General features: G+C 37.4%; 15 protein-coding genes and 2 long non-coding RNA genes across 21 annotated transcripts; 9 read left to right on the forward strand and 8 right to left on the reverse strand.

Annotated features, from left to right (window-relative positions):
- The first annotated feature begins 1,308 nt into the window (after nt 1-1,308).
- On the forward strand, nt 1,309-13,187 carry LOC124643138 (pro-resilin-like). Its single transcript, XM_047182006.1, has 7 exons — nt 1,309-1,451; nt 2,665-2,697; nt 7,732-7,855; nt 8,265-8,374; nt 11,530-11,665; nt 12,117-12,215; nt 12,634-13,187. The coding sequence occupies exons 2-7, from the start codon at nt 2,683-2,685 to the stop codon at nt 12,747-12,749; spliced, it is 600 nt and encodes a 199-aa protein (XP_047037962.1). The 5' UTR covers nt 1,309-1,451; nt 2,665-2,682; the 3' UTR covers nt 12,750-13,187.
- Nucleotides 9,813-10,736, reverse strand: LOC124643137 (ommochrome-binding protein-like). Its single transcript, XM_047182005.1, has one exon. It carries the CDS (start codon nt 10,701-10,703, stop codon nt 9,852-9,854), a length of 852 nt encoding a protein of 283 aa, XP_047037961.1. The 5' UTR covers nt 10,704-10,736; the 3' UTR covers nt 9,813-9,851.
- A 983-nt stretch (nt 13,188-14,170) lies between the features above and the next one.
- Nucleotides 14,171-18,667, reverse strand: LOC124642866. Its single transcript, XM_047181618.1, has 9 exons — nt 18,598-18,667; nt 18,103-18,277; nt 17,518-17,676; nt 16,925-17,141; nt 16,479-16,654; nt 15,783-16,035; nt 15,225-15,376; nt 14,716-14,869; nt 14,171-14,278 (listed from the first exon to the last, which is right to left on the reverse strand). The coding sequence occupies exons 1-9, from the start codon at nt 18,665-18,667 to the stop codon at nt 14,171-14,173; spliced, it is 1,464 nt and encodes a 487-aa protein (XP_047037574.1).
- Nucleotides 18,668-22,026: 3,359 nt separating this feature from the next.
- LOC124643004 (ommochrome-binding protein-like) lies at nt 22,027-24,259 on the reverse strand. The gene is made up of 2 exons (XM_047181837.1): nt 24,198-24,259; nt 22,027-22,872 (listed from the first exon to the last, which is right to left on the reverse strand). The coding sequence occupies exons 1-2, from the start codon at nt 24,204-24,206 to the stop codon at nt 22,066-22,068; spliced, it is 816 nt and encodes a 271-aa protein (XP_047037793.1). The 5' UTR covers nt 24,207-24,259; the 3' UTR covers nt 22,027-22,065.
- A 6,044-nt stretch (nt 24,260-30,303) lies between these two features.
- On the forward strand, nt 30,304-96,352 carry LOC124642997. 2 transcript variants are annotated; one of them, XM_047181828.1, is made up of 16 exons: nt 30,304-30,572; nt 43,899-44,001; nt 50,330-50,469; nt 55,840-55,854; nt 64,148-64,301; nt 67,040-67,233; nt 68,858-69,058; nt 69,951-70,103; nt 77,596-77,691; nt 78,602-78,710; nt 82,265-82,440; nt 91,743-91,995; nt 92,745-92,893; nt 93,325-93,484; nt 95,482-95,585; nt 95,978-96,352. In XM_047181828.1, exons 3-16 carry the CDS (start codon nt 50,330-50,332, stop codon nt 96,063-96,065), a joined length of 1,992 nt encoding a protein of 663 aa, XP_047037784.1. In that variant the 5' UTR covers nt 30,304-30,572; nt 43,899-44,001; the 3' UTR covers nt 96,066-96,352. The 2 variants fall into 2 exon arrangements, with proteins under 2 accessions (XP_047037784.1, XP_047037785.1); XM_047181829.1 differs by lacking the exon at nt 55,840-55,854.
- On the reverse strand, nt 83,584-87,421 carry LOC124642998. Its single transcript, XM_047181830.1, has 2 exons — nt 87,247-87,421; nt 83,584-85,711 (listed from the first exon to the last, which is right to left on the reverse strand). The coding sequence occupies exons 1-2, from the start codon at nt 87,392-87,394 to the stop codon at nt 83,937-83,939; spliced, it is 1,923 nt and encodes a 640-aa protein (XP_047037786.1). The 5' UTR covers nt 87,395-87,421; the 3' UTR covers nt 83,584-83,936.
- A 7,836-nt stretch (nt 96,353-104,188) lies between the features above and the next one.
- On the reverse strand, nt 104,189-126,377 carry LOC124643029 (zinc finger protein 12-like). Of its 2 annotated transcripts, none has more exons than XM_047181864.1 (24): nt 126,268-126,377; nt 125,386-125,467; nt 124,823-124,965; nt 123,964-124,201; nt 123,067-123,406; nt 122,664-122,734; nt 121,725-121,872; nt 120,932-121,081; nt 120,445-120,531; nt 119,919-120,065; nt 119,197-119,328; nt 117,830-118,032; nt 116,407-116,524; nt 115,201-115,338; nt 114,418-114,556; nt 112,615-112,756; nt 109,092-109,232; nt 108,436-108,495; nt 108,226-108,288; nt 106,907-106,949; nt 106,719-106,799; nt 106,101-106,157; nt 105,224-105,297; nt 104,189-104,392 (listed from the first exon to the last, which is right to left on the reverse strand). In XM_047181864.1, the coding sequence occupies exons 2-24, from the start codon at nt 125,464-125,466 to the stop codon at nt 104,300-104,302; spliced, it is 2,889 nt and encodes a 962-aa protein (XP_047037820.1). In that variant the 5' UTR covers nt 125,467; nt 126,268-126,377; the 3' UTR covers nt 104,189-104,299. The 2 variants fall into 2 exon arrangements, with proteins under 2 accessions (XP_047037820.1, XP_047037819.1); XM_047181863.1 differs by having other exon boundaries at nt 119,197-119,331.
- LOC124642867 (GATA zinc finger domain-containing protein 14-like) lies at nt 125,850-138,420 on the forward strand. The gene is made up of 4 exons (XM_047181619.1): nt 125,850-125,870; nt 129,348-129,596; nt 130,922-131,064; nt 136,941-138,420. Exons 1-4 carry the CDS (start codon nt 125,850-125,852, stop codon nt 138,385-138,387), a joined length of 1,860 nt encoding a protein of 619 aa, XP_047037575.1. The 3' UTR covers nt 138,388-138,420.
- Nucleotides 138,421-140,734: 2,314 nt separating this feature from the next.
- LOC124642869 (probable serine/threonine-protein kinase clkA) lies at nt 140,735-145,229 on the forward strand. Its single transcript, XM_047181620.1, has 6 exons — nt 140,735-140,797; nt 141,511-141,594; nt 142,722-143,392; nt 143,453-143,905; nt 143,963-144,127; nt 144,647-145,229. The coding sequence occupies exons 1-6, from the start codon at nt 140,735-140,737 to the stop codon at nt 145,227-145,229; spliced, it is 2,019 nt and encodes a 672-aa protein (XP_047037576.1).
- Nucleotides 145,230-146,357: 1,128 nt separating this feature from the next.
- LOC124642870 (proton-coupled amino acid transporter 4-like) lies at nt 146,358-157,896 on the forward strand. Its single transcript, XM_047181621.1, has 13 exons — nt 146,358-146,390; nt 146,553-146,618; nt 149,354-149,878; nt 150,476-150,624; nt 151,235-151,379; nt 152,885-153,015; nt 153,773-153,857; nt 154,299-154,449; nt 154,881-155,081; nt 155,401-155,506; nt 156,609-156,722; nt 156,885-156,984; nt 157,798-157,896. The coding sequence occupies exons 1-13, from the start codon at nt 146,358-146,360 to the stop codon at nt 157,894-157,896; spliced, it is 1,905 nt and encodes a 634-aa protein (XP_047037577.1).
- A 2,855-nt stretch (nt 157,897-160,751) lies between these two features.
- Nucleotides 160,752-177,582, forward strand: LOC124643046 (proton-coupled amino acid transporter-like protein pathetic). 2 transcript variants are annotated; one of them, XM_047181885.1, is made up of 9 exons: nt 160,752-160,890; nt 162,823-162,953; nt 168,979-169,123; nt 172,977-173,107; nt 173,463-173,692; nt 174,030-174,227; nt 174,617-174,722; nt 175,147-175,363; nt 176,751-177,582. In XM_047181885.1, the coding sequence occupies exons 1-9, from the start codon at nt 160,870-160,872 to the stop codon at nt 176,949-176,951; spliced, it is 1,380 nt and encodes a 459-aa protein (XP_047037841.1). In that variant the 5' UTR covers nt 160,752-160,869; the 3' UTR covers nt 176,952-177,582. The 2 variants fall into 2 exon arrangements, with proteins under 2 accessions (XP_047037841.1, XP_047037842.1); XM_047181886.1 differs by lacking the exon at nt 160,752-160,890 and adding an exon at nt 162,730-162,750.
- Nucleotides 169,420-170,517, forward strand: LOC124643048. The gene is made up of 3 exons (XR_006985865.1): nt 169,420-169,655; nt 169,882-169,974; nt 170,466-170,517. It is a non-coding gene; the product is annotated as an uncharacterized LOC124643048 (long non-coding RNA).
- On the reverse strand, nt 170,232-172,112 carry LOC124643047. The gene is made up of 3 exons (XR_006985864.1): nt 172,073-172,112; nt 170,930-171,092; nt 170,232-170,291 (listed from the first exon to the last, which is right to left on the reverse strand). It is a non-coding gene; the product is annotated as an uncharacterized LOC124643047 (long non-coding RNA).
- An 8,473-nt stretch (nt 177,583-186,055) lies between the features above and the next one.
- LOC124643109 lies at nt 186,056-189,450 on the forward strand. The gene is made up of 3 exons (XM_047181966.1): nt 186,056-186,822; nt 187,835-188,555; nt 188,941-189,450. The coding sequence occupies exons 1-3, from the start codon at nt 186,757-186,759 to the stop codon at nt 189,384-189,386; spliced, it is 1,233 nt and encodes a 410-aa protein (XP_047037922.1). The 5' UTR covers nt 186,056-186,756; the 3' UTR covers nt 189,387-189,450.
- Nucleotides 189,451-189,772: 322 nt separating this feature from the next.
- Nucleotides 189,773-195,984, reverse strand: LOC124643108. Its single transcript, XM_047181965.1, has 3 exons — nt 195,828-195,984; nt 195,228-195,749; nt 189,773-190,347 (listed from the first exon to the last, which is right to left on the reverse strand). The coding sequence occupies exons 1-3, from the start codon at nt 195,884-195,886 to the stop codon at nt 190,128-190,130; spliced, it is 801 nt and encodes a 266-aa protein (XP_047037921.1). The 5' UTR covers nt 195,887-195,984; the 3' UTR covers nt 189,773-190,127.
- A 79-nt stretch (nt 195,985-196,063) lies between these two features.
- On the forward strand, nt 196,064-203,569 carry LOC124643057 (zinc finger matrin-type protein 5). 2 transcript variants are annotated; one of them, XM_047181897.1, is made up of 5 exons: nt 196,064-196,914; nt 197,165-197,311; nt 197,930-198,064; nt 198,456-198,718; nt 202,930-203,569. In XM_047181897.1, the coding sequence occupies exons 2-4, from the start codon at nt 197,185-197,187 to the stop codon at nt 198,710-198,712; spliced, it is 519 nt and encodes a 172-aa protein (XP_047037853.1). In that variant the 5' UTR covers nt 196,064-196,914; nt 197,165-197,184; the 3' UTR covers nt 198,713-198,718; nt 202,930-203,569. The 2 variants fall into 2 exon arrangements, with proteins under 2 accessions (XP_047037853.1, XP_047037852.1); XM_047181896.1 differs by having other exon boundaries at nt 196,065-196,966.
- A 5,777-nt stretch (nt 203,570-209,346) lies between these two features.
- LOC124642999 lies at nt 209,347-211,611 on the reverse strand. The gene is made up of 5 exons (XM_047181832.1): nt 211,485-211,611; nt 210,858-210,908; nt 210,257-210,361; nt 209,657-209,746; nt 209,347-209,475 (listed from the first exon to the last, which is right to left on the reverse strand). Exons 1-5 carry the CDS (start codon nt 211,593-211,595, stop codon nt 209,365-209,367), a joined length of 468 nt encoding a protein of 155 aa, XP_047037788.1. The 5' UTR covers nt 211,596-211,611; the 3' UTR covers nt 209,347-209,364.
- Between the last annotated feature and the right edge of the window lie 1,786 nt (nt 211,612-213,397).

The raw sequence follows: 213,397 nt of genomic DNA on the forward strand, positions 1-213,397 counted from the left end.
CACATAATTTCCTTTGCAGGAAACTAACAATTAAGTACCTACACATCAAAAGTTCGACAATGGACGATGGCAATCAGTAACCTTGAAGTTAACCTTACATCATTTACAGGGCCGAATTTAGGGATGTAGGGCCCGGAGCGACAAAGGTGTTGAAGCTGAAAATACGACGAAAATGTTATAGATAATTTTCCACGAATTTACAGGGTGTTGAAAATAACTTAACATTTCCATTGAATTGAAACCATAAATCCTCTTACCTCTTAATTTTTCTGAGTTTCTGCTCATGGAAATGTATTTATTTTATTTACCTATATTTCATTTTCAAAAAAATAAAATCTTAAAAAGTATTGAACAGTAGTTTTCTATGTATTTAAGAAAAGGTACATTAAATTAATTTTTTTTAAATTCTTTTAATAAAGACTCCAAACAATATCTCTCCTATGGGCCCTTTTTTCTCGGGGCCCTATGACCTGCCCTAAATCCGTCCCTGACAATATCATAAAGACGTGATGTGTGAATGTCATTGCTAGGAACACGTACTTCCAATCTTGTGGGTTGAAGATCTGATTGTGGTATGCGGTATGGGAATAAAGGAATTTTAGTTCCGTTTGCAAAGATGATAAGGTTTGACAGCCTCGTTGGTCTACAGTCTAGTGGTTTCTTATGTGACTACTGTGCTGGGGTCTCGTGTTCGATTCTCGCGAGTCGGGTTTTAATTTCAGCAAATCTTATAAAGCAGTCCTGAGTATGGAGCTTGGTGGTAATACATTCGTGTTTTAGAGAGCACGTTTCGTTCAAATAAGGACAACGAATTAATCTTTATTCAACAACTAAGTAGGTACGCAAGTCAATGTAATTCTGATGCTATCGAATTTTTGACGGAAAATCCACAATTTCACTCCCATACCAGTCCTCCTAAATACTGAATTTCAAGTACGGACACTAGTCTTATTTTTGCACTTTACACCTAAAAATATTGGATGTTCTATCATTAGTAGTCATCAGAATCTATCAGATAGATCACTTATATGAATTTCGCAAACCAATTAAATACTCAAAAGACATCTATAACTTTAAGAGGTTTTTTCAAAACATAATTAAAAATCATAAAAATGCATTGTAACATGAAAATAATTACCAAATACTCATCAAACAATTAGAGCAGAAAAATAAATCGATATGGTATCGATAAAAAAAAATAAACAAGGTCGTATTTTTTACAATAGAGGCTGTATGAAGATGCGTTCTCAAAGCATATAAAAACAACATGGCGGTTTAACTGTATCAGTGCGTTAACAGAACTGGGGCGGTGCGTTCCATTCTATTTTCAAATTCAAATTCGCGCGCCATTTTTATTTTGACGTAAATAAAATAAAAAAGTAAAAATACATAGTGACTTTTTGTTAAATTGTTTATTTTATTTTTTTGTGCGAGTGAATTGTTTGAAGAAGGTAAAATTGTGTAAAGTTTTTTTTAGTTTTATTGGTTTGGTAAAATGAGTAGAAATTAAAAGCAAAATTTGATCTTGGATTTGACTCAAACTTACCTATTTAGTTTTATTGTTTTGGTAAAATGGGTAGAAATTAAAAGCAAAGTTTGAGTTTGAAAACTTCAAAAGTCTTCTACAATTTAATAACTTCAATCACAGTTTTGATTTATTTTTGGGTCTTATTAATATTTTATTTTTGTCTGAATCAATGTCTAAAATGCTAGTCTATATAAACACAAATACTACTGTATACGATTACGATGAATTAGGTGGGTAGTTAAGAACAGTAAATAAACTTGGTTGCAAAGAAATTGGGCCATTTGCTTCAAATTAATTGTGACAGAGTTTAATTTCCAAGTCATTTCTTTATTTTACACTTCTCAGAAATAATAATGACTGAGTACCTGGTTATTAACATAATTAAATAAATAAAATTTTATGTGTACAAGTATAAAATAATGCTACTTAGGTAAATTATAAGATTTAGACACAACACCACAACACATATTTATAAAGGCCTACCTATGAACTTCACCACGAAGGATTTATTTGGCAAAAATGGCAGAGTCCCCAAAGTATGATTTCAGATTTACAATTTTATTACAAAAAAAATAAAAAGTAATTGAAAGATAAGATGGTTCCTAGCAATCTTAACCATTAACAAGCCCCATAGATCAACACTTACAACATAATTAACAAATTATCTTAAACAACATAAAAGTCTGAGAAACCACAATCAGATGGCCATAAATCTTCCCTAAACTTTTATGTAATTGTTTTAATTGTGAACGCATTTTCTTAGCACTTACATAAGAGATAAGATACGCCATCTTGTGGGAAGCCGCCATTGTGAACTAAGATGGCCGATAATAGATGACCGGTGATTAGATTTTGTTTAGGAGGTGTGAAATTTCTTGTTTTTTGTGTGTTAGGAGTTATGATAATGGGTAGGCGTAGTTTGTTTTTAATGAAAGGGTGATTTGGTCTTGTGATTTTGATCTTTTATTTTTGTATTTTTTAACGCAGAAAATATGTTCGCGGTAAAATTGGTATTGATTATTTTTCACATAGGTAAATGAGATTTCTTGAATATTTTAATCCGCTTCTTAATGATTAAGTTAACTCATATTGTTAAGGCTAGCTTTTATTAATTTTATATTTTTCTGTCTTTGCAGGTTTTGCATCTTTCTACAATGGTTCACTATAAGGTAAATAGCTAATTTTAATGTATTTATTTTTATGTAAAATCCAACAGCAAAATATCTTAATAACATAATGCGCAAATTGCATATCATGTGTGATGTGTGTACATTAAAAAAGCATTGTAGATTTTTTTCTGCGCTGCGGTAAAATGTAGCCTGCAGCCTTCCCCGATAAATGGGCTATTTAACACTGAACGAATTTGAAATCCTGAGATAAGCACGTTCAAAGAAATAAAAAAGAAATTCTTCAGTTTTATAACATGTTTAAGTACATGATTCTTCGTAGTTCATATAAAAATCATAATATGCATTAGTGTGTCATCTGAATGTAATTTGGCTGGCAGAGAAATGCGTCATGGTTGACGAACCCCATGGCGTTACACGTTATGTAATTTATCCTATGGAATAATAATACATTATCATGCTAATATTGTAAATGCGAAAGTTTTTGTTACTTTTGCAAGTGCAAACGGATGAATGTATTTTGATGAAACTTAGCACGAGTCAGGAATATAGCTAATAGGCATATCAGAGATAATAACATAAAGGCTACTTTTATCCGGATGCCGGAATAATTTCATTAATGAAAAAAATATATATCTTGGTATTTGAGATAACACCTTTTAGTTTTGTAATTAAGGTAAAAAATACCAAAAGGTAATTAATTAAAAAAAACTGACCCATTTTCACTACTTCGACATGTGTAAAAAAAAATTGTATCACATTCTTTATGTAGGTCCACTATTTATTTTATTCCAACATGTACACACATGTCATAATAAAGTGTACAGCCATATAATCAAATGTTGGCAATCCGTCATCAACGAGTAACATATCTATTATTTAAACTATATTATATCGTACGCGGTCAATTTGTCGTCCACGCAGTGTATGTATGTACCTACTGATGAAGGCAATTGGTTTAGTTTTGAAATACCCGCATTTACTGTTTACTCAATGTCATTTTATTGGTACTGGCTATGGAGGACAAAGAGAAGTCATAACGCAATACCTCCTAAGGAAGTCATCTGCTAAGCCTTTCCAACTATGTTGGGGTCAGCTTCCAGTCTAACCAGATGCAGCTGAGTACCAGTGTTGTACAAGAAGCGACTGCCTTTGTGATCTCCTCAACGCAGTTACCCGGGCAACCCAATACCCTCTTAAAGACTGGTTGTTAGCCAAGCCTTAAGGGCACTTCTTTTAACGGTTGCCAAAGATGTTCAAATGGCAGCTAGGATCCACCAAGGGGTATTGGGTTGCCCGGGTAGTTCGGGTGAGGAGGTCAGATAGGCAGTCGCTTCTTGTGAATCACTGGTACTCAGCTGCATCCGGTTAGACTGGAAGCCGACCCCAACATAGTTGGGAAAAGGCTAGGCAGATAAAGGGTAGGTAGTTAATAATGAATTGTGTTGCTGGGGAGTTTGTTCCCATTCTTCTTCCCAGTAAGAACACATAAGAAGTGGTGAAGGGCGGGCGTTTTGGGGGCTGTTTTTGTAGACCTTCAAAAAGGGCTGATTTTCAGCCTACTTTGAATAAATTACTTTTAACGTTTTATGTGAAAGTGTTTAAAAATCTTGACTAATGTCTGGAAAAATGTTTGCTAGGAACTGATGTTCTAAATAGCCTGTATGTATGTATGTCCTACATAGACGGGGTACCTGCGCAAACGCATCACTTAGCACACGTTTAATGGTGATATAATTCTTGTTGTAATAGCTTTGAGACGCCCATCATTGTTGCAGTGGGTTTACATGGCAGTTGAAATTCCTTAAAATATTTTTTTTATCGATTTTTCTTAGCTTTTATCGTGAGATCTATTACTAATGTTATAAAGCTCAAGAGTTTGTTTGTTTGTTTTCTTGAACGCGCTTTCAAGAGCGATTTGAAAATTCTTTCAGTTTTAGACAAGTAAGTAGTTTACTTAACCAGTAAGAAAATACCTACCTACCTACCTTTTTATCCGAGTGCGCAGAATAGTTCTCGTGGGTGAAATCGCTAGCGGAAATCGTTTTTCATCTAAATCCGTGCGGTAGTTTTTACGTCTGATAAACATCTAATCTTGTTAATAAAAGTGTGATATGATTCCATTCATTTCATTTCTTGTTCACAGTCATATTGGCTCTATAAAAGTTTCCCTTCATATAAACCTGCGTTTAATAAAGTACAACAAAGAAAATGTTCCGTGGCCAGTCTACCATGAGAACTATTGTCTTTGCAGTTTACTACTTAGTACTGCGGCTTTGCTTGTGTTTGCTTAATTAATTGTTATTTTTTATGAGACCTACCATCTGTTGCAGAAAGGTCCATTAAAGTTAGAGCATCTTTAAATCAATTGCTGGCACTTTCTTTGTCAACAAGATAAAAAGTGTTAGCAATAGATTTAATGAAGCTTTAATTTTAATGGATATTTCTGTAACAGCCGTACGGATAGATTAATGATAATCGATTTCGATCCGTGGATGGATAACCATCTTGTCATGACGAGTCCCATTTGTCATTTGAACATCATTGGCAGTCGTTACGAGTAGTCAGAAGACAGTCTGAAAACTAGTTTTACTATGAATTGAGAGACCAGAAAGGCGGTTGCTCCATGTGGAACACTGGTACTCAGCTGAATACGGTTAAAATGGAAGCCGACGCCAACATAGTTGGGAAAAGGCTAGGCAGATGATGATAATCACTTCCAAAATATATCCATGTACATATATATGACTTCCTTTATCCTATTTACGATTACAATAGAGTAAACTTTTTAAATGGGTATTGTTTTAATAATAATTTATGTACCTATGTTACACCAAATAATAGATTGGCAACATTTTAACGTGCACAAATACAATAGGATGAAAGTTCGTTTTTTTGGTAGGTTTCATTGCTTAGCTAATAATTGAATGAGTATTTTTGGGTCTGGGAAACTGTATTTTCACCATGGAGAACAAAATGACTAGGTACAGGAGATGTCATAACGCAAAATCTCCTAAGAAAGTAGCGCGACAACATGCGGTGATTGGGAACGTTACTTGCACTGCTTCTTCTTACTTCCTTTCTCCGTGATTTTCACCACTTTCCAAAGGGATTTTTTGGAGCAAACATGCTTTTTTAAGCCAAAGCGGAGCCTAGCGAGGAAGTTTTTAAACCTCTAATACAATTTCTCCGCTTGGGGATACAATACTGAGTGTGTGGAGACGAAATGTTTGAATCACGTTAGTCCATGAAAATTAAAAATTGATTTACTTATAGAATAGAATATTATGTATTTTCATAAACCATGGTATACATATATAATATAATATATATATATATATATTGAGTCATAGACAGCACATTTATTTACAGAGCATATGATGTAAGTAGGCTTATCCGTTTACGAGACGAAGTTCCTACTAGACGCAGGTGAAACCGCTGGCGGGAGCTAGTAAGATTGCACCACACAAAAGAAAATAACTCATCTGTAGCAACAAAAACCAACTTAAGTTGAGGAAATGAAATGTAATAAGACGAGAAGAATTATGTGTAATTTTAAAGTACTCTCATCCGGCAAGATAAGTTAGGGACGTAGGTAGCAGACATCGCACAATTGATGAGTAAAAAGTAAAGCCAAAAAGTAAAGACAAAGAATTTCTAACATTAACTTCATCATATGGATTTGCTTGCATCCCGTGGATACTTTACTTCATATACAGTTACACATTAAATTAAACAATATACAAAACTAGCTTCTGCCAGCGGTTTCACCCGCATCCCGTGGGAACCTCTGCACGAACCCGGATAAAAAGTAGCCTGTAGCCTTTCTCGATAAATGGGCTATCTAACACCGAAAGAATTGTTCAAATCGGACCAGTAGTTCCTGAGATTAGCGCGTTCAAACAAACAAACAAAGAAACTCTTCAGCCTTATAATATTAGTATAGAATAGATTAACAAGATGATATGGTTATAAAGAAGTCTTGGTAGCCTAGTGGTTTAAGCACTAGCCTTTCAAGTACGAGTGTTGAGGCTTCTTTCTCCGTGTGAGAGGAGGCCTGTGGCCAGCAGTGTGCCAATAAAAAGGCTGTAACAGTAACAGTAACCTTTGAGCCTTCGATTTCAGGTCAGGTAAATAAATATAGATACAATTTTTCTAAGTTAAATGTACTTTCTAACAGGACCTTACATTAAATAGCTGAGTAAAGGTGAGGGAAAAACAACTCGAGAAAAATAGATTTTAAAAAATCTGAAATATTGAGGTCATCAACGCTCTTTCCTTCTCTGTATGAGAAGATTCCTGTGCCCTGCAGTGGCACAATAAAATGCTTTTGAAGATGATATCTACCCACTATTTCTTCAACACTCAGATATAAAGATACCTCCACATTGCGTAATGGTTAAGGCAGGGTCTATCCATGGGAGTCTGGGAGTCAGTTTATTCATTACGTGGGAATCTTTCGAGTACACCTGTAATTATGCATGTCGGTCAGTGAGAGGTCACTTTGTAATAGAAATACGAACATAATACATACATCTACTAAGTATTTATATGGTGGTATGTAAACCACGGTTGGTTTCATAGTCTTCGGCCATCTACTGTCTGTACCTTTTCTGTCTGTTGTTTGGTATTGGGGTCTCCTTATTTTTTTGAAATCTAGCCTTTTTGTGGGGAAATTGGGTGTTCTAGCTTAGGACTTTAAGCAGAGGTTTCCATAAGGTTCATTACTGAAGCGGCTGAGCTGATTTTAATGGAACAATCCTGACAGTCTCCGCTCAGTTCGTCTTTGTACATACGTATTGTGCAAAAAGTATACAATTTAAATACAGTTGGTACAGTTTTCATCTGAAAAGCCGTATCCAAATCGGTGTATCCATTTAAGAGCCAAAGTAACATATAGCACAAACTTCACACCCCCTGTTTTTGTATCATGAATCAGGACTTAAAAAAGATTTATAATGATAATTAATCTTCCAGGAAAAGGCTGAAGGGATTCCAGATTTTCGACAACAGTGACGTGACCTGATATGTATGCATAGAGTGTGTTACTAAGCCCAGCTTTCCTTCCACCTTCAGATCCTCATGGTGACACTCCTGGCAGCAGTGGTGAGCTGCGAGCCTCCAGTGTCAGGGTACAACTATCAGCAGCCGACCAATAACTACAACTCTCCGTCTAACAACTATTTACCGCCTAGTTCAGGTAATTTTGAATTCTTTGCAGTATTGCGCTTCAAACAAAAGCTCCTAGATTTCAGCTGTATCAAACAGAATTATCGAACAAAGGATGATACAAGACCAAGTTAACTTTTATGGCACTTTGAAGTTTCCCGGAAATTTTAGAATTGTTGCAATTTTAAAAGTGCAATTTGCTAGAGCGAGTAGACCGTAGAAACATTTCTGTGTATTGTGCAGCACACTAGTGGATTCTCGCCTTTAGACTTTAAGTACCTACTGGAAACTCACACAACATGTAAAAAAGGTTCACGCTTTAATAACTTACCTGGAGTTAAGTTATTTGCAATAATAATGGGGTTCAAAAAGTTTATATAAATCTAATCTCTCCTTAAGATCCACAAACTTAATGCCTCAAGCTACAATTATTTTTACAGGATTCACAGCACCGAGTAACAACTACCTGCCTCCTACCTTCGGATCAGGATCTCAGAACTACAACCACGGACATGCGCACGACCACGGCCACGGCCATGATAACGAAGTGGTGAGTGCTTAAGAACATTCATCCTGTCATTGAACATCCTTGACAGACGTTACGGGCAGTCAGGAGCCAGTAAGTCTGACACCAGTCTAACCAAGGGGTATTGGGTTGCCTGGGTAACTGGGTTGAGGAGGTCAGATAGGCAGTCGCTCAGCTGAATCCGGTTAGACTGGAAGCCGACCCCAACATAGTTGGGAAAAAGGCTCGGAGGATGGAGTGCTTATGAACATGCCACAGGTTAGCTTCTTGAAGATTAAGACAAAGCTACAAAGAAAGAGAAGATGAGAATAAGCATTAGCAAAAATTCAAACTGACTTCTGAAAACACTGATAAACCTAGAAGAAAAATTGGTTGTGTTGGTTGGGAAGTTGGTATTTATTTTCGCCTTCGATTTCTCAGGGTTTCTATAGTCAGATTCTGGACCTGATGACAATAGGACAATTTGGGAAGAAGAAGGAAACACAACAAAAAAATATATATGTAGGTTGATTAACGACGGAGCTATGCGCGAAGAAAAAAACGAACATCGGTTAAAAACAACTACAAATTATTTTGTTTTCCAATAAAATACTATATAGTACAGTCTATGACACTGAATAATAATAACAAGAAAAACAGAAACATAAAGATATAGTTCACACTAACAAGCTCATTTAAATGAACCGAAGACAAGCACAGTGACATCACCACGAAGATTAGCATTCCTCAACTAATGAAGATAATTAGAAAGCGGCTGTACTCTTCAGAAATATGCCTAAACAGATCTTTAATTTACGAAATATTTTGAGAACACTTGGACAAAAATTCTATCACCTTGACAGCGTAATTTGGCAAAGACTTTTCTTTTGCAAAATTGCTTTTGATTCTGATATGTTTTCAAATTCAAACATGATAGAAAGGCTTTATCCAATTTCAACTGAATTGAATCGATTAAGTGTGAGAGAATAAGTTATAGAAAAGATAGGAAGTACATAAGGGGAGTTTATCAGGGGAGTACATAAGGGAAGAACATAATATATAAGGAGAGTCCATAAGAAAGTTCATAAGGGGAGTACATAAGGGTACCTAGTACATAAGGAAGTATGTATGTAATATAGAATTAGTTGAATAGAAAAAATGTTAACTAGAAAGAATAATTAAAGACACTTCTAAGGTTTGTTTGTTCAAATTGATGAAAGTCTAGAACTATAGAATCTCGGTCATTATGTTAATAATTAACAATCAGTGTTCGTAGTAATTATTTTAACCTATATCAATGTCAAGAAATTGATAATGAACTCTTTATTCACTAGGTTCTGCATTTGGATTGGCTTGTGTGTTCGACACATATTAAAATGAATGTTTTTCAAACTTATTATTATCATAATTAAGAGAGATTTTTTTCATCAAGAGATAACCTGGCATACAAACAATATTTACGTTTTCGTAGTAAAAGATAACATTAAATAAATATGAAAACTTTAATAAACAAATACAAACATTAAGTCTTAGAGCGTATATTGTAAATATGATAAGAATTAATTGGCCTTAACCTATAAATATCATTATCAATACTGTAAAATATATCTCCGTAGTCTCCAAAGATCATACTAGTAGGAATAAAATCTATGCTAGCTACTCTTCTCGCTGTGCCATTAAAACAATTAATTTCATGAATACCATCATCGGATAGTCCAAAAGTCGTGTCGCCTTCAACGAAAAAGTTGTATACAACCCTCAAATCCTTGTTTTTCACTACTTCTTGACTATTATAAGCACAGAAAACACCACACATCGTCACTATATGAATGTTCTTCTCATTATCCACATCAAATTCCATCACAGTCTTTAAATTACCAACTCTTACCGCTGTTTGTCCTTCGTTAAATATCTTGTATAGCATATGATCGTTAGCATCAATTAAGTACATTTCATTGTTCCTTATAACTATTTTGAAAATGTTCATGTTGTATAAACCGATGTTTGTAGCTACGTTAATTAAAGGATCGTATTTGTATAATCCATCATCAGATCCGAAGTAGACATCACCTGATTCCGAATCTACAGCTGTAGCCTTATTTCTTTGTATCCCTTCGATTTTGTCCGTTTGTTTTGTCACTACATTAACGTAGGCCCTTCTTGAGTTCTGTGCCACATCGTCCATGTACATGAAAAATAGGTTTCTGCTAGAAGAATCGTAAGCTAGCTCTTTAGGACTCTGATACTCATTTGTTAGTAGTTCCTTTCTATAAATTCGTGTTCCTATCCTCGTGATAGGCGTGTCGGTTAAATAGATCGTCAATTTCGCGTCAACGCACATGACTAGAGCAAAAAACAGAAGTTTGCGTGTCATTTTGAGCGTGCGATGCAAACTGAATCAACTTCACTACTGGCATTGTTAATGTTTTGATTACTTATCTTAGTTTTACCAAGTTCGCTTTTGCAGTTTTCTGCACCATTTTCGTTGGAATTTCGTCCTTCTGTACTTGAATTAAAGGCTTTTGTGATTTTTTCATTGTTGTTGATATCGTTGTGTTTGTGAGCACGCTCAGCTGACGCGGCGTAAATGAGCAAATTGTTGTACACACGTTTAGAGGTCGTCTGTATTCCATTGGGGATTAACGTGACGTATCATATGTATGTACTAATTGAGCTTGTTAAGCTGGTATGATATGAATTAGTGGTATGTCTTAACTGATTTAAGCGTCTGGAACTTTTATTTGTATATAACATTCCTTCTTTAATTTTTGTTGGGGCTGTAATTCTTGGATGATTAAACTTCCTCTTATTACTCAATTATATAATAAACTTAAATGCGTTCAAGGAATTGCCCTCATCACTGACTGTCGTCAAAATATTAATAGAAAACGCTGCCCAGATTTTTTGTAGCCTGCCTTTGGTTTGGCTTTTTTTATAAATATGCATAAGTCAGCTACTATATGGCTACTATAGTACTTACATATCATACCGTACCGTAGCACCGATTTTGAATAAGTAAATAAGTGGGCACGGGGTACGTTAACAGCCCTTTTATGTCATTATCATCATCATCATACTGTTGATTCTACATTTCCTCACGGTATACGATACTATACCTACTGTCCAATTTGAACATCTCTATTTTTTTCCTTCTTATTTATCAAATAACATTTTAAACACAAAATATTGTCTTCTTCCAGCCCAAATCCTACGAGTTCGGCTACTCAGTGAAGGATGCTCAATCAGGGAACGACTATGATCGCAAAGAGAGCTCCGATGGTAACGTGGTGCGCGGCGAGTACCGGGTTCAGCTCCCTGATGGACGCACGCAGATCGGTGAGTAGAAACTAAAACCTTTATATTGTCCCCCTGTAGAGCAGGCCTATTCTTATACAGAGAATGCAATAAATAATAAAAAAAACATCTAAGAGCGAAAAATATTTTTTATTTCTTCTGTGAAAACCTTATTCTACATAAAGATTAATTTTTTCTGCCGTTTTAATAACCCAACCGCCGCGTACAACCGCGTATTAATATCCAAATTCAGAGACAGCTCCTTATCTGGATGTCAACCTACTTGTGCAATAGTATTGTTTCCCGTTTTTTTTGCAATTTCAGTTGTTTGATAAAAACGCGAGATTTTCTCGGCATAAATGATGAAAACTATGGCTTTGGTGCTACCGGGTCAATATTTTTAACTACCAATCACCTGTTTTTACTCCTTTTCATTCAAGTATCTACTTACATTTCTATGTTTAGTTACTAATAACTGATTTTTCTTCACCAGTAACTTACCACGCGGACTGGCAGACTGGTTTCCACGCGGACGTCAGATACGAAGGACAAGCCAAATACCCCGAGCCCACTTACAATAACCACAGACAAGGTATGTACCTGTCTACTATTATAATAAGCTATATTGTATGTTTTGCGACGACCTTAAAATTTTCTGAAAAGTCTGAAAGTTCAGGCGGATGCGTCTAATCATTAATCAGTTTCCTAATAATTCAGTTAACTGTTGTATCTTCACTCACCATGTAATATTTATACTCACCCGGATGATAGAAATGTATTTTTAGTTAATCTCATATCATGGGCACTTTTGTATGAACACTTTTACAACGTTATATCTCTTGACGAGGACTTTATTTCATTATATGGCTGCCAAGTTCGATTCTAACTCGACCATTTACATACTCATTTTCATCTGCATTTTATACAGTTTTTATTAACATAGTCTGTCACTGTACTTATTAAATAAATAAATAAATAACAACATTCACATTTATTAAATTATTTTACAGGAGGCTACAACTACAACGCCCCAGCTCCCAGCGATTTCAGCGGTTCCCTAACTGGTTTCGGCAACCAAGGTTACAAGCAACCGTCAACCGCTTACGGCCCTCCCGGTTACCATTGAGTTAACTCACGTCAACCATATGGTTAACCTACCAACGACTGTTGTTTTTGTTTAAAATTTAACTATAGTTACCATTTTTGTAGTGAAATTATAGGTATTCTAGATTTGTTTTGTATTATTTAAAAAAAATGTGTTGTAAAGGTCAGATAGACAGTCGCTCCTTGTAAATCACTGGTACTCAGCTGCATCTGGTTAGACTGGAAGCCGACCCCAATGTAGTAGGGAAACAGACTCGGCAAATAATTATGAGATTAAAACTTGAGGTGCTGTTGTAACCGTAAGGGTTCTAATGTAATCGTAAGGGTACTAAGGTAACCGTAATTTGGATTACTGTAATCATTTTGACGCAAAACAAATCTAGAGTAATCGAATCAAACTTAGTTTTAAGTATTTTGTACTTGACCAGTATTTTTTATACAATAAATATTTTTAATGAAATTGTGATCTTGTTTTCCTAGACCGATATTAATAACCTCAGGATTTACTTTACAAATGATGAATGTATCTGTTTTTTGTAACAGACTTATAACTGTCTTTAAAAAAGTAGTACTTATGACGTACGTGAGTATGTATGTTTGTGAGCCGTTGTCTCATATTTGTCAGAATTTGGAGGTTTTAGGTTTGTGGTTATTAAAGCTGTTTTTTTTTCAATCTTTCGTGGAATAGATTTTTTTGTGGTTCTAACTTCTGCGTCAAAATAATTCGTATGTAAGTATCTAGGTATCAAATACATATATAATACAAATAAATTAAACCAATGTTTAATTCCACATTTATTTGCCAAAAGTTTCATTTCTAAAGGTATAGGAGTTAGGGAGCTTGTGTTTGCAATAACAGTATTTTTTCAAGTGAGGATGTGTAGAGCTTATGCACTTCGACTCGTCTCCATATCTGGTAAGAAAATAATAATTACTTTTATGCTCAAATACGTGGTGTTACGTGAATAGATAGAATGAGGAATGAGTTTATAAGGGGAAGCTTGAAGCGTGGAAAACGGCTGTCATGGTACGGGCAATGGGCATGTGATCCGGAGAAATCAGAGTCATGTTGTGAGGAAGGTGATGAGTATGAACGTGGACGGATATAGTGGAAAAAGAGAAGACCAAAGAAACGATGGATGGATTGTGTGAAAGTAGATATGGTAAGAAAGAATGTCACTTGTGGGATGATGGCTGATAGAAGAGTATGGAAAGAGAAAACATGCTGCGCCGACCACAAATAAAATTGAGATAAGGGCAGGAGGATGATAATGAGCCCCATACAAGTAATGTCAAATGCCTATCTCTAGTAAGCTAAACAACAGATAGGTAGAAATTGGGAACATGAGGAGAGTAAGATGAGGAGGTCAGATATGTACTCTGCTGCACCCAGTTAAACAGGAAGTCGACCCTAACATAGTTGGGAAAAGGCTAGGAAGATACTTACGCATTTACTCGAGAAAGGTCCCTGTAGGTGATCATGTAGTAATCCCCGGCGGAGTTGTATACCAATGTGCCCTCAAACACCGCCTTGCCTGGATACATTATTATCTGAAATATGCATCAACCAAATTATATTGGAATAGAAGAAATAATGGCTATATGTTATCATCATCATCAGCATTTTTATCGTCCCACTGAAGGGCACAGGTCTCCTTTCAAATAAGAAGAAATAAGCGTTAATCACCACGATTTTTAAAGAAGATTCTCTTCCACTTTGCTCAGTTATTGGTGTTAAAGATACATTGGTACTTGCGTGACCCTGAATCTACCTCACATTCGTATTTGCTTTAAACATTGGGCCACCACGATATTAGGAGTCTAATTTCGAAGATTGAAAATTAAAACGGTTGAAAAAGGAGCATACATAAATCTGACATTAGGCTGGCTTTATCAAAAGGAGTCTTTTAACGGGAGGATGATATCACACTAGCTTTTCCTGCATAAAAATGAGTCTTTTGATGGTCTTCCTTAAAAAGGATACTTACCCTAGCCTGATAATAATCGTCCAAAGTCTTCATAAAAGGATTGTTATTTCTCAGATCCTTGGAGTCAATGTAGTTGATTCTGGATAGATGGTCTACTGCTCGCTGGTGCAACACCCATTCCGTAGATGATAGCCTTCTTATGGCACATAACTCCCTGGTAAATAATTTAACCTTGATTAATACTTTTGATATCCTAATTAATACCTTAATTTTTTTTGGGAAGTCGGTTAATAATTGCTTGGGTAAAGAAAAGTTTAAAAGTCTTCTTTCTAAACCTCTGAAACTTTCAATCTTGAGAAAGGAAGAATTTTACCAATGGGATGGAAACCTACGGTACTAATCTGTTAAGAAGTTCAGGACTTTAACGCAAATAAGCAAATGCGGTGATTTTAGTTTTATAGTTCTTTATATGTAGCGATGCTGCTAAAGGCGACGAACCTATTCACAAAAACACCATATTATGGTGATCCATGCTATTCCTCACAATTAAATCATCAATGACAACTCACCCGACTTCTTGAGTCATGCTCTGGACGTATTCGGAGAACACTGTACCCACGTGCGCGAATTTGGGGTCATTCCTGGCCACGTTGTGCCATTCGGAGCAAGCACACCAGTGCGGCATCACCCCTGCTTCACCACATGAACGGGATTTCGGAATCTGATGAAGTGAAATACTGTTATAAATAAAGGAAACTTTGTTGACCATAGTTAAGGCCTATGCAAATCACGTTTCATCATCAAAATCATCGGTTTTTAATGTGAAGTATTCTTTGCATCGATCATTAATATTTCTCTGTCCTTATCCCCATGTATCATAAGGAGTTGACGCAATATGTCTTTTTCTTTCATTCCTCTCTATCTGAAATCATCTACCAAGTAAAACGCTTTGCAGATACAACCTCTTTCACAATCCATCCATCGTTTCTTTGGTCGTTCTCGTCCTCTATATCCAACTACATTCATGCTCAATACCTTCCTAAAAACGTGTAGATTTGGTAGCGTTAAACGTTAATCCGCCGTTGCGCGTTATGCAAAAAGTATAAATAAATAAGCTTTAAAATTACCGGTTCCAACAAAGTCATGACTCTAGGAAGATTAGTTCCGGGTATTTTATCTTTATCGATCTTATTCTTGAGATCCAGTACATCTAATATGGTAGCATGGACATCAAAGGGCGTGGTCAAAACATCTTGGTTTTGTTTTAGAGCCTCGAAGGCATCAGGTCTGAGTTTTTTCAGCTTTTCAGGTAAGAGAATGGCCATTAAAGGTAGTCTTTCCTCCATTCTGCCTTGGTAAGTATTGCGCTGTTTTGAGTACCTGAAATTGAAGAGAAGAAGTATATTGAACCTAGTTACCATTTTTTTTTTGAGATTGTTTTGACACAGGCAAGGGTAATCCAAAGTGAACGCTAAAATAGAGTCAAGCAAATAGTTGATGTTTTGTAGTTTGCTCTGAAAATAAGTAAGGTTACTTGAAGGGCATAGGCTAAAAAAAATCTTCTGGGTTTCAAATCCTTCTCAGAATTGCATAAAGGACCTATCGAACTTAAAATTGATGGAACGGTTTCCAAGATAGAAGACAGATATAGAAACATTATTTTATTACTTGAACTGTATGTTTTTCTAGATAATAATATCTTCGAAATATAGCGACATTGTCCCAAACAATCCTACCTACAACTCTAAGTTTCTATTCATTCTCTTTATGATAAATGAACCTATTTAACAGCACAAAATATAGACCACTATTCCCAAACCAACCTAGATCCATGGTCTCCCATGACCATGACCAGCGTGTCTTCAAGAGCTCCCCTATCTTCGAGGGTCTTGAGGAAGGAGACCAAACTGTCATCAGCAGTAGGATGCACCGTGAAGTTATCATATGCCGTGTCTACTATTAATGTGAAGCAGAACTTCTTGCCGTCTAACTTGAGAAACTGAAATGGCGAAAGACGATGTTTATTTTTGAATTAGTAGTCAAGGTTACTTACTTTATAGTTGTTTTGCGCGGTCGTTTCCCTTTAAATTGACATCTAATATAATTTTTGCAAGTTTCTTAACAACATGATTGGCGAACAAACGAAGCCCATGATGATGGTGAACTACAATCTGTCTTTCTTAAATAGATTTCCAAGTTTATCCCCAAACAATAAGGTTTAATTTTGAATGAGAAAACTACAGATTTGGGTAGCTTAATTTGCCTGTACCTGATCAGCCAAATTCATCATGAACTGATATTGTGGAGTAGGTCCAACGCAGTGCCTTGTAGGATGCCCTCGATGAGTCTTCTCTTCTCTATCTCTATCGAGCTCATTTAGCACAGTCGTTCGGAGGTAATGGTCTGCAGGCTGTTTTCGGAACCAGGTGAATTTTTGCTGTGTTGAGCCAGTCCAGGGCATGTCTTCGAAGTAAGCTGTACGGTAACTGAGAGAAATGAGGTTATTAGGTTTTAGTTTTTGGAGAGGATGATTCTAACTCAATCATCATCATGTTTTTTTTTTAATGGCGCCCTAGTCGATTGTCGGCAACAGCGGCTGTTCTCATGTAAGGAGACCAGCCAGCTGCACAGGACATGTTATATGTACAAGCATTTGCGCAGACACAGGTCCACTCTCTATTCCTTTACTCAATTCGGCAATTCGAAACAACCGGAGAGAGATCTCGCGCAGAGAAAAACATACATAAAACATGCATGATTTGCCTTCTAGAGATTTTGACATTAGCCCCATACAAGTAATGTGTCTTCATGAAATCACTCAAATCACTATCTGCATCAGAGAAATGTATGGTCGTAACTCACCCATATTTCTTCAACATATGGAAAATAAACTTCATAGGGCCTATATATTTCTTCCTCGCGGTTTCCCATCTATATCTCGAAAATATATGTTCTTCTTCAGGTTTACCAGATAAAATAGGGTAGAGGGCGCCAGTTGTACCGTCAGCCACGATATTGTAACTGAAAATTGGAATATTTATCCTTCTAATATTATAAACACGAAAATACATGTAAGTATGATTGGATTGGAGAGGCCTATGTCCAGCAGTGGACTGCGATAGGCTGATGATGATGATGATGATGATTGTTTATTACTTTCTCATGCAAGAATGGGGAAGTAGTTTCCTCAATATTTAAACGCATGAAACCGCTGGCAGAAGCAAATAACCATTAGTTCCTAAGGCCTTTGCTAAAATATTGATTTATTTAATGTTCTGCACATTTTGTACAAGGGCGGACTTAACGCCTTAGGCGTTTTCTACCAGTCTACTTTTGGGTAGTGGAGAAATAGCAGAATAAAATAGATTTTTCTTTCTTCCTTTCTTAATCATAAGGTCTTCAAATAACTCATCAACGAAACATCAGTCCCAAATACAACCTACTTACCTGTTCAAAATAACAGCATTCAACTGCTCAGTCAAATATTTGTAACTTTTTTGCATGGTTCTTATAAAACCATTGCGAGAAGTGGAGTCCAAACACAGGATCATCACGTTGTAGGAGTCCTTGCGATTCGGAGGTACTGGAACCGTTGACAGCTGTCGGAAACCAGCCTTGAAGCCTGTCCAATGGGTTTTTATTTTTGGGCTGAAAGGTAAAGAAGATATAATGTTGTCCAGGATTTTGAGCCACAGTTTTTCTCAAATTTGAATGGAGATCAGCCAATCGCGTAGAACATAAGTTATGCATAGAGCATAAAATAAGCGCCACTGAAGTTATTCCTTGACACTCATAAACCTCAGGGACAGGAATCCTCAATAACCTTAAAGAGATCATTTAAAGCATGATAGACTGAATTTCTATGGCAACGGTTCATTCTTCTTTCTCCCATGTTTCTAATTTTTTATTTGGGATCGGTGCAATGTTTTCGGCTTTCATTACGCTCTGCTTCTCTAGAATGACGAGTACCACTCTTCGTGTCATCTAAATAATGTTCGGTCTTCCTCTTCATCTTATACTACATTTATACTAACTATTGCAAGAAAAAGAACTTAGGAAACGTACTTATTAATATGTTTGCCCGTACACTCAATCTTGACATGATCGCTCCTGTTTAGGGTAAATTTTTCGTCTCCTACAACTTTTATGGGATTGCTTACGTAAGAATTTTCATCTGACACATAAATTATATATCTGTACATGCAGATAACATCTTTAGTAGTTCTCAGAATGGATTGGGAAACTCGGCAATCCGATTTCTGTAATGAAATAAGATATTTTAATGTAGCGCGGTTTAATTAGAATAAGTTTACACCACGTAACTTTGCAATTCAAAAGTTCTCTTGGTGCCTCAAGTACGCGCAGTAATGTTTTGCTCATATTTTTTTACTATATTGAACTCAATAGTAGCTGTCTTCAGACAAGCCAAACTTCTCGTCAATATCTGTACTATACAGCCACTGCTGGGCTGCGGCCTCCTCTCACACGGAGAAGGAAAGAGCGTTAACCACCACGCTTGCTCATTGCGGTTGCTGGTTTCAGACTTAATAGTCCAGGGTTCCTCAAGATGTTTTCCTTCACCTTTAAATCAGTCATTTGTGTCTAAGATAAACTTAGATGTTTCAAACTAAAAAAATATATTTACTTACAAAACAATTGACCCAGTCAACACCACGACATTTGAGTATCGGCAGATTCCTGTTAAAGTTAGCAAATTGATCGGCAAACGGATCTAGTAATGGCATATTGCAGCCGGTACCAACATGATAAACTTCCTCTTCTAGCTGTCTACGGAGTAGCCTGGAAACGAATTCATGGGTAACGTACTTATCATAAAGCTAAAGAGTTTATAGGTATGCTAACCCAGCGGGGGCCCAGCAGGGCCAAAACCAGCCGGGGCTGCGAGATGGTTCTCGCGAGTTACCACGGCCCTGTTACATAAAAGGCCTACGATGGAACACGATGGGTTTTAGTCAGTAAATGTCTGACACTCCCTCACCGTTCTTAACCCACAGCGGGAGGAGTCATTTGAATATTTAACCGTCGAAAAATAAAGAGTTTATACGCTTGGTTGAATGGGCGCATCTAGGGAATCACTGGTCCCGACAGCCCATTCATCAAGGAAGATTATATGGTGCTTTATATCCGGGTGCGCAGAGTAATTATCACGGGATGTAGGCAAAACCAAACAACCGATTTCAAAAATTCTTTCACTGTTGGGAGCTACACTATCAACGGGTGACTTCTTCTTCCTCCTGCCCTGCTCCCAATTTTATTTGGGGTCGGCGTAATATGTCTTCTGCTTCCATACTTCCCTGTCACTCGTCATACTGACACTCACTCCCTTCTTATTCATGTCTGTATTTTTAAAAGTCCTACTTGTTAGTATCACTCAAATCCTGTATGATATCTTTCGCTCGGTCCATGGTGAACAAGAGAATGGGGCTTAGCATCATCACCATCAGAATAGCGAGCACTGACCGACGGGAGCGCCATAGCAACTTTGAAAACGGTAGTATCTGAAAATTATAAGATGTAGAAAGAAATAAATATAATTTATTTTTCGCAGTATTGGTTCCAGAAGAATGAGAAAGAACCGATCGCGCCATTTAACTCTTGCATATATGAAGTTAGCTTTTTCTACGACGGAAACTGAAGATTGATTTATTCGCTTGATCAAACCTGCAGCTCATTTGATAGGAAGAAGTAGTATTCTAAAACGAACTGGCAATCTGCTGCAAACTTAAGCCCCAGGGTCCGCCCTGCACGCAGGCCTTGAGAGTCTTCTTTTAGAAGCTTTTTTTATGCTGTTCAGTACGTAAGAAGTTTTCATATTGCTTCTAAGGACATAAGCCCCGTTCTATTCATGCTTCCGACCCCGAGCTAGTGTAATCCTGTAATGGCTAAAGGAAAAACTGTTTGCGTCTAGGTAAAGACACACAGATAAGGTTGAAAAGGTTTCCACCATCCATCTCTACGTGACACACACAATCCCTTATGAATAAAAACATGGAGCAAAGTTATCCCAAATCTAAACCTTCGAAAATCCGTATTGGATTAAAGTAACACCAGGAATAACCGTATAATTAAAGTCCAATGATCTTATTTTACATGATTACCTTAGCTAATTGGGTCATTTTCGTGTAAAATATGAATCTCCATATCAGTCCTATAAAATGTCAAAGAGATACACAACTACAGATTGTGCAAAGATTTGTTTTTGACAAGAAATATCAACGAGGTCCCAAAAGGAGGATTCAAGGAGGTAGCTACCTAAGATAAAAAAATGCTTATTTTATACTTAAAGCTTTTTTATAAAGTAGGATCATATTTTTCCATAACGCTGTTATTGATAAATCTGGCTTAAAGTAAGTCGTTTTGGAAATATTGGAGTGATAAATTCAATATTGGACATCCTATTGATATAAACTGTATATTTTCATCTCATAATCTCCCTGTATTTTTCAGCAATAGCGATTTAAATTTGATTTAAATACATACTCACATTCATGACCATATAACCATACGCATCAATGCATGAATCAGAAAAAGGCTTCCGCCAACACTATTTGGCAAAATAATTAGTGTAATCACTCTAAAATTACCCGTACATGACTCATGTACCTACACATTGTATATTTATGTGACAGCAATTTTCCTCACGAAGACCTGTCCACCACGATTGTATTCGATACTTTAACCGTTTTCCCCCGGTTTCACTCGCGTCCCGTGGAATCTATTGCCTTCGTCGGAGCCGTTAGGGTACAAAGTACCTACTTCCAAATTGCAAACCTCCTTCTTTCTTGAATAGCCTGTTAAAAACTTGTACGTAAACGTCAGAGTAGTGTCATGATTCCAAACAGTAGAGTTTGGAAGATAAATATAAAACGTAGTGATTATATACTCTCTGGATAAATATGCAAGAAACTTGGCTAAGAAGACGGTATTTTTAAAGTTAGAATAAGTGATTTTACCCAGGAAGGCTGTTTTAGCTTCATCTTTAATAATTGTCCAGAAAGTAAGTAGGTACAGCCTTTTCATTCTTGTAAAAAATCGTCGTAAACAACTTTTACTCTAATTTTCTGAACTCGTTGAACTGCCTCGTTGGTCCAGTAGGCGTATGGTGCTTGCTTTGTGCGGGGTTTTGATTTCCATTCCCGAGTCGGGCTGAAATCAAAGCCTCGGTTTTTGCAGGCCAAAGTCTGGCAGTTGATGATGGCAATTTCAAGTTTACCTCCTTATTATACATGTTGATATTTGTGTGCATTTGTGTCTTTCTGGAAATGTCTATTTACGTCAGCAACTATTTTAATACTTATTGATAATGACCCACTTATAAAAGATCAAGGATCACACAATAAAACCAATTTGTTTACAAATAAATAGCTTATTATTATCACTCATAGCTTATCAATCTCTTATATAAGGAATAGGGTTATTAAGTTTAACTATATTATCTACAACAACATAAATTGGTTCGCCTTGTCTATTAAAAACTAATTCTCTTAAATCAACAATATTAGAAACTTTGTCTAAAGCATACTTATATTTATTGTACACATAAACACCGTTGGTTGTACTTATATAAGGTTTGTATTTAAAATCTGTGGTTATAGCATCTACAGTATATCTTTCATGGGTGTTCACAGCTCTAGTTCCTAATTTAACTCTAGATAATTTTCTATTCTGTAAGAAAAACATATTGTACTCATCATCAATTATCAACTTATCCACTGCTATACCTTTTACTTCATCTAACGGCGTGACCATTCCATAATCAAATCTATAAGCTTCCCTTCTTCTATTTACATAGTAAACTATATCCTTAAAGAAAATATAGTGTATGTTATCTTGGACAGGCAGTTGTTCGGGTACTTTGTTATCGTTTAAAAAGAATAGACCATCTGCCCCGCCTACGTAAATTCTATTTCTTCTTTGATCTATAGCTACTCCTGTAGCATTTCTAATACCATCTATGACTCCTGTTGCCTTGGTATCTAAGTTGAAGAAACCGAGGCCTCTCATAGGAGTTTTGGCGATTTGATCGAAAGTAAAGTATAGGGTGTTATCATTGTCGTTTAGAGCTAATTGGTGGATGTTATTAACGCCTTCTTTGAGTATGTCGACTCCGTAACATTTGTTGCTGAAGACTATGCCGATGCATTTTTCGGTGTACGCCGATGCAATCAGCGTTGTGAATAGAAGCAGGAACATTTTCTGGAAAATAGAGATAAGATTTATTTAATATAAGGTTTCTTAGAGGCTTGTGGCGAAGCAGCATGAGGATTAATCGATCATAAGATTAAGGAACGCTTGGCATGGTCGGTCCGGGGACGATTGATCCTCCACTGTTCTTCCGAGTTTCGGAAGGCACATCAAATTGGTCTCGGCTTCCATTTGAACATTTTTGATAGTCATTACGGGGTAGGCAGATACAGTTACTCAGGTAACTGGGTTAAGGAAGTCAGCATAAGCAGTCGTTCAATGGAAAACACTGGTACTCTGCTGGATCCTGTTAGACTGGAAGCCGACCCCAACATTGTTGGTAAAAGTATAGGCAAATGAATCCTTACGAACTATGTATTTTCTCAAACAGTTATGACACAAATACCTCTTCTTAGTTTCAGAACTTTCTAAGGCTAGTTTCACAAAGCCTAAAAGAGCGAATCACCTCCTAAAATATTTAACCTACTTTGTTAATGTCCTGCCTTTGTGTTATTCAGTGAACCGTACGTACATAGGGGACAATAGCTGTTTGTATGTATGTATATCACGTATTATCCGAAAGGCCATCGTTCGATTGGATAATACGGAGTTGCATCATGATAAATAAATGATACAGCGTATTAGTGGTGAAGGTAAACATTGTATGGGAAAGATTTTAATCAATACAAATAAAAGTCGATTATTTTAATAATTGTAAAGGGCATTAGGATTAACTTACAAGGGTGTTTTCCCTTCCGTACCTTTTTTCTATTAAGAAGCTAAAAATAGGACCTAACGTTATGAATGCAAAAGTAAGTCTGTCACTCTGTTGTCGCGCTTTTATGCCAAAACGAATGAAGCGGTTAAAATAAGATTCAGTACACAGATAGTCTAGAATCTGCGAAAGAATGTAGGCTACTTTTTATTCTGGTGCGGGAAGTAGTTCCCTCGGGATGCGAGTGTAACCGCGGGAAACAGCTAGCGGTGGAATAAAAATTACTGCTATCTACGTTACCTACGAATAAAGATAAAGACTTTAATAAAACTATTGGAAACCTATCGTTACAAATAATGCCACCAAAAACACTATTAAAGGTCAATTTTGCCAACATTGATCAGACAAAAACTTGCTCTGATATCCGTCCATTCAAAGCACCGTACAAAGATTACATAAACACACTCACACATACACGATACAAAACATAAGTTTACTACTTCAAAAACTGTTAAAAACTACACTAATTTCACTTTTAAGGCCCCAAAATAACATTTTAAGACTTCAAAAAGTTTAAAAGTACGATTACAATAAAAAAGTGATATTTAAATAAAATACTTACGTAAAACATTGTCGATTTTAAGCGGGAAGCAAAGCGCGTTCGAACATAGCGAATGTTTGAATCACACTGACCATAGAATATACACAGATAATATTCGTCAATGGAGCCCAGGCCGTGACATTCGTTTGTATTCCGACCTTTTTGGTGTTGTTGGAAAATTATTTAATTGGTATTGATTTGGATGAGGAAAACAGGAGGATAATGGGTAGGTATAATTGTTTGTTTATCTCAGCTGAAAAATTATCGGTATATTCCAGGAAATACTTACTTACCTAATTTATTCATAGGTACTTATTTAATTGAGATAATAATCTCAATAGTATCTACGATTCTTAGCTATAAGCTATAAGATTGTAAGCAACAAATCTTCTTTATTATCATCCTCCGAGCCTTTTTCCCAATCATGTTGGGGTCGGCTTCCAGTCTAACCGGATTCAGCTGAGTACCATAGCTTTACAAGAAGCGACTGCCTATCTGACCTCCTCAACCCAGTTGCCCGGGCAACCCGATACCCCTTGGTTAGACTGGTGTCAGACTTACTGGCTTCTGACTACCCATAACGACTGCCAAGGATGTTCTATGACAGACAACAAATCTTCTTTATTAAAAAGTAGATATTAGATTTCTATGGTAGGTACATACCTAAGTTCTTTTGTGAAACCATACCTAAGTCTTAATAAATCCCTTGTATTTTTTGTTGTGTATGTAGGTATGTCTTCTGCCCAATAAAATTTTGCTACCCAGTATTAACCTGACCAAAATAATAATAGTTTCGAAAACTGAGGCCTAAAACTTTATAAAATAGGCTTTGATTATATAATTTATATTGTATAATCAAATAAAACAAGTATATAATAAGTCATAGAAAAATCTATGCTGACTATATTATCTATTGAAAAAAGTAGATTTCATCTGAAATAAACATAAGCGCCTGAATATTTAACATAGCGCCTCAAAGTGTAGATGTTGAGAAAACGTAGGCGTTATAGAAAAATCACAATTTTGTGATAGGTACTATTACTATTTAAACTCAAACTATTTTTTTTACTATTCAAATAGGCCTATTATAAAAGCTCATTCCAAATGTCTAGCTAGTTACACGGTTCCAAGTAGCGGAGATTAAAGGTCCAAATCATTGGCAAATAACCCAAGTTCACAATTAAACATAAGGCTATGGTTATAATTAAACTTTAAAACCTTATTCATACTCAAATTAAATCATCATATAGGTAGCTGGCGTATGGGAGAAAGTTGTAGCGACTCATAAAATGTATTACATAACTACATACTCGCCTTTATGGTAACTAAAGAGTTACATAATATAGAGGTACAACACCATGCCATGGCGAGCTCGTTGCTAAGTAACAGCCGCAAGCGACGATCAAGTTTAAGGGGCTTAACGCGGTCGGTCCGTGGATGGGTTACCATCATCATCTGTCGAGCCTTTTCCCAACTATGTTGGGGTCGGCCTCCAGTCTAACAGGGGCCCGATTCTCCTAATTTTACTTAAGCAACATACGATTCACATTCGACTGCAATCCAATCCCGACTCGATTACGATTGAAGCGTATGTGGCATTCCGCTATTTTTTCTTTGAAATAAACGTTTTTATCCTTTTCTGCAATCATATTGTCTGCAAATGATTTACGATTGCAATATGATTGTAGAGAAAACTACCGGATAGACCAAAATCACCAAAATAGCAGACCAATCGCAAACCAATCGAATGCCGTTGGAATACGATTGGTCTTATATTAGTAGCAGAATGCTCGATATGGTTAAAACTACTATTGCAATCATATTACAATTCGATTTCTATTCAATTTTGACATTACCTATTAACTTAGGAGAATCGGGCCCCTGGATGTAGCTGAGTCCCAGTGTCTTTTTTGACCGTTGTTTTTTAAACCATGTCTCTTTATTAGTCGACTTTTAAAAAAATTTTAGAATTGGTTTGTTTAAAATCGGATGTATCAATATTGTTCAGCCGCACGCGACATCATATTTAAGCTGCTTGCCGCGGCCAGTCCGTGGATGGGTTACCGTTTTTTTAACATTCCTCGTTGATTGTTTTTTTTTCGAAGTCAATTGTAGGTATTTATATTGTAATTAGACTTTTTATTTATTTATTATGTTATTGATGAAAATAAATATATGGCACACTTGATATAATAATAGGTGGAATAGTGTAATACCTACCTAGCTAAATGTCACCTTTGAACATCTGCAAAAACAAAACGTAGTACAGGTGTTTTGCTAGACTGTGAATAATTAAGTACCTAGTTAAACCTGTTACTAGCTTAGTAGCTACATTACCTACTTACTTACTTAACTAAACAAATAGGTATTATAGGTAAAGCTAAAGAATTTCTTTGGAACTTTGCTTGAACACGTTAACGTCAGAAACTACGGAACCGATTAAAAAAACCGGCCAAGTGCGAGTCGGACTCGCGCACGAAGGGTTCCGTACCATTATTTAAAATGAGCAAAAAATCACGTTTGTTGTGTCATGGGAGCCCCCAAAATATTTATTTTATTCTAGTGTTTTAATTCTAGTTCAGTATTTGTTGTTATAGCGGCAACAGAAATATCACGGTTCAATAGATACAGCCTGGTGACAGACGGGCGGACGGACGGACGGACAGAGGAGCGAAAACAATAGGGTCTCGTTTTACCCTTAGGGTACGGAACCATAAAAAAATGTTTAAGAAATGTTAGATAACCCGTTAATGAAGAAGGGCTATAGGCTACCTACTTTTTATCCGGATGCGCGGATTAGTTCTAGACTTCCAGTAGGTAGGTATCTAGCGTGGTCACTCAATCAGTCGTTTATTACTTCACTTTGTACATAATTTTACTTTGAAAATTTATTTCTTTGTGTTCACTTTGTGATGTTTCATCTTCATTCAAGGATTCACAAAGAGTCTGTCTACAGCCGAGCGCACGAGTCATAATTTAACACAATCCAGACGTAAGTAATTTACACTGGCCTCATTCAATTATCACACATACCATACTTACTTACGAACTTAGCAAACTGTATCTTTACCCTCATACAAGACTATTTCAAAGAAAAAATTGCGGATTGCCACATTCGCTTCAATCGTAATTGAGTCATGATTGGATCTCAGTCGAATGTGAATCGTATGTCGCTTAAGTAAAATAGGGATAATCGCAGAGTGTAGGTAACAATTCGCGTTCGCGCTAAACCTGTAATTGACTGACATAAAACGTAGAATGCTACAAAAAAAGAGAAAAAATATCGCCAAATAACTTTGTAATTCTGAAGTTGGCCATTTGACTCCATGTGCATTTTTTCATATTGTCGGGACGCTCTATTTATCTGAAGTTGGCTTCAAGTGGACTTTACGATACCTAAAAAAACGGAATGATCATAAAAAAGCCTCTGTGTCATTGTAAATTGATTATGACTGTGTAATTCTATGGCGTAACTCTAACTATCAACTTACCCATAATGTAGTCTTAGCTCAGATAAATGATAACCTTGGTTTGATTAGCTCGTTTCCTATTCGCGGTTTTTCCGTAGGTATAGGGCATGTAAGTAGGCTATCCATTTTATCTACATACCTCCGAGCTTTGAATATTTAGCAATTTTATTTTTAGGATATTAGTTATGATAGGATGAAATATTAACTATTTAGAAAAGTTATCCTTTCAGTAATCACTACATAGTATAAAATAAAGTCGCTTTTTCTGTCCCTATGTCCCTTTGTACGCTTAAATTTTTAAAACTACGCAACCGATTTTCATGCGGTTTTTTTAAATATATGGAGTGATTTAAGAGGAAGGTTTATATGTATAATAACATACATTTAATAATAGGGAAATACTGTTATCCCGTGCGAAGCCGGAGCGGGTCGCTAGCGATGGTCGCTAGTCGGAATATAAAAAATCGGTAAAAAAACTTTTAAGTTAAACGGTTTTATCTTATGTGCACTGAAAACTAGAAAATAAAAAAATAGTTACTTACCTGTCAACCTACGTAGGTGGTCCCGGTCATATTAAACTAAAATAAAAACGTGGGGCCCATTAACTATTGCTGTAGTACTTTCTTCTAGAGGTATAATAGGTGTGGATTGCATCGACTTACTATAATCGTAACTGGAGATTTTGACAATCAATAATCAGCCGTAGCGGCTTCACCAGCGAACGCCGAGCTCATGATCTACCAAAGTATAAAGATATGCTTTGCCATAGGTAGGATTTCACAGGGGCCCCACGTTTTTATTTTAGTTTAATATGACCGGGACCACCTACGTAGGTTGACAGGTAAGTAACTATTTTTTTATTTTCTAGTTTTCAGTGCACATAAGATAAAACCGTTTAACTTAAAAGTTTTTTTACCGATTTTTTATTTTCTAGTTTTTAGTATTTAATGAAAATGCGTACCGAATATTCCTCATTCTATCTAATTCATTTAGTGTATCATTATTACACGGTCTCTTACCTGACAATTTATTACAATCTAATTCCTCAATACATAGCCCTTCCAGATACTTTTTTTTTTAACAACCCCAAAAATCATCACATGACCTCTCCTGCTGTGGGTCAGCAGCGGTGAGGGAGTGTCAGACTCTTGACTAGAAACCGTTTTGTTCCGTCGTAGGCCTTTTATGTACCAGGGCCGCGGTAACTCTTTCGAACAATCTCGCAGCCCAGGCAGGCCTTGGCCCTGTTGGGCCCCGCTGGAGTTACTGACAGTTTTCTACTTGTGAAGCCCTTTCATTTGATACCCGTATTGGTGGGATTGATAAAAAATTGTTATCAGCCATTTGGTAGCGGCGGCCATCTTAGATTTCAATTTTGCATAGTAAATTGTATTCTACTAGTTGAGACCTTTCATTTGATACCCATGTTGATGAGATTGATAAAACCTACGTTATCCGCCATTTTATAGCGGCCGCCATCTTGGATTTAATTTTTTATAGTATATTGTATTCTGTTTGTTGAGCCCTTTCATTTGATACCCATATTGATGGGATTGATAAAACCTACGTTATCCGCCATCTTAGATTTCAATTTTGCATAGTAAATTGTATTCTACTTGTTGAGACCTTTCATTTGATACCCATGTTGATGGGATTTATAAAACTTAAGTTATCCGCCATTTTGTAGAGGCCGCCATCTTGGATTTTAATTTTATATAGTACATTGTATTCTACTGGTTGAGAACTTTCATTTGATACCCATATTGATGGGATTGATAAAACCTACGTTATCCGCCATTTTGTAGCGGCCGCCATCTTGGATTTCATTTTTTATAGTAAATTGTATTCTACTTGTTGAGTCCTTTCATTTGATACCCATGTTGATGGGATTTATAAAACCTAAGTTATCCGCCATTTTGTAGAGGCCGCCATCTTGGATTTTAATTTTATATAGTACATTGTATTCTACTGGTTGAGAACTTTCATTTGATACCATATTGATGGGATTGATAAAACCTACGTTATCCGCCATTTTGTAGCGGCCGCCATCTTGGATTTCAATTTTTTATAGTATATTGTATTCTGCTTGTTGAGCCCTTTCATTTGATACCCATATTGATGGGATTGCTAAAATCTACGCTATCCGCCATTTTGTGCCGGCGGCCATATTGGATTTACAATGTTATTGATATTACTATATTGTATTGTCATCGGAATTAAAGGTGTATACAAAATTTCAGATTAATCGGTTGACAGGAAGAGGGTGAAATTTGAATTACTAAATTTGACCCAAGAATGAATAAATAAAACAAACGGGGTAAGCTAAATAAAACCGTTTATTACATACACTCGAAAAACATTACCCTCCTTCTTTGGCAGTCGGGTAAAAAAAATAAAAACATATCAATAATTCAGATGCCGTTTACACAGATAGCGTTAGTAACGTTAGGTGCCGTAGGCGCGTTTATATTGTAGAAATGTGCACAAACGTAAGTTATCGATGGTACACAATGTTGTGTGTAACTAGTCCGCTTAGCTTTTGATTTATTTAATTATAAGTGCCATATGCTACTATAAAGTATTGGAATATAAATTAAATAAATGCAATATGCGTAGCGATCTTCATAAAAATCTAGTGTCACTAGCTCTCACCTCACGACATGTCAAAGTTGTCAAAGGGCCGTCAAGCAGCACGATTGATTTGTTTTCTACATCTCGTTATCGGTATTTCAGCAATTACGTGGTCTCGAATGCAGTTTTAATGTTTATGTTTATCCCTATCTCGGAATTAAAACATGTTCCTTAAAATATAACCGTGCATTTTAATTATAGCGAATCTCATTTTGTGTTTGTGTGCGGCGCAGTGTTTCTTCGGTAGTTGTACTCCCGGTGTTCTTAAATTAAAATATTTCAAAATAGTTCCAAGGTGAGTAAAAATTTTTGTATACAAAATAAGTTTGTTTTAAAAATACAGATAAAAGTGATATTTTTTTTTGGTAAGTTAGTGAATACATTTTAATATTTGATTGTTAAAGTTTTTTCCTTAGCTAGTGAGCTAATTTGTTTTGATTTGCAAAAATCTATGCCATTTTTTCTCAACTTTATTAAAATTAATAGCTAATACTGTCGTTATATTTCTGCAGTAAAATTAAAAGTAAATTCCCAACGAAAGTAAGTACACTTGAGAAGGATCCTTCATAGTTGCATATTTTATTTTACCTTTCAAAATGAAAAACACTATAAATAAAAAGTCCATTAAAAGTCACTTATGTCACAAAATCTCTCAATACCCAACCTATCTACTATTCTATGCCTATGATCGGAATAGACTGATCGCCAAGCAGGAAAAATAACTCAGATTTTAACTCATTTAACATATAATCTTTCCTTAAGTTGAAATTAAAAGTAAAAACTGCTGACATTGAATGTCTTCAGCAATTGTTATGGATAGTCAGAAGTCAGTAAGTCCTCCTAGCTCCTTGTAAAACACTGCTACTCAGCTGCATCCGGTTAGACTGGAAGCCAAGCCCAACATAATGGCTAAAAGCTAAGCAGATGATTATTTCTTTATTTATTTTACTAGAATTACCAACAGGAGTCAACACAAATACATTATATCATTACATAGTTTAGGTCAAGTGTGCACTCCCAATCACAGGGGACCACATCATTTACAATGTTACATACGACTAAAACTTAAAAAAAAACTAAACAGTAATTATAAAATATAAAAAATAGAATGAAGTAAAAACTAAACTTAGCATTAGTAATACACCCTGTTAAAATATTAGCTCTCATGTACACAAACATCAGGCGTGCAAATGTATGGTTCTAAGTATTGTTGTTTATAATTGATTTGTGTTCTCATTCAAAGATGAACATTTTACAAAATAGGTTTACATATTTCTTAGCTGGAAAGTACTGTAAACTACTGTTTTTTCTTAAAGTGTCTATGGAGTTTCTTGCCAGTTCTTCTCCATGAGATCCACTCTTTGGAGCCGTGCAACTGGTTTGACGTCTCAAAAGAGCTCTCATAGGCCTATTTGACATAAAAAAAGATTTTGACTTAGTAAATGAGAGTTTAGAAATATGATAAAATTGTGTTGTCTGTAACCTTATTTGGCATTTTCACATAGTTATGCAATAAATGAATCTTTATCTAGTATCCTCCTTGCAGTTCAAAGTTCAAGTTTCATTAACCCATTCATAGGAAAAAATTACCTTGAAAATCAAACTTCAATGAGATATTTGCAATTGATATTACTAAATATCTTTATTGTGAACATAATCTTTGATGGTATAATAAGATTTTTTAATTTAGGTTCTTTTAAAAGTATTTTTTTTTATTATCTGCTTGTATGTTGCTAATTATTTAACAATAGAAAATCAAATAAACAGCTATTACCAAAATAGCACAGCTTAATGGCCTTTTTCAGGATAATTATTTGACTTCGCCATATTCTACTGTAAGACTTGAAAATTAAGTCAAATATTAACATTAATTTATCTATGTTTAAAACATATGGTTGGAAACGCTATTGCAAAATGCAGAGCATTGTGAATTTATCACAGTTAATTTCTTATCTATAAGCATTTAAAGCGAATGTATACAATTACATTATCAATATGAGTATTGCATGAATTTTCATGTGTGTAATATCATCCCTTTGTATAATCATAAAATGCATGTATTTGTATGCTTCAATGCAAGACATAGATGAGCTAATATATGTACTTTGAACCACCTTCTTAAACCTATGTTTACAAAAAGATTTCATTTAAATTTTCCCATCATCTGCCTAGTCTTTTCCCAACTATGGTCGGCTTCCAGTCTAACCTGATACAGCTGAGTACAAGTGTTTTATAAGGAGTGATTGCCTATCTGACCTCCTCAACCCAGTTACACGGGCAACCCAATATCCCTTGATAAGACTGGTTTTCAGACTTACTGGCTTCCGACTACCCATGACAACTTCCGAAGAATCGTCATGTGTGTTCTAGTCTAAAGTATATTCTATTAAAGAGTGTCCATGGAGTTTCTTGCCGGCTCTTCTTCATGAGACCAACTTTTTGGAACTGTGCAACTAGTGCGACGTTTCATAGGAGCCTGCAAAGGTCTATTTGAAATAAAAACATTTGACTTTGACTATACATATATTTGATTTTGAATTTTTGCCAGCGGTTTCACCCGTATCCCGTGGGAATAGGGCATGCAGTTCCGGTAAAATAAAAATTACCGGTAAAAATTCGGTAATTAAAATATTTTTACCGGTAAACCGGTAAAACGGTAATTTTTGTTTTTTTTTTTTTTAATGTGATATTATATCAATAAGATTGGGTAGTCTAAAAGCAAAAAATAATTAAAAATACAAGGTATAAGGTGGTAAACATTTTTTGTGACGTGGACCGTAAAAAAAAACATGTCAGTTCCATCCGTACGCGATGTCTTCGACAAAATGCAAGAGAAACGGCTGCCATGGTTCGGCCATGTAAAAAGGAGACCACCTGAATACATCGCCAATGTTGTGTACTAAATCTCAATATACCCGGTCAAAGGCGCGGAGGCAGGCCGAAACGGTGGTGGTTGAGTGACTTGAAAATCTACGAACTCGAAGAGGAAGATGTCCTGGATAGAGCGAAGTGGAAGAAGAAGATACGGAAAGCGGACCCCGTCACAAGACGGGATAAACGCTAAGAATTACCGTGAAAAAAAAATCATTTTTTTCATTGAAGTGAAAGCCCTTTTTTATGGTAAATCGTAGGCATTTTATGGACCAGGGTCGCGGTAACTCTTTCGAACAATCCCGCAGCCCCGGCAGGCTTTGGCCCTGCGCGTGGAACAACTCGGGCCGCCGACACGGGTCTGTTGTCTACGCAGACGGAGGAACGATGAGCCACCCGAACTCATCGCCCTCAGATCGACGCCTCCGGTGGCCGGGAGTCGTCTCTCGACACTCGGCGCCCGTGGTGTCTTCCTGGTCCACTACAGCGGTTGGGATGAGAGGTGCGAACTCGCAGGCGCTCCACCGTCTCCTTCTCGAGCTGACTGAGAGAGACTGAGAATGACTGGAATGAATGTTTCGCAGAAGGAGGCGACGCACATAGGGGTATTTTGCATTTCTAGCCGGGCGAAACTAGAAAAACAAACTTCAACAGAAAAGAAAAATTTAATGCTTGTTAGAAAGCCAGGTAACTACTGAACAAAATCCGACCATTTTCAGGCTCCTACTCCCGCGCCATCCAGCCACAAACCTCTCGGAACTTGATCATTGTGACATGCACTCGCGTCAGTTTCTGGCTACATTAAAAACGTACCGTGTTTGAAACCTCAGAACTTTTTTATTGTGAGCTATTTAACCAAAACTACTATGGATTATCATAATACAGGTAAGAACAGTTTTATTTGTTAGGATTTAATAATGTTTATGTGTATTTTTTTAGGTTCAAAATCAATTCTTAAAGTTCAAAATGTTTTAACCGTTTTTTAATGAATATTGTACTTTCCACAGTGAATATAGTTATCTTCCGAGTGCTTCCGGCTAATGATTTCTGTTGTAACGTATTACAAACATTGTCAGATGATAGATATTACACACATTAGGTGCTACTTTTTGCTACTTTTGACAGAACTTAGACGTTACTGCTGGTGTAAACTAAAAACAATTAACCATTATTTTCAAGCAAATTGTTAAATGTTTTCTTTTTAACACGCTTATTTATTGTTTTAGGCATACCAGGGAGCTCTAACTACAAACATTTAAGTAGAGAATACCTGTTCAATATGATTTTTATCTAATTAGTTAGTCAATAAAACCTTCTCCAAATCATGAATATTACTTTATTTTATCATCGTATCAGCCCATAATACTCACTTTAGGATTAAGGCCTTTTCAATGGTTTTCTGTAAATATTAGTAAGTCCTATCTACTTTACAGCAGAAAAACCCGCACTAATAGTTTCGCCCGGCTAAAAATGCAAAATACCCCTATGTGCGACGGCTTCCCATTCCCTCTCGCTCCGGACCATGGCTTGAACCAGGGCCGGACGTGAAAGGTCGCCGCTGCCTATTGGCTAGACGACGACACCGCGGTACCCTTCCCAGGCAGTGCACACCTAGACTGTGTGCTCCACCGTGTCCTCAGAGCTGTCCGCATGGTAGTGAAGTAAAAGCCCTTGCTCAATAAGGTCATAGAGTAGGTAAAATAAGAATAAGCTACATTTTTACCTAAAAGGAACTGACAGCTATGAGGAAATTCAAATTAACCGAATGAATAAAATTTGTTTAGATATTATAAATTAAGATGAGAATAAAGATTTGTATCTAACCTAGAGATAGTTAAGGAGCCACATAAGTTTATTTTTCTAAAAAACAGCATCTTTAACACTCTTACAATATGTAATGTATGCAATATTACATTATGTTCAGGCTACATAATGAAGATTTGACGTTAAATGAACAATTGCTATATATTATCACAAAAACGTAAAAACCGGTAAATTACCGGTTACATATAATTTTTACCGGTAAATTAAAAATCGCGAAAATGGGCGGTTTTACCGGTAAAACCGAAACCGGTAAACCGGTATTGCATGCCCTACGTGGGAACCTCTGCACGAACCCAGATAAAAAGTAGCCTATAACCTTCCTCGATAAATTTGCTATGGAACACTAAAATTGCTTTAACAAATCATGTATTTCTGAATGCTATGCAACTGATAATAGCTCGTTGCATCAACATGTGACTAATTTACAGCCAAGTAAAGAATTCGTTCTATAGTTTTTATGCTAAATTATATAAGACTAGCCATTTTCCCACATTTTCACTAACTACTGCCTGTAATGGGTGAAACCACGGGTAAACGGCTAGTATGATAATGATGATAAACTGTACCAATATTTGTTTTATTTAATTAAGACTTTTTATCGTTACCTATACGTTATACGTTATATATATATAAATGAAACCCGCTTTCCGTTGTCACGACATAACATGAAAAGGACTTGACCGATTTGGCTGAAAATTAGAGGGGAGGTAAGCTTTTGTTACCATCCGGTTACGGGACGCGGGTGAAACCGCGGGCGAAAGCTAGTACGTTATAATTAAACATAATAGGGAAGGAAACTTTATGTGAGAAACCACGGGAAGTAGGAAGATTTTAAATAAAATTGTTGGATATGGGTGCAGATGAGACAAAAAAAAACACATGTATCCTGAACGACTGTTATATTTCGAATGTAAGAACGTACGATTAAAGTGAACATTGAATGATTGAATGTTTGACGAATGATTGAAGTAGGTATGCTTTATATAATCTTGGATATTTGTAAAGGAGGTATTATACGTACATCATGCGTATATTCCAACAGCCCCCCTCAAATGTACAAGCATTTTATACAATCATAAGTCAAAAATCGTTTATTCAAACTTGGCTGCAAAACAGCACCTTTTGAACGTCAGGAATTTATAAAAGACAGTCCCCAAAAACGCCCACCTTTCACCACTTCATATGTGTATTTACTGGGAAGAAGAAGTGGCGCAACAAACTCCCCAGCAACACATGTCTGTCTGTAGGTTAGAAGAACCTTAAACATTGTTTGATATATAAAGTATACAATACAATTTGTACATTGCAGTATAGGACAATATGCAATATTTACATACACTTTATACAGTCATAAATAGTACCTGCTGCATATCAAATTACAATAACTTTGATCAACAGCTTAGATTATAAACATAATAGCATTCTAAATAAAATCATTGAACTGAAATTATTCAAAAATTTACATTAAGTTCAACTTAATTCTATATAAAAACTTTGCATCATAAGTCAAAGTCAAAACATTTACTTCATTTAGACCATAACAAGCACTTATGAAAGTCAAAAACATAAATAAGTTTGATTCTAGTTGCTCATTCCAACAGTAGCTTCCTATGGAGAAGAAGAGGCAAGTAACTCCATGGTTACTTTTTTTTTTAAATACATAGTATGGTATTACAGTTTATATGTATTGATACATACAATAACAGCATGCGAAGGTCATGTAGAATCACAAACAAAAACATATGAGAATTAAATTACCATTAAAATGCTTCATGCTTCAAATTTTCATGTTTCACGAAAATGCATGAGTCAAATACCATTTATAAGAATAATTATTAAACATGATATGAATCTTTTAATGTACTTTGTAACTTATCTTGTAATAAGTATAAACATTCACATATTTTACATTAATTCATACTTTTATATGTACATATTTTGTCACCAGACAAATAGTCAAAGGAAAAATACAATTTTACTAGCTGGTAAAATTTTAATTTGGTTATTAATTAGATATTGTTATGTCCTATGGAGCAGGACCGCCACATTTCTAAGCATTTTTTATCTTGAACTTAATGTTCTAATTAATAATATGCTTTCTTACAAATTCTGGCTTTTGTATATGAGTTTTAAACCTCATTCAGTTCCAGACTGTTGCCTGGTTGTCTGGTATTTTGTTATTACATTTACTTATTTATTTACATATACAACCTTACATCTACCCTTACAGGACGTGCCTAATGCGGCAGATGGGTTCTTATTAATTCTAAACTAAACTAAAAACACATAAATAACACATAAAAACTTAACTAAATTCGTCACAATATCGTTTGTGATTTGTAAGATTATTAGCGATGCTAATACAACTGTTATTAACTTCATATATCATCATTGGCTGTTTTATCAGAATAGAACTATGTTATAATGATTTTATCCAAATAGCTTCTCTTATAGCTTCAGTTTCTGTTGAGGAACCGGCGACTATTTTGTTTCCGTGTATTCCACGAAATTATAGAATTATCAAACACTTTAAATATGTGATCTGTTGTACTTTTGCGGTCAATAACGTAGCCTCAACCAATCAGAATCTGGATACCCTGCCATCAGTTGTTTGTAATCACATTTCACATAGGTCAGCTTTAATTTAAGAGTTCCTTTTATGTATTTCAAAAGATGTTTTAACCATTTCCATAACTTCATTAATTTTACTTTGATACTGACTTATAATACCTATAGCAGCACAAATATCTGGTCATGTACTAAGCATTGCATGCGCATTGCGTACATAAGGCACTTCCATATAGATATCTTCCTTGAGAATGCCTTTCAAAACGGCGGTTTTTACATCCATACGATGGGCATGTAAATCAAACTGATTTGCAAGAGTTAAAATAAATATAAAAATAAATTGGAAAGATTATATTTGAGCTACTGGAGTGAACGTTTCGTTATAATCTTGTAAGTAGTGTTGAGTGACACCACGAGCTACTAATCGGGCTTTTTACCGTGTAGGTTCACAAAACTCGTTATTTTTAATTGTACTTACATACCCATTTCGAACTTTTTATGTTAATATTTTTAGGTCTTGCTATGAGAGTCCAAGTATTATGATTAGACTCTTTTTCACTTTCTGTGGTTTTCAACATATACTAGAATCATCCCTATTAAAAATGTCACCATAAGTGCATGGTAGTGATTGAACAGTTGTGAGCGATAAGCAAAAATGGGTCATCAATCCTTTTATAATCTATTGGGGTACTTTGAAAATTATTTGTATTACGTCTCAGTTTGCTAGATGAAGGTCCAGCTTCTGAGCTATTATCAGGGCAATGATTATGTTTGTGTTTGTTGCCTATTAACTTTGCCGATTTATCGTCGTTATCGTGCTTGTTAATTTAGGCGGGAATTTGAACAGGTATTATAGAAATACAACTCATCAAATCATCATCATCATTGGCCACAGAGCATCTTGGACAGATGATTGTGGCAGTGCTTGTCTACGCGGTTATTAGTGCCGCAAGCACTTTCTTTCATCAAATCAACATCCCTCGCAATAGGGAATTGGTTATTTTCTGTATTAGGTAAATAGTTTGTAACCATTTTGGTCGTAACCAACTAATATGGCTTTAAATGACTTTTCGTCAAATTTCGAGGCTTTAGTTTTATCATGAACATGTTGAACCGAATCATCATCATTATTTTAAATGTCTTGAATGACTTATTTTCGGTTTCGTATTTTCGGTATTGATTGTGTCATGTTTCGTATGGTGTTTTATTATTGGCGAGCGCTTTTGTGGGTAGTCTATTTGTTAAATATGTATATTATATAATATAGCTTCATCCCAGAATATTTTATATAATTTCGCACTTGTAACCAATGGTCGAGCCATTTCGGTTAACGTACGATTCATACGCTCCTCGACACCATTTTGTTGTGGCTATTCGATACTGTTAAACAGTACCTAAGTTATTCCTTACAAACACAATAATAATCTTTAAATTCATTAGAAAGATATTCTCGCCCACTATCGCAATATAAATTAGTTTACTTTATGGTTAAATAAATTTTCACTTTTAGCAACAAAATCTTGAAAACATGTCAGCACTTCTGACTTAGCGTAGGTACATCAAATATATAACAGTGTGATATTGCACTGTAATGTATAAAATTGTCTATAAACGTAGCAAAATAGTTCTTATCATCTACAGTACATGGTTTTTACCAAATATGCAAGGTTCACATAATTCATCAGAATTATCAAATAAAAACATTATTTTCATCAACTCCATATTTGAACATTTGATTTTTCTGTTTATTTAAGTGAGTACTATGCCGTATTATTTATACTCTTTTACACAGTCTTGGTGATTCTCTTCAACAAAATTTAAATTACTCAGAGAATTATTACTGTTTAAAAGTAATACTAAAAAAAACATTAGTGATTGATGTTCTCACCTGTCATAAAACATTTATTATTTTTACCATAAATGTTAAAAAAAAATTACCGACATACCAGTCTTTTGGCATATTATAACGTACCTCCGGTGAATATAAAACGTCATCAATTGATCCTTGAATTTATGTTGTTACCTCGATTTACCCTTTACCAAACTCCAGGATTGAAACTCCTTTCCTAGCAACACCGATCTTCAATGGTGTGGATAATTCGACGTACGAGGTTAAAACCTTTTTACATTGTCAATCTTTTAATTTTTTTTTTTCAATATGATATATGTCATCATGATCTGTCACACCAGAATCTAAAAGAAAATAAACAGTATTATTTTCTACATAATTAGCAGACAATTTACATTATGAAATCATAAAAATGAAACCGTCCTGGTCATTGTTGCAGTATTCAATGTTATTGGCAGACTTTTGAAGTTCACCCATTGATTATTTTGCTGCAGTCCCTTTAAGTAACGGCAGTCCTTTTTGAAATTATTCCGACGTCCGCAATGATCACAATACATTTTTTTTTTGATATTATATGCATTGAATTTCCGGGTTGATAATTATTTTTATTCTTCTTCTTTCGTGTCGATGACATGTCTTATAGTGAGACTACACTTTGTCAGCCCAATATGCCGCCACAGCGAGAGCACTAATTATTTTTATTTTGAGTGTGGGTCTCATGTGGGTCTCATTATTATTATACAATTCATGATCGAGTCGTAGTCTAGTAGTAGGCGTAGTCTTCACAGAAACCATATTGAGTTGCTCATCACCTAGCAACGCAGAAATAACACCGTCATAAGATGTGATATTTTGTTCATTTTTAATGCAATTTTAATTTACACTCTTTCACTGAATTTAAAAATTTTGTTGTATTACTTTTAACTACAGAAAACGGCCTGGGCCCATAACCTGTTGGATATGGGTGCAGATGAGACAAAGAAAAACACATGTATCCTGAACGACTGTTATATTTCGAATGTAAGAACGTACGATTAAAGTGAACATTGAATGATTGAATGTTTGACGAATGATTGAAGTAGGTATGCTTTATATAATCTTGGATATTTGTAAAGGAGGTATTATACGTACATCATGCGTATATTCCAACAAAAATAAATGCCAATTAAGTACCTACCTACTATAAATTATTTGACCGCACACTGACCTTCTGACTTCCATAAAGGAAAATGAATTTAATTAAGTTTATTTTTTGTGACTATTATAGCAAATCAAACTTAAAATCCCTATTAGTAACGGTTGCCAACAGGTCAACGTATCCGAATCTGTCAAAGGAGATCATTCAAGTGTCGAACATTTTGTAGATGCCAGAAGAAAAAAATAGTAGATTCTTATAGAGAATAATGCCCTGAAGATTTTTTACTATTACAAGAATTGTCTACAATTAACCCCCAAGCTGCTATTTGACTTTGAAAATACCAAAAACTCCCACAATGTTTGGTGCATTACATTACGGCCATTAACTGGAGAAGCCAGCCGCTGCCTAAAACCCATCATGGGGAAACCAGGGCCGCGATAATCCTTTCGAAGAATCCCGCAGCCTCGATAGGCCTTGACCCCGTAAAAATATCGTAGGATTCTTGTCGAGGATGCCTTGAAGATTTTTTACTATTATAAGGAACGTCTTCGGTTAACCCTCAGACTGCTATTTGAGTTTAAAGTGTGAGAACCGTGAATAAAAAATCTATACTTGAATGTTACGGCAAATAACGTCCACAGTATTTTTAACTAATCGAACCTCTACCATATACCCCCCCCCCCCCCCTCCTGCTACACCGAGGAGACTTACTGATTTAAACCCATCATCTTTCTTCTGATAATGTACCAGGGCCGCGGTAAGTCTTGCGAACAATCTCGCAGCCCTGGCAGGTTCTGACCCTGGTGGGTCCCACTCTCACGAGGGGGGACGCTGTGTCTCGGGGGGGGGGGGGGTGTCGTCTTGGCGGTGTCTCTTGACATCTCTTGCCTATCTGTCGGATAGGTCCGTCACATACCCCGGTCGCAACGGGGAATGGAACCGGCGGGAGATGTCGTGCGGTGTTTCGCAGGGATCGGTTCTGGGGCCGCTCCTGTGGAACATCGGCTACGACTGGGTGCTGCGCGCCGACCTCCGTAGCGGCGTCAGCGTGGTGTACTACGCTGACGACACGCTGGTACTGGCACAAGGGAGGTCGCACCAGGAGGCGGCCGACCGACCGACCGGCTCACATACCGCATGACGCAGGTCCTCACCGGACACGGTTGTTTCGGGAGGTACCTGCATCGAATCGGTCGTGAGGAGGCGCCCGGGTGTCACCACTGTGCGGATAGCCCCGAGGACACGGTGGACCACATAGTCCAGGAGTGCCCTGCGTAGGAAGGGCACCGCCGGGTCCTCGTAGAGGCTTTAGGCGGCGGCGACCTCTCGCGTCCGGCCCTGGTTCAGGCCATGGTCCGGGGCGAGAGGGAATGGAATGCCGTCGCCTCCTTCTGCGAAGCGGTCATGCTCGAGAAGGAGGGGGCGAAACGCCAGAGAGTTCGCACCTCTCATTCCGACCACCACGCCAGGTAGACACCACGGGCGCCGGGTGTCGCGAGATGACTTCCGGCCACCGTAGGCGTGGGTCTGTGGGCGGTGAGTTCGGGTGGCTCATCGTCCCTCTGCTTAGACGACAGACCCGTGTCGACGGCGCGCGTTGTTCCACGCGCTCCTCAAAGAGATGTCAGCAACCCCAGCGGGGCCCAGTAGGGCCAAGGCCTGCCGGGGCTGCGGGTTGTTCGAAAGAGATGCCGCGGCCCTGGCACATAAAAGGCCTACGACGGAACACGACGGTTTTTAGTCAGTAAGAGTCTGACATTCCCTCGCCGCTGCTAACCCACAGCGGGAGGGGTCATTTGATGATTCTTGACGTCGTTAAAAAAAAAGGCATCCCATTCCCCCTCGCCCCTATAGAATTTCGAGTGGCTCAGCGTCCCTCCGTCTCTCTCTTGGAGACAACAGGTATCGGCGGCGTGCATTGTTCATGCCCCCCTCAGAGAGTGAGCAAACCCCAGGTGGCCAAAACCTGCCGGGGATGCGAGATTGTTCGAAGGAGTTACCGCGGCTCTGGTACATTATCAGAAGGAACATGATGGGTTTAAATCAGTAAGTCTCCTCGGTGTAGCAGGAGGGGGGGTATATGGTAGAGGTTCGATTAGTTAAAAAAATACTGTGGACGTTATTTGCCGTAACATTCAAGTATAGATTTTTTATTCACGGTTCTCACACTTTAAACTCAAATAGCAGTCTGAGGGTTAACCGAAGACGTTCCTTATAATTGTAAAAAATCTTCAAGGCATCCTCGACAAGAATCCTACGATATTTTTGCGGGGACAAGGCCTATTGTAGCTGCGGGATTCTTCGAAAGGATTATCGGTTTCCCTATGATGGGTTTTAGTCAGTAAGAGTCAGACTTTCCGATAACGAGAGGGGGGTCATTTGATGACTTCCCAGGTCGGGCAGGAGTCGTTTGAAGGCAGCGGCTGGCTTCTCCAGTTAATGGCCGTAATGTAATGCACCAAACATTGTGGGATTTTTTGGTATTTTCAAAGTCAAATAGCAGCCTGGGGGTTAATTGTAGATAATTCTTGTAATAGTAAAAAATCTTCAGGGCATTATTCTCTACAAGAATCCACTATTTTTTTCTTCTGGCCGGCACTTTCAGTTTTGGGTACGAAATGAATGTTGTCCTTTTGCCAATCGAACATTAGCCTTCCAGTATTGTGATAAGGTCGAAAATCTATTGAAAACATTTGACAGATTGAGGAAGGTTGATGTGCTGTCTGGACATGTATCTTGTATTCATTAATTCTTTTGTTTGAATTAAGATTTATTTATTTATTTTATTTAATAGTTTATGTACACACACAGAAGAACACGGACAAGAAGAAAAAATAGAACACATAGTACATAGGCACAGCTTATTTCATAAGAAATCTTTTCCAGCAGACCCGTTATGGGAGAGTTAGAATAAGAAAAGATGCAGATAGAGTGTGTAAAAAAGAAAAGAAGCTATAGCTGTCTATCCTTCTATCTATACTAATATAGCTGGTCCCCGCGGTTTTAACCGCGTTCAGCGGGAACAACTTCCAGTATCCGGATAAAATATGTATAGCCTTTGCTACTAACGGATATTCTAGTTTACCAACTTTGAAATAATTTTGCACATTGGTTCAGTTTTAGAACTAGGGTACAAAAAAAATTTTCCCTCTTTACCTCAGCTAAGTAATGGGCTATCTAGCACTGAAATAATTTTTCAAATCGGACCATTAGCGCCTGGGATTAGCCCGTTCAAGCAAACGAACAAACTCTTCAGCTTTATAATATTAGTATAGATTACAATAGAGGCCAAATAAAATGGACCTATAAAATAGACTGTTTACCATAATTTACGGGACACCCTGAAGAATAATACCTTTCTGTTTTCACAGCTAAACAAAGCTGAAGAGGAGGGACAGGCAGTGCCTACCATCCAGCCTGAAAACCGCATTGTCCTGGCGCGAATATCAGAAGGAGAATTCTTACAGAGTTACAGTAAGTATTTACTACAATCAGGGTCCGTTCAGACAGACCGGCTCGGAGAGCATCGGCGCGTATTTTTCTTTTCACACAGACCGAATCGGCTTCGATCGGCTGAAAGAGCATGCAATCGGAGCCAAACGTCTGCTAGACCGAGAAAAAGTACGCGATCGGAACCGGTCGGCTCCTCTTATTATTTCACACCGAGCGCCTTCGAGTATTCTTAATGACTAAAGCAGTGCACATGCAAAAATAAACCTTACTACAAATACTAAGTACTCCATTTTCAACGTATTGAGAATTTGCTCTCCTCTCCGAGCCGGTCTATCTGAACGGACCCTTACTGTCATTGAACTGTCAGAAGCCAGTAAGTCTGACACCAGCGTCACCAAGGAGTATCGGGTTGCCCGGGTAACTGGGTTGAGGAAGACAGATAGGCAGTCGCTCCTTGTAAAACACCATTTTTGGGAAAAGGCTCGGAAGATGAAGATGATGATAATTTACTGCACTTACTAGGTTTCCTATATGTATGATAGGTGTTTCCCACGGTTTTACCCCCATCTCTAAAGAACCAAATACCAAGAAGTAAGTACTGCCCTCCATCTGTCTCTGGGCCAAATTTCATCCACATCGGTTTAGCTGTTTGTCCGTATAAGGGTCAATTCCCACTGAAAGAGCAGCGGCCGTAAATGCAAGGGATTGAGCACGAGCGCGGCGGGCCGCGCGGCGCCGCGCTGGGCCGCGCCGCGCCGCGCTCTTACATTGTCCGTGCTCTTACGGCCGCTGCCGGCCGCTGCTCTTTCAGTGGGAATTGACCCTAAGTAACATACATACGTTAAAATTATAACGTGATCAAGGTTTGATTTATTCACATTACATTGCTATTTTTGTAAAAACCTAAATAGGTCATTATTTTACATGTTTCTCCTTTTTATTTTATATGTATAGGTAATCATGAAAACTTATTCGAGGCTGTTCGAGTTAATCAGGGAAGTACCTAATAGGGATGTCTTATCATTTTAGGTGTATAAATAAAAAATAAGCGTTCACATTACTGACAGATAATGGTACGGTAGACTGCACATCAGTGGTAACTGTCATGCACCTTAACTCAATAGTAATAAGTACGATTTTTCTATAAAACTGTTACCATTGACCTCAAGTTGACTCTACCTACTGATCATCATCATCATGAGTAATTAATACAGCAGTACAATTCTGTTTAGAACGCAAAAATATTATAACATACTCCAGTTAAGTGAAGCAAATATAGAGTCCATAAAAAATAGATTGAACCCTACGAAGAAATTAGGTCGGCATGTCCACAAAGTATGACTTTGATAGGTACAGTTTGTAGTACTCATGTGCTACTGAGAAATTCAGGACTTCATAGAGGTTTCACCGACAGTTGTCGCAGGGATCAAGCTGTCTTTTATGAAGTAGTTACTTTATATAAAACATCTAGAAAGTCTTGAGAGTTCTTCTAACCTACAGACAGACATGTGTTGCTGGGGAGTTTGTTGCACCACTTCTTCCCAGCGAAAACACATAGGAAGTGGTGAAGGGTGGGCGTTTCGGGGTTATCTTTTGTAAATTGCTGTGTTGCAGCTTGCAGCCAAGTTTTAATAAATTATTTTGAGTTTTGACTTGGGAAATTTTATCAAAATAAAAATGCTTTTTAATTCGGACAAACTACATTTGCTGGTGGAGTCTGAACCTAAAATATATGTTTTGCGATACTTTTACACAGACATTCAGGCTTTTAGTGTTCTTTTGTTGAAAAAATAATAAAGATTTTTGTTAAACAAAACAGGTTTAAAATGGTAAGTACCATCTGCACATCATTGAATAAGTTATTGACAAGTAATTTCAAGACCATCTTTTTTTACAATAATTAAAAAAAAAAAACTTATTATACTTCGGCCGTTCAGAGAATGCGTTCCTGACACCTATCAGTTAGTCACGACTAGTGATGGGCACAACATAACACTGAGTTCGTTACCGTTCCTTCAAAATGAACCGCCGCATTATTTTAAGATTATTTTCGTTTTAAATTGGCGGAATCATTTGTTTTATATTTTAGTTATTTAAGTGGAAACCAAAAAAAGGTAATATTCATATAATAAAATTGTTTTATTTATTCTTTGTTACAAGTACATTGAATTGAATGTGCGAACAGAATATTAATCAGACTCCGATTTGCTTGAGGAGGTGGTGTCTTCATCATCATCTTCGCCTACATGTATAATTATATTATTATCAATAACAGAATCAATCCTGATATCTCGGTCTAACAAAAGCCGGGTAATCAAATAAAAACAGATCGAAAACACTTGAAAAACGTGGTCTATGCGCACGAAACGACAACGGACGACTGTTTTAGCGTCACAAAATGGCGGCCCATAACGCCATTTGGGGTTACCATTTTTAATCTAAGTATAAAAATGCGGTTTGGTCATAGTTTTATTTTTATATTTCATAAACGTTATAATTAAGTCTTATAGTCCATTATTTTCCAATTCTTAAAAAGAAAATCAAAACGTATTATTTTATATTATAACTGTATAAGAACAGATTACGATACTTGCCTGTTATTTTTAGCACAGCACTACAAAATATAAACCGCTGACATAACCTTGTAATAGCGCAGTATAGATTTAGAAAAATATTGTTTACCAAGTTATTTGACACTCAGTTTGGCACAAAATTATAACATTCATTGATTATTGATATAATAATGTTGTTTTAATGCTCCTCAATTGTTAAAACGGTAAACAACCAGCAAAAATATTTTTATCGTAACTGCAACGCCATTGCAAAGTTACGTCGTCAGTTCAATCGCGACGTGTCAGGAACGCATTCTCTGAATGGCCGAATTATAAGAAGTCATTAATTACAGTTTTGACTGCATAATATACGAAATCAACTTACACAATTGGTACCATGTAGGTACCACTTTTAACTGGTACTTCTGTTTTCTGATTTATATTATAATATTATCGTTAACATGTCAAATATTGCATTTATCAGTAAGTATGTTGCACTGCCCATTAGCATATGTTTTATAATAATGAGATAGTGAAGTTATGCACGACCATATTGTCACTGAATAAATAGATACAGTATTGTACATTAATATAAAAATATGTAGTAGGTATATCTAATCACAAGAGAAAGATTATGATTTTGTAAATACATACAATGTGATTTTTTTTTCAGTATTTGACAATCTAATATTACTTCTGTTTACCTTTTTTGTTTTTAAATCAATCATGATGTTATGGACCATGTGATTAATTCGGGCATTATTTATAATGCCCGAGCATTATGAATAATGTCTAGTTTTATCGGGCCAAGTGATTAATAACTATCTTAACTTCATTATTTATCACATTGCACGGGCATTATTATATTGCTACATGACAGTTGGGCAATTTGATAAAAAAGCTATATTTTACGCGGTGATATTTTCATTTGACTTGGAGAAGATGTGAACTTTAGTTTATTTTGTTTTGTAATAATAAATAATTTCTATAAAACAAATATATGTTGTAAAATTTTTGTTTTTCAATTACACTTTATGTTACATTTAAATATGACTTTCCTTAACTTTTAAATGCAAAACTAGTAAATTTTTAAGGCAGAAGTCCTCCATAATTAATCCAAATCATGAGGCTGATTATTTAAGTGGTTTGATATTTTCATCATCTCAGCCATAGACGTCCACTGCTGAACATAGGCCTCCCCCTTAGATCTCCACAGATACCTGTTGGAGGCGACCTGCATCCAGCGTCTTCCGACGACCTTTATCAGGTCGTCTGTCCACCTTGTAGGTAGACGTCCTACGCTGCGTTAGTCTAGCTTGTTAGTCTGTGGTCTCAAATCCAGCACTTTACGACCCCATCGGCCATCTGCTCTGCGAGCAATATGGCCTGCCCATTGCCACTTCAACTTACTTTAATCCGGTGGGCTATATCGGTAACTTTAGTTCGTCTTCTGATCTCCTCATTTCGGATTCGATCACATAGAGAAATACCGAGCATAGCCCTCTCCCTAGCTCGTTGAGCGACTTTGAGCTTTGAGATGAGGCCGATAGTGAGAGACCACGTTTCGGTGCCGTAAGTCATCACTGGTAACACACCCTAGTAATAATTGGACTACTTGTCCTAGCATAGCGTTTGATACTTAGTTTATTTTAAATTAAATGGCAATAACAATAAAAATGTTTGTATTAAAATTAAATATGTTTGTATTACTTTGCCCAAAAGGTCACGGGCAATATGTATAGTGCCCGGTCAATTTGATTATTTGAATAATTATTATCAAATGGCACTCTCATAATGGGCATTTTTCATAATGACCGGGCATTATGTATACTGCCCAATTTATCACTTGGTCCATAACAATGATACCAGTTCGAGTTACCGCGGCCCCGGTGCATAAAAAGCCCACGACGGAAGACGACGGTTTTTAGTCAGTAAGAGTCTGACACTCCCTCACCGCTGCTAACTCACAGTGGGAGGGGTCATTTGATGATTTTTGACGTCGTTAAAAAAAGTTCTTAAGTCTTTTTCCTAACCTGTTCCAAAGTGATTTGTTGTTTTTCGCTTCCATTCTTCTCTTATTCGTATCGTCTTTCAGGTATCAGGTATCATCATCCTCTTATCCTTATTCCAAGTTTATTTGAGGTCGGCGTAGCATGTTTTCTTCTTCCATATTCTTCTATCTGCCATCTTTATCTTCTAACGGCCAGTTTTTTCATCAAAAGTTAAAGTTAAAGTAATGTCTAAAGTTAAAGTAACGGTCAAATTCGTTTTTTCAAGGCTAAAGTGACAGCAAAATTCATAGAAAAATTGAATTTAACCGTTACTTTAACTTTAGTCATTACTTTGACTTTTACTTTGGCTTTAACTTTTGATGAAGAAACTGGCTGTATGTAAATGTTATCATCGTATATCCCATGCGCATACCACGAAAAATGCTGACCTGTATTTTTTTATATTTTTAGGGTTCGGTACCCAGTGGGTAAAACGGGACCCTATTGTTTTCGCTCCTCTGTCCGTCCGTCCGTCTGTCACCAGGCTGTATCTCATGAACCGTAATAGTTGTATATAATTATAATTACAGTTAGAGAGTTGAAATTTTCACAGATGATGTATTTCTGTTGCCAATATAGCAACAAATGCTGAAAACTGAAATAAAATAAATATTTTGGGGGCTCCCATACAACAAACTTTTGATTTTTTGCTCATTTTCTAAACAATGGTACAGGAACCCTTCGTGCGCGATTCCGACTGGCACTTGGCCGGTTTTTTTATAACACACAATGATCGTATATAGCAAAACCAAGTACTTATAAAGCCTTTGTTTACTATTTTATTTTTATTTTATTATGTTAGGGAAAAACAAACAACTGTACATTGTTTCTTATATCTAGGTTTACAATAAAATTAGGTTAACGTGCAGTCAACGACGTTTCCACATATTACAGTCGGATTAGGACATGCATACAAGTATGGATGAACAAACTTTATACTAATTTATACCAGTTGCCTTCCAGTTACCATGTGGTAAATACTTATTTACGTAAATATATTATAATGGAATATAATATGTTTTGTTTACGAGTAAAAGCCATTACAGCCAGTGACGATGTCGATAGTAAAACGGTATTTATTATTTATTGCAATATACAGGTTGATACCGTATTTTGATAAACTGTAGGTTCTGGCATTTTATCGTACCTACGACCTACAGTTTATCGTGCCCTCCGAAACAGTCATTGGTATCCCATACTTAAAAAGTAAGTACATACAAACTTAGAAAAGTTGCATTGGTACTTGCCTGACCTGGAATCTAACCCACACTCATACTTGAGAGGTTGGTTCTTTACCCACTAAGGTAATAGTTATCGATGAATAAAAATGTAATATTTAACGTGTAATATGTGTATGTGTATGTAATATTTGATATCATATTTGTAAAACAACATCCTGTATTTAAAGCCGGTATGCCACGACACAGTGTGTTTATAAAGTTAGTTTTATTCTATAAGTTTCTTAAAATGCTATGTCGGCAAGTTTTACTATTGTTTTGCTGGAAGGTAATATTTTTTTTCATAACAATGATGGCGTCCAATGCCGATTTCGTTCACGGTGGCTGTTCTCATGTTAGATCAGCCAGCTGCACAGGCCATATTATAGTGCACAAGCATTTGCGCAGACACAAGTGCACTCACTATTCCTTCACTCTCATAACCCGATGGAACTTCAATTGTCAAATCAAAATCTAAAACTTTTTTAAAATGGCGTTATTTTTACTTTTTTTTTCTTTTTTTTTTCAGATGTCGGTGATGGTAAAAAGATGGTACCGCTCACGCAGAAGTCAGTTCATTATATTTACAATAACTTTACTCTGCATTATATACTATTTAAGTTTAAACGCCAGTTTGCAAAGAGAACCCGATCTGGACTTAACTAGGCGGTAAGTTTAACTTAAACTTTTTATAAAAAACTACTTTTTTGTAACAAAAAACAGTATCTTGTACGATTGATTTTACCCAAATATAGGAAAGTTGGGAAGCAATCATAATGCATCAATTTATTTTTAGTAATTATATAAGCGTAGAAAATGCATAGTTTCAGTTAGACGATATATTTTTTATATGCCTTTGCTTTGCAATAATCGATTTTTATGACCTTGTAGTTAGTATTGATTTGAAAATTATCTGCTATTGAAGTAGAGGCTAGACTAATGCATTATTAATCCGTAGTCCTTACTGATATTATAAATGGGCATGTTACTCTGTATGTCGTTCTTTCACCCGAAACAACTGAACACATTGTGTGATCTGTGTACCACAACACAGATAATTTTGAGCCTGAGAAATGACAATTATGCAGTTTTTTACCCGGTTGCGCGACAGGGCTATAACAGTCATTATTTTTATATGTCAGCGTAAATTAGACAAAGCATATTTTTAAGACATCAAATAAAAATATTCTCTTTTTTTATACTCGCTTTCTTCAACTTATTGGTTGAAAAACAATACATTTTACCTACAATTATTTTATGTCAATAATTATAGTCTGTTTTTTAATCTCGTAGACTAAATTGACACTTACAAAAAAATAAAACCGACTCCCAAAAACACTGAAAAGCAAAAAAAAACTATTCTTAGGTGCATCGGCCTAGAAGTCGGTGTCTAATGGATGTAACTAAGTTTATAACGCCACCGACTTCTAGGCCGATGCACCTAAGAATAGTTTTTTTTTGCTTTTCAGTGTTTTTGGGAGTCGGTTTTATTTTTTTGTAAAAAGTTTTTTATTTTTAGCTTTTCAGTGACAAGCATAGTTGTCACTATCCGCATGTCATATCCGCAGTGGAAAGTTCTCATCAATACGAACAATATAAGCCCAAGCACGAGGTAGTTTACATATTCAATTGTCGAGTTCCCTCGACCTTCGCTGGTCTCCATCATCAGGTCAGCTTCAAACCTTCACTGTTGCAAAGGTCTCGTCAATACGAACAAAATAAGCCCAAACACGAGGTAGTTTTTTACACATTCATTGTTCAAGTTCCCTCGACCTTCTCTGGTCTTCATCATCAGGTCAGCTCCAAGCCTTCACCATTGCATAGTGTTATCAGACATGCGCCTTAGTGTCAAGTTTTTACCCTACGTATGCCTACGATTTTCGAAAGTTGCCCTCGATTTCTCAGGGTTTCCATCATCAGATCCTGACCTGGTGACTATGGGACCACCTGGGAGGTAAACCCTATCAAACAAAAAAAAAATTTTGCAAATCGGTCGAAGCGTCTCTGAGTAATCGGTGAACATACATAAAAAAAAAAAAAAAAAAAAAAAAAAAAAAAAGATCCCGACGAATTGAGAACCTCCTCCTTTTTGGGAAGTCGGTTAAAAATGTCAAACTTTCTAATAATTTTGCTAGCTCTGTGGTGCAGTGTTGTACTTACGATACCGGTTCGTTGAATCGTAACTTTTTATCTATAATAGACGAATTTAATATTCATTCAAAGTTTTATATTTAAAATTCACGTACGTACACATGGCTGTACGACGTGCTACAAACTGCCAGGGATATCTGACCACGCAAAGCCATGCGTAATCATCAAGGATAAGCCCATTATTTCAGGATGACTTATTGTAAAAAGTTACGATTCAACGAACCGGTATCGTAAGTACAACACTGCACCACAGAGCTAGCAAAATTATTAGAAAGTTTGACATTTTGCAAGTGTCAATTTAGTCTACGAGATTAAAAAACAGACTATAAATGTATAGCTAGTAAGTCTGACACCAGTATTACCTAGGAGTATTTTGTTGCCTTCGTAACTGGGTTGAGGAGGTCAGATAGGCAGTCGCTCCTTGTAAAGCTGTGGTACTCAGATGCGTCGATTAGACTGAGAGCCGACCACAACATTGTTGGGAAAAGGCTAGGCAGATGATTGAATGTACTATGTTACCGGCTTCTTAAGCCTTTTTTACCTGAAAAGTGTAAGAAAGAATTCAATAACATTTAACAATGCCGGTATGTGGAATTGTGAATACAAAGTTATTCATACAATTCATAATTTTATAAACAATCCTGTTTCATTATTAAATATTATGTTTTTGAAGGATACATTAAACTTTGCATATTTTCTACAATCAAATAAACTAGGGTATTGTTATGGTTATAAAGTTTTAATATTATCAGATTACGCAGTGTTCTCTTACTTACTTTTTTACCACTAATTTATGGTTAGTTTCTCCATGAAACTAGGGAAGTTATTTTTTAGATTTTTAGTGATGACTTATATTTAGATTTCTATGTTGCACGTATAATTTATTTTCACGGTATCTTGGGTGTTAATGGTTATTTTTTTATAAAGCATGAAGAAGTAATAGTTTGTGAAATTTTCTCAGCCAACTAATCTTGTTTAATTCGATCTTTTTTTTTCATATAAATGTCATCGGAAAATAACGAGATCAATATGAGCGTAAAATAATATAATTTTACCTTTCTTTTAGAACCCTACGAAAATTCATAATTTAACTAGGAAATTTATAAACTGGCGGTTCTTATTACTTTCCGGTGACATATCCCTACTAATATTATCAATGCGAAAGTAACTCTGTCTGTCTGTCTGTCTGTTACGCTTTCACGTCTAAACCACTGAACTGATTTTAATGAAATTTGGTACAGAGATAGAGTTGACCTTGAGAAAGAACATAGGATAGTTTTTATACCGGACTTTTGAAGAGTTCCCTTGGAAACGCGATATAACCGAACTCGACGCGGGCGAAGCCGCGGGCGGAAGCTAGTATCATATATTTTTTTACTTTTTCTGTGTTTGCACGATTTTCTTACCTTGTCCCATTAATACTAGCATACCAGCATGTTTCTTCTCTTTCTGTTTTGTGTTGTTTTTTATTTTCTGTCTCTGTCTAGCACCAGCTACAGTAACGCAAGCTCGAATGTGGCTAAAGTAACTAAAACAGTAGATAATCTTAATATTCATAGCAGGTGAGGGTATTTTATTTCTTTCTTTGCTTTTCTATTTATTTTTTAAACCATTTTTTGAGCTTTTGTTGCTCTTTAAAATTCTTATTCTTTGCCGTTCTCAATTTCTTTTCTTTGGTTTATTTTAACGCACCATGTACTTTTACTTATATTTAATTTCTTAATAACCATTTTCTTTTTCTATTAGCATCAAAGGCTTATAAAAATATCTAAGAATGCTTTTTAAGTGTGGTAACTGGGTTGAGGTGGTCAGATAGGCAGTCGCTCCATATGGTACCCTGGTACTCAGCTCCGGTTAAACTGGAAGGCTACCCCAATATACTTTAGGGAATGATAGGTAGATTATTGATATATTTTTGATGGCCATTTATTATTTTAAAGTTCTTTTTTTTAATAATAATCACTTTTGAAACGCCTAGCAAAGCAATCAAGCAAAAACGCCCAGAAAATGCACGATTTGGACCAAATGGAAGAAGAATGATTTTAATTAGGTACCTACCTACTTATCAATAATTAAAAATATGATGTTCTTTAACCGACCTCAGAAGAAGAGGGTCTTAATAATAACTATTATAGTAATCTGTGGTCTTAGTTCGACCTGCGCGTATATCTACCGCGATTATCTCATATTTGGCTGAGCCGATTTTTTGCATATTTGTCAGACTTTTAGAAGTTTTAGCTATAGGTATCATTGAAGTCGTTTTCGCTCCTCTTTCCGTTCGTCCGTCTGTCACCACGGTTGTATCTCATGAAACGTGATAGTAAGAGAGCTGAAATTTTGACAGATGATGTATTTCTGTTGCCGCTATAACAACAAATACTGAAAACTAGAATTAAATACATATTTTGGGGGGCTCCCATACAACAAACGTGATTTTTTTGTCTGTTTTATAAATAATGGTGTGTGTGTACCCTTCATGCGCGATTCCGACTCGCACTTGACCGGGTTTTTTAGTTTTTTTTTTTCTAAATTGTCTTGCAGTTCCGAATCTACCGTTAATATGGAAGTCGTTATCGTTGATGGATCATTTATAACGAAATTAAAAACTATTATTAAGCGGTAAGATTCACGATGGTGCCTAACAATTTTTGTTCTGCACAAGTTCCCAATTTTTTGTGATAACGGAAATTTAAATTTAAAAAGAAAGCCCTTATATTATATTGTTGTCCTATAAAAAACCTTGATTATTTGGCCAAACAAAAAATAGTAAAAAAATCTGTCAAGAACTGCTAAAAAACTAAATGACAAAATGGCTTGAAGATTTTTACGGTTCTTACTCAATAACATAAAGCACAGTTTTTCTAATATTTGTGTGATCTTTTTATATAAAAATATCTATACATATACTACTTTGAAAAACTCATGCCCATTTTCACCAACAAATACCTACATGTGGGGATCCCCTAAGAGCATTTAGGGAACACTTAATACAAATTTCATTTTCACCAAAGTGTCCCTTATAACCTTTATTATTGGGGGAGCCCTTATACTAAGTGACACTTACTTAGGGAAACGTTGAGAGATTGTTGGTGAAAACGGTCATCCGTCGCGATCTTTTTTAGGTTTTACTTAATAGTTCTCGCCTCTTTTGCTGTCTAAAAAACAGGTTCTCTATTACTTTCCAATTTCAAAATTCGATCTCAAAACCATGGATAGTTTACAGAAATCCACTGTTAGTGAATGTTGATACTACTTCGTATTATTAAAAGTTTAATAAATGTGTGTGTGTGAAATTGAATATACCCTCTTGAAGTACTAAAACGCGATTTTTTAATAATATTTGAAGACAGTATTTTTTGGTAATTTCAAACTAAAGCATCATACATATAGTACTACTATTTCCGATTCAAACTGAAATGCCCTCTAAGCATGGTTGGAACCAAATGTTGGCTCAAATAATTGTATGAAATGTTCAAATGTTGCCTAAAACCGGAGAACAAAATGACTAGCGGAGATGTCATAACGCAAAATCTCCTAAGAAAGTAGCGCGCCAACATGCGGGTGTTCGGGGGACGAGGAACGTTACTAGCTCCTTACACGCCTCCTTTAGAACCTACCCATTATTTTCAAAATAAAATCAATCAATCAAAACCAATCGGTTGACAAATTGGTTTTACTTTAACAAGGAACCGGAACGCCTCTTAAGTTCTAGTAACTGATCTCGCCTACCGTACGTTGCTTGACCTACAAGAAGGCGCCTGACCTACCTTCCTTATGGCATCTCCGCTATCTTTCCTTCCTCCATGGTTACAAATGCTCGATGCTCGAAGCATGTTTTTTAATGTTTTCTACTTCTATTTTTTCCTTATTTTTGTTTTATCTTTTCAGAACATCTGTGATTAAGTAAGTAGTTTGTCTTTTTTTATTTTAACACCTTAGTAAGTAAAAATTGCAAGTTTTGGACGCGATTTCGGTCATAACGCTTTTTCTTTTCACTAACTGGTGTTTATGAGTGCATGTTTAAATATTTTAAGCTTCATATATTGAAAAAGATATAAAAAATATTACAAGTTATCACGTTACCATTTTTTTTAGCAAATTAAACCCGTTTACAGAATGAAAATGATTTTACTATGTTTATAGCAAAAAAATAAATATAGCATTTAATTTTTACACAATGGAACAATTAATGTTGTAATATTATAAAGCTGAAGAGTTGGGAGTGTTTGCTTGAAATCTCAGGAACTACTCGACTGATTTGAAAAAATATTTCAGTGTTAGATTAGCCCATTATTTTTATCTAAGTCCTTGGAGTAGTTAAAACTGCACACGGGTGAAACCGTTGGAAGGAGCTAGTAAATGTGTACATTGTAGAAATAGATTATAAAAATAAACCACAGCTAGTAAATAATGTCATATATACCTAAAATATCTATTATTCGCATGTTTTGTACTGAACTGTGTATGTGTAACTTATGCTCATTTTCACCAACAAATACCTAAATTTAGGGATCCCCTAAAAGCTTTTAGGGAACACTTAATACGAATTTCGTTTTCACCAAAGTCTAAGGCGTCGTCCTAATTGGCAGCGATCGCGCGATGGCGCGATGCGATCTTCATCTCACGATCTCACTTGCAAGGTTCCGAGGTTCAAATAGGACACTCTGATGAAATTTGAACTCATCGAACGACGAGAACGCATCGTGTCATAGCACAATCGCTGTCAATTAGGACGACGTCTTAGATGAAAAACGCATCGCGCCATCGCGCGATCGCTGCCAATTAGGACGACGCCTAAGCGTTCCTTATAACCTTTATTATTGGGGGAGCCCTTATTATAAGTGACACTTAGTTAGGGAAACGTTAAGAGATTGTTGGTGAAAACGGGCATTAGACAATGCTTTTTGTAGAATGCTTAATTAAATAATATAGTGCATGCAGCTTATATATTAATTACTAGTATTTACTTATAATAACTTCAGTTTTATACTCAACAACAAAAAACTATCCTGAAAATGTATATCTTAATGTTTGTAAAATCTATGTCTGTATGTTTGTTACTCTTCCACGCCGAAACTTATTGATGGATTTTCATGAAACTTAAGGCAGTTATATAGCTTATATTTTTTTAATTACATATAAGCTACTTTTTATCCATTCAAGGGAAGTATATAACGTGGGAAACTGTGCTAAAATCTTAAGGATTTTCAACGATAGCATAAACACATTTATACTGGAAATTGAACTTAAACCTTTTTAACAAAAGTGACGTTTATATTGTCATTGAACTTTGTATTCCTATAACTTTGTACCTAAGTATTGATTTTGGTTAGGTTTCACCCGCATCATACATACCGCTCTTGGATAAAAAGTAGCCTCTTATGTATATGTATGTAGGGGTAAAAACAGCGAAACGGCTCGGAAATCTTCTTATCATTTATTTAGCAACCAATTAGCGGCTTTTACAAAAATCAAAATCCTTTAAACTATTCTTAATCTTAACGTCGTCTTCAATCGTGTCGTCGTAAAGCCATCGTAACGCATAATGCTCGCAAAGTACTCTCTCGTTCGTTCTCTTTCATGCTCTCTCGTTCATCATCTCACTCTCATCGTTCGGATACACATCTAAAACACTTTCACTCAATCAATCAGATATTCGGATACATTCCCACATCCGGCCGTCCTGCTCTTAGTCTGTCCTCAGACTAAGTACATGAAAATAAATCTTAAAGGTTACAGTTACATACTTTAAATCTTTTAACTACTGCTTGAACATAGTTTAAGCCTTATGATAACTACTGAGACATAAGACAGTGCCAATGGTTACAATTATAACAGCAATACATTTCTAACAATATTGTTTACACCACACTAGGTACAAGGTTGTTTACAACAATCAACATGAATGGTAAGTATACTAAGTACATACACTGGTAACAGAACATTACGGTTATAGGTCATTCATCTGTGTCACTCATATAGTCAGGCCATGGTTTCATATGGTCTGCTGATGCTGTAGTTCTGAGAGGACCCTCCGCTCGTGAGTCAGCCTTCTCTACATCATACCTATCATTTCTCTTTACCTTCACCACCTTGTAAGGTCCCAAAAACTTTGGCTTGAGTTTAAGGCCTGTTCCAAATTGGGTTCTCATCACAGCAACAAGTCCACCTTCTTCATACTTCCTGCTTGGCTTTCTCTTCTTGTTGTAATTTCTTCTGTTTTCCTCTTGAATCTTTAGAATCTGTTGCTTGGCACTCTTTCTTAATTTTTCCCTATCCTCAATGAAACTTTCCCTTTCTTCTTGTTTTAATAAATCTAATATTTCAACATCTTCCTTCCTTCTCATCTTCGTTCCAAGAAGCAATTGGAAAGGTGTATTATTGATACTTCTGTGATATGTGCTGTTGAGTGCTCTTTGCACCCTACTCACCAACTTATACCACAACGTAGATTGTTCCACTGATAATTTTGTCAAGACCCCGATGATTGTCCGATGCACCCTCTCCACTTGACCATTCCCTCTTGGAACTCCGGTGGTTATTTTAACATGCTCTATTCCCTCTTGCTTACAATACTCAGCGAAATCATTGCTCGTAAAGGCAGTACCCCTGTCAGAGATAATCCTTGCAGGGTTACCAAACACCTGTTGATGTATTTCCAGCTTCCTCAATACTTCTTGAGTGGTTGTACTCTTTGTGGGAAACAGCCACACAAACTTAGTGAATCCGTCAATAACTGTGAGTATGTAATTATATTGTTTGCGAGTTTCGGTAAGTGGTCCTATATGGTCAATGTGCAGAGTATGTAGGGGTGTATCACCTTTTTCTATGGGGTTCAAATATCCTTCTTGTTTACCTTCTTTTCGTGAAGCAAGGAGACATGGGATACAGGTAGATATATACTCTTCAACTTTCTTATCCAGGTGAGTTATGAAATAGTCCTTACTTATCAATTCAATAGTTTTCTTCTTTGAGAAATAACCATTATCATGTGCTCTCTTGATTATTTCCACCTCCATCCTTTGTGGTATAACCAAGCATCTTTCCTTTCCTTTACATAGCAATCCATCATGCAAATAAAAATCATTATATGGTTTTTCTTCTTCCAGTATACTCTTAATGGCCTTGAGTCCAGTGTCAGTCTCTTGTGCACGTCTCAATGAACTATGCAAGTCTGAAAATATGGTTGCAATATATGGGTTTCGGCTCAGTGCATCTGTATGTTTCATTCTTGATCCCTCGCGATGCTCAATAGTAAAATCATAATCTTGCAGAAATAAAATCCATCTTGCTACCCTGGGTGATGTCGCCAAATCCTTTTTATTTAATGTCATCTGAAATGCCTTGCAGTCAGTAACTATTTTAAAATGGTTTCCATAAAGGTAGTGTCTGAACTTTTTTATTCCTTCGATGATAGCCAAGGCTTCTAACTCATAGCTTGTGTATCTGCTTTCAGCATCAGTAGTTCGCTTGCTCATATAATATACAGGATGGAGATCACCTTTAACGTCTTTCTGTAGTAGTATAGCCGCATATGCCACACAAGATGCATCAGTATGCAGCTCAGTGGGTGCTTTTGAATCATAAATCTTTAAAACAGGTTTACTTGCCAATTTATTCTTCAGAGTGTTGAATGCCAATCTATGTTCGTCATTAAACTCAAATTTTCTGTCTTTTCTTAACAAATCTGTGAGAGGTTTGGCTATAGTAGCAAAGTTTTGAATATACTTTCTAAAATATGAACAAAGTCCCAAGAAACTGAGCAGTTGCTTCTCATTTCTGGGCTCAGGAAATTTTAGGACCGCCTCGGTCTTTCCTGGCGATGGCGTAACTGCTCCACCTTCGATTACATGCCCAAGGTACTCCACTTTCCGCACCAGCAGCTGTGACTTTGACCAGTTTATTTCTAGTCCATACTCCATAGCAACTTGCAACACCTCTTGCAACCTCTCGACAGCTTGTGCCTCTGTTAATGCTGGAATTAACAAATCGTCTATGAATATTATAACAACACCTCTAGTAATCAGATCCCTGAATATTATTGAGATAAAACGGGTGAAAACCTTGGGACAGATGGATAGGCCAAACGGAGCTCTTAAAAATTCATACTGAGCCGTCATAGTAACGAAGGAGGTATACTTTATAGATTCCTCGCTAACTCTCAGGTGAAAAAATCCATTCTTAAGGTCTAGGGCGCTAAACACCCTCGCAGCAGCCAGCTTATCAATATGTTCATCTATGATGGGTAGCGGGTATTCATCTTTAACCATCTTCTTGTTAATCAACCTAGAGTCAACACATACTCGCAAACTACCATCTTTCTTTCTTACTAAGACAAGTGGGCTTGCATATTCGGAAAAACTTACCCGAATTATTCCCTGGTCCAACCATTCTCTGATCTGCTTGTCTACCTCTGCCTGTTCTCGGGGTGCGATGCGCCGAGGACGTTGAGCGACAGGTATGTCATCCTTCAGTATGATCTTTAACTCGATAGGCGCCTCCTTGGTTTGCTGTGGCTTGTAAGATTCTACTAACCTGGCTACTTCTTCTCTCACGTTCTGGTCCATCACATGACCTACAACATCAACAGAACACGCACAACAATCCACATCACGCAACCAATCATTAGGTTTCATCCATACAGATCCGCCTTTCATAACCGTAATGACATTTTGTAGAAATTCGTGACCAATTAACACTTTGAATGGAATAGTTTCGCTGGGTATAACATAGAATATGACATCACGGTACGTGTATCCATCGATCTCAATACTTGTCCGGAATTGTCCAATTGGTTTGATTTTAGAAAGTCCTAAGCCGGTAAGAGTTATTACACACTCACTATCACACGCGGGAGACCCTATTTCTCTGTAGAAGTCCAATCTTATTAAATTTACATCGCTCCCCGAATCGACTAACGCATCTGTTATATTCCCGCACAGCATTTTTACACTTTTCACTGGTTTTGTAAAAATTCCAGGTTTGTTTACATCCAAAACGTCAACATCGCCGCCATGACACTTTCCGTCCGCCATGTCATGTTGTAGGCCAATCGCCGCAAGGGCAGTGTTGCCAACCTCATAATCTCGATCGTCGATCTCTGCACTGCCTAGAGCTGTTGCGACGAATGTCCGCTTCGACTGTGTCCGTAATGTTTCCGCACTGCTACCGGAACCGGAAGATGTGACCGGTGCAGCCGGTGATGATGATTTTGAGTTCACAGGGCAATTTGGGGAAATATGTCCAAACCCATTGCATCGGAAACACTTTTTTCCTAGACTCCTGTGCGGACAATTTTCACTCCGATGATTTTTCTCCCCACAGTCGTAGCACCTGTATCTGTATGATGAAACTTCTTCCTTGCGAATATTACTACTATCTTTTCCTTTTTCGGTATAACGGGTCTTCTCCTTGATCATCTCATATATTTTAAGCTTCTCTTTCAACTCTGAGTATGTGGTAATGCCGTACAACATTATTTTATTGATTTCGTTGTCCCGTATACCATCAATGATGTATTTAATGGCTACGTAGTCCGCCATTTTCCCTCTTTTCCCAAGCTCCTTCATGGCGAACATATAATCGATGCATGACTCATTCGGCCTCTTCTTTTTAGCACTCATCATCTCATGGATAGTTTTTGCGTCGATCGCGTCTGGAAATTCTTTGGAGATAGCTAGCTTGAGCGATTCCCAGCACTTGAAAGTTTTTTCTGAGCTCAGCCATAACGCAGCCGTTCCAGTCAATGAACGCCGCGCCACCAGCAATCTTTGTGTCTGCGACCATTCAAAGATATCACCATTGTCGTCTATATCTTGAATCCACTTTGTTACAGGATATGCCCTGTCCCTGCCGTCGAACTTCCTTATAACATCTTCCGCGTAATTAAATGTAGCACGCGCTGGCCGATCGAGTACGCCGCCATCTTCGTCGTCATACGATTGACTCTTACTTCGGTTTCTTGGCATCATAAACGTCGTAAAATACGTATTATACTTTCCACGTTCAACGCCGCAGGCGCTCCGCCGCTGCCGCGCTCGCGCTATCCTGTAACGGGTCTTCTTTTCCAACGTCGGGCACGTGCTCCTGCACGCCGCCGCTCGCCGATTTTGCGTATCCCGGACGAGCCCCCACAATTTGTAGGGGTAAAAACAGCGAAACGGCTCGGAAATCTTCTTATCATTTATTTAGCAACCAATTAGCGGCTTTTACAAAAATCAAAATCCTTTAAACTATTCTTAATCTTAACGTCGTCTTCAATCGTGTCGTCGTAAAGCCATCGTAACGCATAATGCTCGCAAAGTACTCTCTCGTTCGTTCTCTTTCATGCTCTCTCGTTCATCATCTCACTCTCATCGTTCGGATACACATCTAAAACACTTTCACTCAATCAATCAGATATTCGGATACATTCCCACATGTAATTATGATATACAGGGTGACTGGTTAAACCCATTTGTACCCATGATTACAACTTTTTGAAAAGTGTTTTAAATTCTCATTATAATCACAAGAATCATCAGTTATTTACAGCCTTTTTATCGTCCCACTGCCACGCACCTCCTCTCACACGGAGAAGGATTGAGCGTTAATCACCACGCTTGCTCAATGCGGGTTGGTGATTTCAGACTATTTGTATAGTCCAAGTTTCCTCAAGATGTTTTCCTTCACCTTTTATCAGCCATTCGTGTCTAAGATATACTTAGAAAGTACATACAAACTTAGAAAAGTTGCATTAGTACTTGCCTGGAATCGAACCCACGCACTCATACATGAGAGGTTGGTGCTTTTCCCACTAGGCCTCCAGAATCATTATTACATATACATACTCTATTTTCCATTCTTCATACTCCTTGTTCACCTCCATATTTATCATGCCACTTCCAGTTTTTGTGTTCTCAACATGACAGAAATTTGCGTTCCTCCAACAACCGTCTACTCCAATGTCCCTCACATCGCACAGATTTCCTTCATTCCTCCTTTTTTGTCCAATCTATTCTTTTATGGAACAAGTTGCCCTCGGAAATTAGGATGGTAGATAGCCGATTGACTTTCAAATTGAAGCTTCGTGAGTATCTTCACCAGAGTTTGCAGAATTGACACAACTATGCATTTGATTTTGTGTTATTTATATATGTATTAAAGTTTAATTAATATTGTATATATATATATATGTGTGTGTATGTATAATAAGTCTATGTACGTTTATATATTTTCGATTTGTCTTATATACATATTTAGTGCACCTGCCATGAAATTTCTCCTCCACCTAAAGGTTGACTGGTAGAGAACGCCTAAGGCGTTAAGTCCGCCTAAGGTGTTAAGTCCGCCTTTGTACATTGTTTTTTTTTGTAAAATGTGTGCAAAAAGTATAATAAATAAATAAATAAATCATCAGAAGTTTCTAAATAGTTTATTTCAAGTTCCAGTCACTATACCCTATTCACGGAGCCATGAGCCAAATGGTAAACCATAAAAAAGCCAAACCATAAAATGGGTTCTTTATAAGTCACGATTGAAGTAGTGAACATATTGTATTTTGACGACCTCGATGGCGCAATGGTCACCATGCCGGACTGCCGAACCTGAGGTCCCGGGTTCGATTCCCGGCTCGGTCGACATTTGTGTGATGAGCATGCTTGTTAGCCGTGGTCTGGGTGTTATAATATGTATTTATAAATATGTATATATGTAGCTATATGTAGTTTATCAGTTGTGTTAGCACCCATAACACAAGTTAATTAATAACTTACCATGGGGCTAACCGACCGTGTGTGAAAAGGTGTCCCGACATTATTATTATTTATAAAAATAACTTCGGAAGTAATACACTGAAAACATTAGAAATTATATTTTAGAACGATGTCTGTAGAACTTATGTAATCCTTTCAGACTTGAAACAAAATATAATAAATCCCGTAAATTATTTTCTTAATTTTAATTAAATATGTATATCGTTTACATGTGAAAAAACCTAGAAGACTTGACTGTCAAACATAGAACCCTACTAAAATGTAGACCACCGATAGTGCGAATATTTTACATAAAAATGTAACGTTTTGACATCGGTCGGGTTATACCCGACATCTTGAAAAAGTGTCATTCTTTGTTTAAATTTTGGCTCACGGCTCGGTGAATAAAGTCGCCATATATAAGCTATATTTTAGCTAAGATATATAAGAAAATATGCTATTAGGTTTATAGAGAACAGAATTGAAGAGGCGTTAAGAGAAGATAAAGGGAGCGGGTGTGAGATACCCCACCTCGATCCTTTTGCAAAGGAAATAATGCAGTTCGATAAAGTCTTACCCCCCATCACGTGTAAAGGCAAGGATTGGGTACGATGCTATGTAAGTATTACTTTTTTTAACTTAAAATACCTATCTTAAATTGTAATTTAGAATTGATCTTAAAGATTCTCAGTCTTACCACAAAAAAATGTAAACGTCAGTTTAAAACTTGTCTAAAAAATGTCAGATTATGACGTTGACATATGGTTCATTTTGCAGCCACAATTTGTTTAGACAAGTGTAAAACAGACGTTTAAGTTTTTGTAGAGGCCAAAATTATCTATAAATCTGTAAATTAAACAAATGAATAAAACATTCTATAATTGTTGATATCATAAAGCTGAACATTGTGTTTGAAAGCATAAATCTAATAAACTACTAATGATCTGAAAAAAAACATCTTGAATGGATTTTCATGAAACTATTAACCCTTTAAAGCTCAAAAAAAATATTGAATTAATTTATTATTATTTTGTCATTTATTGTTTATTTAGATCTTACAAGTGCTCAAAAAAATGAAAATAAAAATCTGGTATACATATATATCCAAATATAGTATGTTGTAAATGTGCTACATTGCGAAACACAAGAACATGTACAGTTTGATATCAGTGTTGCATATTTACAACAGTGCCCACGTTACAGAATAAAATGTAGATATAAATGGAAAGCAAAATATATTTAAAAAAAAACATATTTATTATACATTATGAAAGTCAAAGAAACAGTTTCTTTTGGGAACTAAACACAAACGTTGTTCACATTTTGAACAGTGGATATTTGAATACCCAGTTTTGCAGTATTTGCACCTACCTCGCTGTACAAAAACTGGAAAATGCTCAATTTTATCAAATCTTACAGCATCTGTAGGTCTAGACACAGAAGGCGCACTAATTTGTTTTAATATCGGCCGAACCTTAAAATAACGATCGTTATTCAGATCCAAATTATCCACGAAATGCAAATATTTTCTCATTAGCTCATACTTTTTTAGACTCATCACATCAGCGACAGGAGGGTATCTGAAATCATTACTCCAGTAGTCTCGATATGACGGCATTCTTACAATACCCATCATAATTGTGATAGCTAGAAAATCACGCACATCATCTCTGGTAACGTTTATAGATTTACCTTCTCTGCTTTGCACAGAATATAAATTGGTGTGCTCCGTAATATAATCTATTATATCTTCAGAAGTAAATTAAGAAAATAGTCTAACGGAGATTCTGTTGCGGTACTACTTGTGCTAAGATCAGGCATATCAAACTCTGCTGGATATTTGAATTTCCCACGCTGCCACTTGAAACTAAGAAGAGGTCATCATCATCATCATCATCTCAGCCATAGGACGTCCACTGCTGAACATTGGCCTCCCCTTTTGATCTCCACAGATACCTGTTGGAAGCGACCTGCATCCAGCGTCTTCCGGCGACCTTTATAAGGTCGTCTGTCTGTATAAGAAGAGGTCTCTTGTACTTTTTTACTCCTTTAGCTACAACTCTTGGTTCACAGTTAGCACTTCTTTTTGAGCGAACTCTTTGGCTTAATGGAGTATTAAGTGGTGATAAAATTGACGAAACTGAATTTAAATTTGGGAGCGGATTGGGTGGTGTGTCCGAAGGAAAAATACTACGTATTACTGGAGTCAGTGGAACCGTATCTTCATCAGATAATGTCGTAAAGGTTTCTTCTTGCACTGGACTATCAAGAATAAGATCCAAGTTTTCTAAAGACGAACGAAGGGACCTTGGTTCTGAGCTGAAGTCAGAAGATACATCGTCTTGACGTTCGGTGATGTTTTGAATAATAACTTCGTCTTCAGACGAAGAGCTATCGGTAGACGAGGCCGCTTCTGGTGGAACCAAATATTTGCTCTCTGCCATTTTAAGCCTCCCTGGTAATAAGCAAGAAAAAAAAACAAACATGCAGCAATCACCAACACCATACATAAGTTAACACAATTTTTATTAAAAAACGAGCATATTAGTAATAGCGATATTCATTCATTATTTAGTAATCTAGCTTAGTCGTACATTAGCAAACTTTCAGAATAGTCAATATAAAAACATAATACTGTCAACTGTCATAAATGTAAAAAAAACACAAAACCCATACAAAGAAAATAATAATTATTCAGTGTTAGTAAAAGCGCGACGTGGCACCCGTGCAACGTACGAAATTAAAAGTACTTATGCTAAAGCTTCGCAGTGTCGCAAATGTGCAACGTCGGTAAATACGTGCTTATATTTCATAGTAAAATATGAATTTGACATTGGCGTTATATGACACAATTGTAAACACTCATAAACAATAATATTTCAAATAATAGTTGTCAATAAATGCATAAAAACTATTTATATTTATTAAAACTCACCGGTCGTCCACGAGCGCAATGTCATCGCGACGTCATTTTGGTCACAACTACGTAATGATGCGCGTGAGTTGGTTCAATATTTTTTTTCATAGATAGCAGCAGTATATCCATTATTAAAATGTATGTAAATAAGAAAAAATGATGATGGTTCTTGCAATATATTTTTTTGTTTGGATAGTTGCATCGGTGCAACGTTGCGAATTAAAGGGTTAATAGTAAAATAATTGTCTTCAAAGATTTTAAATATTTTTTTCTTTATAGGCCGATTTTTTAATATTCAGATAGCTTCTATCTGCGGTTTGACATATTTTCTATACAAAATCTGTCAAAATGTTAAACATTCCTCGGATGTAAGTTATCTGGTGATTGAAAATAGGCTCTAAATTGAAATATGTCTTTAATACCTGAAACTTTTTCTCAGCACTCCGAATGTAGAGTAGTCAAATCAATACTGGAAACTACGAAAAACGTAGTTTGTAAATACCAAGATATTATATACGAGAGTGATTATAAATATCACCTGGGTCCACCCACTCAAGTTGCCGGAGACAAACCTTATATACTCGACAAGAGTGACCATGTTAAAATCAAATGTACTGGGACACACGAGAAAAGGTAAGCTTGCTCTAAAAATATGTACACCCTACTTTTAGTAACGGTATCTATCTATACTCCAGATACCATTAAGTCTGACAACCAGTCTTACTGGTTGCTTGAGGAGGTCAGATAAGCAGTCGCTCCTTGTAAAACACTGGTACTCAGCTGCATCCGGTTATTTGTTAGTTGACTCAGTATACTTAGGAGCCGTCGATATATGTATTTGTATTTTTATGGGCCCTAGTTGCCTGAAATAAAGGAATAAATAAAATAAATAAAAAAATAAACTTTAAGCTCCCAACATAGTTGGGAAAAGGCTAGACAGATGATGATGATAAGTGGCCAAGGAAGACATTTTATCTAAGGAATCAATCATATATCTGGCCCAAGGATTTTTGATGCCAATTTGAAAAATATTGGGGGAGAAATTCAGGTGATGAGACAGCGAGCCATTTCAATATTTTAACCAGATTACAGTGACACATTACGTATTTTTATTTTTCAGTTATATGGGAGTATTAAAACATTTTGGGTGTGTTCTTTACAGTAGATGACAGAAAATTCTTGACTATTTTTCGTTAGCTAATAACCATAAAGTTTGGGTATATTCTAAGAGCTCTCCCTCATAGAGACGCCATGGCGACGTCGCCAGTGGCGCAGGTCTGGCTACTTCTGGCATCCGAAGGTCGCCAAGTCAAGTGGCCATGGCGTCTCGATAGTTAATTTGTTCAAATCAAATAAGTACTATATTTCGAGCAAGCGTCCAAAATGGCGGCTGACTGGCGACCACACTGGCCACTGAGAGAGGGAGGTGCACTTTACCGTGTACATTAGGTATAGTGGCAACCGTGCCATCGTCGCCAAGCTGCCAGAGTAGCCAGAAACCACGTAGAGAACTGTAGCTCGTGACCACGCTTCCAATATGGCGACGTTGCCAAACCGTCGCCGAGTGAGTTAGGTACCATACATTTCAATATTAACTGCTTGGATTCGTAGCCGGCGATGTCGCCATTGGCGTCTTAATGAGGCAGAGCTCTTATCTTACGTATCTGTGAGAGCCAGTTTGCTAGTTTAAAAAATTAAAAACAAGTATCCACATGAAAATACCTATACATGTACCTACATTCAGAAACCAGACAGTCTGACAACCAGTCTTACCAAAGGGTATAAGGTTGCCCAGGTAACTGGGTTGAGGAGATCAGATAGTCTCCTTGTGAAGCACTGGTACTCAGCTGCATCCGGTTAGACTGGAAGCCGACCCCAACATAGTTGGGAAAACGCAAATGATTTTCTTTCTGGTGTTCTTGTTTTCACCTAATTTCATTTTTTTATTATTTATCCTTTTCGCAAAAATATGAATTTTCATTCTATCTTCTTTGATAAGTTTTAGGCTACTTGCTCACGTCAGACTTTCTGTAGGACAGATTATCGGTCCGATTTTTTGTCGGCCGTTCTGAGTAGGATCTTCCGACTTTTTGTAGTACCTACGTGTGCGGTGTGCGTTGCTCTATTACTATCAGTGTGTTGTATTTTTCTCATAAAAAAACGGTCACCGATTATCGGACATATCGGGCAGACTAAACCTTTTCTCATCATTTATCAAGTTATTATATATATAAACATAGATTTTATTTTTTTCCAGTCTTCTGAGTTCGACATGGGTGGGCTACACTCTAGGCTTCCGAAAGTCGGTGGAAAGGAAGCCGGTGCCGCCGTTCAGGGAAGACACACTAAACGTGCTGATATTCGGCTTCGATTCGACTTCCAAAAATGGCTTCATCCGAAAAATGCCTAAGTCTTATAAATACCTGAAAAATACTGTCAAAGCTACGATACTTGATGGGTAAGATATAATTTTAATCCTACTTATATATATATATATATATTATAAATGTGAAAGTTTGTGAGAATGTATGGATGTATGTTTGTTATTCAATCACGCAAAAACGGCTGGACCGATTTGATTGAAATTTGGTATGTAGATAGGTGATAGCCTGGATTAACACATAGGCTACTTTTTATCAATACACCACGCGGGCGAAGCCGCTGGCGGAAGCTAGTCTTCTATAAGTAAAGTTATAGTGAAAAAAAAACTATACTTATACAAAAATTCCGAAACTACTGCACTGAGTAGAACAATGCTTTGACCGTCGAATATCCCGATAAGAGAAGTAGTTTCCAAGGGACGCGTGACAAACCCCGGGAAACGTTTATATAATAATAATAAGCTTACTGAATTGTTGATCTACAATCTCGCCTCATTTTTACTGTTAAAATAGGTAAATTATCAAAAAACCATTTTATATTTGAGTTTCCCGTCCTGTCGAAGCATTTACCTACCTTAGGCCCAAGTACACCGACAACATTGACGTCAGTTTATCTTAAAACCACTGTTTATTTTGAAAATTGAAAGTGAAAATTCATAGTGAACAGTTGTTTTAAGAAACTGACTGACGCCTATGTTGTCGATGAACCAAGGCCTTATATATATCTATACTAATATTATAAAGCTGAAGAGTTTGTTTGTTTGTTTGTTTGATTGTTTGTTTGAACGCGCTAATCTCAGGAACTACTGGTCCGATTTGAAAAATTCTTTCAGTGTTAGATAGCCCATTTATCGAGGAAGGCTGTAGGCTACTTTTTATTCGGGTTCGTGCAGAGGTTTCGACGGGTGAAACTGCTGGCAAAAACTAGTCTTTAATAAGCTTACAACATAAATTATTATTACATTTCAGATACAACATAGTTGGAGACGGAACACCCGCCGCTTTATTCCCCATTTTAACTGGCAAGACTGAATTAGAGTTGCCAGATGCAAGAAAAAAATCCATAACCAACGGCACGCTTGATTCTATGCCTTTTATATTCTACAAACTTAAGGAAGATGGGTATGTTATGAATATTTATACTTATTTGATAGTTTGTATCATAAAAGCTCCGAAAAAAATAGTTAAAAAAAAAAACTAAAAAACACGCTAGTCATGTATTGTCATTAGAACTGAGAGCGTGTGCAAAATTTCATCCTAATCGAAGACCGGGAAGTGGGTCAAATTAAGATTCCAAGATTTTCTTACATACAGTTACAAGTGAAACTAATATAAGCGTGTTAAAAACGGGCAGAAGTTCTCCCGTAATACATATGTGTATATAAAATGCGCGCGAAAAATAAAACCCTTCCTTCGTTGATAATTTTTTTTCCCTATTTAAATTACTTCAAAAAAAATCTGTCTTGTATGTAAGTATAATCATCGGCACGGATATTGAGCCCTGACCTTCACCTGCGCAGAAGTGAATTATTGGTTAAAGGCTCCAGCAGACCGGATGCGTATGCGTAGACGTAAGCGTAGACGTGCACGTAGACGTGCACGTACCATGAGTTGTAATGTATGGAAATGTATGAGACAGGCCACACCGCTTGCGTAACGACGCGCACGTCTACGTTACGCAAGCGGTGTGGCCTGTCTCATACATTTCCATACATTACAACTCATGGTTACGCCGTAACTACGCGCGTGACTACGACGTGGTTACGCATACGCATCCGGTCTGCTCGAGCCTTTATTGCCTTAAGTGTACAGTGCGCAAAGCGATCCCCACTTCTCAGCTCATTATCCGTGCCGATAACTATATGTACATTTGTGCGCGATCATCTCGCATTTGGCTAAACCGATTTTTCCATTAGTCGTATTTGGGTGATTTTCAGAAAAGAATACCCTGTGACGCACAGGAAATATTTTTTTTTTTCATTTCGTGAATTCTATTTTATTTACTCTAATATTAAAGAATATATTGTTAACTAGCTAAATCTGCATTTTAAATTAAAATTATAATATGATTTTAAGAAATATTAAAGTTTTTCTGTCAGCGTATGATGCATAGTATTCCTGAACGTCACAAAATATAATTAATTAGAAATAAAATAAACAAGTATTAAAACGAAATCAACTTATGGTGGCATAAAGATATACTTAAAATCTTTTAAAAACAAACAAAACGATAGCATAATTCTATAAGATTATTAAATAATCAGCTAAATAATTTCACTTTCGTCACTTCTTGGACACATCTCACTAGAAAAGTTGTCATTACTAATGATACCCGCTACAATTTCCAAAATCAAGCCTAGTGAGAAATTTTAGATACTAACAAAATACTATGATGCCAAAATAAACGCTATAAAATGAAAAATATATATTTTTAAACCATTTTTGTAACATCCAGAATATGGGACAGTGACTATTATGAAAATTTCGTGATGGATAAGAATAATTTGAGCAATGTCCACACTGCCGATTTCAAAACACAATTACAAAGAATAAAGTATTAACTCACTAAATTTTTAGATATAAACCTTTACACACACATATATAAACAAAACCGATTAAATGTAAGCCTTTTCGTTTGATACCTACCACACGCGCGGACAGGATATTTTTAGTAAATATGAGTCTTCTCAAGAACAACTAAGCAAGCGGTTATTTGAGGCAGTGGAGCTGATGGACCTGGTGAAGTCCAACACGGAGAGGTATGAGTCTCTGACAAATAGCCTTTCATGTGATGTTGCAAGCCAACCATCACCTTCAATACCATTGTCTGAAATATCTGTGCCTACACCTGCTATAGAGAATATTCATATACAAAAATTTAATACTTTGCTTTTCACAGATGCATTGGGTGCTGGCTTTGGAAAAATTTTACACAATTACCTTAGCCATCACTTTACCAATCACAGTTACCATGACATAACTTTTAAGCAAATTGTTGAGAAAATTGGCAGTACAAAATTAGATAGTAATTCTATAATAGTTCTGTTGTTAGGTAGTAGTTCTGGTACAACAAAAGAGGACATTGTGAAGGGTATTGACACCTTACTTAGTTTAAACATTGGAAAGTTAATGTTATGTGCTTTCCCTTATTCTGATAGTTTTTCAGAATACCAAAATAAGTGTATATTTAATTTAAATAATACATTACACATGTTGACATGTTGTCATAGTGACAAACTTTTATTTTTTGATACTAATAAGTTTATTAGTGATTTTACTTTGATTAAGGGAGCTGTATCTGTTCCTGGTAGTTGTAGACATACTATTGCTATGTTGATAGCATATAATATTGACAATATTATATCTAATATAATGAAATGTAGGTTAGGGGACGAGGGTATGCTGTATAGTTATACTAACAGCACACTGATAGATTGTTGTATGATGACGTCATGTACGAAGGGGGGTCCACAAATACTATCTACCACCACTACCACCACCACCACCAATATGTTAGAACATTCTAATCATATTGAACACGCCGGTGGCATAGATTCTTCTATGCAAGTTATATCATTTGTGGAGAAAACTCCTGATATAAATAATTTAAACTAATTATTAAGACAACAGAAGATATTCCAGTATTTAATAATTTTAAAGATAGAAGCAAGTTATCTTCTGGCGACTTAGTTAATTACAAAAATCACAGGAATGAGCAACATATTTTAAAACTTTTCAATCAAAATATTCAGAGTTGCTCTTCTAAACTTCTTGAAATAGAATTAGTATTAGAACAAACCAAGTTTGATGTAATTTGTATTACAGAACATTGGCTGAAAGATTATCAAGTAGAATCTATAAATTTTGAGAATTATTGTGTAGCTAGTTATTTTAGCCGGAAATCCATGATACATGGTGGCTCCCTAATATTAGTCAAAAATCATATTAAATATAAAGTAAGAAAAGATATAGTTGATATGTCAGTGGAACATAATATTGAATTGTCCTGTGTTGAGCTAGATAAGCATGTGATAGTGTGTGTCTACAGACCACCGCAACACCGGAATCTTTGTGTATTTGACTCTGTCATGGAAGATGTCTTGAAAAAAGTCAGTAGCAGTAGTAAGTCAGTCATCATATGTGGTGATTTCAATATTAATATTTTAGAAAATAATATTATAAGTTCGAGTTTTTTAAATCTTTTCAAATCATTTAATTTGCATAACGTTTTTGAAGAACCTACTAGGGTAACACCAACTACTGCTACTTGTATAGACAATATTTTTTGCAGCTGTGAGTACCTGCATAAGTCCATAGTGAATTACTTGCCATCTGATCACAGTGGACAAGTGATCACTTTCCACACTTACTCTCCACCAGAGAAAACAAAAATAATTTTTTGAGAATATACTTCAAAAAAAAATCGATAAACTAAATCAGACTCTAGCTGATAAACTGTGTGTACATAGCTTCAATCTTAAAAATCCAAGTGATATTTATGCCGATTTTTTCTCTGTATTAAACGACCAATTCAACTTAGCTTTTCCAGTCAAAACTAAAATTATTAAATCTAAGTTCTTATTTAGTGACTGGGCAACCCCGGGTATTCGTAAAAGTAGAGAAAAGCTGTTTGAACTTTATGGTTTAAAGCCTTATAACGCCGATCCAAGTTTCCGTGACCACGTCTCAAAATATTCAAAAATATTTAAAACCGTTTGTAAACAGGCAAAATCTATTCATATTAGAAATAAAATAAAATATGCTGATGATAAAATAAAAACTACTTGGACAGTAATTAACAACGAAACAGGGAGACGAAAAGTTCGAAAAACTGATTTAAGTCTAGAAACTGATAATGGTCCCATCAGCAGTAACCTTGAAGTAGCTCAAGAGTTTGAAGCATTCTTTACTAAAATACCTTTCGAGACGACAAAAGCACTAAATTCTTCCACCACCGTGTCTATCGATCTACTCAAAAAACATGTTAAACCATGCTCTTTACTATTTAAATTTCAACATACCAGCCCCGAGGCTATTATTAAAGCCTTTAAAGATCTTAAAATAAAATCAACAGAAGATCTGTGGGGTATGTCTGTCAAGGTATGTAGGTCAATTATTGAAACAATTGCACCTTATTTAACTTACATATTTAATGTTAGCGTAGACCAAGGCGTGTTTCCTGACTTAATGAAACACAGCAAAGAATCGAATAACTACAGACCCGTTTCTGTCTTACCGGTTCTCAGCAAGGTATTTGAAAAATTGATGCTTGAACAGATGTTGCGCCATTTCAATAAAAACCCCATCTTTCACAAAGAACAATACGGTTTCACTAAAGGTCGCTGTACAACCGATGCTGGTGTAACTTTGATCAAGCACATCTTTAAGGCTTGGGAGGAAGCTGAAGACTCTATTGGAATCTTCTGCGATCTCTCAAAAGCGTTTGACTGTGTAAATCACGAAACGCTTTTGCGAAAGCTGGAGCATTACGAAATAAGAGATACTTCTCTCCAGCTGTTAAAATCATATCTAAATGGTCGGCAACTTAAAGTTCAAGTAAACGGCGTAAATTCACGAGGTTCAGTGATGGCAATGGGCGTACCACAAGGTTCTATATTAGGTCCGTTCCTCTTTTTAGTTTACATAAATGATTTGCCCTACTTATTTGATAATCAACCTAAAATGGTGTTGTTTGCCGATGACACTTCTCTTATTTTTAATATTGATCGACGTAGACGTACCTTAGACGACGTAAACAATTCCATTCTCCAGGTTCAAAATTGGTTCAACGCAAATAACGTGGCTCTTAATGAAAAAAAAACAAAATGCATTCGATTTTCATTGCCAAATGTAAAAAGTAGTGAATGTGACATTATACTTAATAGTGAAAAACTAGAATTTATAAATCAAACAGTTTTCCTGGGAATCACTCTTGACAAAAAACTACAGTGGGGACCCCACATTACATCTCTTGCGGGTCGTCTTAGCTCGGCCGCCTATGCTATTAGAAAGATGAGGCAGCTAGCGGACGTAGAAACAGCTAGACTGGTATATTTTAGTTACTTCCACAGCATCATGTCGTACGGCATTCTGCTGTGGGTGCATTATAAATTAGAAGATTACATTCAAGATAAAAATGCTTGGAAACATGCTGGTCCTGCTCCATAGGACATACTGACAATATCTAATTAATTAACAAATTAAAATTACACCAGCAAATAAAATTGTATTCATCTTTTGATTATTTGTTTGTAACTTTGTACCAAAATATAAACCAATTTGTAAATGTGAACACCATGTAGCATTTTAATTGTCACTTTATCCTCATTTGTCTTTGCGATTCTACATGATCTTCGCATGCTTTTACTGTATGTATCAATACATACAAATTGTAATACTATATTATTTTTTAAAAGAGTAACCATGGAGTTTCTTGCCCGTTCTTCTCCATAGGAAGCTACTTTTGGAATGGGCAACTAGAATCAAACTTAGTTATAATTTTGACGTTCATAACGCGGTGTCCTGCGTGAGCGACGAACGCGACGCGACGCGACGCTACACGAGGCGACGTAATGCGACGCGATGCTATACGCGACAAATGTCCTACGTGATTTTGGTCATTACTTCTCAAATCATGGAGAAGTTGTGTTACAATTTGCTTGAAAGTTCATATTTAAAGTACAGACAGCAATATTCTTCCAACTTATTTGTACTAATAAGCGATTTCTTTAATGTTAATGTTTTTTGTCCCACAACAATCTACGCTTCTGGGTGTCGCACCTGGTCGCCCTCAAAACAAGTGCGCGTTACGTCGCGTCTCGCCGCAGACTGTCACATAGGCCGCATGTAGGGAATGCCGTTGAGTTGATCGCGTTCGTCGCGTTCGCAGCGTCGCGTCGCGCCTCGTTCGTCGCTCACGCAGGACACCCAGTAAGTGCTTGTAAGGCATCGTTCAGACCAAACGTATTGTCGGCCGCTGACTGTGAGCGCGCGTTACGCAGTTTATTGCTTTTCCATATATATTGAAATTATTGTTCACACCGAACCGACTATACGCTATTACGTCGTCTGTTGTCGCTGACTCTCAGTGGCCGATTATTTTACTACGCGACTATGCACGGCGGACGCGGATTGGCTACGCGGACGCAGTTGCCGAATAGCGCCGCTCCGCCGCTCGAGAAACAAACTTCAATGAGGACAGACGTGACACGTGACACCTCGCAATGTTCGACACCGAAAAGTTTATTGCAGAAGTACATTCTAGAGAATGTATTTGGTATGCGAATTCAGAAGAATCTAGTGATAGAAACTTACGAAGATGCGCTTGGGAAGACATAGCATCTGTTATGTATGAAGATTGGGGGGTTCAAATACTGAGCTCTTTTATGTGTAGAATAGTCAGCCGCTCAGCGTACGCATCTAGTGTGAACCTACACGAGCCTATTCTTTTGTTCACACATGTAGCGCATCGTACGCTATAGCTTATTGTCGGTTTGGTGAGTACGCTTACTGCAGATTGAGTCGACGTTCACACTGGGGCAGACAGTGAGTATACTCACAGTAAGCGGCGGACAATACGTTTGGTGTGAACAATCCCTTAAGGCCTAAATGAAATAAATGATTTGACTTTGACTTTGACAGGACGCTCCCATAAATTATTTAATTGTACACTAAGCTTTACAATTCAAGATCGTTACGATTTTGTTCCGGTAGTATGTAACGTGACGCACAGGAGGTGACGTTTTCATCTCACGAGACTTTTAAAATTGAAAATAACTAATATTTATTTAAAAAACCTTGTTTTTAGCCTTACTAATCTAATAATGATGAGTTGTTTATGTTATATACAGTGTTATAGAGTTAAGAAAACAATTTATTAACCTTTTAAATACTGCCACTATCCGGAACAAAAATTTTGCGCGCCGATGATACCAACATTGTCGTCACAGTTTTAGCCTTAACTGACTTTAAAACGGCAATGGCGGAATCCTAATACGGTCATAAAGTTGCCAAGAAGGTAGAAAAAACACAAATTAGTAGATTTTGTCTTGAGTACGATATAAAATTCACCGTGACGAAACCGGATTTTCCGGAACAATGATTTTCGTAGGACAACATTAAAATAATGATATTTCTTAAAATAACAATAAATTTATGGCATAAAAATTAAACATACGTTTTTAGAAATACAGAGACTAAGTTCAAAAACTTAAACATACCCAAAAACGAATATTTTAGAAGTAAGATGTATTTGAAATCTCCAAGAGCGCCATGGGACACACGATATTTATACGTCCTCTTTAGGTTTATTTTAAATATAAAAATAACTATCCACTTTTTATGCTACATATTGATTTAATTGTACATTAAAATATATACCAAAATTTATCAAAAACTCACTTTCACACGTGCCATATAAAAAAATCAAAATAAAAATGTTTGAAGGTGTGGGACAGGCCGATTTTGCTAGGGTCAAGTTTTCTGAAAAACACCCATTTATCATTTGTGAACAAGTTTCAGGTATTTTGTGGAAGTCGGTTATACTTTGTAACAAAGTTTTTTTTGTTGTGAAATTTCACATGATTTTTATTGTTTTAATTTTACTTTTTTCTAGATACCGGACAGCGTATTTCGAAGATATGCCTTGGATTGGAACATTTCAGTACAGGTTCAAGGGTTTCCATCGTCAACCGGCCGACCATTACCTCAGGTATGCTTCTTGTGCGATTTTTTACCGGCCGGTTTTTAAACGCACGAATATACAACATGTAACTTAATTAACGCACATCCTGAAATTAGTTTGTTCAGAATCGTTTACTGAATCGATTTATATCATTTTTAATATAGGTAATTTTTTATCCCAAAAATAATTAAAACTACGGAAATTATTGTCATATTAACTCTGTACAGTCAAAAACTCAAAGTAATAAGACTTCGTGTATTGTCGGCTTTTTCCGTAGTTTCGTTATGTTGTGCGTAGTAGGTAGTATGACCAAAAAGTTCTCCAAGAATTGGTAAAACTAATTTAGTAAATAACAGTGCATATACATGTTAAATTAAAAATTCAGTGTATGTATTATGATTATAACATAATATTCTAATTGGGGTGTTTGAGGGTGTGCGTTAATTACGTTACATGTTGTATATTGTACAGGAATGAATTTAAGGCCCTTTTGTAGGTTCCGTACCCAAAGGGTAAAACGGGACCCTATTGTTTTCGCTCCTGTGTCCTTCCGTCCGCCCGTCACCAGGCTGTATCTCATGAACCGTGATAGTTAGAGAGTTGAAATTTTCACAGATGATGTATATATTGGGGGGCTCCCATACAAAAAAAAGAACGTGATTTTTTTGCGACTAGCACGGTCGGTTTTTATGTCATCGCATGGTTGTTTCGCAATATTGAATCTTTGGAAAAATCAAACGTGATAAAAATGTGATTTGATGCAAATTAAGCGTGATGCGTAGAGCGTAGAATTACATAATGTTCACATTAAAATTACAATATATTAAGATTAAATATGAATTAATGTCAAATTATACCCAACAAATGACATAGAAATACATTTATGATTTTGTAGCATTACTTAGTTTCCATATATGATTTTGATTTTGATCAACAGGTCTTTTTACCTTGAGGAGGCTAATGGAAGGAAAGGGTGGGGAACTGCCTCCAAGTACTGTATAGGAGACACTCCTCAGTTCCAACTCATGATGAATATCACTGACCAGGTAATTATCATCAGCCTAACCTTTTCCCCGCTATGTTGAAGTCGGCTTCCAGAAAATTCACATTACAATATCATCATCCTCCGAGCCTTTTCCCAACTATGTTGGGGTCAGCTTCCAGTCTAACCGGATGTAGCTGAGTACCAGTGCTTTACAAGAAGCGACTGCCTATCTGACCTCCTCAACCCAGTTACCCGGGCAACCCGATACCCCTTGGTTAGACTAGTGCCAGACTTACTGGCTTCTGACTACCTGTAATGACTGCCAAGGATGTAAAATTATATAGAAAAAAGTTGGTGGCCACCGATATCGGGTACAGGGTCCAAGGTACCGCTGCTTGGGGTCCCAGAGACGTATTCAAAAAAGTATATATCGGTTGTGTGTGTCGTACCTGATCATATTAAGTTAAATACGTTAAGAGCGCTATTACAAAATCGAATCGCTCAGGTTTAGGTAAATTAGACGATAGTCGGCAGCACTTGCGCGCGTGTGCGTCTAGTGAAATACGCAACGCAAACCTGCGGACCGCTACGCGGCACAAACAAACTTGAGACTTTGCCACTTTTTTTCCGAAATAGTTTATTGGTTTTATAGTTTATGAAATATTATTTGTACCGATGAATTTTATAACCTAGAATAGCTCGATAGAGGTACAATAAACAAATAATGGTTTACAATTTTTAAATTATTTAATCGACAACCAAACTTTTCACCATGTTTATCAATTAGGTATAAGTAATTGATCTATAAAAAAACTAAAATCTATAATTCGTCTTCCATGTATTGTATCTTCATTTTCCTGCAACAATAAAAACTGGGAATGTAAATAGTTTATTAAAACAAATATGTCAGTTGCGAGTGACAAAAATACACACCATATTATTTGTACTGGTATCCGATTGAGTCTGATAATCTGAATTAAATATGCTTTCATTATCCTGCAAGAATCAAAGATATCCAATAATATTATTATGCAACAGCGAAACTAACGACAGCGATACGTCCCTCCTCGGTAAGCGCTTGGCGCTGACTAAAGTTGAACACCGCGCGCAGTGTTGCCGCTTAGGAAAAAATAAAGCCACCAAACTTGTACTAAAATGTCACTAGATTGGGTGAAAAATTAAACTCAAAAAGTCACTAAATAATTTAATCAATCTTCATGAACAAATTTACTGATTAAAAGTAATTTTTTTTTAAATATGAACAATAAAGAATTTCAGAAACTCTAATCAAATTCGAAAACAAAACGATAAACCGGTTCACTCAAATACTATCAAAACATTGGAGAACTATGGACCAAATGAACTATATAATACTTCACTATACTTTAAACATTATACATTAAGATAGCAATATTTTTTTCTCATGACAAAGCGAGATGCATAATCATGCTTATAAACGAACAAATCGTGCTGGAACGTTAATAGGGAGGGAAATACCCAGTTGGTCAAATCATAGACATAGAGCATGGACCGAGCAAGTCTATGGTCAAATGAGCAATACGTGTTCCTTAAAAACTACACAACTTTTAAACTTTTCTTGGTAATTTAAATACAGATATTAATTATAGATTGCATTAACAAGATAAAAAATATGTACTTTTGTGTTGATCATGAAAAGTCGCTAGAAGTCACCAGACTTTTTTTGTCACTAAATCGTGAAAAAAAGTCACCGTAGACCGCAAAAACTCACTAGATCTAGCGACAAAGTCACTAAAACGGCAACACTGACCGCGCGTCACAAGATTTATATTGATTCTTTGCATTGCAAACAAAAATTATTTTAAAATATTGTTTTACTTTTGAATAGGCCATTTTTTTTTCAAGCTTTATAACAATACCACCTTAATTATTAAATATTTTTTATTTGAATTTGGATTATACTTTCATAGATAAAAAATATAGTTTTGTACGGAAAATTGTCAGTAACTCTCAGTTTTATAGAATTATTTTTGGTGTATTACTGTATGAATTGTAATAAATTGGTTTAAGCAAGCACAAGTACAAGATATAGTTGTATCTTGAACATTTTTATAAATGGTTAGTTTGCTATATCCTCGTAGTACTGAAGCATCAAAAGATTCCCAAAAGCAACATTTTATGAAACATCCTTTGCAGAGACAAAGATTTTACTGATGTACGTGGGCAAATTAAAATATTTATTTAAAACACCCCCAAGATAAATGATCAAACTTTCTTAATCTTATTTTAGTTTTTTTTTTGGGACTATATCCAAAGCATAATGACGCATCAAAACTCGTATAAAACTCGAACATTTGTGATAGCCCTCTTAACTGGTTAATATTATGTCGATTAGCACAGAAAAACAAAAAATATTAATATATTAGAAATATATTAGAACACCATATAAGAGTCAGTCAAATAACGAACACACAACAACGAACAAACAACGGAAATTCTCCCTTGAAAACTGACAGCTGTCAACTGGTCAAAACTTGATACTTCTAACTTTATCTCTGCCTTACATTAGATGTTGTAAATTATGAAAACGAAAAATGACTGCTGTGGTCAAACCACTGAATGGATTAGGTTATTTTTTTTACAATTCGTCCAAGAATATCGTAAAGTATACGACACACCCGATATATAAAATCATCATCTCCCGAGCCTTTTTCCCAACTATATTGGGATCGGCTTCCAGTCTAACCAGTTTAATAATCCTAGTGTAGGATCTAGAGCGTAACCAATATTGTAATAATTCTAGCAATAAACGATGTTTTCATTTTTTTCATTTTCATCACTACATAGTATAAAACAAAGTCGCTTTTTCTGTCCCTATGTCCCTTTGTACTCAATACTCAATTCTTTATTAGCATTCCATGTGTTATAACAGGTGGTACATTTTGATTAGTGACAATATGCACCCTATAGGGCACAGCTTAAAGAAGTAGGAGAGTTTTACTACGAGCTTATTAATCTATACTAATATTATAAAGAGGAAAACTTTGTTTGTTTGTTTGTTTGTTTGGTTGTAATGAATAGGCTCAAAAACTACTGGACCGTTTTTAAAAATTCTTTCACCATTCGAAAGCTACATTATCCACGAGTAACATAGGCTATATTTTATCCCGGTACGGGCAGTAGTTACCACGGGACGCGGTTAAAACCGCGGAAAAACGGCTAGTGAATTATAATTATATTTAAATAAAAACATATTAATTAGTGCACTTGGAGAGGCCTATGTCCAGCAGTGGACTGCGATAGGCTGATGATGATGATGATGATATTAATAAGTGTACATGTGAGTGTCGGTGTGAATGGGTGTGTGCGTGTTTGTGTTTATGTTTATGACTTTTATATAGTTTTTATTTATCAAAGGATTATTGTACGCTTAAATCTTTAAAACTACGCAACCGATTTTTATGCGGTTTTTTTATAGATAGATTGATTAAAGAGGAAGGTTTATATATATAACAACATGCATTAAATAGTGGGAAAACACTGTTATTCCGTGCGAAGCCGGGGCGGGTCGCTAGTTTTCAATAAAAAATAAAGTATTTATTTATCATTAGGTACATTTATATATTTTTTTTACAGTTTCTCCGTCTAGACGGCAAGCGTTTTGCTTTCACGTTCATAGCGGATATAACTCATGATAACGCGTACATGATCTCAGTGGCCGACGATGCCATGGTCAGATTCCTTCAGACCCTGGAGAACCGGAACGTTTTCGAAGACACACTGTTTATACTCATTGGGGATCATGGACCTAGGTAAGTTTATACATAAACACAATGAACCGCATCGTATTTTTTTTTACTTCACTTGTAACTATGTATGTAAGAAAATCTTGGAGTCTTAATTTGACCCACTTCCCGGTCTTCGATATGGATGAAATTTTGCACACGCTCTGATTTCTGATGACAATACATGACTAGCTAAGAAACGTCATTACAAATCCATTATGGCGGCATCCCCAAGATGGCGGACTGGCTACTAGAAATCCACTCTAACGACATAGGTATCAAATGAAAAGGTTTGCTGTCAAGAGTACGAAAAAGATGGTAACATGACCTAAATCCGATATGGCCGCCGTCTAGGTATATAATTAAGGTATAAAAAAGTATAAAATAAAATAGAGAAATAGAGAAAGCGTGGAGCGTAATTTTTACTCTATTTGGTTAATGTTACCTTTTTCTCTTTATTTCTGTTCCTTCTACCGTACTACTCATTTTATGTAATTTTATAATATCTTTTTTTTGTTTTTAATGTCGTGTTTTATTTTTTGTTCAATTTATTTCTGTCTGTTATTGTTTGTGCTCAATAAATTTCAGGGAACTGCCTGTACCGGGATAAAATATAGCCTATGTTACTCGAGAAGAGTGTAGTATCCAACAGTGAAAGAATTTTTCAAGTCTGTCCAGTAGTTTTTGAGTTTAAACATTACAAACAAAAGTACAATTTTTACTCGTTCATATATAATATCCGAGAATAGCGCGTTCAAACAAACAAACAAACTCGTTAGCTTTATAATTTTAAGTATAGATTATAGCGATATAGCCAGTATGTACCAAGTTTCTTAATTTGTATGTACTTTCTAAGTATATCTTGGACACCAACTACTGTGTTTCGTATGGCAGGTTAAACTGTAGGTCCCGGCTGTCATTGAACATCCATTGCAGTCGTTACGGGTAGGTTAACCAAGGCTACCAAGGGGTATTGGGAAGACTGGGTAACTTGTTTGAGGAGGTCAGATAGGCAGTCGCTCCCTGTGACACACTGGTACTCAGCTGCATCCCGTTAGACTGGAAGCCGACCACAACATAGTTTGGAAAAGGCTCGGCAGATGAATTGTATTATGAATTTTATAGTCTCATAAGATAAAACTGCATGTAAAATATAATTAAAACATTCAATTACAATTTTACTTTTTATTTTTACATAATAAAAGATCGCAAAAACATTACAAAAATATCTTGTATCAAATAATATGTCAATAATTAACATTTTGTTACTTAAGGGCTGTGTTTGTTAATTAAGGGGACATCTCTGATCTCGGTAACTACTTGTCCATTCCCAAAATATGTACTTCAATTTGGGTTAGCTAACTTTTGATCAACAATTCAATTATTCATTTCAATATAATTTGCACCTTAACATGAAAAACATTAACATTAACAAGACAAAGTTTTGATCTTAAGTTTTGATTATCTTTGGAATATTAGAAAAACTATAGAACCAAAGTTAGATACCTACTTAATTTCGAATCTCAATTTTTACAATTCAAAATATTCTCATACGCTTGTACAAGTTTTTTAACGAATGACAAAACCGAGGGCGCTCTTTCCAGCAATCGGTTAAGGAATTGCTCGCAATTTTCTTCTCGGCTCTCGAGATATATTTTGTAAATGAAAGTTCCATTGTGTGACTTAATCAAACATAAGGGTTCGAATGGCTGACCACAGAGAGTGTGTAAATTGTTCATGTGTTGTAAGCAGTAGTCCAACTCCAGTAACCTTGATACTGCTTGCTTATCAAAAATCCTGCTATTCTCGTCATGACTAGTCTGAAAGTACTTAGCCGTAGCTAGACCAGCTTCCAAACAATCTTCGTTGTTCAAATTATATTTCTGCATCTTATGCGAGGATTTATTGATCACGACATTAATAATCACATAAGACAGCAGTCTCGCGGTCACTTCAGCGGTAACGTCTATATTTTCCATTTGCCGTTTGCGGGCGTAATACACGAGTGTTATGATTAATATAGCGGCGTCGCCAGGCACTTGAGATAACAATGTCGTGTCGATGCCGTTCTCACTCAGGAAATGCTCAAATAGTTTCAACCTCTTCACTCCGTCCCACCCGTTCTCGAAGACGGACACCCTACACTCGTACTTGGGCATCCCAATATTAACATCTTCACTGTCTATCTCTATAAAGTTATCAGCATCCTGATACAACTTGAATGATTCCCCGTTATAATTTTTCAGCAAATTGTACGCGTACTTCACGATATCTATAGATAACAGGAGTAGATCACGGCTCCTATCTTCAGGTACTTTGGTACCTTCAATGACACCCCATTTGTACAGATTGACGTATATGACTGGTACATGTTTTAAAATAACACCTTTTTCGAACCAATCAGGGTCCTGTTTCACAATTTTAAGATTATTATGATCGAGAAGGTACTCCGTTGTATACGTTCCTTCGACGTGTTGCATGTTTTTCAATATTTTTTCGTAATTGGACCAAAATACGTTTTTTTCATCTTCGTTTGTTAAGACTGTTGAGATGTCGCTTCTAGCTCGATCTTCGGAGTGTCTCGAGAGCCAAGCGATAACATTCTTGTGTCTAGCGGCATAGTATTGGCTAGAAACTCCCCACTTCTCAAATAACGGATCGAAGGATCCCGAGGGGAATACGCGCTCATCGGATAGCGCCGCAAATAACGCTAGTTTAGCTTCAGTCAGGGAATGTTTTAGGAGGAACTCTTCAAGTTTGTACTGTCGACATTCAATGGAGTTGGTGACGGCGTTGAACTTCAAAGTTGATTTGGGTATGTAAGCGGCTTTTCTGAAGCAGAATTCGATGTCAAAACTGATGACGGGACAGTGTAGCTTCCTGGCGAGGGCGTCACAGTCCTCCTTGGCTTCAGTGAAGCAATACTCATGACGTACGCCCAGCTCGCTGAACGCATCCGCGAGACTATCTTTCATCAGCGTTGGCGGCACATATTCGCAGTTGGCGTCCAACTCAACATGTGTGTACTTTTTTATTTTCTTCTCTATATCTGAATCTCCCCCCTTGAGTACGACATAACATTTAACGTTCGCCCTTTTGAACTGTGCCAGTTGTTTTTTTATGCATGTAGCGTATACGTTTGAGTCGCAACCGAAGATGAAATTAAGGCCGGATTTCTCATACGTTCCATAAAAAAAATTTTGTCCGTCAATGACGACGTCACAATTTTTTAGATGATAAGTCTTTGATTCTTCTTTGGCAACCATATTCGGGAACTGTATGATCCTCATTTTGATATCTGAAACAGAAGGATTATTATTAGGCTGAATGGTATCAAGAGTTCGTGTTTAAGTAACATGGGTGACGATCAATGTTATAAAGATTTTTCGGAAAGCATTCGTACATCTCTAGCAGTGGTAAATAAACAATCTTATTAAGGGGTATCGGGTTACCCGGTTAACTGGATTGAGCAGGCCAAAAAAAGGCTACGCAGATTAAGGCCACTACAAATAAATATTTACTGGGAAATCCCCGTACATAAATATGATTTGATCTTTTCCAGTATTTACAGCAATAGTTATCACTAGTACCTACAACAACCATGACTCATTTTTTTATCATTGTTTTACATTCAAAGGTACATACATACAAATATTGTATGGCGTGGTTCAAGTGCCAACACCATAACCGGGCAGGTCCTAGCCCTTTCCCAACTATGTTGTGGTCGGCTTCCAGTCTAACCGGATGCAGCTGAGTACCAGTGTGTCACAAGGAGCGACTGTCCTATCTGAGCTCCTCAACCCAGTAATCCGGTGATTTCACTATTCTAACCGACTCCAAAAAAGGACGTCCTCAATTTGATCCGTGCATACGTTTGCACGCAAATATCTCATTTTTAGCAGAACCGATTTTGATGCGGTTTTCAGCCAGACTTAGGAAAAGGTTTTAGATATGTTATTGAAGTCTGTAAATTGTAAGTTATATAAATGTTTCTTATAAAAACAAACACAAGGTTTGGTCGATTGCTGCTCAAAAAAATATGCCATTTCTCATATAAGTAGCTCAAATAATGCTTACAATGTTTTTCACACCGTGAAAGTCGATATGATAAGAAATAATGCTAATTGTGAGATGACAGACAGAAGAGTATGGAAGGAGAAAACATGCTGCGCCGACCTCAAATAAAATTGGTATAAGGAATGTTCAAATTTGTCACACACTATCGAACAATCTTACAAGGAAATTATAAATCTAAATCATTTACTCAAATTGGCTGCAAAACAGCACTTTTGGAACATCAAAAATTTACAAAAGACAGCCCCCAAAACGTCCACCTTTCACCACTTCCTATGTGTTTTTGCTGGGAAGAAGAAGTGGCGCAACAAACTCCCCAGCAACACATGTCTGTCTGTAGGTTTGCAGAACCTTTCAACAATGTTTTATATATGTAACTAGCTATTTCCCCCGGTTTCACTCACGACCCCTGAGAACTACTGCCCGGATTAAATATTGGCTTTGTTACGCACAGAAAATATAGCTTTCTAATGGTGAAAGAATTTTAAAAATCACAAAGTTCACAAAATCAAAAAACACAAAACAAAAAAAATGTTTTCCTTCACTTCATAGTATAAAACAAAGTCGCCTTTTCTGTCCCTATGTCCCTTTGTACGCTTAAATTGCGGGTTTTTTAATAGATAGTGATTAAAGAGGAAGCTTTATAAGTATAATAACATACATTAAATAGTAGGGAAATACTGTTATCCCGTGCGAAGCCGGGGCGGGTCGCTAGTTTTATCATATTAGTAGATAGTATAGATGATAAAATCTACTTACAGTTTTTAATAATCCTGTTTTTTAAAGTTCGAAGATGCACTGCACTACCCTTTGTAATGAACTTTAGTAATATACTAACCTTATCATGCAACTGCAGATATTTATACCCTTGATACACGTGTCGTAGCTGTAATATAAAACGGGACATTCCCACTTTATACTAAATACGCGGGACTTCTATCAACATCCCCTAGTCTATGCCATTTCGTTTAAATTGAGAATTGATTAGATGTTTATGTTGCGGAGTTTAGATTTTAAGTCTAATTTGTTTATTTATTTATTTAATACACTATGGAGGACTTACAGCTAATCAATAGGAGGAAGTCATAGTCGACAGAGTGCCCATTAAAAGTCCTCGCTTAGGCAGCTTAAACGATCAATTAAATTGCGCAATGTATTTTTTATATTTGTTTTAAAATCAAATCATTTTGTTAAATTAGTTTAAAAATCATAACTTTTTATTCTTAAAAAAATATAAACGGGCAGTGTTTGTACCAACGTGGTAGAACTAGTGACAAATTGCTTAAAATTACAATATGATTATAATTTCAAACATTAAGAAGTATGCCATCTCTAATCATTTAAACATTTAAACCATTTATTTTGCTACACATACATGAACACAAAAAAAATATACATTTACAAAAAAATACAGCGTAGCAAGGGTTCCATCTCAGTATATGCTGTGCTAGTGCACAGCACTGATTTTCAGATGGCCCCTGACTGTTGAGGTAACATATAACACATCTGCGCGCACACGAAATTAAAAAAAAAATGAAATGAAATTATATATAAAAAAATGAAAAGCACTTATCCTTCAAAAAAAAACACACATTAAACTGAATTTGACAAAAAGAAAACATTACAAGAACTTATGAACTTAAAATAATAAAAACATGATGAGCATGACATAATCGTGCTATGTACGTTCAATGCCTATTTTATCGGCCGTAATTTTTTTTGTTCAATAAATGAATCACTCATTTACAATGTATCAGCCATTTTCCCGCGGTTTCACCCTTGTCCTGTGAGAACTATTGCTCGTACTGGGTTGAAATTTAGCCTATAATATCATATACCTATATCACATGTCTCCCCTTTATTATATTATTTATTTATTTATTCGATTTACACGACTTCAAAAGTCACTTACATAAATCAGAGTAGGTAAGTAAATTTCTTACAAAACAAAGGATTAGTATAGACAAGCTATTTCCCGCACCGGGGTAAAATAATTTTACAACATACTGATTTAAAATAACAACATCACCCCCCTGCCCTTACCTCAATTTTATTTGTGGTCATCTCACAAGTCTCACTCAATATTAATTATAACCATTTAAAACAACGTATTTTTTTGAAAATAAAATTAGCCACTTCATAATAAACAAACAATATGTAGTTTGAATGACTTTGCAACTTGCCTGCAACATGCATATCTGAAAAGGGAGTTTCCCGAACCACGCCTTACTAAGCTTTAATTTTTAATCGCCAACTGACTTGGAACCGAGTCTTTTGAGCCAACGGTACTTTAAGATTTTCGTGTGACCAGTATATAGATATAATATTTTAATGCAATTTATTTATTTAAATCAGGCATCTACGGCCCTTAGAAAAGAAATATAGGTAAATACTTAATATATTTAAGTTTAAATTATGCTCTATTGTAATATCATAAATGTGAAAGTTTGTGAGAATGTATGTTTGTTATTCTTTCACTCAAAAACGACTGAACCTATTTGATTAAAATCTGGTATGTAGATAGGTGATACCCTGGATTAACGTATATTAACTATTTCAACACACCACGCGGGCGAAGCCGCGAGCGGAAGCTAGTTTAACAGTGAAAGTTCACATCAATCATTTTGTCGGCTCAGTCGGGTAACGCATAGCGCATACAACATTTTATAGTATTAATGTTCGGGGAGGTGCAAGTATCTACTCATTTTGTTGATGAAGATGATAATATCCTTCTAACCGATTATTTATTTTTATACTTTTTGCAAAATATTCTTTTTCTGTTTTCCCGCGGTTTTTCATCCGCCGCCTGGGGAACTTGTTCCCCTACCGGGATATATGTATATAGCGTATGTTACTCGGGCGGGAATAGTCTAGCTTCCCAACAGTGGAATATTTTTTAAATCGGCTCAATATTTTTACAGCCTTTAGACACAAACAAAAAGAAATAGGTTTCCTCTTTATTACATTTTAGTATAGATAGTATAGATTTTAACATCATTTCAGAAACTGGTCACACTCTTACTCTATGGTTGGCTAACTTTATGAAAATTCAGTCACAATGACATGTATGACCATCCTGAGAGGTAATTTCTATTCATAGACTATCTGTGTAATATTAAAGATAAAGACGACAGCGCATCTATGCCCTTCTCACTCGCACACTATTTAGCGTCAATGCTGTGCGAGCGAGAAGGAAATACATGAACTGACATTTCTAATGTCATTCTTTATCTGACCGGATTATACGCTATAAATATTATGAAGGTCAAATTATATTTAGTACCTAACAATATGCATTGGTAGGTTTTACGTTTATCATTAAGTACTTATGTAATATTTCCGGTTTATGTGTATGCATACTCCATTATCATCTGCCTAGGCTTTTCCCAACTATGTTGAGGTCGGCTTCAAAACGGTTGCAGCTGAAGACCAGTACTAGCCTACTACTACCAGGCGCGACCGCCTATCTGACCAATTTTCCATACGATTAGGCACTTATCTTCTAAAGATAAACAATCCTAATTTGTGCAGACAGTTTTTTTACTGAGTTTCTGAATAAATAATATGCTAAGAACCCAATTTTGGGTAAAGCTCACCTTTGTTCATATTCACTCCGAATTGTGTGTGCAATAAAGAATGATAATAATGATATACAGAACCAGATTGTCCTTGAGTGCATTTATATATAGTGTAGACAGGGATATTTTCATTAAAGTTATCTCAAAAGGGCTTCAGCATGTTGGCTTCGGCTCCACATTCGCCTTCCATAAATCCGGGACTCTATAGTCCCGTGGTCTGGTGGAAACAAACAAAATAATCCTACTAATATTATAAACGCGAAAGTTTGTATGTATGGATGTTTGTTACTCTTTCACGCAAAAAACTACTGAATGGATTTTAATGAAACTTTATAATAATATAGCTTATACATCAGAATAACACATAGGCTACAATTTGTAAACATATTGTTCGAAATACTAAACCTGCGCAGACGAAGTCGCGGGCACCAGCTAGTACAAAATAAATGCGACTAAAACAAATGTTAATACTATAGAAACAATAACTTGATTGATTCAAGATTGTTTTAGTTAAGTGCCCTACATAAATGGAGTTTACAAACTGTTATTAGCTTCGCGACCCATAATAAGAAGTACCCAACGCGACAATGCAACAATCATTCCTAAGATGATTCATATTCTAACAAGGTGCTCTTTGTTACAATAAATAACTTTAACGTCTTTATTTAAACTAATATTATAAAGAGGAAACGTGTTTGTTTGTACTTGATAAACTCAAAAACTACTGAACTGATTTTAAAAATTCTTTCACCATTAGAAAGCTATATTATTTGCGAGTAACATAGGCTATATTGTATCCCGGTACGGGCATCAGTTCTCACGGGATGCGGATGAAGCCCCGGCTTGTAATCTATATCTATAAAAATGAATAGGCACCACTTTTTGATGTAAGTAGGTAAATTGATAATTCAATACTCAATTCTTTAATGCATACCATAATGTTTACAGTTGTTGTTCTGCAGGTAATTTATGTCACAATTGTGGACCCTGTCGGGCACAGCACATACAATAGTAGGAGAGAGGAGGAAGCGCACTGACTGATTCACAATCGGTCTCACCTATCCAAACCAAATGTTTAGGCTTTGTTCGGACTATTTAGTAGATGTTTTTTGTAAAGTTTGCACACAATCGGTTGAACGGTTCTTCATTTATCACCTTTTTTTGTAACAAAATGAGGGACTTTATACGTAATATCATATACCGGGCTTCTAGTAGGTATCAGTATAGTTTGTTTCCAAGAAGTCTTTGTTTAATTAAACAATATTGCCTAGAAACAATAGTTCCTATTACTGAAACTATGTCAATGACTGTGTTATGAAAGAACTAATACACTCTAAAGTTGTACTAATCAGTATGTACCACTTTTATCAATGAATGGCTGTATTACAGTTGTGCTTATATACTCTACTTGGGTAGTAAACTAAAGGTCATCAATCTTGATACTTAAGACTTTTTAAAAAACAACATCTGTACTATAATAGTAACTGTCTCACGGATATTAACGCTACATATTTTTCCTAACATTATAAGTCGGAGGTTTCCTTCAAGTAACGCCAGATTCCATAATTATTGACTACCATTATTTTGAATGCAAAATTAGGCAGAATATAGCTAGAGCTTTTAACCTCTGTAAAAACCTATGTTCTATGCAAATGTTTCTTTCTTACTTTATTCTAGGTATGCAGAACTTCGTAATACTTTGCAAGGCAAGTTAGAAGAGCGCTTGCCCCTAGTGGCGATCCGTCTACCAGACCGCCTCGTGAGGTCGAGGCCTCAAGCGAAGGCACAGTTGGAGGAAAACTCGCGAGTCCTGACCACCCCTCACGACCTACACGCAACTATACTAGATGTATTGGACTGGGATCAGTATAGGAACCCTTATAAGGTGGCCGGAGCTGATCTGCCGAGGGCCTTGAGTCTGTTGGAGCCGGTAAGTTTGAAGAAATCATCTGGCATTATAGTTATCGGCACGGATATTGAGCTCTCGGCGGAAGAGTGGGGATCGCTTTGGGCACTGTACACATAAGGCAATAAACCAATAAATCGCTTCTGCGCAGGTGAAGGTCAGGGCTCAATATCCGTGCCAATAACTATACAACTTTTATGCCCAAGTTCACTGAAAGAAAATACTTCTATCATACTACTATCATCATTTTTGTCATCCCACTGCTTGGCTCCTCTCACACTGAAGGAATGCGCGTTAATCGACACGCATGCTCAATGCGGGTTAGTTATTTCTTTTATAGTCCAGGTTTCCTAAAGAAGTATTCTTTCACCTATAATCAGTCATAGGTGTCCAAGTTAAACTTAGAAAGCATATACAACCTAAGAAATAATACAAACTAAAATTACCTTCTATTACAAAAAATCTACAAACTAAAAAAACGAATATAAAATAAGTAGCTGAGTGTTAGGCGTCGAAATACTCCTCCACCTCGCTGTCCTCCGGAAACGTGCTCAGAAGACTGGCCGCATTGCCACGTTGTATGGCAATGCTAATTCTTGATCCAAAGAACAAGAAAACTTGCACTGGTCCTTGCCTTACCTGGAATCGAGCTCACACTCTTACTTGGGGTATTGATTCTATACCCTAGTGGGTACACTGTGCCACTAGGCCCTAGGCCATGTCGATTGTCAAAGAATTGTTTAACTTGATAATAATTGATCGTTTTCTTGTAGATTCCTAAGAACAGGTCGTGTAGCGAGGCGGGCATACAGCTGCACTGGTGCGCATGCGTCAAGTGGAAGAATGTCACCGACTCCACTATGATGCAGCGGACGGCTCATGCCTTCGTGGACTTCATCAATTCGCTCACAGAGACACAAAGGTTTGTATGAACTTGTGACGCCCTAAAATCTGTCATTTAGATTTTTAATAAAATTTAATAACATTTACATTTTAACATTTTTTTGAAATACAAAATATAGTGACTTCCATTTTAGATGAAAAAAATGTTATACTTTTTATTGATGTCACAGGATATAATTTTATCGGATACCGTTCACCGGTTAGTCCCATGGTAAGCTATTTATCAGCGTGTTATAGGTGCGAATACAACTGATAAACTACATATTTATGATTAAGTTCGCCACTCCATAATGACCATTGCGTTATGGGGGTCGTGAAAATTTTGATACATTTTGTTGCACACAAAGTGAAAAATCAAGTTCGTTGTAAGAGACTTAATACCTTACTATGGGGCTTATCGCTTATCACCACCATATATTTATTTATAGATAATATATTACTTGTTTATAGGTCCAAATGTGTCCCCCGTACATTAAAATCAATAGAATGGGTGATGAGCCAGCGGCCGAACAGTAAGATGTTGTCGTTCGTCTCTGCTAAGGACGCCGACGGGTATGTAGGCAAGTTTGGCGCCCAGCTGCAGATAGCCAAGGAAAACTATCAGTTGAAGGTATCGTATATTGGCTTAATCACCAATATAAAATATAGACTAGAATGAACTTCTGAAAAAAAGTAATTTATAAGAAGACTTGCGTAGGTAGGACTTAGTTTTGCCAGAAATACCCTTAACTCCCCTCCCCCTTTCCTTGATTTCGCGGTCTCACACGACATCATCATCTCCCGAGCCTTTTCGCAACTATGTTGAGGTCGGCTATAGTTTCACCGGATGCAGCTGAGTACCAGTGCTTAACAAGGAGCGACTGTCTATCTGACCTTCTCAACCCACTTACCCGGGCAACCCATTACCACTTGGTAGGGCTGGTTGTCAGACTTACTGGCTTCTGACTACCCGTAACGATTGCCAAGGATGTTAAATGACAGCCGGGACCTACTATTCAACGAGCCCTCCAAAACACAGACATTGGTGTCCGAGACATACTTAGAAAGTACATACAAACTTAGATAAGTTGCATTGGTACTAGTCTTACCTGGAATCACTCATACATGAGAGGTTGGTTCTTTGCCAACGAGGCCACCACGACTTATATGCATAACGTACTCTATTTGAGTAGGTACTTAACCACTTCAGTGTTCACGGAACAGGCACAATGGTGGCAAATAAACAGTCGGTGTGTATCACATATGATTCATTGGACAGAGAAGTTGAAAATAAACAATCTTGATATGATTTGTAATTTAAAACCTTAGTTTAAAAATGAATGTGGCTAAGTGCCTTTTATTGTAATTATACAATAATAACTATTATATCATTTGTTCGATAAAAAAGTAGTTTAATTAATGTTTTTGTGTAACAACTAACTAACTAAGTAGTAAGAAGTCCTGTCCAGATTGTTTATCTTTAGTTTAGTTAGTAGTAGTTTCCTACTCAAATGAAGTAACAATAAGATATGTAAGCCAAGTCCACACACAATATAAACAGCAGTTTTCTTAAAGCAACTGTAAATTTAGGTGCACGTCGCCTCCAACAGGTATCTGTGGAGATCAAAGGGGGAGGCCTATGTTCAGCAGTGGACGTCCTATGGCTGAGATGATGATGATGAACTGTGAATTTTTACGTTAAATTTCCAAAGTAGAAATAAAAATGTCAGTTTTTCTTAGGTAAACAATGTTAAAAAGTTACTTACTTACATCCAGTTTCTTCATCAAAAGTAAAAGCCAAAGTAAAAGTCAAAGTAATGTCTAAAGTAAAAGTAACGGTCAAATTCATTTTTTCTCTTAGTTTTGCTGTCACTTTAACCTTGAAAAAAACGAATTTGACCGTAACTTTTACTTAAGAGTTTTTTTTTTTTTGATGAAGAAACTGGCCGTAAATGTTGAAAAGTTAGTTAGTTAAATGTTTACGTTTTAATAATTTTTTTTTCTAATTTTCCTGTTAAATTTTAACACATAACAAATTGTATTACGATAATCATCGTCATCATCTTTTTTTTTAAACTTATTTAGCCTGTATTGTCCCACTGCTGGACAAAGGCCTCCCCCATAGCCTTCCATCTTTCGCTATCGGTCGCCATTTGTGACCAGTCTTTGTGGAAGTTGTCTAGGTCTTCTCTCCGGCGTTTTCCTTGGTCTTCCTCTTGGTCGCCTTCCATCATCAGGGATCCATTTTGTGGTGATGTTGGCCCACTTCATTTTGTAGATGTGACCCGCCTAGTCCCACTTCGCCTTTGCAGACTTATTGCCCATCATCATTTATTTTTTATTCAATAAAAATTTTCATTGTATAGAATCTATACTAATATTACAAAGCTGAAGAGTTTGTTTGTTTGAACGCGCTAATCTCAGGAACTACTGGTCCGATTTGAACAATTCTTTCGGTGTTAGATAGCCCATTTATCGAGGAAGGCTATAGGCTACTTTTTACGGGTTCGTGCAGAGGTTCCCACGGGATGCGGGTGAAACCGCTGGCAGAAGCTAGTTACATAATATGCACAGAAAAATTACAATAAATTAAGATTAACTATGAATTGAATGTCAAAACATTTTCAGGTGATAGTCGGTCCGGGTCACGGTATATACGAGGCTTCGATGACTTATCTCAAGAATGAGGACAGATTCGTCATCAACTCCCGGGACATATCTAGGACAAATGCGTGAGTGTTTTTGATTTACACAGTTCATTTTTTCATTTTTGAGTTTTAATGTTTTTTTTTTTTTTGCAAAAAGGCAACAAAGTATGGTGTTTCCTCCAATTTTACTCGCGTTCGATTTACTTATTGTGTCGAGTTCGCAAAAGATTAAAAAAAAATAAAAAAAAATTGTACCTGTTTTTGACAAGATTTACTCGGCTTCAATTTTACAGCCAATGAAATACCTGAATAGATTCTTCCTACTATCTACATCGCAAATTTCATCTCAATCGACTTAGCCGTTTCACTGAGAAAACAAAAAAAAATGATTGTAAACAGATTTAACTAAGTAATTAATAGCGAGTTGTGAACCACGTCATTTCAAACTCTGTTAATATATATTTTTTCTATTTCAGTTACGGAGAAGAACCTAGTTGTATAAGTGCAACGAGCCCACATTTGAACATGTACTGTTATTGCAAGGACTATGTGCCGAGCGACTAAAGGGCTATGCCACAGAAGGGAACATGAGCGGAGATGCCATAAGGCAGGTAGGTCAGCCGCCTTCTTGTAGGTCAAGTAACGTTAGGCGTGACCAAAACGACCAGTTAGTGGTAAACTAACGAGAGTTGAGACATCTGTCAAATATTGGTCGTGATAATATGTGAACGAGGTGGACAGACGACCTTATAAAGGTCGCCGGAAGACGCTGGATGCAGGTCGCTTCCAACAGGTATCTGTGGAGATCAAAGGGGGAGGCCTATGTTCACCAGTGGACGTCCTATGGCTGAGATGATGATGATGATGATGAATATGTGAAAAATGGGCGGGTTCCGAAGAAGGCGTGTAGCTAACAACGCAGCATTTTGACTACTTTCTTAGGTGATTTTGCGTTATGACATCTCCGCTAGTCATTTTGTTCTCCATGGTCTGTACACACTTCCGTACATCGTGATACTACTAAGGGCACTTTCACTGATAACAACTGTTTACTTTGAAAACTCATAGTAAACCGTTGTTTTATGAAAACTGACTTTATGTTGTCAGTGAACTTGAGCTTTAGGCAACTAGAGATTTTAAGCATTTTATACTGTCCAAACTATTATCGACATTGTAACCGTTAGAATTACTAATATTATAAACGCGAAAGTATGTATTTGTAGATACTTCAAGCAAAAAATACTTCATTTTGATCACTACATAAATTTTGATGTTCAGCAGTACTACATCTTAGGAATAAGGTCGATAATAGTTAGATAGATAAAAAAATAAGTATATTGTTATCCGGCCCCTACTAATGGCAGTTTCCAATATGCTATCTATACACTAGAGATAGGAATTAGACATAAGGGTGCGTCTACACGATGCATGTAGCTGGAGCAAGTCATACACAAGTGACAAGAGCACGCGGGTGGGTATCTTGCTCTGGTACATGCGCGAGTCGGTGGACCCGCACGGTTTGAACATGCATGTAACCTGCGCATGTACCTCAACATGAGCAAGCTACTTGCACAGTGTAGATGCACCCTAACCTTCATGGGACTATTGTAAAATGCCTATCTCTAGTTAGCGAAACAACAGTTAGATAGAATATCGGGAACTGGTGTAAAAGTAATCTATGAAACTAGTGTTTAGTTTTATGTTGACATTCAAAATTGGATATAAGATTATTCATGTTTAAAAATGCAGTATTTCGGGCCAGACAAACATAAATCAATACATAAAATAACACATTTAAAAATCTATTGGATGTAAAAAAGTATTGTTTTATTTTTCTTTATAAGAGTAATTTAATAAAAATCTTTGTTTTGAAAATCCGAAAAATTAAACTCGAAACTTTTCAATCTTTCTCGAGATAGATAATCTCACACTTATTTTTTATATGAATTAATGTTAATTTAATGATTACCAAAAACAATGTGGTTGTGCCTTTAACAATTGGTACTTAAGCGCACATAATAATATAGTGCGGACCAACATTTGCATATTTAAGTTAGATTTTAAGTGATTTAATACCGAATATAGCATTGTTTGCGTAGCACGCAACGGCAACGAAATTATTTATATTAATTACGAAAAATAAAAGCAAAAATACCTTGTTTCTTCCATAGATTACTCTTTCAACGAAGCATGAAAGATGATTGCCTCAAAATTCTCTAACGAATATAATTCATAATTTCTTACGTTAAGGATATATTTCGAAAGTTATTCATTTTAAGGTTATTTTATTTTTTATACTTCTGATCTAATTCTAGATATACCGGTCAAATTTTTCTGGAAGTAGTTTTTTTTTTCAAACAATTTAGACTTCATTATTATACAATATTGTTAACTTACAAAATTATTAAAGGGTAACGGGGTTGAGGAGGTCAGATATACAGGCGCTCCATGTGGCACTCTGGTACTCAGCTGCATCCGGTGAGACAGGAAGCCGACCTCAACATGGTTGGGAAGAGGCTAAATTTACGTTTGAAGTTATGAATAGCAATCAAAATTGTTTGAATACTGTGCAAAAATATACTAACATTATTTTCAATATTTGTCATTACTATTTTTTTTTATTTAACTTTAAAACTTGTTACACATTAAATAAAATATAGCTGAAATCTGAATAGGTACAATAAACGATTCGGTTTTTAATTTATACATTAAATATCTCGTATTAAAATCTCACTCACTCATTTACGTTTTAATAATTTTTTGCTCGCGTTATCTTGAAACAGCCAATTCTAAAATTTCTAGGTGATTATTTGTTTTACCCCGAATTTATACTTGTAAATCGCTTCTGTAAATATTACGAAAGTCACTTACGTAATTACGACTACTCACAAAATTCAGATTATATCAGCTACATTGGGCTTAGGTGTACTCTGTAAAAATGAAAATAACATTATTTAGTTTACCATCTAGTCTTGTAGAAATGTCTAGAAGTAATGAAAAAGTCAATGCATATAAATTAGTGATACAATAATAGTATTTAGTATTAATAGTTTAATTTTAATATGTTTGGTTTTCCTTAACTGTTTAGATATAGCATAGCAAAAACATTTTCAGAGATTAATGGTCCTTTTTATTTAGGTTCCTAAAATAAATAGGTGTATCCAATCTTTCCATGATATTGTAAAATTACTGAGATTTACCTTGCTTTGTACAACTGTAAACAATATCTGGCAAAGCTGGTCAGAATAACAATTTCATAATTTTCGTTGTTAATTTTAAGCGTAAAGAAAAATTATTCTTATTTCTATACTTTTATGTTGAAAGATTATAAAAAAAATATTTTTATATTGTTTCGCATTACTCGACAAACAGTAATTTTAATGTATTCTCATTATTCATTTATAGTATAAATAAATTTAAGGTGTCTATAATTTGTTTTTGTAGGATAGGTAGATATTATGAGATGATGTTACCAAATGTTTGTATGGGATAAAGAAATCAGCCGAGTATTATTATAAATTTAATATTAATGTATGCTCGAAGTTTAGCTGTCAATATGCGTATTTTTTATGACAATGTAACCCCACTTGTAAGTAGCTTCTGTGAAAATTACGTAAGTTATAAGAAATTACTGCAAGCGACTTACAAGGGGGTTTTACATTTGTAGATTCATTGTAAATTAATTACGTTAGCAAAACTGTGAGGTGTAAAGCTGGCCTGATTTTAAAATACGCCAACTTTTATTTTGCCAAAACATTTGAAATTAACCTGTAATGTTATTATAGTGTACTCAAAAGCATTGAATTATAATTGCTTTGTTTTATAATTTAATTTACACATCACTTTTTTAAATAGGTACTACAAAAAGACATTCATTAAAATACTCGATAAGCTCTCGAAATTATGTTTGATGATGACACAAATAATATTCAGTTGGCATTTAAGTATTATTATATTTTTATACTGTCCCTGTGTTAAATTTTATTTTTGTGAACCTAGTTCAAGTGTTTATTTACATTTACTAACACACCATGTATTTTATTTTTTAGAGGTTGTAAAGAGTAACCTCGGTTTTCAATTCTGTAACATACTGTATTACCTATTTCTTACTGGGATCGACTTTAAGTTTGAAAGTTCCTTTAAGAAAATAAAAAAAATATTATACCCATATTTTTTGTTTTATTTTTAGTGTTTTGTTCAATGAGGTGATGGGTATGTTAATTTTTACCGAAGAGCATACATCTCCAGTTTACGTAACCCATTGGACAACGGGCTTTTCAATCTATTGAAATAATTACACTATTTAGCTACAAGCTCTGTTGATTTACATCCGTGTCAAATTTCAAGACGTTGACAGAAAATCGGTAAAAAAACTTTTAAGTTAAACGGTTTTATATCTTATATGCACTGAAAAATAAAAAATAAAAAAACAGTTACTTACCTATAAACCTACGTAGGTGGTCCCGGTCATATTAGACTAAAATAAAAACGTGGGGCCCATTCCGTAACTATTGCTGTAATACTTTCTTCTAGCTAGAGGTATAATAGGTGTGGATTGCATCGACTTACTATAATCATAACTGGAGATTTTGACAATCAATAATCAGCCGTAGCGGCTTCATCAGCGAACGCCGAGCTCACGATCTACCAAAGTATATATATGCTTTGTTATAAGTAGGATTTCAGAGGGCCCCACGTTTTTATTTTAGTCTAATATGACCGGGACCACCTACGTAGGTTTATAGGTAAGTAACTGTTTTTTTATTTTTTATTTTTCAGTGCACATAAGATATAAAACCGTTTAACTTAAAAGTTTTTTTACCGATTTTTTATTATCTAGTTTTTAGTATTTAATGAAAATGCCTACCGAATATTCTTCATTCTATACATGGGTCAGCAGCGGTGAGGGAGTGCCAGACTCTTACTGACTAAAAACCGTTCTTTTTCGTCGTAGGCCTTTTATGTACCACGACCACGGTAACTCTTTAGGACAATCCCGCAGCCCAGGCAGGCCTTGGCCCTGTTGGGCCCCGTTGTGGTTGCTGACAGTATTCTACTTGAGTAGCCCTTTCATTTGATACCCATATTGAGGGGGTTGTGGAAAAAAATATGTAATCCGCCATTTTGTACCGGCGGCCATCTTGGATTTACAATGTTATTGATATTATATATACTATATTGTATTGTCATCGGAATTAAAGGTGTGTACCAAATTTCAGATCAATCTGACAACAGGAAGGCACTGAAATTTCAATTTCTAAATTTGACGCAAGAATGAATAAATAATAAAACAAACGGGGTGAGCTTAATAAAACCGTTTAAAAAATACGTAAATAAGGTCCACACGTTGGTACCAACGTTGGACTGCAAACTCGGTGAGGCGTACACACGTTGGCCAATAAACTAGTTCTGTCCCGTCAGGGCCAATGTGATGTCCGAATGGTTCGCCAGGCATCGGCTACTAAATTTTTATTTTTATGATCCTTTCGAGTTGCGTCCCATATTATGGGGTGTGCTTGATATAGTTCGATAAATTGTCTAACTGTTTCATTTGTCCATGCCGGTGGCGATTTGCTGGATGAGGAAGCCATTATCTTATCACTCGACGTACGCACTCGCTGCGTGTTGTATCAGAACTGAGCAAAGCGCCAACGTGTGGACGGATCGCGAACGTTGGCGCGCGCAGATTGCTTTGATGAAACCGACACGAGACGGCCAACTACCAACGCTCGCCCCAACGTTGGGACCAATGCCATTTTCTAGATCCACACGTTGGACGAATAGCGTTGGAGCCGATATTGGGGCCAACGTGTGGAGCCGGCGTAATCGTTTGAAAGGACAAGTCAAAGGAAATAGTCGGTGTGTTGCTTTTTTGTCCAACCCAATTGTATGAATGATCGTTGCGTATGCTTTGTGTTTGCGTTTGTGTGAGAGCGCCGAGTTTAAATACGGCTGGGTTACACTGAAGGATTTCCGTTAATGTACCAATTTTATTGTTGATTTGGGTCGAGAAATGAACCGTAACGTCCTTGAAAATGCAAAACAACACAGCCTGTATTGAGTAGATTGTTGTTTTGCATACTTATTAGAGATAGGGGAAATTAAGAAGGTATGAAATAAGGAGCTTGTGTTGATATAAAAAATCTTGTTTTATACTTCGGCCGTTCAGAGAATGCGTTCCTGACACCTATCAGTTAGTCACGACTAGTGATGGGCACAACATAACACTGAGTTCGTTACCGTTCCTTCAAAATGAACCGCCGCATTATTTTAAGATTATTTTCGTTTTAAATTGGCGGAATCATTTGTTTTATATTTTAGTTATTTAAGTGGAAACCAAAAAAAGGTAATATTCATATAATAAAATTGTTTTATTTATTCTTTGTTACAAGTACATTGAATTGAATGTGCGAACAGAATATTAATCAGACTCCGATTTGCTTGAGGAGGTGGTGTCTTCATCATCATCTTCGCCTACATGTATAATTATATTATTATCAATAACAGAATCAATCCTGATATCTCGGTCTAACAAAAGCCGGGTAATCAAATAAAAACAGATCGAAAACACTTGAAAAACGTGGTCTATGCGCACGAAACGACAACGGACGACTGTTTTAGCGTCACAAAATGGCGGCCCATAACGCCATTTGGGGTTACCATTTTTAATCTAAGTATAAAAATGCGGTTTGGTCATAGTTTTATTTTTATATTTCATAAAAGTTATAATTAAGTCTTATAGTCCATTATTTTCCAATTCTTAAAAAGAAAATCATAACGTATTATTTTATATTATAACTGTATAAGAACAGATTACGATACTTGCCTGTTATTTTTAGCACAGCACTACAAAATATAAACCGCTGACATAACCTTGTAATAGCGCAGTATAGATTTAGAAAAATATTGTTTACCAAGTTATTTGACACTCAGTTTGGCACAAAATTATAACATTCATTGATTATTGATATAATAATGTTGTTTTAATGCTCCTCAATTGTTAAAACGGTAAACAACCAGCAAAAATATTTTTATCGTAACTGCAACGCCATTGCAAAGTTACGTCGTCAGTTCAATCGCGACGTGTCAGGAACGCATTCTCTGAATGGCCGAACTATAATACTATATATACAGTAGGATATTTACATTATTTTGAATGTACAAGGTTTTTTTACAGAGTATCGCTAGTTTTAGTCCAGTTACTTAGAAAACTTGCATTGGTACTTGCTTTACCTGGAATCAAACCTATACTGACACTTGAGAGGTTGATTCTTTACCCACTTAACCGCCACGGCTCTGTTTATGAGGAAGATTATTTATCTTTTTAAATACTTGTTCAATTCTGTTATGTAAGTATATTTATCAAGTCAAACTAACAAGCGGTACACAGCTCATACTTGTAACATTTTCTAATGCAAAAAAAAAACTGGACATGACCGCTTTGCGGAGTTTTCTTACTTATAAGTATACAATATTACAATAGTGTATTATAATACAAATATTTGACACGATTCACTAACAATACAATTTCTAGACAAGTTTATAGTGATTCCGTTCAGTCTTACAGAGAACAAATTAAAATTACATCATAGTCTCATATACAGAAAAGCTTTTATACTACATATATTCTTTATTTACAAATGCGATTTACTAGAACAAATATCATCATAATCAGTTCAGTCGTTTTGACTACATAAACGTCAGTTTTCTTAAAACTATGAAATTTCACATTCAATTTTCAAAGAAAACAGTTCTTTTACGAAAAACAGACGGTCATATAGGGTGTGTCATACCTAATCACAATAAAATAAGTACGTTAATATATTATGTCGATTAACACAAAGACAAAAATACGTAAAAATTAAAAATGTAGTTTTCAAAGTAAGTAAACGAATAAAAATGTGCGAGAATTAGATCACCATATAAGAGTCAGTCATTACAAACAACGGAAATTCTCCCTTGAAAACTGACTTTTTTACAATTCGCCATAGAATATCATGCAGTATATTGTGATAGGATTTAATGTGATTATACGACACATCCGATATAGTCGATACACGCGTACCTAAGGGGAGAGTTACACCATTTAACTATAACAATAAACTCGCCACCCACTGGACAAATCGACGATTTGACAACTGAAAAAGGTTAGGTTATAGTTAAATGGTGCAACTCACCGTAACGGTGTTATTGCACTTACAACCGTTTCCAATATTCAATCTATGTATTGTTTGCCTTAATAAAAGATAAGAAATTGACGTCACTTGTATGAGGTTAATGTCTAAATTCTATATCATCATCATCTCTCGAGCCTTTTCCCAACTATGTTGGGGTCGGCTTCCAGTCTAACCGGATACAGCTGAGTACCAGAGTGCCACAAGGAGCGACTGCCTATCTGACCTCCTCAACCCAGTTACGCGGACAACCCAATACCCCTTAGAGTTAGATTGGCGTCAGACTTACTGGCTTTTGACTACCCTTAACTACTGACAAGGATGTTCAATGACAGCCGGGACCTTCAGTTTAACGTGCTATTTCGGATAGCACGTTAAACTGTAGGTCCCGGCACAGTCATTGGTTTCCAAGATATACTTAGAAAGTACATACAAACTTAGAAAAATTGCTTTATTGGTTGCCTGCCCTTGAATCGAACCCACGTCCTGACACTTGAGAGGTTGATTTTTTTAACCCACCAGGCCACCACGACTTTTCAAAATTCTAGTAAGAAAATTAACAATCAGATCGAATATTGGGAAAAGCCCTTAATAAATGAGCTAACCATAGTTACTATAACAAGTTCACCGATTGATGGCCACCCATCCGTTGTTGCCGTCCGGTAGTTTGATCTGTATGAGTCGCACCATACCACCATTCTCGTCGTTCGCTACGATCTGAAAAATATAAAAAAATAGGTTTAGAGGTTGATACATAACTTTCAGATATTTAAAAATTAGAGAGAATTAATTATTTGAAGTTTCAGCATGGTTTAATCAAAAGGCTATCTTTGAGTTAAGTAATTTTTTTTCTGCACACAGTTACAAAAAAGGGACACTGGCTGAACAAATAAAGATAATCTGAAACTACAGCACTGATAAGCGTGATCAAACATGACAAACTCTTCAGCTTTATAAAATTGAATGAATTGTATTTATTATAAAAATATCTTAAATACAATCATTTTACGGACCATCCCAACATTCTAGCCATGTTATGTTTTGTCTTATATAACGTCAATTTTCTACCTCTTGTAATCAAAGCAACAGACAGGGTTTTTAAGCCCATTGACCCAAGCGTGGCCAATACACGCCATCAGCAATGTGTACATGGGGTATTGGTGTACGTTGGCGGGCAATTGTCAATGTTGGCGTGCAATGGCGGAGTTGTCGGTTTGTTGGGCATACATCAAAAGAATCGTGGCCCACCGTGGCCTGTGGTGTCTACACAATGGGCCAATGTTTAGTTCGTCACCGGCCGCTGAGGATAGTACACTTTTGTGTTGCGTGTAAAAATAAATATAGTAGTGTAGTATAATATAAATATAGTAGTGTAGTATACAAATAAATAGCCACAGCCGTAATAACTTCGACGTCCATCGCAAGTGGTTTGCCAGCAATGAGCCATGCGCCAATGTGTGAACACCAATTGATCGTGGCCTACAACTGTACATTGCAAAGCGTGGCCCATCACTGGCCAATGTGTACTGTGGGCTTAAAATATCTCACCTCAGTCTGTTCTCCTAGCTGATCAGCATCTACAGCCTCAAGTATAGTTCCATCCGATCTCTCGCCTATGTTATCTGTAAAAATCAAATATTTTATTTATTATTTACTTCGAAAGTGGTCGTGGCTAAGTCAAAGCCGTGATAAATCCAAACTAATTTTATAAACTAGCTTCTGGCAGCGGTTTCACCCGCATCCCGTGGGAACTACTTCCCGTACCAGTAAAAAGTAGCCTATAGCCTTCCTCGATAAATGGGCTATCTAACACTGAAAGAAATTTTCAAATCGGACCAGTAGTTCCTGAGATTAGCGCGTTCAAACAAACAAACTCTTCAGCTTTTTCAGCTTTATAATATTAGTATAGATGCGAAAGTAACTCTGTCTGACTGTCTTTTCCTCACGCCTAAACTACACGAACCGATTTGGGTGAAATTTGGTACAGACATAGTTTGGAACGGAGATAGTTTTTATTACTAAAACTAAAAATAAAATTCATTCCAGACATACAGCGCCATCTATCCCGCGAGATCGGGAAATATGTGGGTAAAACCAAAAATTTGCCGGAAGTCACTATCCCACGCGAACGAAGTCGCGGGCATAAGCTAGTCGATCATAAGGTCAAGCAAAGCTTCGCGCAGTCGGTATGTGGATGGGCCATCATGTCATACTATTGTTTAGGTAGTCAGAAGCCAGAAAGTCTGACAACCAGTATTACAAGTCTGACAACAGATTTTTCCGACCGGGTAACCAGGTTGAGGAGGTCAGATAGACAGTCGCTCTATGTGGCAAATTGGACTGGACTGTTGTATATTAACCTATGTGTGTAAGTAGAAAAATTACATTTGGGTAGGTATTTAAGTTTATAGTGAATGAAACTTACGTATAGTAAATAAAGCAGATTCGTCCCCTTCTTGTATTAAATTCAATGTCGCTTTATCTGTGAACAATATTACAATATTTACGTTTAATAGTGACAAGAATTAATTAATGCTAGGAAATATATTAATAGGTTAGTGATGAAATCTCTGATGGCCTATCAGAAACTTATCTCACACATAAACAATATGCAATTTGCCAGAAATTATAAGCAGCCCTTATCTGTCAGATAGTTTTAACTATCAGATAACTAACTGACACTGTATCGGTAACCAGGGAAATCGGGCGTTAACATTAATTCCGCGAGACAATGAATCGAGGCATGCATACAATGCAGGATGTTATCCTATCCTCCTGCATATGCAAGGGTCCCAGCCTCCCGTGCCACGCATGAGACATTTCCTAACATTTAATATCATGAATTTCTGCAAAGTTACGCCAAATTCCACAAAGCTTCTGACACCAGTCTAACCAAGGGGTATCGGGTTGCCCGGGTAACTGTGTTGAGGAGGTCAGATAGGCAGTCGCTCCCTGTGACACACTGGTACTCAGCTACATCCGGTTAGACTGGAAGCCGACCACACATAGTTTGGAAAAGGCTTGGAAGATGATGATAACTCACCACTGTCTTGTAATATTAACTTTTTGTCATCCGTTATGAAAAATTTGGCGTCTTGTAAATTCACTTCAGTCTCCGATTTTACTGGAAAAGAAAAGAAAAATAAATTTATTATGTATGTAAAAGATTAAAAATATATTATCTTTATAATATAAAAATAAATATATAATTATTAGTATTTAAAAACTTACCAACAGATTTAACGCTATTCTCTAATTCACTGGTTTCAAATATCTGAAAGAAGTGATTATTTAAAATATTATTAAAAAAATAATATCGGGTGTGTCGTACCTAATCACATTAAATCCTATCACTTATACTTTATGATATTCTATGGCGAATTGTATAAAAATTAACGTAATCCGTGGTTTGGCCACAGGAGTCATTTTTCGTTTTCATAATTTACAACATCATGTGTAAACATCGATATATATGTACTACGTACTAGATAGAACGTTCCGAACAAAAAGCTTACCACACTGAACTGCAGTGCAGACTATGCAGTGCCCAAAATGGCAAATCAGAGCGATTTTGACACCTGCGTCAGATGGATGCCTATGAAACGACAATTATAAAATAGAAAATACATATCAAGGTATAAACTTACACATATAAACTAATTCGAGAGTCAAGTTAGTAAAATTACACGCTGTTCATGCTATTACAACGCTTGTATATCATACTTTTCATTTATAATTCAATTTTACAAATATGCATTAATTTGTTCCCGCCCGCCATCTTAAATTATGGATTAAGAAAATCGTGCAGAAACAGATGTGCCATAAAACTGGCAGTAGGTAAAATATCAATGAAAACAGACTTCACTTTGTCATGGTATGTTCTTACTTTCAAGAAAAAATAATTAAATTCGCGAAAATTTGTGATAGCCTTAAGAAAAAAAAACATCGTAATTAATATTAAAAACCCTAAAAATAAGTTCCTGGTTTTAATATATTACATGATTTTGCATTCAATTAGATATAAATAAACTTTTTGATATATTATATGATTTTGAATTCACTTAGATATAAACTTTTTGAGTAATGAAAAATGTAGGCAAAATACGAGCGACACTTCTGCAATTAACATCAATGAGGATGACTACATGTCACAATACGTCATCGAGATGTCAACAGACGACATAAGCGGGTAAATTATTTGTATGGATGTTCTTGTCTATCGCTATATAGAATATATGTCAATGTGTGTAAAGCAGGGATAAAGTTATGAGTATCGAATGTTTTGAGTTGACAGCTGTCAGTTTTCAAGAGAGAATTTCTTTTGTTTGTAATGACTGACTCTCACATGGTGTACTAATTCTCGCACATTTTAATTCTATTTACTTTGTTTGAAAAAATCATTTTGCGTATTTTATTTTTATGTTTGTGCTGACCAACATACCATTATATTAACGTATTTAATTTAATGTGATCAGGTACGACACCCGATATATGTACGTTGTTTGCACTTAGGCCTTGCAAGACATTTTGAAAAATAATGTTTCTCTTACCGCGTCGAATTTATTAGTATTCGATTCAATGTTTGTAATATCCGTTGTCTGAGGATTTGTGCTCTGAAAAAACAATTATTATTATTTCGAAATGTTTCATATATTTTTGTCATGGTATTTAAAAGTTGAAAATGGAATTTTATGATAATCAAAAATAGAACTCATTATTTATATATATGTGCACACACGTAAAAAAAATTTAGAACTTACATTCTCAGTCACTTTGATGACTCTCGGTTGATTGACTACTATTGATTCCGCTAGATGACCCTGCAAATGTTCAATCATTATTTATTTATATCCCGTTAAATGACTTCGAATGTAGCTATCGTGTGCCGACTGTAATCCATACTTCTTCTTAATATGTATGTACTGAACGTTGTGTAGTAAACATTATGTAGTGAACGTTGTGTAGTAAACATTATGTAGTGAGCGTTGTGTAGTCAACATTATGTAGTGAGCGTTGTGTAGTGAACATTATGTAGTCAACATTATGTAGTCAACATTATGTAGTCAACATTATGCAGTGGACATAATGTAGTGAACATTCATCATCATCATCATCATTGGCCACAGAGCATATGATTGTGGCAGTGCTTGTCTATGCGGTTATTAGTGCCGCAAGCACTTTCTTTTGTGGCTGAATAAGCCAATGGCTGCGCGACACTTCTTGTCGCATTTATGTAGTGAATATTAAGCAGTTAACATTATGCAGTGAACATTATATATTGACCATTGTGCAGTGTATGCAGTGAACATTGTGTAGTGTATGTAGTGAACATTATGCAGTGAGTGTAGTGAACATTATGAAGTGTGTGCAGTGAACATTATACAACATATCGTGTAGTGTAAATTCCAATACATACGCTAGTATTCATATGCGCATAGAGCAGCTGTTTCCTCATATAGCCGGCGCCGCAAGCGACACACTCGTAGGGCTTCTTGTCGCTGTGCACGAAGCGATGCGTGTTGCGGTTATCGCGGGAATTGAACGATTTGCCGCAGATCTGCAAAACATAGATACATAGCTTTTAAAAAACAAACAGGTATTACAGAACTTGATATAGCAATTTAGATATTTAATGTCAATTATTATATCCTAATAATACTATTGTTTGCTACGTTTTCACGCAAAAACTACTTAACCGATTATCATGAAACTTTGTACACATATTCTTGGTGTTGGTAGAAATTCCCATAAAATGCAGGTGAAACCGCTGACAGAAGTTACAGTATATATTATAGTACTTACATACCTCACAGACATAAGGTCGTTCCCCACTATGTGTCCGCACGTGCTTCTTGTAGTGCTCGGGGTTATAGTACATACCTCACAGACATAAGGTCGTTCCCCACTATGTGTCCGCACGTGCTTCTTGTAGTGCTCGGGGTTATAGTACATACCTCACAGACATAAGGTCGTTCCCCACTATGTGTCCGCACGTGCTTCTTGTAGTGCTCGGGGTTATAGTACATACCTCACAGACATAAGGTCGTTCCCCACTATGTGTCCGCACGTGCTTCTTGTAGTGCTCGGGGTTATAGTACATACCTCACAGACATAAGGTCGTTCCCCACTATGTGTCCGCACGTGCTTCTTGTAGTGCTCGGGGTTATAGTACATACCTCACAGACATAAGGTCGTTCCCCACTATGTGTCCGCACGTGCTTCTTGTAGTGCTCGGGGTTATAGTACATACCTCACAGACATAAGGTCGTTCCCCACTATGTGTCCGCACGTGCTTCTTGTAGTGCTCGGGGTTATAGTACATACCTCACAGACATAAGGTCGTTCCCCACTATGTGTCCGCACGTGCTTCTTGTAGTGCTCGGGGTTATAGTACATACCTCACAGACATAAGGTCGTTCCCCACTATGTGTCCGCACGTGCTTCTTGTAGTGCTCGGGGTTATAGTACATACCTCACAGACATAAGGTCGTTCCCCACTATGTGTCCGCACGTGCTTCTTGTAGTGCTCGGGGTTATAGTACATACCTCACAGACATAAGGTCGTTCCCCACTATGTGTCCGCACGTGCTTCTTGTAGTGCTCGGGGTTATAGTACATACCTCACAGACATAAGGTCGTTCCCCACTATGTGTCCGCACGTGCTTCTTGTAGTGCTCGGGGTTATAGTACATACCTCACAGACATAAGGTCGTTCCCCACTATGTGTCCGCACGTGCTTCTTGTAGTGCTCGGGGTTATAGTACATACCTCACAGACATAAGGTCGTTCCCCACTATGTGTCCGCACGTGCTTCTTGTAGTGCTCGGGGTTATAGTACATACCTCACAGACATAAGGTCGTTCCCCACTATGTGTCCGCACGTGCTTCTTGTAGTGCTCGGGGTTATAGTACATACCTCACAGACATAAGGTCGTTCCCCACTATGTGTCCGCACGTGCTTCTTGTAGTGCTCGGGGTTATAGTACATACCTCACAGACATAAGGTCGTTCCCCACTATGTGTCCGCACGTGCTTCTTGTAGTGCTCGGGGTTATAGTACATACCTCACAGACATAAGGTCGTTCCCCACTATGTGTCCGCACGTGCTTCTTGTAGTGCTGTGCTGAAGTTGCCTACAAAACACACAACTATACTAAACAATCTTTATGCAGACTTTCCCATTATGCAGGCTATAAACGACCGCATACCCAAAGTCTTTATATTCGATAAGAAATACAGGATTCAACTTTTTGAGGATCATCGTTACGAGGGACATAATCCCAAAGAACTAAGAATTTTCACCGACGGATCCAAAACAAGCACCGGCACAGGTTCAGGCATCTTCTCAGAAGACCTAAACATACACATATTCACACCCCTAGGAGTACATAATACAGTATTCCAAGCTGAATGTATAGGCATCTCCCTAGCGGCCGAAGCAGTCATAAAGCGGGAAGTAACCGGTCACTCTATCCGAATACTCTCAGATAGCATGGCAGTAATACAGGCCCTAAGCAAACACTGCGCAAACTCCGGCCTTATACACGAGTGCCACCAACGGTTAAACAAGGTAGGCAGTTTAAATAACATAACCATTCAATGGATAAAAGGACACAGTGGCTCCCGAGGCAACGATGCAGCGGATGAGCTGGCGAGAAGGGGATCAGTCCAAACAGCAGTAGGACCAGAACCCATACTGCCACTCCCCTTCGGCCACCTACGAACACTGGTAAGACAGCGTACTAGGCACAAACACAACCACCTCTGGACTAACCACAGCGCGTGCAGGCAGGCGAAGATGGCCCTCCCGACCATCAACGATCGCCTCACTAAACAGCTGATGGGCCTATCAAAGCAGAATTTACGTAAGTTTACGGCAGTTCTAACTGGACACGGCTCCTTCAATAAACACCTCTATGTTATAGGAGTTACAGACAGTCCCTTATGCAGAGCCTGCATGGGGGAAGAAGAAACAGCGGCACACGTGCTACTAGACTGCCCTGAAACCGCCATATACAGGGCTAAGTACTTCGGTAACCCAGGTACTATCCAAGAGATAGTCAGCAGAATTAAACCTCTGCTGGCTTTTCTCGAGGAGTTGGGGTGGATCGAGTGAATAAACACCCATTATCACCCTCACACGCAAAATACGCGCTTTGTCGTGGAGTTGCGGAAACCAGCCCGAGTAATCTAATCTAATCTAATCTATAAAGGTCGTTCCCCACTATGTGTCCGCACGTGCTTCTTGTAGTGCTCGGGGTTATAGTACATACCTCACAGACATAAGGTCGTTCCCCACTATGTGTCCGCACGTGCTTCTTGTAGTGCTCGGGGTTATAGTACATACCTCACAGACATAAGGTCGTTCCCCACTATGTGTCCGCACGTGCTTCTTGTAGTGCTCGGGGTTATAGTACATACCTCACAGACATAAGGTCGTTCCCCACTATGTGTCCGCACGTGCTTCTTGTAGTGCTCGGGGTTATAGTACATACCTCACAGACATAAGGTCGTTCCCCACTATGTGTCCGCACGTGCTTCTTGTAGTGCTCGGGGTTATAGTACATACCTCACAGACATAAGGTCGTTCCCCACTATGTGTCCGCACGTGCTTCTTGTAGTGCTCGGGGTTATAGTACATACCTCACAGACATAAGGTCGTTCCCCACTATGTGTCCGCACGTGCTTCTTGTAGTGCTCGGGGTTATAGTACATACCTCACAGACATAAGGTCGTTCCCCACTATGTGTCCGCACGTGCTTCTTGTAGTGCTCGGGGTTATAGTACATACCTCACAGACATAAGGTCGTTCCCCACTATGTGTCCGCACGTGCTTCTTGTAGTGCTCGGGGTTATAGTACATACCTCACAGACATAAGGTCGTTCCCCACTATGTGTCCGCACGTGCTTCTTGTAGTGCTCGGGGTTATAGTACATACCTCACAGACATAAGGTCGTTCCCCACTATGTGTCCGCACGTGCTTCTTGTAGTGCTCGGGGTACACGAAGGACAGCTGACACAGGCTGCACTTCAGCGGCCGCTCGCCTGTGTGCGTCGCCTTTATGTGGTATTCTAGTAGTCTGTACAGAAAAATAAACAAATTGGCATTGTAAGTATTATTGGCATATATTGGCATAGTAAATAAACAATTGCAATTGGCCTCTTTTTTTTGAAAATCAGATAAAAATGGTGATAGTAGGGGGCGGGATCCATTGACTCATCTCACTCTTTGGTCATGGCACTTCATGATAACGTACACGAACGTAACGTACGAACACGTAAATTCGTAACGCGACATCGACCTGAATAAACATAGTGGTCGATTCAGTTAGTTCGTAACAATTAATAAAACTAGTTTCAGTGTGTGTATAACAGTCAACCCAACATGAAGGGTATTCATTCATCACCACACTCAACAATTGACTCAACTCAATTAACGGTAATGTACGGGCCAATTAAATCTGTACAGTTTTCTTTGACGTGATAACGTCTTTAAAATCGTTTTAGTCGGGTGACATGTTGAGAAACTTGTGTCACACCAAAACCTCACGAGCGCGATCGCAGGTATAACGAGAGAGAGACGGACCGATCTCCCGTCTCATCTCGAGCGCTGCCAGTCATTCCGTGAAACTTGTCACGCGGAATCCTCACGAGCGGAGGCTGGCATAGCGTTCGAGTGAGTGGACCGATCTTCCGTCTCTCTCACTCTAGCGGCATATAAACGAATGGAGATTTTCAAACTTATATCACCAATAAGACGTTGTCACGTAAACATCTCGATCGTAAACCTACTTTACAAACAACCAATTTTTACGTTTACATATAACCCGACAGATAGTGTTTTCTGTTTCGGTTTCGTTACATGTGTTTAATATGGTGTCCAACAAAATATAAATAAATGACGATCCTGATTGTTTTTTGCTTATCAACACTGTCAATTCCGGAAAGATATACTTAATAACTGTCGGGGATGCGGGTTGTTTGCGTGAGTTACCGCGGCCCTGGTACATACGCGGCCTATGACGGAACACGACGGTTTTTAGTCAGTAAGAGTCTGACACTTCCTCACCACTGCCAACCCACAGCGAGAGGGGTCATTTGATGATTTTTGACGTCGTTAAAAAAAAGATATACTTAATAATAATAATAATGGCGTACACGGCCGATTTCGGCCACGGCGGCTGTTCTCACTTAAGGAGATCAGTCAGCTGCGCAGGACATATTATAGTGCACGAGCATATGCTTGGACATAGGTGCATTTCCTATTCCTTCACTCTCATAACCTGATAGGACCGGATTAGGACCGGTTATCCGACACCACCGGAGAGAGATCAGGCGCAGGACCGACATTTACGTGCTCTCCGATGCACGGGTGAACCAATCACCAACTTCCAGACTACGGACCGCTTTGTGAAAGCTTAAGAAAACCCACAAAGCGATTTCAGCCCGACCTGGGAATCGAACCCGAGACCTCGAGCACAGCAGCCGCGCTTGCGACCATTAGACCAACGAGGCAGGCAAAACAATCCTACTTATATTATAAATGTGAAAGTTTGTGAGAATGTATGGATGTATGTTTGTTATTCAATCGCGCAAAAACGGCTGGACCGATTTGATTGAAATTTGGTATGTAGATAGGTGATACCCTGGATTAACACATAGGCTACTTTTTATCAACACACCACGCGGGCGAAGCCGCTGGCGAAAGCTAGTAATAATATATAAATATATGGTACATTACCTCCTGCGTTTAAATCTCTTGGGGCACTGGTCGCAATGGTATCGTTTGTCATCGAAGTGCGTGGCCCGCCTGTGCGAGTGCAGGTTCGAGCGCTGCGTGAAGCGAGCACCACAGATGTCGCATGAAAATGGACGCTCACCTGGAAAGACGAACAAAAAATGAAAATAAATGATGGCTTATTGTAGGTTTTAACTATTTAACAGAAAAAAAAAATTTTAAATAAGCTGTCTGGGCTATGCTAGTATTTTTTTTTTGAGATGATGTGTCACCTTTATTTATTTGGTACAACTTTTACACAAGTAGAAAACATGTGCCTGCACATGAGAGCCTTGTTAGGGTCCGTCCAGATAGACCGGCTCGGAGAGCATCGTCGCGCATTTTTCTTTTCACACAGACCGGAGCCGATCCGCTGCGCGAGCATTACAGAGCATGCAAACGGAGCCAAACGTCAAGAAAAAGTACACGATCGGAGCCGGTCGGCTCCTCTTATTATTTCACACCGAGCGTATTCGAGCATTCTCAATGACAAAAGCAGTGCGTATGCAAAAATACGTCACAACAGTCGGGACCTACAGTTTAACGTGCCATCCGCAACACAGCCAATGGTGTCTAAGATCAAATAAACATATGCAAAAATGTGCAAAAATAAACCTTACTTCAAATACTAAGTACTCAATTTTCAACGTGTTAAGAATTTGCTCTGCTCTCCGAGCCGGTCTATCTGAACGGACCCTTAACCAACTGCGGGGAGTAGGTCCCCCTGGCGGATGTCAGGATACTTACCGGTGTGTATCCTGAGATGGTCCCTGAGTTCTGCTCGCCTGGCGAAGGCTTTCCCACAGACGCTGCACACAAACGCCTTGTTCCCTGAGTGTACAACCCCATGGACTTCTAGGTTGTGCTGTGTGCTGAACGCTTTGTCTGAAAAATATACGGAAATATATGTTAAAAAATATGTAATGCAAAACTTAGGATTATTGTTCTCGTTTTATTTATTTTAATATTTTTCAAGTTTGAGATTTTTTCTATAACCTACCATACTAAGTATCAATAAGTTTTCTTGTCTCAATGTGTTTGCAATCACATTAAATCCTATCGCATATACTTTACGGTATTCTATGTCGAATTGTTACTGCCTCGTTGGTCTAGCTGTCGCAAGCGCGGCTGCTGAGCACGAGGTCTCGGGTTCGATTCCCGAGTCGGGCCGAAATCGCTTTGTGGGTTTTAGAAGACTTTCACAAAGCAGCCCGGAGCCTGGAAGCTGGTGATTGATACACCCGTGCATCGGAGAGCACGTAAATGTCGGTCCTGCGCCTGATCTCTCTCCGATCGTGTCGGATTACCGTCCCATCGGGCTATGAGAGTTAAGGAATAGGGAGTGCACCTGTGTCTGCGCAAATGCTCGTGCACTATAATATGTCCTGCGTAGTTGGCTAATCTCCTTACATGAGAACAGCCGCCGTAGCCGATAATCGGCTAGGAGGACATCATCATCATCATGTCGAATTGTAAAAAAAATAACCTAATAATATGGATTAGCTATTCAGTGGTTTAACCACAGGAGTCATTTTTCGTTTTTATAATTTACAACATCATGTGTAAAGCAGAAATAAAGTTAGGAGTATCAGATGTTTTGACCAGTTGACAGCTGTCAGTTTTCAAGTGAGAATTTCAGTTGTTTGTAAAGACTGACTTTTATATGGTGATTTAATTTTCGCACATTATTATTATTTTTACGTATTTTTCTTTGTGTTAATCGACATATATTAACCTGTATATTAACGCATTTCATTTAATGTGATTGTGAACGACACACCCGATATATGTATGTGCTTACCTTTGAGAATCTTGATATTGCGTTAAATATTTCCCAAAAAAATATTTTATATAGTAACAAGTTTGAGCGAGTTTTTTTTAACTTGGCTAACGTGAAAGTGTTTGTCCTATTTTAAATATTATAAAGTACAAGTGTTTTTCGTTTTTACTTACTGCATATATTACAGACGAAGTCTTTGATGCCGGAGTGAGTTTTCTCATGTTGATTCAGATTCTGTTGTGTCAGGAACGACTTGCCACATTGATTGCATTTGAAGGGACGCGGACGGACCTAAGAAAAAAACGTACATTTTTAATAACTGTTACAGCCTTTTTATCGTTCCACTGCTGGGCTGCGGCCTCCTCTCACACGGAGAAGGATTGAGCATTAATCACCACGCTTGCTCAATGCGGGTTGGTGATTTCAGACTGTAATATAGTCCAAGTTTCCTCAAGATGTTTTTCTTCACATTTTTATCAACCATTGGTGTCCAAGATAAACTTCGAAAGTACATACAAACTGAGAAAAGTTGCATTGGTACTTGCCTGACTTGGAATCGAACCCACACCCTCACACTCGAGAGGTTGGTTCTTTACCTTCTAGGCCACCAAGACTTATTTTTAACAACATAATAGTAAAGTTATTGGTATATTTTATTAACGGTTTATATTTTAATGTTGAAGAAGGTTGGGCAGTGGATGGATGCAGACTATGGGTTTTTTTTTTGAACGTCAAGAAGTTTCCTTAGGACATGGGTGTAAAACCCAGCTTTGCTAATGGGTTCCAGGTTTGGGTAACTGGGTTGAGGAGGTTACTGGTTAGGAGGCATACTGGGATATTCAAATATATTCGGTTAGACTGGATGACTTCAATACAGTTGAGAGAAGATTATGTATGATAATGTTTTAGTATTTTTTTTGTGTTCTTACTAGATACTTAAGTGTGAAAAGCTGTGGATGGAAGATATTACATAATATTTACGTTGAATTGTACCATTTAACTACAACAATAATTGAACCGTTTTCAGTTGTAAAATCATCAATTTGATCATTTAGAGGCTAGTTAGTTTGCTGGGGAGTTTGTTCCACCACTTCTTCTTCCCAGCAAAAACACATAGGAAGTGGTGAAGGGATGGCGTTTCGGAGGCTGTCTTTTGTAAATTTCTAACGTTCGAAAGATCGATTTTAGATTTTGAACTTATGTTTTGGTTATAGTTAATGGCGTCCACGGCCGATTTCGGCCACGGCGGCTGTTTTCATTTAAGGAGATCAGCCAGCTGCGCAGGACATATTATAGTGCACGAGCATTTGCTTGGACACAGGTGCACTCACTATTCCTTCACTCTCATAACCCGATGGGACGGCAATCAAACACCACCGGAGAGAGATCACAAGCACGACCGACATTAACGTGCTCTCCGATGCACGGGTGAATCAATTACCAACTTCCAGACTACAGGCTTCTTTGTGAAAGCCTAAGAAAACCCACAAAGCGATTTCGGAACGACCCGGGAATCGAAGCCGCGCTTGCGACCACTAGACCAACGAGGCAGCCAATGGTTATAGTTAAAAGGCACATTTAGAGTAATATACTGACGGCATGAGTCTTGAGATGCGCCTGGTGCGTGTACTTGGAGGCGAAGGCCTTGTTGCAGAGGGCGCAGGCGTAGGGCTTGGCCCCCGAGTGCACGTTGTTGTGCTCGTGCAGCAGAGTGCGCGAGCTGTAGCACTTGCCGCACGTGCCGCAGCGGTGCGCGGCGGCGCGGCCCGACGGGGGCGGAGCCTCTGTTGCGTGTGATGCTGAAGGGGAAAATACATTATCTTTATTAAAATTCAAGCAAGCTGAAGTGGCAATGGGCTGGCCATATTAGCCGAAGAACCGATAACCGTTGGGGTAAACGAGTTCTAGAGTGGAGACCGCGCCTCGGCAAACGTAGTGTAGGACGTCCTCAGGCACGGTGGAGTGATGACTTGCGCAAGACGGCTGGCAGGAGCTGGATGCGAGAAGCTGAAAATCGATCTCAGTGGCGTGCACTTGGAGAGGCCTATGTTCAGCAGTGGACTGCGATAGGCTGATGATGATTACAATTCAATATTTGTACAACAAATCCACTATAAAAATAAAAATTTATTTAGTAATACTTTTTTGTCATTTTAAGGAATCTATCAGATTGAGATAAGATAAGTCACGCAGTCGAGTGTTCTACGTTCGAGTTCTACTACTACTTCTAATTGATCGCGGCGGTCAGAATGCCTCCTGTGTGACTCACACAGGAGTGTGTCATATTACACTGTGTGAGTATATCTATGTAACGTAATACATTATAGTGTAGGTATTTACATTATGGACTCGTTAATGTTAGGGTGCGTCCACATCTGGCGAATGTGCCGCGAATGCGCAGCACGCGAGCCGATCGCGAGCTGTCTGCGAGCTGCGCGCGTGCAGTCACTGCAATAGTTCGGTGCTTGTCTTTAGCGCAACTCACGCAAGGCTCGTATAGAGCGCGCGAGCGGCGCGCGATCTGCGCGCAATCAGTTCTCGCCCTTACAGTTCCGTATATTGGCTCAGTACTATCGAAGATGGCAGACGTCGCGCGCCGCCTGCGCGCCGCTCGCGTGCGGCGCTTAGGTCGCGCGCGAGCTGCGCGCGGGCCAAGCAGAAGCGGCGCACGAACAAAAATGCACGCGCGCAGCTCGCGGACAGCGAGCAAACGGCTCGCGAGCTGCGCATTCGCCAGATGTGGACGCACCCTTACAAGTTTTATCAATGTACGTTAATAAGTAATATAGATATTATTGTTGCAAGATCAAATTTTCAAAAACGTGTTTTGAAATTAACAGGGTTCTCAGAAATATGTTCAAGATTAATATATATTTTTTTCGCCGTCAAAAACTGTTTAGATTTGGCCAAAATATGTTTGAAACAAGACAATTTCGGCATTTAGGGTAAAAAGGTAATGTTACCAATATGTTGCGCATAATGTGTCCGGCGACGCATAGCAGCGCCGCAGTGGCGGCACAGGTACAGGCGGGCGCCGTGGCAGCTCTTCAGGTGACGCATCATACTGTCTGCTGCACACACCGTGCCCGCACTAGCTTCTGGGAATATTGTTAACAATATTATTATAAACATTGAACATCCTTGACAGTCATTACGGGTAGTCAGAAGCCAGTAAGTCTGACACCAGTCTTACCAAGGGGTATCGGGTTGCCCGGGTAACTGGGTTGAGGAGGTCAGATAGGCAGTCGCTTCTTGTAAAGCACTAGTACTCAGCTGAATCCGGTTAGACTGGAAGCCGACCCCAACATGGTTAGGAAAAAGGCTCGAAGGATGATTATTTTTAAAACTAGCTCTCACCAAAATAAAAAATAAAATATTTAAAAAAAACGGCCAAGTGCGAGTCAGACTCGCGCACGGAGGGTTCCGTACTATTATTTTCATAAAACGTTCCATAACAATAATACATTCCATATTCTGTGAATACAATATCGAGCCGATGCCAGTCTGTGTGAAAAGAAAAATGCGCGCCGATGCTCTCCGAGCCGGTCTGTGTGAACGGACCCTAAGCGACCCTGAGGGGTCATTCGAAAGTCGTTTAGATAAGGAGAAATGCGAAATATTTGAATTGAATTGAATAGTCTTCTAGAGTCGGTTAAAAAAAAGAACAATAGATAGAATATCTCACCATTCTTCTCACACAGCAGACATTTGAACATGTTCCCCTCTTGCGCCACAATCTGCAAGGCGTCCACGTCAGAGCCGTCCGACGTGGTGCTGGACACAGACTTCACGCGGAACATCTCGCCGGACTCCACCTTTATAAATGCACCTCCTACAACAAAATTGAATTAAAATTAAGGTTTGAAATCAGTATGTAATTACCTTATACCTTGTAGAATAATTACCAAATTGCACCGGTTAGTGATAACGTCAGGGGCCCGATTCTACTAATTTCACTTAAGTGACATGCGATTCACATTCGACTGCAATCCAATCACGACTCAATTACGAATGAAGCGTATGTAGCATTCCGCTATTTTTTCTTTTAAATAAACGTTTTTATCCTTTTCTGTGATTCAATAATGAATCGTATTGTCCGCAAATGATCTCTCGATCGGATCTCAGTTGGATGTGAATCGTATGAATATGAATACGTATCACTTAAGTTAAATAGCGAAATCGTGCCCCTGTTTATGGCAGAGTAAACCTACCTTGTTCCTGTGCTGCAGCGATGATGGCATTAGCAGTTTCTTCGTCTCCCGATACTTGTAGCTCTATTTGCGACTCGTCGTTGGAATCTGAAATATTTTCGTTATATATGCTAATGTTATAAAACGGAAGATTTTTTGGTTGAACGCGGTAATCTCGGAAACTACTGGACCGATCAGTTTTTTTTTTTTTGTGTTAATTATCGAGAAAAGGTCCCTTCATACGGGTGGGTAGAGTAGTTACTACTTACTACGCACCACGCGGGTGAAACCGCTGGAAAAAGCTAATTATTTATGTCTTTTCTGCAAACGGTTGGAATGACTGATAAATTTAATAAAAGATTTTTAAACCAGAAGTATTTACATGCTCTCCGATACACCAGTTACCTATATACATACGTACACATACTAAATGGTACTATATGGTTTCAATCAAATACATAATCTGCATATTAAATAGGCCTTAGGTCTTGTTATTTATTTATTATACCTTGACTATCACCATTATCCTGCTGATCACCGTCCTCAGGCTGGTGATCATCGGGCATCACCAGTGATATCTCCCCACCCTCGTAGATGAACTTCTGTCCGGCTACCATGCGAAGTATTTCACCGTTCTCACTGTCCACCACTATTGTGTCTGGAATTTTTGGAAAATATATCAAATTGAAATATATTATGAGAATAAATATGTAATGACATATACATTTAAGTGATAGAATATAATATTTTTTAGGGAAAACAGTGTTTATATCGGGTTACGAGTACTCAAAGTACGATGGGCGGCATTTTCGCTCTGGTACAGAACCCTTTATGCGCGAGTCCGACTCGCACTTGGCCGGTTTATAATAGTTTATGCTTATTGTCGTCTGTATCTATACTAACATAATAAATAAACAATTATTTATTTGTAATAAATAATTGATATAAGGCTCCGAAAGTACTAAACCGTTACAGCCTTTTTATCGTCCCACTGCTGGGCACAGGTTTTCTCTCACACGGAGAAGAATAAAATTGAGCATTAATCACCACGCTTGCTCAATGCGGGTTGGCGATTTCAGACTGTAATATAGTCCACATTTCCTCAAGATGTTTTCTTTCTCCTTTTTATCAGCCACTGGTGTCCAAGATATACTTGGAAAGTACTCACAGACTTAGAACAGTTGCATTGGTACTTGAGAGGTTGGTTCTTTACCCACTAGGCCACCACGACTATACTATGAATTTATTCTAACGAAGCTATACTGCGAAGTTACTAAGGAAATGGCTAGGCAGACACTCACGTCCCTCCTCGTCATCATCATCGCCCTCGTTGAGTATCTCCAGCTTGCCGAGGATGTACTTCTGTGCGTCCGTCACGTCTGTGTCGGCGTCCAATGTGGGAATTTCCACGTTTAGATACTCGCTCACTTCTGGCGTTGAGGATTTTGTCTGGGAAGTATGGAAAATAATCATTAACAATGATGAATTGTAAGTATGACGGCGCCATGTCGATGTGTCAGCGGTGGACCTTACATCTATAACGCAGCGCGCGCATTCGTTCACCGACCGTTGCGAAGTGCACACCTCGCACGTGATAATTTATTTCTTTAAAAATTAATTGTAGTGACTAATATTGTGTTAATTGAATTAAACCAAGTGATTGTGTGAAGACCCTTTGTTTTATTTACGGCCAATTTCTTCATCAAAAGTAAAAGCCAAAGTAATGTCATAAAGTAAAAGTAACGGTCAAATTAATTTTTTCTATTAGTTTTGCTGTTACTTTAGCCTTGAAAAAACGAATTTGACCGTTTCTTTTACTTTTGACATTACTTTGGCTTTTACTTTTGATGAGAAAACTGGCCGTAAATGACGTCGGAGCCTGACGCCGACAAGTAGGTACATCTTACGATTTATAAATATTTATATAATACAACCTTTTTGAGTTCTGTTATCCAATAATTCCATCTGTCATCATCTGCCTAGCCTTTTTCCAATTATTGGTATTGTTAGGGCAATTTTCTTTCACTTTTGTGTCTAGTATATTTAGTATAGCTGTTCCACGCGGTTTCACCCACGTCCCACGTTTAGCACACAGGTAAAGCGTTTTACATGGAGTGATTGCCTGTCTAATCTCCTAAACCTAGTTACGCAAGCAACCAGATACCCATCAGTAACACTGGTTGCCAAACTTTCGAGCTTTTGAATATAGACTGTTATACACATATTAACTTGAAGCTTACCTGTAATCCTTCAACTTTGAGGACTAGGTTTCCACCTTCAGAAGTAGTTACAGGTACAACGGATAAACAATCTGGAATGCAAAAATTACATTGTAAATTTTATGGTTCTCAGTAAATAACACATGTACTGCAGAGTATTTTTAAATTCCGATTTTTTTTAATTCTTCTCAAGCTATATTTTGTCTGTGTACGGGTATAAAGTCCCCCAATACCAGTGAAACAACGTGAAAAACCGCAAGTAAATAATATTAATTCTAAAGCAGGCACCAAAATAATTTACTGTTATGTTTATAAAAAAAATATAAGACAAAAAGACCTTTATCTGTCACATATGTATAAAAATTAAATTGGTTCAAGTGAATGAAAACTATTTATATATCGTTTAAAAAATAACCTTACATACCTTCATCAATCTCCATGGGATGATCATCATTATTCCCATCACCCTTATCATCATCATCATCATCCTTATCATCAATTTTCGTCAAAACGGCTCCGGAAAGAAAATCTTTAGGCAACGAGTTGACATTGAAACTCAAAATTGAGTTTTTTTGAGTCAAACTATTAGAACTAGATAGAGTATCTATATCATCTTTTAAGGCGTTGGTTAAGGAATTTAGTATGGAATTTGAGTCTAGACTGGGTTTTTCTACGGGTTTGCTTGTTGTAGTTTTGACTGTTTGTGTTAAAACTGAAGATCCTACGGTTACTTTCAGGTTTACGGTTGATGCTGTGGTCTGCGGCTGAAATTGTGAAATAATTGTTATTAGGATATACATAGTTTGTAATAATTTTGTAATTTTAAGCTTTTTTACTAATATTGTTAATGGAAAAGTGATTTTGTTGTTTGATATGCTTTCTCGCTAAAATGGCTAGACCAATTGAGATTAAATTTGGACAGAGATATGCTACTTTTTCTCTCGGGACTCGGACGAAGTTGCGAGAAACATTCTTGAACTGTATAACCAGAACTATAGTTCGGCCATTCAGAGAATGCGTTCCTGACACGTCGCGATTGAACTGACGACGTAACTACATTCATTGATTATTGATATAATAATGTTGTTTTAATGCTCCTCAATTGTTAAAACGGTAAACAACCAGCAAAAATATTTTTATCGTAACTGCAACGCCATTGCAAAGTTACGTCGTCAGTTCAATCGCGACGTGTCAGGAACGCATTCTCTGAATGGCCGAACTATAGTAATACCATTTTTTTCTAAAAGGCATCTATGTAAAGAAGCCTTCACTCAATATTGTAAAATTAATATATTTTTAAATAAGTTAGTGAAATTCTTACCTTAATTTGTGGTAGAATCAAATTAGGTTTAGAAAACGATGCAATTTTGCCCACTTTCAACAACAAATCGGGTGGAATAGGCTGTAATTTTGACGCTGGCAACACAAGTTTCTTCCCAAGAATTGGTATGAGTTTCGGTGGGTTACAAACATTTTTCTCATAGTTTTCATAGTCCAAATTGTGATTAGGCAAAGACAATTTGAATTGTTCCAGCATTTCTTTCTTTATGGCCTGTAATCTGTAAAAAAACATGCTTAAGTTACAATAGAAATCATAAGTAACTATGGACTTTCATGAAACTTGAAAAAATAAAACTTTTACAATAGATTTTATATGGACTACTTATCGCCTAGGTACATGTAATAGATCTTTTAGTTATCGGAAGCTATTCGTTACTAGCTGGTTTCACCCCAAATAAAACCTTGTTGATAGTCTAGCCTTCTAACAGTAAAAGAATTTTCCAAATCAGTTCAGTAGTTTCGGAGCCTTTAGGGCACAAACAAGCAAGTTCTACCTAGTTCAGGCAAATTATATATCAGTACTTTTTTAGAATTCAGCTAATTACTGCAAAAATGATGCACAAATGAATTTAATAAATAATTTATTAAATTATTTTAAAAAAAGCAGAAATATGACTTCTCTTTATTGTATTAATCATCATCATCATCATCTCAGCCATAGGACGTCCACTGCTGAACATAGGCCTCCGCCTTAGATCTCCACAGATACCTGTTGGAGGCGACCTGCATCCAGCGTCTTCCGGCGACCTTTATAAGGTTGTCTGTCCAACTTGTTGGTGGATGTCCTACGCTGTGCTTGCTAGTCTTATTATATTTGTATAGAAGTATAAATAACTCACCTAACTTGAATGCTGTCATACTCATTGCATGTCTTATAGCATTTCTTGCACAGTATGTTGGTATGCACCTTGTTTTCCACAACTGGCTTATTGACAATCTCGCTCACCACTTCTGAAACTTTCCTGCCTGACGATAGTGTGTTCTGAAATTGTAGAGTGTGATTTTAATACATATTTTTGAACACATAATGTATCCTTATTGGGTAATTTTCACAGTTTAGATAAATTTTAGGTATTTAGTAAAAAATATTTTTTTCTTTTTACTGCATGTTTAGGAGCCCTTATATTCATTTGTCAGTAAACAACATGCATGTCAGACCATTTAAAGAATTATTGACCTTTATTGTTTGTTCAGAGACACAAACCAACGTGAATACAAAGATAGAAAAACATTCACTGGAAGTAATAAGTAGAAAATATAATAGAAATGTGTGTTCCAAATAGGTCTCGTTCAGATTTATATTAAAAGCAGCACGTCTCTATTATGTGTTGAATGATTTGAAAATACTGCTTATTATGATCAGTCGCTTTTCAACAGTAAATAAAACTAAATATTAACTTACATGTTCACCAAAAAGACTGGAAGCATTTCTGAGAGACAGGCCCGCCCGGTTGTTGCAGATGAAACAGCATTGATTGTTCATGCTGAAAATAATACATTTACACTTGGATTTTCTAGTAAGTAGGATACATATGGGAGAAGACAGAACCACTACACATTTTTAAGACAACCCACTGACCAAAACTAAACTTATATTACTTACTTACTAAATAAGCAGGTCAGATGTAGCAAATAGCTAATAATAATGCTAAATTTCCATGCACACTCTTTGGTAAACTCTGACTGAATAGTGGCTTGAAATAGAGATAAATATATTGTTCAAATTAGCCATAAATTATAATCAAACTAATTATCTTAGTACTTGAATTAGTTTACCTTTACTTTTGAGCAGTTTTAGAAAATTTGATATCTAAAACGACCCACTGACCAATATACTCATTTGACAAATAACTGAATAGGTATACAATGATTTTCAAGAACAAATTGGTAAGTAAGTTAAGAGCTTGTATAATAATTTATTTAAATTTTGCTAGTTTAAAGTTGAGAAATATTAAATAAACTTAAAGTATGTGCTAAAGTATGAATAAAAGTCTAAATACAATCTAATAAGGAGCAAAAGTTCATAAGTTTAATCTTATGTAATGTAAGTAGTAAAATCCTATTTATTTGTTATCACAAAGTATTAACAATGTTTACATCGTTATCACTCGGCGATAGATTCAAAATATAGTACCACCATACAAGAAAAACATTAACTTTTAGTTCAAGAAAAATCGTCTTCTTCGTTATTTTACGTACAATGGACGCCATTTTGGCAAATCTAGACAATAAAGGCACGTAATTATTACGAAAAATCGCGTTAAAACCACTAAAATCGACGTACCTGACCAATTTTTCCAAAAATGCTGTGCTATTTTATTAGTTTTTGAAGGTTTTCATACGGTTTTATAAATAATGTTGTCAGCAATGGACCGCAAGCAGCCACCATTACGTTTTTAATAATTTTAGTTCCATTTCTCGCCGCTAGGAGCAGTTGACAGTTGCTTGTTTCCGGTAGATTTTGGTCGCGATTACGTGCAATGTGACCAGAGTGAAAAATGATAAATTATATTATTTTCATTTTTTTTAAAATTATGTTTTAGAATAATTGATTAATATGTATGGCACCTACCAATTTTATTTATTGCTAACTTGCTAACGGTTCTTGCTTACTATATTAACTCATTAATTGCTTCTTTTACGATTAAGCTTTATCTTATTTTGTACTTGCGATTTCGACGACAAATGTCCTAGAAAGCATAAAAATTTTGAAAATCATATTCATCAGAATCTCTGTCGGTCCTTACCGCTAGTGATAGCAATATTTAGCGGTAGCTACAGCAGTAGCGATTATCCAACGTGAGAGTAATTTAGTGTTATCAGGAAAATGTAGGTATACATCTACATACATAAATGATTTATTATGTAATCAAAACCAGCTACAGGCCCAGAAATGAATACAAACATATGTAATTAAATGCAACAAAGTGTAACATAAACAAACTGCTCATTCATGTGATCGACATGGTGCTGCGAACACGCTCAGTTTTATTTATTTTAATAATAACGGCAATAGTAAGGTTTTTTATTAATTCCTGCTATTAACTAAACTAATATTCTTCTTTTTCCTAGCATTTGTCCCGTCTCGTGACGGGCACTGCTTTCTGTATGCTCTTGTTTTATTTCTCTCTATCCTGGACATCTTTTACGAGTTCGCAGCTTTCCATTATTATCTTTTTTACGACCCTTATCCGCCGTATGCCCTGGGGCCCGATTCTAATGTCAAAATCGAATAGAAATCGAATCGCAATAGGAGTTTTAACCATATCGGGCATTCTGCTACTAATAAAAGACCAATCGTATTCGATTGACATTTGATTGGTGTGCGATTGGTCTGCTATTTTGGTGATTTTGGTCTATACGGTAGTTAGCTGTACAATCATTTTGCAATCGTAAATCATTTGCAGACAAATTGATTCATTATTGAATGACAGAAAAGGATAAAAACGTTTATTTCAAAGAAAAAATAGCGGAATGCCACATACGCTTCAATCGTAATCGAGTCGGGATTGGATATCAGGGCCCCGATTCTCCTAAGTTAATAATGTCAAAATCGAATAGAAATCGAATCGCAATATGATCGTAATAGCAGTTTTAACCATATCGGGCATTCTGCTACTAATAAAAGACCAATCGTATTCGATTGACATTTGATTGGTGTGCGATTGGTCAGCTATTTTGGTCTATACGGTAGTTTACTGTACAATCATTTTGCAATCGTAAATCATTTGCAGACAAAATGATTCATTATTGAATGACAGAAAAGGATAAAAAGGCTTATTTCAAAGAAAAAATAGCGGAATGCCACATACGCTTCAATCGTAATCGAGTCGGGATTTGATCTCAGTCGAATCGAGTCGAACGTCAATCGAAGGTCGCTTAAGTAAAATTAGGAGAATCGGGCCCCAGTCGAATCGAGTCGAATGTGAATCGTATGTCGCTTAAGAGGACGAATTGGAATTTTTGGCGCCAAGGATGTCAATTTTTCTCAGTAAATACAAAACGGATCAAAATACAACTTGGTTACCTGAAAGTTCATGATATAAGCCTTATTTTGTTAGTTGTAGAAACATGATTAGGTAACTTTTATAACAGAGAAAAATATATCAAACATACCTCTTTTTAAAAAGAGATTCACATATTATGGGCAAACGGGACCGATTTAAGCCTCTTAACTTTTTTAGTAGTTGAGTATATACATACTCTTTAAAATGGTAGTAGGAATTTTTATTAAATTATCATTTCTAAATATTAAAATTACAAAACCATTTTGTCGCTTACGACTTTTAGTTATAAGCTAGCGCGCGTATTGTTATCCTCGCCCCGCTCAGACGCTCCGACCCCTTTTGGCGCCTTAGATGCGCGTGCCGGTTATGGAATTATTGTTGACCACTTCCTCGCCTTAAGTAAAATTAGGAGAATCGGGCCCCTGGTAAATGGGTTGAGGAGGTCAGATAGGCAGTCGCTCCTTGTAAAACACTGGTACTGGTAGCTGCATCCGGTTCGACTGAAGGCCGACTCCAACATAGATACAATACTTAGTTGGGAAAAGGCTACGAAGATGATGACATAGTTTAGGCTCTAATATCTAATATATAATATATAAAAGAACATGAAATACTTTTTAGTTTTAATTGATTTCTTTTTAAACATCAATGTCAAGTGTCAATGCAATCATCCAATTTATTGAAAGATTGTGATAAGTTCGATAAGTTACGTAAAAAAGCGTTAATTTAATCGCTTTTGTCGTTTCACTAGGAATTCATTTGCGTTCTGGACAAAACAGGACTGCAATTTGTTATAGATATTGTACTGTATAATTTTTAAGTGATTTTTTAATAATTGTTGTTTTTTTAGTGAATGTCTGAAACAGCTGATTGTTTTCAGTTACAGCACCTTGCGCGTTCTTAAGTCTCTAGAAATATTTTGTAATAATTTTGCAGTCAGCAATTGATTAAGTTTCTTGAACGTTTGTATGCACAAAATTTAATACTTTTAACACATTTTACAAGTATTGAAATGGAGACCAATCGCCATATTTTACTACATTTGATTATTTTGCTAGTCATAATAGTAAGGTTCTGGAAATTATTAAGTTTTTTCTTTAAAATGGAAGCCGCATCTCAGAACAAAACAGAAACCAACACAAAGATGTTTTCTTTTGAATGAGAATGATGAAGATGATGGCTGAGATTTCAAGCTTGAAGAAATTCCAGTATATCATCAAACTAACCAACCTATTTTAAGAATTAAATCCTGCTTCTCCTTTTTTCAATCTAAGTACTTACTTAAATCTTTTTGCATTCTATCAGTGATTGACAATGACGAAACTTAAATATTGATGCAATTATTTCTTACTTTCAGCAAGGCCTGCAGTCTAAATCAGGGAAATTGAAACCTACAGAGGTTCTGTCTGATCTTCTGGAGAAAGATCGAGAAAAAACTCTAATAGTACTTGTAGATAACGACAAGTCAAGTGAAAATATAAATGATGAGAAGAATTTTTATAGAAGTAATGAACTAGACCCAATTTCTGACGCGAATGCCTTAGATAATATTAATAACGATTTAGTGAAAGCGAACTATCAAACCGTTCTATATGATATCTTGAGAGTAAGTTATGGTGCTTATGAAGAAGTACCTACTTTTATTTATTTTCGAGAAAGCTATAAATTTATGGGGACATCGGAACACCTTCTTACTCACGATCGTTTAGTCCCGTGGCAGATTAGTATTAACACGTGATTTGGGTGCTAAAACAACTGATAAACTACATACCTGCAGCTATATATTCACACCCCAGACCACGTCCAACGCCGCGGCAAGTTGTCGCGCAGCGGGCGGAGCTCCGGCGCGATCTCATGGTGGCCTGGAGGGAGCGACTGTCGCAACCCAGTGCAGGGCACGCCACCATCGTGGCGGTAAGTCCCCTCTTTGAGGAGTGGCTCGGGAGGAGTCACGGCGCCCTCACGTACCGCATGACGCAGGTCCTCACCGGACACGGTTGTTTCGGGAGGTACCTGCACCGCATCGGTCGTGAGGAGGCGCCCGGGTGTCACCATTGTGCGGACAGCCCCGAGGACACGGTGGACCACACAGTCCAGGTGTGCCCCGCATGGGAAGGGCACCGCCGGGTCCTCGTCGAGGCTTTGGGCGGCGGCGACCTCTCGCGTCCGGCCCTGGTTCAGGCCATGGTCCGGGGCGAGAGGGAATGGGATGCCGTCGCCTCCTTCTGCGAAGCGGTCATGCTCGAGAAGGAGGAGGCGGAACGCCAGAGAGTTCGCACCTCTCATCCCGGCCGCCGCGCTGGACCAGGTAGACACCATGGGCGCCGGGTGTCGCGAGATGACTCCCGGCCACCGTAGGCGTGGGTCTGTGGGCGGTGAGTTCGGGTGGCTCATCGTCCCTCTGTCTTTCTAGACGACAGACCCGTGTCGACGGCGCGCGTTGTTCCACGCGCTCCTCAAAGAGATGTCAGCAACCCCAGCGGGGCCCAGCAGGGCCAAGGCCTGCCGGGGCTGCGGGTTGTTCGAAAGAGATACCGCGGCCCTGGTACATAAAAGGCCTATGACGGAACACGACGATTTTAGTCAGTAAGAGTCTGACACTCCCTCACCGCTGCTAACCCACAGCGGGAGGGGTCATTTGATGATTTTACGTCGCTAAAAAAAAAAAAAAAAAAAAAAAGACCACGTCCAACAGATTACCTATTACTCATTTGGGGGGGACTTTTAGGAAATCATCAAATGACGCTCATCCCCTCACGCTGTGGGTGCAGCGTGAGCGTGTCAGACTCTTACTGACTAAAACCCATCATGTTTTCTCCTGAGCCCGCCAGCTCAGTACCGACGCCGCGGTAACTTTTTCGAGCAATCCCGCAAAGACTTTAGACCAAAAGAAGATTTAAATATGATGTTGACGATTTTCAAATCTTACAGTCTGACAGACGCCCTAACAATGAAGAGGAGAGAGAAGCTCAAGAGATATTGATAGAACAAGCTCTCAGATCCAGGTGTCAACAGAAAGTGCAATGCGAAGAAAAATGCTCTAGATCCCAAGAAAGGAAACCTAAGAAAGAAAGGTACTGCCAGAAAAGTTGCAAAGCGGTCTATGATGATCTTATAAAGTGCCCACCAAAAGGTAACAAGAAGAAAAACAATAAAAATAGAGACAAATGTGGAAAGAAGGGGAAAACTTGCCCTCCTTCATGGAAATAAATAATTTTATTTTAATTGTTGTGTCATTTAAAATCCTATATGGGTAATGGGTTGCCTGGGTCTAGCTGGGTTGAGAAGTTCAGAGGAGCCTACAAAACTTTTTAACTTCTACTAAATAAGTACAAAATTTCATTAAGATACAAAATGTGGCTCCTGAATCCTGATGGATATATCACTACTTGTAAACCACTGGTATTCAGCTGCACCCGGTTATACTGGAAGCCGACCCCTCGAAGGTAGGAAAAGGCTAGACAGATGATTTAAAGTCCTGCTAAAATCTACGAGTTCAGATTGAAAAGTACCTTGTACCAAAAACACTTTTACGACTACAAAAAGGGGAGGTTTTCAATTTTGACTGTATTTTATCTTTGTTGCTGGATTTTTCTTCGGGAGACTTCTTAGGGATTCTCAAGGATTATTTGAAAATTATTTTGGTTTTGAATGAGAACCCTAACAAGTTAAAGGGTCCGTTCACACAGACCAGCTAGGAGAGCATTGGCGTGCATTTTTCTTTTCACACAGACCGTAATCGGTTCCGATCAGCTGAAAGAGCGGATTCGGCAATCGGAGCCAAATGTCTGCAAGACCGAGAAGAAGTACTCGATCGGAGTCGATCAGCTCCTGTTATTATTTCACACCAAGCGCCTTCGAAAATGACAAAAGCAGTGCACTTGCAAAAATAAACCTTACTACAAGTATTAAGTACTCGATTTTTAACGTGTTAAGAATTTGCTCTCCTCTACGAGCCGGTCTGTCTGAACCCTATGTTTTGACAGTAACTTAGGCAGTTGCTCCTTGTAAAACACTGGTACTCTGCAGCATCTGGCTAGACTGGAAGCCGACTCCAATATAGTTGGGAACAAGCTAGGCAGACGATGATGACAGACATGCAATGTTCATGTTGCAATGTGTTCATGTCTTGTGTCTGACTAAATCTTTTCCATGAAAATATCTATATTATATTTTCATAGAATCAGCATAGCAACCAAGGTCAAAATTGTTTACAAAATCAAGTGTTTTTGATAAGGAAACCAAAGTCCATGAACAAGATTAATTAATAGAACAAATTAATAACAACACAGGAAATTCAATGTTAAACAAAGAAAACAATTAATCAGTAGAAAAATAAACAATTATTAAAATTTATGTAGCGGAAAGTTTACTTTTGTAGAAAAGGCTAGACTAAGGCATATTCGGACGGTAGTCGTCTAAGAAGCAAGAAACATGGCACCTACAGCTATAAATCTCGCATTTCTTCTCAATGTAGTATTTTTACTTGTCGTTACGGTAAGTTTTTATATTTTCATGTTTTTAGGGTTCCGTACCTCGAAAGGAAAAAACGGAACCCTTATAGGATCACTTTGTTGTCCGTCTGTCTGTCTGTCTGTCTGTCTGTCTGTCAAGACCCTTTATCTTAAGAACGCGTGGACGTATCAAGCTGAAATTCACATGAAATACTCGGGTCTATTGTCCCTTTAGGCTGTGAAAATATCAAGCTTCTAAGCCAAGCCAATCAAAAGATACAACCGATTATGTCGATATTTTCAACAAATTTTCGACACTCGCAAAGGAATCAAAACCTACAGGGTACTTCCCGTAAACTCAGAATCTTGAAATTTGGCATGAAGCATTGTTATATAATGCAAATATAGGAAAAATTGCGAAAATCTCATTTTTTTTGTTATATAATATAATAAAAATATTTTAATAAAATGAAACTTACTACCTTATTTCTCACGAACGAATAAAGGTACCAAATTGAAATTTATACCAAATACCTAGGTCTATTGTCCCTTTAAGCAATGAAAAAATCAAACTTCTAAGTTAACGCGATCAAAAGATACAGCAGTTTTACCAACACCTTAGACGAATTTCCGTCACACGCTAGGGAATCAAAACCTACAAGGTACTTCCCGTGAACTCAGAATCTTAAAATTCGGCACGAAGCAACGTTATATAGTACAGATAAAGGAAAAATTGCGAAAATGATAAATTTGAAGTTACATAAAATATTAAAATATTATTTTTGCTTACATGACATAAAATATTTTTTTAATAATTATAAACTTACTACCTACCCTTTTTCACATGAACGCGTAGAGATATTAAAGTTTTGAATAAAAAGTGAAATTCATATCAAACACTTCTTAAATATAATGGCCTCTAAACTGTGAAAAATTTTAAATCATTCAAAGGTCATTGGGCACCTTAGTATGAAAACCATACCCACGGCGGATACGAACGAAATATAGCACAGTATAATGATAAAGGCTCTGATTTACTATGGCATTAGTCGCATCAATGTGAACCATGGGAATCTAGAGAAAATCAGGTGTAAACATCAAATATTTTCCTCATTGACGGATTTGAGAAATCATTTCTTTGTAGTGAAAGAGTATACTCGCCGTTTATTTCCATTGTCATCAGGTCAGGATCTGATGATGGAAATCCTGAGAAATCGAGGGCAACTATCAGAAATTGTAGGCATGCATAGGATTAAAACTTGATTCTCAGATGTATGTCTGGTGATACTATCAAACAGTGAAGGTTTAGAGCTTATCTGATGATGGAGACGTGAGAAAGTCGAGAGAACTCGGTATGTTTAGTTACGTCGTGTTTGGGCTTATATTATTCGTATTGACGAGAACTTTTCACAAAAGTTAAAAATAAAAACTTTTTACAAAAAAAAAAACAACTTCTAAAACAACAAGAAAACTGTTTATATGCATCGGTCTAGATCTCGGTGGTTAAATAAATATAGATGCATCCTCTAGACACCGACTTCTAGACCGATGCACCTAACATCTTTTTAATTTCTTTCTTGCTTTTGTTTTCTTGTTGCTTTTTTATATGTTTGAAGTTGGATTTGTTTTTTAAAATGCTACAAAATAAAATAATGCCGACTTTATAAAACAAAGAAAGGGACAGAATTACACTTTTGTCAAGGCTCTAGAAACGTAAAGCCAGCAGCCCCGAATCCTACTCTCTAGAAGTCGTTGTTACAATTCGACAGCTACAAGTCGTCAGGCGGTTTCGAAAAAAACCTGAAACTGGGGCTCTTTAGGTGATTAATCCCTCAAAAATAAAAGATCCCATTCCTGCAATGGCTGCTTTAACCCAAGTTAGTAGTGAATTCTCATCACCTAAAATAAAATAAGCTCCAACACAAGGTTACGTTATAAATTGTAAAGGAGTTCCCATAACTATATCTGATCTTAGCTGTCGATCCCACAATGGCAGTCAAACCTATCTTTGTGGAAAGTCTTCGCCAATACGAATAAAATAAGCCCAAACACGTGGTAGTTGCAACATACCGTTCGGGAGTTCCCTTGACTCTCTGTAGTCTCCATAATCAAATCAGCTCCAAACCTTCACTGTTTACCAGTACCCTCAAAAATACACTCACATGTCTGGTTATGACTCGATGCGTGCCTACAATATTTAAGAGTTGCCCTCAATTTCTCAGGGTTTCCAGATCCTCATCAGATCCTGGTCATCCGGATTGGCACCTTCCTTCTTTATGAAATGTCTTTAACAATAAAAACTAGCATTGCAACCTGTACAATCCTCTGAAACTGCTTGTCTTTTATATTTTTCAAATGATCCTGGACATTCGTCTCCATGGAATTTTAATAAAATATTTATATTCAAAGAAACGTCATACCATTCTCCACGATTTAAAACTACTTTGATTCATGTCCGCCACTTTTTACAAAGCGGGTCAGATATGCCCCATGACCTTTAAGACATAATTAGTTATTTTCAATCAGATTTCTGAATGATGACTATAAAATGTTGTTTATAAATAACTTCAATAAAATAACTTTTACAAGGTACTGGCCTACTATTTTAGTTATATTATAAAATAAAAAATATTAACTATTTTGACTCTCACGAAATTACCATAACTATGATTGTTTTAAACTGAACGGTTGGCGCGAAACTCACTTTTTATCTATACAGCATTTGTACGGAACCCTCGGTGCGCGAGTCCGACTCGCATTTGGCCGGTTTATTTCTTGTTTTTTTTCAATATGTAGTTGTCTTCTATACATATTTTTACATTGATGACTCTTTGCAAATGTCCTCTGAAGCTGATGATGAAATCTGATGAATGATGAATGAATGATGAATTGAATTCTTCTTTTCTCTTTTTGGTCGTATCGTCATGAAATTGTCCCACAATGCATCGCCATCCTTTTGGTCCTTTGGTTATTTCAACTTGGTACTCAAAACTTGACACTTCTTCTTCTTAGCGTTTATCCCGTCTTGTGACGGGGTCCGGTTTCCGTATCTTCTTCTTTCACTTCGCTCTATCCTGGACATCTTCCTCTTCGAGTTCGCAGATTTCCATATCTTTCTTTACGACACTCAACCACCGCAGTTTTGGCCTGTGGCCTGTTTTAGGTTTGCCACACTAGTTTTTATTTACTTCAGGAGGTCTGATGATGTCTCTTATTGTGTTAATGTTATGTATGTCTGCTAATTCCAAGTTGAATATTTATATGTTGGTCAATGCAATTTTTTACAAGTTTTTTAGGTCTACTTAACGCTTTATACAATTTTTAATTCCAGAACATCCAACCATCATTGTCTGGCGAATACTCGGGCATTCTTTCGAATCTGTATAGGCAAGCCGCCGAACAAAACCGCCCACTGGTACTCGTTCTTGACAACAGTGCGAATCGGAACTCAAACAACAAGGAATCGGATTATCGCTCCAACTCAAATTCTAACAGCTACAATTCTAATTCTAACAGATACAATTCCAATTCCAATAGTAACAGAAATAGTTTGAGCAGTGGAAACCGCAACGATGATTCTTCAAACTCATTGGTATACCTCCTCGAGTTGGCACAACAGGTCTGTATTCTTAGGGTCTAATGGCGTCCACGGCCAATTTCGGCCACGGCAGCTGTTCTCATTTAAGGAGATCAGCCAGCTGCGCATTACACATTATAGTGCACGAGCATTTGCGCAGACACAGGTGCACTCCCTATTCCTTCACTCTCATAACCCGATGGGACGGCAATCCGACACGACCGGAGAGAGATCAGGCGCAGGACCGACATTTACGTGCTCTCCGATGCACGGGTGAATCAATCACCAACTTCCAGACTAAGGCTGCTTTGTGAAAGTTTAAGAAAACCCACAAAGCGATTTCGGCCCGACCCGGGAATCGAACCCCGAGACCTCGAGCACAGCCGCCGCGCTTGCGACCACTAGACCAACGAGGCAGTCAAGTCTTAGGGTCTACACGGTGCATGTAGCTGGAACAAGCGTACGTGCAAGTGACAAGTAACAAAAGCACGCGGGTGGGTTTTTAATTTGGTACATACGCAAGTCGCTGGACCCGCACGTATTTAAAATGCATGTAACCTGTGCATCTGCCTCAACATGCGCAAGCTACTTGCACCGTGTAGATGCACCTTTTATATAAATTCTACTAGAAGAATTTATTTGTAAGTTTGACTCTTTCACATTTAACTAGTTTCTAGGGTTTATAAGTTTGTCTCTGATTTCAGGTCTCTAACAGAAACGACGGAGACAGCAACAATAAAGGTGACAGTAACTCCAATAGCAACAACAGACTAAACAGTGACTACAGGAGCAACAACAGAAATGACAATGACTACAATAACAACAACAGGAATGACAATGACTACAATTACAACAACAGGAATGACAATAACAACAACAACAACAACAGGAATGACAATAACAACAACAACAACAACAGGAATTACAATAACAACAACAAATACAGGAATGACAATAACAACAACAACAGGAATGACAATAACAACAACAGGGATGACAGCAACTCCAATAGTAACAACAGACTAAACAGAAACTACAGGAGCAACAGTAGGAGTAATAGCAACTACAATAAAAACAACAGGAACGACTATTACAACAACAAGAACGACAATTACAACAACAGGAACGACTATTACAACAACAAGAACGACTATTACAACAACAGGAACGACAATTACAACAACAAGAACGACTATTACAACAACAAGAACGACTATTACAACAACAGGAACGACAATTACAACAGGGATGACAATAATTACAATAACAACAACAGAGATAACAGTTATTCTAATAGTAACAACAGACTAAACAGTAACTACAGGAGCAACAGTAGGAGTAATAGCAACTACAATTACAACAACAAGAACGACAATTACAACAACAAGAACGACTATTACAACAACAAGAACGACAATTACAACAACAGGAACGACAATTACAACAACAGGAACGACAATTACAACAACAGGAACGACAATTACAACAACAAGAACGACAATTACAACAACAAGAACGACTATTACAACAACAGGAACGACTATTACAACAGGGATGACAATAATTACAATAACAACAACAAAGATAACAGTTATTCTAATAGTAACAACAGACTAAACAGTAACTACAGGAGCAACAGTAGGAGTAATAGCAACTACAATTACAACAACAAGAACGACAATTACAACAACAAGAACGACTATTACAACAACAGGAACGACAATTACAACAACAAGAACGACTATTACAACAACAGGAACGACAATTACAACAACAAGAACGACAATTACAACAACAGGAACGACTATTACAACAACAAGAACGACTATTACAACAACAGGAACGACAATTACAACAGGGATGACAATAATTACAATAACAACAACAGAGATAACAGTTATTCTAATAGTAACAACAGACTAAACAGTAACTACAGGAGCAACAGTAGGAGTAATAGCAACTACAATTACAACAACAAGAACGACAATTACAACAACAGGAACGACAATTACAACAACAGAAACGACAATTACAACAACAAGAACGACAATTACAACAACAAGAACGACTATTACAACAACAAGAACGACTATTACAACAACAGGAACGACAATTACAACAACAGGAACGACAATAATTACAATAACAACAACAGAGATAACAGTAATTCTAATAGTAACAACAGGGCAGTCAGTAACTACAATAACAACAACAATGACTACAATAATAGAGGTGACAGCAACAACGATAATAACAACAGGAGTGACAGTGACTACAACAGCAACAGCAACTCCAATAGAAACAACAGGAATGACAATAACTACAACAACAACAATTACTACAATAGAGGAAATAACAACTACTAAAGACCGGATTATATGCATCATAAAATGTGTCAAAAAATGTATCATTAAATATTTGAAAAATAGCCTTTCGTGTTTTCTTTACCAAATTACATGAAATTATAGGGTAGGTTAACAGTTCGATACTAAAATTTGTGCCTTCTGTCACTCAAAATTTTTTTTTTATTATAAAGGAAAAGGACCTTTCGATATTCACTGAGTTAACTGAGCAGTATTTCACTTTGGGTGCTATCTTACTTAGCAATGATTGTTTCTGGCAAAAGATCACCTCTCCCATCAATAAAACTGACAATTATTTGACCCACCCAAAGGTTCAAAGCCTGCGCTGTTGCTCAATCTGGCATTACGGAAATTGACCCAATTCCTTCATCATCATCATCATCAGCCTATCGCAGTCCACTGCTGGACATAGGCCTCTCCAAGACCCAATTCCTTGGCACAGAGACATTAGAATGCTTTCAATCCTTAACATTCAGGCCCTGCCACTTTCAGATAAACCTAGTTGTTATATCGCAATATAGGGGCTTTTTTTCCCCATCATCATCTGGATAGCCTTTTCCCAACCACGCTGGGGGTCAGCTTCCAGTGGAACCGGATGCAGCTGAGTACCAGTGCTTTACAAGGAGCGACTGCCTACATGCCTATCTAACGATGAGAAATACCCTAGTATTAAGAATGTTGAATATCTTTTGTATGATAAAGTCTATGTAATCGTTATCTTTCTGCCCTGTGCCAAAGTCATTTGGGGTGGGCGCAACATGTTTTTTTCTTCTATTCCTCTCTGTCGGACGCCATACTTACATCCACTCCCTATTGCTTCATGTCCTCTTTCAGGCAATCAATCCATCTTTTTCTCGGTCTACCTCTGCCTCTCCATCCTTCCACATTCATACTTAGCACACTCTAATATAATTAAATATAAAGTCTAATATAATTCTGTGATCGCCATCCATGTATGAAGTAAAATGGATGGCCTAAGAAAGGCATGTCCTGAAGACATTCCCGAGAAATATAACACCGACATTTAAGGGATGCTTTTGATAAGCATAGAATTCGATATGAATAAATTATTTTGTGATTTTGGACTTCTTTGATCCCTGTAAGCAAATGAGCTCGTCGCTAAATAGCGATTTCTTCCATTTTACGGAAAGCACCTTAAGCTGTTCTTACATGTATAGTCCCAGCTGTGTTTAAACATCTTCGACAGTTGTTATGATTTATAGTTAGAAGGCACAAAGGCATAACTAATAACTGGGTTGTGTTACATAGATGCCAGAAAACTTCGTAAGAAACTAAAATGCATTTTTTCGATTTTTAAGTACACCACTAGGTTAGAACTTCAAAACAGTAATTATAGTTCCATTCTACATCCATTAGCAAAATAACTTGCCCCTAGTATCCCAGGGTCAAAGCCTATTGTCCTTCACTATTTAAATCGATAAACTAGAGTCCAGAAATCATTACACTTATTCTTGATTAATTTATATGTACACTTACCATAAATATTTAAAAAATTGCATCAAGACACTCCTCCTCATTGCTGCCCACCGGGAGTGTACCCAAGAGGCTGGCAGCATTGCCACGTTGGACGGCAATTACTTTTTGACCCAAAATATAAACCAACCTTGATTAATTTAGGTTTTGTTTAATTCGCCCATATCTATCATGGTTTACCTTTTACCTAAAATTCGTTGAAATATTTAACGATTTCATAAATTGTTATCAATAGCAATACTCAGCATACTATGTCCATGTACTGTGTGTGTCTATATCTTTTTAATATCTAATATTCGTTTTAAGGGTTCCGTACCCAAAGGGTAAAACGGGACCCTATTGTTTTCGCTCCTCTGTCCGTCCGTCCGTCCGTACACCCGTCCGTCTGTCACCAGGCTGTATCTCATGAACCGTGATAGTTAGAGTTGAAATTTTCACAGACGATGTATTTCTGTTGCCGCTATAACAACAAATACTGAAAACTTGAACAAAATAAATATTTTGGGTGCTCCCATACAACAAACGTGATTCTTTGCTCATTTTATAAATAATGGTACGGAACTCTTCGAGCGCGAGTCCGACTCGCACTTGACCTGTTTTTTCTTCATAGAACCATTTCAGAGGAGAACCAAGCTCAAAATCAAGATTTTTTAATAACGCCACCAAATTCCATGAACTAGATTAATTAACGGAAAAATTAATAACATTGCAGGAAATACAATGTAAACAAAGAAAACAATTAATCAAGTAGAAAAACAAAACTTGATTAAAATTTATGTAACGTGAAGTTTACTTCAGCAGAAAAAAAACAGACTAGGGCTATATTTGGAAGGTAGTCGTCTAAGAAGAAAGTAAAATGGCGGCTACAGGACCAAATCTCAAGTTCCTTCTAAATATAGTATTTTTACTTGTCGTAACGGTAAGTTTTTATTCATTTTCATTTTTTTTCGAAATAATTGGCTTCTTTTTATATTTTATAAAATTTTTATTTTATTATAGTTTGATGAATTTTCTATGCCAAGGTGCTCTTAAACTATGAATTACCAAGATAGTGGTGTTACTAAATCACTCCCGGTAGGCTTTCTCGTAACTCAAAATCATTTATTCAAACTTGGCTACTAAACAGCACTTTTTGGAATGGTGGGCATTTCTGTGGGCATACCAAAATAAGTAAGTCTGACACCAGTCTAACCAAGGGGTATCGGGTTGCCCGGGTAACTGGGTTGAGGGGCTCAGATAGGCAGTCGCTCCTTGTAAAGCACTAATACTCAACTTATCCGGTTAGACTGGAAGCCGACCCCAACATAGATGGGAAAAAGGCTCGGAGGATGATGGGCATTTGTATGTGCATACGTGGCAAAATGCTCATCCGAGGTCATGACACGTCAGTTCAAGGACCAGATGGTCATTGCCTCATAGTACCTCGCCTTCCTTTTTCACTCAATTACAACTCACAGTTCAACACTAGATTTGATTAAATCATCTCCTTTCACATACCTACTCTGGTAATTACTCCTGTTTTGCTTATGTTTGTGTTTAAAAAATAAATTCCAAGTAAAATATGTGATATTTTTATATGTTAGTCAAACAAGTGTTCTACGTGTACCTAACCAATTGAACATTTTTTTCCAGAACATCCACCCATCATTGTCTAGCGAATACTCGGGCATTCTATCAAATCTGTATAGACAAGCCGCCGAACAGAACCGCCCACTGGTACTCGTTCTCGACAACAGTGCGAATCGGAACTCAAATAACAAGGAATCGTTATATCGGTCCTCCAATTCCAATTCTTATTCTAACAGATTCAATTCGAATTCTAACCGAAATGATGTTTCATACTCATTGGTAAACCTCTTAGATTTGGCACAGGTTTGTATTATTACGTATTATGTAAGACGCCAGCAGGTCAACCTACCCGAATCTGGAAAACCACAAAACCACACCCATCCAATACCAAAACAACCAGTACCAATCGAACATTATTAACCATACACTATTGTGATGACCGTATTAGCAAGTTGAAGTGGCAATCGGCTGGCCATATTGCTCGCAGAGCGGATGGCCGATGGGGTCGAAAAGTGCTGGAGTGGAGACCACGGACTAGCAAGCCCAGCGTAGGACGTCCACCAACAAGGTGGACAGACAACCTTATAAAGGTCGCCGGAAGGCGCTGGATGCAGCTCGGCTCCAACAGGTATCTGTGGAGATCTAAGGGGGAGGCCTATGTTCAGCAGTGGACGTCCTATGGCTGAGATGATGACTATTGTGATGAGGTTGAAAATCTATTGAAAAAAGATTGAGGTCGGTTCACGTGCTGTCTGTTTTTCAAATATAATTTAAGCTAAGCTTATAAACCCTATAAACAATCTAAATATGAAAAAACCAAAGAAAAAGTCTTAAAGGTAAATGCTAGAACCAAGCTGATAAATTTTCGCTTGAACGCGCTAATGTCACAAGTTACTGGACCGATTAAAACAATATATCATTGTTAGATAGCTCGATAAATGACTACTTTTTATCTAGAAGCGTGAAGAAGTTCCTGTGTGTCCGTTGGCATAAGCTAGAACCTTTATTATATTATATAAGAAGCATAGGCTTTTGTATGAACACTGTACTTACCCGCTTTTCAAAGTTGCTCAACGGTGATGTTGAATTTTAAACGTTCGAAAACACCATGTTCGTACTGAATTCACACTGGGTAGCCATAATAAATATAAAATGCTTGTCAAAAACTTTCATATGTATATGTCCGAGGTCTCATCGCTGATGAGCATTGTTATAAAAAGGGCACATTGTCGCACAGTCCTTTTCCTCCTAATCATGTTTGTCTTTGATCTCAGGTCTCCAACAGAAACTCAGATAATAGCGCAAGAAATGATGGAGATAGTAATAATAGAGGTGACAGTAACTCCAATAGCAACAACAGGTTAAGCAGTAACTACAGGAGCAACAACAGAAATGACAATGACTTCAATAACAACAACAGGGATGACAGCAACTCCAATAGTAACAACAGGTTAAACAGTAACTACAGGAGCAACAGTAGGAGTAATAGCAACTACAATAACAACAACAGGAATGACAATAACAACAATTACAGGAATGACAATAACAACAACAGGGATGATAGCGACTCCAATAGTAACAACAGGTTAAACAGTAACTACAGGAGCAACAGTAGGAGTAATAGCAACTACAATAACAACAACAGGAATGACAATAACAACAATTTCAGGAATGACAATAACAACAATTTCAGGAATGACAATAACAACAACAGGGATGACAGCGACTCCAATAGTAACAACAGGTTAAACAGTAACTACAGGAGCAACAGTAGGAGTAATAGCAACTACAATAACAACAACAGGAATGACAATAACAACAATTACAGGAACGACAATAACAACAACAGGGATGACAGCGACTCCAATAGTAACAACAGACTAAACAGTAACTACAGGAGCAGCAGTAGGGGTAACAGTAACTACAATAACAACAACAGGAATGACAATAACAACAACAACAACAGGAATGACAATAACAACAACAACAACAGGGATGACAATAATTACAATAACAACAACAGGGATGACAGCAACTCCAATAGTAACAACAGACTAAACAGAAATTACTGGAGCATCAGTAGGGGTAATAGCAACTACAATAACAGGAATGACAATGACAACAACAACAGGAATTACAATAACAACAACAGGGATGGCAATAACAACAACAGGAATGACAATAATAACAAAAACAACAACAACAGGAATGACAATAACAACAACAACAGGAATGACAATAAAAACAACAGGGATGACAGCGACTCCAATAGTAACAACAGATTAAACAGTAACTACATGAGCAACAGTAGGGGTAATAGCAACTACAATAACAGGAATGACAATGACAACAACAACAACAACAGGAATTACAATGACAACAACAACAACAGGAATTACAATAACAACAACAGGGATGGCAATAACAACAACAGGAATGACAATAATAACAAAAACAACAACAACAGGAATGACAATAACAACAACAACAGGAATGACAATAACAACAATTACAGGAATGACAATAAAAACAACAGGGATGACAGCGACTCCAATAGTAACAACAGACTAAACAGAAACTACAGGAGCAACAGTAGGGGTAATAGCAACTACAATGACAGGAATGACAATGACAACAACAACAACAGGAATTACAATGACAACAACAAGAATGACAATAAGTACAATAACAACAACAGGGATGACAATAACAACAACAACAACAACAGGAATGACAATAATAACAAAAACAACAACAACAGGAATGACAATAATAACAAAAACAATAACAACAGGAATGACAATAACAACAACAGCAACAGGAATGACAATAATTACAATAACAACAACAGGGAATACAATAATTACAATAACAACAACAGGAATGACAATGACAATAACAATAACAGGAATGACAATAACAACAACAGGGATGACAGTAACTCCAACAATAATAATAACAGGGGTGACAATAGCTACAGAAGCAAAAACAATAGGGGTGACAGAAACAACAACAACAGGGGTGACAATAACTACAATAACAACAATAGGGATAACAATAACTACAATAACAACAACAAGGATAACAATAACTACAATAACAACAACAGGGATACCAATAACTACAATAACAACAACAGGGATAACAATAACTACAATAACAACAACAGGGATAACAATAACTACAATAACAACAACAGGGAAGACAATAACTACAATAGCAACTACGGGTACAATAACTACAATAGCAACAACGGGTACAATGACTACAATAATAACAATAGGGGTGACAATGACAACAACAACAACAGGGGTGACAGTAACTACAATAACGAAAGCAGCAATAGAGGAAATTCCTACAATAGTAACAACAACGACAGAAACAGCAACAGGAATGATAATGATTATAGAAGCAATTACCGAGGTGATAACAGCAATAGGATTGAATCTAGCAACAAAAATGATATTAACGACAACAGGCCTGAAAGCAAAGGTAGGTATCAAAACGATTTACTCAAATCGCCTTTAGTGGAAACTCTTATGCAGATTTCCAGCGATTTGAGGCAGGGTAAGGATTCTTGTGGCGATGACGACGGCAAAGAAACTACTACCACGTTGCGTCCTGAAGAGGAAGATGATGCATGTGATCAATCTAATAACTCCTGTGATGATGAAGGAACTGGTGGTGACGGAAATCCCAGCACGAGAGGAGAGCCTTATGTTGAAGGCGAAGGCAATGGCAATGGAAATGGAGGTGGCAAACGTGGAAAATATTACAAATGAATAGTGTTTAATAAAATTATTTGAGCGGGTGTTAGTTTTTCTTTTACATTAAGCACCCGTAAAAGTGCGCAGCTTCATTAGAAAGATAAGAAAGCTGGCCACAATGGGGTTCAGATAAAAACTGCTAGTTTCTTCACTCCAAGGGCCCGATTCTCCTAAGTTAATAATGTCAAAATCGAGAAGAAATTGAATCGCAATATGATCGCAATAGCAGTTTTAACCATATCGGGCATTCTGCATATAAGACCAATCGTATTCCAACGACATTTGATTGGTTTGCGATTAGTCTGCCATTTTGGTGATTTTGGTCTATATGGTAGTCTAGTTTGCTCTACTATCATAATATTGCAATCGTAAATCATTTGCAGACAAAATAATTCATTATTAAATGACAGAAAATGACAGGAAAGGACATACGCTTCAATCGTAATTGAGTCGTGAATGGATCTCAGTCGAATGTGAATCGTATGTCGCTTAAGTAAAATTAGGAGAATCGGGCCCCTGCTAGTTTCTTCAGTCCAGATATAATGATGATAGCGGCCTAGCCGATTGTCGGCAACGGCGGCTGTTTTCATATAAGGAGATCAACCAGCTGCGTAGGACATATTATAGCGCACTACCTGGGAAAGTTTCTGAAACCCACAAAGGGATTTGGGTCCGACCCTTGAATCGTACCCGAGACCTCGTGCTTGTGCTGAAAGGGTATCTCTAGATGTAACATACAAATATCAATGGTGATTTTTTAGCCACACTATATTATAAGTAAGCGAGCCTTTTCAGCATTACTAGTTTATGTGATACTAAAGAAGACGAGTGCTTGGAAGGCCTACAGACTTAGGGCCCTGATAATTCATACATCTAATAATTTAATAGTGAAAAAAGTTCTTATTCACTCCTTAACCATAAACATCAACGTGAAGTTTTAGATAAAAATAATCAAAGTCAGAGCATCTGTCATAATTTGCGATTTCAAAAGCGTGCTGTAAACATACAAGTTTTGAAAACAGAAAAGTATAAGAAGTAATATATTTTCAGTGCGTTTAACAGTAATTTAAATCCTACAGTTAGTATGAAAATGTTGCTCATAAGTTGATAACTTAAAACCGCCTAAAACCTCTGGATTACAAAATGCCGAAAAAGAAAGTATTTTTCGTGTATGGGGTAAGCGTACTTCACATAATTAAAGCTATTAACAAACAAACAACTTGGTATGGAATAAAAAGACGATACGCCATTCTTCTTTCTCACTGAATTAAATATTAAGTAGTAAGTAGGACTTACTACTCATGTGCACCTATTAATTTCAATATACCGATGTTTTAGATGACACCGACTAAAGATAACCAAAGGACCAATCAAGTCACAGGGTCGCAAAGAGCTGAGGAGTCTGTAAGTATCAATACAAACATCTGTGATATATAAAACTGAATCTCTATATCCCTTGGTCATGCTATCACGCGTGAACGGCTGTACAGATTAAGCTGAAAATTAGAGGAGAGTTAGTTTATAAAAATAAAAATAAAAAAGCCTATTTATTTCCTGTAGATTTCAGTTTACAATATTGTACGACATGTTTACATGTATATACATATATGACATAATAGTAGGCATTGTACTTTATCTTAGATTTAATTATAATATTTATTTATCTATATATTGTTAGTAACTATTATTTGTTAGTGTTGTACATTGCAGGTATGTATGTTTAATTAATCACTATATCTTAAATTTATTTGTTAGTATCTATTTATCTATTATATTATATTGTAGCTTATTTGGTTTGTTTACTCTACAGGAACCCCCTGACGGGTAAAGGCCTCCTCCAAGGCGCTCCACTTGTCTCTATCTTGTGCAACTTGCATCCAGAGTGGGCCAGCTGTTCTTTTGATTTCATCTTCCCAGCGTGATAGTGGTCTACCCCTGTTTCTTTTACCTAGCGGGCCTGCTGGTTATTCTTGCGGTCCATCTCTGGTCTGTAAGTCTGGCAACATGACCTGCCCATTTCCATTTCAGCTTTAGAGCACAATACAGAGCATTCTTTGTTTTTGTTGTGCTTCTTATAGTGGTGTTTCTTATTTTGTCGATTCTTCGTATATTCAGCAACAACAAGGGCAAACAAGGGGCACATAAAATCCTTTCTGAGAGTTAGTTTATACCCGGGAAAATGATATAGGATTTTGTCGCCACCCAGGTGCCGGAAGCAGTTACCTCGGGATGCGGATGAAACCGCGGGCGGAAGCTAGTTAACTATAATTCAAGATTTTTACTTATTTCCAAAGTTAAAAATATCCCACGCTGCGCTCCCCAACATGCATGACCAGCGCAGTGAGTATGGGAAAATACCCCCAGGCCTGTCCAGCAGTGGATAGTCGGACTGTAAAGCCGCATTTTCACTAGGGGACATATGTACCTCGACTCTGTCGCTCGACAAGAAATTCACGTGTCGCCCCCGATGTCGCCTGACGTCATTTACAGGTCACATAACTTATCGCTAGTCGTGTTCCTCGATAGACGATGGTAGTCACCTGTTTGTGTGGTCTATCGAGAAACTCTTCGGGCGACATACTCATTACGACTGGCCTGGCCTATGAAAACAAGTCACGCGGGACGTTGTCACACAACTTTTGCAGAGACAATTGTGAAATCGTCGGGCGATTTGTCCCCAAGAAATGTCCTCTGGTCAAAACGCGGCTTAACAATGAAAGCAGACGAAGAACTAAAACTCTACAAGTACCGTACTAGTCCTAAAGTCTATAACTAATATTATTAATAGGTACAGTAATTATTCTCTACGCCTTTACACAATATATCGGAATTCGCAACATAACTATTATTACCCATTTGATTCCACTTTTGCATTGATTCAGAAACACATTGCGGATAAATATGTAGTACCTATAAAAACTTTGTTCGTTATTGCACTGTCTTCAATTGTTGCGAGTAAAGTTTTGAACAGCCGTCACAAAAAAGTTAAACTTCGTGACCACTATCTTGGGAAATTGGCAGAAACATAAACGTATTTCATTTTCAAATTGTTTTTCTTGACATGTAAGGAAGTAATATACATATAGGTATGCAGAGTACCTACATATTTATATTGTAAAACACATTTCATACTGTATTTTCAAATTTCTTTGCACCTACCAATGCCTTCTCTTCACCACCCAAAGGTAGAATGGTAGAAAACGCCTAAGGTGTCGAGTCTACCATTGTGTTTATGTGCAAGAAGTCTTCAAATAAATAAATACATTATTAGTCTGAGCAGCTGACTCACCTGTGTATCCAGTCTTAGACGGCACTGTTCCTTTCGGTGTCCGAATCTTCTGCAAAACACACAAAATTGCCAACATGCCGGACTCGCTAACCGCCGGTGATGTCGTAGGTATGCGTTGCCTTTGGCACGTTCCCGCCATTTTTAACGACACTGGTACACGAACACGAAAGTTACACAAAATTTTACCCTGTGTTTGTCACAGTTACACTATCTCCGACTGTGGCCAATAGGCCCTCACGTCACCTTTAAGAACTTACAAAGCGCGGCGGATCGAGATTTATATGTTGTAAATACTATTATGATCGATGCTTTTCGCGCGCGGCTCCTGCGTGACCTTCTAAAAACAATAATATGGTCGCCGCGCCAGTCGCTGCGCGTCGGTAGAGCGATGGCGCGCATGCGCCTAGTCGTATTCCCTAAAAACGGCGGGAACGCGAGTGTGGCTCGTCCGGAAGTACTAATCAATAAAAAAAATAACCAATTATTCTATCAAAACCACAAATAAAAAAAATATCACTTATTTCAGCTAAGTTCACCTATGTATTTCACATTATTTTTAAATTATTACAATTTACTATCATTATTCATTATCAAATCATTATTTTGCAATATTTTTTTTTATACAGATAAGAAAAAAAATGAAAAGTATGATAGGTATAGTGTAGAGAACATATAGGTATATAGATAACACAAAGAAACGTTATTAAAAATACTAAATTTAACGAAAGTGACATTATTTCTTGAAGATTGACGAAATAAATATGATAACGTAATTTATTTTTGACCTAGTCAATTACCCAATTCATGAAATAAATACGTATATTTTTCTACCATTTACCTACTTTTTCAGAGTAGCGGTCCCCCAGATGCCAGTACTTCGGCAAATGCAAATCAAGCTAGAATTGATCCTTCACCGTCCACGGATCAAGACCAATCATCTACTTCTGGTCAACCAGAGAGAACTGGTCAACCTTCGACTGACCAGCCGACGAATCCTAGTCAACCAACGGCAACGTCTCCTAATCAACTAAGTTCTCCTAATCAACCATCTTCTCCTAATCAACGAACTTCTCCTAATCAGCCATCCTCTCCTAACCAATCACTGACTCCTAGCCAGTCAGGGCCTCCTTCCCGACCCCCTAGCCGGCAATTACCTCCTCACCAAGCACCATTGCCACCATCAATAAGAATATATTCTGACACCGACATAGAAATGTTCATTGGTTCGACGTCACGAGCGTTGGCAGCGCCTTCCCGGCCATACAGGGAGTCGTCACCAACGGGAGCTAGTTTGCCGTCGTCGCAAACAAACAGGGCTACTTTCAGGCATTTAGCTCATATTTCTGCGAACCCTGATCCGGGGGTTGATTTTGATGTAAGTTAAACTACTGTGATTTACTATTATACAAGCTTTTTATTTGTATCCATGTCAAATTTCAGGAGGTTTACATAAAATACGTAAATAAATCAATTGAAAGTTCGGTATACGGGAAATAGCTGATATGTGCTGCTGTTTTGTTCTTATATTTTAATAGAATTTCAAAATTAACCCAATTTTATGAATTATTTTTTGAATGTTTGCGTATGCTTTGTGTTTGCGTTTGCGTAGAGCGCGGAAGGCTATAGTAGGTAACATACGCGCCGAATTTAATTTATTTGATCTTTTGTTTTTCAGAGTTTGACAGACAGTGGTGATGTTTATTATGAACGAAGGGTAAGGCTTTACGCTTTGATTACATAAATGTCTTTACGTTACTCACGGTCTTTTCCAGTATTAGGTATATCCATCTGTAGACTTAATTAATAACGATTGACATATTAGTGAAGTCATGTCTAATTCATAACTCTAGTAAGCAAATCTACAGATTTATCGAATACTGGGAATCGCCGTTAAGCTATTCTCAAACACTATATTTGGCCTTGGCTTATTACCTTCTTTCATAAGCTATTCTTTTCTCTATTCTGTTTTCAGAGAAGTCCTACGCCAAGTTTGTATACTTTAGACAGAGATATAAAGAACTATATACATAAGAGAGAAAGCCATTCATACGAATACTATCCTGGGACTGAGAGAACGGTTTACGATTACATTGAAGAGAGGAATGATATGTATAATACTAAGTAATGCATTTTCTTTCTTTCTTTTTTAATGAATAAGTATAATTTATACTAAACTACTTTACTGATTCAAATTCACTCACTGTTTGAAAGCTACACTCTTCCCGAGTAACATAGGCTATATTTTATCCCGATATTGGCAGTAGTTCCCACGGGACGTTGGTGAAATCACGGTAAAACCTCTAGTTTTAAATAAGGCTGCGTTCAAACCAAGCTCACTGTCTCCCGCTGAATGTCAGCGTCTATGCATAGCGTTATATAACGTATCATCGGTTATATAGGTACATGTCAAAATCAAACAGCAAAACAGCACTTTTCGAACGTCAGAAATTTACAAAAGACAGCCCCCAAAACGCCCCCTCCTTAACCACCTCCTATGTGTGTTTGCTGGGAAGAAGAAGTGGCGCAACAAACTCCCCAGCAATGTAAGCAAACCATGTGACCGTAAAGTGAAAATGTACATATTTATGTATTTATGTACATATTTACGTATGGACATACTTACAATAAAATACGTAACGTTCGCTCACATTCGGCGGCTTACAGTCAGTTAGGTTTGAGCACAACCTAACAAGCGTAATATAAGCCCTAAGTGCTTCCTATATTTTCACAGTCTGATCGAGTCCACTGCTCACCTCATCAAAGGCAGTCTGGGTGCTGGAGCGTTGAGCATGCACGAAGCATACATGTATGGGGGTCTATGGACTTCGCTAGTTGTCACTATCGTCATAGGAATAACCATATCGTACACCATGCTTGTAAGATCTATTGTTGCTTTTTTTGCCAAAAAGGAGATCTTTTTTTATTGAGAAGTAGATTTAGGAATGTTTAAAGATCTACGGAGAACTCAAAAACAAAGCCTGATAAATCAGCACTTTTCGAACGTCAAAAACAAAAGACTGCCCCCAAAAAATTATGCAGAAAATGGAAACGGAGAAAAACTGATGCACTTTGCTCTTACTGTGTATTTACTGAAATATTTTAAATTCATTATTTTGATGATCAACCAAGGGCACGATTCTGCAAATTTTACTTAAGCGACATACGATTCACATCCGACTGAGATCCAATCACGACTCAATTACGATTGAAGCGTGTGTGGCATTCCGCTATTTTTAAACGGTTTTATTGAGCTCACCCTGTTTGTTTTTTTTTTATTTATTTATTATTCTTGGGTCAAATTTAGTAATTCAAATTCAAGTACCTTCCTGTTGTCAGATTGATCTGAAATTTGGTACACACCTTCAATTCCGATGACAATACAATATAGTAATATCAATAACATTGTAAATCCAAGATGGCCGCCGGTACAAAATGGCGGATTACATATTTTTTCCACAACCCCCTCAATATGGGTATCAAATGAAAGGGCTACACAAGTAGAATGCTGTCAGCAACCCCAGCGGGGCCCAGGCCTGCGGGATTGTTCGAAAGAGTTACCGTGGTCCTGGTACATAAAAGGCCTACGACGAAACACAACGGTTTTTAGTCAGTAAGAGACTGGCACTCCCTCACCGCTGCTGACCCATATATAGAATGAGGAATATTCGGTAGGCATTTTCATTAAATACTAAAAACTAGAAAATAAAAAATCGGTAAAAAAAACTTTTAAGTTAAACGGTTTTACTTTATGTGCACTGAAAACTAGAAAATAAAAAAAACTGTTAAGTCCTTACCTATAAACCTACGTAGGTGGTCCCGGTCATATTAGACTAAAATAAAATCGTGGGGCCCTCTGAAATCCTACCTACGGCAAAGCATATCTTTATACTTTGGTAGATCATGAGCTCGGCGTGCGCTGGTGAAGCCGCTACGGCTGATTATTGATTGTCAAAATCTCCAGTTACGATTATAGTAAGTCGATGCAATCCACACCTATTATACCTCTAGAAGAAAGTACTACAGCAATAGTTAGGTAATGGGCCCCATGTTTTTTATTTTCTAGTTTTCAGTGCACATAATTTGTTTGAAATAAACGTTTTTATCTTTTTCTGTAATTTTGTCTGCAAATGATTTATGATTGCAATATGATTGTAGAGCAAACTACCGTATTTACCAAAATGGCAGACTAATCGCAAACCAATCGAATGTCGTTGGAATACGATGGGTCTTATATTACTAGCAGAATGCCCGACATGGTTAAAACTGCTATTGCGATTCAATTTTGACATTATTAACTGAGCAGAATCGGGCCCCAGTATCTTACCCACCATCCCATAATGTTCCTAATACCTTGTTTTCCTAGGCTTCCCTTTATTCACAGATGTTAATAAGATCAGCTCAAAAAGTGTATCGTAGGTTAAGGATATCGAAGCTGTCGTACCCTGACTTAGCTGAAGCAGCATGTGCGACGTCCCCTTGGCGGTTTGTCAGAAAACTTAGTAAACCTTTTAGGTAAGGATATCTTACAACTCACCATATTTAAAATTATATTTTTACTACCCGCCCCGGCTTTGCACGGCATAACAGTATTTCCCCACTATTTAATGGATGTTGTTATACACATACACCTTCCTCTTCAATTACTCAGATCTTAATCTATTAAAAAAAAAAACACATCAAAAAGCGACTTCGTTTTATAGGTCCTATGTAGTGAAGAGTTCATGAAAAGACATTGTGGCTAAGTAATAGACGGACAGAATTAAAAAAATCATTCATTCAAACTTAGCTGCAAAACAGCAGACTTTGAACATCAAACGTTACAAAAGACAACCCCCAAAACGCACACTCTTTAACACTTCTTATGTGTGTTTTCTGGGAAGATGAAGTGGCGCAACAAACTTCCTAGCAACACGAACTCTCTATTAGCACGGGTCAATCAAACAGTGAGCAACGATTGACGCAATCAGTCCGTGCATAAGTGACCCATTTATGTCCTAAAGAATTCCTCCGTGTAAAGAAAGGCACGTTAAATTGTCGGGTCGTTAACCAGTCTTTCAAAGAGATATTGGAGTGCCTAGGTAACTGGGTTGAGGAGGTCAGATAGGCAGACGCTCCTTTGTAAGACACTGGTACTCAGCTGCAAACAGTTAGGCTGGAAGCCGACTCCTACATGGTTGGGAAAGGACTTGGAAAATGGCCAGGTGGCAACTGCTGGACCTATCATAATAGTAGGCCAAATGAATCACGTTTGCTCATTTGTTTCTTTCAGATATTTAGTAGATGCGTGCATAATTTTTGAAATGTGTGGTACTTGCTGTATTTACCAAATCATGATCGGCTCTTCGATAAAACAGGTAGATATGCCATAATATTAATTGAATAAAAAAAATAATTTTATTATTAGCATATTCTTTGGGGCTCCAAAGTTTTTTTCAATTAAAAAAAAAATGCTAATGGCGATAGGTTTCTTGCGACTGCACTTTTCCGCTTCTTTTCGAACTTTTATAAAATGAATCTCATCTAGTAGCACAACCTCAATAAAATTTTCATCAAAATTGGCCAATGGTGTAGAAAAAACATACAATCACACAGAAACGTTTCTCTCTTATATATAAATCTCCAATGCCGATTTCTCATATAATATCAGCCAGCCAGTGCACAAGAAGTTACGCACAGGTGCACTCACTATTCCTTCACTCTCATAGCGCGATGAGACGGCAATTCGACACCACCGGAGAGAGATCAGGCACAGGACCGATATAAACGTGCTCTTTAATATAAGTGTGTTTTCTCAGATGTTTGAAGGCATTGACTATGAATTTGCTAAAAGGGTGATGGGTATCCGACTTTACATACTAATAAGTGCTCCTATACTTCTGCCGTTGTGTCAGATTAGAAGTTTGAAGTTTTTGGCACCGTTCTCCATGTTGGCTGATGTATTTGTTGGTAAGTTATTTTCATGTGAAAATGTTAAATCAGCATATTTTAAACTGACGTCAAAGTCATCATCATCATCCCTGCCGTGGTCCTAATTTGTTATTTGAGGTCGGCGCAGCATATCTTCTTCCATATGTTACTATCCGACCTCATGTCCAAAGTAACCTGTTTGCAGACATATCGGGTTTCACATAAGCTATCCATCGTTTCATCATCTTTGTATGTAGGTACATAATATACACCCTTTTACAAACTTTTAAAAATTACAAAAAAAAATACTAATAAAGATTTGAAAACACTTTCATGGAGAATTTTTCAATCCATTCACCGATTCAAGGGTTTCGGGCCTTTTAATCGAACATACATTGTACTGATCTCATACTAAAGCTATATTTTCTTTACTATAAAAATAAAGGCGAAAATAATTTCCCTTTTTCCAGCCTTGTGTGTCCTGACAACCCTATACTATAGTCTAATAACCTTAAACGCGAATATTACCGACCGGTATGCATGGAAGAACATCCACGGTTTCTTCAGAATAGCTGGTATATGTATGTATACTACATCAGGTATCTGCGTGGCTCTACCTGTTGAGAATAACATGAAAAGACCAAGGTATTTTCCTCAAGCTGTTCGATTAGGTAAGTTTTAGATCAGTTCTTTTACAGTATAATAATAATAGCCTTCTCATATAAGGAGATCAGCCAACTACACAAAACTAGTGCACAAGTATTAGCACAGACCCAGGTGAACTCTCTATTCTTCACTCTCATAGCCCGATGGGACGGCAATCCGACACGACCGGAGAGAGATCAGGCGCAGGACCGATTAACGTGCTCTGTGATGCACGGGTGTATCAATCACCAACTTGCAAACTACGGGCTACTTTGCTTGCGTATATAATGAGTAGAAGTCACATGAGTTGATTTTCATGATTTTATATGTTTGTATTTGTTTCAGCTACGATAGTAGTGTTAACTTTGACGGTGACGACTGGTGTTTTCGGCTACTGGGCTTGGGGTGAAAGTTGCAAGAGTCCTATCACAGTGCATATGCCCCTTAATATGTAAGTCACCATTGTATGAGTACATAATGTATCATTTATTATTACTTGCTAGTGGTTTTCCCGCTGTCTTCTCATGATGGAACTCCTCAACGCTTAGGAGCATAAATTCTAAACTTTGCAGAGTTTAATAATATAGTTAGTTTTTAAAAATAATATACTAAGAAACGAACAGAGCAATAAGAATTATTAAAAAATTACAATGATTAATTAAGTGTGCGCCTTAGCACAGATTACTGAATACATAGTTACTTACTAGTGTTTATGTATAGACTGGAATTATGAACGGATCTTCAAATATTTAGAGTGCATAATATGTTTAAACAATTAGAATATTGTAATCTCCTATCTTCAGTAAGAAACTCTTCTTTCTTTCTCCTGCCCTGTTCCCAAATATTACTTGGGGTCGGCGCAATATGTCATTTTCTTCCATTTTCCCCTGTCACTCGTCATACTGACACTCACTCCCTTCCTATTCATATCATCTTTCAGGCAATCCATCCATCTTTTCTTAGGTCTTCCTCTTCCTCTCCATCCATCTACATTCATACTTAGCACACACTTTGTTGCATGCGTATCATCCCTCCTCATTACATGTCCATACCACGACAATCTTCTACTTCTCATCTTTTCTGTAACTGGCGCTACTTTCAGACTTCCTCTAATGTAATCATTCCTCACTTTATCCATTCTTGTAACACCACACATCCATCTCAGCATTCTCATTTCTGTTACATGCACTCTCTTCTCGTCCCTCTTTTTCAATGCCCAACACTCCGATCCATACAGGACGACAGGCCTAATGACGGATTTGTAAATTTTGCCCTTCAGTTTGAGGGGCATCCGCGGGTCACAAATAGCGCTAGTTACCTGTCGCCACTTCATCCATCCAGTATTGATCCGATGCGTAACGTCCCTGTTCACCTCACCGTCACTTTGGACGAGTGAACCAAGGTACCGGAAGTCGGAGCAAACTGGTAGGGGCATGCCGGCTAGGGTTATGGTCATGGGTCCCGAAATACCGCCAAAATCACAATGAAGGTATTCGGTTTTACTCCTGCTCACCTGCTATCTTCAGTAAGAAACTATATTACCTAATTTTCAGATTCACAACAATATTACAATTTCTATTGATAATGATGCTGAGCACATCGTTCGCTGTTCAGTTTTGGGTGCCCTTCCGAATAATATGGCATTACCTTGTCAGACGATACAAAAGGTATCTTACTAGATTAATTTTAATATATTATTTGTTATATTCAAGCGATTTTGTTTTAATCAGTATCTGAGTGGTACGCTGAATCGAGTATTCTCACTATTATTTTGCGGATCCTTCACTTAAAACGGCAAAATGCAAATTTTGAATACGTAACTTTTTCAGGAAGCAAGCTATATGGGAGAGGGTTCACCGTTTGATCATGGGATTAATAGTAATGGCGTTTACTATGCTATTCCCGAATGTAATATCAGTCATGATTTTTGTAAGTACTACATTTCATCATCAGCCTTTTTTATAATCGTTCCTTTGAAGGACTCAGACCTCTAGTCACACAGAGTAGAAATGAGCGGTAATCATGCTCAAGACTCAGACTTTCACAAGATGTTTTCCTTCACTTTTTATCAAAAAAGTTCAGTAAGGTTATGGCACATTATAGCGGCACCGCAACAGCATGGCTCCACACCAGCATTTAAGTTGTCATTCAATTTAGAGCATTAAATCGTGTATATTATAATATATTTCGTAATGTCAATATGAAAAAGCCAACGGCGAGCAGTCAGCGTGCTTGCCGCTTCCACACAACTCGACTCGCCGCCCGCGTGCTGCAAGCAAGCGGTCCTCATGCGTACAGCGCGCCGACGGCGTGCTAATTGCGCGCCGACTCCGAGCCGGCAGCGCAACAACGTCATTACGTCGTGTTCAATCATAACATCAATCATAATCGTCTTAAAATAATATTGAGTTTACGGTGACAGCAAGCTTACACCTCGCGGGCGGCGCGCGGCCGGCGCGCCGACGGCGAGCGGACAGCGCGTGGTTGGCGCGCTGGCAGCTAGCCGTAGTCTTAATTCGAGGCGACGCCGTGCTGCAGCCGTGCTGTTGCGGTGCTGCTATAATGTGCCACAAGCTTAATGTTCAATTGCTAAAAGACAGATGCTGGTGACCAGCTTATGTCTGTATACATATACAGCTTGGAAAAGTTACATAGGTACCTGCGTAACCTAGAACTCCAAGCAGCAAACTATCGCGACTCTTAAATAATACTTTTTGATTATTTTTTTTTTGGTAATTTCAGCTCGGCCAATTCTTCATGGGTCTCGTGGCACTTGTATTTCCAGCTACCATAGAAATTATGGTTGATTGGGAAGAGGCATACAGTCACAGAGCCAGGTAACTATAAGTCTATAAGTCTTTCAGTTATATTTATAGGTACTAATACTGCTATAATATTATAAATGCGAAAGTCCGTTTGTTTGCTACGCTTTCACGCAGAAACTACTTAACTGATCATCATCATGAAACTTTGTACACATGTTCTTGGTGGTAGGTACTAGCGTTTACTTGTAGGGTACAAAAGGCTCCAAAACTACTGAACCAATTTGAAAAATTCCGTCACTGTTGTATATCTAAACTCTTCCTGAGTAACATAGGCTATATTTTAAGCCCGGTACGGGCATTGGTCTCCACGGGACGCGCGGTGAAACAGCTAGTAGTAACATGACAGAGAGGAATAAGGATTATAGGTATCCTTTTTTTTTTACAGGGTACGATTATGTCAACACGTCAAAAACTTTACTCTCATAACCATGGGATTGATGCTAAGTCTATCTACATTGTATTCAGTAATGGATACCTAGAAGACAAAGCAATTTTACTGAACTATGTAAACTAAAACAATCTTATTATCGGGTGAGCTGCAGGTTTAATCATCTAGCAAGCCCTGGTGTCAGGGTTTTCTCAAATCCGCCTGACGGCCGGCTTGAATAGCATTCGGGGACGCCGTCGCCACGTGACCTCCCAGGCACGGGGGTGTACCACTGTGCACTACTCATTAAAAAGACTGAAAAGTATGAAAATAGATGTTAATTTGTTGTTTATAAATATGTACATAGAATGTATAGTTTTTGCCTACTTTTAATATTAAAAAAGTTTTAAAGTAAACTAGCGTTTTCTTTTCATCGACAAATGAATTGTCTGTCATTGAACATCCTTGGCAATCGTTACGGGTAGTCAGAAGCCAGTAAGTCTGACACCAGTTTAACCAAGGGGTATTGGGTTGCCCGGGTGCCTGGGTTGAGGAGGTCAGATAGGCAGTCGGTCCTTGTAAAACACTGGTACTCAGCTGCATCCAGTTAAACTGGAAGCCGACCCCAACATAGTTGGGAAAAGGATCGGGAGATGAAATGAATAACGATTCAAACAAAGCAGAAAAGCCGTTCTTACCTGAGAAAGGATCTAGGCTACTTTTTATCCGTATGCGGGAAGTAGTTCCCTTGGGACGCGGGTGGAAACTCGAGGAAAAGCCAGTTGCAAATATTTTTAAATACATAGTAGTACATAGTAATTGTAATTAGGTATTTCTCTATGCATACCTAAGATAAAAAATATGGTTTCGTGTCAAGTAGAGTGGTCGTAAAATTTTACCGGTTTCGTCAAACAAACGAGCGGTTAGATAAGGCAAAAGTAAATATGTTCTGTAATGAAGATAAAATGATAATACTTTGAGATAATTATGCAATTTACTTAATAGATTTCACAAAAAGAACTATCAATTACACTTCAGTGCAATATAAAAGAGTAACGGTCTTTTCCAAGCTATTTAGCTACTATCTGTTCCCCGCGGTTCCACCCTTTTCCCTAATGAAGTATTTCTTGCACCTCGATAAAAATAAGCTATGTGGTTTCTTAGATTCTACACTATCTGTGAGCCAAATTTCATTTAAAATTGGTGCACACATTTTGGTGTGAAGGCCGGACACACAGATCACCCCATAAGAAGAAGAAGTCTAATCTTGATTTGGCAACTTAAGAAGCAATATAAGTAGGCTTACAAACATTACTTCTTAATTCTTTACGGAAACCTTCTTGTAAGTCTCTCTTCTTCCCATCGAGTAAGCTGCAGATACACATAACAAGCGCTGATGTCAGAGTTTTCTCAAATCCATGACATGGAATTGTAACAACGACTCGGGGCTCTACGTGCCCTACCAGGCACGGGGGTGAACACCGCCAACTTCCAGACAACGGGCTGCTTTGGATAGTTTCTAAAAGCCACAAAACGATTTCGGCCCGACCCGGGAATCGAACCCAAGACCTTGTACACAGCAGTCGCGCTATGACTACCTACCTATACTAGAACAAGGAGTCAGTGAGTAAAAAAATAAAGCAACGACAATCTGAATCCAGTTCCAAAACAGTATTCTACTTACATTTGAATATTTATGACTTCTGAACAACTTGTCGACATTTCTGTAATTGACAGGCCACAACTTAAGTGCTAGAAGTTGAAATGTTAGCGCTCATAAATGAGATACACTTGGTTGCAGAATAAAATACGAAAGTGTAGTAAAGGTCCCGACGAATTGAAAATCTCCTCCTTTTCAGGAAGTCGGTTAATAACTAACTGTTATCATTGAAACTTGAACGTGAAAATTCATAGTAAGTAGCTGTTGGTGAACTTGGTCATAATTTGTAATGGTAACTTTACTATTTCCAATCAGAGTACTAGGCATAACCTTTTTATTTCTAAAATTAAGTTGAAAAGATGGAAACTTTCAAGAATCCATACCTATTGTTTGGGAAATAACTGATTTGCATAACGAAAAAGAAGCTAAGCATGGTTATATCAGTGCAGTGATTCTGACACATCATAATATTTTGCTTTAATTAAGAAAAACTCCGTGAAATACAGTGTGATAAGGAAAAGAAACACGTGACTATCAATTAATAGTTTAACTTACTTTCATGCACACGTTAATTGAGGAATAGGTACGATAAATTATAAAATATATTTAAAAAAACTATTTAAAAAAAAATACATTAAAAATTATACAAAAGTATATAATTATTTTTCGCCCGTGTCCTCGTGTTTCTTTTATAAAAATAATCTACTTTTTTCAGTCTAAGTGAATGGTATTCTTTTTAAGAGAAAGTATTGGTTATAATTCTTCTTCTCGCCCGTGTTTATACATAAACCATTAAATAAATAAATAAATATCTTAAACCAGAAAATTAGAGGTAGTTTTTTTTGCACTGAAGTGTAAGACAAGGCCGCGTAACAAACTCATCTCGAACGATATTTAATGGATGACAGATCAAACTTCTAAATGGAACGGTTGTGTGCTGTTTCAATAATTGTGCCTGAAATATGGAACTGAAACCAAACGAGGTAAGCTATTTTTTTCATAAACTACTTTTGTTACGATCTATGCACAATTTAGGCTTATATCTGTATATTACAATGAGTAAATAATACGTTATTAATCGTTCAAAATTACGGAAAAACCCGCTGTTATAAATTATCATAATTTTCGAGCCTTTGTCCCAACTATGTTGGGGTCGTTTTCCAGTCTAATAATGCAACTGAGTACCTACCAGTGTAAGAGGAGCGACTGCCTATCTGACCTCCTCAACCCAGTTACCCGGGTTTATAAATGCGTGTAAAAACAATAAATACCGCTTCGTCATTAAATATAATCAGAGTCAATCTTCATCACAAGACTTTTCTAAAAACTTCAAACAACCTATATAATACGATGTTCCATCATGAAGTTTCAGTTCATATCTTCCGGCTCCATCATCAGATTAGTTTGACAGAACCATATTATGTATTGTCACCAAATACTACACACAATTTACAGCCCATTTGTATGGTGCTACAATCGTTCTTAAATTAGCTACCTTGCACTCACTATAAAACAGTGAAGGTTTAGAGCAGACCTGATGACGGAGACGAGGGAAAGTTGAGGGAACGCCGCAACGGTATATTTTATCTATCCCGCCTTTGGGCTTATATTATTCATATTGTCGAGAACTTTCCACTTATTGGATAGTAACAACTACGGTTGTTAGCTAAAACAAAAAACAAGAAAAACCGACTTCCAATAACATTAAAAGGGATCAAAAAACTGTAAGATGCATCGGCCTATCCATCGTTTCTTTGTAGGTATATCCTACTATATCCGTCCACATTCATACTCATCATCTTCCTCACAACATGACTCTCATTCCTTTGCGTCACATGCCCATACCATGACAGCCATAAAAAGTAACAGATGTCTAGATATGCACTAATGTTTGAAGATTGAAAAGAACTTTTTATTTAAAACTTTTCTTCTTAAATGGAAATTAATCTAGCAACACCTAATAATACTATCAGTGGTGACATGGACAGGACAGCCATCAGTTTTTTACATACGTTTTTATGGCTTACGGCAGTCCACCTATATGTATAGCCTTTGTAAATAAACGAAATAAGATTTCAGACTATGGATTGTAAAACCTAGCAGGTACATTTTTGACTCGTGAAACCAATTACAAAAGAAATTAAATTTGTGTTCTCTGCCATAGGAAACTTTTTCACCGAGGTACAATTGTAATATACTTGTACCTAACATTCTCTATTATTGATTTAAATATTAAATTGTGTCTCTTTGGCATTGGGAACATGGTGCAAGCTACCGGCGATCAGGACCACATAGAGAGAAAACTTCTGACTATTCGTGCCGTGTCCAGTAGCACTGCTTTCTGAATCAAGTGCTGGATCCAACCGTCTAACGAGAGCTTCTTTAGGTGTCAATGGAGGCTCTCGGTATTAATAATACCGAGTATTATTAATCTCAGTATCATAGAAAATAACACGAGTTTCCACTTCCACTCTTCTCGGTAGCCTTTTTCGACCCACTGCTGGGCACCGGACTTTTGCTCAACAGTATTAAAGACTCTTCATCATCCGCATAATTTTGGCAATGTAAGGGGCAGTCAGAAGTCTTGAAGCCTCACCACCAGTGTTGTCCAGGTAGCTGGGTTGAGGGGAAATACAGTCACTCTGAGACTCGGCTAGAATAATAATGTAGATAATAAATAGGCAGATGATTTAGTAGTTTATTTGTAAGATACCTCCATAAATATATACATTGTGATCCTTCTATTCCTATTTTTCTTTAAGGTGTGTAAGACTGCTTCTAAAGACGGCTTAACTGTGAACATTTTCGTGAATTATTGAACAAAATACAAATAACCACTTATGGTAAAATAGTTTTGTTATGTTGTGAGTTCCTGTCTGTTTCCTATCGATTTTATTTGACCATAATGCTTGCAGAGTCGTCCGGCACACACAACACATTCGACACATGTGCGCCATCATACAACCCCGGAACGAAGATTTGTAGATCGAAGTGCAGAAGGGGAGTATAACTATGTCGCCGCAAGGAAAAATGCTAAACCTACGAAGTAAGTATCTACCTGCAAAAATACTAAGCTAAGCTTCCTCTATGTCTATTCAAATGTTATAAAGAGGAAAGCTTTGTTTGTATTTTTGTAAGGGATAAACTCAAAAACTCTGAACTGATTAAAAAAAATCTTTCACCATTATAATAATAAGAATATGAAAAAACGGTAGGCAAATGATGGTCTGATGTAGCTTGAACTGTATGGTTTCGATCGCCCACCGACAATCTTAACCGGGCTTACGTCAATCTGTTGAATGATAGAAGATTAGTATTTTAATAAGTATCCAGTTCCCGCAAAACGCAGATATTTTTATGTCAACACTAAGGCCCATACTAAATAGTTCTTCAATGTTTGTAAGTCACACCATTTCAGCTCATTATTGAACGTGTAATATTACCATCAATTTGTTTCTTGCATCTTAAATGATTCAACCTTCATGGGGATATACTCTGGCGATACTCTTACTTACAAGACAGTACAGTGCACTTTACACTTATTACTATACTCAGTTATAATAAGTACTAAGTTTTCAGGGATAATCGTCGTTTTGTGTCACCATTTCATTAAAGTTGTTTCGAAAGGGCTTCAGCGTGTTGGCTTCGGCCATGCTTTCTATGACAAAACTAGAATATGATATAATCATTCTTTCAGAATGCTGGCTAAAAGGGCTAAGGCCACCACCTTCCCTTGACAATTACTCTTCTCATGCTACTACAAAAAACCTCACACAAAATGAAGGAGTTGTGATGTATGTTAGACACGGACTAGTATATACTATATATGAACCTCCCTTCTTGGATGCGAATTGTTTAATAGCCATTGTGGGTAACACTGCTGTTATAGGCCTTTACCGATCACCATCGCATCTCGACCTAGCGAATTTTTATAACAGTCTAGAAACGCTAATGAATACTTTAAAATCCTACAAAAATATAGCTATGATAGGCGACCTTAATATTGATATTAAAACGAGCAACAATACGGATCGAAACGCTAGTGACTACCTGTTATTTACCGCTTCCTTGGGATTACTACCAGCACATACTCACCCTACTAGACTTGGTAACTGCCTCGATCATATTTTCCTTAAAACTCGCTTAGCGGCAATTGCAATAATATTAGATACCCACATCACTGACCATTTACCTATAATTTTATGTTTAAAACTAAATGAAAAGTCGTCTCTAAATAATAATAAAAAAGTTGTAACTCAACTAGACTTTGCTGCTATAAAAGAGGATGTAGACAAACTTAATTTTAGCTCGGTAACTGATGAAACGGATGCAAATATTGCCACTGATAATTTGATCTCGATTATTAGGAATGTGGTGATAAAACACACCACGAAAAAAACGGTTACTAGACGAACTCGTATCTTGAAACCGTGGATCAGTGAAGGACTACTCCGCTGTATTCGAAACCGCGACAGAATGCACCTTAAACTAAGAAAACATCCCAACGATACCATTCTCCTAACCACGTACAAAAGATACCGCAATTTTTGCAATTCCCTTCTTCGAAAACTCAAGTGTGAGTATGAGAAAGAGCAGTATTCTAAAGCTCAGAACAACCCAAAGGCAATGTGGGAAGTCATAAATTCTATTTCTGGTAGAAAGTGTCAGTCACAGCCTGCAACCGAACTCATGAGCCTGACAGCTGACCCTAAATTATCAACAAACTGTGTAAATCAATATTTCGTTAATATTGGCAAAGACCTGGCTTCTAAGGTGATCCCACCAGATACTCTACCCTCTCCTCAGTGCACGCCTGATCTGGCCCCACAATGCAACTCCCTTGGCATGATACCGGTTACCCAGGAACAAGTGGCAGCCATTATTGCTTCACTTCGGAGTAACTGTGCAACTGGTTGGGATAATATTCCAGCTCTAGTTATAAAACTGTCACAAAATGTCTTGGTAACACCCATTACACACGTATGTAATATGTCAATCTCGACTGGGGTGTTTCCTGACAGCTTTAAGAAAGCTTTAGTTACTCCTGTCTTCAAGGGCGGGAACAGAGAGCGCGTAACGAACTATAGGCCAATTTCAGTATTAAGTGCGCTATCTAAGATCCTGGAAAGAATTCTCAATGACTGTCTGACTAAATACCTTACTAAATTTAACATCATATCGAAAAACCAGTACGGGTTTCGATCTGGAGTGTCAACTGAAGACGCCGTTACAAACTTCAGCAAATCGGTAGTGAATAAATTGGATAGCAGTTTCAAGTGTTACGGTATATTCCTGGATCTTTCCAAGGCCTTCGATACGGTCTCTGTTCCCATCCTCATTTCAAAACTCCAAAGCATTGGGATTCGTGGTCTGCCTTTGGATATTTTTAAAAGTTACCTGCTTAATCGGTCTCAAGCAGTTAAAATTGATATGGTAGTAAGTGATGAGGAGCAAATCGAGTACGGAGTCCCTCAGGGAAGTATTCTTGGCCCAACGCTCTTCTTAATATACGTCAATGACCTGTGCAAAATAAAACTCCCAAATTGTGACATCTTTACATATGCTGATGATACAGCATTATTAGTATATGGCAACAACTGGTTGGAGGCAAAGACTCGGGCTGAGAATAACTTGAGAGAACTAATGCTGTGGCTATCCTCAAATTTGCTCACGCTAAATATAGAGAAAACTAAATATATACGTTTTTATCTCCCAAATTCTCCTAAGCCACCTTTGGTGACTCTGTCGCTCACAGCTCACAATTGTGGGTCCTCGCTATCTACTAAATGCTCCTGTCCACCTCTGACTAATGTAGCTAACATTAGGTACCTCGGTGTTCAGCTCGATGAGCGTATGGACTGGCGTCCGCAAATAGAGGCTCTTACTGGACGTGTTAGACGACTTATATATGTCTTTAAAAATCTTCGGTATTCTGCCGACCTATCGGTAATGCATACTGTTTATAAGGCATTATGCCAATCAATTCTTGGGTACTGTATTACTGCATGGGGAGGGACATATAAGACCTTGTTCCTGCAATTGGAGAGAGCGCAAAGGTATCTCCTCAAGGTCATGTACTGCAAACCTCGTGACTACCCAACCGTAGAACTCTATAGGGAAAGCCAGGTCTTAACTGTTAGACAGTTGTTTATACTTCGTGCTATGCTTCGACGACATTCAGAAATTCCCCTTAATATTAGGACATTACAGAAAAGGCATGGTGCGCTGGTATGCCCCTCTGTCCAGTGTAGAACAGCTTTTGCATCACGAAATTTCAATGCACTGAGCTCAAGGCTTTACAACCACATCAACAAACGAATCTCTTTCCATAAACTAAGTAAGCATAATGCTAAAGATAAGCTAGAAAATTGGTTAAAGTCATTAAATTATGAAGAAACAGAAAAACTATTGGAAATTGTTAAATAAAATTATAAATAAATAAATAAAATATATACTTACAATAAAACTAAATACACAAATAAGTATTAATAATCATGAAAGGGAAAAAGTAGATAGATAGGCCAGATAAGTATTTAAGGTTATTTTATTATATGCACGTCACACTTGTTATTATAGATATAAGCTAGACAGTGTCCACATAATTAGATGATTATATAAGTCATTTAAAGCGGAGTGCCGCCTGACTCTCAAAATACGAGCATGACTCAGTTTGAGAGTCAGTGTGTTAATTTGTATTGAGCAGCTGTACAATCATCTCATCTTTAATTCTAAGCTTGTATTACCATATTATGTTGTTTGTACTTTTTAAAGAAATAAATTTATTATTATTATTATCTTGTATGTCTCTACCAGACCTCGGGACTATAGAGTCCCGGATTTTTGGGAGGCGAACGTGGGGCCGAAGCCAACACGCTGAAGCCCTTTTGAGACAACTTTAATGAAATGGTGACACAAAACCGACAATTATCCCTGTATACACTATAGAAATGTACCCAAGGACAATCCCCGGTTCTGTGCTAAACTATTGCTAACTATGGATGAAAACTACTTGGGCTATTGTCATGGGATGCTAGTGGACTAGGAATGGGGAAACTACGGGAACTATGGCACCTGCCGATAACAATGTAATAAATACACGTAAAAATGGCAGGTGGAGACTCGCCAACTCACTTACTGGGCCCCCGGGAATCAGTCGCTAAATCGCAACAAGGGGGCAACAGGTACATGAGCGGCTGAAGGGTGAGGATACCTCGGCGGACTTTAAACGCAGATCACGCGCTCCCTGTGGGTCCAGCATCACCGGCCCACTCGCCACTTACCACGAGGCACCTACCCTCCGAGCGGGCTGCTAACCCTACTCTAGCGACTCCACTCTGACCGGCCGATGAAGGCAAGCCAAGAGGCGGGAGACCTATCCCCCGTCATGCTTCACTCCGGCAGGCCGGAGATGGGGGACAGTATACTCTCTCTGGAGCACTCGGATATATAGCCCCGCGGGGTCGCTACTCCCCGTCATCCGCCTCAGATGCCCTGGCCCCACGTTCGCCTCCCAAAAATTCGGGAAGGACTCTATAGTCCCGACTGTCCCGAGGTCTGATAGAGACTTACAAATAATAAGTACCTACTATTATTTACGAAAATTATTGCCATTTCATTATTATCATGATTCAAAATTTAGGACAAATCTTGAAAGGCCTTTTGGTTCATTTTATAACACACTAGCTTCCACCCGCGGCTTGGCCCGCGTAGAGTTCGGTTATATCGCGTTTCCGAGAGAATTCTTCAAAAGTCCGGGATAAAAACTATCCTATATTCTTTCTCAAGGTCAACTGTATCTCTGTACCAAAGGACAATGGGCACAAATATATGGGACCTGGTATACCCCACCAATAGGAATGCCATATATATCATTGGATAGGTCTTTTTATGTAGAACAATATTTACTATGACAGCTTTGTTGAAATGTTTGTCCGTTCTGAGATATTGATCAAAAACTGTGCAAAAGTTAGAACTAAGTAATCTATTGATAACTCAAGTTTTTAAAGGAAAATCTAAGTACTAGCAAGTATAAGTCTTGTAAGTGCTACCTGCTGTGCCCGTTAGGGTCCATAATTGTTACTATTATGTAGCATTTCAACCTTTTATTGTATCAACTGGATTTTGGGCGTAGTGAAAAACCGCACCAATAGCAAAGTCATAGATATCGTTAGATAGGTTTTTTTAACTGGAACAACATTTACTATGACAGCTTTGTTCTTTTGTTTGTCCGTTCTGAGATATAGGTCAAAAACAATCTTAAAACTAATGCTGATCACTACTGTAATCTGATTTTCTTTGAAAAAATAATACCATTGTCGTGTTTTTTTTTTCAGTTGGTACAGTAAAAAGTTGAAATGTTAAATAACAATAACAGTTATGGACCCTAACGGGCACAACAGGTAGTACTTACAAGACTTATACTTGCTAGTACTTAGATTTTCCTTTAAAAACTTGAGTTATGAATAGATTACTTTGTTCTAACTTTTGCACAGTTTTTGATCTATATCTCAGAACGGACAAACATTTCAACAAAGCTGTCATAGTAAATATTGTTCTACATAAAAAGGCCTATCCAATGATATATATGACATTGCTATTGGTGGGGTATACCAATCTGCCCATTGTCCTTTTATTAAAATCAGTTCAGCGGTTTAGACGTGAAAGCGTAACAGACAGACAGACAGACAGAGTTACTTTCGCATTTAGTATAATATTAGTAGGGAAGTAGGGATTTACTTTACTTTTTACCTAGCTAGTTAAGGAATCAAAATGACAGTATTTAAGCGTTAATTTCGCGAGTCAATAAATCTATTGCCCTCTCGACACGTGTTTCGCCCTTCCACGACATCTTCAGAAGATGATAACTCGTCGATCGCTCGGGCGCGCGATTTACATTTATTTTCCTAACATTTTATCTCCATCCCCTTATATCCCACCTTATTAATCATTTATTTATTTATTTATAATCTCTAATGAGAATGTTACTCTTGAGTTGATTTCGATATATTCAAGATTACCAGGATAAAGGTCTTGAAGACTTAATTTCAAACGATTATATCATTTATTTTCAGCGTCTTGGAGTCAACTGGTCACCTGATAAAGGGCTGCCTCGGCGGCGGTATTTTGGGCATTCATGAAGCGTATATGAAATGTGGACTTTGGACATCTTTTTTCATGACCATCATGTTTGGTTTCTATATCTCTTACTGTGTTCACGTAAGTAGTTTTGACTATATTAAGGCACGTTTCCTGCGGGCCTAGCATGACCGCCATAGAAACAGCTTTTGTCTACCGGAGAATCGACAAAATGACAGATTGAAGAAAGATTTCTATCGATCCGAGCATGGCGATGTTTGACATCGAGAAGAGAAATGTTTCTTTTCTTCATCGACATGTGTCTATCGCGTCGAGCATGACGACTATATTTTATCTACTTTTGACATTTGGGAGTAGATATAACTTTCTATATGAAATGTCAAATACTCTACATCTCATCGGACCTAGACAAGAGTAGACAAGAATATTATTATAATTTTAAGTTCTCAAATAGCATTTACAAAGTATTTCGGGGTGCTACCGTCGTCATGTGGTCAGTATTTATGCTGAGAAGAATCAGTGTAAAGCTCAAAGAACGAGCTATACGAGTGTTAAGCCTCTCGACATCGAAAACGTAAATGTGCAGAGATGGTGCAGTATTTGTGCCAGGAATCTGTCTCCTATATCTCAGGGTCTGCCTGTTCTTGTCAATGTAAGTACCTACAGTCTATTTTATTTTGTTGTGCTTTCCAATTGTTATCAACCAAAAATATGACAAAGTTTTCGTCCTTATAGATAAGGTTTAAATATAGAAAAATCTATTCACTTCATTTATTATTGTTTCTAAGATTATTTTGTCTATTATGTAGGTATTGCCCTTCATTGCAAGAAAATGATTAAACAGAAGAAAAATATTTAACAAAGTCTAATTGTTGCAGGTTCTTTGCTCGGGTCCTGCTTAGGTCATTAACAACATTACTAACCACTGTTAGCAAATTTTTTAAACAATTTGTTTTTGCAATGAATACAAGGTTAGTATACCTAATATTAGATATGACCTCTATTTCAGATTGTAGATACTGAGTGCAAAATACTGAACATAAATGCCAATTATCGTGACAGAGTTCATAAACAATCAATTTTCAATAGTTCTCTCATTAAGAACGAACTGCGCAGGCTATATGACTCTAGAATTGGACAGTTTTATCTGCTAAGAAAAAAAATACATTTTAAATAAACAACCATTATGATTTTAATATTCACATTCTTTATTAAATAATATAATTTCAATAATTTATAATTTGTAAACTGAAGGCCCAGCTGTCATTTAGCATCCTTTTTTTGTAATCTGAAACAAGAACACAAAATTAAATTATCATTCATTTTCAGGGGATTCTAGTTATGCATTAGGGTCTTGGTTCATGACACCAATAATAATGCTGATAATGTATCAGTATCAGTATGTTATTCTTTTATAATACTGTAAAAACTCTTTACCAAACACAGTTATTTCTTTTTGCAGGGTGCCTATGCTACAAGCTACAACTCTTCCCGAGGAAAGGCAGAGAGAGAGAGACACACTAATGACCTTAGTGGTAGCTTACTACAAGCTGCAACTCACAGAAGAGCAACTATTATGAATATCTTTGTATATCAACAGTTCTTCAAACCATACAGACAGAATTGAGTTGCTGGGGAGTTTGTTCCACCGCTTCTGCTGCTGATTTTCAGCCTATTTTGAATAAATGACTTTATCTGTAGCCTTAATTTTATGTAAATAAACCTTTACCTCTGTGTAAATGATTGTCTCATTTTATTTTTTATCTTAAGAGTTGTTGCTTATATTATATCACACAAGCAACAAATAGGTACTATAATTATTATTGCCATAATTATATTTTGAAAACAAAGCATGAGAGTTTTGCTAGAATGAAGCCAACAAGTCTGGGGAACTATTACTAGTAAATGAATATTATTTAAAGACACTAATAGAATATTTCTCGTGTCAGCATTGTATGCCAAGAACTCGTTCTTTTTCCATATTTTTTCAGCAGCTTTTGAATACTGACCCATTCTTCTTTATCGTGGCCTTCTTTTCTCAATGGATCGCGATATTATCTTCTCTGTTTATTGGATGGGACTTCGTACGCTGTAAATAAACAGTTTTTGTAACGGCGAAAGTAAAAAAAAATCTTTAAAAACAAGCTTTTATTTAAATGCGCTAAAAATAAAAAAAATAAGCTTTTACTGTAACTTTACTGATTTATGTTTTAAAAGCTTGTCGCGACATTTAAGTACTCGTATTTACTTTCTTAGTAAAATCGCAACAAGCTTTTAAAACATAAATCAGTAAAGTTACAGTAAAAGCTTATTTTTTTTATTTTTAGCGCATTTAAATAAAAGCTTGTTTTTAAAGATTTTTTTACCTCAATTTATTTTATACTTTTTAGTTTTGATTTGGTAAAGTGCACTTTATTTTACTTGCCTGTCATTGGATACCTATATGGATGGGATTGAAAAAAATAGGTTATTCACCATTTTGTAGCGGCGGCCATCTTGGATTTTTATTTCGTAAAGTGCAATGTGTTCTACTAGTCAATCCCTTTCATTTGATACCCATATTGTATAGGTACTTTAAAAATAACTAGTCCGCCATCTTGTATATTTAGCCATGTTGGATTTAGGATGACGTCACATAGCTTAACATGCATTGTCATCCAAACTAAACATGTATGCAAAATTGCAGCTCAATCGGTTGAGGGCAAGTGCCTTAAAATTGAGTTGTAAAATTCCACCCGAACACACATAGTTACATACATACATACATACATACATACATACATTGCAAGTTAAATAAAAGCTTGTAAAAAGCTTGTAATAAAAGCTTGTAAAAACACTTCGGGCAATAATATAGGGAAGCAAGATAACAGTGAGGAACACATTGAACTGTGCATGGCAAAGTGTTCATCAGACAATGCCACCGATCACCATTTATTGAGATTATTATGTTATTTTCCTTTGTTCTTTTCATCGTATGTATGGATAATTAATTATTGTTCGTTTAGATTAATTACACACAACTATTGGAATAATCAGTACTTTATTTATTTAATCACAAAATCTACTTACTTTTTCCTTGCCGCAGTAGTCACCAATATTAAAAATCAACAACTTAAATTAATATGTAAAATCAACAACAAGAATCGTTTTTTGTAAACAAAATAACAAACAAACATCAACCATTTTAGTTCCACAGATAAGAAATAAGTTCGATGAATACGTTTTGTTGTTGCTTTGAGTTACGTGAGTTTATGTATAGGTTCATGCGTGAAAAATAGTGCATTGACACATTTTTTTGGCTAACTAAACGTAAATTCATCGCAGAACGACCCATCACTAGCTACTTATCCGTTGCTATGGAAAGTCTTTCTCTTGATAGAAACGCGAGTCTACAGCTCGCGCCATGCTCGGGTAGAAGACATGTCGAGTGGGAAAGAAAGAGCTTTGTCGTTTCTTGGTAGAATAGAGATAGAATCGCCATGCTAGGCCCGCTGCTGGGGCTGCGGGATTGTTCGAAAGAGTTACCGCGGCCCTGGTACATAAAGGGCTTCAGGAGGAATATGATGGGTTTTATTCAATAAGAGTCTGACACAAAAATGGCACGTTCTGAATGCTAGCTGCCGACTGCATCTGCCACATCGATATACCGCAGCATGTGATATCGATGTGGCATCGATATCTGAGTGCGACTGTACATGCTGCATAATATAAGAAATGACAAATAAAATGTTTGCCTCGTCACTTCAACTAACTGAAAAACAGTCCGGCTTTCAAGCCTCGGCTACACGTTTGATTTTTAATACATTTTGACTGTTGCTCAGTGACTGGTAGCTAACTTCAGAGTGGCAAAATTACTTGATGAGAGCCCTAAGTATAGTTCTCGTCAAACTTAATGGCGACTTGTTACTAACTTCCGATGACATATCTATCCGAGAGTATATCTTATACAATATCGCGAATATTTGTGTTTCAGATCCTAGTTTCTTCAGCACATAAATTGTATGGGAGGCTACACTTAGCGACCCTGTCTTACCCTGACGTTGCGGAGGCTGCGTTAGCAATAGGCCCGTTTCCTAAACTGAGGAAATATAGTAAAATATTCAGGTTAGTAAGAATGCAATACTTTAAGATCTTATTGCTATAGATAGCAAAAACTGCCTCGTTGGTCTAGTGATCGCAAGCGCGACTGTGGGTTTTAGAAACTTTAATGTCGGTCCTGCGCCTGATCTCTCTCCGGTCGTGTCGGATTTTCCGTCCCATCGGGCTATGAGAGTGAAGGAAAAGTGAGTGCACCTGTGTCCGCGCAAATGCTTGTGCACTATAATATATTTTGCGCAGCTGGCTGATCTCCTTATATGAGAACAGCTGCCGTGGTGGAAATCGGCCTTAGCAGGCCTTAGGCAGTATTATTCACAAGCCAACAACAGTATATAAATTGTACCTATCGTCTATATTCCAGGTATGCAGTAGACGTAATAATATGCATAGACTTATTTGGAGCGTGCTGTGTCTACCAGATCATAATCGCGAAAACGCTACAACAGTTGACATTGTCTGGACAAGATTCAACAAGTATATCATACTTGAGACTGTTTATAATAGCATTATTGGTTCCCATATTATTGCTCTGTATGATCACCACACTCAAGTATTTGGCACCCTTCAGTTTGGTTGCAGATTTTTTTATTGGTAAGCATGTCGATTTTTTCTTCTTATATCTGCACCGTTATTTTTTTATCGTTTTATCCCGAAGACCTCGCAATAGGTATCATTCATTAGTAAAACGCATTTAGCATGTTAGATCAACAAAGTACCTACGTTAAAAAAAATTGCCGTTTCATACATTATTGCCCGATAACATTCTATTTTGTATGGAACAGCTAATTTTGTTTTTTTTTTTTTCGCTTGTTTCGTGCTAAACATGCTAAACGAGCTTTACTCATGACACCTATTATGAAAAATTCGGGAATCAAATGATTATAGTAACGGTATAAACGTATTTTAATTATTTTTTTTCTTTTTTAAGTGGCGTGTGTAATAGCCACAATAGTATACAGTTTGAAAATCGCTCCACCGATCGATGAGGTGCCAGGGTGGAAAAATGCGATGGGATTTTTTGAATTTTCCGGCGTCGTGGTATTCAGTATGGAAGGGGTAGGCGTCGCTTTACCAATAGAAAACAATATGAAGGAACCCAAACGATTCATAGTGGTACTGTGTGCAGGTGAGTTCGTATTCTATAGTGTATATTTGTTTTTGTATGGAAGAAAACTACTTTGGCTATTGTAATGCACTAGAAATGGGAAAACTACTTGAACTATGGCCGATAAGAGTGTAATGAATGCACGTAAAAATGGCTGGTACCCTGGTCTTACTATATCATTTTCCAGAGCTGTAAATGTAGGTGGTGTCCGATTACCGTCCCATCGGACTATGAGACTTGAGAGTGAAGGAATAGTGAGCGCACCTGTGTCCAAGCAAATCCTTGTGCACTATAATATGTCCTGCGCAGTTGGCTGATCTCCTTATATGAGAACAGCCGCCATAGCCGATAATCGGCTAGGAGGACATCATCATTATGATTAGGTACATAGGTATTATTATTGTCCACAGGGATGTCGGTGGTAGTGACTTTTGTGCTCCTCGTGGGATTCTTTGGTTACTGGGGCTTCGGAGAAAAGTGTATATCACCAGTGACATTAAATTTCCCGTCGGAAATGTAAGTGTGATCATACTTTCCTAAATTAAATGGTCGAGTCGCCAGCGTAGAACATGTCGTGAATAAAAATATAAAACTTATAGGTATAGAAACTCTTACTGTACTCCTGTATAAACGGGTTTTTGGACAAATGAATAACTATTTGTATGTAATATCGTTACATAATATAGAGGTAATACATAATATAAAATCGAATAGAGAATGGTTTACTTTTAAAGAGAACACCGGTTACTCGTATTTCCATACAAACTTTACCTCTTATTATGACCCCTTTTCGTTATTAAACAAGTTTTACGTAAAACAATATTTTTTAGGTTGTTGTGTTTTTGGAACACTTCATATATATTTTTAAATTTTCTTTTATCTTTTAAACTACATTGCCGGTGCAACTTCTTCATGTTTAACATTTTCTCAATTTTTTCAGCTTTCCCACAATCCTGAAGGTTCTAATCGCCCTAATGATATTCGTGACGTTCGCTCTGAACTACTGGGCTCCTTTCAACCTAGTGTGGTATTATTTAGCGAAGAGACACGATTCCTCAAAGCACTGGATTTGGGAGAGGGTGTACCGAGCTGTCTTCATCATCATTATCACTATTATATCGGTTATATTTCCCAATATAGGAAATTTGATGGGACTGGTAAGATTTTTTTCTGTTGTTTAATTAACTTTTGAGCCGCGAACTGTATTACACAGTAGGGGTCCGTTCAGATAGACCGGCTCGGAGAGCATCGGCTCCGATCGGCTGCGTGAGATGCAATTGGAGCCAAACGTCAGCAAGACCGAGAAAAAGTACACGATCGGAGCCGGTCAGCTCCTCTTATTATTTCACACCGAGCGCCTTCGAGCATTCTTAATGACAAAAGCAGTGCGCGTGCAAAAATAAACCTTACTTCAAATACCGTACTCAATTTTCAACGTGTTAAGAATTTGCTCTCCTCTCCGAGCCGGTTTGTCTGAATGGACCCTAAGTAGTCACTTGAAACGTGTCTATTCCTTTTAACGTGTTATTTCTAATTACACTAGTCAACAGCATTTTCGTATCCAAGGTGAAACATATAAATTTTTGCAGATTATCTATCACAGAATCGAAGTCTAGAACACACCGGACTGCTCTAGCACGTCTAGTTTTGGAGAAAAACCAATCTGAAAATGCCTAAAAACTTAGAGAATCAGAAATAGATAATCTGCAAAAATTTATATGTTTCATTTTGGATACAATAAAAAAGGAAAATTTTGTTGACTAGTGTTATTGGACCGAGAATTAGGTACTTAATAGACATTTTTAAACGCCCCACTGCTGAATGCGCATTGTTGAACTATAACTCACTTTCTGCCAGTGGTTTCAAACCCATCCTATGGGAACTTCAGCACGAACCCGCGGATAAATAATAGGCTATCTAACAACGAAATACTTGTTCAAATCGGTGATCGGACTAGTCGTCAAACCGCCATATTTATTCCTCAGACAAAATTTATCTGGCGATTGAGAAATCGTCCCTTAGGGAAGTAGTTCCTTCAGGAAGCGGGTGAAACCGCTGGCAGAAGCTAGTAACTAAGGGTGCATCTACACCACTGACCTCTATATTTACCACTGGACCGGCTGTTCTTTAAGTTTGACAGCAATTTTTTTGTGCCCATTTGAAGCGCCAATATCGTCTAAGCGAGTGTCCACAGAACTAATTTTGACGTATAATTTCAAATGGCTGTGAGAGAAGTGTTTGTTCATTGGTTCACTGTAAAATAATTTTAGTACCACGGACATTCGCTACGTGTAACAGCGTCAAAATGGCGATTATCAAACGGGCACAAAAGCACATTGACAACAGCCTGTCCAGTGGTAAATATAGAGGTCAGTGATCTACACGGTGCAAGTAGCTTGCGCATGTTGAGGCACATGCGCAGGTTACATGCATTTTTAAAACGTGCGGGTCCAGCGACTCGCGCACCAGAGCAAAATGCGCATGTTACTTACTCTACATGCAACGTGCAGAATCACCCTAAGTACATGTCTTGTTTTTTTCCAGCTCGGAGCCTTTTGTTTATCCAACATGGGCTTCATATTCCCGGCCTTGATCGACCTACTCGTGGTATGGGAGAAGCCTGGCTTAGGAACGCTTCACTGGCGATTATGGAAGAATGTGGTAATCCTTATAGCGGGATTTATGCTCTTTGTAGCGGGCACTTTCTCAAATGCCAAAGGATTGTTGTTTACGAGCTACGAATAATGTATCCTATAGACATGTAACTGACACTACAATAAATAAGCATTTATTTAATTTTGGTATGAATGCACTGCACATGTTGCATAAAGCTTTGCAAAGTTGCATGTACGTTTTTAAAATGTCTATTTACTCACTTCTGGAAAGATATTCCAGCATTTGTCATGTACCTACGTAGGGTAATACAATTATCGCAAAAATATAATAAAAGCACGTTTTGAATGTCAACTGCCGACCGCACATGCCGCCACTGCACTCAATCGGCCACAGCTGCACTTCTGGTATGTATGTACTTACATGAAACCGTTTTGGATCGAAACGGCATCAGCACCTGCGGACGCCCTTAGATATCAATTGTTTTCATTATAGTCGCGGCATGTGCGGTCGATAGTTGCAATCGGCAACTAGTGTTCAAAACGTACCTTTGGAAAAATGACAGCTAGTGACAGCTAACTGACAGTTACCATGGTTACCGAAGGGCACCCAGAATAAGCCCCGCCTACCGTACCTTTTTTGACGTATTACCCTTCTTTAGGATATATTATTCTCAAACTACAATTAAATAGACTCTTAAATGTAGCAATTTTTTTTTTTGAGGATATTGTTTTACATTAAACAATTAACTATTATTTGTAAATACACCTCTTTTTTTTTGAACAAACTGTTTTTAGGGTTCCGTACCTCGAAAGGAAAAAACGGAACCCTTATAGGATCACTTTGTTGTCCGTCTGCCTGTCTGTCTGTCTGTCTGTCTGTCTGTCAAGACCCTTTATCTTAAGGACGCGTGAACGTATCAAGCTGAAATTCACATGAAATACTCGGGTCTATTGTCCCTTTAAGCTGTGAAAATATCAAACTTCTAAGCCAAGCCAATCAAAAGATACAACCGATTATGTCGATATTTTCAACAAATTTTCGACACTCGCAAAGGAATCAAAACCTACAGGGTACTTCCCGTAAACTCAGAATCTTGAAATTTGGCATGAAGCATTGTCATATAATGCAAATATAGGAAAAATTGCGAAAAAAAAAAAAGAAATTAATAAAATGAAACTTACTACCTTATTTCTCACGAACGAATAAAGGTACCAAATTGAAATTTATACCAAATACTAAGGGCTATTGTCCCTTTAAGCAATGAAAAAATCAAACTTCTAAGTTAACGCGATCAAAAGATACAGCAGTTTTACCGACACCTTAGACGAATTTCCGTCACACGCTAGGGAATCAAAACCTACAAGGTACTTCCCGTGAACTCAGAATCTTGAAATTCGGCACGAAGCAACGTTATATAGTACAGATAAAGGAAAAATTACGAAAATGATAAATTTGAAGTTACATAAAATATTAAAATAATATAATTTTTGCTTACATGACATAAAATATTTTTTTAATAATTATAAACTTACTACTTACCCTTTTTCACATGAACGCGTAGAGATATTAAAGTTTTGATAAAAAGTGAAATTCATATCAAACACTTCTTAAATATAATGGCCTCTAAACTGTGAAAAATTTTAAATCATTCAAAGGTCATTGGGCACCTTAGTATGGAAACCATACCCACGGCGGATACGAACGAAATATAGCACAGTATAATGATAAAGGCTCTGATTTACTATGGCATTAGTCGCATCAATGTGAACCATGGGAATCTAGAGAAAATCAGGTGTAAACATCAAATATTTTCCTCATTTCAATGGGGAATTTAAACGACCACATTTGACGGATTTGAGAAATCATTTCTTTGTAGTGAAAGAGTATACTCGCTATTTATTTCCATTGTCATCAGGTCAGGATCTGATGATGGAAATCCTGAGAAATCGAGGGCAACTATCAGAAATTGTAGGCATGCATAGGATTTAAACTTGATTCTCAGATGTATGTCTGGTGATACTATCAAACAGTGAAGGTTTAGAGCTTACCTGATGATGGAGACGTGAGAAAGTCGAGAGAACTCCTTAACGGTACGTTTTTAGTTACGTCGTGTTTATATTATTCATATTGACGAGAACTTTTCACAAAAGTTAAAAATAAAAACTTTTTACAAAAAAAAAAAAACAACTTCTAAAAACAACAAGAAAACTGTTTATATGCATCGGTCTAGATCTCGGTGGTTAAATAAATATAGATGCATCCTCTAGACACCGACTTCTAGACCGATGCACCTAACATCTTTTTAATTTCTTTCTTGCTTTTGTTTTCTTGTTGCTTTTTTATATGTTTGAAGTTGGATTTGTTTGTAAAATGCTACAAAATAAAGCCGACTTTATAAAACAAAGAAAGGGACAGAATACTTTTGTCAAGGCTCTAGAAACGTAAAGCCAGCAGCCCCGAATCCTACTCTCTAGAGGTCGTTGTTACAATTCGACAGCTACAAGTCGTCAGGCGGTTTCGAAAAAAACCTGAAACTGGGGCTCGTTAGGTGATTAATCCCTCAAAAATAAAAGATCCCATTCCTGCAATGGCTGCTTTAACCCAAGTTAGTAGTGAATTCTCGTCACCTAAAATAAAATAAGCTCCAACACAAGGTTACGTTATAAATTGTAAAGGAGTTCCCATAACTATATCTGATCTTTGCTATCGATCCCACAATGGCAGTCAAACCTATCTATGTGGAAAGTCTTCGCCAATACGAATAAAATAAACCCAAACACGTGGTAGTTGCAACATACCGTTCAGGAGTTCCCTCGACTCTCTGTAGTCTCCATAATCAAATCAGCTCCAAACCTTCACTGTTTACCAGTACCCTCAAAAATACACTCACATGTCTGGTTATGACTCGATGCGTGTCTACAATATTCATGAGTTGCCCTCGATTTCTCAGGGTTTCCAGATCCTCATCAGATCCTGTTCATCCGAATTGGCATCTTCCTTCTTTATGATAATTCTTTAACAATTAAAACTAGCATTGCAACCTGTACAATTCTCTGAAACTGCTTGTCTTTTATATTTTTCAAACGATCCTGGACATTCGTCTCCATGGACTTTTAATAAAATATTATATTCAAAGAAACGTCATACCATTCTCCACGATTTAAAACTACTTTGATTCATGTCCGCCACTTTTTACAAAGCGGGTCAGATATGCCCAATGACCTTTAAGACATAATTAGTTATTTTCAATCAAAGAAGATGGATCAAAATTGCCCCACGTCCTATAACAATGTGACGTATCTCAAAAAAAAGATAAAAATGTTAAAAAAATTATGGCATACTCTCTAATTTATTTTTTTCACACCTTCATACGAAAAAACTGCTTTAAAAATTGTTCAGGCGCTGTTATGAAAACGTCGTTCGTAGGACTATTAATGGACCATTTTATTAAAGATGTTTTTTGTTTGATAGGGTATACCACACAGGTGGTCCCATAATCATCAGGTCAGGATCTGATGATGGAAACCCTGAGAAACCCAGGGCAACTTTTAAAAGTTGTAGGCATGCACAGGATAAAAACTTGACTATGAGGTGTATGTCTGGTAAAACTATGCAACAATGAAGGTTTGGAGCTGACCTAATGATGGAGACGAAAAAAGGTCGAGGGAACTCAACAACTGAATATGTAAACTACCTTGTGTTAGGGCTTATATTATTTGTATTGAATAGACCTTTGCAACAGTGAAGGTTTGGAGCTGACCTAATGATGGAGACCAGAGAAGGTCGAGGGAACTCGACAACTGAATATGTAAACTACTTCATATTTGGTCTTTTATTATTCGTATTGATGAGAACTTTCTACAAATCCGGATAGTGACAACTATGCTTGTCACAGAAAAGCCAAAAAAAAAACTTTTTACAATAAAATAAAACCGACTCCCAAAAACACTTAAAATCAAGATAAAACTATTCTTAGGTGCATCGGCCTAGAAGTCGCTGGGGACTTAGACACTGACTTCTAGGCCGATGCACCTAAGAATAGTATTTTTTTCGTTTTAGTAGAAGGTTCTCATCAATTCGAATAATATAAGCCCAAACACGAGGTAGTTTACCTACATATTCAGTTGTTGAGTTCCCTCGATCTTTTTTCGTCTCCATCATCAGGTCAGTTCCAAACCTTCACTGTTGCATAGTGTTACCAGACATACACCTCATAGTCAAGTTTTTATCCTGCGCATGCCTACAACTTTTAAAAGTTGCCCTGGGTTTCTCAGGGTTTCCATCTTCAGATCCTGACCTGATGATTATGGGACCACCTGTGTGGTATACCCTATCAAACAAAAAAAATATTTAATAAGATGGTCCATAAATAGTCCTACGAACGATGTTTTCATAACAGCGCCTGAACAATTTTTAAAGCAGTATTTTCGTATGAAGGTGTGAAAAAAATAAATTAGAGAGTATGCCATATTTTTTTTACATTTTTATCTTTTTTTTGAGATATGTCACATTGTTATAGGACGTGGGGCAATTTTGTATGGATTGTGATCCGTCTTCTTTCTGAATGATGGCTATAAAATGTTGTATATAAATAACTTTAATAAAATAACTTTTACAAGGTACTGGCCTACTATTTTAGTTATATTATAAAATTAAAAATATTAACTATTTTGATTCTCACGAAATTACCATAACTAAGATTGTTCTAAACTTAACGGTTGGCGCGAAACTCACTTTTTATCTATACAGGATTTGTACGGAACCCTCGCTGCGCGAGTCCGACTCGCACTTGGCCGGTTTTATTTATTTTATAATAAGGTTCTCATTATATTTCAACTAGCTTCCAAAGCAGGAGGAGGTAAGACACCCGTTTTTTGACCCAGCGAAAAAACCAACAGCAACTTATGATCGTAAAAAGCAACCTACACATTCTACACTGTGCAAGAAGCTTGCGCATGTTGAGGCCATGGGCGTAGCCAGCTTTGGGCTCAGGGTGGGGCAGCAGTCAACCTATCCCCCGGGGGCCCTCCGATTTTTTGTATCTTGAGCCGTTAATCTCAAACTTTTTAATCTCTTAATTTGAGAGGTTTATATTTTCAGGTACAGAAAATAAACAATCACACACAGGACAGATTTTATAGTTCTATTTATGAATACTCGGTGTTTATAAATTAAAGTTATAACTTAAGTATATGAGTAATATTACTTCAAGAGAAGACGGCGTGGGTTCTGGCAGAACCTGTTAAGCACTTCTTCTAAAAAATATTTTTCGATTCTGAGACCCTTGTTCTGTGCACACTTAGCATACACAGGCCTATATGTAGTATTTAGCAAAAAACGAAAAGTTACAGATTTTAATTTAATGAGATTTTTGTGACTCTTTACTAATTTCAGAATCTTTGGTACAGTACTACTCCAAGCTAAACGCATGTCGGTAGTTGTTTAGATAAGCAAATGCAAAGAAAGAAAAACTTGAAATGTAGTTTCCAAATACGCGAGCGAAGCGAGCACGAAATTTTTATCGGACTCAAACCAAATATTACGTAAAATTTAGCCCAAACGTACTTAACTTTTTGTTTCTTGACAAATCTTCTATACATATAATAAATCTGTAGAAAAGTGATTTTTGTACATTGAAGAAATTGACAAAAAAAATAGCCAGCATGTTAAAGGATAACCAACAGAACCCATTTCCATCATTTTTGTCATTTTTGTCTGTTTGTCTGTTTATCTGTTTGTTTGTTCGGGATTCACGTAAAATCTACGAATTAAATGCAGACAATGCTTATATACAAAAACTCTACGTAACTTGGGGTATTACTTAGTTTTTGTTTCATCGAAATCGATTCACTCTATCAAAAGATATGATTAATTTTGTGAATTCAAGATGTAAAATATTACGACACGCAATCTATTTGTCAAAACTGTACTTTTGAATGTTGTACTTATATTAGTTGATCGGCCTATTATTAATCTTTACACAGAAAATCACACCTTTATAAGTAACTTCGGAAGAAAAAAATAATATAAAATTTTGTTTAGCCAAGGTTAAAGTAGCTCCATCTGTGGTAAATAAAATACACCATCAATTTGTCAAAGGAGCGAGGTGGTAAATGACAATATTACCATACATTCTTTATAGAGGATTATTATTTCAACAGATGGAGTTGTGTATTTTCCGTAATTCACCATATTTTAACACGAAGTGTAATTTTTCGATAGACATTTCAATAGTGTTTGTCAGTTTGCCGTGCCACATCAAAATCCAACTATAATTATTACCTTGATGAAAGGAAAATTAATAGTTCTCGGCCAAATTTAAAACGGTGCCATCTAAATTATTTTTTGAACATTATGTCAAAAATGATGACTTTAGTGGAACAATTAATTATCATTTAAAGTTACAGATGGAGTTCATATCAGGATTTTTTCATAAACATAGTTTAGCTTATCTTCCACTAATGTGGTGGTTTTAAAACAAATTACTTTGAGTGAGTAGTATTAAGTAGACCTTTTTTTTCCGACGTCAAAAATCATCAAATGACCCCTCCCGCTGTGGGTTAGCAGCGGTGAGGGAGTGCCAGACTCTTACTGACTAAAAACCGTCGTGTTCCGTCATAGGCCTTTTGTGTACCAGGGCCGCGGTATCTCTTTCGAACAACCCGCAGCCCCGGCAGGCCTTGGCCCTGCTGGGCCCCGCTGGGGTTGTATTAAGTCGACCTTAATTATTTTTTCTGATGCAAAATATGTAAACTTAATCCTAGAAGAAATGAGGATCTATCTCTCGCAATCGCTGCTAAGTGACGTGAGGTAGGTAATGTAGGATTCTGTAGCTTTAAAAACAAGCCCAGATACAAAGTGCAGATAAGAAATGGGAGCTTTCTCGATTTAATACCATACACACGTAAAATGCTTTATGCGTCTGAAAACGTACAAATTACGCGCCGCATACCAAAGACATGTTTACTTTCAACTTCTGATCGCAAATACACTGTTCACGATTATGAACAGTCTCAGTAAGACCCGAGCCAAGTCTAAAAAAACACCTTTTATATAAAACTACGTTTGATGTCATTTAATCACAAAGACAGAATTGTTCTCTGTTGCAAATCCTATCCACCTATATCCTATCCTAATCCAGAATGCATTGCAGGTATGCATTGCACAAAAACCAATGGTATCCTATTCGAGAAGTCAAAAGACTTGACCTGCTAATGTCAGCTTCTGCGCTAAGCAAGTGTTCTTAATAGTACCATCAGAATTACAATCATCGTTGAATGAGGTGATTAAATTTTCAGAAACCACAATAACAGTAGGAGCCAAAGCGTATGATCGCTTCATAGAGCTCTGATTGGCCCCAGGTGACCAAGTCAGGTCTGATTTGTTTGTTCATCAGATCTTTGAAAGTGTTTCGGTGGATACTTACTGTCGTCCTGTTTACGTGTGACACAAAATATGGTATATAAACGTCCTCCGCAAGAGCGAAATTTTCCCGGTGTGCGGTAGTGACGCACAATATACAACACTTATGTTTCTTTTGATTTGCTGGCTCCACCAAGAAATGGCAAATTGCGAGCGTACATTTTGAAAATCTTGGCAAAACTGCAGGTTTCAAGTACGAACACATGAAGTGGACTCGCACAGATACGTACATTTTGCCTATTCGTGAACTAATGCAAACATTTCGGTGGAGTCCCGGCTTAGGCCACCACATTAGGCGTGCGCGATCCTCGGGCGTGTGAGAGTCGCGTTTTGCTGCCCTGCGGCATTTGCAGCGCGCTCGCGGCGCGCACGCGCCGCTCTCCTTGACGTTTAACTGCTAAGACGTTTAGCGGGCGGCGGAGATAGCAGGCGAAGGGGTAAGAACGCAACTCGAGCGCCGCGTGCTCGCCGCGAGCGCGTCGCTGGCACTCTACACACATGCCGCAGGGTAGCAAAACGCGACGTTCACGCAGCGCGCTCGTGACGCCCGCGCTACTCACACACCCGAGGATCACGCACGCCTAATGTGGGGTCAGCCTTACCATAGTGAGTAAGTGCACAGAAAATCCCCGTCATACAAGTGTTTCTCCCCAGTAGTGAAACTATCCTACCCTATGCGCCTGCTGATGATGATGACTCATTTTATCATCCATCCAGCTATTCCCCAACTATGTTGGTGTTGGCTTCCAGTCACCGAATCTGTTTTAGTACCAATATTTCGCTTGGAGCAACTACCTATCTACCTATCTTCAATCCAGTCAACTACACAAGACGATATCCATGGTAAGACTGACAGACTTTCTGGCTTCTGATTAGTCGCAGCAGCTACAGAAAATGTACAAATGACAGCTTTGTCAGACTCAAAGCATACAGACATAGATTATAGCTGTTTCCTGTGAAAATTACTTACGCACCATACGTAATAATTTTCCAAATTGGCTGACTAGATCCAGAGATATTCACAACGTCACAAACTTTACTTCTTTTGTTTAGATAAATGGTCACATCCACAACACAACCTTGATCAATGAATCTATGCGAATGCTAAGTGCTAATCCTAATTATACTGTCACGTGAAAGAATGCACCTACGGGATAAGTAGTATTTTGACTATTCTATATTGCCCACGCAGACGAAGTTGCGGGCAACAGCTAGTACAAAAATAATATAGTTTCTGAATACGCGAGCGAAGCGAGCGCGAAATTTTAATTATTTTTTTAGACTCAAAACCAAAAACTACGTAAAATGTCGCCCAAATTTACATTTTCATGAATGGGGGACTAGGTACGAGTACGACACACCCGATATACGTCCATACGAAAACCCCCGCTCGCATAGATAAGTCAATAAAAATAAAGTTAGATAACGTATAGCAACGTCGCGCAGCTAAGCTTCGCGGACCACTTGGAATGCCTCCAGGGACCACCAGTGGTCCGCGGACCACCGGTTAAGAACCACTGTGCTAAACGATCGTTCTATTATACAGGGGCCCGATTCTCCTAAGTTAATAATGTCAAAATCGAACAGAAATCGAATCGCAATACGATCGCCATAGCAGTTTTAACCATATCGGGCATTCTGCTACTAATATAAATAAGACCAATCGAATTCCAACGACATTCGATTGGTTTGCGATTGGTCTGCTATTTTGGTGATTTTGATCTGTACGGTAGTTTGCTCTACAATCATATTGAAATCGTAAATCATTTGCAGACAAAATGATTCATTATTGAATGACAGAAAGGGATAAAAACGTTTTTGCGCATGTTAACTTGCTCCAGCTACATGCACCGTGTAGACGCACCCTTACACATCCTTGGCCTTGCTTGGAAGAGCACGGGAAAGCGATGTCCCTGAATGCTACTCAGGCGGATTGGAGAAAACTCTGACACAATGGCACAAAGGTTCTGATTAATCCTGCAACTCAGTCAATCAATAGTAGAAGAAATCATTCTATACATACTCCAATATAACGGCGTGCAAGACTGATTTCGGCTACGCCAGCTGTTCTCATATAAGGAGATCAGCCAACTGCGCGGAACATATTATAGCGCACAAGCATTAGTGCAGACACAGGTGCACTCACTATTCCTTCACTCTCATAGCGCGATGGGACACCACCGGAGAGAGGTCACAAGCAGGAACGCGACCCGAAGTAAGGCCTCAGGTTCGAGTGCTGTGTGGGTTTTAGAAACTCGCACAAAGCTGCCCGTAATATCTGGCGGTAGTCCAATATATTTATTTGCAGATTGTTTTCAATATACCTAGGTACATAAATAGGCGTAAAAATTAATCAAGTTAACAAAGAAGGAATCGATATTGATCGGCTGTCGTAAAACCCGCATACTTACCAAATTGATTTCATACATTGCATCGTGAAAAATTGATGCATTCACTTTAAGTAAATTTAGTTCAAAAAGTAGTGTTCGACTAGTTAGTACGTAGATATGTTATGATGACAAAAATAAGAGTAGTTTTGCTTATTTTATTGTTATTTGGTTCAATATACAATGGAAAGGTAATTTGCCCAATATTTAAAGCTCTTTCAGGTACCTAATCTACTTATGTCACCTCAAGGTAGTGAAGCTTCCTAATATTGAAATTAAAATATAATCAGTTCAGTATCTTCGAAACCTTACTTAGAACAAACAATAATAAATTAGTTTAGGTGAATCTAAATACTTTGAAAAAATCCGTGATCCCACTTTATTACTTTGTTGAAGAGATTTACTACGAAAAAACTATTTTGATAATACAGGTAATAAAGTGGGCCGAAGCCAAAAATATCTCACACAACGCTCACCAACATGCTTGCCCAGCACTGTGAGTATAGGCAAATCCCTACAACTTGGGGGAGGCTTTTATCCAGCAATGGATTTCTAATCAGCTCTGACAACAACCACAAATGACTTCCCCTTTCATTTACGTAAAGAATAGTTATTTGTTATACAAGAGTGCAAAGTTGCTTTTTAACCGCGGGCTCAATTTTGATGACCGAGCAAGCGAAGGATTCTAAAATTGAAATACGAGCGTAGCGAGTGTTTCAATAATTAGAATCCTGAGCGATAGCGAGGGAATCAAAAGCGCACAAGGTGAAAAATCTTTGCACTCGAGTGCAACACGTAACTTTTCATCCCACCTCATCGAGGAAATTTCTAAATGCAAAAAACAAAATGGCGCGCACATATGAGTATCAAATTAAAAAATAGTACCTATTAAAGTTCATTTATTTGAAAACTCAGTTTAAAAATGAAACGAGGATGAAAATCTATGTTAAAACAATAATAAAAATTACTTAATTAATTGAATAATTATTTTAAGCAGTATTTTATTTTTTTAATATGTATTTGTTTGAAAAGTCTTATCACGAGTTACAAATGGAGTATTGCACACGATGTTCTAAATTCAAATCACTTTGCCGCTCTAGAGGATAAAAACGGCTTTTGCGCTCAGATATCAAAGGGTAAAACTACTCTTTCCGAGATGGTGGGATGAAAATGAAGTTTTCTAAACACTTATTTAATTAATAGGCAACTACTGAAACAAATGAAGATGACACCACTGAAACCACTAAAGCTACAGACCAGATTCAAATAGATGACGAAGAAGAAGAATCTGACTCAATTCAAGTGGTAAACGTTAACAGAGATCCTGTTGATATAACAACTACAGCTACAATTAATGATAGTGTAGATGAAGACGGAACTCAGTCAGTCAGTGTAGATAGTTCACAAGAAGAGAACTTTACCGTAGCCCCGAGAAATGCTGATACAAATACAGTCCCAGCTGTAACTTCAGCTATCTCTGACAATTTATCTGAAGATTCAAAAAACAATTCTGATCCCCCATTAGAAAGTCAAGGGGATGAAGAAGAATTAGCAATAACTGCACGTACCATTGAAGTAAATGAAGACTTGAGCAAGAACCAAGAACAAATAGAAGTTATTGTAGAACCAGCTTCAACTTCTAAAGCAGTCGAAATCGAAGCAAAAAGGGTAAGTGTTTCGACAGTTGAAAAAGATGCAAAGGATTGGAGAAGTGCAGAACATGATGAAGAAATAAAGAAATATGCAACTGATCCAATAGGTGATGAATCCGGGTCTGAAGATAACAGTGATGAATATATAGACACGCAGATAGATATTGAGTTGAAAAGTCGAATGGATAGTAGAGCTCAAGAAAAAAAGCCAAAATATACAAGACCAACGGCTCCGAGGTATATGGAGCCACGTGAAGAGCGTGGATTATTAGGTAATATTCATGTTATTTTTATAGTGAACTTCTTCCCGTACACGGATAAAATATAGGTACGCGGGGATAGTGTAGCTTCCCAACAGTGAAAGAACATTTTTAAATCGGTTCAACAGTTACGGAGTCTTTAGGGTACCGTACCTACAAACGATAAAATGTGTCCTCTTAATAATGTAATTATTAAAATATCCATTGACAAACATATTCAGTACCTAATGTTTTTATTCAGACACTAATTACATTTTTAAATAACAAATACTCAAAGTTACTTGCCGAAAATAGATCTCAGTGGCGTGCACTTGGAGAGGCCTATGTCCAGCAGTGGACTGCGATAGGCTGATGATGATGATGATGATGATGACTCAAAGTTACTTTCCTTTTTCAGATTCCGGTCCTATAAGAACTTTCACAGAAGTAGTAGTACCGCGCTACCGGCCAGTTTTAACTAGAAGTGGCATAGTTTACACGCCCACCTTACTCTCCATGCAATCCAGATCGCCTCTCTTAGACCGACTATCAGGTCACTGGCCAAGTAGAAACCACTACAGTCCCGAAGAAATATATCCTATTTCAAGACCAAGAGGACTCACCGTCAGTGCTCCCCAGTTCGAAGAAACGAAAATGATTGATGATTACAATGACTACGGGTCTAATACTTACTCCTATATGCCTAATAGGAGAGCTACGACCCCTAGGACGCTCCAGCAAGTTCCTACGCCTACTAAATTTGATGTGTTCCAAAAGCTAGTGGAAGCTTCTAACCACCCAAAGTCACAAAAACGAACGTTTAGTGATTTACATCAAAGATCGTTTCCTGAGAGTTACGGGTGAACTGCTTTTAACAGATATTTAAGACTTTATAATAAAATATTAGTACGTATCGTTTTTTTATTGTCGGTCGTGATTGTTGGTAGTATTAATGAATTGCAAATTCCCCTAATTCCCCCAATTTACAGCTCCGCATTTCGCCTCCCCATTTTATCCTGGTACGGGCAGTAATTCCCACGGGAAATTAGTGAAACCGCGAGAAAACGGTTAGTAAAGTATAAAATCTGGCGTTATGGGGAGGCGAAATGCGGAGCTGTAAATTGGGGGAATTCCCTAATTCCCTATAAAGTTTCGCTAATTTCCCATGGGAATTAGTGCCCGTACCAGGATAAAATATAGCCTATGTAACTTGGGGATGCTGTAGCTTCCCAACAGTGAAACAAACAAAATAATGTTTCCTCTTTCTTTTACTATCAATATTTTTTTCCAGTATACTTATAAGAACCAAGAATTGCACGCATTTTCCAATACAATAATAGTTGTCTATGAAAATTTTTTGAACAGGATTCATACAAGTTATTATAGTCACCAGCAAGTCAACCAACGTAATCTGTCAAATTTTACCAATCGAACAGCAACCTTCCACTATTGTGATAAGGTTGAAAATCTATTGAAGAAATTTGACAGATTGAGGTAGGCTGATGTGCTGTTGTTTGTTCTTATATGACAAGTTTTATACTCTTTATCTATGATTATTGATTTAATTACGAATAAATAGTTAATACTAAATAACTACTTAAAGAATTATATTTCTGTTCTCTTGGAACCTCTTAACCACTTTCTATGATTTCTCATTCTTTTCTGTTGAGTAATAGCTTGATTATGCCTTATTGCTTGAATGATTCTGTAAAATCGATCCCATGCTGCATCAGACGAGAAGTCTTTTCTAGAAAATAATTCTGTTTGAACACCATCAGTCAATCTTATTTGTTTATTGGAAGGTACTTCTTCTGACTGGATTATCCTGTAATTAAATTATTATATATTTTTTTAATCTATTCTATACATATAATAAATCTGTAGAAAAGTGATTTTTGTACATTGAAGAAATTGACAAAAAAAATAGCCAGCATGTTAAAGGATAACCAACAGAACCCATTTCCATCATTTTTGTCATTTTTGTCTGTTTGTCTGTTTATCTGTTTGTTTGTTCGGGATTCACGTAAAATCTACGAATTAAATGCAGACAATGCTTATATACAAAAACTCTACGTAACTTGGGGTATTACTTAGTTTTTGTTTCATCGAAATCGATTCACTCTATCAAAAGATATGATTAATTTTGTGAATTCAAGATGTAAAATATTACGACACGCAATCTATTTGTCAAAACTGTACTTTTGAATGTTGTACTTATATTAGTTGATCGGCCTATTATTAATCTTTACACAGAAAATCACACCTTTATAAGTAACTTCGGAAGAAAAAAATAATATAAAATTTTGTTTAGCCAAGGTTAAAGTAGCTCCATCTGTGGTAAATAAAATACACCATCAATTTGTCAAAGGAGCGAGGTGGTAAATGACAATATTACCATACATTCTTTATAGAGGATTATTATTTCAACAGATGGAGTTGTGTATTTTCCGTAATTCACCATATTTTAACACGAAGTGTAATTTTTCGATAGACATTTCAATAGTGTTTGTCAGTTTGCCGTGCCACATCAAAATCCAACTATAATTATTATCTTGATGAAAGGAAAATTAATAGTTCTCGGCCAAATTTAAAACGGTGCCATCTAAATTATTTTTTGAACATTATGTCAAAAATGATGACTTTAGTGGAACAATTAATTATCATTTAAAGCAGCGGTTCCCGAATTCTTTTGGCTTCGGAACCCTTTTCGTTTCACGATTTTTCGGCGGAACCTTAGCTTAAGTAAGAAGTAAACTAAAGACGTAAATACACTTATGTTAGCGCACCAAATGGTTATATAATGTCGGGACACCTTTTTCACACACGGTCGGTTAGCCCCATGGTAAGTTATTTATTAACTTGTGTTATGGGTGCTAACACAACTGATAAACTACATGTAGCTACATATATACATATTTATAAATACATATCATAACACCCAGACTACGGCCAACAAGCATGCTCATCACACAAATGTCGACCGAACCGGGAATCGAACCCGGGACCTCAGGTTTGGCGGTCCGGCATGATGACCATTGCGCCATCGAGGTCGTCAAATGGTTATGACATATTCATTATACTCAGGCGTAGCATGGCTATCTGCCACACGGGCCAGAAAACAACTTAGCCGCCCTTGACTTTATGTATTATGTGAATAGTTTTCAGTTTGACTACTGACAAAGTGACAAAGTAAACGCAAAAAGAAATAGATTGGGTTTGTACAGGTGCGAGGCGAGCGAGCGCGATTTTTTTTTAGTTTAAGTACCTACACAAAATAAACAAAACCACTGTAAATTAATAAGGTCTCAAAAAGTACAATATCCACTCAAAAAAGCAAATGCAAATGAATACCTAAGCAGCTAGCGAAAAAAGCGCTATTGCTTTTTCTGAACCAGAGGAATAAAGAATAAACATCAAAGGAAACTTCGACGGAAGAGCGCGAAATGTTTTCGGTGTTGGATACTTGAGCAATTAAACGAACATAAAAGCACCACACGTAACATCGTCGCGAGCGAAGCGAGCGCGAAATTTTCGGATTCGCGGAGGTGCAAAAATTGAAAATAATGTCACACTTTGATTCATGGTAAATATAGCCACTGGAAATACTCGTATGCCGTGTCATTTCACGTCCTGTCAAATGAATGAAAACGTATAATCCTGGCGATGAAATAAGCCCAAAAAATGCGGTCATTTTTGGCCGACTCGCTACCTACTTTTGCCGATCGCCGAAGACCTGGAGGTATTAAGTTAATTCACAATTTGTAAAAAACGGGATTAAATTATCTGCTACCGTGGCCTTACCTCGCCAGTTGTCGCGAAAGTACGAGACTTACACTCCCGAGTGGTACCCACCTACATGGTGCCTAAATGGAATTTTGGAATGCAATATTTAAAACAATTGAATTGAAAATGAATAATAATTTAATATTTTCAAAAGTGAAACGATTTACCATTTGGAAATCTTGAATTTTCCACGGAACCCCTGAGGGCCTGTCACGGAACCACAGGGTTCCGCGGAACCCCATTTGGGAACGGCTGATTTAAAGTTACAGATGGAGTTCATATCAGGATTTTTTCATAAACATAGTTTAGCTTATCTTCCACTAATGTGGTGGTTTTAAAACAAATTACTTTGAGTGAGTAGTATTAAGTAGACCTTTTTTTTCCGACGTCAAAAATCATCAAATGACCCCTCCCGCTGTGGGTTAGCAGCGGTGAGGGAGTGCCAGACTCTTACTGACTAAAAACCGTCGTGTTCCGTCATAGGCCTTTTGTGTACCAGGGCCGCGGTATCTCTTTCGAACAACCCGCAGCCCCGGCAGGCCTTGGCCCTGCTGGGCCCCGCTGGGGTTGTATTAAGTCGACCTTAATTATTTTTTCTGATGCAAAATATGTAAACTTAATCCTAGAAGAAATGAGGATCTATCTCTCGCAATCGCTGCTAAGTGACGTGAGGTAGGTAATGTAGGATTCTGTAGCTTTAAAAACAAGCCCAGATACAAAGTGCAGATAAGAAATGGGAGCTTTCTCGATTTAATACCATACACACGTAAAATGCTTTATGCGTCTGAAAACGTACAAATTACGCGCCGCATACCAAAGACATGTTTACTTTCAACTTCTGATCGCAAATACACTGTTCACGATTATGAACAGTCTCAGTAAGACCCGAGCCAAGTCTAAAAAAACACCTTTTATATAAAACTACGTTTGATGTCATTTAATCACAAAGACAGAATTGTTCTCTGTTGCAAATCCTATCCACCTATATCCTATCCTAATCCAGAATGCATTGCAGGTATGCATTGCACAAAAACCAATGGTATCCTATTCGAGAAGTCAAAAGACTTGACCTGCTAATGTCAGCTTCTGCGCTAAGCAAGTGTTCTTAATAGTACCATCAGAATTACAATCATCGTTGAATGAGGTGATTAAATTTTCAGAAACCACAATAACAGTAGGAGCCAAAGCGTATGATCGCTTCATAGAGCTCTGATTGGCCCCAGGTGACCAAGTCAGGTCTGATTTGTTTGTTCATCAGATCTTTGAAAGTGTTTCGGTGGATACTTACTGTCGTCCTGTTTACGTGTGACACAAAATATGGTATATAAACGTCCTCCGCAAGAGCGAAATTTTCCCGGTGTGCGGTAGTGACGCACAATATACAACACTTATGTTTCTTTTGATTTGCTGGCTCCACCAAGAAATGGCAAATTGCGAGCGTACATTTTGAAAATCTTGGCAAAACTGCAGGTTTCAAGTACGAACACATGAAGTGGACTCGCACAGATACGTACATTTTGCCTATTCGTGAACTAATGCAAACATTTCGGTGGAGTCCCGGCTTAGGCCACCACATTAGGCGTGCGCGATCCTCGGGCGTGTGAGAGTCGCGTTTTGCTGCCCTGCGGCATTTGCAGCGCGCTCGCGGCGCGCACGCGCCGCTCTCCTTGACGTTTAACTGCTAAGACGTTTAGCGGGCGGCGGAGATAGCAGGCGAAGGGGTAAGAACGCAACTCGAGCGCCGCGTGCTCGCCGCGAGCGCGTCGCTGGCACTCTACACACATGCCGCAGGGTAGCAAAACGCGACGTTCACGCAGCGCGCTCGTGACGCCCGCGCTACTCACACACCCGAGGATCACGCACGCCTAATGTGGGGTCAGCCTTACCATAGTGAGTAAGTGCACAGAAAATCCCCGTCATACAAGTGTTTCTCCCCAGTAGTGAAACTATCCTACCCTATGCGCCTGCTGATGATGATGACTCATTTTATCATCCATCCAGCTATTCCCCAACTATGTTGGTGTTGGCTTCCAGTCACCGAATCTGTTTTAGTACCAATATTTCGCTTGGAGCAACTACCTATCTACCTATCTTCAATCCAGTCAACTACACAAGACGATATCCATGGTAAGACTGACAGACTTTCTGGCTTCTGATTAGTCGCAGCAGCTACAGAAAATGTACAAATGACAGCTTTGTCAGACTCAAAGCATACAGACATAGATTATAGCTGTTTCCTGTGAAAATTACTTACGCACCATACGTAATAATTTTCCAAATTGGCTGACTAGATCCAGAGATATTCACAACGTCACAAACTTTACTTCTTTTGTTTAGATAAATGGTCACATCCACAACACAACCTTGATCAATGAATCTATGCGACTGCTAAGTGCTAATCCTAATTATACTGTCACGTGAAAGAATGCACCTACGGGATAAGTAGTATTTTGACTATTCTATATTGCCCACGCAGACGAAGTTGCGGGCAACAGCTAGTAGATTATAAGACTATGAAACTTAAAACTCAAAAACGTTTACTCAAATTAGGCTGACGAAACAGCACTTTTCGAATGTAAAAAAAACAGCCTCCAAAACGCCACCCTCTGTACCTCTTCCTATGTGTTTTTGCTGGGAAGATGTGACGCAACAAACTCCACAGCAACACATGTCTGTGTATTAGGTTTGAAGAAACTTTAGTTAGGTGGCTAACTCAAATGGAGTATAAGGCTGGAAACAGTGCTCTACTGACGGTCAGCGCTGACAGTCATTCGACGTAGCTACATCTGTGCAAGTCTATGAACGTGCACACAGCTATGCAGATGGTACGGCGTGATTTTGTATGTGATTCGGTCTCGATGTACGGTCAGCACTGACCGTCGGCCGAGCACTGTTTCCAGCCTTAGTAATTTATAAACATACCTCTTGCAGTCACTGGAGTCTTCAACATAACTATTTTCACTGAGATTTGAAATATCCTCATCTGAATTGCCTTCTAAAGATTCTTGTTTGATATTTACATTGGCAAGGGGGTCAGGGACTATATATTCAGAAGGGATGCTTTCGCTAATTCCTGGGACATAATGTTCTCTCTCTTCAAAGGAAATATCTAGGTCACTTTTTTTAAGGGAAAGATCTGGCTTGCTCTCTTTGATGGCAGCACCAGTTTTACTGTTGTCAAAGGGAGTAGGAGCCTCTTTTTTGATGAACACTATAGGATGTAAAATTATCATGCTTTTCTGATTAACAGGAGCCGGGGTCAGTGGGCTCCAACTAGGTACAGCATTAGGCAATAATCTCGGTCTTTGCCTATTACCCGTGTTAGGAAAAAAGTCTTTTGGCTTAAAATGATTTCCGCAGATAAGAGTAGTTTTGAAAAACGGAGTTTTCGGCAGTCCAAGAGCGGTTATCCATTTTTGTTTCATTATATCGTTGCTTGGAAATCTGTGGATCAAGCAATTATTATGAGATAGCAGTATTTTTAAATTCAATATTATTTTTTGTACAATAGTCGGTACATACTTGTGAAGACTGTTTTCAGGACCTGGTTCCTTTTTACACACAAAACATTTTTTTGACATCTTTTATCTGTTTTAATTCTCCCAGTGTTTTTATTGAAGGAAGAGCAAAACAATTTTAAATAAATCTTACATATAAATTATGTAAACAAACATGGCGTTTGACACTGACACTGACAGTTTACCATAATACATAGTGATGGGGACGTTACACAATTTGTCTCGATTTTAGTCATTAATCGATACAAATTTACTCATTTTTATGTTGAAAAAAAAAACAATTATTGCTACTTTTTAATTTAACACTTAAAAGGTTTAATGGGCGATCGTCAATTCGTTTGCTTTATCGACATGGACGACATGGTGACTTTTGCTTCATCATCAGCATCATCATCATCTCAGCCATAGGACGTCCACTGCTGAACATAGGCCTCCCCCTTAGATCTCCACAGATACCTGTTAGATTGACTTTTGCTTAGATATTTTTAAAATGATGCTATGTTTTGGCACTAGTTAATATTCTGTTGTAGAAAGATTATCATTAGGTTAGGTTTGGTTATTCATTGCTATATAAATGGTGTTGATACTTGTAACTTAACTGTTCGTGATCAACCACTTACGGCTCTGAGGCATCTGTTCCTGGGTCTCATGTGATTTCAGGCTTGTCTGTCTATTAGTCTATACTAATATTATAAAAAGGAAAACTTTGTTTGTTTGTTTGTTTGGTTGTAATGGATAAACTCAAAAACTACAGGTCCGATTTTAAATATTCTTTCACCATAAGAAAGCTATATTATCTGCGAGTAACGTAGGCTATATTTTATCCCGGTGCGGGCAGTAGTTATACATAATTTTGTATGTTGAGTAGGAATGTAGATATATTCACGAATTTGCAAACTAATCGATTCGAGAAGTCGACGTTTCAATTAATATATCTCCATTGGACTTCACTAATTTTTAAAGATTTATATGGATGACATTTGTTTGACAAATAATCAACTTGTTGGACTTGAATGAAAAAGCCTAAAAACAAGGAAAAGCCTAAAATTCGTAGTCTTTTCGACCCTCGATAAAATCTTTAAACTGATCTGGTTGATATAACAATCGTATTTGTTTTGTTAATACATTCATAACATTAAATTGGTAAGTAACCTCAAAGATTGACAAAAAAATGTCAAAAAACTTTTTTTTTATCATTTCGATATTTTTAATTTGTTTTTAATATTTATACTGTCTAGCTAGATACTTGTAGCATCATCTGTTTACAAATAAAGGATTTTTCTGTTATTGTTGTTCCTATTAATCTTTTTCTTTATTTAAATAACTTTTTTATTTTTGCAGCATTACTAATTAATGAAGCCATGGGTAAAAGATATATTTGTGATTATTGTGACAAGACAATGGTAGCTGCCCCCGCTATAGTAAGGACACATAACAATGGACTAATTCATCAGAAACTAGTGCAAGAACATTATCAACAATTCAAGGGTAAATATTACTGAAATCTTACTATTTATAATAATCCTACTTATATTATAAATGTGAAAGTTTGTGAGAATGTATGGATGTATGTTTGTTATTCAATCACGCAAAGACGGCTGGACCGATTTGATTGAAATTTGGTATGTAGATAAATGACCCTGGGTACCCTGGATTAACACATAGGCTACTTTTCATCAACACACCACGCGGGCGAAGCCGCTGGCGGAAGCTTGTATAATATAATCATCAGCAAGGATATTGAGCCTGGCCTTCACCAGCGCAGAAGTTATTTATTGCTTTATTGCCTTAAGTGTACAGTGTGCAAAGCGATCCCCACCCTTCCGCCGAGAGCTCATTATCCGTGCCGATAACTACAAAGAGGAAACGCTTATTTCAACACAACAGGCTCCAAAACTGCTGAACTGGCTAGTCTAAATGGAAGCAGTTCAGTACCAGATTCCTACATAAGTAGTTGTTAGTTCTAAAACATACATGGCGTGACTACCTAACTGACTGCTTCAATCCTGTTATCTTTGCAACTGAATACTGTAGGGACTGGTTTCCACATCAATTCCAAAAAAGGGTTTTAGAAGCTGCATTATTTTTTTGATGTGATATTTTCAGACCCAGAAACAATATTGGCAGAAGAAAGCAAAAAGAAACCATGTTTAAGATTCAGCAAAGGGGAGTGTAATTTTGGTGGTGTTTGTCGTTTTTCACATTATACTCCAGAACAGCTGCAAACGCTCAGAGAATATGGTATAGTAATTTACTTTAATCATTATTTTATCCTCAGTTTTTTAGATCACAATTCAGTAGAAATAATTCTTTGTATTGTATTATTGAATTAGCCACCTACTTTTCATCCACGTTCCACAGAAATTCCTTTCTGCAAATAGATAAAAGTTATATTACTGCCAAGTTTAATTAAAATACATTCATATATTCTTGTGTATGATTTTGACTTCATTATTAGTACACATTTATGTAAAATGGAAGAGCAGCACTACCTAGCACAAGCATATTTGCTTTAGAAAAAAAAAATCTATTATCTGTTTTTTTTTTTTTTTAATTTAAGTAACTGCTGAACCTATGTAAAGCACTTCAGCAAACATTATTTAATACTAAAACCATCTTTTCCTCATTTCAGTTGCATCAAAAAATATGCCCAAAGATGTAATATTTCCATCATTCCAAGAGTTATTCAACAAACTTCTGGATGAGAGATCCAATAGACCACAGGACAACAATGAGAATACCATCATGTATGACAATAATGGTGTTACCCATGTCTTCCCGTGGACTTATAATGGTGTTCTCGATAGCTATGGGGATAATTTACCGCCAAGTGTTAAGAGAATGAAGATTGAAGATTTTGCTGGTGGTAGAATTGAGTCTTGGGGTTGATCGAGGGTAAGTAGTATAAAAAAATATGTTTCTTCATATAATACATGTAAACCCAATAGTAATTATTAAATTTTAATTTGATTTTGACTGGAGCTCCTATCCTACAAAACATTCCATATTGAATGACCCATTTTATATTATGAAAGTTATTTTCAATACAATTTTTTTCCGCGGTTTTACCCGCATCCCGAGGGAACTGCTTACCGTTCCTGGATAAAATGTAAACTATGTTACTAAGGGATAGCTTCTTAACAGTGAAAAAATGAAAAAAAAAAAAAGAAAAAATGAAAAATCGTTTATTGCCAGTAATTGATACAATATTGGTTACGCTCTAGATCCTACACTAGGATTCCCTGTGTTGTAGGACCTAGGCTCTGCGATCCGTTCACAAAAACTGAATACTAGAACTTAAAACCAAACCTAGAACAATCTACATAATTGGAGTGTGTGTGTGTGTGGGGTGAATGATTGGTGCAGTGTGTGTACTGTTGAGTGAGTGTCTGGGTGTGTGTGTTTGTATGCGTGTAGTATAGAATCTATTGAAATCCCTGAGTTTTAAAAATTCTTCCGTTTGGTTATAATTCAGCGTAAGGAGCCAGAGAGAAATAATTTGTGATATAATTTTGGACCCTTCAGGTAAAAAAATCCTCTTATTATATTAGTACCTATCCTACTTATATTATAAATGTGAAAGTTTGTGAGAATGTATGGATGTATGTTTGTTATTCAAACACGCAAAAACGGCTAGACCGATTTGATTGAAATTTGGTATGTAGATAGGTGATACCCTGGATTAACACATAGCCTACTTTTTATCAACACACCATGCGGGCGAAGCCGCTGGCGGAAGCTAGTATGTTATAAATTAGGTAAGATTTCATTTTCTCAATGTATTGTACAATTTAAAAAAAAAATCTCATGAATTATTATAGTTTAATTCGCTTTATAGGTTTTTTAGTGGTCTTCTTAGGTTTTCCCATGTCTAACAGTCTCCTGTGCCTAGCATGGTATGCTATAGACGGGTAGTGAATGAATCTGAATTCTGGTGCTATTTCGTGACGCATCGGCTCAATCTGAAACAATAATATTCACTTACATCCATTCTCAATATGAAATCTATCTCTGGTAACCAAAACTGCTGTTTTGGTTACCAGAGATAGGAATTTAACAGTAGTGTGTTTAAATGTAGTGAACATAGTATAAAACAAAGTCGCTTTTTCTGTCCCTAAATCCCCATGTCCCTTAGTACGATTAAATCTTCAAAACTTCGCAACCGATTTCCAAACGGTCTTTTTTATCACGTAGTGTTTCAAGAGGAAGTTTAAAAAACAGATAGGTTAGAAAACACTACTTAATAATTTTAGAGGTGTCTGATAGGCTGTCGGAAACCGTCAATAGTTACTTATATAAGGCTAATCTCGAATTATCTCTAAGCCGACCGCAACATAGTTGGGAAAAAGGCTCGAAGGATGATGATTATAGTTCTCGCAACGTCTGACAACTAGTCTTGCCAAGGGCTATCGGGTTGCCCGGGTAACTGGGTTGAGGAGGTCAGATAGACAGCCGCTCCTTGTAAAACAGTGGTACTCAGCTGCACCCCGTTAGACTGGAAGCCGACCCCAACATAGTTGGGAAAAGGCTGGTCAGAAATTAATACTTACCTGTTTTATACAAGCAAATAAAGCGAAACAAAATAATACATTTATATATAACATCGTAAGTTCACGTAGAGAAATCGAATTGCTTCAGTTACGCCATTTTCTATGCGACATTTATTGTTAAAATCAATTTATATTGATTGATTGACATATTTGTTCTGGGCCTATTCGGTTGGGTAATAATGTTTTATGTGACATCGAATTACGTAGTACTGTTTCCTATTAAGAATTACGTATTAGGTACCTACCTAATATTTAAATGCTTAAAAAATAAGAATTCAATCAAACTCTATTGTATTACGGTAACATTTATAAGTGAATAATAATAGGCTTATGTTTAACTGATCACCAGATATAGTAACAAATAGCAGACAAAAATAGTAAATGATCACCAAAATGAAACTCGCATTTTAATGTAAAATTATAACCAAAGTTTTAACACTAAAGTTTAAGTGAAATTACTCCAAAATAAATCATGCGTAAGCCAAAAATAGTAAATGATCACCAAAATTAAACCACCATTTTAAAGTAAAATTATAACCATAATATAATTAAGTTTTTAAATTCTGCTATCCTATTTAAGCAAAATGAGTCCAAATAAATCATTGTCATCCCAAAAGTAGTAAATGATCACCAAAAGTAGTAAATGATCATCAAAATTATACCAGCGTTTTAATATAAAATGATAATCAAAGTTTTTACATCTTGCTATCCTGTTTAAGTAAACTGACTCCAAAAAAAGTCAGTTCGGCCTGATACAATAAATGTAATAACATTATGGGGACCCTTTTCCTGCATTAGGGTGGAAAATTGTCAATTGCATGCCTCTAAACAGTGCGATAAGAGTGTGTTTTCGAGGGAGTGTATTGAGAAACACATTCTTCTTCTTCTTCCTCCTGCTCTGTTCCCAATTTTACTTGGGGTCGGCGCAATATGTCATTTTCTTCCATTTTCCCCTGTCACTCGTCATGCTGACACTCACTCCCTTCCTATTCACATCATCTTTCAGGCAATCCATCCATCTTTTCTTAGGTCTGCATTCTTAGGTCTCTTCTTAGGCATGCATTGCAAGCCGGACACATAACTTAATATGGCATCATAATACTTTATTTGGTAATAAGCCTACATTTTATGGCAATCACAGTTACTTATTTAGGCAAAAATAATACATTAATTTAGTCGTCAAGAGTTGGTGATCATTTACTAAATTTGGTGGTCGAATACAATTTAAAGTGGAGTCGTGATTAAAATAGCTGGTACTATTACATTTTTAGACTTTATTTTTCTGGTGTTAAGTAGATACTTTTGGTTACAAAACTAAGGGTATCAAAGCATTTTATGGTGGTCATTATATTTGTTCCCATAAGAATATTAGGGGCAGTACTATGTATGTTCTTTATTATGTACTCCCCTTATGTACTTTCTTATATCTTTCCCTTATGTACTTCCTTATATACTTCCATATGTACTATCCTTATGTACTACCCTTATGTACTTCCTAATATACTACCCTTATGAACTTCCGTATGTACTCCTATAATTTTATCCCTTCTCGTATCTCCCTATGTACAATATACAACTAGGTATAATAGGCACTTGACTGCCTCGTTGGTCTAGTGGTCGTTAGCGCGGCTGCTGTGCTCGAGGTCTCAGGTTCGATTCCCGGGTCGGGCTGAAATCGCTTTGTGGGTTTTCTTAAACTTTCACAAAGCAGCCCGTAGTCTGTAAGTTGGTGATTGGTTCACCCGTGCATCGGAGAGCACGTAAATGTCGGTCCCGCGCCTGATCTCTTTCCGGTCGTGTCGGATTGCCGTCCCATCGGGTTATGAGAGTGAAGGAATAGGGAGTGCACCTGTGTCTGCGCAAATGCTCGTGCACTATAATATGTCCTGCGCAGCTGGCTGATCTCCTTAAATGAGAACAGCCGCCCTGGCCGAAATCGGCCGTGGACGCCATTATAATAGGCACTAGCTGTTTTTCGCGGTTTCTTCAGCGTGGAAACTACTGCCCGTACCGGGATAAAATATAGCCTATGTTACTTGCGAAGAGTGTAGCTTTCCAATAGTGAAGATTTTCCAAATCGGTTCAGTAGTTTCGGAGCCTTGAAGGTGTAAACAAAAAAAAACTTAAGGAGTTTTAAATTAATATGTAATGATGCATGAAACTAAAATCCGATAGCAAAATTTTATATTCGTGACTATGACACTGGTATTGCTATTCTGCTTAATATTTACTGCGTCTGTAAGTTTTAGCTAAAATATACTTTTCGTACTTATTTCCACCGACTTCCCACAAAAGGAGGTCCTCAATTTGATAGTATATTTAGATTTATTTATATCTTTGAGTTTGAATAGTCTGAGCTTCTAAAATGTTTGGCCAGTAGTTTTATTTTACTTATCAGCAAGTTCTTTCAGAGTTAGGAAGCTAGTTTTGATTAAACCTTACTCTTTACACGGATGCGTGAAATAAGCCGCCTAGGATAGGGTGAAAGCGCTGACAGAATCTAATACAAAATATACGCCGTTCAAATAATTAACATATATTTTTTATTAATTACAGAAAGCTACACTAAACGTCACTGTGAAAGAAAATGCCACAGATATCCTACCTTCACTAGAAGCGGTACAAAAACCATTTGAAGACAAGAACAATACCATTCTAAGTAATACACCAATTACCAATGGTTATACAAACAATACCTCAGATTATGAAGAATCAGACAACTCTGGAGTTATAGATAACGAGCCACTTCCAGACCAAAAAAATATACTCCGATGGCTTCCAAAAAAAAAGCGGGACCCCAGAGTTAGTAAGGCTCGTAATGACGAAAAACTGGCTCGAGAAAGATTGGAACGCGCTAAGCAAAGAGCGAAAGACCTCCATGCAGAACGCATTGCTTACGTCACATCCGTCATGAAAGACAACTACTGGACAACTCTATACCTCTATGGGGAATTAAGAAGGATCCTAACAACGGGAGAAATTGTCGATGACATAAGAGCTCTCATACAAACGTTAGAATCATCACATCGTAATAAAGATTTGAAGGAAAAAGTTTTGAAATGTTACAGAGATGGGAAGAAAACTTTAGGTCATCATGTTTGGGGTGGCAATAATAATTTAGTTATACATTCTCTCAAAGACCCGATGAATGATGGTGTTAAATAAAATTGTTGTTTTGGTCCATCGACCTACTATATATTTTCTTTGTTTACTTAGTTACTTTAATGAGAGTTATTGTTTTGATTATTTCAGTATCGTTATCTTCACGCTAGCATCCTTAGGGGTAGGCAGTATTGTACTTAGTATTTGAGAGTAGTTAACAATATTGGCCTATTTAAAATATTACTTAGGCGTAGCCGTAGGAAGTTAGGTAGCAAAATGGCAAACGTTAGCTTCTTTGAAAACCAGTTTGGCGACCTCTTAGGGGTCCTGGCCGGCCGAAATAATCAGGTCCTACAAAAATCTGGTAGCTTTGCGTCATGCACTGCTCGCTTCGTTGGATCTCGGAATACTGAAGTGGTTGAAGCATTCTTATCAACCATCAGTACATATTTAGGTTAAGTTAGTGATTATTGTATTTTAGTTATAGCTTCTTTTCTTTTTACGTACTCTATCTGCATCTCTTTCTATTCTAACTCTCTCATTATGGGCCAGCTGGAAGAAATTTCTAATGAAATAAGCTGTGCCTTTGTACTATCTGTTTTATTTTTCTTCTTCTCTGTATTCTGTGTGTGTACATAAACTATTAAATAAATAAATAAATAAAAATAAGAAGATCGAGGCAATAAGCAATGACAACGCCATTGAAGGCCTTACATTGCTCCCGTGTCGACGGCGCGCGTTGTTCCACGCGCTCCTCAAAGAGATGTCAGCAACCCCAGCGGGGCCCAGCAGGGCCAAGGCCTGCCGGGGCTGCGGGTTGTTCGAAAGAGATACCGCGGCCCTGGTACACAAAAGGCCCATGACGGAACACGACGGTTTTTAGTCAGTAAGAGTCTGACACTCCCTCTCCGCTGCTAACCCACAGCGGAAGGGGTCATTTGATGATTTTTGACGTCGATAAAAAAAAGGCCTTACATTGCTACTGATTGGAGAAGCATCTGGTGGTTAGGCGTGAAAGACACAATCACGAGCTGGCAGAAAGCCGTGTCCTTGATAAGTTCAACGTTTGCACCGAAGAGACCAGCTTATCTGGTATATGACGAAATTGTCTGCCATAAGCAACAGAGTCCTGTGGGTACGGAATTATTCGTTGCCAAGAAACGTGCACTTATGGCAGAGTTGCCCAAACCTTCTCACTCCATCCCAAGGCCTGGATCTCTCGTATACTTCTTTGCATATAAGTTTTAAAGACAGAATACCAAGAGATTCCATTGCGACGTTTGAAGAATTTTTGTCGAAGGTACGTCTCCTCGAGAGACTGTCGCCGCACGATCAATGGCGAGCAATATTTCTGCATCGTCAGCAGGGAGACGACCCAGATGTACCTTCTATGCTTATGGCCACAACGAACAGGAGCGTCGTAAGAAAACCGCAAGGCAAGGATAAGACTGCATCTAGGGCATGCAATTTCGGTAAAACAAAAATTACCGGTAAAAATTCGGTAATAAAAATATTTTTACCGGTAAACCGGTAAAACGGTAATTTTTGTAATTTTTTTAATGTGATATTATAACAATAAGATTGGGTAGTCTTAAAGCAAAAACTAAATAAATATGCAAAGTATAAGGTGGTAAACGTTTTTTGTGACGTGGGCCGTAACAAAAAACATGTCATTACCATCCGTACGCGATGTCGCCGACAAAATGCAAGAGAAACGGCTGCGATGGTACGGATATGTAAAAAGGAGTGACACCTGAGGACATCGGCAGTGTGAATGTGATACTCAATCTCAATAGACCTGGTCAAAGGCGCAAAGGCAGGCCAAAACCGTGGTGGTTGAGTGTCGTAATGAATGACATGAAAATCTGCGAACTCGAAGAGAAAGATGTCTATTCAGGAGGATAGAGCGAAGTGGAAGAAGGAAGATACAGAAAGCCGACCCCGTCACAAGACGGGATAAACGCTAAGAATTACCGTAAAAAAATATATTTTTCATTGAAGTGAAAGCCCTTTTTTATGGTAAATCATCAAATGACAGACTCTTTCTGTCTAAAACCCATGTTTTTTAGTAGGCGTTTTATGGACCAGGGTAGCGGTAACTCTTTCGAACAATCCCGCGGCCCCGGCAGGCCTTGGCCCTGCTGGGCCCCACTGGGTTTGCTGACATCTCCCTGAGGAGCCCGTGGAACAACGCGCGCCGCTGACACGGGTCTGTTGTCTATGCAGACGGTGGAACGATGAGCCACCCGAACTCACCGCCCACAGACCGACGCCTACGGTGGCCGGGAGTCGTCTCTCGACCCTTGGCGCCCGTGGTGTCTTCCTGGTCCACTACAGCGGCTGGGATGAGAGGTGCTACTCGCAGTCGCTCCGCCGTCTCCTTCTCGAGCATGGCTGCTTCGCAGAAGGAGGCGACGGCTTCCCATTCCCTCTAGCTCCGGACCATGGCTTGAACCAGGGAAGGACGCGAAAGGTCGCCGCTGCCTATTGCCTCGACGACAACACGGCGGTACCCTTCCCAGGCAGTGCACACCTGGACTGTGTGCTCCACCGTGTCCTCAGAGCTGTCCGCATGGTGGTGAAGTAAAAGCCCTTGCTCAGTAAGGTCATAGAGTAGGTAAAATAAGCATTAGCTACATTTGTACCTAATATGAGCTGACAGTTTTGAGGAAAAACAGAATAACCGAATGAATACAATTTGTTTAGATTTTATAAATTAAGATGAGAAAGAAGATTTGTATCTAACCTAGAGATAGTTAGGGTCAATTCCCACTGAAAGAGCAGCGGCCGTAAGAGCACGGACAATGTAAGAGCGCGGCGCGGCGCGGCCCAGCGCGGCGCCGGATTGACCCAGGGTCAATCCTCACTGAAAGAGCAGCGGCCGGCAGCGGCCGTAAATGCAAGTGATTGAGCGCGAGCGCGGCGGGCCGCGCCACGCTCTTACATTGTCCGTGCTCTTACGGCCGCTGCCGGCCGCTGCTCTTTCAGTGGAGATTGACCCTTAAGGACACACAAGTTTACTTTACTAAAAAACAGCATCTGTAACACTTACAATACGTAATGTATGCAACATTACATTATATTCAGGTTACATAACAAAGATTTGACGTTAAATGAACAATTGCTATATTTTATCAGAAAAACGTAAAAACCGGTAAATTACCGGTTTCATATTATTTTTACCGGTAATTTAAAACTCGCAAAAATGGGCGATTTACCGGTAAAAACGAAACCGGTTAACCGGTATTGCATGCCCTAACTGCATCGACAAATGCTACGGCAACTCCAGCTGCCTCTAAGCCGACGCCTGGGCACAAAATCACCTGCTACGGTTGTCGCGAATCCAGTGTAGTCAGGAGTAAATGTCCAAAGTGCAACGGACTCGAGTTAAAACAGAAAAAGCAACGGTTACCATTGCTGATGGTTTGCGCTGCAGGCAGTCTGCCAAGTCGGCCACTATACCTGTAAAATTATGTGGTCGGGAGATCCCCACAAACTTTATCGTGTTGCCTGAATCACACGATAACCGAACACTCCTAGGAGTAGATTTTATTCAAGATGCGGGAATCGTACTCAACTTGCCGGAGCTGTTGTTCCATTTCTTGTATGTATGTGTAAAGACTAGTTAATAAACATTTGTTATTATTTTGGTATTGTGGGTTTCGTTTTATCTCTTAACACATATTCCCCGTTACATATTCTATTTTGAAGAATTGGGAAGTTTCTTCCCAGAAATAACACGTAGAAAGTGGTATAGGGAATTTTTGTCTGTCTCATGTAATTCTGACGTTCGTAAAGTGCTGTTTTTCAGCCTACTTTAAATAAAAGATTTTTATTTTCAATATTAAACGAGCATTGTGATCTTGGCAGATAAGTAAAATAAAAATGATTTCATTGTCTGTTTTAGTTTTTGTACAAATAACTAACAAATCCAATAAAGTGTAAAATTATAAATTATGTGTCATGTTATTGAAAACCTAGCTGTTACCCGTGGTTTCACGCGCTTCCCGAAGGAGCCACTTCTCGCTCCAGGATAAAAGTAGTATATACTATGTTTCTCTTCTGTTGCCTAAGGTATAAAACTGATAAGTTTCATCAAAATCTTATACCTAATGGATTTTAAATATTGGTACTAGCTTTTTATCTAGACAAATTGTATGACTTCTTATGACATAGGGTACAGTCAGAGCCTCATTAAAGTTAGTTCAATTAATTTTCTCATTGTGCATGAACACTGCAGCAACAATGGATACCTTGAATTCTTTGTTATTTTGGATATTTGTAAGTTATTTTGCCACTGTTTGATATATATATTTTTAAAATTGTTGCATGTATGTAGTATCAATCAATTACATGTATCCCACTTTGTCAATTTTTTTTGCCCAAACCTTATTGTACAGATGCCAGCACGTCAACCTCCTCAAATCTGACAAATTTTACCAATCGAACGTTAACCTTCCACTATTGTGATAAGGTCGAAAATCTCATCATCCCCCGAGCCTTTCTCCCAAACTATGTTGGGGTCGGATTCCAGTCTAACCGGATGTAGCTGAGTACCAGTGCTTTACAAGGAGCGACTGCCCTATCTGACCCCCTCAACCCAGTTACTCGATATAAGGTTGAAAATCTATTTAAGGAATTTGTCTCTACGAAAACTTGCTTATAAGAGGTCATACATACCATTAGTTTCTTACTAATTAGTACTTTATTTCAAACTTAAACAGTACCTACTTATTTTTCAGTGTACCATGGTCGTAATATTAGTGCACAACAGTTTCGTGTCCACAACAAACTTGCAAGACATCAAAAACGCCACAAAAGATCCAAATAACACAACAATTGAAAAATATTTAACCGAATTTACAAACCAGACCCTTATTGCAGTTCCTAATAAAACTACCGACAAAAACAGAATACACGACGAAGAATTACAAAGGCTTATAAACGACCCCAATTTATCTGATGAAATTCTAAAAGCAGAGAAAGATTCTATCGAAGCTGAAAATGAAAATCGTTACCTCAGAAAAGGAGGTTTGACAACTAGAAAAAGATCTCAAAAATCTGTAGGACCTACTGTAAATAGGGCGCGGGCAGCTGCAAGGGCAAGCGGCCACGAAAGAAGAATGAAAGAGATCATAACCCACATGAACAAGTATGTTACCTCAACATATTACTTATACAATGAAACAAAAAGAATCTCCGATACTGGAAAGGTGTTAGACGACCTAAGAATAATGGCAATAGATATACAACAAGCAAAATATGAGAGTTTGAAAGATAAAATACTGAAATGTGGATATGTTAAACCGGTTGAAAAAACCAACCCAATGCAGGGGTATAAAACTAATAATCTTGTCATTCATTTTGTAAAGGATCCCATTAATGATGGTGTTGTAAATTATTGTGGATTTTTTATTACCAACCTATTAACTTCTCCCTGTCTTGTTCCTAAGTCATTTGGGGTCGGCGCAACATGTATTTTTCTTCCATTCCTTTCTGCCAAACGTCATACTAACATCCACTCCCTTCTAATTCATGTCCTCTTTCAGGCAATCAATCCATCTTTTCCTCGGTCTACATCCTATTAACTGAACAATGGTAAAGGAGTGTGTCAGACACGTGTCGACCTGACATCATGTCATCTGCGTAGCCTTTTCCCAACTATGTTGATGTCGCCTGCCAGTCTAACTGGATGCAGCTGAGTACTAGTGTTTTATAAGGATTGACTGCCTATCTGATCTCCTCAACTCAGTTACCCGGACAACCCAATACCCCTTGGTAAGATTGATTTCAGTCTTTCTGGCTAAGTATCGAAAGTCTGTCGAATCCAACTAGGTATCTTTAGTTAGGGTCATATGTGGATACCTGGTACGGGATTGATTAATGAATTTAAAGCTGTTTTTTATTTATAATATAAAGTAATCGTGGAGATATTTTCTTCATTCTGGACACCACTTTGTAAAATTCCGTTCCTGGTTTCACTTTTGCTTTTATTGATCCCTGGAAAATTACACAATTCAGTTAATTATTATTTCAGTCTAGGATAGACTAAGGTACTTTCTTCATGAAACTAAATCATTCTCCATCTATCAGTAAACTGCATTTAAATCTGTTCAACAGTTCTTATGTTCACTTATTGTTAACAGACACAGTAAAAGAAGTAATAAAAATAAAGACTTACAAGAACTTTTTTCTCTGTGTTTTTCTCTGTACCCGACCGTAATGCAGACTTCGGAGCGATTTCTTCCTTCCATACTCCATCCCAGTAATCCTTAAAAAAACGTTCACTCATTGAGGCACTGAATAAGTGTGCATTACTTAAAATTCTACAACTTTGGTCAACATTGACAGGCCCACCGAGAAATCTTTTCACTGGCGGACAACCCAATTTACTGGTGACTTTGCACTTCTCTTCTTTTTATGTACCTATACTCGGCTACTCCCAAATGAACACCCGAGGGACTACATAGATCATAAAATCTAAAATTCACTGATCATCATCAACTCATCTAAATGTTTACCAACTTTTAATTCTGATTTTGGGTAAGTGCGCAGTTGGCTCGGTGGTGCATTGAATAGGTACTGTTCCGGACCCTCACATCGCGCCGGCCTTCACTTTCGCTCACCGACCATTAGTGTGCGCACATATCGGCAATACTCCTTTGTAAATATTACAGTCTTTATATCGAAAATAGAGGTTTTATTTAGTTGAGACCACCAGCAGCAAAACTGGAGCTTGACACCCCAACAGGCCTACCTACGTCAGAAGATAACGACTTACCCCAGATCTTAATATCTTTTTCTGATCGAGATCATTGTCCAAATCTTTATCAGGTCCCAACAAGGCCGACTCCTTTGCAACCACTAATACTAGTTCTGGGGGAGCCTGGGAAAATAAAAGAATTCGCAAAATTATAATCAGCGTACCTATCGCTATCCACTGCTGAACGTAGGTCTCCCCAACAAAACCACTAATTATTGTAAATGCAGCCATATAAAAACCTGAAGAATAAGATTCCCATAAGGACTACCGAAGATGTACAAACGGGGCTGGAATTGTCAGTTCAGGTAATGAATACCTATCCGTGCATCGGAGAGCACGTAAATGTCGGTCCTGCGCCTGATCTCTTTTCGGTGGTGTCGGATTGCCGTCCCATCGGGTTATGAGAGTGAAGGAATAGGGAGTGCACCTGTGTCTGCGCAAATGCTCGCGCACTATAATATGTCCTGCGCAGCTGGCTGATCTCCTTAAGTGAGAACCGCCGCCGAGGCCGAAATCGGGCGTGGACGCCATTATCATTACCTATACTTTCCGATGCTCATATCGTGATTTTGGAATTTAGTAGAACTACTAACGGATTAAATAATCATTCAATGCCCACCTTTTCGGGTACAAGATCTTCGTTATGTTCAGCAGCAGCGGCTTTGGATGGCTGTTGAAAATTATTTAATTTGGTGATTAATAAATAAGGGTCACAAGTTTACCGAACACAATCCATTATTTTGTACGAAGTATCTCGCACGGAGGAAAAAAATAGGTAACTGCAACTGCCGATCGCACATTCTGCGACTCCATTAAATCGGCCGCAGCTGCATTAGTTTGTATGTACATATTTATTTAGGTACATGAAACCTTTTTGGATCGAAGCGGCAGGTGCGATCGCCCTCATATATCGAACGATTTCATGCAGTCACTGCAAGTGCAGTCGCCAGTTGCAATAGGCAGCCAGTTTTTAAAACACACCTTGTACACTCGTTGAAATTATTTGGAAGATGATTAATCACTACCTACTACATAGTGAAAGTCGCCTTTTCTATCCCCGTGTCCCTTTGTACGTTTAAATCTTCAAAACTACGCAACCGATTTTTATGCGCTTTTTTTAAATATATAAAGTGATTAAAGAGGAAGGTTTGTACCTATGTATAATAAAATCCATGAAATAGTGGGGAAATACTGCTATCCCGTGCGAAGCCGGAGCGGGTTGCTAGGAGATAAGATATAAACTTACTCCCGTATACTGGTATTGTGGAACAAATCTTCTGCCGAGGTCGTTATAGGCATTGGATTGTTTAATATGTATGTTCTGACCAATAACATCATGGTTGTCGCCTGCTGCCATCTCGCTTGCATACCTTTGTACTGTATCCTGAGAAAACAAAGAATATTATGGCTAATGTTAAAGGTAGTTAGGTACGCTTTCTTTAGAAATTTACAAAATACTGTAAAAAAAACCGGCCAAGTGCGAGCCAGAATCGCGCACGAAGGGCAAAAATGAGCAAAAAAATCACGTTTGTTGTATGGAAGCCCCCAAAATGTTTCTCTTATTCTAGTTTTCAGTATTTGTTGTTGAGCAACGGAAATACATCATCTGTGAAAATTTCAGCGCTGTAACTATCACGGTTCATGACTCATGAACCGTGTAGTTCATGAATCATGAGATACAGCCGTCACCTGGGGCCCGATTCTCCTAAGTTAATAATGTCAAAATCGAATAGAAATCGAATCGCAATATGATCTCAATAGCAGTTTTAACCATATCGGGCATTCTGCTACTAATAAAAGACCAATCGTATTCGATTGACATTTGATTGGTGTGCGATTGGTCTGCTATTTTGGTGATTTTGGTCCATACGGTAGTTTGCTGTACAATCATTTTGCAATCGTAAATCATTTGCAGACAAAATGATTCATTATTGAATGACAGAAAAGGATAAAAACGTTTATTTCAAAGAAAAAATAGCGGAATGCCACATACGCTTCAATCGTAATCGAGTCGGGATCGGATCTCAGTCGAATCGAGTCGAACGTGAATCGTATGACGCTTATTTTATTTTATTTTATTTTATTTATTTGGGAAAAAAAACAGTGACACATTACATTTTGACATGATATAGGTAAATACAAGCAATTATGAACAAATGTGTTACCAACGACATTTTCCACAAAATACATTAAACAGGCTTATTTGCTAACAGTTATTAAAAAATATGAACCTAAAAGCTATACTATACTATACTTATAGATAAAAAATACTGGTTTTTATTGACTAACTGTCTTCTTTATAATATTTTTGAATTGACTGGCCGATAGACAAAACATATCAACATGCGGGAAGTACTTGTTGTAATTGCCAGTAAGTCGACGCAAAGGTGCGCGCAAACCTGCGTTACTTCGACAAGAGGTAACAGCAAAGGGTGGCCGCGTACGAACCTTACGGTGTACAGTCGTTCTAGGCACAATATAACAGATTTTGTTCCGAATATCGATACAATCATAAACATTATTACACAAATCATACAAAAATACAGTCTCTAGAAGAGTACGTCTCGACTTCAAGTCAAGCAATTCATACTTTCTACGTAATTGATCGTATGACACTGTTGTGTGAAAACAACGATAATGCATGGCTTTTATAAATTTTTTTTGGACGTTTTCTATAAGTTCTGAATATTTATTGTAAAAGGGATTCCACACCGGCACTGCATACTCTAGTTGAGATCTTATTAAACACTGATACAAGTATAAATAAGTGGAGGGTCGAACAAACTCCTTCGCAGATCTCATCACGAAGCCGTACATACGAAATGCGTTATTAACAATTTTATTAATGTGGGAATCTAGGTGAAGTCTATCGTCAAGCAGGATCCCGAGATCACGAACAAGTGACATCCTCGATAATATGCTGTTGTCCAAAGAGTACGTGTATTCAATAGCATTCTTATTTTTCGTAAAACTAATACAACAGCATTTAGGTACACTCAATTGTAGTTTGTTACGCCTGCAATATTCACTAAAGCGATCCAAATCGTCCTGTAATAATTTACTGTCTTCGAGTTTTGTAATGGGTCTATAAATTTTTAGATCATCGGCATACAGCAGGATTTTGGAATTTATAAAACAAGTGCTGATATCATTTATAAA

Source organism: Helicoverpa zea, chromosome 26, assembly GCF_022581195.2.
Source record: "Helicoverpa zea isolate HzStark_Cry1AcR chromosome 26, ilHelZeax1.1, whole genome shotgun sequence".
Taxonomy (NCBI): Eukaryota; Metazoa; Arthropoda; class Insecta; order Lepidoptera; family Noctuidae; genus Helicoverpa; species Helicoverpa zea.

Excerpts from the sequence above, each read along its gene's own strand:
- LOC124643138 (XM_047182006.1), top strand. Across the intron at positions 11,666-12,116 it reads TGATGGACGCACGCAGATCG|TAACTTACCACGCGGACTGG; the intron begins GTGAGTAGAAAC and ends TTTCTTCACCAG. Across the intron at positions 12,216-12,633 it reads TTACAATAACCACAGACAAG|GAGGCTACAACTACAACGCC; the intron begins GTATGTACCTGT and ends ATTATTTTACAG.
- LOC124643137 (XM_047182005.1), bottom strand. The coding sequence starts at position 10,703 with ATGACACGCAAACTTCTGTTTTTTGCTCTAGTCATGTGCGTTGACGCG.
- LOC124642866 (XM_047181618.1), bottom strand. The coding sequence starts at position 18,667 with ATGAAGAGGAAGACCGAACATTATTTAGATGACACGAAGAGTGGTACT. Across the intron at positions 18,278-18,597 it reads TCATTCTAGAGAAGCAGAGC|GCTTCAAGGCTGGTTTCCGA; the intron begins GTAATGAAAGCC and ends CCCATTGGACAG. Across the intron at positions 14,279-14,715 it reads ACGATTATTATCAGGCTAGG|ATAATAATGTATCCAGGCAA; the intron begins GTAAGTATCCTT and ends TGCATATTTCAG.
- LOC124642997 (XM_047181828.1), top strand. The coding sequence starts at position 50,330 with ATGTCGGTGATGGTAAAAAGATGGTACCGCTCACGCAGAAGTCAGTTC. Across the intron at positions 69,059-69,950 it reads AAAGCTACGATACTTGATGG|ATACAACATAGTTGGAGACG; the intron begins GTAAGATATAAT and ends ATTACATTTCAG. Across the intron at positions 70,104-77,595 it reads TACAAACTTAAGGAAGATGG|ATACCGGACAGCGTATTTCG; the intron begins GTATGTTATGAA and ends ACTTTTTTCTAG.
- LOC124642998 (XM_047181830.1), bottom strand. The coding sequence starts at position 87,394 with ATGTCCCGTTTTATATTACAGCTACGACACGTGTATCAAGGGTATAAA. Across the intron at positions 85,712-87,246 it reads AAACAGGATTATTAAAAACT|ATATCAAAATGAGGATCATA; the intron begins GTAAGTAGATTT and ends CTTCTGTTTCAG.
- LOC124643029 (XM_047181863.1), bottom strand. The coding sequence starts at position 125,466 with ATGAACAATCAATGCTGTTTCATCTGCAACAACCGGGCGGGCCTGTCT. Across the intron at positions 124,202-124,822 it reads TATGACAGCATTCAAGTTAG|ATTACAGGCCATAAAGAAAG; the intron begins GTGAGTTATTTA and ends GTTTTTTTACAG. Across the intron at positions 104,393-105,223 it reads AGCTAGGAGAACAGACTGAG|ATCGTAGCGAACGACGAGAA; the intron begins GTGAGATATTTT and ends TATATTTTTCAG.
- LOC124642867 (XM_047181619.1), top strand. The coding sequence starts at position 125,850 with ATGATTTTCAAGAACAAATTG. Across the intron at positions 125,871-129,347 it reads TGATTTTCAAGAACAAATTG|CAAGGCCTGCAGTCTAAATC; the intron begins GTAAGTAAGTTA and ends TCTTACTTTCAG. Across the intron at positions 129,597-130,921 it reads TTCTATATGATATCTTGAGA|TCTGACAGACGCCCTAACAA; the intron begins GTAAGTTATGGT and ends CAAATCTTACAG.
- LOC124642869 (XM_047181620.1), top strand. The coding sequence starts at position 140,735 with ATGGCGGCTACAGGACCAAATCTCAAGTTCCTTCTAAATATAGTATTT. Across the intron at positions 140,798-141,510 it reads TATTTTTACTTGTCGTAACG|AACATCCACCCATCATTGTC; the intron begins GTAAGTTTTTAT and ends ATTTTTTTCCAG. Across the intron at positions 141,595-142,721 it reads CCGAACAGAACCGCCCACTG|GTCTCCAACAGAAACTCAGA; the intron begins GTACTCGTTCTC and ends CTTTGATCTCAG.
- LOC124642870 (XM_047181621.1), top strand. The coding sequence starts at position 146,358 with ATGCCGAAAAAGAAAGTATTTTTCGTGTATGGG. Across the intron at positions 154,450-154,880 it reads GTTGGCTGATGTATTTGTTG|CCTTGTGTGTCCTGACAACC; the intron begins GTAAGTTATTTT and ends CCCTTTTTCCAG. Across the intron at positions 156,985-157,797 it reads TAATATCAGTCATGATTTTT|CTCGGCCAATTCTTCATGGG; the intron begins GTAAGTACTACA and ends TGGTAATTTCAG.
- LOC124643046 (XM_047181885.1), top strand. The coding sequence starts at position 160,870 with ATGGAACTGAAACCAAACGAG. Across the intron at positions 160,891-162,822 it reads TGGAACTGAAACCAAACGAG|AGTCGTCCGGCACACACAAC; the intron begins GTAAGCTATTTT and ends TAATGCTTGCAG. Across the intron at positions 174,228-174,616 it reads CATAGTGGTACTGTGTGCAG|GGATGTCGGTGGTAGTGACT; the intron begins GTGAGTTCGTAT and ends TATTGTCCACAG.
- LOC124643109 (XM_047181966.1), top strand. The coding sequence starts at position 186,757 with ATGATGACAAAAATAAGAGTAGTTTTGCTTATTTTATTGTTATTTGGT. Across the intron at positions 186,823-187,834 it reads GTTCAATATACAATGGAAAG|GCAACTACTGAAACAAATGA; the intron begins GTAATTTGCCCA and ends TTTAATTAATAG. Across the intron at positions 188,556-188,940 it reads TGAAGAGCGTGGATTATTAG|ATTCCGGTCCTATAAGAACT; the intron begins GTAATATTCATG and ends TTCCTTTTTCAG.
- LOC124643108 (XM_047181965.1), bottom strand. The coding sequence starts at position 195,886 with ATGTCAAAAAAATGTTTTGTGTGTAAAAAGGAACCAGGTCCTGAAAAC. Across the intron at positions 195,750-195,827 it reads CCTGAAAACAGTCTTCACAA|ATTTCCAAGCAACGATATAA; the intron begins GTATGTACCGAC and ends CTTGATCCACAG. Across the intron at positions 190,348-195,227 it reads GACTCCAGTGACTGCAAGAG|GATAATCCAGTCAGAAGAAG; the intron begins GTATGTTTATAA and ends ATTTAATTACAG.
- LOC124643057 (XM_047181897.1), top strand. The coding sequence starts at position 197,185 with ATGGGTAAAAGATATATTTGTGATTATTGTGACAAGACAATGGTAGCT. Across the intron at positions 197,312-197,929 it reads ACATTATCAACAATTCAAGG|ACCCAGAAACAATATTGGCA; the intron begins GTAAATATTACT and ends TGATATTTTCAG. Across the intron at positions 198,065-198,455 it reads GCAAACGCTCAGAGAATATG|TTGCATCAAAAAATATGCCC; the intron begins GTATAGTAATTT and ends TCCTCATTTCAG.
- LOC124642999 (XM_047181832.1), bottom strand. The coding sequence starts at position 211,595 with ATGGCAGCAGGCGACAACCATGATGTTATTGGTCAGAACATACATATT. Across the intron at positions 210,362-210,857 it reads AAGATCTTGTACCCGAAAAG|GCTCCCCCAGAACTAGTATT; the intron begins GTGGGCATTGAA and ends TTATTTTCCCAG. Across the intron at positions 209,476-209,656 it reads ACACAGAGAAAAAAGTTCTT|GGATCAATAAAAGCAAAAGT; the intron begins GTAAGTCTTTAT and ends GTAATTTTCCAG.